This window comes from Calonectris borealis, chromosome W (genome assembly GCF_964195595.1).
Source record: "Calonectris borealis chromosome W, bCalBor7.hap1.2, whole genome shotgun sequence".
Taxonomy (NCBI): domain Eukaryota; kingdom Metazoa; phylum Chordata; class Aves; order Procellariiformes; family Procellariidae; genus Calonectris; species Calonectris borealis.
In genome coordinates this window covers 1212921-1456713 of record NC_134351.1, presented here as the reverse complement: position 1 = coordinate 1456713, position 243793 = coordinate 1212921, and the positions used below count along the sequence as shown (strand labels likewise).

The window sequence follows — 243793 nt, the reverse complement described above, 5'->3', positions numbered from 1 at the left end:
TGAAAACTGAAAGAGCAAACAATTAAAAATATGAGAAAGAAAAAATTAGTATTTCCTGAAAGTTCACTTCAGAAAAAAAAAGGCATTTTCCTAGTGAATGGCATACTTATAATCTCTCTGTTTCACTGCCTGAGACCGCAGAGTGGAGAGGTAGTGGTCTTGGTGAGTAAAATACATGTTGCAAAGGTTAGAAAAAGTCACTGAGCAATTTTTATTGTCTGGTTTTTTGTCAAGATACTGAAAGTTGAAAATTTCCCCCAGTGTTAATAATACAGTATTAGTTACACATGACTGCTTTACTGGAGTTAAACCAACATGACTCCTGCTCACTCAGACCTGAATTTCTCCAGCGGCCAGGAATTTAAGAAAACAAAAGCCTTCATAATTTGCAATACCGGTCAGTACTTAGCGTGACAGGAGCCTTAACGCAGACCAAGCGCTATTTTGAACTCTGAGCATTTGCAAAACATACCACAGGAATATCTGCTCTGAGGGGAAAATTTGGGAAACCGTGGGACTGGGTATTTCAAAGATAAAACTCCTGAAGAATCCCTGCTTGAAAACAAACTGCATCCGAGTGGTAGACTGATGCACAGATGCTCATCTACAAACCAACACAGCTCAGATGGGTCCAGATCATTTGGTTTGATGATGTGGGGGCTCAGGAGTGAAAATCTACTGCTGAGACTTTCCAAGAAAAACTGATTCTAGTAAGAAAAGGGATTTCCCGAGGCAAGGTCGGCAGAGCTGGTGGCTCTCCGCATGCTCCCAGCAGTAGATTTCCTCACTTTGCAGGATCAGGCAGGTAGGTTTCCTTGGCAGCTCTTCCGGGATCATTCCTGCCTCTCTGTAAACACAGGGCTGTCAGGAAAGTTCACATCACATGTTATCATCATCATCATCATGGGAACTGAAGAAACCCAATTTCCCTCTGCACTTGACACTAAATATTTTCCAACTTCTGTATTTGGCTGTGTTGGTTTTATACCGGTGTATCTGAATAGAAAGGCCCAGTAGATTTAACAAAAATTGGAAACATTTCTAGCAGAAATTAGTTTTAACTTAAGCATTTACATGCTCTTTAGCAGATACAACAATATTATTTTTATGAGCAGCAACAAACTCTGTGGCTAATATTCATTGAAGATAGAAGAGATCCTGGAAATTCATCTTCCCCAGCCTTCCATGTTATAAAAGCAGCGTTCGTATGGCGAGCACGGCTGGGGGAGCGGTCCTGGGGCTGAGCGCTCGGCTGTGCGAAGGGTGCAGCCCAGCACGGAGCCAGGCATCTCCCCTGGCTTTACACCAGCTGCGAACACACCATGGAGCGCTTTTCTCTCCTTTCTTTCTCTGTCTCCACGCCATTCCTCAAGTCTCACTGGGGACAGTTGTTGTGGGTTAAGGCCGGTGGGCAGCACAGCCCCCCCAGCCGCTCACTCACACTCCCCCAGTGGGATGGGCAAGAATCGGATGGGTAAAAGTGCAGAAGTGGTGGGTTTAAAAGCAGTTCAACAGGTAAAGCACAAGCCGCGCGCGCAAGCAAAGCAAAAGGAGGAATTCCTTCTCTCCTCCCCATCGCAGGCAGGCGTTCAGCCACCCCCAGGACAGCAGGGCTCCATCACGCCTAACGGTGACTGGGGAAGCCAAACGCCATCACTCCGAAAGTCCCCGTCCTCCTCCTTCCCCAGCTTTAACTGCTGTGATGCCGTATGGTCTGGGATATCCCTCGGTCCCAGCTGTGTCCCCTCCCAGCCCCTTGTGCCCCCCCAGCCTGCTCGATAGCGGGGCAGGGTGAGGAGCAGAGAAGACCTTGAGGCTGTGCACGCGCTGCTCAGCAATAGCTAAAACATCCCTGTGTTACCAGCACTGCCCTGGTCACAAATCTAAAACACAGCACCATGCTAGCTACTATGAAGAAAACTAACTCTCTCCCAGCCAAATCCAGGACAACCGCAGACAAAAAGCATAAATAGGGTGTCCTCTGCTCTTTCAGGAATGTCATTGCCAAAACCAGCCACTCTTCCAAGGAATACAGGCTCAATCACACGTGGATCGTCCCGCCACAATACGGATAGGCAGCCCTGTGCCAGTTCAACACAGACGAGCCCCACCTCACCTACATCGAAACAGGGTCAGGAGTTTTACTCCAAACAACTCCGGAGCTCCGCTTTGCCGATCCGGGATTTGGGAGCATTTACAGACAAGAGGCGGGAGCTTTGACACTCAGAAGTCATCTGTTTTCATCCCTTTCACCATATACCAGCATTTGCATCCAGTACAACTTTAAAAACACATTTGCCCATCATTAGCCCTCCTATTCCACGTGGAATCCCATAAATTACAGCTGCTACTAGAAAATTAAGATGTATATAGGGATATAATTCACAAACTCTGTATCTGTTGCATCTGGAAGTTCTGGAGTGTTGATTAGTTAAATACATAATTATGAGATAGCCTTAAAGGCAAAAACTGTAAACAGTGACTTTTGCTAAGGAGTCTCCTGTTGGTGTTATCATACAAAATGTAAAATGCTGCGAGTCTAAGTAAGAAATTTATCTTAAAGAAAAAAGTTGAAAGACTTGTGCTGAAGATACAACTTCTTCAAAACATTTCTTCACAAGTTAGATAATAATTAAATACAAATTAATTACTCCCACAAAGCATGTCATTTAGGCAAAAGCCTGTGGTTTTGAGGAACATTAGCATCTTGTTCTGCAATTACACAGCTTAGAAGCATACAGTTTGGTTTCATTTTTGTACTACTGCTTCTAGACTCTATACATTTGCACCGATTTCAAAAGAAACCATTCATTTCCACGTGTAACGTGTCAGTAATGCAAGTGTTGGCACAAGCCAGACCAAGAGGGACTGAAAACTGGAAATCCAGTATGAGCGCTGAGGAGTGACCCAGAGAGCCAGCAGTGTAACTGAAAGAGATCTGCTATCTCCCCAGCACGGGACAGCACTTACCCGAGTACAGAGCCCCACCGCGGGGAAGGGGACTACTGACCAGCTTGACCTTACGTCCACGCTTACGCACTCCCTTGGACAGAAACCTAAAGAAGCCACAACAGTTGTTTTTAAAGTCTTTCCTGATTTCTTTTGTTTAAATAAAAAACATACTAGCAAGGCTGATTTTTTATTTTTCCCAGGAGTGCTTGCAGAGTGGGGTTCAGTAATCACTGGGTAACAGTAGCCCACCTTTTGCCTGCCTTCAAAGCATCAAGCCAAGACTCCCACAACACGTGGGCAAAGGGCAGGCAACATGACACCGCAATAATTAAGTGCATCCAGGAAAGTGACGTTTTTGCCTTTAGAGGAATTCCTCCATGGCAAAATTTGGCTTTCTATTGAATCAGGAAAATCCAAATACTAAAAATATTTGTGTCACGGAAACTCCCAAATATTTCAGTTTGAAAATATCAACATCACCTTATGAAAATTAAGCATTTTGACCATTATACATTATTTTAGATAGTACAAAATGCTATCCTAAAATCAATTGGAAAGGTAATTCTCCATTTTGTTTGTGAATCCTTTCAAAATTCTTTCACTGACAATTTTATGAAAAGTGCAACGTTCCTGTAAACCATTCCAGTTTCACCAAAGTATATTTTCCAACGAAAAATTGTTCAAATTATTTCTTTTCTGCCAGCTTTAACTGCTCTGACTTGTTGAAAAAAGCTCTGGGAATTTCTTGGGGATAATTGTTTTAACCATTCAGCCTCACAGCTCATTATCATGAGTTCTTTATCTAGAGGAAAATCTCTGCTAACATGAGGAGTCACTGGGAACTCTCAGGTGCTTTGTGCCTTTGAAAAATCAAGCTGTTTGATTGAATTTCTGAATATAGCTTTTTTTTTTCCTTCTGCCTCCTGTATTGGAAGCAGAACTATATTAAATTACATCATATGATAATTTATTGTTTATGCATCATATTGGAAGTGCTGATTGAATATCCAAAGTATGACATTTGAAATCACATCTTTATTTCATTCCACAGTAATAAAGGACTATTGTACCCTGACATATTTATAGCCTTGAACGGAGGAGTCGGTTATGTGCCAGGTAATTGTCTATCGGCTCAACCCACAGGCCCCGAGACTTCTAAGACAGAAGCAAGCCGTACAGATTAATACGAAGTGCGACTGTGCAGCTGTATCTCGCGATCAGCAAACCATCGCAAACCCAGTCCACGGACCCTGCGGCTGCTCCGGCATCAGCCCTCGCTGCGCTCAGCCTCTACCTTCCATCTCCCCACAAGCACCCGGGAAAACAGCGGCTGCTTGCTCGAGCCTCCCAGAAACACCTCTCTTTGCTCAATGTACACCTCCTGACTGCAGCAAAGTTATTTAGCTTGCTGCAGAGGAGCATTTCTCCATTGCATCAAAAGCCGTAAAAAGTGGACATAAGCAGGAGATGCTTGCCAAAAAATGAAAATCACTGCAAAAAGCTTATTCATTTTAATCAAAGATTCACAAAACAGAAGTAGTTTCCTATCTGTATTTTTTTTTCTTTTGAGGAAAACTGATTATTTCAGCTTTTTCAAACCAACAGCTTTTAAGACATATTTAGTTATAAATTTTTCTTTTTCCTCTGGAAGAAAAGGTCAAAATTCAAATTAAGTGCTACAGGGTTCATAGAGGAACATTTTGATAGCTTCCAATGTTTTTTTCCTTCAGTTTGTTGATTCATAAGAAATTCGGGCAGTTTTTACCCTGATTTGGGCTAACAGCATTGTTGGAACCTAGAAAACTGCAGAGGGACCAGAGGCGCGTTCCCTGCCCAGGTTTTAAAGAAATTCATGGCTTATAGCTGCAGACAGAACTGCACTGAAGGCACTCACTGTAGCATTAAGAGCGAAGGCAAGACAGGTAATTCCGACATCGTATTGAAAAGAGAGGGACTGCATGCCACACAGCAATAAGGTTTCCATAGTTAACATCGGGTGGGTGATATTCCTCCTCCCCGGCGCTGCCGTAATGCCCCGCGCTGCCACCCCCTCTCTGGGGAGTGAAAGGGGTCTAAGCCCTGCTGCCCCTGCGCCCCCCCAGCCGCTCGCTGCCCGGCTGCTCCTCCTCAGAGCCGGTCAGGCGAAAGGATGCAACATTTCCATGGGCAAAGACACTCCTGCAGCGCTTGACATGCAAGTGGATGTGAAGAATCCGATGAAGTGCTAGATTAGGGCTTTTAAAATAATTGTGATAAATGATAGCATCTGCATGCACTAATTTCCCTCAAGATGTGTTAGATTAATTTTATGAAATTAACGTCCAGAATAGCAAACATTAGCCATTTGCGTGACCAATGCTTTGAATCCATTTGAGCTCTCGCAGTTTTGCGTGTGCTTTCAAGCATTTTGAATCCAGGGAACAACTCAGATTTAGGGGGGGGCACACGGAGGGAGCCCAAAGCTGGCCTTCTGACCAGGTACTCGGGAAATTCACATTACGTGGGTAAACCGACAACTTGGGCAGCTCAGTGCCTAGTGGAGCTGAACTGAGCATCTAACCAGGACACCCAAATTTCAGGGCTTGGCACTAATATTTTTATAATATTATTCCTACGTATTAGCATACTCCAGTTGCATGCCATGCTGCTCATGCCAAAAGGTGAAGGATCCTTTCATTGTGCTCTGAATCCTGTGAGCGACTCACAGCTGAGGACAGGCAGTTCTCAGAGCTAAACAGGACCTGACCTGGGCTTTTCAACACCAGGTATACTACTTATTCCCACATAAGACACAGCTGAAGGGGATCGCTCACTTTCCTTTTAACAGACTGCAGGGAACAGAAGGTGATTTTTACTGTCCAGAGACATGTGAAGCACTGCAATCCCCTGCTCCTCCTCTTTCTCAAGATCTGGGACTAAATCTCCGATGCCACCAAGTTGACATGGGTGTTTGAATACACACCATCTTCTCATCTGGTTCAGCGAGCTTCATCACAAGTAACGAGATGTCTGTGAGATACGAGCATCTGGAGGAAGAAAGCTGAGCTGAAATTCAGCCCAGAGGAAATGGAAGTTGGAAGAAATATGGTAACACTCAGCAGAGCAAGCCAAGACCATGACTCTCTCCTCTGCTGAGGGAATCCGCGCTCCCACTGCCAAAACCTGGTTACTGCAGGCAGCCTACTCTGCTGGTTGGGCTGGACTGTCAAGAAACAAAGAGATGATCCCGTGTATTGGCTCCATCCCTTCCAGACCTGCCAACCCCGACAGCTCATGCAACATCTACGGAATGAACTCCAGCCGGTCCTTCTACCTGAAGATCAAACCCACCAGACCTCTGCTGAATGGCAAGCACAAAGGAAGCAGAGCAGGTTTTATAACTGTATCACAGAGGTGACCAAGGCCTCTTCTGTTGTCCTGCTTCTGGAGCCCACCAGATCCTTTCAGATCCCTCCAAGTAAGGAGGCATCTTAATGCAGCAAGACCTGGGACTCGGACAAGGAGGGGCTGCAGAGCAGCCACAGCCAGGGCTTCCCATTAGGCCCATGGGGAAACCAAGAGCCTTGAGCAAGAGATAAAAAAGGGGTTCCTATGAAGAATGCAAAATTGACCCCGTTATTCTTTGAAGTGCCCCTGTACTTGTGTCTATCGGCACTCAGTTTAAAACTAGAGTTACCAGGAGCTCACCTGCACAGTCCGAACTGCTGCTGGCTCTGCAGGTAGGCAAATATTACGTTATGCCTTAGCAAGCTTCTTTACAACCATTTTCACATAACACTCCTAGAACCAAGGACACAGAAAACTTAGAGGAAAGGGAAAGAGTGAGAAATAAGAAAAAACACAGTCACACGCCAAGATAAAAGACATACAATGGCCTTAACTATGTACTGCAGACATACCTACACCTGGAAAGGGGTCCACGTTCCACCTGTTTGGCATTGAAGGTGTTATGGCCAAGGCCACCTCCTGAATCACTGAAGGCTTTCCAGCTGGACGCTTTGTTCTGAGAAAGAAAACACACAAGGTACCAGGATCACTTCATCTGCACTCACATTCGCACCTCCAAGACAGACCCAACAGGACACGCCTCAGTTTCAAAACACTTGTTTTTTCCTGGCCATTCTGTGTACTTTGTCATGGATCTCAAGATGAAGCAGACTTCTTGCTCAGGCAGAACTCAGAACTGACACAGTCCTGAGGCACAGCATTCAAAAAATAACACTTAACTGTGATTATCAGTGTCTGATAACAATTGTCAACTCATGTATCGAATCCATCTGGGTTTATTTATAATTTTTAAATATTTCTGTAATTTGACCATAGGGATTTTTGTTTTTTATATATATTACACACACTCATAAACATTTATATAGATGTGTGTATATATATGTATACACACAAACACACACGACTTCCACACCTATGTGAGCACATTATTGAGGTTGCACCATGATTGCTGTCAGCTCTTGCTTCAGCTCCTGGTTGTGATCTGAGGTCCTGACCTCACCCATAAATGTCCCTGAATGGTCCCCAACAGCTGCAGGGTCGTCATTTCAGCAGAACTCTCTGCACGCAGAAGCATTTGTCAATAACTGTTTTATCTGTTGTATCAGCACTATACAAATACTCTGCAAACTCACGCATATGTATCAAGTTAATTTCCATTTTGCTAATTTTGAGGAAAAGAAAGCTGACTTATGTTAGACGAACTTGGGCTTGGGAATGACAGTAGAGATAAGGATTTGTGGAGTTTGGGGTTTTTTTGGCTGGATTTAGCTAAGAACACACTGATGACTAACACAGCGACACAGGTACCTGCCCAGCCCCACTGAACCCATTTTGTTTGGAATCCTGCTCAGAGATGGCCCGGTGGGTCACTGGGATGAGCTGGATGAACAATTTGCTGTTAGCAGTAAGAGTGTGCTGCAGCGAGCCACTGGGACAGGATCCATCGAGGGCTAGACATCCAACAAGCAGATCATTTCACAAGAGAAGAGGCTGGTGTGCAGCATAAAGCACCGACGTGGTATCTGCCAACCCCCGTTTGCTCCATGGCCAGCAGCGCTGGCCCAGACGGGAAGGCAAGTTTGCTTTTCTTCTCCTAGCTTGGGCATGAGAGGAGCTGCAAGGGAGAGATACCTCGTAACAAAACTGCATGGGCAGCACGCGCTAACCGGGGAGGATAGGGGGAGGATGCAGACAGCTCGTGGGGAGCAGGGAGGAGGGAAAGCTGCAACCTATGGAATTAATCTTCAGCTTTTAAGATGCTTATGAATTTTCTAATGAAATATGTACTTTTCTGAAGCGTCTATGACTGTGGTTAAGAGTGGATTAGGATAGAAGCTGCAGAGACAGAATTTGGAGCACCCTGACCAGAGACAGGAGGATGAAGGTTTTGCAGGAGCAGCAGCCCGCGTGCATGGAAACAGCCTCTGTCTATCTGGTTTTTTAACCTTGCCTTCGCAAGTCGCAGCAGCAGAGGCCATGAGCTACACTGCAGGAGGCACGAGTGCAGCGTTATCCACTCGCAGCTGCAGAGAGTCTAGTATTTGGTGGCCCTTGACAGCCCCAACTCCCCATATCAAGTCACCTTTAACATCTGCTCACAGCCCAAAGAGAAAACATTTAGAAATAGAAGCTTGTTCTACCTTAAGAGACAGGGCCAAATACAACAGAGCACGTGGTTTTTAAATGTTACCTATAATTTATCAACCTATTGCTTTCTAGGGAGTACCTCTAACTCAGTTTCTGAATGCTGGGAACAGCAATACTGCAACAGAGTTTTTCTGCTTGACCAAGGCAAGGAACAACTTTCCCTTCTCCGATGCAATTACAACACCAACCCCAGCAGCATCCCTCCGACAGCCTCGGACACCCCAGCGTTCAGTGCTGGAGCCGGGCAGGCGTTGCTGTGAACCTGGGAAGACCTTCCCCGCCCCATCATCGGTACCAAGGCACAGGGCAAGTCACGTACCTACCGTCAGAGCGCTCCTGCTGCCACGGAGCCTGCGGAGCACGGGGGTGGCGAGCAGGAGATGCCGGCTGCACAGGCAGTCGCCCTTCGGAGGAGCGCGCCAGGATTAAGCTGTCAGTCTTGCGGGGCTCTGTTCAAACCAGAGATGCAGCCTGCGAAACAAAAGGCGACAGGCAGGCTGGAGGGGATCAGCAGAGAGCTGCTCTTCATGGCTATGTGTGCAGATATGGGAACAAAAAGAAAGTTATTCCCCCCCCCCAGAGGTCCTGCAGCAGCAGCCAGGTTTTGGATAATCCATCTAAATGCGGATTCACTCTGGCAGTTACAGATCTGAATTAGAACAAACAATTGGACGATCTGTCAGAGTGCCTAATAGAGACACACAGTTCAGATACCTCTGAAATTTAGGTGAATTAGTTTAAACCACCAGAGACATGCCAAATCATACAAGTTAACCTTTTAACCAGATACATATCATTTCCTCTTCCTTTCACATCTCTGAATGGAGAGGAAATTTCCAGGATAAAACATAGCTGCTACAGCATGGCTGAAAGGAAATGCTATGGTAATAGAGCCAGGGCTATTCACCATTCATTCACTGATAGCAATTCTGGCTCTCACGGTGCTGTAGTTTTGAGGACTTCCATAGATTTACCTGCCTCTCCCACTTTTCACCCCTGCACAGAAGGCAGGCCCTGAAGAAAGCACCTCTGCCATCCCCCCCTCCTAAACTTGGTCCTTTTTCTGTCGGAACAGCAGCGTCAGCTCCTTCTGCACACTGAGAACACCGGCAATACTCAAAACGAAAAATAACATTTTACAGGTGCGGAAGGACATTGGCGATGCCATCGGCTTGGTGTCTGTGTGTGCCATCCGTTCCACTCCCATTAGCAGCTAGAACTCAGCACACATTTACGAACATTTTGATTTTGTCTCTGCATTGTTTTCAATTAGAGGCTTTTTTGCATGTGACACACCAAGGGAAAAACAACACTTAGAGTTAGAACTAAGGTACTCCCGGAGACAAATATGATTAATGGGATAATCTTGTAGATTACAATAGTTAGAGGCAGTTCCTGCCATTTCCCACTCTCCAAGGACTGGTTCTACTCACATCCAATACAGACAGCTGCAGATTCCTCAGCACCATTAGTATCCAATGTAGGACTATGTTCGACATTTTAAAACTCCTGCAATGTGCATCTTTATAATTGTGTATTGTCTAGACTGAGTTTTACAAATTTAATCCTAAATAGCATAATTTCTTGATTGAGGGAATTTTTGTGGAGCTAGTTGTGTACATGCTCGCCTTTGCATAAATATATGCAAACACACCCCCACAGTGCTCACATCCATTGCGAATAATATCCTTAAGTTAATCGCATCCTAATTAAACAATGATCAAGTCTTATTAAATAACCCCATTGTCACTGAGAAGAGGAGTACCTGATGGGTAACAGAAGTGATGGTTCCCGACTTCCATTTGCATTTCCATTCAAGCAGAGGGCTGCAAACATGCGGCAGGAGGCACCTGCTGAACTTCAGGGCAAGTTTCTTAGGCTGTTCCAGTGGACACCTCGGGAAGGATTAACTGTGATAGCTTCTGTTGGATTAAAACTCAGGTTTCTACCAAATTAAATATGGCCAAAACCTTGTGCTGCAGAATTCAGGTTATTGTTTTCTGGCCCTCTACATTCTGCAGCACTCTGAAAACTAATGACAAAAGATAGAACACATTTTATCAGGGAAAAATCATTTTGGCAAATATCTGTCAGACCACCAATTTCAGATTCAGGCATAAGAAGACAAGATTAATATTTCCAGTAAGGCGATCAGCAAGAAAAATCTCTCTGTAAACATGGGCACACCAGTTATCGGCACTGGGCTTCAGTCAGCAGCACAGTGAAAGGAGCGAAGCAGTGTACTTGTCTCAGAGGGTTGTTTCTGATCAGCTCGTAACAGCTCCAACAACATCGCCCACATGCAGGCGCTTTATGGGGTGGGTTTGGGGCTTTTTTTCTTTTTAAGTGTTCACATCCAACCACTGGAGGTGGTGGGGAAGGGGAACAACAAACTAGTGCAAAACTCAAGACAAGAAGAGATGAATTGTACAGCAAATTTCACACTTGCAAACTTTCAGAACGTACAAGATTCAGATAATATGAATGTATGATGATTTGAAGGTAACATAATTGATAGAACTTAAATTAATCACCTAAACCTTTGCAACACTCTGCTATTCCAACCGAATGCAAACAGGAACACAACTTACGCACAAGCTTAACAAAAGGATGCTGAGCGACCTCCTGACTCGTCCCAACCCCTGCTCGATACAGAAGCACTACGCAGTACGTATTTTTCAATCTGAGAACTGAGTGCTAATTTTGAGTATTTTGAACTTTTTTTTTATTTGATCAGCTTGCATAAACTACTTGTTACTGTTTACCATAATTCACATGAAGTTTTGTTTTTAATTATATATGCAAACAGAATCTTCACGTGGAGCTAGACAAGTCACGCGTTGTCCTCTGGTACCACCCACCTCACGGCCCCTGTCATCGTCCCTCTCCACTCGGAACGTTTTCAAATACAAATGCCTCAAATACAAAAGCAGGGGAACCTGGAAAGAAAGAGGTAATAGCTGTGTGCCTGCCCCCACTTCCTCTGCCAAAGCTGGGGGTTGCTAGTTAAACGCCACTTGCAGTTACGCCTCTGACCATAGGCAGGTTCTTCTGGCTTTTGCCCTAACTTGATTTTTAATTGATGTAGATTTGTGCTTCCCCTTTCTGCTGTGGCTTTCCGTTGTATCCGATATCAAGCAGCACAGGGCCGCGAAGACCTTGGCAACGCTCCTCGGCCCCTCCCTCTGCCCAAGGGCCCCCGAGCCAGGCAGAGCGCGCCCAACCGCCCCACACCCCGGGGCACAGGTCCCGCCACCCGCCGGCCCCTCCTTCCCCGACACCGACGCTACACCGTGCCAGGCAAAGCGCAGGCCCCGCGCTCAGAGCGCTGCAGGAATTGCCCGGGGTTTGCCTGGCTGGAACAAAAGTAACCGGAACGTCCCACCCCCGGCCCGTCCGCACCCTCACCTCGGCACCCGGCCGGGCCCCGCCGCCGGGCAGGCCCGCACCCCGCCTCGGCCCCGCCCTGCGCCCGGCACGCGCCCCGCCGCGCGGGCTCCGCCGGGCCGGCAGCGCCACCTGCTGGAGGCGGGCGGCAGCGCCCCGGGCCCCGCGGGTCGGCATCGCGGCAGCGGCCGCGCCAGGCGGCCCTAACAGCCCCTCACGGCCCCGGGCAAGAGGAGAGCGAAGCAAACCCCCCGCGTGTCGTGTAAATGGATCTATTCCGACACCTCCACGCGTAAGCTGCCTGGCCTGCTGCTGTCGCAGAGTCACAGAAGGGTTTGGGTGGGAAGGGACCTGTAACGGCCCCCTGCCGCGGGCAGGGACATCTTCACCAGATCAGTTGCTCCGAGCCCCGTCCAGCCTGGCCTGGAAGGTTCCCAGGGATGGGGCGTCTACCGCCTCCCTGGGCAACCCGTGCCAGTGCCTCAGCACCCATCGTAAAACTGTTCTTCCTTACACCTAGCCTGAACCTTCCCTCCTTTCATGTAAAACATTCCCCCTCGTCCTGTCGCAACAGGCCCTACCTCAAGTCTGTCCCAAACAACGTGTTCGGCGTGGTGTGAGCAAGGAGGCTGGAGCAGAGCCGCGGGGCCAGCTCCCGGCCGGGGCGGGAGGGCTGGGCCAGGCCCTCAGGTGAAGCGCGGGGGGCCAGGCAGCGGGGACGGACACCGAGGGCACGCACACCTGCACGAGGCCACCAGCAAAGCTGCCCTCGACTGTTGCAAAGAAGCAAACGTGCTGTTTGCGTCTCTGTGTGGAATAATGTTTCTTCAAACAGATTTCCAACAACAAAAAAAATTGTCTTTTTATGTTCAAATAAGGTCAACAATTACAAGAAAGCTGTAGCCGCTTGAACTTAGAAAAACAGTATCCACCCAGAATTATGCACGAACAAATAAGATCTCAATTAAGCCAGCCACAGGCATTAGGTAGCTGCGTTCAAGCAACATTTCATGAACACACAAATTAAAACAGTGCTGTGGTGCATTATCTGTGCATCCTCGCTAGGTTTGTTTCAGGAATACCCTGCATTTAAATAAAGAAAAATCAAGAAGTGAAGAACTTTCAAAATTCTGCCAATATTCAAGGCCAATTAAGTAGGAGGTGCTTTGACATCAGTCCCAATGCAAAAAAAACCCAAAAACAACAGAAGTCTGAAGATTATCAAAAGATAATCAAGAGGCAGGAGTACAGTTAATACCAGTCAACACAGCTTTATAAAAAATAAGACCTTATCAGGCAAACTAATTTATATACACATTTTTAGCAAGATTCCATATTCAGAAAGGCAATTCAGGTATTTATTTCTTCTATCCTGCTCAGCTTTCTGATAAAAACTGGCATTCTGACATCAGTAAAACATGTTAAGTACTTTAAAAAAAATAGTTCAGAAGTAGTTGGAATAGACTCACAGCCTCCTGCACACGTTCACAGAGAAGCTCCCCAGAAAGAGAGTGGTCAAACGGGCCCTGCACAGTGCTCCCAAGGCGATTCAGAGCTCAGCCTGGGGTCATCCCTGGTGACAACCTGCAGGTAACGGGAAGCAGCACGAGAAAAGTACCTAAGGGTAAAGCACAGAATAATCTGGACTGCATGGTATCAGACCATTGCAGCAAAATGCTTCTTATACAGCCAATTTTGATGCAACTTTCTCCAGGCATGGTTCTGTACATGCATTTTTGTTTTTTAATGAAAACCTCGCATACTTTGTTTTATTTCAGGTACAAAGCTTGCTGAGCCTTGAATGTGGCAGTGAGGAAGAGCAGGAGAGCAACAGTGCATCCACAGCATTCTTTACACAACATAAATCTCTCCTCCCATTCACCACTAAAGAAACCTTATTCCATCATTCAACACTTTCAGGTTGTGCAATTCTTCTAAGGGAATTTTACTGGAGGTTCAATATCAAGACAACCATTCTGTCATTAAAGGCTACAGGAAAAAAGAAGTTACACATACTTGTATGTTCTAAGCAACCTTTGCAACATGCTGGCATCAAGAGGGGAATGCTCTCCTGAACTTTAAAAAAAAAAAAGACTTCTTTTGAGAATTACGCATAGAACAAGTCACTTTTCTTTTCAGTGCATGCAAAGGAAGACACTTTATTAAGAAATACCCAAGCAGAAAAGACCCTTCAAAGTTTCAGCCACAGGAAAAGATATATTTGGTATCATAGAGTCAAATATTTAAGAAACCCAGAAGTGAATAGTTAAGATGCACAGAATGCACTTGAGTTCATGCCAAACTAGGCTAGGAATTAATTTCAGTGATAAATACTCATATTCCCTAACACAAGTGAATTTTATGCTATGCAAAGTGATGGTATTTGAGTCAGAACCTGGGTATTTTATTGGTATATCTCAAAAATACTCCTCTAAATCCAGATACAAACTGGCTGTTAAAGAAAAAAAAAACCTAACTTTTTCAAAAGTGGAGTTTGCTGCAGGTTAAGTTGTTAACCCTTTGGACATTGGAAATCTTCTCTCATTTTATTACTTCTGGCATTCCTTGTACATACAAAGTATTTTGAATACTATAGCTGAAAAAGCACCACGTCCACAAAAGCAGCTATGCAAGGTGTGTCGGGGTATTTCCCCACACACAGGATTTAACTAGCCCAAAACACTTACTCCCAAGTCAAGCCTGTGTAAGACGTTCCTACAGAAGCGTTACCGGAAAGCAGCCATGGGTACTTCCCCTACCAATTCCACTACTGAGCCATTTCATTGCTCCCAGCACTGCAAAGCCGACCTAAGGAAAAGGAGGAGAGGAATCTACGCATTTCTGGTTCTTTATCACCTCTGACCGTACTCTTGATTTCCATCTCACCATGTTTTAAGAGGATGTGTCACGTTAGCTCCCCTATTGCCTACAAAATGTTACAAGCATCTTCAGCTAACTGAGAAGATGGCAGAAGTAGCAAAAGTGGCATTTCGAAGGAATCGGGCAGATTAAAGATGTACCTCCTTGACCACAAGCACTTTTTCAGGCTTTAGCTTCTAACCAATACTACTTCTTATACTTTCTCCATTAATTTAGAAGCCAAACGATATTTAGAGGTTAGTCTCCTAATAACTCAAACTCTTATCAGAAATAAAAACATTGAAGACTATAACCATGAAAATAAACAACTTCCCTAGTGCTGTGTTCGCTCCCTCTAGCAGTCTTTAGACCAAGTCCTGCAGCTCTCTGGGAATATATGCTCATTAATCTCAATACACAAGTAAGATAAAGGATGAAGACGAGGCAAGCCTACATCAAAGGCTCCCAGTGTACAGCCTCTGCTAGCAATTCAAGTGCCCCTTCTCAGTCTTTTCAATGCTGACACACAGGAACATTTTACACAGCGATAGTCTAATTAAGGTCTCGCACTGCAGATTAATTCTGTTATGCAGTCCCCAGCCCGATACCCTGGCCAATATGCTCAGTCCTGGGGAACCCCCACGACTAAAGAGCCTGTTGGCATTTGAAGACACTAAGCAAACCTCACGACCAGCTTGCCAACCCTGAAGGAAGCGAGAGAAGGTTCCAGCTAAAACTATTCTCTAAGCTAGCAGTTGAACTAGGACATTTGCTATAAAACACACGCGCACCCACAGACTTTCAGCAACCTCTCAGAATTTCACTGGAAGTTCAACAGATCAACCTTTGCTGGGAACAAAGCAGCAAGGGGTGGGCCGGCTGAAGGGGACGAGGGGACAGGACTGCTGCCAAAGCTGGGTCAGACCTTGCTGATGCGTCAAAGCACGTAAATAATTTTGCACACACGCGCCACTTACCTCAGTAAAATTTCTGAAAAATCCAACAGCTTATTTCACCCTCCAATCCCAAACGAATGTCAGCCTTAGGATATATAAAAAGTAAAAAACAGAGCAGGGAACCGATTTAACCTAACGACAGTGAACGTTATTGATCTGTAGCTTGGACTAGCAACAAATTTCAATTATCACAGCCTCTGCATTACTTCATTACCAGCAGCATTACGGTTCCCTTTTAGGGCTCCTACTCAGTTGTGAGAGAGACCAACTTCCCAGTGAGACTTTTCCCATTAAGAACAAAACTCAAAAACCCCAGGCCAAGCAGTGGCATTGCAAGCACTCATCCTGCAAGATCCACGTGCACCCAGGAACACCGTGTAAGGGCAATGCCACTTGAAAGACAGTATTGCAGCATAACTTCAGTTTTGTGATTTTTAGCTCCTCGTGCACAATTCTACCCCATTTTCCATTAAGTGAAACATGTGACAGTTACCTCTAAACATTTATTTAGATCTATGTACATTGTATCGTTATGGAAGGTATGCATCATGCAACCAAGGAAATCACAGAAGAGTCTCATAAACAATATAAATTTGACTAATCTTTTACAAAGATGAGAATCACTAGGTTATCAAATCTCTCAGGTATAAATATTATGAGGTAAGCAATACTTAAGATGAGGCACTTAAACAATAACCCAAAAGGTAATTAGTGTACAAAAATTATAAACAGGAACAGTTATTCATATTGCCCTCAATTATATTTAAAAATGATTTATATTCTATATACAGTGTGTTACATGCCTTACACCGCCCACTGAAGCAAAACATTGAGGAACTATGAAAGAAACCAAATCATCATCACATGCCATTGACTGTAATACGGGAAGATGGGTATCCTGGAGTATGCAGTGGTACAGTGAAAACAACAAAGTGCCTCTCAGAATGTTTTTCTAGACAATCCCCAGTTTTCTGTTTGGAGAAAATATCTATGCTAACAGAAAGTTAACGTGGTATTAACATACAAATCTGCCAAGCCAGAAGAGAACCACCCTACTGTGTTCAAGGAAGGAATGCCAATTAGGACAGGATTTAAGCCTTAGTGGGATTTATGGTAATTAGAAATGTAACAAATTTAACTTTACAAAGAAATTAATTATGCCAATTAAAACACTTAGCAAGTTTTACTGGAAATTTATACACTATTATATGTATATGGTGCTGATCAATGCCCGATTTATTAAAATTACTTAGGGCACATTTCCAAGAAAATTTATCAAAGTAGTATAGGAATTCCAATTAAGATGTAAAATTAGTATTTGCAATAAACATTTCGTTATCAAGATCCAGAGAGAGGAAAAATACCCAATAAAAGAAATAAGGAATTTAGGTTCAGGTGGGGTGCACAAACATATAAATCGCCATAACTGCACAGCTTGCCAGAGCCTGCCTGGGAAACAAGGTCAGTATTTTCTAATATTATTAGAAAAACAAACACTTTCAAAAGACAAGAATTCTCAGTGCCGAACAGCTTGCATCAGTATGCCATTTGTGACAGATCTGCAAGTTAATGGAATGGTAACTTAAAATATGCTTCCTCCTCCTATGCTTTTTGAGATGGAGAGGGAAATGGAAATTTCCACAACAGGTGAAGTTATTCCTATCTGAGAAGTATCTGTATTTTGTGGGAACAATGATCCTAAGTTCACTTAGTCTTGTAACAAAGTAGCTCGGATTTTATTTTTAGTTGGCCTCCAAAGGCCATCTATGTTTTACTTATATTTGACATTGTAAACACTCTGAACAAATGCAAGCTACATTATGTCTTCTGTTTCTAAAGATAAGCCAGTCAAGTTTTGAAGTTTAAATGGAACAAAGGAAGAGCCACAGTTACTAGAATAACAAAATTAAACTTGGCAAAAGTAATGAATTTTATTTACAAATACATGTACGAGGATTACAACAGAAACACACTAGGGAAACTCCATCTCAACAAAAGCAATGATTTATTGGTAATGGCATTAAATGAAACAGATTGACAGTCTCTGGTTATGGTCAAGCAATTATCCAGGAGTTGTAGATAAAAGTGAAGATCTCTTTGATTGCGATAAGGCCTTCCAGTGTTTTTTGCGTCCTAGTGGCTCTCTCCTTTTTTGCCAACTACCTGATAAGAGAACACACAGAGAAATGATGTTTAACAAAAAAAGTCCTGCCAAGTATTTTTTAAGGTAAGTCTCAAAATAGACAAGTGCAACTGAATTTTCAATTAAGTTAATGCATTTAAGCATGCATTATTGTAGCACTTGCAGAAGCTGTGAATCCCTCTAAAGGGGTAAGAGGGATGCAAGACACAAGAAACCTTATCTTTAGTACTCATACAGACAGCAAACCATAAGTCTCATTTTGAGAAGAGTTAGAAGATAGTAACTGCAACAGAACAGACCACACTTAAAAATATATGTGTTATATACCAAGCATTCAACCTTAATACACTACATAAAATATTATAGAACCACTGGGTGCTCAAATAGAAGTTTGTTCATTTCCCTTGGCACCCTTGCCACGTACCTCACTGAGAACATTTACCTTATAATGCAGCTCAAACCTATAAAGAAATCTGGAGGTCACCTGATTTTCAGTTATTCCTTGTCAAAACATTATTCCTTACCAAGTCTCCTTCAATCTCCAATTCTGCAAACTCCACCTGGAATCAGAGTCAGCTTAGTGCTTCCCTTTTCTGAAAAGACCACCACTGCCACCAGACTTTGGTGAGTCGATTTGTCAGCCAACAGCAAGTGCAACTCCAGCACTCTATATACTGCTATGCAGGTTTAAAGTTAGCGTAGTTCACTGCAGAAGGGTATCCAGTCCCCTTCGTTAAGGTAACTGAACACAAAATCCTGAGAGCAGAAAACGATGCCATTTTAGTCACTTTTCTGAAAAGATTCGGACATAATTCTAGTGTTCTTGCAGACTCTTGGAAAAAATATCCATTTATAAGCCAAACCAAAATAAAAAGAAACTAAGTCTGAAAGTTTAAGACTTCAAACTGCAGGAGAGATCTTGGGCAAGGAACGGATTCCCAATTCATTTCCATCTAACTAGAGAGTAGCACTTAGGCTCTGACAAGATGTAGTCAGAATTCACATGACCGCAGATTTGAAGATTACACTAATGAAGCATAGAATTTCCCATTACTACTCATAATAATGCTGAAAACGAAAGAGTAAAACCCTTCTTGTATTCTAACCAATTGACTGCTATAGCAAATGTCTTAAGTATTGATTACCTCTGCAGTTAAGTGACAATATACCACATGCGATTCATACAGTCAATAGTGAAATATAGAACTAAAGGGAAAACAAAACAAACAAAAAAAACCCCAAAACACCCACAACCCTGAACTAGGGAAGTCTCACAGACCCGCTGGAAGTATTCTTCCTGATCCTTCCCCTTTTTTCATTTCTTGCCAAACTTCAAGAGGGAGAATTTTTCACTATCCAGCTGCTCTTGGTCAGATAAGTTATTACCATCACAAAGTAATTGAGATCTACTGATGAAAAGTACTTTTAAAGACCATTTCCACCTCCAAGGAACCCTTGACCAGGAGCATTTACCAAGCTGTAAATTCAACCTAATGCTTAAGGTCAGGAAAATTCCAATGTGACAACATGAGAAAATAAGAAAAAAAAAAATCAGAAGCCCAATCACTTACATTAAGATCCAATTAATCAAGTTAAAAAAAAAAATAGTTAAACTTGCCAAGAAGCAATATTTACTCTTTGTGTGTTTCCAAAGCATCAAACTGTGTTCACACACAGATTAAGCAAAAAAAAAAACCACAACACAGGAAAAAAAAAACAAGAAGAAAAAAGAAAAAACAAAAAAACACAGTTAAAAGATTAAAGATTAGGTGTTAGCAAGTGCAGAACATCAAGGAAAAATATTGCTATACCAGTCTGAGGCAGAAATTGACAACTCGCCCATGTGTATTATCTGTGAAAATCAATCACACTGATATGGATATTTTGTTATCACAGGTCAAAGAAACCCATTTTCTGACCATCCCACTCCACCTTCACAAAAGGAAATGAGCTGTTTAAACCTAAACCAAACAACTGTCATTATTCTTTTCTCAGAAGTAGATCCATTTTCCTTCCTTTTACAGAAACAACTGCCATCTAGTGCATTCTAAGGTGGTGGTTACAGCCTGTAATTCCCACACAAAAGATGACGGTTTTGGAGCAGGCTTTTCTTCAATCATTTGGCTTTTTCCCAAGCATCAGTTCAGAGCCTGACAGTAACAAAAACACAACCAACTCTATGGTTCATTACCAAGAGTAGGACTGGAAACACTTTATTATTGAATCTTCTGGAGCAGAGTTGGTTTTGTTTGTTTGTTTTAAATATATATAAAGAGGTCAAGCAAGTAAAATCGGTAGGATGCTGTTGGAGAACCCTAATGAGGCCACATATGTACAGACACTCACCAACTCCTCACTGTGTCTTCCCTGAGCAGCTGCCCAGCACCACTAGAGGGACAACGAAGAGTAGTGCTTTGCAGCCCATTCTGGCTTGCCTACTACTTACTGAAGGGTCACAACAAAGAAGAACACTAAGCTCCACTAAGATATTAAAAAAAGTCAAGTCTTGTCAGAGCACTTCACAAGCTGCATCTCAACAGCTTTACAAAATTCAATACAGGCTGAAAAATTAGTTACAAAAAATAATTTGTAAAAGTACTGTATGGTATGCCTTTAAAATGTCAAGTTCAGGATAACAGTGGGACAGAAATTTGGTAAGACTGAAAGGTAAAGAGAAGTATTTAAGGTAAGATTTGGAGCGGGGAGTGGAGGGGAAAGATAAGTTGATGAGTCAGAAGGTAGAGAAGGCTTTTCCTGATGGTAGAAGGTGCAGAGAAGGTGACTTTTGCATCAGTGCTGAGATTGTGGGAAGGGTGAAAGAAGTGCTAGGTGAGCAGAGGGAGCAAGGAAGGGAGTAGTGCAAGACCACTTCAATCTTATTATTACTTTTTAATTTCTTCTGCCTTTTTAGTTCTTTAGAAATGAGAAGTGGGAAGTTAAGCTGAAAAACAAACAAACAAAGTGTTACAAGAAAAAAAAGCAGCAGCATGTAGTGCAAATAAGCAGTTCTGAGTAGAAAGAAAGCCTTCATTCAAGAGGGGACAAAAAAGAAAAGTCCCACAACCCGTTGATATTCATCCCTGCCCCAACCTCAAAACTGAGCAGCAGTACGTTTTATTCATTAATACCAGAAATAAACAAGAACCATATTGGACATCAACGGTTGCACGCTCTTCCAAAAACAAAAGCGTATTTTCGAGTTCACCACAAGATTCACAGGAACCTGCCTAATACTGAGCTATCAAACAAGACTAAAAAACCCACAGAACTGGCACCTTTAGTCTACACTTTTAGCTGTCTGCCCAACAAAGTAGTTCAACTGAGCATCTTTGAGCATCAGAAGCAAGTCTCAAGTGCAATCTACTACAATGCAAATGCAGTCTACTAAAGGTATAAGTGATCATGCAAACGACTCAAGTCCAGACCCTGTGTGGCCAAGAAACAGCAGCATAAACACTTCTAGTGTTAAGGATATTTTTTAAAACAAACATGCCTTTAAATCAAGCTTTTCCAAAAGCATTTCAGAATATATTAAATACATATAGAAGGGGAATATTAATCCTAGTCCTCTGTGGTTGAGGACCTCTTCATTTAAACAGGGCAAAGAATAGGTCTCTCCCCACTACTCTGTGCTTAACTCACTACTTTCTAAGCAGGAATTTTTTCCTTGGTGTCCCACTTTTCCATCACTCCGAAGACTTCCCTCCTCCCCAGACGATAAAAATCAGCTTGTGCAAGGAGCAGGATACACACAACATATTAAAAGAAGTTTGAAAGCAGCTTTTGTAACTTTACTCACTCAATCCAGCAATACCAACTACATGCAAGAAAATGAAAGAAATTTTTTTACAGCGAGACCAATCAATCACTGGAACAACCTCTGCAGGGATGTGGCCAAGTCCCCATCGCTGGAGGTTTTCAAGATGTGATTGGAAAGGGTGCTAGATAATCTCATCTAGGCTCCCTTTCCCATGCAAGGTTGGATCGGGTGATCTTTTGAGGTCCCTTCCAACCTGGGCTCTTCTGTGATTCTATGTATGTCCAAACTAACCTGCAGCCAAAATCACTAATGAAGGACTGACTTAACTTCACCTGTGTAGTACTTCTGTTATTTTTCAGAGTAGATGAATTTCAGCTTTCTAATTGATAGTGTAAGTACTGGAAAGAAGGCCTCGTTTATATTAAACACATGAACTGACTCCCTGATCAAGAGGTGACTCTTCTTACAGCCCTGTTGGTGTTAGCAGAGCACCGCAGGAGCAAACATGAGTCTTCGTCAACTGTCTGAACAACATGGGAGCTGCAGTTATGCACCTTAACAATCAACTGCTGAGCGGTAAGCTGCTGTAACTAAAAGCATGAGTTCAGATCCCACTCCAATTGGGAAGCAAAATACATTAGCCTGATCCTTGGCAGGTGGTCTCGTTTTGTTTGGGGTTTTTGTTTTTGGTTTTTTTGGGGGTTTTTTTGTTTGTTTTGTTTGTTTGTTTTTATTATTGTTGGGTTTTTTTGTACTTTGAAACTGAACATCCATACAATCAGCAGCAATGTGATCCATCATAAAAACACGACTGGAATCACATTTCATGTCCATTCCTTAATTCTTCAAGTAAGATATTTAACAGATTCTTACAGACACTTCTCAAACTCAGGGGAAAAAAGCATTCCCCCATCTTGTTAATCATATTGCAATACTATTTCTATCATAATTAGAAGAGAAACATGAGCAGTAGAGACAGACTGAGATGAGGGAGTGAGACAGATGAAAGTAGTGTGGGTAACTACTCAAGGAGATGAAAAGAAAAATAAGGTTTTCCAGTTAATCTATGAACCTAAATATAATTCATGCCCAACACTGTATTAAGGTTTCATAACTGACAGGATCACTGGAGGAGAGGAAACAAAAGTTAAAATTCCTAAGAGCACAACAACTCTGTGTACTGGTTTTGGCTGGGACAGAGTTAATATTCTTCATAGTAGCTGGTATGGGGCTGTGTTTTGGATTTGTGCTGGAAACAGTGCTGATAACAGGGATGTTTTAGTTACTGCTGAGCAGTGCTTACACACAGCCAAGGCCTTTTCTGCTCCTCACCCCACCAGCGAGCAGGCTGGGGGTGCACAAGGAGTTGGGAGGGGACAGGGCTGGGACAGCTGACCCCAACTGACCCAAGGGATATCCCATACCATAGGACGTCATGCTCAGCATATAAAGCTGAGGGGAGAAGGAGGAAGGAGGGGACATCTGGAGTGACAGCATTTGTCTTCCCAAGTCACCGTTACGCGTGATGGAGCCCTGTTTTCCGGGAGATGGCTTAACACCCACCTGCCAACGGGAAGGAGTGAATGGATTCCTTGTTTGCTTTGCTTGCGTGCATGGCTTTTGCTTTACCTATTAAACTGTCTTTATCTCAACCCACGAGTTTTCTCACTTTTACTCTTCAGATTCTCTCCCCCATCCCACAGGGGTGGGTGGGGAGTGAGCGAGCGGCTGGGTGAAGCTTAGCTGCCGGCTGGGGTTAAACCATGACACTGTGCCAGACTACACATCCCATTTGTTATGATGAAATATTTTAACAGCCTAGTATTAAAACTACGTGTTCAGGAAACAAAATAGGAATATTACATATAGTGTCGATGAGTATCTAAATTGAGAGAGGATTAGCCACTCACAACCCAGTAACACCTGCTCCTCTATTTAAGGCTGTTCTGACCAGTTCCTTAACATCCTGATGTTAGCAGCACAACGCTAACACCATGGGACTGTTTGGTGTATACATAATCTTGTAGGTTTGCACCCCCTCCCCTTCCATTTAAATGGATGTCACAAGACACAAAGGCACACTCCTTGATGGTGCCAAGACATTCACCTGCAAACTTCAAGGAAACCAGAACTGTTAACTGGCACAGTATTTACCAGGCCATATAGCAGATTCCAAGCATCCACACTGCATCTAGAACTGAGAGAGATCTGTAAACCCCCTCTCACTGCAGTAGAGGGCTGAGATGCCTGGAGACTCATGCTATTTTTAATGCCTTTATAGGGTTGTGTGAGGGCAAGTGCAAATTAAAAAACCCACTCCTCACACAAACACTGACTGGAGGTCAGATTGTTAGAGCAGTCAGTTTCAGGCTAAGGTAGTACTTCAGTACTGTGACCACAAAACTAATATTTTGTCCATGCAACTTAAAATATTGTAGGAAGCAGACTTTGTGCAGGCTCAACGCTAGTCTCAAACCCATGTAATGTTCTACAAAAGAAAAAAAAAACAACCTCAATTGCTTTACCAAGTGCACCCCAATCAAGATTATCAATTAAAAAAAAAAATCACTACTTTAATGATCAGAAGGTCAGATTTAAAGAGTGTGCTTGTTGAAAATAAACTTTCAGTACTTTTGAAAGCAAAACTAGTTTACAGAGTTTACAGAGAACCGAAAGTGAGACAGAGATCAAATACTGAATCAGAGTCCCACTCCCCTCACAACAATACCAGAAAGCACTGCAAATTAATGATGTTAAGATAGTAATTGCACAACTCATTGCAGGGGATGCCCTAATACCATAAGTACTGACAAAAAAGCCGTATAAAAAAATGAAAGCAGACTGTAAATCAATTAGCATATTTCTAGTTCTGGGAGAATTAGAAGTGCTTTAGAAGTGCTATATTAGGAAGGTTTAAAATTGATATGCAGTTAATTTTAGTACATTAGAACAACTTTTTCAATGACTTCAAGTTTCATTGAAAGGCAGCAAAACCTGTTAAACTTCTATTTATTAACTTAACCATTACCTGCGAAGATATTAAGCTTTACATGTAGAAGTTAAGATCAAATTTTGACGTTAAAAATTCCAAGTATGTGACATGTTGGTGTTAGTGTTTTTAACCTTCTGAAGTTACAGGTTTTTTGTATAGTAAATTCTGTGGTGCTTTCAATGTTATTGGTCACCTACACAGTAGTTTGTAGGCAGGTGTTACAGCAGTATTTGCCCTTTTACAAAGGCTACTAAGTTGTAAAGTAGTTTATTTTAAAAAGACTTACTACATTTTGAAGAAGTTGTAAGTAGCTTTAAAGTTTCAATCCTTTCAAACCCGTTTCACATTCTCAACAAAATCAAGAATTGAGAGTGCCTTATTGTTCAGCACTAGTATGTCTGAAGTCATACTGTAACAAGTTGTTTGCTTCTTCATTTCCTCTTTAAAAAGTAGGTATGTTTAATATAACAGACACCTTGTGACCACATATTTTTCAGATCTCAAGCTTAATGTTGCCCAGTGAATAAAATCCTTCAAAGTAGAAGTCAATCACAAGGAGTCTAATGTGTACATGCAATTGCTTCTCTACTTCCTGAATACCATCAGAAAGAAATTTCAAAATCTAGACATAAATCTCACAGCTGTTAAAAAACCATTGTCTATAGTGTATATAACTTGACAGTCCCTCAAGTTTTCATATATACCTTCTTATCAGTTATTTTTACAAAGTTGATGGACAGAAACTTGTAATCAAGACCAAAGATCTGTAAGATAAAGCTACACATTTTCTTTTGGATGTCAAAACTACCTTAAGTTGTGGAACTGTAGTAATAACCAAGTATATTTGTTCCGTCAACCCATTTTTGAGCAGTTTTAAAACATTCAGAAGTGCTTCTAAGAAAGAGGACTCACTCGCTTGAAGTCATTCATATTTGTTGCTTGGACTGGAGTTCCAATAAACGTGAAGTATGTAATTCTTGTTGTCTCTTCATCACCATGATTGGATTGGACAAACAACTAAAGAAAAAATCCCAAACACAAGAGTTAAGGTAAACTGTCCATCCCTGAATTAATACATAAAAATGTTAGGTGCCCAATTTTTCAACTAACCAAATTAACACTTTTTCCAATTATAAAGACCTCTGTAACCTTTAGAGAATCTACTGTCCTCTTATTTTAAATAATGATTATATAGAATGCTATTATTTTTCTGGTAGTTGTTAGAAAACCCACACAGCTTGGATTTTCCCAGCTTCCACTTTCGACCCGAGACCACATCCAGCAAGCAAAAACAGGATCTAAGAAGTCACAATTCACTATTCAGTGGAATCTGACTTGAAATGAAGTTAAATATCAATTTAACTATGCTTGCTGAAGTCCCTAAGACTATTCATGTGTGATTTACTACCACAGCTTGCATAGTTATGTGTTTTACAGCCTGAATACTAGATCTATGAAGTTATTTTAGGGTTTCAAACAAATATCAAGCTTCTTTTGAAATACGAACTACGGAATTATTGCTGGAACCACTTCACTTTTTAAAGTGGACAAATGAAAGCATTTTTTGCATGTAGTAGTATTAGTAAGGAACTTGGAGTTAGAAGAGGAATGAGGTGTCTGTGGATCTTTTCACACTTTATTGTGAGCATGGAGAAAGGAGGAATGAGAAGGAAAGCGAGTAGTGGCATCAGCAACAGAGGTAAAAAAGGAGAGGGAAGACAACACGCGGACAAGGGACAGTGTGCGTCACGCCCTTTCCACAAGCCATAGCCAGTATCTATGAAGATGCCCTTTCTGCCTCAGAAACTGCCTGTGCCACAGACCACCAAATGCTGGAGGGTACGCACCACTACATGCTTGCCCTATACTTAGAAACTTTTTTGTGACAACACCAGATGCTTGCAAGTGCGTGATAAGCAAGATAGACTGCTGATCTAGACCAGTACAGACATTCACCCCTCCAAGCAGCTTCACTGTAATTGGAAGACCGTGTATTTTCCTATATGAACAAGATGTATGGAAGGTTAGGGTTGAAATGCTGAAGAAAGTACTCTTCAGACAGAAAAGCATGTCAAGGACCAACTTTTGTCAGAGGTGAACTGCAATATGTTCAGAGATTCTGTCTCAGGAATGATATGAAAAATTCAACAAGTACAGAGAAAACAAATGCCACTGAAGTAGCAGTAATGAAGAGAAGCACACAACAAATGGGGAAAACCAGCATTAGATATGATGAATTATATGGATGAGAAACTACAGGATATAGAATTAATAATAAAAAAAACCAGATAAGTTAATTAACAAACCTAGCAGTGATATCTGTAAGTGAAGTATGAACTTGCTAATACTGACATGGAGGTGTTCAGTAAGTATTTCTGACTACACATGGCAGAAAAGCAGGACAATTTGTGTACGACAACTATGCCTCCTCGAGTTCATTAGGAACCAAATGAAAGATTTTTATCCACAGGACTATGTAAGCAAGCAGAACTTCATCACCTGCACTGAAAAGCCATGTGGTGGACAAGATGACTGGCCATCTCATTTTTAGAAGGTCTTAAATACAGAATCCAGGTTTAGCTCGGAAACTAGAGGAGTGCTACTGCAGTGCCCACACACAAAGAGTGCAAACAAGCAGAACATCTATTTAATCACCTTATCACTTGTCTGGTGTTTGCACATCATCCTGTCTAAAGCTGACACGGGATTTTATTAAAGAACAAATACATAACTTGTAAGTACAGCTTTGTACAATATAAGCCTATGTGACCAATCTCCATTTTATTTGGGGAACAAAGTTGGTCTCAAAGGTAACTCCACAGACACAACAGACATGAAAAGGAGTTATTTAGGTTCACCTCCCATTACATTTAAAATAATTACTAGTAAAACATCGCTAAACGTGAAAGTAGCCAACTGATCTAGAATGCAGTCCAACAATAGTAATTTAGAAATTTACCAGAAACCTTTTTACAGAAGAAAAAGTGTGATGAAAAGATCGACAGTGGATCAATGTTTTGGAGTTACCTGTAACTCATCATAAGCTGGTGATTTCTGTGGCCAGCCCACTAAAATATAGTTTAATTCAATCAACTGTAAGTACATACATTTGCAAATGCATAATTCAGGCCATGAAAAGTATTTCCATAGAAAAGAATTCAGGGGTCATACTGGAAAAATAATTCAACGCAATACTGCAGGAAACAAGGCTAGCGCAGTACCAGGACGATGCCAAGCATAAAACAATTCCAGCATCAATTTAGTCATCGCTCACATTGTGCTAGAACCTGTATTTTTAAAATCAAAGAGGAGAAACCGCACCTGCATTTAAGAGTCAAAAACCCTATGTGAAATCTGTGGAAAGTCTCTTACAGCAAGAGAATTAGAGAGCTCATTAAAAGACAAAGATGCTTTGATTACAGCATTTAAGAACCCTCACAGAGAGGGGGTACTGAGCTTAAAGACATTGCAAGTACTTCACTTGATATTCAGAAATCTGTCATTTCTGCAATCAGATTACTAAGAAACTGGATTCTTTGTCTCCTCAACTCTTCAAATGAAGACAAGATGCCTTTCAAGAACGTAGTTAGTGAAGACAAGTTGTGTTAAACAGCACACTAGCTCATGAAGGAGTGAAAGCGAACCTTATGTCTCATACTAGGTCAAAAGAGACATTGCATGCACACGGCCTTGTCTCACCTTAAACTCCTGAAATACTTTTAGCATAAACATACAGTACACAATCAGCAGAGAGAAACTAAGAACATTTGCAATGAAATCAACAAACATGCACAGTGCTTTAAAAGTCTATGAAGTTTTCAGCCTGCACAGACCTCAGAACAGAAACTTTACTTACAGTTACACTGTTAACATTCTGAAATTTTACATAGCGAAGCTGGACAATACCATCTTCTTTAATATCATCTGGTGTCAGCTCCAGGGCTTGAGTTGGTTCACTTCTTTCTGCTTCTTCAAAATCCATAGATCGAGGAAGGTTGATAAAGATTTTTATGTACTTTGGACCTTGTCCTGTGTTAAAATATAGGGGTGGTATTCCATTGTTTAAATACATTTTCAAAATGCTGCTTGAGAAGCCCTCGCTTATCACAGTCTCTAGACACCGCTCAAGGAAGGCATGAGCTTCTACAGCTCTAGTATCTTATCTGCCAATCCTACATCACCACCCTGGATATTGAAGGACATCCAAAGTTGCACTACTCATCTACATGTCAGAGAGAATTCCACAAAAAAGTTTCCAATAAAAAGTCTAAAAACAATAGTTTTGCTGTGTCATATAACACCTGAACATTTTATGTAATTTCATAACGTAAACTGAGTTACCATAAAAACTAAGCTATACCTTTCAGTAGCTCTCACATTAATTCTTGAATTAAATGTAAGTTTCTCTTTGCAGCATATCAAACTATAGTAAATACTTATATTTGCGTCATACCAAATACTCATGCACAAGATCAGCGAAAAATGAATGAGAGAATTTGTTATGTAATTCATCTACAACAAATTCACTGAAGCTGCTGTGGGATTCTCAAAAGGTAAAAAGTTCCAGGGACAACAGTGTCATTTTTAGAAAATTCAGCTAAACATGGGCAAAGCTTTGGTTTCAAAGATATGATTAAACTCACATTTCACTCACCATTATCTGGCCCCTGAAGTTTCATAGAATAAAGCTTGACAGGTTGACTAAAAGCTACAGTAATAAGCAGCTGTGGAGAAAAAAGTTGCTGTTAAACACTGTTTTCTTCATTCTTAAAAACAAACATAGCACAATAATTAACTAGAAATAAGTCTGAGCTTTGAAGTAAACTTAAGTACTTACCTTCACTATATTCCACACAGGCACTAGTCTGTCACTTTAAAATATCAGCAAATGCTACTCCGCTTGGAATTTTTTCCATACATAAAGGGATGTGAAACTGGAAATGCTACAGCGATCTTTGTACACCAATTTTACTTACATCCTACTACCATCTCCCGCTCTTACTTACACTACCATAACAATATAAAGTAGACAAGTTCTTAAAAAAATGCTTGCGGACCAGACCATCATTGAAAATATCTCACTTAAAAATATCTGCTGTACCTGCTCGTCACAGTCTGATTCCAAGTAGGTAGAGTCTTTACGTAAACAATTATCAAATCCGTGCTCATCACTCTCATTAAGACATTCACAGCCGGCTTTATTGATAAATGGCATTAAATCCATCTGAAAGTAAAAACAAGAGCGTTGCTGAGTGCATGATAAGTGCACCATGAACTCATCTGGGATTAGTAAACATTGGAATGAATGAAATTCTTCATTCAACAGATTAAAATGACACACAGAAAACCTCAGGGGTTTATATCAAAAGAGATTACAAACAAAAACTATGAACACTGTAGTACTCGGATGTATCCTGTTCATAACTGAACAACATTTTTTCCCTTCCATTCAAAATCCTGCACCCCTGGAACACATGCTTGCCATTCTGTGAATAAGAAATTGGGCACAGGGGGAATTTTCAAATACACTTTTGATAAACAAGACTGCAGCATCGTAAGTCACACCACAACACAGACAAACTGGTAATTACACTAAAGCTATGATCAACTTAATAGAAAAAAAAAAAAAACAGAAGTGAGCCTCCCCAAAAATATGCTATATATTGCAAAACAAATTAAAAGACAACCATGATAGTTCTTACCTTTATATACAAAGCTAGTCTTATTTACTTCTTTTTCAGCACTGTATACAAATTAAATTTATGAAACCTTTTCCTTCTCTTTTCTCCATATACTTCGGTAAAAACACAGAACAACAGAAAACAGAAGCTACACTATTCACCATGAACCAGTTTGTTTTATTGCTCAGCTCTTTTGTAAAGGGTCCAACTAGAAGTTTTAACATACGTGCATTCTCAGATTAAAGCAGACTGCTATCCATGCTCCAAGCCATCTAAAACATGGTATTATTGCAGAGGCAGAATAATCTGTATCAATTTCCAGATAACCAGAATTTTTTGCCTGCAACTAAAGTAAACCAAGTCCAATTGAAGCAAAATAAACCAGGCTAAAAATCAAGTATTTCGTATCTTAAGGCCTGAAGACAGACTATCAACATCTCACACCATAACAGTACAAATTCAAGATCAGCGTACAATCACAGAACACTACAGACATAAGAAACTAAAGGAACTTTTAGGATGACAACCCAAAATACCCTTCTTAAGGGCATATATGAGGTCCCAAAGAATAATACACCACTCTTGAAAAAAAGCACACACTAGCTTGAAAATTACTGCATACAACTCAGGCTATAGCTTCATGGCACAAACGGAATCTGAAAACAGTTTGCTGAGAGAATACAACTCATTTCCTGTATGCCACTTCCCTTAGCTCTTGCAACTACGTTACTTTGAGCAAAAAATACTTATCTCCCACCCAACATCCAAATGAAGGCTTAGCTTGCAACTCGCACGCTCAGTAGATACAAGGTAAGAAAAGAGAAGGAACACAGCTGTGCAGGAGAATAAGCATACTTTCCTGGGGCCAACAGCAGTACAGTTTGCCTGTAGCCAAATAGCATTTCAGCCTACCACTTACAGGTCAAACAGAATTCCTGCTTGGCTCATATAGCCCTGAACATACTCAGGATTTGATTTGTAGGGGTAAGACACCACCTCCTACAAGATTAACTTTTAATAGAAGATGGTGCGTTCATCTCAAAACCAATCTAATTAAGCAGACCTGAACTTGCTACTTGAATGATTTTCAGTGTGTTTAGGGCTCCAAAGCTAACAAGCTGAACCTTTCTCTTTTCATATTGCCATAGTTCCACACAGGATTTCACAATAATTAAAAATGTAAGCATTCACATATAAAAAGAAAAGTGCAACGCATGCCATGGAACAGTTAGCAAGTAGCTGAACTGCTAGAAATTCAAGTGACCTGTGCCCTTGCAGTTTGTTTAAATGAGAAATATTCAGCTGGATTTGCACCCTGCTTACATTTGCCTGATCAGATACGGCTAGCTATGAATTTAAAATACTTAACCTCCAAAAAACCTAGTTTTGCATTCAACATAATTTTGGCTTCCATAGATACTCATCACAGCTAAGTTTAATGTATTAGATTTGCTAACACAAAGTAATGTGCACACTACAGCAACTAGCTAAGCACTGAATTGTGACATACGATTTGGGCGAAATGGAATACACCACATAGCTAACTGTTTACACTTTTGGTAGAACAATAGACAAACTCATTTAAGGAGTAATATCACACCAAGGATTGCTTGGAGAATACCACCTAAGATGACAGCTCTAGGAAAGTGTTTTGTCACATTAGAGTTCTCATTTACATGTGTTTGTTAGTACAGCTGTCAGACAGGCTTATGATTTGCAATGGACAATTGCCTTGAGGTAACAAAAACACACAGAACATGGTGAAAATAATTTCCTGAGACCACCAATATTTCTAAGCAGATTGCTCCCTTATTGGAATTTTGGCCAAAAAGTCAAGTATCCCTACAAAGTTTTCATTCACCTAGAAGACATGGGCAAATCATGCAATGATAAAAAAACCTGTTCATGAATACCAATTTTTAAATTCTTTAAAAAAAAGTTAAAATCAAGTTTTAGTTACGAGATATTTTGATGCAAGGTTTAAAAACCATTCAGTCTGAGAACATATATTTAGAAACGTTCACTTTTCTTTTTTACAAATTACTAAGAAGTTACAAGTTATTTACTTAGTTTACGTTATCTGTGAATGCCTGATGAGTGATTACTGGAGTGACAGGCAGTACCCCTACAGAAGCAAAGTGATATATATATGCATTAAGCATTAAATTGAAAGCAAATTCACAGTCAGCAAGAAGTAATTCTTGTATGCCGCTCAGACCAGGTACAACCTTTTCCAAGTATTCCTGTGGCATTTTTTACTTTATATATTTTTATATCTTTGTCATTCTTTTACAGGCAAGAAGAAATCTAAAGAGAACACTTTGTACTACCATCCACTTTTGCAAGCATTAGCAATTAGGCAAAAGAAAACGTATAATGAGATACCATTTATCTAACAATACCCTCCCAAAGGCATCCTATTTTCAGAGCAAGCTGCTATAGAGGAAGATGGAGCTGAACTGTTATGAAGGTTAATTCCTTCGGCAACGAATCTTCGGCAACGATGAAATAAGGAGGATTAAAGAAAGAGTTGGGAGCAAGAAGAAAAAAGGAAAACCCCAAATGAACCTACCACCGCATGAACAACAGAAGATTTCTTAAGGAACAACTAGAGCAACTTTTCAATGTTTTTGACAACCATGTCTAACGATGTCTTTTCCCATGGACATTTTTACACTTTAAAAAACGTTTTGGGAAGGCAGAGTGGGATGTCTGAGAAGAGGAAAGAAGCAGAATAAGCAGCTGCAGGAAGAAGTTAATCATAAAACATTAAATTCATTATTTTAATGACTAAGGGCTATGCATGGAGATTTTTCTTAAAACATTTTACAATTCTATGACCATACTTACTAAATACATACATGTTAATTTTTTTAATTCTGTCTGAAAAAGGAAACCCAGACAAGTGATCTTCTCAAAGCCATGGGGAACTTGCAGTTTTGCCTAAAGTATTATTATTTGCCTTAGAATATGTTTAGAAAGCAACAGATACTTTTTTTAAACATTCAAGTTACACAAACATTAAAAGAAAAAATATCTTAAGATAAGAGATGCATACATATCCTTTTGGGATATCTGTATCTTCACTGTTTCCAGGATCATTCTCCAGGTGCTGTTTAATTTTTTCTTCTAAACCTACAGCATCTGCTCCTTGATATTGGTCGATTCGCACTTTGTTTCGGAAAAACAGAAATGTCGGTGTTGCTGATATATTATTGGTAGCAGCTGTTCCCTAGAATGCATAAATTAGTTACAAGTGTTACCTAACAGAGTATTACCAATATTAGACAGAAACATTAGCTTGCTTCATCTAGATAAGGATGCACACACTAGATGATTAATCAAGTTACATCACCTCAAACATCACAAACAATACTTGTTATTTTATAAACAGCTTCAACCCAGACAACAATTTTAAGTTAATTTAAATTCTTCAGATCCTCCTAATCCTTTACACATTTGGGCATTCTTTGAACAGACTTCACATTGTCAGTAGATTTGTTGGTACACCATAAAAATTATATTACTCATTTGCTCTCTAACGTGGAGGACTGCTTAATTTAACACTTTTCTTTCACAAGCTTTCTTTACACCTGCATTCCTTCCTCTCTGAAGCCATATTCATGCACACCCAGGAACTGCAGCCTGCTACTGTAGAAGGTGAACTCCATTTGATTTCTACCTGTACTCATACCTCTTATGCACCCATAGTAGTTTTTCCAAAACTTTCCATAACTTAGTCTCATTTGCAAACATTGTTACCACTTTGATGTTTCTCTCTCTCCATTATAATTTGTAGTAATTCAAGACACTCCCTTTCAACATCATTGTTAATTTTTGTTAACAACCATTAAGTCAATCAATAGCTCACCTGCAACACTCTTGTCTGTTAAAAACAGTTGAGTCGTACTTGAGAGGAATCTAGTTCCACTAATCATATCAGTTTATTGTATTTTTCATCTTGCTCAATAATTATGCCAATATTTGTTTGGAAAGGCTTGCTCTTTAATTTTTAATTCATACTGGTGCTATCTTCTACACTTAATGGTATTATCTAAATAGTACAAGCAGCAGGAACTGTTAAACTGTCTGTATATTGCTTAAATGAAGGACCTCACAGTGGTAACTGCAAGAATACTTTTCTAAATAAAAGTGTTGTTTGTTCACATCTTTGTGCATATCCTAATTTTGGAGAATTTCACAATATGGCTATTTGTGATTCACCAAACGTGTCAACAGCCACAGGATACTACTCTTAGTATACTGTCAGAACAGTTTTTCTTCCAAGTTTCCCATTCACTACATTATTTGCTCTTTCTCTTACAACTGAAAATATGTTTTTGAATACCAACCTGGCATTGATGCACATCTACTTCCAAAAAAGTTGCCTGGGGATATTTGTTACTCAGAGCATTGAAAGCTGGGGCTATCCTTAAACAAGGGCCACATCTGTGAAAACAAGATACAGTTTAACTTAATTCAATCTTTTTTTAAAAAAATGTCTGCCCCAAATAGAATTAGCACATTCATGTTCTTACTGATATCCTTGGTACATGTAAAAATAACCTTCCTACCTGGCTGACAGATGGTGAGCAATCCTGGTGATACAATTAAGAATGACATTTAGAAACACATCACGAAGTGTTAATTCCCACTTCCTCAGATAGCTTCAATGTCACATGATTAGCTTCACCTATTAATTAATACTATCTTCCTATTTTCCATCTAATGGGTTTAGCTCCAGCATCTTTTATCACAAGCCAAAGTCCTGCTAACTAAAGTGACATAAGGGAGGGTAAAGAGTTGCCTGCTTTTCCTGAAGCAGCAAAAACCACTTAACAGTAAACTAGTACTAGCACTCCATGTTACCTCTTGTGAAAAAAATAGTATCTACAGCAAAATCTACATATGACTTGAAATATTTAACAGTAATGATGTATCAAACCTCTATCAGGAATCATAAAGTTCTTACTACAATAAATCTCACTTGCTACAACTGTAACCAGTTACTGCCACACTTATTTGACACTGGTAGAACAGACCTGACTTCTGCTGACTTAACTGTATCACCTTGGCTGAAAATATGCATTTGTTAATTATTATACCTTTGCTGGCATATATAAAGCATACAGATGCAACTATTCCTGCAAAGGAATATTCTCACAACTCAGCCTGCTGTGAAAGAAGCAATTAAAAAGCAAAACAGCAAAAAAACCCAGTAGAAACTCCCTCCAACAGCTTATCAACATAGGCCATATCTAAACCAGAGAGCTCTGTCAGTGTGAATCTGCAACACATATAGCTGTAGAACAGCACAGACGAGATCTGCTTCACCTTTCCTATTCTCTCTTGACAGAGAGGGTATGGATCCATAGCACCGTAGTAAGGCAAACTCAGATATTTATACGCTAAGACATCAAGACATTAATCTAACTGGAACCTAACATATTGGGTAGTCTGTAAGCAAAACATTGTCCTGGGCACACGTGTACGCAACATTACTGAGATCACCAACACCTCTACAGTTATGGGTGAAGTTGACTTACCTTAAAAAAAAAAACACAAACCCAACCCCGTAACTAAGAAGCCGCAATCAGACACCAGATGCGTGTATATCAATGCTTTTTTCAGTACTCATTCACACACACAGCTAGTGATTCTTGTGGCCTCTTCTGAGTGTACCATCTTCCACCGGCTCTTTCACATTAGACCTGAAATCTTTTGAGCTCCAAACAGCCATTGGAAGTGGAATGGTTCGACTGTACATTTAAATAAGGGGTGGAAAGATAAAGAGCATAGGCACTAAAAGCTAGGACTTTGACAATAATGAGGTGCACTTCGAAGCCCAGGACCCCCAATACTATTGCTATTCTCCTTAATTCCGCAGATTACTGTGAATAATTGAATTGCTGAGATTTCCTTTGGCTGCCAGTTGAGCCAGATTACACCACACTCGTATTTCAAACCCCCGTTGAGTTGGGGAAAAAGGACATCTGCTTGCCCTGGACAAAAAGGATGAGGATCCAGCTAAGTTTTATTAAGGCAGAAGATGGTTTTAACAGAAACCAAGAACGATGCAGTTCTCTGCCCTCTCTTAACAGTGGCTTCCTGACCTGCAACTGCATTTTAAGCCAGCATAGTGTCTGATCTCCTCAGAGCACCTGAAGAACGACAGGTTCAGAGGGCAGGGGAAGCTGGCTCACTGCAAGAAGATGAATTTAACACCAGAAATAGGAAATACCATTCTGATTCTATGACTATACTTATATACGGCAGACAGGGAGTGCCACTAACGCTAAAGAAACCATTAGTTCGAAGTTCTTACCCGCAGCAGCTGATTAGTGACCAAAATGATACAGCATTTTGCCAGTAACTGCACTTGTCAAGTTTAAAACCTTGCTTCGCTTCCAAATACATAAAAATACCAAAACCCCTCAAGCCGAACCGCACCCAGCGGTTGTCTCGGTCCCGGGGAGCCTCCTCAGCCCCAGACCAGAGCGGGAGCGGCAAGGGCGGCTGACGGGGCGGCGAGGAGACGCCTCCCGGTGGGTCAGGCCCAGCTCCCGCTCTCCGCCGCCTCAGCGGGAACGAGGCCGCGGCGGGGAGCCTGGAGGCAGGGGCGGCGCGGGGAGCGCCCCGGGGCGGCGGCCGCCGCTCCGGGGCGCTCCCCGCGCCGCCCCTACCCACCGTGAAGGGAACCGGGAGCCCCGTAATCCCGCCCTCACTCACCCCCGCATGGTGAACTTCACCACGGCCAGGCGGGAACCGGCAGCGCTGAGCTCGGGCTGGAACTCGGTGTCGTTCGCGATCACTTTCACGCCCACCATCCTCGCCGGGCAGCGGCGGGGCCCGCGCTGAGGGGCGGCGGCGGCAGCAGCGGCGGTGCCGGCCTGTTATCTGCAGCGTCACGGCGGGAAGGGGGCGCCCGGCATGCACTGCTCGGCTCAGGGCGCAGGCGCGCCCGACACGCCGTTCCCAGCCCGGGCCCGCCGGGCGGACATCTTGAGGGCGGGGCGGGCGGTGCCGCCTCTCGCGAGCGCGGCGCCAGGACACCGCCATTTTGGGAGAGGGCAGAGAGCGAAGGGGTGAAGCCGCCGCAAGCCGTCAGCCATTTTAGCTAGGGGCAGGCGCGGCGAAGTGCGGGAGGGGAAGTGCGCCATCTTGGTCTGGCGCAGACAGGGCAGAAGGCAGCTGAGGAGAAGGAGGAGGGCGGCTGCAGCCCAGCCGCAGGCCCTGCCGGCGGGAGCAGGATTGGGCGCCGCGGCTGGGCGCAGCTACTGAGCCTGGCTGGGCTGTCAAGGGGCCAGATGCCTTCCCCTCCTCAGGAAAAGGGAGGAGAACCTGCGCATGGCCTTCCTGTTCCGGGGTCCACACCAATGCTTGGGCCAGAACTGGTTCTGGAAACATAGGAATTAAAAATATGCCGTATTTTAGTCTGAGATTCTTCTGTGAACAACAGTTGAAATAGAGGAAAGTAGATCTTACTGCTCCACTGTGATTTTTGAGGACGAGTGGAGCAGCACTCTGACCAACGCTAGCTGCTGACGCTGTCTCTGAGACTACTAGTACCTTACGTACAAAATCAGCAAAGAAACTCACTGGGTTGTTAGAATAACCCATCCCACCACCGTCTGCTGCTTTTGAAGCTCACTAATGTGTGTTGCTATAACAGCATAGAACCGAGGAACTGCTGCAGCTGGAAGGTTGGCTCGAGCCAGCATCTCCAAGATGGCGACTTGGAGACCTCTTTGGGAAACCTGTCCCAGTCTTTGACCACCCTCAAGGTAAAGAAGGTCCCCCCTGAGCCGCCTTGTTAATATGTACATTGGTGACACAGATAAAACAGTATAATTAATGTTTAAAGTAGCAAATGAAAATGTTTAACATTTTTATTAGCACCTAATTTTACGAAAACTTAATATTCTTTCCGTAACTCAAAAACCATCCTTGAGCCTTTTATAGCAGCTAGTTTAAAACAGTTTCTCTAAACATGAGAGGAAGAAAAAAATACCTAGTCCTGTTGTGATATAATGCCACATGACTTTGACCAACATTGGCTTCGGGAATTTATTATTATAGGACAACTGGAGAATCTCCATTCTCCCAGCTGAAAGTAATTCACATGCTAAATAGGCTGCTGTTACAGACAGGCATCTGTTCTTGGATGACAGGATATCCATACTCGCCAGGAGTCATGTGGCTGTATGTAATTTGCATAGCTCTACATAGCTATATTGATACATCTCAGCATTACTTTTATCATCAAAAATATACCCACATAGTAACAGTGTTTATCCATACTTTTATATTCCACAGTTGAACTGAAATTGCTTACTAATTCAACAGCAATAAAAATTTGGAGTTGCCTTGTCTTTAGGGAACTGGTGGTATGGAACGTATCTGATACCAAGTCCCCATATAGGTAATGTGTTATGTGCCAACATATAGTAAAGCAAGTTGTGAACTATTTTCACTATTTTAATTACTTCTGGCCAAGAGAAAATATTCTCTCTAGCTTCAACTGCAGAAATAATTTTCCCTTTCTGTCCTAAACAGCTGTGATGTATTGATGTACACTGTTAAACAGCTGATGGGAAAAAAGGAAACCACCACTGAACTGCTGTTAGCATCAGCATCTTTGGTAACTGAAACCAATTATTCACACATACCAAAAGCTAACAGTAAAAATGTTGTTTTGGTTGCAAAGAAAATAAAGAAATAAAGTCAATCTACCACACCTTCTTAGCATGGTCTGTTGGCAAGGCTCAGAGAAGAAATCCAGCTTATGTAGGTTACTATCTCCAAGACTTCTGCTTTATTTCACCTAAAAGTTGGAAAACAGATAAGGTAGGAATTCCCTCAAAATGTGGTAATTTAAAAATTGTCCTAGTTTTACAATTGACTATTTTTTGTGATACTACGGGGATGACAGTTCTCTTTTGCAGACAGAAATTGGTTTTTTTTTCAGTTTCCTGATACTGTGTTTTTATAAAGCAAAGTGAGTGTGATAACTGAAAAAATTAGGAAGCATAAATGCTTAGAAGCAGTAAGGGGAAAAAAATAAAGAGGGATTAGTGAAACGTTTGTATTAACCATGTTCCAGGATAAACTAAGTAAAACCAGAAATTAAACCCAGAACCTTCTCTACCCCGTTTTGCAATGTCATTACTGACAGCTTACCAACACGCTTTATACACCCCGCACGTGCTTTTGCATAAATTTCACCTCGAGCGGGCGTCACAGAACAGCGTTTTTCACGCTCAAAACCAGAGGTATCTCCAAGATGCCGCCTTACAGCTTCTACCGTTCGTGCAGCCCTTCAGTGATGGCTAAACACAGGTTACTCCTCACAGCTCTCCCCTGCGGAGCCGCCCTGCGAGCCCTTCCCAGGGGGGCGGGGGACGCGGCGCGGCCGACCTTCCCCCAGCGGGCGTGAAGCGGGCCCCAACGGCCGCGGGCTGGGGCTCGCTCTGCCCGGAGCCGATCGGGCAGCTCCAGCTGACGCGCCCCGCCCGCTGCCCGCTCCGGCCGGTGGTACCCGGCCCTGACCGCGGCACCGCCACCCGGACGCCCCTCGGCTCGCCCCGGCCCCGCCGCCTCCCTCCTGGGAACCCGCGCACCGGTGCTCCCTCGCCCCGGCACTCCCCGCCGCCGCGCCCCCCTCACGCAGCCGCCGCGGCCGAATGGGGCCGCTCCGCCGCCCGGTTTCCATGGCGACGCCGGCTGCCTCTGCCTGCCGTCAGTCACGACGGCCGGGGTCTTTGCGACAGTGGTGGTAGGAGTCACGGCAGCCGGCGGTGTCAGCTGGTCGGCGCACCGGGCGCGGGCGAGGGAGCGCGGCGGGGGCGCGGCGCCCGGGGACCCTCCCCACCGCCCCGGCGGGGACAGGTGAGTGCCCGCCGGCTGCCGGCAACCTTCGGGTAGAGGGTACCCTCCTCACCGGCGGGCGGGCGGGCGGGCGGGCGGTGGCGGTGTCCAGCGGGGCTCGCTGCCGGCCCCCGCACTGCCCCGGCCCCCGGCGGGCTGGCGGCGGCCCTCGGGCCCCCCCGTGCGGTGGGGCGGTGGCGCGGGCCGCCATGTTGTGCGGGACGGGGCGGCGGCGGCGGCACCTGCCTGGGGGCGATGGCAGCCTCCGCCCCCGGCGGGGGGGACCCGGGGGGCAGCCCCGCGGCAGCTTGCGGGCTCCCAGCCCCCGCCCGCTGAGGCGGTGGCGGCGCTGGGGGTGGTGCGGTGTGAGCGGGGCGGGGGTGGGCCTCGCCGCAGGGCTTCGCCTGGCGTGCCCTCGCCAGGGGCGGCGGATAAAAGGGGGTTTCGTGCGCTGGGAGAAGGGGGTCAGTCACGCCACGGAAGGGGCCGTGACAGGACGCTCTTGCTTCGCGGGGAACGGCCGTGCGCGCCCGCGCTTGGCTCCGCGCAGCCGGGCGGCAGGACCAGCGCAGTGCGAGCCCCGCTCCCTGGCTGCGCGCCCTCCGCAGCCCCGGCCCTCCCCGCCGCATCCACACCGGCGCCCTCGGAGCCGCCGGCAGCCAGCGGCGGGAGGCTCGGGTGGCTTCATCTGCGCGGGCAATGCCAGGTACCGGCTCTCCACCCTAACGCTTGCAGGGCTTGTTCTTTCAACAAGTTTCAACCCAGAATGCACCACCCTCCTCTGCACACCGTGGGCTTGTGCTTTTTTGTAATGCCTTGGATGTGTCATGGGAGTCGGTGATAAGTGACCGATTATTAATGGGATGGAGAGCGCTGTCTCTGTTAGTGGAAAGTTATCTAAGGAGTGACTCTTCATACAGAAATATCTGAGAAATAACTCTTTATAGGAACTTGAATTTCTCTTAATGCCAAATTTTCGTTACATCGTGGCCTCTCTAATCTATTTCCTTTTTCCATGACAGCCGTGATATTATTGGCAACTGGGGATATGATTTAGAGTTTACTTTGCAGCTGCTTTGGATAACTGTCCCTCATGTGATCATGACAGTTTTAAACAGGAAAAATATATGCAGATTTAATGTGTCATCACATTAAGTGCCAGAAAAACCTGCAAACAGCTTTCAAAGGCATCTATTAACTATAATGAAGGATTTAGAGTCCCAAATTATTATTTCCTCTTCTTTCTTGTTTTATAACCTTCTATGTATACAGGGAGTGGTGGTTTTTTTTTGGGGGGGATAACCAATCTTACCTTCATGTTGTTTAATACTTTTAAATCAGACTTTTGTAGTCATTTACTCAGCTGGGGCAACCAATAATCTTTCATCTAAAGATTAAGGAAGAGCTTGTGTCTTAACTAGTTACTTTTCAATTTCTGTTTTGGAACACAAGTTTGTATTTGTTGCATTTATTTTTGATCTTGAGTGTGTTGCGAAGGCTTGATAGTAACACAATCTTTTTATTTAGATTACTGTAATACATAATGGCCAACTCAAGACATACAGCCCTGTAACAAGTATTTTCTCAGGGTGCTTGAAAAACAGGTATGTTATATGATGTAGTATTGCACTTTAGAGATAGCTGTTAGAGATAAATTGACTTAGGGGGATGCAGAGGTACTGGCTGCACAATGTTATGGAGAAGCTCCTGATTTAGGGAAAAAGCAAAGATGACTTGAGGTGATGAATTTTGCCAGGTGCCATTAATCTTTTAATCCTTGATCAGCATAATGAGAATGATGGTCTGGTTTGTTATTCATTATTACCTGGATTGAAGTCACCTTTTCACTTCACATGAACTTCAATGTAGCCTAACAGTTTTGACCAAGTTCAAAATAGTAGGTTAGTTCTCTCCTGCAGATATGCTTAGTTCTGTTTTAATGAGTAGGGTTAGTGAGGTCAATGTGAATATTCGTAGTAGTAAAATTAAGTGTGCTGTGTTTACAAAATTGGGGCCTTTGAAAAGTCCTTGCACCTCTTGGTTATGTAGGGATACGTCAGTTCTCCTTCATAACTGTTGGGGCCTTTTTTGTGTGTATTGAAACAAGTGAAGTTGAGTATCAAAATGAATGTCGTTGCCAGTTTAACTCGCCAGCTGCTATCCCACTTTGTGTGTGGATTTGTGTGTGCATGCATGTCCATGTGCATGGGGGATGGCATTAAAAGTCCTGGTTTACCTATCTTTTTGCTAAGCCAGTTTCCTGACTTTGCTGTCAGCATGAACAAATTATTTCTTGATTGTACAGCTAACAAAATTGATTGCATTCTTCACCCGTTTACTCACAATACTCTCTTAGTGAAAAATTATATTTTAAAAATATTTCTTTTTATAAATAGTTTTTAGCATAGTGTTGCAATAATCTTTTTGTAGTTGCAAATCAGAAGGGTTGTTAATTGGATAAAGTATAAAGATACAGTTATTCTCTAAGTTTTGTATTCAGTGCTTATCAGATGCAAGCTGAAATGATAATGATTTGCTACATGTGTCAAAGTGTAAGACCTGACCTGATAGATTGTTTGATAGTATTTTGTATCCTGCAGATATGGACCAAAATTTCTTTTAGATAAAAAAAATAAATAAAATCAGGGATTTATTTGCTGAGAAAGTTTTACTTTTTTAAAAGCTTTCTCAGACTTCTCGGTTGGCATGGATTTATAAAGAGCAGGTTGCGCGTAACCAACCTGATAGCCTCCTACAATGAGATGACTGGCTTGGCGGATGAGGGGGAGCCGTGAGTGTTGTTTACATCTTGGCTATTGTAAGGCTTCGATGCCATTTTCCCTAAGATCCTTACAGACAAGCTGATGATGTATGGGTCTGGATAAGCAGACAGTGAAGTGGATTGAAAACCCACAGAATGGTGAGGCTCAAAGGGTTGCCACTGGCAGCATGAAGTCCTGCTGGAGGGTAGTTGAGCACTGGAGCAGGTTGCACTGAGCAAGGTTATGGAGTCTCCGTCCTTGGAGATATCCAGAACTCGACTGGACACAGTGCAGGGCAACGTGCTGTAGCTGACGCGGCTTTTGCAGAGGGTTGGAGGGTATGATCTCCCGAGGTGCCTGCCAACCTCGTCTGTTCTGTGATTCAAACTCATTTTGTTAGATTAATGATAGCTTAAGAAAGCAAAAATATTTTGCATTTGATCCCTTTGTAGTGAGTCAAAACTAATTCCAAAAGACGCTGAAAATTACTGACAGACCTTCAGAAACAAGCGGAATTTAATTGACATGGCAAACTTTACCGACCATTCGTATTTAATAACAGAATTGTTTACTTATTCATCATCTATTTAAAGAAAATTCTGATTGTCTAAATATGTGGGTTCTGATAGCAAAAAATTTCTGCAACTCTGGGTAAAGTACTTAATTTTCTTCTCCCTACCTCATTAATCCTTTTTCTCCATCCCCAAGTATTAAATGGAAGAGGTCATTTGTAATTAAATTTAAAATCATCAGATTTTTATAAAATGCATTGGATTATTCAAATGGAAGCCATGATGTAACAGAAATAAGCCTTTACCATAAATGTATGATTGTCTTTTTGTAAATGGTTTTAGGAGGGCTGTTGCAGTGCTTAACTAAGGTCTTTTTGAATGAGAGATTCTGTATACATGAAAAATATTAGGCATAAAAATTGCTGTTCATTTGAAAATATGCAATCCACTTAGAAGGTTTGTCCTGATGTCATGGATGGCAGCCATCTCTGTACTTATTGGTGGCAAATCTGAATAATAATGTAATTTAAATTCTGCTGGAAATACAGGAAAATGGCATTAACATGTGGTAAACATTGATAGGGAAAGGAATGATTTATTCTTAACCTTTCTGAGTTACTTTGTTTTGAACATAAGCACAATTACATTTATTTAAAAGCAGATGTTCATTTGGCAGCTTTTAATGGTTCGTTTTGGAGCTGTTACATACTGAGAGCATATATGATAAAGAAACAGTCAATTCATAGATGTATTTTTTTGGCAGATTCTCTGAGTGTCCACACACATCCTAAGATTAATTCTTTATATGCATGTGCTTTAATTTAAATAAATGTGTTTGGAACGAGTTCTTCTTGGCTTTTGCTGTGCTTTGTTAAGACAAAGGTAAATTTATTTCTCTTTTTACTTCTTTCCCCAAAGAAGTGTTCCTTTCTCCTGGCCTGCCTTGTATCCTTCCCGTGTGCCTGGTGGACCTGGATCCGTCTCCCCAAGGAAAGAGGTTCGAGCGCAGCACAGGGCTCGCCTAGCTTAGTCAGGGCAGTGTCGTGCCACAGTGCTGTAATGGGACGTGAAAGTACTGAGGTGTTCCACAACTCTGACTGGATTTATGTAGGGCTGATACTCTCTGCCTCTGTTTGGGAGATATCACTTGATTTGCTCCAGGCCAGAGCAAAACATAGCGCTTAGGTGTGCAGTGCTTCCGAAAGCGCCCAGGTAACTGTGAATTCCAGTGGGGTTATATGTGGCAGATGAGCAATGCAATGGTTGCTTAGTGTTCGTGCACATAGACTAAACCTAAAACAGGTTTCTTTTTGGTGACAGTTACTCTCCTGGGTTTGTAGTTCTAGCAATAATACCAATGTTTTAAAGTTATGTGTGCAAGCTGTTAGGGCTAAGTGCTGTAAGAGGGTGAAGAATTTGTATGCTTCTGTCTGCCTCGTCTGTGCTTTGAAAGTCATCGGCAGATCAAATGAGTCGAGCAGTGTGTTTAGTTGTACTGAAGGACAGTGTTAATTGTACCTTCTGGTGATCTTGCCTGGAGACGTCTCCAATCCTGTGTTCTGTTCTTCCTTCCTTTCCTTTAGCTTTGTTTTCTACTTGTGCAGTCTGCAACATCATTATCCCTGCTTCTTCTTAAACCTTTCCTCATGTATCTACCCACTGGAATATATGAGGGCAAGGAAATCTACATACGCATCAGATGCTGTAGGGGCCACAACTGTTTCTCTGCACACACGGCATGGAAATACTACCAGCTAGAGAATTATATCCACTTGCTAGTGACAGGCATGAAAGGAAACTGGTTCTATTGCCCCAAGGCAATGCAGAGGGGAAAAGTCACTCTCACTAGCTGCTGGGCTTCCTACCATAAATTAATTTTGTTTGGGTGCTTTTTCTATCTGTAAAAATCCTTATTATGGATGCTGTTTCAGGATAAATAACTTGAGGCTTACAAGGTTTAATGAGGTCTCGACGCTTCCCATCAAGACAGAAAGTTGTGGGAAAATATGAGGAAATGGCAAATAAAATGTTCCTGTTTCAGGAACAGTTTGTATACGGGTGGAGGAAGGCTTGTGGATTTTTTTTTTGCCTGTCTGTTGCTGTCACTTGGCAAGATAAAAGTATATGCAAAAACCGGATGGACAGGAATGCTAATCATTTTTTAAAATACTGAAACTAGTTTCCAAGTGTGACTTGTGGCAGAAGGTGATAACCCATATGATAAAGGCTTTCAGTCCTGCTGTGGTTTGTATGCAGAATGTTTTTGTTTAGGTGTTATTCTGATTTGCTGCATATTGGCTTTATTTTATAGGACAGATGAGGCAGAGGACCCAAAAAATTACATGACTCTACCTTTAATCTGTTATAGAAACAATTGTTATAAAGCTCTCTGACCGTGCATCTGACCTTTGTCCTTATACCCATGGCTATCCTACCTGGTTATTCCCCTGATTATATTGAACAATAAGCTCCTGTTAACTTTAACATTTTCTATGCATCTGCCTTGTACCTTCATCATGGGACTTTGATTTGAAATTACTGTTATGTTTTCTGATTGTAATTTGGTTCAATGAGTTAGCTGTGAATAGTTTACCATAGCTTACTAGTCCTGAAAGTGCTAGTTAGTGTTTAGAGGACTATGGCTTGATGAAGATGTTTATGTGAGTCTCTGATTCAGTATTTAATACATTGTACTTAAGAAATCAGTTTAATAGCTTTACTCACATAGGAATTTATCCCAGATTATGAAATTTGCCTAAATACCAGCCTCTAAGCAGTGCAGTTGAAACAGTCACTTGACTATTCTACCAGATTAGCATATTATTTTTAATTTTTTTGGATCATCTACTAATCTAAAGAATCACTCTCTGTTTAAATGCAAAGAATGTAACTGAGATGTATGTGTATATAACTCTAGCTGGATTATATTTTGGTGCTATAGTGGACCTGATAACAAAAGCATGAAAAAGGCTGAGCTACTCAGTGCCATTTTTGCCTTGTTTTTTATGGGGAAAGTAAAAATCCATAGGACCAGACAGTGGCTGATGTGGTTGGGAGACTGCTCTCTATTGTTGGAAGGTCATGGTGATGGGGGGAAGTTCCTGACGACTGTGGGAAATCTGAAATGGCATCTGAAATGGCACATAGGCTGGGGGACAACTGGCTGGACAGCAGCTTTGTAGCAAAGGAGCTGGGCATCCTGGTAGATAAGAAGCTGTGTCTCTGTGCCCAAGAGTTGTGTGCTGGACTGTATTAGCAAGGCTGTAGCCAGCAGGTCAAGAAAAGGAAGCGCCAAATAGAGAGGAAGGATTACGAGGCTGCACTGCAGTACTGTGTGCGGCCTGGGGCTTCCCAGTACAAGGAAGGCATTGATGTGTTGGAGTGATCCCATGGAGGGCTGTCGGGGTGGTTCAGCCTTGGTGCCTGCGGTTAGGTAAAGATACAGCAGCAGAAAAATGGAGATCTAAGGTACTTTAGTTTGAATGAAAAAAGGAAACACATCTTTGTTTTATATTTTTCTAGTCGTCGTGTCTGGCAAAACATGCCCCGCTACTCTGGACTATTCTGGTACATCCTCAAAGAGACGGCAACTTACAGGTATAAGTAGCAGTTATCTGCTGTAGGCGATGATCGGAAGAGCCAGCGTTATTTAGAGTGAGTATGAGAGACTGTATGGGCTTAGGATACTAAGTGGCACCTATCAGGGTTGTGGGAAGGGACTGAAGAAGAGGGGCTTTGTGACTCCAAAAAACTGAGTGGAAATAACTTCTCAAGGCACTGCAAAAGATGCTATGATTTACATTGCAACTCTCACCTTATGAAAAAGCAAATATGAGGGAGAGAAGAGATCCTTTGTTGTGGGGCAGAGAATGAAAAAAAGAGCCTCCGCTTTTGTCAAGTCTTTTCAGGAGGGTCTTTTCCCACAGTCCTGCATCTGTGTATTTATTCTCTTTGGGAGAGGTAATTTAAAAGTGAAGCAAAATAAATACAAGTATGTTTTTACACATCTATCTATATATATATATACACACACACACACGCCCTACATACGTGCAATAATACAAACTCATTCTTTTGTTGGGTGTTTGGAGGAGGAACACTGGGATTCCGGCACTTGTGGAAGTGATAGAGAAAAACTTACCAATCCCTATGAAGACAGAGGGGTATTAAGCAGGAAGAACTCTGCTCAGTTTGACGTCTCCGTTTTCCAGTTCAAAGTTCCAGTTCCCTTTTCTGCAAAAATAGTTTATTCTGGAGAGGTATAAATAACTAAAATGGGGGATTTCATTTGTAATGATTCATTGCATGCTTTTTGACCATTTGTCAATGGTACAGTGTTTATTTGCTGCTGTAGTTTGCCATCATTGATGTAAAAAAGTTATTGATCGTTTACAGACAATAAGTGAGTTTTGGTTTTTGCAAACACAGTATTCAGTGTTTGCCAGTGATAGAGAAGCGCTGTTCTTTGTAGACTGAATTCTTCAACTGTTACAATGAGCTTGTGGTATTTTCTGAAAATGAAGTTTTTAATGAAGGCATTGCGGTACCATAATAAAAAACTAGAAGGAAAGAGGTAGTTCTTCTTTTTGCTCTCTCTCCTAACGGTTGATATGAAATAGTTTAAGAATTCTGTTTCTCTTGGATAAAAGTTTTGAAATGTGAATATCTGTAGGCCTTTAGAAAGTATTTTGCTGTTAATGTTTTCAGTGCTTTCTCTCACGTTTTTCTGCATGGAAATATAAAATACATGTATGTGCTAGTATTTTTGTATGTTGTAGTATACTTTGTATTAATTTTGAAAATTCAGTTTGTTAAGTATATGTTTATAGTGCTGTCGGTTTTAAAGTATTTATGAGTAGTCTGGAAAAGCATTAAGCTGACTGCAAAACTTCAAGGAACAATTTTGTGCCCTGGTAGGGGAGCTTCTATATTTGTTCAAAAGTGCAGCCATTTGCATCACCAAAACAATCAGGTGACATGTAAAATACTGTGACTTGGTCCCTGAACTGTAAGCAATAGGAAATGAAAGGAATGAGAAGAGATTTTTATGTTACTTATCGGCGGTTTTACTCCTAGATTTTTTTGGCTCTGAAATTATTGATGGATTGCTTTATTAATGATTAAAATTCACTTAATTGATATTTTATCATCAGTGTAATCTTTTACTGTCATGAAAAAAAAACTTGGAGGAAGTGTGGTCAAACAAGTACCTTTGAGATCTCTGCTAAACCAATGTGTCTTTTAGTCAGGGGGTGAGAGGAATGCTGTGTGTGTGTTACCTGTGGGGGCTGCAGCTGGGGCATCTGTCAGGATTTTGGCACAGGTTTGCATTTCTAGTCCACAGTGGTGGAACTGCTGAAGGGAGCTTTCTGCAGGTAGCAAGGGAAGAATGCTTTGTAAAGAATGTTGTACCTTGGTTGGTATTCAAGTGCTTTAATATATATATAAAGCAAAGAAATTTCCATCTCTCCCCACCTTTCCCAGTGTGTCCTTTATTTTATTTCATTACAAGAATTCGGTGGTAAAAGAGTTAAATGGGTATTTTTGTTTGTCTTTGATTTTGTTGTTGTGTATGATTGCATTTTTTTTTATTGCATCTGGACACTTTATTTCTGTTTTTCACTATATTTTTATGATTATTTCACATCAAGTGTTTTTAGAATCATAGCTCTTTAGTACGGTCACCGTATTCTTTAAAATTTTCTAATTATTTTAATGGCTCTGTATTGTGATCGTCCAGACAGAACAATTGATCCAGCATTGCATAACAATTAACACTACATTTACAGGCATGTTTTACAACTACTAGTTTTAGTGTAGCTTGTAATATGTTGCAATAGATTAAATGCTTGATTGTTGGTCTTTATTTATACTTGTTCATTAAGTAATAGCTCTCAATAAAATAAATCGTTCTTAATAAAGATAGTCCAATGGGGTGCAAGAAATGAGTTGGCATAAAATGGCACTTCATAGTAGGTGATACTACTGTTTTTATGACATGGATTTCGTGAAAAACCATAATGCATCTCTCACTCTTAAGAAGTTTGAGGCTTGGTATGTCCAGCTGGCCCTGTAAGCTGTTTGTAATCCTTAGCTATTCATTATTCTGCTCGTGCTGTCTTCCCTTCCCCCATTTTTCCATGTACATTATCGTGTTCGATTTCTCTAGCTACAGAGGTTGTTTGCACTAGGAGTATAGGCAGCATTTGTCAAAATGAATAAAAAACTACTTTCCTGTAGAAATTGCGCTGTAATTTTTATATGGATGAGAGATGGCATTAATTTATGTCGAACTCCATGTAGTATAGTAAAAACCAATGTTTTGAAATAGAAGATATTTTTTATGTAGAAAGCACTTGTTTAAGTGTAGGAGTCACCACTGGGAATGGCCAGGGTAATGTAAGATCAAAAGGTCAAGTTCGTGGTTGGTGCAACCAAGATCTCTGTAGTTGCCTCTGTTTATATCAACTCTGCATTTGTCTCAGAGGGGAGACACTAAACCTTGCATGATAGTTTTCAGTGGAACTGAAGATTATTGAATTAAATTCCCACAACTTCCATGGAAATCTGAAGCTCGTGCATGTGCTTCCTTTGAAAAAACGGGCAGGCGGGATTGTTTTGCAGTGTGATGTTTGGCAATAGCGGGGCAGTGGGTCAGCATGGCTCTACTTGTTTGCTAGTTAGTTCCTTCTAACCATCACTGCTGTCTGATCCGAGTATCACGGGGACACAGAGGGGAACTGTGGTTATCGCAGTGGGGAAGTGGAGTTGCAGTGAACCTGACTTAGATTCAGGATGACCTTTATTTTTCCTTTGTCATAATTCAGAATTTTTTTCCCTCTTCTGAAGTGCTGTAAAACAGGTTTACGTACCTGTGAACAAATGCAAATATTGCTGGATTGGTCAAGCAAGAAGAATATGTATGTATCTATAAAAAGACAGGAAAATATGCTTTTTAACGTATTTCTTCAGTGAATTCTGCCTGTGTTTGTGTTTATACTCCTTCTCTAAATCAGAAATTCTGCTCTGGTTTCAGCTGTAGTAATGTCAGAACATAACCTCCACAACATACTACCTGAGGAAGATTTGTTTATTTATTTAACACAACCGTTTCACCCATTCATTTATCACAAAATGCTCCAAGCCATAACTTTCCATAACTCAAACTTTTACCGCGGTGGCGTAGAGTAACTCCTACAACTCTGTTTGAATCCAGAATAAGAGATCGATAAGAAAATGTCAGTCATTCTTGACATATTTTCTCTGCTTGATGGTTATGCGTACCATTTTTCAGTTGTTTCTGAGAAAGTAATAGTAACTGGAATGGATCTTACGTACATCTTATATAAACTTATTGTTAGTGCAATCGAAATATAACTTACATTCCAGCGTTTTTATTTACTAAATGCAGAATAGACCTAAAAAGTATACCCAAAACAATCATGAGCTCAGTCAGTTACCTGGAAAGCAAAAGTCTTGTATGTAGCTTCCTTTTCCTGTGTGTGGACTTTCCCGTGTTCCCTGCCACGGGGCAGGCAGGCAGGCGGGCAGTCCCCAGAGCTGCTGCTTGCGTCGGCCCTGGCCCAGCCGGAGAACTGACAATACATTGACAAGCTCAGTATAAGCAGACTGGGATTCGAGGATCGTACGTTACAAAAACATTTAAGTGGTTGGCAAGCTCAGAATGTTGCTAACAAAAACAAGGGTTTGTTTTGGTGCTTAAATCTTGTGCTAATCCTCCTAATTGTTTATTATTACTACAACTTGAGTTTCTATGATGTTTTCTTTCTCTCTGAAGTTATGATTCAAACACCTTTGTTGTTCGCTATTTCCCAGTCACCAAGAAAACTTTGGCTTTGTGACAGATAAAAATTTCTCCATGTTAATTTGTGTCAATATATTTTAATATATTAAATGTTGGCATGAGGATAGTGTTGCATCTATTTCTTGTTGACCAGAATCCAGTCTGTATGGCAAATCGTGGTGATCAAAACTACCTTCAGATATTAAATAAGCACATCTAGTGCTACTGTAGTTCCTCAAAGTACTTCTCTTTGAGTCGCTGGCTGATCGATTGTTGCTTTGTATTTGAATGTGAATTGAGTCTTTAAAAAAAAAAAAAAGGCATTTTAGGTCCAGATGAACTTCACAAAACTTGTCGAATCTGCTGAGTCAGCAAGTTTGACTGAAGTCGTACTGCAGTGCCACTGAGTTTTACCTGCAGGGCTTTTTTTCTTGTCTTGGGATTCAGCTGTGTAGCAAAGCTCACACAACAGCACACTCGCTGCCCGTTGTTGCGCTGTGCCACGCTTCCCCCTCAGTGGGAGCTGAGGTTGGCCTGCAGGGGACAGTTCGCTCTACAGCTTGAAGCTGGCTGGGGTTGGCGGGGCTGGGGCTCAAGGTCTTGTGGAAACTGGGGAAGGGAGAAGAGGTGGTCACTTGTCACAAGATCATCAGCATCAAAATGACTGGATTACATGAGACCGTCAGCATTTATGCAGAATAAATAAAAATGCAACCTTTATTGAATAGAAGGTGACACCATGGATCCTGAAGTGCCATAGTGCAGGGGGTCACAGAAATAAGTCAGTGCCTATTTGTCAAGTGTCAGTCTCTAAATCTCTTCAGTTTGGGATCCAGGATCAGTGGTTGGCAGCGGTGGAGAAATGAGGGAGGATGAGTGGGCTGCACTTGCTCTATTTATTCTTTTCCTAGCTTTCTTTAGTTCTAAACAGTGCTGGTAATGCTAGTAAGAATTTTTCCCCCTAATACCACATCTTTTGATATTGCGTGTTCTAATTCCTTTTCCCTTATCACCCCGCCTAAGCGGCTTTTGCTTGCATGTGGCTCTGCCTGCCGCAGAAGGCAGGCTATAGAAGTACATCTGTACTTCTGTTAGGGAGGTGACACTCTGAAAACATTTACCACCAAGACTTAGAAACCAAAGCGGTTCAAAACTAACATATATCTTTTAATTAGGCTATTTCTATTTTTAATTAGCTTTTATTTGTTTAGTTAGCCTCTTTAGCTGTGTATATGAGGGGGAATGGACTATCACAGATTATGAATTAAGGAACGGCACTAACCTTGAAAACGTTTTCTGCCTCTAATTTCACCTAATGCAGGATACTAGATACTCCAACATAAATATAAATTTGAAAAAGCTATGTCAACGTGACACTGTTCTAACAGAACAGTATTTCTGAAAAGTGCATAGTCATCTGTAGAAAGCTCCAGAGCCTATTTTTGACTAAGGGTTGTTGCATTTGCAAATGGGAATGAACTCTCCTATCGGGCATATAATAGCTGCTGCAGCCCCGGGACTTAAAGCATTTGTTACTTCAAAGTTATTGTATAAAGAGTGATTTTGGCAAAAGTACCTGCGTGCATAGGGAAATGCTATTTGATACCTATATGTGTAGGGAAATGCCGCTTTGAAAAGTATCTTTTGCAAAACGTGTGAGAAATCAAAATTGTGAAGTTATAATACTACCACAGTTCACTGTATTTTTCAAGTGACCGTTTAAACAATGTTATTTAATCCATACATGAAAATAACACGTTCCCTGATGAGAGGTGATTGTATACTGTATTGTATTTGAAGAATAGCATATATAGTGACTATGTTTCTTTTGTATAAAATGTTTATGAAGTACCTTCAGACTAATATGACTAATATTTTAAGTTTTTTGTAAGGATAAGAATGTGCTAAGTGTAGGAATGGCATACCTGCTGAGACGTAATATTTATCATCTTGATTAAATTGACAGGCGTGAAAGCAAAATGGCAGGAAACAGTCTCGTTCTGCCCATCGTCCTGTGGGGCCGTAAAGCCCCCACACACTGCATATCCACCCTGCTGCTCATGGAGGATGCATCGATGATCGTCACGGGATGCCACGATGGACAAATATGTCTCTGGGACCTTTCTTTGGATTTAGAAGTAAGACTAAAGTCTGTACAATCTTAATCTTTAAAGTGTGTGCTGCCAGTGGGATTTTATTCTTCAATATTATAGTATCCATTCTGGTCTGCAGTTCTTTCTATACCTTGTTCACTTGTCCTTTCTTCCTTCCTCTCACGAGGCCTGAATGTGACACTACATGCTTTCCATAGTGAATGTTACAGATTAGAGTCGTTTTTGCTCTTGAACTTTGTTGCTGCTCTTGCAGTAATTTTTTTAAGTAATTACTTCCTCTTTTCTGGAGCTGCTCTAAACTAGTTGTTGCTTTCAAGTTTAGCTGCTTAATATCGTTTTGGGAAAACAGATTCCAGTGATCAGAGGACTGTACTTAGAGAACTTTTTAAGGTTAATATTTTATTCAACCGTTTTTATTTCCATGAAAACTGGAAGAGAAAAAGGGCTAGTAGCAGAGAGAAAGGTTGATGATTAATTGTTTTATGCCAGTGCCTGCCCTAGAGTTGAAATCTGCAAGTGTCTATTTTGAATATGATCTCGTAGTTTGCCGTGGTACAAAGAGTTTTAAACTCTTGGAATGGAACAGCAAAACAATCCTTACTTGTAAAAAAAAGCAGCATGCTTCAGGAAAAGTTTATGCTGAATACTTAAAAATCTCAATGTCGGTGAGTTACCCCCATAAATTATGTTTGTCTGGTATATTTAAAAAGAAAGAATGGGAGAACGCAACTGGTTCTTTCTAGAAAGGACAAATAAAGGGCAGTTTTCTTTTTTATCTTTAATCTATGCATTGGCTTTATATAAACTTACTTGTGAATATATAGGGTTGTGAACTATACTTGATTGGGGGGAAAGTTATTGCTGCAGTAAAACACAATTTTTTCAGTCAAATTGGGCCAAATTCAGCTTATGATTTAAAAATATTGATAGCACGATTTTGATGCAAAATGCATTTTTTTCACAAATTTGCATTACAGTATTAGGGAGAAACTTTTTTCACGTACTATAGCAGCGTTCTGTGCAAACTCTTTCAAGATCATATATCTACTGTTATGCTAATTAAGAGTGTGTGTATATATATTAACACATATATATTTATATAATACATAAAATGGAAATCTGGAGTATGTATATTCTGGTTAAGTAATAGTGCCTATGTTATTTCTACTTCACATTTTATTTCCCTGATTCTAGATTAATCCCAGAGCTCTGTTGTTTGGTCATACAGCCTCAATTACTTGTTTATCAAAGGCCTCTGCTTCCAGTGAAAAGCAGTATATAGTGAGTGCATCAGAAAGCGGGTGAGTTTCCTGAGGATTTATTAATATGCAGATCTGTTAAATAATGGAAATTGAGGGTAAAGGAGAGGTCGGGTTGTTTACATACATGGTATTTTTTACTTAGTATAATGTCTATAGATATTCCAAATGATGGGACTTCTCCACTGTAGATACTGAGAGTGGTGTGAATTTTGGATTTGTGGCCTGAAAGGAGCATAGGGAAGTGTCCGAGGTCCTGGAGGCTTCCTCTATTATTTGTTGTACCGTGGGAGTCAGCGGCAGGACGCCACACAGTTGTATGTAAAGCAATATGTGGAGCGCTGGATGTGACTTATGTTTGGATGAGCAATGAGATGTGTGACGTTGTTTCCTTCAGTCAAGAGCTTCTGTGCTTTCTGTCATCTTTTTGCTTGTGCGAGTTTGTCAGTTCAGTCAGACAGTAGATGTGTATTTTTCTCCTTTTTCTCTGCTTATCCAAGATCTGTTTCTTGAGTGGAAGCAAGCGTGAGTTGTAGTGTAGCTTGTTGGCAGGAAATGATTCCTAATACATGTTTTAAAACTTGGAAACCTGTCACACAATTTATCTATATTTCTGTTGCAGTGTTTGATTTTTATCCTTAAGAAAAAAAATACATCAGCAAATACGTTTTATTTTTTAAGAGGTTTTATTTACTAATCAGAGTAACTGTTTGGGAGGTGAAAGGGGGAAGGATTTCTCATGCAATTGACATTAATGGGGATTGCAGTCAGGTAATTTAAAGAAAAAAAAGTCTAACTTTTAAATAAAATATACTTTGTACACTCACATTTTAGCTAGATTTTGGGCTAATTTATTGAAAAGATACACAGTTTGATAAATTACAGGTCAAAGCTTTGGGGCCAACTAGTTTTGTCATTCATAACTCACACCTGTTATTTCCCCGCCACCTCTTCTCCTTCCCATCCTCTGCCTCATGCTGAGTGCAGGATCTTTAGAAACCAACTCTCCTCTACCAGGAGAGCACTTTCAGCTGGCTAAATAACTTGCTGTCTGAATAGCTTTTGCTATCTGAATTCAGTTCCCCTCCTGCTATGGAGAGCATTTCCCCAGGTGGCCCTGGGTGTTAGCGGCCGTCGGGAGCTGGGGTGGGGGTCAGCGTGCCCAGGCTGGCAGCGCAGCTCAGGCAGGACGGGGAAGAGGACTCAGCTTCAATAGCCTTGCAGAGTCGGGGAGCCCCTGCTGAGACAGCTTCCAGCGCTTTCTCAAGAGCTCTTCAAGGCCAGACAGCAACTTACCATGATTGACCGTGAGCCCAGGCCAGCCCCCACGAGTGGGGAGGTTGCATTCCCTGTATCCTTGTATATACATTCGTACTCTGGTTGGCTATATGAAAGTGAGTCCTCGCTACCAGCAAGCAGTTTCTAGGAAACAGGCCATGGTCTTGTTTTTCTGATAGAGTCATTCTGGAAGGCAGGAGCTCCTTTTCCCCAAAATCTGCACCTAGTTTTGGTTCAGGGAGTTGGAGTAACTACTGTTGTTATCAAGAGTCTAGTATAGCTTCTGAGTTTCTAAGTAGAGATACCAACACTTCAGTTATGAATGAGTCATTTTTCTCCATGGACTTGCATTGAACAAGATGGGTTGCCCTTCACTTCTGACCTATGGCAGGCCACCTCATAATAGTGCTGATTTTTAGCATCTCTTTCTTGAGTGTTAACAGCTCTTGAGGTGTGGTATAGGTTTAAAATGGATTAGCGCTCTTTGTGGAGACAGTTACTTTTATTTTAGAATAACGGTATTTTGAAAAGAAGTTGTAATTACACATCATAATATTCCTTCTTAAACTAGTGGAGACTTTGTACGCTCTTAGATTTAATGTGGTATGCATGTGTAATTTGTTTTTAAAGTATGCCTTTCCACTTTGCCTTTTCAAAGTTTGCTTTGAAAAGGTAACATTTCCAACTCAGTTGTCTTTCATTAGGCAAAATATTTAACCTGAAAGTATTTGCAAAGATGTTACTACCCAGAGCATCAGTCTGTTCTTGAGGGTTGCTTTTTCATTCATGTACAGAGCTTACTGTTTGAATGACAGATTTTTCTGCTATGCAAAACAAGTTTATAAAAGGAAAAAAAAGTTTGTGAGTCTGGGTTTGTTTGTGTTTGCTTTGTTTTTAAAAGGCTGTTTACTGAAAGGCGGACCTCCAGGCTAAGGCCGATTTGATCAACTCTGAGGCAGAAATTTCTTAACCTCTGCCTATATAAATGTAGTTGGCCACGTTTAGGTCTGTTATGTATCCAAATAAAATAAATAAGTGTTTTATCTGGAAAAGGTGGGGAACAATACGAGTGAATAACCTTTAAACCTAGAAGTTGAGAATAGAATGTGTCAAAACTTAGAATTTTCATCTTGTAGTTATTGCAGTATTAAGTAATGTTTTCCTTTGGATTTAGAACCAAAATGTGTTTTCATTGCGAAATTATATATCTGATGTAGAGGGGAAAAAAGGTGAGAAAGCAGCTGACAGATTCTGTTCTGATTAAATTTTAATATAAAACTTCAAAAGTAAATTTAAAAAAAAATACTGTAAATAGGGGGAATGGCTGCTAATTGGAATGAATTCATAGAGGTAACTGTAATCTTTGCTCATAAGGCAAGTCAGAAAAGTATCTACTGGTACAATTTATAATTTGTTGTTCAGTGCTTTCACTTGCTCTTAAGAGTGCTGAAGAGTACCAGGTGATGCTTCTACCTCTTAACAGCCTGGGTTCCCAGGAAAACCTGCAGTGTTCACTGCCATCTGACACAGTTCTGTTTTCTGTAATGCTGTTTTCTTCCTCACAAATGTGGAGAACGCAAGCTAATTTTTGGGCGACTTAGGCGGTGCGGTAGAAGTATATAGTGACTTAAAACGTTTGTGAGAGAAGTTATGTACTTGCGTTTACTTAATATTGATTGTTTATGATGAACCTTGGCATTTCACTTGTTTCCCCTTATCTTCATAGGGAAGAGGAGGTTGTGCAGATTCAGATAGAAGGACTGGAAATTCAAGTTGATTTTGAGTTTCCTTTATCTAAATGCAATTCATATAGTCACTAACAAATGGTTCAATGGTTACGTTTCTCCCAATGTAAATGATTTTTAAACCCCTGGAAGACTGAAATATTTTCCATGTAGTTCTAATCTACTTTTTATATTGTAGGGAGATGTGTCTGTGGGACGTGAATGATGGGAGATGCATAGAGTTTACTAAACTAGCCTGTACACATACTGGCATTCAGGTTAGTACTTTGTGTATGTTTCAGAGGTCCTATTCTATATTGCAGCGCATGGATAACTATAGATCAGTTATCAAAACAAGGCTGTTTTGTTTCTTTTTAAGCTTAATAATGACATTATATGCATACTGAAGTATTTCATAAATAGTTTATGCTGTATCATCAAATGCCCTAGAGCTGGAAATACGTGCTGTGCTTCAGCATTTTAAAAAATGTATCATAATTAATGAGAGAGCCTGGAAAGAAAGGAGGAAAAGGAGAAGATTTTCAGAGGAGTACTGCTGGGGAGGTGGGAGCGTGAGGATCATCTTAGCAGGGAAGGCTGAGGCAGGCTTCTGTCAGCTACAGGAGCTTCTGTCAGTGTGCAGGGCAAGGATTGCCTTGGGAAGATAACAGAAGAAAGGGGGCCTCTGCAAAAAGCTCCACTCATCAGTGCAGAGTAGTAATTTTTAAACATATAGGCATTAGAATATATTTCTGAAGTTATGGTTTTGATTAAAAATTAAGTAGTCAATGTCTCACATGGAGTATAACTTCTGTATTTTGTTAATGTCCATTTAGTTCTATCAGTTTACAGTTGGGACTCAGCGTGAAGGCAGACTACTATGCCACGGACATTATCCAGAAATTCTTGTTGTGGATGCTACCAGCCTTGAAGTTCTTTATTCTTTATTATCGAAGATATCTCCTGACTGGATCAGCTCCATGACTATCATTCGATCCAATAGAACACAAGGTAATTATTTTTGTCACTTTTATTATGGCTTTGCCTCCCTGTAAGAGAAACACTATTTTCAACTTTTTCAAGAACCTGGGGAGGAACTAGAATATTACTTCTTGTGATCTTGAGCAACACCCAGCAAGCACTAACCTTTCTGAAGAGCAAAGTACACATAGATGTTTCTAGTCCCTGAAAAAGAGGCTAGTTTAATACCTGTGCAGTATTGTCTCTGTTGTTCCATCAAATGAGAGTTTTGGCTCTGGCCAAAATTTAACTGCTTTCTTATGAACAGAACCTAAAATCTAGCCAGATCACTCTGTGTGTGTGCTTGGTGGGATCCAGGCTCACCTAGTAAATAGATTCAGTTCTGTCATCTTCAGTGTGTGCATGTGCTGAAACCTGAAGGACAAGGAACCTTCCTACAGGAAAAGTGACTTTTTTTTTTTTAATTTTGAATAAAAGCACATAGATGATAACTTGTTTTCTCTTTGAGAATTGAGAAGGAGTTCTGGAGAGCACACTGACAGTGAGAGCCTGGAAACTGGCACAAGACTGGAGGAAGGGGTGCAAGCATTCTAAATGCTAAGGCTGTCCTCTGCATTACTAATGTCATGTGTAGTATACATCGAGATCATTTGGCAAGCTATACATTGTAATTTTTGACAAGATATATATGTACTATGAGTATTTCTTGTGATTAGGAGCGTTATAAAAAGTGCTGTCATAATATTTTCAAAGCTATTATTGTAGGAAATGTATTTAAGGAATGTGCTGATTAAAGTACACAGTAGGATCAAAAAACCTGAAGACTGTAGAGGGAGGAACTTCTAAAAGTGATGACGGTCAGTGTCGTGGAGAGGTATGTGAGTAGGCTCATGTTCGGTGGTGGATTAGTTGACATGGTTTGAAGTGATACCTGTCCACACATCTGTTTTGCTCTGCTAGTTTGTGTTAATTTGCTAGGCTTTAAATTCTGGCAGCTGAGGTGGAGAGGTGTCTCATTCAGGTTTTCCTGTTACGGAAACTAATTCCTAAGAGGTTTGGGGAACACTAAGGAAGAAGATCCTGACAAAAGGAGAGATTTTTATCTTGAGTTAAGGCTGACAGCAGTTGTAAACTGAGTGTTCCCAAAGTCCTGGAGTGGAGAAACTCAGTTGCTATCCCTGCAACATCTAAGTTGTGGAACAACTGGAAGTGTTTGCTGATACTGCTTTTAATTTTATTTCTTGTTTTAGAATTGTTTTTATATTGTAATGGAGAAGTTACCTCTTAGATTTTGATCTTACACCAGACTTGTCTGGTAGAAACAGGAATGTCTAGAAAGTTTGACTAGCACTTGATATACTTTGGTTTTTATGAAGATAATAACTCTAATGAAGTCATTTTGCAGAGGTGCCCTTTGGGAACCCGCAGCCAAGAGATGTTTGGGCAGCTGTACAACTAGAGTATGCTTACCATCACACTTCAGTATCCTTGCAGGCTGGTGTGGGCAGACAGCTAGGCAGAAGCAACAAATCTCTCCTCTCGGGATGGTAACCCCTTGCCTTTGGGGAGGGTGATGGGACAACCCACAATGTCTGATAGCAGTACTAGAAATAACTGTGACTTCCCTTCCCCCCCATTTAATTTGAGCCCTGAGTATTAATTGAGAGATGTAAACACAAAACCATGGAATCTCTGTGTGTGCCTGTGCGTATGTGCTTCTGGAATACCACTTTGCAAATAAACGTTTGATTTTGAAGCAAACACTTCAGGAATGTTTTGATAAACTTATAATGTTGAGGTACTCTCAAAATATTTCTGTACTCAGATATGCACAAGCGTGCAACAAAATGAAGACGTCCTTGTACTTACCAGCCTAATGTTTGTTTTTCCCCAGAGGATACTGTTGTAGCAGTTTCGGTGACTGGCATCCTGAAAGTATGGATAATAACCTCTGAAGTTAGTCGGATGCAGGTAAACAAAGGCTTCCGAATTAATGATATTTCCTGTTGTGATGAAGGGAGAACTTCTATTAATGCTGTTTCCTGTTCTTCCAGCTACCTAATGATATTATGTTTTCTTTTTCCTCCTTGCCATTTGAAAATCAACTCCCTTAATTTTGCTTTACTGATTCTTCAGTTATTAGCAGAACTCCTAATCTTTCTCATGTTTGACTTGGAGAACTTATTTCAAAATTAAAAGTAGGATAATCTCCAGTTTCTACAAATATTTTTTTTATTTGTACCATGTAATGATTTGTGTTAATATACAAATATTCTTGTTAATATACAAATATTTTTTCATTTATTTTTTCCCTCTTTAAAAGTCCTATTTTTTCATCAAGTCATCTTGTACTACATTCCACAGGAGTTTTGAGTTCCAAAGGGAATTTAGTAACAAAGATTGTTACAGTAATGTTCAACTTTCCAAACTGATACAGATGCTGTACTGCATGCATAACTTTACTGAGTACAAGCAAAACTTTTATATCCAAGACCTTGCAGTATAAGTACTCATTAGTTGAAAGAGATGATACTAACAAATACATGTTTACTCTGTATAGTACAGGTAGAAGAAGTAAGTCACCGAGTTAAAGCTTGCTGTGTTCTGCATAGGAATTGTGTGTCTTTTAATATGTTGGTGGCATTATAGAAGTGACTTTATCACAATACTTCATTTTTTTTAAGATTAAGTTCTCCAGCTGTATTTCTTATGCTCTTAAAAGATCTGTACTTAATTTTTAAAAATTTTTCATTATAGTTTTAGTATATCATGCTATATTACTATTATTATTAAATTTAGTATTAAATTTTATTTAGTATTAAAATTTATTGTTAAATGTAGTATTTTCTTTGAGAAAGATAAGACGTGAGATGTGCGTGAAGGATTTGCTGAGCAGAGCATAGAGTTTTTAGGAATGTTCATTGTTAGGCGTTATCTACAGCTGTCTTTGTTATTTGGCAGTTCCTGCCTTCCTGTATACTAATTAATAAAATTCTTAAAGGAGATTTGCTACGTGTCTCATAGACCTCTGGCAAATGAGCTATTCATAGAAACCTCTTGTAAAAGATTACTATAGATGTTTAGCAACTATGGAAAAATAATCTTATGATATATAAATGAACTATTTTTTTGATGAACTTGTTTATTTCCAGAATATTTATAATGCAAAAGCAACAGAGTTTGCATTAGCTTGGAAGACCAATATAATGCAATTCCTTGCTTTTGACCCCATCGGCAGGTGGTATTCATGATTTTTTGTTTTATAGTTTCAAACTTGATGAAATCATGTTTGCTTTCAAAGCATTTGCTGAAAAACCTTGTCATGCAGCTAGTAATGTTTTAGCTAACATCATATTTAACAGTTACACTTTAAAAAAAAAAAAGGCAGCTGTGAGCAGTGAAGAGTATTGGCTTTGGTTGGTTACGAAAGTAAGAAACACAAAGATGTAACTAAACAGGAGCTTATCACAGTCTAGTCTCTTCAGGATATGGGGAACCTTGAAAGAATGAAATGTGAGCTGAATCTGCTTAGTTTCAGCTGACTATCTGGATGCAAGGTAATTCATTGACAGTGATGATACTAAATAGGCACTACTAATCTGTCCAGCTGGGGAATTTGTTAGACTTAAGTGACAAAAGAGGATACCACATATTCTTGCAGATCTTCTTATGAGGAATAATAGAATAAGAACTGTTACAAGTGTTTGGTTTTTCCTTAGAAGTTGGCCATCTGGCGTCTTATGAAATGGCATATTCCCTTTTCCATCACATGATCTCTGCCATGTTCCTAAGTTCAGGTTGAGCAAGAAAGTCAGCTGGGTATTTTGTTGTTATCTGATTTCCATCTGTATGTTGTTCTGTGCAGAGACTCTCAGTTTCGGACACAGATTGCTGTCACACTGTCTGAGCACTTAAATGGTTTCTATGTAGGACAGAATGCTTATTCCCCATCTTGAAGATGAGGAAATAGTATTTTCCTGAAATATTATCTTGCCACAGAGAGCTGTAATAGAGTAAGGAGTTGTGATCTAGGGCATCCAAGTCCCCACTTCTGCCTTAATTGCCTGGCTATCCTGATTTTCTCTGCCCTGTCTTGATGAGGTTAAAGTGAAGAGCCCTGTGAAAATGACAGTTTTATGACAGTGAAGAGCCCTGTGAAACCGGTTAAAGTGACTGGCATTGCAGACAGGTCTTTCTGTAAGTCTCCTGTTTATACCCACAGCAGAGTATCTGCAGCCAGGTTTTTATAACTGTAAGCCAAACTTTTCAGATGATGAATGGCATGGCTGTCCCTCCTTCCTTCAAGGTATCCCAAGTCAGAGTGAAGACGGACAGTCAGTCAAAGGGAGGATTAGCTTGGGAGCTAGTTCATGTGTGTGCTGGATCTGGACAGGTTAGCAGTGACCACCCTCAATACAACCAGAAGAGAAAGTTTTGCTTTGAGGTGGGCCCAGATTAATCAAGGTACAGCACCGATGTGATAGATCAGTCTGATACTCAGACTCAGCGGAGGGTGTTCGGCAAAATGTTAAGATCCCATGCTATTTGATAGTGCTAGTCTGAATCTCAGAAGAACGTGGTCAGCAGTGACTGAATCTTAACCTCTGGCCAGGAGTCAGCCTACAGCTGAAAACTTTGAGACGTGATCGTGCTAGTGGACATAAGGAAGGGAACGGGCTCGTGCATTCAGCAGTTCAGCTCTCCGGCTCTGCTGGTGTGCTGGTCAATACTTGCACCTGATTATGGCTATATACATACGCTCTCTAAATAAAAGTGATAATCTCCTGTTAGTGTCATTTTTGTCTGTCTTTACAAGCCAATTTCTTACCTGTCACTACTTCAGTTCTGCTTTTCTGCACATTTGCTACTCTTGTACTTGTGACAGAATCTGCTTATTTGACTCTTTATCACAGGAAAGTTGGTATTCAAGATATGATATATGCATAGGAATATCAAAATAAAAGTGTTTATTTCAGTTAAAATTTACAGAAACATTGACAAGCTCATGACTTGAGCAAATTTAAAACCATCAAGAAATGCCTTTTTTGAAGATGATGTTATTACAGAAGGTAATATGGCTCTATTTAATTTCAGATTTACAGTTTTAAATAAAATGCAGTTAATTTAATGTTGCTTTTGTTTGTGTTTAGGATACAACACCAGTATTTGAAGAGGAGTCAAAACCTATTTATTGTCAAAACTGTCAAAGCATTTCTTTCTGTGCGTTTACCCAGCGGTCGTTGTTGGTAGTGTGTTCCAAATACTGGAGGGTAAGGCAAGCTAGCTGAACAACACCTGGCTGCTTTTCACTGTAGAAGCTGATTTAATTAAATTGCCAGTAAGACATTTAGATCAAGATGCTTTAAGTCCTTTTAATGTGTATATATTGAAACTGAAATTAGCTGCTCTTTGGGCATTTTAATCTGTAATTGGCTAATGACAACAGACTTTTCTGTTTCTTTTCAGGTTTTTGATGCTGGAGATTATTCCCTCTTATGTTCAGTCCCTAGTGAAAATGATCAGACCTGGACTGGTGGCGACTTTGTGTCAGCTGATAAAGTGATTGTATGGACAGAAGACGGACAAAGTTTCATATATAAATTACCAGCCAGGTAGTCAACAATGAAATACTCCATTTATTTATTTTTTGATGTAAAAACACGAGCAACTTTGAAGAAATATTGAGTATCTTTGGCTTTTATTTTGTTACAAAATCATATGGATGTTGCAGAAACTAGTATTCCATGAGCATATTTTAAAGTGTGTGTCCCCTAAATGAATCATGTTGAAGCAATGCTCAGTAATTTAGATTGCCTCAACCAAGATTGCTTCACTATTTTCTGATATTACACTAACTCTTTTTCACTTCCTAACGGAGCTGTGTGATGGGAAGAGGTGCATTTTGCTGTTGACCAAGTGTCATAAATTAAAATAAAATATAATTTAAATATTTCCTTAACCAGGTCCAAATAAGGAAGAACTAAGGTTTTCCTATATGCAGTAGAATGTAAATGATAATTGTGTTATTGTAAAAGAGTACTCTTTCAGCCCGTTAAGGGAAGGCTCGAACAGCTGAGTTTGTGCAGGTAAACGTGAAAATACCTAATTTTAAATTAATTTTATATCAAAGAGGTTAAATAAATGTAGAATGACAAAAGTAAAATAAAAAACTTTTCTTCTGACATCTTCATGACATGCAAGCATCTCTTTGTTCTGGGTAGAGATACAGTTTTATCTTGGAGATCCTTGAATATTCTCACATACATCAGGTGAGAACTCCTTTCTCACCCTCTTACGTGATTGGAGCATAAGGATGCGAGCAGATTTATCTGGTGATCTGTCAGAGGAATCCTTGGGTTTGGTGTGTTTTGGTTCTGAGTCTGAGGCCAGATGTGTTCAAGTCCAAAGCAGACCTAAAGCCAGGCTTCCTTCATTCTTTTTTTTTTCCTTCAGTTCTGAATGCGTGGGGGAACTGAGCTGGACACATTTGGAGCAGTTATTAATTGACGAGGCATACCCTACACATTAAAATTAGAGTAATGATCTGCTATAAACTGTATGAACAATTGAAAAAATGTAATGTTTAAGGGCCTGGGGGTTGTTTTTCCTTAGTATTATTTAGTTAGTGATGTAGTAATCACTCTCTAGTAATACAAGGAATTTTGTTCCTTTCTCTTTGTTCTTAAACCCAGCTGTCTACCAGCTAGTGATTCATTTCGCAGAGATGTGGGGAAAGCAGTAGAAAATTTAATTCCGCCTTTATTGTACAGTGTGTTGGACAGAGCAGATAAACAGGTAAAATATATTTCTTTGGAGTTTCTTTTATGGACTGCATTTGTCTTTTAGAGAGTTGAAACGTGCATAGATCATGACTAGTTCTTCTCTTTCAGAGTAGACCTTTACGATTTTTTCTTTTCCTAGAGAAAGTAGACAGATGGAATTTCCCTGTTGTTTGGTTTGGTTTGGTTCTTGTTGGTTTTCAAATAAATGCAGAGGTTAGTCTCTGGTCGCGTGAATCTTCAGTTCCTATATACTAGCAGTTTATCATTCATCAGTGCCTGGAGAGTTAGATGTGCGTGCTGATCAGGCAATAACTCAGCAAGAGCTTTTAGAGTCACAACTTAGAATTTGAAAGCTTGAATCCTTGCAGAGTAAAGAAAATCAAATTTTGTAGGCCAAAGTCCTCTTTGAGCTATACTTCATTTTTATATTGTACTGTGAACTGTATCTGCTATAAACTAATATATCGAAGACTGCTGTATGATATATCTAGTACTTATACCTATACTACTAGGTATAAGTAACTGATTTACAAATGCTGTTATTACAAGATATTGTAGGAATCCTTTTTTTTATCTTAACCATTTAATCTGTTGCCAAATTTGGACATTTATATAGTTGATTTTTTTTTTCCTTTATGTTGTCAATCAATATTAAAACTTTTTTGCTTCTGTTGTGGACCATGTTCCTTACTGAGTAGTGTAACTTCAGCTCATCATTGCAGCTGGAATGTTTACAGTTTTAGAATACACACACATATATATAAAATGTTCTAAATATGAATATATTTAGAACAAAACCAAATATATATAAAAATCTTTTTTCCTCTCCCCTAAACCTGTGTTTTGTTTTGTAACTAACCACAGTTTCTTCTGATTCGTATTGCTGTATTTATTCTTTCTCCTGTAAAAAAGATTAAAGCATAAAGTAGCTAGTTTTTGTCCTGCTTTTAAAAGGTACAGTGGATTATGTGGGGAAAGTAAATTTTGAGGTTAGTACATGGTTTATATGTGTTCTTAAGTTGTTAATTTATTTTTTTTAACAGCTACTAATATGTCCTCCGGTTACTCGATTCTTCTATGGATATAGGGAGTTTTCTTATAAGCTGTTAATCCAAGGAGACTCTTCAGGGAGACTGTGTATTTGGAGTGTGCCTGATACTCTTGAACAACAAGATGGTGCAAAAGGTATGCCTAATTAACAGTCTTGTTGCCAAGTCTTTTAATGGCCATCTCTTTTTTTTTTTTTTTTGTTATGTGTTTTGTGGCTGGATAAAGCACTGCTGCTTTTCCTATCCTTTTCCATGAAGTTGTTTTGTTTTTTTTTAACTGCTAGCTTCTTGTAAGAGCTATAGTAACTTAATTTTTTCATATGTGATCAAAATCTTAATTTACTCTGAATATTTTTCAGGTATAAGTTTTAACTGCTTTACTGCAAATACTAGCTATGGTTGTTGCTGTCTGCCTGTGTAACTTCCTCTTGTAGCTTAAATCATGTACTTTTCCAGTTCTCACATATATTGTTTCCATGTGTTGCTGTAGCTTCACTCATGTAGTCAGTAAATTAATCTCCAGTATGTACCTTTTACTTTGTTCAAAGTGTTGTAACACGGTGTATTTAAACTTTGAGATCTTTTCAGAAAAGCATTCCTAATTTCCATTCTTGCCTCTTTTTTTTTCTTTCCTAAATCCTCCTCCCACCTCACCCCTTCTGTGTTTTTGGTTTTTTGTTGTGGTTGGTTTTTTTTTTTTCTTTTTAAACAGGACTGCAGACGACGACTTCAGTGTCCCTCCAGGAAGCTTTTGATAAACTTATTCCTCGCCCTGCTGGGATTATAGACCAACTAAGCCTAATACCAAACATCAATGAACCACTTAAAGTTACAGCTAGTGTGTATATCCCAGCACATGGGCGTTTGGTTTGTGGTCGTGAAGATGGAAGCATTGTTATTGTGCCAGCAACACAAACTGCTATAGTTCAGCTGCTGCAGGGAGAGCATATGCTTAGGAGAGGTATGGAAATAAGCTTTTGAAAAGCATAGTTGGATTACAGTGTGCGCCTGTCACGAGATATACTGAAGTAAGAAATAGTTTCATGAAGTGAGCATTGAGTCATTTTATGGGTAGAAATCATATAACCATTTTCTTAACAATTCTGATGTTCTACTATGTAATGAGAAACCTAAGTAATAAATTAACTGAGGCCAGCTTGCATCATTTTTTTGGGGGGGTGGGGCCCTTCACTGGAAAGCCTTGGATATTTGTCCTGGGTTTTTGAGATGCAGTAGCAAAGATATGGCGGGGGACATCTCTCTCTCTCCCAGTATTGTTCTGGGCACTGGGGTATCAGTGTGCCTGTGAAGATCTTCGTGGGAAAATGATGAATCTAAAAGAGAATTCCTTTTTGTGTATCGTGTAGTTAGTTGAGTGTTATATGTTGGCCTGCTGTTGTACATTTTGGTTCCAGATAATGTTATTTTAATACTTTTGTGATCACAGTTGCAGAACAAATATTTGGGTTTTGATTTTTTACAAATGCTGATAAATGAAAAAGACGTGTAAATATTTTTCTGTGAGTATACATACGAGCTTACAAGTTGTATACAAGGCTGTTGGTTGTACTGTTTCCTTTATATAACTGATTTACTTTATATAACTTTAAGAAAAAAATCATTTTTTTAATAATGTGAAGTTGGGTTGCCTCGAAGTTGATACATTATTCTACAAATAAGCATTGGTGATTCTTGCCCTCATAAAAATACAGAAGTGCCCGTGTGTATTCTACGTAAGGTTTTCTGTGCTTGCCAGAAAGCATAATCACATAGAGGAAAAAAGTTCAACTATATCATGCAAGTATTGCATAGAATACTTGATTCTGACGATTGAGCACAATCAGACATTTGTATTAAAAGGAAAAAAAAAACAAACTAAAAGATAAACTCTTTTGTTCAACAGCGGATTCTAGTTCAATTTGTAGTATAAATTGTCATAGCTGGTTTACTTTAAAATTGGTTTATACCTCAGGATGGTTTGCAGCGAAATGGTTGAAGGATGCAAAATTTAGAGAATTGGGCCCATTTTGTCAAATTTGCCATCTGAAAAGATTTTCTAAGTGTCTTTTGTGATAGCTAAAAGGTTAGAATGAGAATGATTTAACTAATGTGTTTGATCTCAGTGAACAGAAGACTCACATTCTTGCGCTGTTCACAAAAATTATTTTCCTTTGTAAATTTAAATTTGATGTCATTAAAATATTCTGCACAAACACCAAATGCGTAACACTGCAGACTTGCATGCCACTGTTGTGGCCAATGCAGAGTAAGATTAAGCAATTTTCCTGGGACTGGTCCTTTTGGTTATAACCTTGGATAAATTCATGTTTGATGGGGAAGGGAATTTATTTTTTCACATCTTTGTGGCCTTTTTAAATGTGGGGGTTTTGCTGGGATTTTTTTGTGGGGGAGGAGGCTGTTTTCAGACAGCTGAATTACTTTAAAGTGAGATTGTACAGCAAGACAAAAGGAATCATTCAGTCCACGTCCAGTAAAAAAAAAATTATGACCGTTTTTTAAAAAGACAAGGCTAATTCTATAAGAACTTCTGTCAAAAATGGCAGTATGTCCATATATTTTTTTTTTTATCAAGAGCAGTGTTTTGGATTGTTAACTCTTCTATTGAATTATATTTTTTCTCTCTTCCTGCCCCCCCCCCCCCCCCCCCCCCCATTTTTTTTCCCCCTTTCACCCCTTTCCCAATTTCTCAGGTTGGCCACCTCACCGGACTCTCCGAGGCCATCGAAACAAAATTACATGTTTACTGTATCCTCATCAGGTTTCTTCTCGTTATGATCAAAGGTATTTGATCTCAGGTGGTGTGGATTTCTCAGTCATCATATGGGATATATTTTCTGGAGAGATGAAACATATCTTCTGTGTACATGGTGGAGAAATTACACAGCTTCTAGTTCCACCAGAAAACTGTAGTGTAAGTTTTACATAATGTCTGATAACCTGTCTCACACTTCCCATAAATGGTACAGCTCCTCAAATCCTTCTTGAGAATGTGAATGTAATATGAAATACTGAAGATTTAGCACATGTATAACTCTTGCAGACACTTAAAAAGAGTTTAATTGTTCTGTTAATCTTGGGTTTGTTTGCATGATGTATTAGCTGTGTAAAGTATTAAGGCATTTGTCCCTGCCCATGGCAGGGGGGTTGGACTAGATGACCTTTAAAGGTCCCTTCCAATCCAAACTAGTCTATGGTTCTAAAAATAGTGGAAAAACCGGATATTAAAACCTAGCTAGCTAAGGAAATGCTTCGCATTTTATGATATATAGCATTAACAGTGGGAGAGGATTTCCATGATGTGGAAGGCGTCTTTCCCCTGAAGGTGTTTGCGAATGTGATAGACAAGCATTCCCCACCAGTTAGCCCACAGGATTTAAAGGCAACTTTGTCTTTTCATAACTCGGTTGAGGTGGTAGAATTTAATGAATAAAATGACACTGATTTACTTGAAAACTGTGGTTTCTCTTTTTTGCTCAACAAAACAGGTTCTAATACTTGTTTGTTCTTTATGATATGCAAGAGGTTGGATTCAAGAGAATTTCTGCAAGTGAAATCCTGTTTCTAGTGACCTCAGTGAGTTTAGCCATAGACTCATGTGCCTGTTTTTTGTTTATAAAATAGGTTGTTGATCACCATGCTTGGTCTAGTGAAGAAGAGATTATTAAATGCAAACTCTCTGCATTATGATTAAGATTTCTTTTCTTTTCTTTTCTTTTTTCTTTTCTTTTATTATTAGGCAAGAGTCCAGCACTGTATTTGCTCTGTTGCTGGTGATCACTCAGTAGGTCTTTTGAGTCTGCGGGAGAAAAAATGCATCATGCTGGCGTCCCGTCATCTTTTCCCTATTCAAGTAATAAAATGGAGGCCTTCCGATGACTATCTGGTGGTAGGATGTTCAGATGGGTCTGTGTACGTCTGGCAAATGGATACTGGTAAGGTTAAGTTCAAAGATGTTGATTAAACAATTCTTTTTATACGTATATATGTATTTGGTTATCGTTCTGTGTAAGTTGCATCTGAGAGAAGAGTCAAAACATTTTGACACACTTATATTTGGAAATTTAGCACTCCACATATTCCCAAAATTTGTAGATTATGTAAGCTTTTGTTAAATACATATTTTAATACTTGGAATAACTCATTTAGTTTTGGATTGCTGTGGCTATCTTCCCCCTACATACTTTCCTAGTTATATTTAGAGAGACCGGTTAAAATGTTGGCTGCACATCTAGTGTCTTCTCAGTTTATTAGTGTCCATGCTTCCTCAGCAATTTTCTTGAAAACTTGGTGTAGAAGTGCAGCACCTTAATCTACAATAGTTTCTTCATCTGCAGAGTGAAGAAAATGTTTATTGGTTTGTTGTTTGGTGTGGTTTTTTTTAAAAAGGGACTAATGCTTAGTTTAAAAGAAACTAAAAATGAGCCTTAACAGAATGGGCAACAAGACATAAAATAAAAACAGCTTTGTTGTAGAAAATTTTGTGATATTGAAAGGGAGAAAGTGAGGAAAAAACGTATCAAAAGATATGCAGTATGTAATTACCTTCTAACTCCTTAACTCACTTAAGGAAAAAATCACAAACCTGCAATAATGTCTGAATATTATTTTCAGCTTACTGTGAAAACTAGATGAGAATTGCTTTTTATTGAAGCTCTAGGAAGCAAAGAGGAACCAGAGATCCATCGTGGAAAATTTAATCCACACAGGTAGTTGGGTGGGAGAGGGAATTCAGACTGAAAACAGCCTTCCACTAAAAACGTTGAGCAACTGCAGTCATCACTCTCTGGTCAGTACAGAATCACATTGTGGGGTTTTTTTTAAACTTGTCTTGATTTTTGTTACTGTGTTTTTTCCTTACACACTTCAGCTTCATAGAAATTTAGGAAAATTCCATCCCTTTAGGAAGATTAGTTCTAAAAATAGCCTTTAACACAACAGAAAGTTTTATGCATTGCATCGTGTGGCGTAAATTATTTTCACAGACTGTTGTACTCGTGATATTTTGGACATTCTGAATTGTTTCTGCTTAAACTCATGCTTTTCAAAATATTTGCAGGTGCGCTGGACAGGTGTGTGATGGGAATAACGGCAGTGGAAATCCTGAACGCCTGTGATGAGGCAGTCCCAGCGGCTGTGGACTCCCTAAGTCATCCGGCTGTCAACCTGAAGCAGGCCATGACTAGGCGTAGTCTGGCTGCTCTGAAAAACGTGGCACATCAGAAACTACAGACTCTTGCCACTAACCTGCTTGCTTCCGAAGCGTCTGACAAGGTAAGCTGTGTTTCAGTTTCTGTTTTTAATGCAGTACCTGAAACATTTGTTTCCATAAATAATTTAATAAAATGTGGGAAGTCTTCATTGTTGAAACTGAAAGGGTCTTATCTAATGCTTTCTGAAATTCTAATAGAAGGACCTAAACTAGCGTTACCTGGCCTTGGGTCAGTCCTAGGAGTTCACTTTCCTACAACAAAAAGTATCAGCCTTCTTCAGCGTCATTGTGCAGTTTCTAATACAGGTAGTGTTATCTAGAGTTACATTCTAAAAACACATTTCATTTATGTTTTTTCTATTCTGTACTCTCAGTGGTAGTGGTTTTCCTTGCTGAAGTCTTAATGCTTTTAAACTTCCTCTTCACTGTCTATAACTCTGTACTGCTTTCACTTTCTTTTTCTCTAGGTTCAGTAAGAACAGAGGTTATGCACCAAATAAACTTACCTCTTTCTAGATGGGTAGTAATATATATTTAATATCAACCAAGACAATCCCTTCCACATATCTCTGGATATTGTTCCCCAATTTACCTTACTGTTCATGGTGCTACCTCCCACTTCAGTGTGTGTTCTACTGTATTCTTTCAGGTTGAGTTTATTTAAAATCTGGATTTAGCAGCATTTCATAGAATCTGGAATACTTGTTCAATTGTATATGTTCTGTTAAATTGTAATGTCCATGGGTACACAAGGAACCAGCCTGTGATCCATATCCATCAGAAGCAAATCTCCCCCTTTCGTTTTGTGCTAGCTTTGAGGAACGGAATCAGCATTTATCTGTTTTTTCCCTCTTTCCCCCATATTGGACATGCTTTATACTTCCTGCAGATCTTGCTAAAGGCGGAGCTAGAGCTTGATTTTATTTTATTTTGGTAATTGTTGCTGTGTGACAGTTCAGAAAAAACATTACTAAAATATATGTACAAATAGATGTAAATGGAGCCAAAGTAACTTAAATGCTGAAAATAAATTATGCTTTGAGAAATATTTTAAGTGTTTAATGCTAGAAGATATTAATGGGCTTAGTTGATTCCTAAATATTTCAGTGCTTAATGTTTAAGGACTTTTTAAATTATGTTTTATGCTTTAAGTGATGAATTCAAATGGAACTGTCTGTAGTAACTTGTTAAAAGCGCTTATTAACTGTTCCTGAGCGCTGTATGTCTATGTATAGAGCGGGCACATGAGCCACAGCATGTTTTCGTATGTTCATTTAGACACAAAACTTTACAATTTATATAGATGTTACTAAGTACAACAATAAGCTATTTACCAATCTAAGCAATAAGTAAATGCTTGTATTAAGAACCCTGCTAAGCAGACCTTTCTGATAATATCATAATGATAAGAGTTGTTCAGGTGTTAGAGCAGTAGCTGGACGGTGAGTCTGCACGTTAGTCTCTGACTCAGAGGATGATTTTTCTCCATCCTGGTTATTATTGCATAAGCTGGAAACACCTTAAATATTTTGAGATGTGGGGAAGTTCCTTTTTTAACAAGTAGTAATGAGCTCTTTTTCCAAGTTGATATCTTGCAATAAGAAACAGCTTGGATTTCAAATTGTATAAAGAGTAACTTTTACATTTTGGCATTAATTTTATTGTTCTGAAGAGCAAATAGAGTACAGTATGGCATGTATCCCAAGAAAAGCTAGTACAGTGTAAAAATTTTAAGGAACGTCAGTATGGCGGATAGAACGGTACAAGAGTTAGTTCTGACTATCCTGTTAATTTTAATGTGCCTAATTATTATTCAGGGTGATGGATTTGGACTGACCATTTTGAAGACTTAAGAGGCAGCTAACAGTGTCACATTGCAGAGTTGGTAGAGATGGAACAAAAAAGCAAACAGTAAACTTTAGAAATAGGCTTAAATGGTAGTTCAGTTGGTGCGCTCAATAGCACGTCAGTGCAGATCGTCAGAGGAGAGCTTGGGGGAAGAGCTTTCTCTTGGGCTTTGCATCATGCGTTTTCTTTTGGCCAAATATAGAGAAAAGGTAAGTCCTGACCTTGTGAGGGTTTTATGAACTTTGTCACAGAAGGAATATGACCCTGACTTTTAAATTTTTATCTTTCTGTTGAAGATTAATTAGAAGGAAGTCCAAAATTATCTTGAAGGAAACTGGGAAAAATATCCTTAGTCGTGTATTAGAGCAGTATGTCGGAGGCTTTCCTTGCCCTGAGCAACTTGCTGTAGTGGACCCTGCTCTGAGCAGGGGCTTGGATTAGGGGATCGCCAACCTTAGTGATTCTGTGGTTGTGTCCTGCTTACATTTGCTTTTCTCAATGATTCCAGCACTCTACCGTTCATCATAACTTTTTTCCTAATAAAGACCTGTCAGAGTAGATGGGTATTAAATTTGTTTAGTCTGTCAGTGCCATTCAAAAATGTTACCTGAGTCCAAACAAAAAGAGCTTGTATTTTGGCTTTTGTGTTCCTTTCGTTAGGGCTGACTGCTGCTGTTCTGGTAGTCGGGGCCGTGGCCAGCAGAGAGCGGCAGAGCCCTGCTCCCCGCGGCCCACCGCCTCGGCTTCTGCCTTCGCTTGTGTATTTTGCTGCCTTCTGTTATATTCTGTTTGGAAAAGAAATGTCGCTTGTAGAGAGCATTCCTTAGAACACCACCATCGTGTTTCCACAAATACATGTGCGCTCAGACTTGTCCGCTGCTATTCCTGCTGCATCCCGTATGACTGTTCACATACGGAAGTATGAGTGTTGCACTTGCACATGCTGTGCAAATATATGTGGGTTATGCGCGGGTTCCTCACGTCTAGTGAAGGTATAGCTACCTACAGAGGCATGATACATAGCACAGCAAAATGTGTTCTATACCAGAGGTCAATGATGATTAAAAGCTAAAATATTTTGGTTATATTGTTGCTTTTAATTTTACCATTGTGACCATTACCAGAGACCATTTCATAAACAGTTACCTACATTACATTCTGAGAAAATAACTACTTTTTTTTTAATAAGGTTTCAATTATCCATTACTTGCTTCTCATGGCAAATTTACTTAATAAGCATAGTTTATTCATTCTCCAAGTTGACTACAGCGAAAAGAGTAGAATTTGGCTATTTGCTCTAGTGCTGATTGCGTTAGGCCCTGGCTGTTTGTCTGGCACAGTGAGTTAGCCTGCGCTGCAGCTCCTCCAAGAAATATAAGAACAGAGAGTGAGGAGGATGGTCTCTGTCTAATTTTTCTTTCATAATCCCTGTGACCAAATGTGAATTTTCCTTCTGGTAGTGCCTTAACTTCATTACATAAGTGAAATGAATTTTAATTTGAGGAAAGACAGAAATCAAAAATTATTTGATTCTAGTGGAATAGCAGATAGTATTGAAGATTTTGCCAGGTCTGCATTTCATTGTTGGAGAGTCTTTTGATATGTTTTGAATATTGCTCTGTGTGTGTGCTTTTGGTATCTGGTTTGTTTGTTACAAAACGAGTGCATTGGTATAATGTAAAATATTTGTGCGTATTTGTTAAGAATCATCCTCTGAAAGTGAGCAAGAACTAGTGAGTGCAGCAAGCAAACCAGTAATTGTACTGCTGTAATCCACTTCAACACCATACAGTAAAATATACATGGGTATTTGTTCTAAGTAAGCAAAATATTAGCAGCCTTAAATTAAGAGTCTGCAAATGAAATAAAGTATTAGTGTGGTAGAAAAATGAAGATTACAATATCAGATAAGACTAACATAGTAGATTGCTTTAGATAAATACGCTTTCTGCATATTATGTTTAGACAGCATTAAAGGAGCAGTTTCTTAGTCTATTTTTTCCCCTGGGCCTCTTGCTGCAAAACAATCAAGGGGAGAGGTTATTCTTGAGTTGCTCCAAAACAGCGCTCAGAAATGAATCACGAAGAAGCTGTTGCTGGATTATCAGCTGCTCTTGATGGCAGGTCAGGGTACCAGAGCATCTTTTGGACAGATTGGTTTCCAAATATAAAGCTAATGTAAAACTTTGGAGAGGTCAGTTTTTCCTCTGAAGATTTTTACTGTAAAAAGCAATCTTACACTCTTCAGGGATATACAGTAAGTAATAGCCACAGAAAAAGCAGAGTGCTTTATGAGAGACAAATCTGTGTGAATGAGAACTTTGAGAATTGAAATAATATGCTTATTTCAAAACCAGATTTGTACACTGAAACAATAATTGAACATGATGTGGTGGATATTATATTCTTTCATGCCAACAGCATTTTGGGGGTCTTTCCAGCTATAATGGAAAAGGAATATGTAAAAATTACTTCAGTTTTCAAACACATGCTATGAAATTTGTACAAAACTTAAAGCAGCCAAGTAGCTGTAGGACTAGAAATGCTTACTGTCTTGAAAGAAGTCCTTGAGAGAAAATAAATGGTACATACGCATGTCCAATTTTCCAATTATAAGATGTTAAGTAGAATATACATTTGTTTCTGTGATTCATAGTGATAAATACATTCGTTAGTGTTCCGAAGTAGAATGAAAAGGGTTGAAAAATGCAGGATAATGGAAGTTGGTAGGAATAATGTAGTTTTCCAGCTCAGCAGACTTTCAGTGGTGACCACTCCTATGGCCCAGGGTATTTAAGGCTTCATAAGATCTGCACATTGCTTCACATCAGTGAACAAAGGAAGCAATCTATCAGGATGTATTTAGCATAGGGTAAAAACCTATTTCAAACTAGTGTATATATACAGAATGTTCAAATTTTTGCACGATATATAGAATATATGTTAGTTATTTGTATAGTCTGTATATATTTATATATAAAAATAGTCTGTATATATTTATAGTGTGTTTGTATATATGCATACCTATTTGTAAATATATATACAGTGTACGTATAAAAACTGCAAGCCTTGTTAATTTTTAAATAACCATCCTGCTGTAAAATGTGCTTTTGTGGTTTAAAAAAAGACCACAGAGAATGGAAATTTTAGAGACTACCAAACTGAAAGAGTTTCTATTAATGTTAAGGCTGTTGAGTTATAGATGAGAAAAGTCATAGGAGCCTTGACTGTATTGCTTTTATTGGTGATATATTAAGAACTTTGGGGTTAATTCTACTTTCAGTAAAGGTTGATGTTTTCTGAACAAATGATTCAGCCTATACGAATAGAAAAATACCATTTCTCCTGCAGCCCTTCTTAGACTTGTGTAGGGTAACGGGTTTTATGTGCTCCCATAGACTTCGCTGTCAATTGAGCACAGGGTTTAACTTCTGCAGTGACTAGTATAAGCATCAGGAACGCTTCTTCATCACTGAACCTAGTAACTGCTTCTCCCGTAGGTTTTTCTTGCTCTGACTTTGTAATTCTGTGCATCAAACATCAATATTCAACACTATGTCTTTCAGGCTGTTAAGTTGTAAAAGAGGAGAAATAATACTTTACTTACATTTGAACAGGGTTTATTTCTGTTAAAAGATTCTCTCTTTCACTTGTTTGAGGAAACTAAGTACTTGGCCATAATTTTGTGTTGATTATGGAGAGAATAAAGTTCTCACAATACTTAAAAACTTATGTTAATGTTCTTTTGTCCAATCTCCTTTTCTGACTTTTTTCACCTTTTATCCCATAGCATTTTAATTTTCTTTTTCCCTTCCCTCCCCACCCCCTCGGAGGAAGGGAAGGAGGAAGAAAATGGACTTAAGTAGTGGAGTGAACAAGAAGTGACACACTAATTGCATATCTGGACGAATTTATTAGTAGTTTATTTTCCAATGGCATAAATTGATGCTATACTTCAGTATCCAAATATGAAATATTTAATGTGTTTTAGGTTTAATAACAAAATACTGAAATTTTATTGTTCCTGGGAGCATAACTATTATCTTTTAGAATTCATGAGAAAGAAATGTGAACTTCTGTCTCATCTAGAGAGCTCTATCTATCTGATAAACTTCTCTAAGTGAAATTTCTGTATTTTAGGCTTGTAACAATTGATCACAAGTCTGACATTCCTGACATTGTGAAAAGTGCTGTAAAATTCTTCACTGATATTTTCATAACTTTTTATATACCCATGTGAGTTTTCAAACTTGGATCATCCACAGCTTCCTTAATTTGTAAATTAACTTTGTGAAAAGTGTTAAGAAAGTAATCCAATTAAAATTTCAATTTTAAATTTTTTTTTTCTTTTTTCAGGGGAATTTACCGAAATATTCACATAACTCCCTGATGGTACAAGCTATAAAGACTAACTTAACAGATCCAGATATACATGTACTCTTCTTTGACGTAGAAGCCCTGATTATTCAGCTGCTGACTGAGGAGGCCTCCAGACCCAACACTGCACTCATTTCTCCGGAGAATTTGCAAAAAGCCTCTGGCGGGTCTGACAAAGGAGGTTCCTTTTTGACTGGTAAACGAGCAGCTGTCCTCTTCCAGCAGGTCAAGGAAACAATCAAAGAGAATATAAAAGAGCATCTTCTTGATGATGAAGATGAGGATGAAGAATCGATAAGACAGAGAAGAGAAGATGGTGACCCAGAATATCGCTCTAGCAAATCTAAACCACTAACTTTATTAGAATATAATCTAACCATGGATACAGCAAAGCTTTTTATGTCCTGTCTTCATGCCTGGGGCCTGAATTCTGTTCTAGATGAGCTTTGCCTTGATCGTCTTGGGATGCTTAAGCCACACTGTTCAGTGTCCTTTGGCCTCCTGTCTAGAGGAGGCCACATGTCTCTGATGCTTCCTGGCTATAATCAGCCTGTAGGCAAACCGTCATATGATAGTGTGGAATTAGGAAGGAAAATGTCCGTTACCGAAGGACTGGGAAAGGGGACGTACGGTGTATCGCGTGCTGTCACCACTCAGCATCTCCTGTCTGTTATCTCACTGGCCAACACACTGATGAGTATGACCAATGCAACTTTTATCGGAGACCACATGAAGAAAGGTCCGACCAGGTACGGCAAATATTCACTTGAACTTGTAATAACTTTCTTTCAGAGTCTCTATTTTAATACAGCATTTTATTTTGTTTAATTTTACTGGGGGGTTTGATGTATTAAATGGCTATGAAAACCTTTGGTACCTAGATGGAACTGAGTGTATTTCTTCTTTCTTGAATGTAGTATTTTTTTATGCTAAGGTAACTATATTGCTTTGAATGGAGTTACGTAACTTACAACATTAATAGAACATGGAGTTGTATTAACATATGCGCTGGTAGGTCTGAGAGGCCATTTTTGTCCTCCTTTTTAGTGCTTATTGTTTTTAAAGGGATTTTATGATGAGTAGGTTAAATTCTAAATAAATCAAAACATGCAGATGAACTTTTTATCACCAAAAAATAAGCTTACCTAGGAATTGTAAATGAGTGTGGGTTTTTTTTTTCCTGCCAAACCAACTATTTTTTATAGGGTTGCTTTTCAAAGTTTGCTTAGTCACAGTATCTTTAGCAAATGATCCTTTTTGTTGGTGATTTTTTTTCCTTTCTCTTCCCCTATCCTCCTTCTTCTCCCCCTTTATGTATATTTTGTGTTTAGGCCACCTAGGCCAGGCACTCCTGAGATGTCAAAAGTGAAGGCACCCCCTTCAATTTCAAGTCATGCAGCCCAAGGACAAATTAAGCAAGGTAAAAATCTCTTGCTTTGGAACAATTTGATATGTCATTTCAGCTCTTGACACTGAAATTACCACCTTACTATCAAGTGATAAAAATATTGCTAGCTTCTATGTGGGAGGAACAAGTAGTGTAATATTCTAGATGAAAATTTTGATGACTAAGACCTTTTTAAGAATCAATGTAAGATGCTGATACTGTCATGAAGCCATTCCCTGACAATGAATTTTTGCATATTTTAAGTGTTGAGGTGATAGTAAGAGGTTTAAAGTCTGTAACTAAGGGCTATATAGACTAATACAAAAATGTTTATGTATGTTATAAACTAAAGCATAAAGGTAAACACATCTAGGTAGTATGTACACATTTCCTCTCCTTTTTATGAAGGAGGAAGAAATTATTTTATTTTGCCACTACTTCTACCACTGCTGCTCTTTTCATCATGTGCAGCTATGAAAGATGGCAGTGGATGATGCTGAAGGATCTTCAGTAGTCTGTATTGTATCTTTCCTTTCATAAGTATAATGGTTAAGTACTAAGCATAGGAAGTAGAACAACATGTGGTGTAAAAGAAGGATGTACACAAGATTAGACATGGATTCTCTACTGGAGTAGAGTGGAGCAGGGACTAGAGCTTCCTCCGGGCAGCAGGAGCACATGGAAACAGTCCTGGGACTGGAGAGGTGGAGGAGGTGGCGCCTTCCTGCTTGCTCTTTAAATTAGAGCTGCTGTTTGATGGGGCAAATGAGCTACTCCTCTTAATGCCAAAAATAAAGTAATGATGTGGCCCCATGATGTGGCCAATTCCGACTTGAGCGCAAAACTAGGGGGCAAGTGAAGTGTTGGGAAGAGTGTGGGGCGGCGATTCTTGGAGGCAGCCGGCACGTTCCTGGGGAGGGAAAGCAGCACAGTGCAGTACACCTGCGGTGCCCGAAAGAGGAGGGACAGTACTTACCCGCTGGGGATAATGGGGGAATAAAGTCCGCATGGGACTGGTTGAAGGTTGTTTATGGCTTGAGGGGAATGTACGTTTGTCATACATGTTTTGCTGTATGATAAAACAAAGAGGAAAGGTACACACATCATTGCTCTTCTGTGGTTCTTTGGGATTTTTCTGGATGCGAGCCTAGTTGCGTGCATATACTGCAGGGCAGAAGAGAGGAGGTTTTCCTTTTTTTCCATAATGTGTTTGGTTATTTTTTTTAACTAATCTATAAAGCAGATATCCTTCAGGACTTACTTGAAATTTCTTTTGAAAATGGCAATTATCTTTTATTTTTAACTCTTAACTACTAAAACTTTGTCTTTTCAAGCTATATGAATATGGAGAAACTTGCAATTTGTAAAATGATTGCATTGTGCAGAATATATATACTTCGTCAGTGTGGTATTTACCACAATGTACAATCTTTAAAGATGTATGTTAAAGACACACATACATCTTTAAATATATCTTTAAACTGTGGAACTGCTCTTGTATTAGAGAGCTAGTAAGCACAACAGGTAACATACATCAACTGTGTGATTTTCTTCACTCGTGCAAAAAAGGGGGATGTTTATACCTGAGGAGGAAACTTGCCCATCGGCACCATTTGTGTATATTTATTCTTTTCCTAAATATTAATTTACTGTGATCTTTGGCTAGAAAGGGAAAATCAGTTTCAGGAGTGGTATGTGTCAAGCTTTTTTCATTATCAAGGGTGCTACATAAATAGAGAAGTAGCAGTCAATAACAAGCAGAAATTAAAAAAAATCAGGGATCTTGTCTCAACATGCGAGGCTTTTTGGTTTTGTTTTTTTTTTGTTTTGGTTTTTTTTACAGCCATTTACTTCTCCTCTTTGAAAGACAATTATCTGAAAGGTCAGGATTTCTCAGAGATAGTGTCTATATGGCAAATTCAATGCGAGAAAAAACATTCGTCACAGAGAGCGTCTGTGTTTTGTTTATAAAGATACAGTTCCATTATGGTTTTTCTTTCCCAAATGACAGCTCAGTAATTTTTCTCTGAAATAGCTTTGCTAATTTTGGGGATAGACATACGTTAGTTACCTAGTGGAAATATTTATAACTTCATGAGAAACAACTGATTAAAATGAAATTCTGTGTGCTGTCAAAAATATAGAAAAATACTCCTGTTCCTAAATTGTCATCTTTTTCTGTCTGGTGGCATGTCTTGCACACTTTTGGGGGAAGATGGGTTTGTTTCTAAGTGGTACTCCTAGGTCATAAGTTTCCTCAGTGTCTTACCGTTACATCCCATTGTGCACTACTTGCAGTATCTTGCTACTCATAAATTTCTAGTGCTATTGTTCTTAAAAAATCAATTGGAGATACAATTAATGCATTTTATGACATATTTGATCTCCATCAATTTGACCTGTATTTGTTCTGAGGTGAGTACAGCTCTGTGCTACTCAGTTACTGGGCCAGCTGCTTCCGCTACAGTGATTGTTGTAATTACTGATGTTGGAAGAGAGCTGGCAACTATGACAAAACGAGGCAAAAAAGAAACTTCAGAGTAAGACTTTAGTTTCAGTATGGGGTGGGTTTGGTTTTTTTACAAACAGGTTTTTTTCATAAAATAAATAGCTTGGTTTTATACATCTACTGAAACTAGGTTTTGCTGTTATGAAGCAATTTACGCTAGTAGTTCTGTCACTGTACACGTGCCATCGTGATGCATTTGTGTGGAAAGTATGGAAAAAGTAGTTTTGATGCAGATGTCCCACGGTAACAAAAGAAGTTCACTCCATGAAAAACAAACAGACCACTCAGAAGACAATGCTTAATCGGTTTGGGAGCTTGAACCCATTGTTGTTCTGCAACGGAATAAGAGAGGGGGATTAATTTGAAGATGCTTGTGCATGACATACGGTAATTTCTCTATAGGAAGGAAGTGTCAGATAGTGACCTCTAAATCTCCACGTTGACCTCGGTTTGTAGCATGTGTGTGCCATAAGGTCTGCACATCTTTTCATGTGATAATATTAAGTCATGAAGCATTAGTGGAAGTATAATGTTTAGAACTGCTTTTAAATTACATTTGCACCGAGAAATAATGCAGTTTACAAAAGAAATGTCACGGATACTGTTTTGAGCAACATGCTTGAACTGTGCTCTTCTGTAGTTGCTTGCCTGTAGTCTTACACTGTACGCTTTGTATGCTTCTGCTTTAGATTCTTAGTCCTTTCTTTGGTATAAGCTTAAAATTATTTGAATGGAGACACATTTAGAATGAACCTATATTAAAACTAACCATCAGTAATACATTCTGTGACATTTAAGAGTGACAGATGGGGCAGCCCAGGTTTAAAAGGAGTTATTTCTAGGGTTTTTAATGAGTAGTGCAAATTCCTAATCTATCTAAATACGGGAAAAGCACAAGAAGAAGCAGCAAAACTGGTGTTTTTAAAATTCATAGTCAACCACGCTGTCAAACCAAATCTAGCTGTCTAAAGACACATTTGTAATTGCTTTATTTACAGGTACTTTTGTCTTTTCAAAAGATGCACGTTTCTGTTAGTGTATTTGTGTTTCTCTGCAGTTGCATGTCTTCCTCTCACTGGCATTGCACTTCTTGTAAAACCTAGAATTTTTTTAAGTTTAATGTTATCACAGTTTCCTCCAGTTTTTTGTTTTTCATTCTTCAGTGATACTGATCTGTTTTTCAGAAGCTGCTATCCTCACTTTCCTATTTTTTTTTTCTCTTTATTTCTTCTTCTTTCCTCTGCAAGTTGCTCCTGCTGTTTCTTCTAGCACTGAAGCTGGTCACTCTGGCTCTGACACTGCTCCTACTTTACATACCTGTTTCTTAGTCAATGAAGGTATTCTTTCCTCACTTTTCTATCTATTTGTCTTTTACTTTCAACTGATGTCCCTTATCATTGTTATGACATGACTTTGATTTGATCTATGTAGGAATTCTTCTTTGCAAAGAAGAGAGGCAATGAGTTTATTTTTGTGTACTTTGCCATTAATGCTGGTAGAGGGTGAGCAGATCCGGTCTGTGTCTTGGACTGTCTGTAAGTTCAGTTCTTGACTAGTGTGTCAGAGATGGTATTTCGGATCTTGTTCAGATTTGCTGTTGTCTTTTGACAAAAAAATCTCAGCCCTTGTTAAGTAGGGAAAATACATGTGCCTTTACCTGTCAGTAGTATATGCAGGAGAGAAGCTGCAACACGCGTGGTGTGTTCCACGCAGGTGCCGTGTCCCGTCTCTCCACTGCGGGTGTAAGTGCCGCTTCTCAGTACGAAGGTTCAGCCCCATCTAGAGCCCTGGGAGGACCCTCTGGGATGAGCATGGGATAGTCTTCCACTCCTGTGATGAATGAGCAGCAACGCTCTGTAGTCCATGTTACAAATTGAAAGACTAAAAATTTAATGATCCTTTTAAAATGAAACAAACAAAATCAATTTCATGTCATTTAAATTTTATTTTTGGTGCTTATGGAAACTTAGTGTTTATTTAAACTTGGGTTTTGTGTTGGGGATGATTTTTTTTCTAATAAATATTTATTCACATTATAAAGAATGTCTTTCTGCCAAAAAGATTGGCACAAACAAACAAAACCCCCTTGTATCCCTGTAGGCAAGTTGCTTTAAATCAGAATTTTTATGCCCTTATTATTAAGCTATAAATTCCTGCTTTCATGCATCTCAAGTAGTAGAAACAGCGCTCTCTTAAATTGGAAATTCCTCTTTTTAATCCATTTTTCTTTAAGGAAAATTGACATAATGATTTCGTTTCTTGTAGCACCATGAAGAGCTTTATTAGTTAAAATATTTAGATTTTTTTATGCTCAGTATTGCTGACATTTAAAAATATAGATCTATATGCTCACCTGAAGTATTTGTCCAGTTTCTCAAGTCAATGTAGAGCATAATACTAAAAGAATTCTTTTACCTAGAGTACTTTACAAGCATTTTTACAAGCTATGTTGTTTGAGCTTGATATGCTTATCTTTACGGGTTTTAGCTACACAATATTGCAGGCTTGTAATATGAATGCACCTGAAGTAAGCATCTTGAAGTAAGATTTAGGTGGAAAGATAAGTAAAGGAGACAAGTGGGCACCTGTACCTATTTGCCCTTTTAAAACACGGCAGAAAATTCTATGTAATCTTTCTAGTGATTCATATGCTAAGTTTTCTGTAGTTGAATTATATCACACTTGCATGTGGGACATTAAATATCGTGATAAGTAATGCTAATTATGGTTTGAACAGGGCATCAAAATCTTGAACTCAGAACCATGGCTTATGCTTTTGAAAAATACTGGCCATAATACTTTTAGGGACTTTTTTTTGTATTTAGTATGTATGTTGAGTATATTCTTCTGGCTGCAAGTTTAAAAGCCAAGCATGTGACTAGTTACTGAAGTCTTTTTCAGAGGGGCTGAGGAGGAAGAGGGATGTTTGTGTTTAATCAGGACTGATTTGAGGCAGTCTTCTGCTGATGTCTCACTTGACCCTTGCATGTGTTTGAGATCTGAGCAGCTAATTCATGAGGCATGATTTATGCCTGGAAGAGCTCATTCCTGTCCGATACAGAACGCATGTGCACTGTACAGCCTGCCCTGAGGTCAGCTGGCATCAGTAAAGACAGGGTGAGCCCTGGGTTCCCACAGCAGAAGAAACAATTCTGTTGTTCTGCTGCAAAATTGGTTCTGTGTTTTTTTTCTTTTCTCCCCCTCCGTCAGGAGAAGGTGAGAGAAAACCTGCTGCGTATCAGGCCAGTGGCCAATGTATATTTACTTGATGGCATTTTAAACTTAAAATTGCTTCAATGTTTATTATGTTTATCTTCTTGTTGTGATGTGTTTTAACAGGGTGGAGCCAGCTTGCTGCTATGCACTGTGTAATGCTCCCCGACCTGTTGGGACTGGATAAATTCAGACCTCCTCTTCTGGAGATGCTGGCTCGCAGATGGCAGGATCGATGCCTGGAGGTGATTTCAGTAGTAATTTTGTACCGCTAGGTTTTTTTGGATTTTATGTTGTCTTTTACTGATCACGTTTTCCCTTAATGTAAAAAAAAAAACATATAATTCTTTCTGACACGAGCTCCTGCAGTTTTTATCTCAGATTTAGTAAGTTAATGTTCTAGTTCACCTGTCAAAATGTTGAAAAAGTGATCATGTCTAAATTTTTTTTTTTTTACCTTCTGGATGCTGTACATATTTTTTTTAAAGAAATTATTGGATTAAAAACTTCCATGATTCCATTAAGAATCTTATTTGGATTAAAAAAAACCTACCCTCTATTTTTCAAGAGACTGCTGAGTTGCTTTATTTTTTGGAGTGTGTATACAGTAGCCAGTAAATGGTTTGTCACACAACTGTTTGATAAATGACTGGTGGGCCTTAACACTACACCTGTGCTGTTGTGGCAAAAAATTTGTTGACTCTGCAGCTTTCCAAGTGGGAAAGGAGTTACAGAGCTAGGTTGTGGACTGTAGGTCCTCAGTGGTCCTGTAACTTAATTGGGAATATGTTTTTTTGCTACCTGATTGCCTGTTCTTTTGCTAGATAGGATATACTGTGAGATGGTTTCCTGAGAGGGTAATTACTTTGAAACTCATTAAAATTTGTTAGCAACAGAAGTCCAGTTACTGGATATCCTTAGTTGTCAGGGTAGCATATTTATATTCTGTTTGTCCACAATTTTTTATTTTACCTTGATCAAATCACTTCACTTCCTTGTGTGTTAAATCTTTTAGACCAAAAATAATGTGTGTATTTATGAATGTGTGTTTATGAACTTTTCAGATGGAATAAGTGATATTAATGGGGGACACATAGTACAAGATAGTATTTTATATTTGTTGGTGTAAAGCCCCAGATTTTTTTTTTTTTAAACTTTGGGAAACCTGTTTATGTATATCTTCCTCTGCTTTCATTGTTCAGTCTTTGGTAATATGTAGTGAATGAGTAAATACCACGTGAAAAAATATTTTTAGGAGATTTTTTTGTTTTGCTTCTATGTTGTAACATTTATGACACTTATAAAACTTAATTCATTGCACATTTGGAATTTTGGACCCAACTTTGGAAATGCTGTAGAGAAGGGTGATCACAAGTTGCTTCTAGAAAACGAGAGTTTTGGTGGCCTTTCAATGCATCAGCGCAAACATAAGGTTCAGCCTTATTTCCCTGAGCACAAAACCTGTCTTGATGTTCACTTTACGGGATGGGAGACAGCCTCGGTCGGTCTTGCTGTCTGTGCTGAGAAAGGCAGGTCCGTGGAGGCCGGGGGGAGGTGGGACAGCTATTCGGTTTATGCACTGCACTCGTGCCGGGGGCTGAGTTGTGACATTCATCCCCTAACTTTCTCATGGGGCTGCACATCTTTGCTGTGTCCTGTTGAGTCGTCATAGTTGGGGCATGTCCTATTCACGGTTGTTTTGCTTCTGTGTTTAAGGTGGAGAGGGGTGGGAAAAAATGAAGGCCTTCTAAAAGCTTAGTTTAGTTTTCTTTTGTTCTTGCTAAATTATACTGAAAGCATACTGATAAATATTGGATATTTGAGTTTGTATAACATTCCTGTTGGCTTTTACAGGTAAGAGAAGCTGCCCAGGCCTTGCTGCTAGCAGAACTGAGAAGAATCGAGCAGGCAGGTCGGAAAGAAACCATTGATGCATGGGCTCCTTATTTACCACAGTATATTGACAGCGTTATATCACGTAAGTAATGCTGTGTTAAACCTGAAGATAACTTGGTTGCTAGATAAAAGAAAAAAGGCATTTTGTACACAAAATTATGAACAGTACTACCATTCTAGGGGAAAAATCTAGGGTTATATAGAAAAGGTTATTGAAATTTTCAAAGTAATTTCACAGTCATGAAATCACTTAAGGTCACTAATGTTGATTAGATAAATCGAACGCTTCAATACATCTCAATTGGGATTGGAGTGTCTCTTCCAAAGGCTATCCCTGCCTGTGGAGGGACTAGGCTGTAGTTTAGAGGTTTCAGGGAAGAAACCTGCTATGAAAAGGGCTGATAAAATTACAAGGTACTGGTGGTAAAACACTGACGTTCCTTTTCAAAGAATGTGTAATTAGGTTACAGAAATCATTAGAAAGGGATCCTTTGGCATCCCAAGAGTATAAAAGGATTCTGAAAGGAGCTAATGCAGGGTCGTGCAGTGTATGTCCATCAGCATCTGTTAAACATTTGATAGAACGCCTGCGCAGTCAGGTGTTCAAAGCCATTGGTCACCAAGTGCTGCAGGGAGATCTTGGGTAAATATTATTCTCCAAATAAGTTAAATACCTACTGACCACTATTTAATCTGTTGTATTTTTCTCCAAAATAGCTATTTTCATTTTATTCATTGTTATTAAAGCAGAGGTTGTACAGACTCTAAGAGTGTATTCTTGGAAGATCTGTCAGCATCATGAGATACTCCGTTCAATTATCCATCTAGAAACTTGCCTTTGTAGAGTAATGTCCAAACGCATCTGGCTTATATAACAAACCAGTAAAAATTTCTATTTTCATGAATGAGGGTGTTTGCTTTTAAGTTGTAGGTGTCCATCTTTCTTAAAATGAGAGTCTTCTTCCACTGAAGAATGTAGTTTCTATTCAGAGAAAGATCTCTATTAAATACCAATTGATTTTTGAGAGATGTGTAATAATCTTATTAAATCTAAATTGAATGCATAAATTACATGGAACACTACTTTAAAGTGATGTTGAGAATTTGTTGGTAAGACTAAGCTGTTGTTAATTACAGCCTTCAGCCATGTAGCATTTGCCTTATTACGGGGATGTTGTTGCACAGTTAGATGTGCAGCCAAGCAGTGAATGAATAATAAGTGAAAGTATGTTGTATATACATGCCGAAAAGCCTTGATTCATATTGATAGATATTTGTGCCATTTTGTATATCGGGATGTATTTTTTAATTGATCCTCTCCTGAGGTCGGTTATACTCAGTTTGTAGAATTCAGCTATAGTTGCACTTTACTCTCAGGAGTAGCTGCTATAGCAACTGTTGATGATTACTAATTTCTTTTCTCTGGAGCGATACTGAATGACCTTGTTGGGTACAAGGTTATCAACACAATTGTGTTGGTGAAGTGTCTGTAAAACCACTCTAGTGCTTGCTTTAGCCAGTTGACTGTTTGCAAAAAGGAACTTTTTTAACATACTTGAAAACAACGAGTAATTCATGTTAGTTTCAATAATTTGCTATTTCTGGTAGTCCTCATAACTTAAACAATTGCATTTGAAAGTTTTAGAGAAGAGTATGCAGTTCTGTTTTACATGTGCATCAGCTGGAAGCATATTATTTTGTTCTGCCTCTTGTGTTTATGTTTGTGCTCGGGTTAGAAGCATGGCGTGCATTTTTATAGCAATAGTCAGGGACTGACTGGTTTAAGAAAAAACTTGAGTGTTTTGTGTGCGTTCAATTCAAGTATGCATACAGCAGTATTTTGGTCTTTATGTTAGTCATTAGCAAATCAAAACATAGCATTTGTTTTAACACTAAATTAGCATGTCCTTATCTATCAGAACAAAAAAGTTTTAAAACACAGGAAGAAAATATAAAATAGAGAAAACAACTGAGCATGGCTGAATGAATGACTTGAATATAAATGTTCAATATTGTGAAAGCACTGATATTGAAAACCTTTCAAACGGGTCATGACTAGCAAATTGGAATTAATTTTTTTTTATATTAACAGTGTTGAAAACTGTGTGAATTAAGGTTACAGAGTTTGTGGTTCTCCTGAATGACAGGGCTGAGGCGGCGTTTAATAGTGTTATTGTCTGTATGAACGTACACAAAGATGCTAACACTCTGAAGAAGAATAATTATGGTATCAGAAAGGAGGAACAAAATAAGGAGCTTCAAATGTTGCTGTTCCCTGAAACCAAAGAAATATAGCTTTGATTCCTTCATCCTCCACTTCTCCCAATTTTGTCTCTATATCGGGGGGGGGCATAAATTGTTATCAGCATATTTTTGTGTCCAGCATATGCTATTACTCTACAATAGTTCTTATATGCATGATGTAGAAACAGTGCTTCTCTTGCACATTAATGGGTTTGTTTTAATTAAAACAAGTGGTAATAGCTAATAGAAGCTTGCTGCTGATATAAGATACTTTGTCATATGCATTTAATTGGCTCTTGAATGAATCAAGTGTGTGGTACTAGCAAACAGAGATGAAATCTTTCCCCGTTTGTATATTCGGTGCTCAGATCCAATAGCAATTTTGGGACATGACCTTACTTGTGCGGATGAAGCAACTGGCATGTCTCCCAGCGTTTTGATAAAATGTGTTCAGGAGACTTGAAAGACTTGCAAAGGGAAAACTTGCACAGGGTTATCTTTCAATAATCTTTTAACTGATGCAAGAGAGATTATTGTCCCCGGTAGATGGTGGGGTGGAGGAGCACGGAGAAAGCCAAGCAGATCTTATTTTCTCTTTTGTGGGTCTGCCAGCACACCACCAGCTTGCGCTGCAGGAACCACCTCAAGTGGGCCCAGTTACGCTGTCACTGCTCCGAGCTGCTCACTTACAGCTGCCTGTATCACACGATTTGCAGTTCGGATGTTCGGATACGTTAGGCTTCGTTTCACAACGCCTTGTGGGGGGAATGATAAATCTTTATTTTATTTGGGCCTTCAAATTCGAAATGGGCACGTCGGCTTGTTGACCCCACATCAAATGGGAATGGATGTATAAGTGATGCTATGAGTTAAACCTATGAGAGATGTTGCAGGTGTTGGTATTTTTCACGCTCCCACAGGGAGGAAAACAGTTAAGCTTTCAAAGCTTCATCTTGTATCTGCTAAGATTGTCATGCGACTGTAAATATTTGCCATGGCCTTGTCTGCTCCTCATTTTCACAGCATACAATTGTTTCTGAAGCGCTACATAGTCTGTGGGGCGTTTGCCACACGGATGTGTTTTCAGGTGAAGTTCAAAAAGGGAAAAATGCTACTGCCTTTTTCTACCTGCTTATTTTTAAGAGCAAAGACTATCTTCAGTGTCAAAGGGATTCTGCACATTAAATTCCCTTTTTAAAGGGATTCCTTTGCTGAAATATTATGTTTCTATTTTGTTTCTTTTATTTATTTATTTTACCTTGGCCAGCGTAACGTTTTCTTAAAATGCTGAAGGCATCCTTTTGGGGCTCTGTGCAGCGGGACACTTGCAAGCTCTTGGTGGTGGGTCTGTCTGCCAAGCCCTGGGAGGGACAGGTATGTTTAAAAATATGTGATGCTACTGCAGATAGAAAAATGGCTACTATGGCTTTAATGGAAAGCAAAAGGTTATCTTGCCCCGGCCTTTGTGTGCATGTGGGATGCGGATGGAGCCGGCAGACAGGCAGTGCGCTGGGCGGCTGGGAGCTGCCTGGGATCGATCGGAGCAGTGTGAAGTGAATTAATGCGAGGCAGGCAGGCTGCCTGTCACGGGCTGCCGGGGTGCGGGCAGTGCTGGTCAATCTCTGCAGAAATCTGTTTTCAATACATTCTGCCCAGAAATTAAATATAGACACTTCTCTTGCTTCCCATATTGCTAAAACCCAGTTCATTCAGGTAAATGTTTGTATCAAATTACTGTTTCTTTTTAAGTGAAAATCTTACATGTGACAGCACAAAATTAAAGAAATTTAAATAGATACCCTTAAGTTGTGTCTGTCTTTAAACTGCTTCAAATAATAATCCATGTTATCACTGGAAGGCAAAATAAATATGAAAATTCTATAATAACGAATATGCTGTTGTCAGTTTTCACGAATATTTCTGGTAGACTTATATTTCTGTTAGAAAGTTTTATTTAAAGCTAGATTAATTGAGTAAAACTTAATTAAACTTCCATTGATTTAAATGGGAGTTTTCATTGAGTAAGGATAGTTTGATTGGACCCCAAAGACTTTGCTGTTTATATATGTGATTGATCATCTTGCTCATGCAAGGTTTGACTTAAAAGAACACAAACAAGTAAGGCAAATGATTTTGTGCTGCAACATTTTAATGTATTAAATGAATAATGAGTTTAGGATGCTGCAGTAAATAGTAAATTGTAATAACGGCTTAAGTTTCTAGTACGAGTATATCTTAATTTTCCAATATTTTCTAATATGTCAACTGGCTTATTTCTAATACATTCAGGGTTTTATGATCTTTTCACTGCTAAAATGTGTTTCTAAGACACTTTTTGTGAATTATATAGAAAACACTTGTGTCCAGGAATACGTGTGCCTTCTTACTGGATTGTCATTGAGAGGAAACGATAATTTATTGCCTGACATATTTATGTGATGGCTATTTTTCTACCCTTTTGGCTTTATCCATTCAGTGTTTTTGGGGGAATGTTTAATCATTCTGATTAAATAGATTTTTACTCTTATTTTTATTTTAATTGTATAAAATTTTAATGAACTTTTCTAATTTTTTGTACACTGTACTTAGAATTGACTCGTGCAAAGGCACTTATTTCCTTTGGTTGTGTTATAACTAGTCTCGCTGAGCTCTTTAGAAAGGTGTAGCACATCTAATACAGAAAATCAGCCTCTTTTCAGCAACTCAGGGCTAGAAAGCAGGGAAAGAGGTGAGGTAATAACTAAAAAAATCAAAGGCTTTGAATTTTGGCCCAGCCCTAAACCTACCTTTTAGGGACTGCTTGACCCTTGGCTTCTACCGACTTGGGTGTTCAACCACAGAAAACATTCACTCTGAGATGAAAGCTCATCGGTCAAAGCCTTCATACTGCAGTTTTCAAAAGGCATGCAAACTCTTCACCCTTCTCTGGGTGTGGAAAGAAATCAAAGAATTTTAGACTATGGAAGATGCTTGCTATGCCTGCAGAGATTAGCAGCTCCTCGGACTAACTGCAGCGCTTAAAAAATAAGCTCCTCTCCCGTCCAACACACTGGCTGACTCCAGTGGTTATACACAAATAAATAGTAGTGTTAGAAAATAGTTGGTGCTTGAAGGTGAAGACCAAAAAGTATTTTGGCGAAGTGCTGCTGGAATCCCGGTGTCTGGGTGGAAGCAGGTGAAGACCCCACGGAGTGATGCCCACGGGCTGCAACAGCTGCGCCCTAACAGTGAACTCCTTATTTTTTAAAGTGTCCTGAATAAGGTTCATGTGCAATTCGTAATTGCATGTGATCTCTGTGCAGTCATGCCAGCATACTTAATGAAGTGATATGCTATTGATTCGGCAGTGTGTTCCAGACTGGTTGTATATTTGTTATCACTGGTTTTTATATGTGTTGACACAACGAGAAGGACATTCAGAAAGTTATTAAAAGGTACTAGTTTCTTTATAAAGAGAGGTTATGTCAGAATAAGGTTAGAAATTGCTGTCAGACAATCACTGTCTTATCACAAGGTGTAAGTAATTACTTTGCTGTGAATACTTAGTATTTAAAAACAGTACTAAAAAAAGTAAAATCTGGAATACTCATGAGAATGTTAATGTTTCTGAACTGGTTTAAAGATGACCCAGAGTTAAATGGCTTTCAGGTGTGGATTTACAAACCCTTGTTGTACACAGCCAACAGAGATTCCCCCTTGTGATTTCTTATGATACCGTCATCTTTTCATTTATCAATCACATTCATACGTTTGGAGAAGACTAGGAAGTTATTACATGAAAAATACTGACAGCTGAAGTAATGCACATTAATGATTTCATATAGATGATCTAAAAGCAGAAGAGGAGCAGCAGCAGGTACAGTGGGCAGTTCCCCACTGCCCAGTGCCAAGCCATTGCTGGTGCTTGTGATGGTCAGCGAGAGCTGTGTGCCTTCCGCAAGGCAGGGTCATTTACAGAGATCTATTTCTTGTTGAAATTTGGTTGGTGCTGACGAAGGGCCGTGCTGCTTTTTTTAAAGGGGACTTAATGCCCCTGTGGATTGCAAACCTAATGGCACAATCAGTAAAGCAGCAATCTCTTCATATATGAAGATTTTTGATAGTATAAGCTGACATAGAGGATGTATTGGGAGGAAGGAAATCTTATCGGGGCATTTCTTCAGTCTGCTTTTTAGCTTTCCTAAAGCTCTTTGGGAAGACCATTTGTGAGGCTTAGCAAAACACTTCTGTTTATAATTTTTTGATTGAATTGTAGTAAGGCTCATATAGGGAATAATTAAAGATTATAACTGGGCAGAGTATAAACCAGTGAATTATAACTTCAATCATGTGGTGTTATGTGGCACGATTTGGTGTTCATTATGTAATTTCTAATAGCAACTAACAGGTGCATCCCAACCCAAATGACATGGAATGAGTCAGCTGAATTAATATACTCTGAAGGTAGCCTGGAAAAACTGCACTTTTTTTGGTGAGAGAGATGGAGTATTGAGAGGGGATGTAAGAGAAGTTCTGGTGGAACTCTGTATTTTGTGGCTAAACAAGTTTTTAGTGTGTAATATGTGTATCCAATATTTTTAATGATGCTAGAAGATGGCAGAAAAAGAAGAAAATGCAAAAGAGATTTACGTGTGGAAAAGATTTTTTAAGGGATAGGTTTGTGAAAAGTCTGCATACAGTGTGAAGGGAAACCAGAAAATAGTTGCCCTTTGCTTTATCTCTGTTTCATAGTGTTACATTGCATGGTTCAGAATATCAAAAGATAATTACTTCCCCCCCGATCTAAGGATGTTATCTACCAAAATCACTGACTTTTGTGGGTGTTTGGTTGTTTCCTTCAGCTGGAGTAACCACAGAAGCCATTCAAACTGGTAGTGCAAGCCCAGATTCATTGGGAACAGAAGCAAAAGTTCAGGAAGAGGAGCATGATCTGGTTGACGATGACATCACGGCAGGTGAGCATTAATATAATGAATATGTTATTTTTTGACGTACTAGGTACCGTGCAGAGGAGATGGAACACTTTCTGCTAAATAGCATATTTTTCATGAGAAGACAAAATACTAAGGCTGCTTATGAAGAAGTGTGTGCTATTAGAAATGAAGTTACTCAAAAGTAGAAAAGAGCTGTAGACAAAAACTAAGTACCCACTTAACTGTAACTACTATAATATTATTGTGTTACTTCTTAATCATTATCTGTATTTTAATATATGTGTTTTGAGCTTTTACGTCTGCCTGCAACCGACATGTTTAGCTTGTAGTTCTTGAAGAGTAAAGGCTTTATATGTTTATTTATAGTTATCCCTTAAATCATTTACCTTGGTGAAAGATCTGATGTAAGGGTGTTGCCATCAGTCTGCTTGATTGAATTGAGGTTTTTTTCCAACGAGTAAGCACCGCGAGTTTGTCACACATAGCGTTCAAGTGTATTTCATTTCTACAATACTCATACAGCTTTTTACTGTTGCTCTAGTTTATTGTAGACCGGCAGGTAAAGTCAAGAGTTCTGGTCCATCAAGGCATATTCTGAAATGACAGACCATACAAAAATATACATTTAATTATAAGCAATTATCTTTTGATTCTTTTTTCATGCTTCTTTATGCAGTGTCATAAGGAAAATATCTATATGCTCAATATCAATATCCTTGGAATTTGAATCGCTACAGTATGTATTTTAACATAGTATACTGCAGATTGTAGACCGTGAAAGCTGTCCTTTTTTTTGCTGAGCCTTTTACAGATTTTTGTGAAATTATAAAAGAAAACTAGTTATTTCTATTGACCTGAATATGGTTAGTATGACAGATCTAGTTTTGGGTCAAGTCTCTGGTTGAAGGTGCCTGAGACAGGATTACTACTGGTGGAAGAGCAGCCTGTCTGGAGCAGGGAGCATTAGCACAGGTTGGGGGTAAAAGGCTAACTGGAAATAGCCAAGAGGGAAGTAGGATGCTGGGAATGCCTTTAGCAGCAGGGGACGATGCAGGACTGGTCAAGAAACAACAATGAATAGAGGATGGACCCCTGGAAAAAAATAAAAATAAATTAATGAATGGGCTCAGTATACCCTGAAACACAGATTTCCCCAGCCTATACATCAGATCAGTGTTTTCTTCAGGAACGTATCCATCTCTTGGCTGTTAGAGACCACCTGGTTCTTTTTCTGCGAGCTTTAGCAATAGCATTGTTATAAACAATTATGTGTTATATCTGGGACAGCTTTCTGTCCCTTCAATGTCGTATGTTCCTTTCATGGGAAAGAGATTGAAGATGGAACGTTTTAATGCAGTAAGTTCCAAATTATGTGCGGCTTTTTGCTATGTGCTAGACTGTTGAGTTTTGAGGTTTTCAGAAAGCTATCCACTATGCTGTTAGTCTGATGGTAGTAACAATTTCATTTACAGAGAAAGGGTTTCTGTCATTAAAAGCAGTTGAGCTTTTAGAAAAAGTATCCTAAGTAAAGATGAAATTTTGGTCTACAACTGAACACAATTAGTTTTGTGTCGGTAGAATAAAAAAAAAAAAAAAAAAAAAAAGAAAAAAAGAGTTTTGAGACCATTTAAACTTAACCTTGTTTTAAAAATATGATGCAGCTTCTTTCTATAGTGGTCCTATTAAGGCTAATATTTATTGATTTGACTGCACAAAGTAATGCTGGTGTGCAGTGGTCAACAGGATTTTTTTCAGTTCAAATTGAGATTCACCAAATGCTTTCATTTATCCAAATAATTTTTTAAAAGGATCACTTTCACATCAGTCCTTTTAGAGGGTAAAGCATTTTAGCTTAGCTGGCTGAAAAGCACTGAAGTCTGTTTCTGGAAATACTTCAGTAATACACTACAGTGCCTCTTAAGCATTTAAAACACACACGCAGGAGTTATTTAGAAAATGGGGTCTATCTTCAAATGCACTGAAAATACGTGCAAGAACAGTCTTCCAATTAGTAGTATTTATTGCTATCTTTAATGCCTGAAAGGCTTTTCTGGATAACTAGAAGTATAGCAAACATTTTGCTTAAATAATTCACGACAATCAGCATTTCTTCCTAGTTGGGCATAAAATCTACTGGATTCAGTCAGCAACATTTTGCAATTCATCGTGATGGTAAATTGGCTTTTCCAAAAAAATTTTTTTTTATTTGTAATCTATTTGTATTTTCAGTGTAATTTTAGGATCCAAGATAGCATCTAAGTTTTATTTTAGAAATCCAAATATGTTTTTCCAATAAATAAAGGAAGAGCAAGATACTTTAAGAAAAAAAACAAAACAAAACACCAACAACATAGTACTGTTACATATTTGGAAACACAAATATTTGTCTTTATGTTTTAACACAAGTGCAGCAGCATCTATAGGGATAATAAAATAAGGACATGGCTGAGCACGTAACAGGGATAAATGGTCAAACGTCACCGATGCTGTGAAAAAGACAGCACTGTAGTGCATCACTACCTCTCCTGACAGATTTATTTACTTACAAAGAAAATGATGGAACAGCATAAGTAGACTGTCTTTAAAAATCCACTGAGTTTACTGTGTGGAGCTCTTTTGGACAATGCAGAACTTCAAGGAAGTAACTTTTAGGTTGCAGAAGTGTTCGCCTCAGAGCTGTGCAATATTACCTTAGTAATGGAAATAAATAACATATTGGGGCACAGCATCATATATATGTATATTTGGAAAATTGTATGGATTGCTCTTATAATCAACAGGGATAACTTCTAATCAACAGAAACTTCTAGCAAGTTTAGAATTAAATTAGTTCTAATTGATTCCCAGGGTAACTGTAGACGTTTCCAGACTTAGGCGGATGTCCTGCCGGTGGCGTTCGGCATTGCTTGTTGTAATAGGAATGCTGGGTTTGTTGCTGATGGTGCCACATACAACAAAAGATGACTCTTGCCATGAAGAGCTTACTCTAATCTCTGTTCCGCTAGCTTAGATAATACCGCCAACATCTTCAGCATTGCATAGTGTGGAATTTTTCCATGGCAATCACATTTTGTAACAATGACCTTATTCACATTAATATTGACAATGACACTTGCAAAGCACAAACCCATTCCTGGTTCTAATTAAACACTAATTTTTTTAAAACATTTTTTCCCCCTTCCATGAACTCTGAATGGCATGTCCAGCCACCTCGGCTGCAAAGACTGTGGAAGAATAGACTGCCTCGATTTTATAGATCCAAGGTTTTCAAAAATACACCTCTGTGTGTGTTAAATCCACACCTGGACCACTGCATTGGCCCGTGCTTCACCCAGTAGCGAGCTCAGCCGAACTGCTGCTGCAGTGCTTTGGTGGAAAAGAAGGTACATGTTGGAACTCATTTGGACCTTGCTTTTGCCGTTGTTTGAAGCAGCGGTGCCACATACGTGTGTGCAAGGTGGAAGCGGACGCAAGCCCTAAGTCTTCTGCTAGAGGGTTTGGTCTAATTCTGGGAGATTTGGAGGAGTTTTATGCAAGATACACAGCTCTCAGGGAGAGAGGGTTAGATGTCCTTGGAATGTCGTTCCGATCCTAGCGAACAGATTTCGAGCCCCTAATAAGGTGGATTACAAAATCTGTTGTCTGCTATTAAACAGTAAACAGTTTATGGTTTTTCTGTGCTTTGTTTTTAATAGCTATATGAAAATAAAATGTCGGTGGGTGGGAAATTCAAGGCACAGACTGCTGTGACTGCTCTTGTGCCTGCTCCTGGGAGGTAACACTGCCCTGAGGAGCAGAAACATAGCACTGACAACTCGCTCACGCTGGCTTGCTTGTAAAATGATAACACTCCAACAGGTGGCCTGACAGGTGACAAAGTTAAATACACTGTTACTGGACCGATTTTTCTGTTTTGGTATTTCCGTAAATAAAAACAGTAACAGATACAATTTTCATTCAATTCTACTTGAGCCAACATAAACATTTATCATTTATAGGAAACACTGTGATATAGCATAGTCAATTGCTGCATCAGGATAGTGGGGAATTGAATTGAAATGCAATTTATTCCGAAGGATCTGGCATTCCAAAAAGCTGGGAGATAGGGGATGTGGACTGCTTTAGCTACAGAGATAAGGCTTACTATTTGGTCCAGTCCATTTTCTCGTGCATGCTGCCATGACACGTTAACGCACAGAACGGGAGGAAATAATGGTCAGCCTTCTCCTTGTCCCTTGGTGATCCCTTGCACAGAGAGAGAAAGATCTGTTTTAAAATGTCTTGTGGCAGGGTAAGGCAATAAATAGATGCTTTAAAAATACTCTTTGTTTAGCTGTGTAACCAAAAGGAGTCTCAGTCAAGCAGACTCTTAGGTCTGGCTTGTGCATTGTACAGACGCTGTTATTTCTGATATGAGAGAGTTCCAGCAGTTATCTTAGTGCACATACAAAGGTTTATGTGGAAAATAAAATCTTGGAATGCTGCTGATAAATGTTCGTCAACTTGAAAATTTAATATTTTAAATCTCTTCTGTCAATATTCACAAATCTATTTTTGTGCATAATGAGTAGTATTTTTTAAGCAATAACTATCCTTTAACTGGCAAAGTCAGAAGCAAGAAATATTGCTAGATTAACTCATACTCTAAATTTAAAAATAGCTCTTTAATCAGTGACAGTATTTGTCTTTATTAAAGATTCAACAGTTATAAGGGCAGGGATTTGTTGTGATTCACCATCACTGCTGTTGAAGTGCAGCAGTACATGGAACGCATTTGCAGGCATTTTTAACTTCCAGCATTTTCTCATGTTTTGAGCACTTCTTATTTTACCCCCACTGTCTAGACTTTCTGATTTTGGTACCATCTAACTATTTGAAGTAGTTTTAAATTAGTTCCTAGGTGATGTATTATTTTTCTGTGTGTTACTACAACTTTTACTCAGAGGCTTATGCTGTAACAGAAGAAAATATTTCAACAAAATGTGAACTGAAAGTTGTGGACAGTCATCTGTTAAGTCATATATTATGCTTTTTTTCTTTTGTTAAATTTTTAATAATATATTGAGCTTCTGGACTAGTTTGGTGGTTTCTCTTCATTCTCTTTCTTACTGCTGGAGCTGGATTTCTTTGAAGCGGGAGCGACAGGTGCCGTTGCCCATTGCGTCCCTCCCGTTACCAGCCAGACTTCCACTGAAAATTTGGGGTGGAGTGGAGGTACACAACAAATGAAACCATCTGCCATCCCCAGCAAACAAGCCAGCGGCCCACTGTTCAGCACAATGAGGGTGCCAAAAGAGTCAGTCTCTGGACAAAGTTCCTGCTGGGTTTCTTTTAAGTAGGTTAGACTGAACCTGAGCACCTTCCACAAACCCTGTCACATACATTTTTGTATATCCAAAGCCCACCATAGAGAGATCAAAGTAGCTTTTAATTTGTATTTAATCACTCATTGGAAAACCATCTACCATATCATGCACTGACTATTGTGTAAAACACCAGAAAAGTGAGGTTTTATCATCTAAAGCAAACTTCATCCCTTTCAGATGCTAATTAAGAAAACAGAGAAAATACTCACTGACTCATCTCTGTCCCTTGGTCTTTTCTGTTACATTTAAAAATGGAATGTGAATATACAGACACAAGTTATTTAACATGTAAAAGTTAATTTTTAATGGAGTTTCCGTGTGTACTAACAGGAATTCTGAAGCACCTTGAGACATGTGTCTAATAGATAATTGTATACCAAGTTAATTGAGAATCTAGGTTCCTACAATTTGTAATTAGCTGTCTACAAGGAGGCATGAAATTATGGGTAAAATTCTGTTCCTTCTTTTTTTTTTAAGGAAACGTAATTCATGTAAAAACACAGGGTTTTTCAACAAAGCTGCATGTATCTGAAAAGATACAGGCATCTGCCAGTCAAGCAGATGTCGCCCAGTAAACGCCATTAAGAGCTCTGCTCTCTGCGAGGGGGTTATGGGCTTGACATCTGTCTGAATGGCATCTGTCAGCGTTGGGAAAGCGCTACATGTATTCATTAAGGAAGCGCTAATTCAAGAAAACGGGTTTGCTTGGGGGCTGGTGGGGTGGCTTCTAATTAATGGAGAAGTGTAGAGCAGTTCAGAGCACAGAGCTGTGGGCCGTGCTGAGGTGGCGGGTCCGTCCTCAGCCGGGCCTGGCAGCTGCGGGGGGAGCTGGGCAGGGGCTGCCAAGAGCCAGATACAAGCCGGGCTGCCAGTTTGTCTTTAGGTCTAATGTTTATATTGATGTAGAAATAACTAACACTTCTGAAATGACTGTAGATTTTAAAAAAAACAAATAAAAGTGCCTTGGCTGAAAAAGCTAGCAAACTTGAATAAAAATTTCAAAGTTATTTCCTTAACAAAAGGCAATAGGTTTTATGCTCTAACTTGGATTGCAGCATTGTTAAATATCTTTGTCCTCTGTGGGAAGCAACATCAGTTTTTCTTCAGCTTGTGGGCCACAGAGCTGAAAACAGAAAAACTTGGACACGTGTGCCAGCTTCACGGTGTTCAGCAGCTGCTTCTCTGCAGCTGGAAGGTGTTGCCAGCTGCTTCGGAAAGGGCGTGCAGAGCTGTGATTGCAGTTACCCCTGTGCTGCAGGTTTTGCGTAGTTGAGGACTAACAATTTAGAGCAGCTCGCCGTGGCCGGCCGGGGGGTGCAGGGCACAGCGCAGCCTCTCTTCCTACCTCCCACCAGGGCAGCTGGGGTAAAAACCTAGTAAAAACTTGGCAGACCTGCTGTGTCTAGAGGGTGGACGTTTCGGTGTGTTAATTAAGTTTAGCATGCTCTCTATGTATTTACACCATGATATATTATTCAGAGGCCACAACTTGTATCACAGGAGCAAGTAACTTCTAAAATTTAGAAGTATTTACCTCATCTCATCTATCACATATTCCAATGAAATCAGTATAATACTTGAAAGCTATACTTGCAGGCAGTGTGGTTTTGAAGACAGACTGTTAAACATCGATCTCTTTAGTGTAGCATGAGGAGCAGTCTTTAACATGCATTCATCTACAAATGCTTGGGTTTGTATTTGGAAAGATAATTTTTTTCATTTAGTTTTGTATACTTTCTGATATCTGTACTTATTTGATGGTATACAGCTTAATGCTAAGCTTTGCAGAGTGTATCTGAGTGGTATCAGTCCTTCCACCGTCTTATTTTGTGTGCGAAAGTGGGAAGTCGGCATCATTGTGTGCATTATACGTCAGTACTTTGTGAAAATCGATCTGGGACTCGTCTGAAATTCTTTTGTTGTTTTGGTGGCAGATGTCTTCTTCCAGCGTTGCGCAGTCTCCCTTTGTGCCGCAGTTACTCTGAAAAATCGTATTAACTTGGGAAAAGTTAGTTCTCTTTGTCTTAGAAAAACATTTATACCTTAATTGTACACTTCTGGCTGCTCATCTTCTCTCAGTGACGTTAGGCAGAAACACTTCAGCGTGATGTTTTCCTTAACTCAATCAATGACTTTTGAAAGATTGTTACAGTCAAAAGAAAATTATTTAGAAAAATCTCTTCAGGTGTAGAAGTGGAGTCTTAGAGGCACAGGTTATAAAAGCAGCGTATTAAAATGTGGGTTTTTTGTGAGAGTCCTCGTTTCTTTGTCTCTTTGTTCTCTTGCGTTTCTTTTTTGGTTAGCATTGCAACAAAAAACTTTGTAAAACTCATACTTTTTAGTTTTTCTTTTTTTTTTTCTTTTTTGGTTCTAATAATAGCATAATGATGTTAAAGTGTGTGGCAGGAATATGCTTAAATCTATACGATGTTTTCTTTGATGGTTTAGGCACAATAGCATCTAAACAGTTTCTGTTTTCTGTCGTTGCTGGGCGATGCATTTGGGACATGTCAAGGTCACCAGCTTTGGTACCGTTCTTAGCCAACTTCTTGACAGCAGTTTTTTGCCTAAAGAAAAGTCTATATTGTCACGTTTGTCTCACATTTGAAGAATGTCTCCAGCGGCACAGCAAGTCTTTGTGTTTTAGCGTTCAACAGAGGAGTTTTACTCCCCACATGGTACCTGAGGAGGCAGCGGGCAGGGAAGTCCCTTATGGCACGTGCCGCAGCCCTAGCAAGGAGTGCAGTGTCTCTGAGGCCTTTGGTAAGACACAGGTAATGCAGGTAACACCACTCCTGTGCTAGCTGTGGGATGTGCGACAGCATCGGTACAGCTCCTTCTAACGTCCGGCATTTCAGAAAGGTGGATGGTGACAAACAGTTGGAAATACCTCTCCGATTTCTCTTAATTTGCCTCAGTAAGTTTAAGCTTGATTACACGTGCTAAATATGACAGCGCTGGCAAGATCTAAGTGTCTTGGGTTACGTTAGCTTTAATCATGGACCAAACACTTCAAGAAGCTGTTCTGCTAATGTGCATAGTATTCACTGCTTTTAGCAGTATTTACTTGTGTAAATTAACCATTTGCCTATGGAAGACAGTTCTTACAAATGTCGCCATAAGAATTGCTGGAGTCCAGGAATCCCCATGTGGAAATTACTTCCTCAGAAGCTTATGCTGGTTATTATTACATGAATCATTTACTTGATGACCAGTGTATTGTTAAATATAATGTACGACTTCTTGACGATTTCCTTTAGTCTTGAAAGCAACTTCTGAAATTTGGGAAGGTTGTTTTGTTTAAGTTTACTGAACATCTGCGGTTTGAGATCACTGTCTTCTGTTTTCTACAACAAATGAGCCGGTTTCCATCTGTAATCCAGTAAGTTCATTGCAGAATATGAATTTACTGCATCAACAGCAGTAATAGCAATTCTGAAATTGCTGTGTTTACTACTTAGATATCTAAATGCTATTACCCTGAGGTTACACTAATTCCTGAGGCAATGAAGTGATGATGTAAAGCAAAGAACTGAAACCTCTGTGCTTTTTTAATTTACATTTTTGGATTTGCTGGTGAAAAATGATGATAAATTAGGTTTAAAATGTCAAGCCACAATTTCATTTATAATTACATATAGCTCATTAAAAGAATTAAACATGGGCAAAGTTTACTTGTGTGGGTACAGAACATCTTTTATAACTCAGAGTTAAACTGCTGGTGCCTTAGGGGCTGCTTTGACTCATGAAAGAAGAGATAAGGTCCGCATGGATGCAGCAGTCTCCTCACCTCTGGGTGCATAAGCCTTTCTTGTGTCGTCTGAACATGTTCTGTAACCCCGACAATATGTAGACTACATTTCTTGGGGTAATCCTTTCAGAGGTCCCCACTTCATCAATTTAAAACACATTTGCTCTGTGTACCGCTCTTGTGACTTTAATGCCTCATCACCTCCTCTGGCCTATTTTCCTTCTCAAAAATATCAGGTGTTGTCTCATCACTAAGTAAGTCTATGTTGGACTTCAAAAAGAAGAAAATATTTCTCTGCATTGAGGTCCCAGAACTCATTCCGGGCATCCAGTAGCACAATAACCTGCCGAGCCGAAATTGTTGACTAGCCAATTATTTGTGACAGCAGGACTGCAGTCTGTACCAGTCTGCATGGTATGCCAGGATCAGACCATAAATATTCACCGTAAAACCCCCATCCTTCACCTTCCTGCCCAAGGAAAGTCTAGTGTGGTCACCTGGACATAGCGAGTAGCTGTTGCATCTTATTTGCCCTAAACATTCATCTTTCTTGCATGAATCAAAGTGCTCTGCTTCTTTTTCCAGAAAATCCTCCTGGCCCATCTCTTTTTGTGCCGTGTAATGAGCTGCACTGCTCAAAGCAAGCAAGAGAGAGTCATAACAGCATGAGACTGGCAGTGCCTGTAGGACTCTCCTGGGCTTTGTCTCCCACGCTGTCTGTGCCACAGCCTGCGGCCAGCCTCTCCTCTCCCCTTCTCCAGCCCCCCAGAGCCTGAGCAGCCGCTGTAGCAGTGGCCTCTTTCTCCTGAGCTCTAGCTGGACTTCCTTCATGATACATGACAGCTTGGTTAAATGCAGACATGAAATGAGAGATGTAGCCATAACCACATCGTTTCCTTAGACGTGGTCACTTCCAGTGCTGAAAGAGTAAATTTTTGACACACTTAGTTTTGGTTACTTTTTTCCATCACTGGCAGATCTTTTTCACTACTTCTCAATAATTTTTTTGAAGGCGTGTTTTAGCTACGCGTAATTCTTCAGTTTTTATATGCAAACCATACTACTTCATGCAAGTTTTACAGGACCTGATGATAAGAAGAACATAAAAAATGGAGGGTTTTGACTGAGGTCAATGTTAAGTGGATAAGGGAGCTGTTCTGCAGTTTTAGATCGTGAATCTTCCCCCACTATGATACGAGCAATGAAAAACAAAAACTATACAAGGTACCAGGCTGACATTCAGAACAATAAACAGTGGGTACCAATCTGCACCTTTAGGCTCCTGATTTTGGTGTTCTGAATTTCCTTCCCTACCTCTTTCCAGTAACTGAAGGAAATTAGGGCCCTGGGTTGTCCTTCAGGTACCTAAAACACGATGCGAATTCCCCCAGGCTGTCTTGCTCCATGAGTGGGATTTGAAGGGAAGGTATTCTCCTTCAAGTCAAAATCTTGCATCATTTAACAAGTGAAGAATTGCGGCTGGTTGGACTAGCCATGTTTGAAAGCATCTTCTTGTAGTTAGTTACAAAAAGAGAAATTGTGTGCATTCACTTGTAATAATTCTAGACTTCACTGTTTGATATGTGTGTATATATATGCATTGTCTTAAGAAACCAGCTTGCCATGGTTAACTGTGTATTTTAAGCATAGGATTAGTCACAGCAAAGTTAGAGGATGTTATTCTTAAAATTAATTAGTTCTATTGATACATTTTAAAAATGGTGTTTCCTTAGTTTGTGGTTTTTCTAGGTAGACTGATGAAAACAACTTTTAAGTTCTGAAGACCCATTCCTGTGGGTGCTGTCCGATGTGATTTTATTCTAAACAAAAGTATTTTTCATGAAGACAGAGGTCTGGTATGAAATTTATAGCAGTTTTTTGTAATATGTTTTAATAGCAGCTGGTTTTATAGCATTCTATAGCATTTTTCTATACCTTCTTCTGGATAGTCAGTTTTCAAGCTACCAGGTTCAAAGCATTGGTTATCTACACAGTATATGAAAAACCTGATGGAAGTTTAAAAAATAAAAAAAGCAATACCTTATTGTATTGGAAATTGCTTGTTTTCACACTTCAGCTGTAGTTTGGACAGCTGTACCTATTCAAAAATAAAATATAATGCAAACATATCGAACTGTGTTAAAAGATTATAATTTCAATAGTAGTTTCTATATGCAAAAACTTTAATTTTACCTAATAATGTAAGAGAGAAGATGATTAAAGTTCATACATTTCAGTCTTTTACCAGTCTTTGCACTTTGATAAATAAATAGATCATCTAAGATTCAATAGGCCAATTGCAGCATATAATAGCTATTCAGAGGCAATTAAACTGCCTTTTTTCATGCCGGCATGTGAGCGTGCCCTTTCACAACCTTCAACTTGATTTGTGGTGATTCAAAATTAACTTAAAAGTCTTGTTTGCTGACAGCTTAAAGCTTAATTGACTGAAAGCCAAATAGAGTGTGTTCTGTGTTCAGCGCTGGAGCCCTCGATAAAGCCGTGTGTAAATCGTGTGCGCTGAAAGGCAGCGCCGGGTCCCTCCCTGCCTGTGCCAGGGTGGGAACCGCTCCGCAGCGTTGTGCATCGCACCGGCCCGGCCCTGGGGCTCCCCTGCAGGGCGTTCGGCTTCTGCAGGGCCGGCGCGGTTCTGGCACTGCCCTGGGGCTTCCTCCTTCCTTGCTGCCGCCTCTTGCTTCTGCACAAACCTGCACCTGCCTTTCACAGGGATGCTTGTTTTTCCAGTTCCTAGCTGTATCAGGTGATAGTGAATCAGAAAATGAGAATTAAGTCTTACGGGTTTCACTATTTGATTTAAATGATCCCACTGAAAGGTAAAGTCTACTACTGTTTGAATAGAATTTTTATGACTGTTAAAGAATATTGGTCTAAAGACTCTCTATATTGCTAAACAAGCAACAAATAAATATTAAAATATGTTTCACAGTATTAGTGGAATTCCTTTATATCCATAGGTGCAGGGGGAGATCTGAAATGTGTTTGTGTACCTATACTGTCGTAACAGGACATACCCGGAATTGACTGAGTTCAAAGGCTGTATGTGAGGGCTCTGGAATGGTGCTGAAAAGCACCTCCCTACGCGTTTCTTTGTGGGTCACATTGGGGGGAAAAAATCTGATTAATTATAACCCTCATCTCAGTCTAAATCCTCTTTGTTATGCTGCTAAAAGCTTTCCTTCTTACCTGAATATTTCTATATAGAAAAACTCGTTTTGTTGTGGGGTGCTGCTCAACACTACGTATCGTTCTTCCACTATAGTTCCCCAAGTGCAGATTTGGTGCCTTTGCAGCTGAAAGCTCCCCCACCCCCCAGGGATGGCTGATACGAAGCATCGTAGGAGGTGCCTGCAAATAAATATTTGGTGGTGGTTTTTTTGTGTTAGAGAATGTTCTTAAGGTCGTATTAAATCATTTCAAATTAAATAATGTCTTTAAGCAGTGCGAATGTATTTTAATCTGTCAAAATCAGAAAGGTCTTAAAAGCAAAGTACCCTAAATTGTCAGATATGATGAGATAGGTAAGAAAAATATGATGGCCTCACGTGTTTTTTTTCTCCTGTAAATTCTTGAAGTTCTGTTCACATGCAAGTCGAATTTTAATATGTAAACGTTGAAGAACATGGGTTCTGATATTGCTCTATTTCTTATCGATTTCTTGGCAAATCGTAGCTATCTAATTTCTTCTCCCTTCCTATTGATTTCCAATAGGAACAACATCTTTTCATAAAGCATCAGAAAAGTTGCCATTCGATTTCAAATAACTGTAATGTAAAATAGTTTTACTCTTAATGTTCCTTTCAATAAAATAATAATTATGCTTCAGAATGTGAAGTTCAGATCTGTACTGGTTTTATTGAAATCTTACCTATGTCTAGAGAGATCTGAAACTAACAATAAATTTCTTTAATTGTCTCTTATTAACAGCTTATTAAATGCTGTTGAAAAGATACATCTTATGTTTACATTTATCTGGCTTTAGTTATGTGCAAAGTATTTACTTCTAATACAAATATTTCTAATGCAGTCTGTCACTATGCTGTAATATTTGGTTTCCCCGACGGAATTACAAATTGTGTATAATTGAATGGTAGAGTTATTTAAATGCTCGGAGTTGTCATACATGTAGAAAGCTGTAAGACAGACATCACTGATTTTCATAAGGCTGCTGGGCTCCTGTAGAAAATGGGCTTTTCTACATAGAGTAGTACTGGAGCCACCATTCTAATCTGTTGCAGTTTACTGGAATTTTCTCTTCTGCTGTGCCGTTCCTTTTATGACGGAATATTTCACTGTGCTGCAGCATCTGGGAACACAAAATGGGTGAGGATGCTGCTCCCTTGCAGGGCTGAGAGCAGGGAAGTAGTCAAAGACAAAATGGATTCTCTGCTGTTCAGATGGGGAAATATCAGGCACGTTTTATTCAGTGCGACTTGCTGTTTTTAAAGCGCTGAGTTAGTGCATCAAAACTTCCATTATTAGAAGTGACTTGAAAGCGATTATGATCAAAATTTTGAAAAGGTATGATGAACATTTAAAATGCTTTTATTTATGACTCATTTGTGTAGACAGCAATGAAGAGAAATACAGATTTCTGGAAATTGCATCTAAAAATTGAAACAGCAAGGTTGGGGGACAATTAATACTTACATAACTGACGTCTGTGGTTTTCGGATGTGCTATGAAACAATCAAATGTCACTGTAGTAAAATTTACTCTCAAATTATTAAATACTTTGGGCTACATGGCTCACAACAGAATTAGATTAGTTTAAGATGATGCTTGCTTAGTCAAGCTTGTTGGTGAAAACACATGCATACTGAAGAGAACAGCTAATTTGTTTGCTTGCTCTTTGAAAGCAAACAGATATTTTCAGCACAGACTTCACAAAGCATTGGTGAAAAAAGGAACATTTATTGCTAAGAGAAAACAGGTTAACATCTATGCCTGTATATTCCAAAAATGAAATTTATCATTGTTTTCCTTGCTTCAGGTAACTATTAAATGTTTCTTGGGGTTTTATTAGTATGTTACAGACATACAGTGACTGACAACAGCAACCTCAGTGTTTGCAGTTACATAGATGAAACCAGTTTGCTGCTAGTTTCATATAGCCTCGTTATAAAGTAATAATTGGCACTCAAGTCAATGTTTCCTACTGCAAAAAAAGTTGCAGTGAGGCCAGTTAAGAATCTATAACTGTATGAAAGCAACTAATACGTTATCTCTCACTAGCTTTAATCTGAACACGTGAAGCAGCCTGGGATTTAGGCAATGCTATTCGGCTTTTCCAAGGTACAGAACGTTTTTGGTAAATCCTAAGTGCATGGGTAAACACAAACAGAGCCCTACTACACATTTGTCTTTTGTCTTGTTGCAAGATAAGGCCAAGTAACTTAAACGCTCATTTGTAGAATTTTTAGGGCGTGCTCAGTGCATGAAATAGGCTTGACAGGCTGGAAGGTGTGCAAGCACTGTGTTTGCAGTGGAGCGGTTGTTTCCAGGTGTGCTGGACCGAGGCAGCACGTTGTTCAAGAGCGGTGCGACCATCCCGAAGCGCTAATGAGCACGGAGGGGCTGTACTAATGCCTGGTGGATACCCAACAAGTTCAGGCATTGAGCTTTTTAGGAAGAATGAATGATGGCTAATGATTATTTAATGACAGATCTCTGGACTGAAAGGCACTTAGCACTCAGTGTGTACTGCAAAGCCTATTTCTCAGAGCTTCCGACAGGTTTATTTGGTCTCACCTTGAGTAGAGCAGTGCTGTATTGATTTCATTGGTGTGGATTTAAACACACTATTGCCTTAAAATAGCACCACCTATGCAGAAGAAAATCAGTGTCTTAACCCTTAAGGCTGCCAGTAGCTACTATGTAATGCTTTGATTGGAGGCTAACAGATTCCTGACAGGTTTCGTTACCCTGAAAACTACCAGTTTTAATTAACAAGTACATTGCCATTTTTCAGTAGCGCATGTTTCATACCGTGTGGATAAACTGTGGGCTCTGACCTCCCGGGGTGTCTGACCTGAGGTCGTTGGTGGGGTCAGATCCTTTGATTTGAGATAGGATCTTAAATGAAAGATTTAATGAAGATGAACTTTTTTTTTCCTCTAATTTTTTGTAAATCTCTTGGTGACTGCAACAGTCTCTTCTGAAAATAATATTCTGTACTCACCTAATAAATATTATTATTCACCAAGAGAGGTTTTATAATTCTCCTCTCTTTCAAAGTTGCTGCAGCTGGCTACCTGCATGAAACCATATCACACAGGCATCACACAGGTAATATATTACCAAAAAGTAAACCAGAAAAAGTCCTGCCTGTAATAATATAAAGCAATGTGACTTGCTGAGACTTAATAATTAAACTTCTCATTGATGTCCTATGAAATATTAGAAAAATAAAGTTTAAACACTTCCAATTTTTACCGTAGTAAGAATGCTCCATTATTTCAAATACTTTGCTGCAGACAGGAAAAGAAAATAACAAGACAGGCATTATCAAATAAATCAGCTCAGTGTGCCAATAGGGAGGAGACCTTTGGGGGAAGAAAAAAAAAAAGCAAAACAAACAAGCAAAAAACCCCGACACCCAAAACCCAGCTTTTGTTTTGATTCCAGAGCAATTCTTTTGCACGTCCTTGCCTAAATATATTTTCAAGTGGTGTTATCAAGTCCTCTGTCATTATCTAAATGTATACATATCTCTTTTTAAAACACATGTACCTTATTAGTAAGAATAATAAAAATGTGCAGGAAATTTTCACAAAATGTCTTGGTTTCTTCTTATGTGGCTCTCTTCCCTATCTAATCGTTTGAAAGCAGATATCTTTATAAAACAAAGCAAAAGATGTAATTTAAAAATGCTAATTGTTATGACACTAAAATGCCTGTACTTCTTTTCTTAAGCAAATTTAATTCAAACAGTGTGCATGTGAACTATATATAGATAATGCTGCAGTGTAGTTTGTTTTTAATCTTTTTATAGTTCTGGTCTCAATTATAGGAATAGTAAAAAGATTGATTACAAAATGTGTTATGTCTTAATGAGCAAGCTAGTGTTTAAAATCTATGTTTGATTCTCCATCTCATATGTGCTTCCTGGAACAGCCCAATATGAAGTACTAGGAAAACTGCAAAAATGAAAATGATAAAAAATGCTTAATACCGATAGAAGATAAATATTAGATTTCAGAGTTAGCGAACACAGATAAAGTCTCTAACCTGCCACTGTATTGCCAGATTTCTGTGTTGTGCCTAACCACCACACATTGACCGTCAAGTTGGAAGATAACTTTTTTTATGTGGGAGGAAAAAAAAAGTAGTTTCACAAAATACATGAGCTTTCTGTCTGCACTCATGTAAATCTCATAAATATATTGAAGACACTGGAGTTGCTTTGGTTTATAAGAGGTAAGGGTCACAACTTCGGGAATGTGTCAGTTCTCCGTACTTGCAGATATTTTTTCACTATCAATGAACAAAAGACTGAAAATAGAAATAAGTTGCTCCAAAGAAAAAGCTTTGTATATTGCCTCTTTCTTGTAAGTGGTAGGACAATGAGCGCCTAAGTTAAATCTTGACAAATGTAGCTTTAACTTTGGCACGCACTCGGCCGCACACGGTGTTGCCCGGGTGTATGTCCTTTCACAATTTTTCTTGATCCGTTGTTTCATCAGAAGAGGTCTTTCCATGGTATTTGGCACTATCTTTAGTACAAGCGTTCTGAGTGCATGTAGTGACTGAGGGAATAGGGAAGTACGTTGTGAGAACTTACCTTCTTGGGGGTGGGCTGACGGGGCTTCCTGGGAGAAGTTCCCAGTCTCCCATTGGCGTTGGCACTTCCAGGCAGAGGCTGTGCACAGTGGGGAAGAGTCAAAGAAAAGGTAGCCTTAGACACAGAGTTATTTTTCCTTCTATTGGACCAAATTTTCTCATGCCTATTGCATTTACACCCTGATAGTAGGAACAAATAATACTTATGAAAATCTAACTTGAATTACCAGAAGTGTATTTAGGAAAGACCACTTGTATGCGAAGGACCTGTGTCCAATATCCACGCTGTCTTTTTGGGATTTTGGGGTGTCGTGGGTTTTTGTTTGGTTTTTGTTGCTGCTGTGATGGGAAGGTGCTTAATTTTCTGAAAAAACAAGGTGGTTTTTCCAAACTAAGCCAAACTGTAGAGACGAGAAGAGACTGTATGGAGTCACTTAATATTTTTAAGTAATACATTGAGAGTAAGCGGTCAGGAGCTGAGTCGGGTGAGGCGGGTCAGACCCCCGTTCAGCATCGCGCAGGGGCTGCTGCCTCTCCCGACCCAGCGTATCCCTCGCCCCTTGCCGTTTCCCGGAGCACCCTTCTCTGCTGTGCCAGTGGAGGGAGCTGTGTATGTAGGAATGGCTAAACGCTCAAGCAATCAAAATACTTTTAATAATGTGAGGTTAGTAATGAGTAACCACAGTTTTCACAAGGTTAGATAAAATAGATTGTTTCCTGTCTTTCCTCATTTTCCTCGTGGTCCCTTTCTGTAACTGTTATTTCTTTATAATATGTTTCAGTTCTGATTCATTGTGCACTTTCTGGCTTTATAAGCTTTCAGGAGGTGCTGAAATTACTGTAATTATTCTTCTGTGTATAATCTTAAAAACTAGAAATGTAGGCAAACCCATAGCATGGCTTTGACTGGTTTAAGAATCCTGAACAATTAAAGGTAAGGATAAGTATCTCTCATAGCCACATTTAGTATATAGTTTTCTATATAGCTATATATATTTTTTTCTATAAAAGTTTTTAGCTATTTCCTTTTTAGGTCACAAGCAGAGCGTTACATAAATTTATCTACTGTAAGAAAATAGTACAATTGACATGAAGAAATATTTTAAATTATTGACAGACAAGATGAATGTAAGCAAAATTGCATTTCCCCCCCGTCACCCCCCCGTCGCTCTTGTGCGTTCTTTTATAATATACCATCTAGCACAGAGAAACGATTACACTTGCAAATGTGAACAGTTTCAGTGATTGTTGCCAATAAGTTCTGTCTCTACCACAGTTTGGTGTTTGTTCGCTTCCTCCCTGGCATCTGATGGAAGGACTGTGAGGAATCTCTGAATTTAACTAACTATATATTTTTTCAGGCCTGAAAGAGGGAAGAGAAGGAAGGATGATGGAAAACCTTATCCCAACCTGCCCAGTTACAAACCTCCCCTTCATAAATAAACAGAAAACTTGTCAAAAGAAATGCAGAGAGAGGGACCTGGCAGACAGGAGGGACAAGTGACGATGCTTTTCATGGAGTTCAGTTTGCAAGCTTTCACCTATAGATAGTGGATTCTGACTGTGTGCATTCAGTGCTGGGAAATATGAACTGTGACAAAAATCGAGAGGGCTTTGGTTGTTGGTTTTCTTTGTACCCTTAAAATACCAGGTTGGGATTAAAGGTCCGAGTTCTCTACCACATTTGATTCAAAGTACATCTGTGGTTTTGAGCAAATTATTTTATTCATTTCAAATACATTGTATGTTTTCAAAACACTGTATATTAACGGGCTTACTGCTGCCGAAAGCCCACAGACCCTTGCTGTGGTGTACCTGGTGCTGTGCATCTCTTCTGTATTTGAGCTCAGGTGAGGATTCTCTCTTGGCTGTCGGAGCATATCGCAATGGAAATGGGGCTACTGCAACATCTTTCCGAGGTTTTTCCACTTTAAAGAATTTTATGCACATTAGATGTGACTAAATCTCGGTGATTACCTTTACATTTAAATTATTGGATGTAATTACAACCCCATAATTAATGGTGTTGGGTCGTTATTCACCATGCTGTGACTGGGTGGCTCTCCGTGACAGTAGCCAGTTGATGGAGCAAGGCTGGGCACAGTTTTGGTGGGCCAGGGCTGCCAGAGGCCACCCTTCTCTGCTCAGAACCACCGCAGCAGCAACACATGTGCAGACGGTATGTTTGATAGTAATAAATGGGTCTGGCACCTACTTCTTCGAGGCTTTAATACCCGATACAATATGGGAGTACCATCAGTATGTGCTTAATAGCAGATATAAAGTATCTGGTAGCAGTCCATCTCTCATAAAACCGCCTTCAGCCTTAATTCAAATCCATTGATTCCTATTCCAGTTAAACCTGGAGAACTTAATTTGTCTTTTAATCCTTTTATTGTAAGCTAGGATAAAATTAATTTTACCCAAGAACTGTGCAAAGCCAATTAATATGATCTTTAGAGTTATTTAGTAAAGTGCTTCAAACTGCTGAATTTATCCTGACCTCATGGCTGCACTCTCTGACTGCTTTTTAAATGAAGTAATCAATATCTCACAGCCTTTTAAAGAATTTAAACTTCTGAAATATTTTACCTATATTTTAAGCACTTCATAAATATGTTTCGTGCTATCTGTAAAGCTGTCTCCTCTAAGCAATTTAATTGTGCATGTTTAATTCTCACAAACTGAGATATTTTGAAATATTTGATATGGTCATTTTGTCTAAAGAAAACCCAGCTGGGTAAATGCATGGACACTATAGGTTTCTCTTTTGGTGCGTGGATCTGGAATTCTGTTATTTTTACAACTAAAATGTAGAACGTTTTTGTCCTTTCACCAGTGTAGCTTCTGTTTTCCACATAGAGCTATTTGAGGTTATTAATTTTCTTACTGTGATAGGGTGATCAACCGTCCTGTCAAGAAAATGGATCTCTGTGTCACCCTTTAGCATGATTAAATGGAGGCACGTCGCTGTGAGAAAATACCAAATTTTCATGAGACAAATGAAACTGTAGAAAGGACTACTTTTATAGACATTATTTCATTTTAAAATCTCCCAAATGGCTGTCAGTTTACTTGTAGGAAATCATTACAATTAATTCTGTGTTTCTGCTAGTAATTTTAAAAAAAAAAAAAAGTAAAGGCAAAAATACTTAAGGTGGTTTTTTCCCTGTCATCTAGAGGTTTTGGGGAGGAATGTTGCTGGGGGTAGGGTTGAGAATTTTTGAATGTTTTGGGGGTTTTTTGCTTCGTTTTTTTTTTTTTTTTTAGTTTCTTGGGTTTGATTTTTTGAGTTAGAAAAATGCTGTGCTGCAGCAGTGAGCAGGAAAAAGACTCTCATATGCCAGATTGCTAATGAAACACTCTAAGAATATTTCCCACCCTGTTCTGGTTGGAATTTATTGTTCGGTTAACAAAGAGTTATCTCCTCGACATCTGGCTGCTGGAGTCGCGGGGTCAGCAGTAGGAATTAGCTCAGCTGCGAGTCTGCGCCGAGCGCCCAGCCCCGTGCCGCTGCAGGCCCGGGAGTTTTCCTGCTGGATCCCGTATTAATTGCAGACTAAACGTATGGCCGTGTGCTGTGCAACGACAGCGCTCGCCTCTGTCCCTGGGTGATGGAGGTGCAGGTTGAGACAGAGCCTGCGGATGCCCGCTAGTTTGGTATTTGCTGTTTAAAGTTGAAATGTGAAAGTTCTGTTGAATCAGACCCATAATTTGAAGGATGCTCTGAAATCTGTCCGTCGGGCTCTAATGAAGGGTTAACTTCATATTGCTGTAATCAAATGAAAGGTGGGCGGGGGAGGGCGCAGCGCACCGAGTGCCCCCGTGGTTTAATTTCCTACTGGAAGCAGCACATGTGTTCGCTCTTCCTTTCTTCCTCGCCTGGGAGCCGTGGCCGGCGCGGGCGGCGCGGCCGGGGTCAGCGCCTCGCCTATTGATCAGCATCCCGCGGTCTCCTGCTCCAGCATCTGCTCCGCTGCCTGCTCCCCACGCCTGCTGCAGCACATTAGAATAGAAATCCATAACCAGAGCTGTGCTCATCCAAGCAGGGGAAGAAACTAAATTAAATGGTATAAAACAATCTTGGATCAGGAGTTTGTGCCAATTCATCTTGATCTAAGATGTCACACCGGGCTCTGTCTGAGCACCTGGGCTAGAGGCGGCCGCAGGGACGGGGAAGGAGCCGCCATCAGTCATTCGCCGGCCGGCTGCGATGCCCTTCGGCGGGGGGCACCCCAGGAAACGGGGTGCGCTGGGCCATGGCGTGCGCGGCCATGCAGGAGCTGCCGTGCACCCGCTTGCGGCTCTTGTGTGCCCCGGGCGCTGGGGAAGAGAGGCTGCAGTAAGGTGTGACGTGCAAACGGGCTATATGCAAATGTTAATGAGAAACTGGTGTCTGCAGATGGCGGGAGCGGGATATGCGATTGCTAAACAAGTAAAACTGTTTCATTTTTTGTTTTGCCTGTTACAGTCCATTTTCATCCTTCTTTCTCTGAAGGCAGTTCCTATTGATTTTTTTTCTTTCTTTTTTTTTCTCCCCTACCATTGTTAAGCTTTCCGTTGTTTTTCTCTCCCTTTTGGCTGGCACATCGCTGTCACAGGCACAGCGTGGCTGCCTGAACAAGGATGATCTTCTAACACAGGTTCTAAAATGTGGTTAGCTTTCTTCTAGGTAACGTTCCGTTTCCTGTCGAGCCACATGAATGTCATTAGCAGAGAGAGACGTACAGTGCAACTCGCTAATTCACCCTTCATTAATCTACAAGCCCGATAAGTCTCATTCAGTGCCAGGTGGTGCCTTCCGACTTCTCGGCAAAGGTTTACCAGCGGTGTGCTGTAAGAAGGATTAAGACTTCATTATTTTTGTAGAATATATGGTAGGGCATTTCCTAGCATGCTGTGAATTAGTATTATAGGTAAAAGTGAACTGTACTTGTCAGAGTAAATGAATACAGTATTTTCATTCCAGTCAATTTCTTCTAAGGCTTTGTTTCTTTTCTCAAAAAAAAAAAAAAAAAATTTCATCTGCTTAGTGAAATTAAAAATTCCTGGGCTATATTAGACTAATGATGTAAATTTCAGTTTTATTTAAAATTCACTGTTTGTAAGAATGCTTGTTAAAATACCATACGTAACATTTTAGTGTACAAAAATACTAGTTTAGTTTAATGGCATATACTGTAAGCTGAAATTTAGTAAGAATCTGAATGTGATGATGGATCCTAAAACAAAAAGATGCTTTTATATAATACAAATAAGTTCTCCTAAAAAAATCCATCTTCTTTTTTAAAAAAAAAAAAATCACAACTTGTTACGCAAATGTAAAATTAACAAGAAGCAAACCAAAAATTGCCTTTCACAAAAAGTAGACAAACACAGAATTCCACAGGCCTTTTATCAGCTGAACAAATAAAACTATGAAATTAGACAGTTTTCTGGTGGCTCTCTTTTTCTCTGAGATCTTGACGGTTTTTAAAGGGTGGGTGTCATTCAAGACAGCTATTGCAATAGGTGGTATTTAGACTTTTATTGTGTGTTGTAGGTTTTGAGAAGTAAAATGGAATCATCTCCAGCAGCTGAAAACCCTGGTAAGGGCAGTAACAGTCCTGAAGATGTGATTTAAGTTAAACGGAAACCTCTTTTATTTGCTCTGGGAAGCACAATGTTTTTTGGAGTATTAAAGAACAATCCCTGCTTTTGATTTTTCTCATATTTCTTACTTTTCATTTCAGGTTGTCTGTCTGGTCTCCCACAAATGAAAAAGATATCTACATCCTATGAAGAGAGACGGAAGCAAGCCACGGCCATCGTCCTGCTGGGGGTGATCGGGGCAGAATTTGGAGCTGAAATCGAACCTCCAAAACTTCTCACTCGGCCGCGTAGTTCCAGTCAAATTCCCGAGGGATTTGGTTTGACTAGCGGTGGATCAAATTATTCCTTGGCAAGGCATACGTGTGAGTAACCCAGGATACTATTTTCCCTTGCTCTGGGCAGGTGTTATTTACATTTCAGTACCGGTTTGTTTAAAATATCCTTTCACTGGAAAAGATAAAGATCAGAAATTTTGAACATACAATAAGCAACACCACAATAAGAGGTTGCCAAGAAGTCAGTGCTGATAGAGTGGAACAGAGCGGTGGAGCTGGTGACTGGGTGTGGGGTTTGCAGTGATGCTGCTGGGAGGGAGGCGCTGACCGCGGAGGAGAACCAGTCTGGCTCTTTCTGGCCTCCGCCAGCACTTCTGCTGAAATTCTGACGTCCTTTATTCTCCTCCATTAAACCCAAATGCTTGCATTTAAGACTGCATTTATGTAATGTGTTCTTTTTTTTTTTAAATCCTGAAAACATTCCTCAGGCTAGTAGAGAGAGAGAGGGAGAGGACCGTCAGTGCTAGTCCTGCCTCTTCCATTGACTAATCTTAATTTTCAGCACTTGGAAGGTCTTGCCCTTGTTGGAGTCATTCCCCTTATAACTGAGCACTGGCAAGGTTGCTTACTTCACACATATACGTTTTGGGATGTGGATCAGTAGGCTATAGAAAAACGTACTTGGCGATGAGAAGAGATGAGGGCACAGGGAAGCATGCAAGATATCTGATGCAAAAATCAAAGACAGATACATTTAATAGAAAATGGTGGAATTCAGGGTGTGCTATATAAAGTGTAACATTCTGGTCCTTATTTTCTGGTCAAAATCAGTGCTGCAGTGTTGATGTAATTATCCTCAGTATGAGCAGTAAATGTGATCTTATCTAAGATGGTGATATATCTATGCATTGCCTACTGATGTTAATATTGCAAAATCTAGTAGAAGCAAATGCAACTACAGCGCCCTGGGTTCATACAATTATTTTGGCCGGATTCCTGAGCATGCTGGTATTTGTTTGTTTTATGTGGAGTCTGGCAAAAGTCCCCTTTGTCATCTCTGTAAGATCTCTCTGAAGCACTACAGACTCATTGCCAGTATTGCCTGAAAAAACATCCACTCTCTGGTTAGTGATAAAATAATTCCATAGCAGTGGATTTCTCCTCTTGCACTAGTTCAGTCTTCACCTGATGCCCAAGTGCCTCTGAAGGAAGAGTGAAAAAAACCAAATAATTGAAAACCAGCGTATTGTCTCAGCTCAAAGCTATTACTGGCGAGGACTGGTAGTAATGATAAAAGAGGGGGACTGTCCTTCCGTCTGGAGCCCTGGTTGCATGAGCTGCACGCTCCCTTCCAAAGTGCATCAAACCCAAAAATGATTCGGAGGAGCGCTGATTGTCTCAGAGTGGTATTCTGTCCATTTAGCACAAGAAGTCTTGAAGGCCTTGTCTGCCCCAGCGTGATTGAGGACATGTTCTGTATTGGTTTAATTTCTTATGTTCTGCTTTTGTGTATTGGAGAGTAGTCTCTCTCCCAGTCTCTGTATCAGGCTACAAAGACTTCTGGTCAGAAAAGGTGCAAAACTCATTCTGTTTTTTTCTACTCATTTTTTTACTCCAACTCATTTTCCTACAAAAATGTGCAGATAATGAGTTTCATAATGATGTTAAGTTTTATGTTTTTGTTTTAATGAAGTGCAGGGAAAGTGCTGCCTTTTTAGTTGCATGGTAATGTAATACCATAACAATAATAGGTAAACATAGCTTTATTACTGTACTAACAGATTAAACATATTGTAGACCATTCCCTTCTGTTGAGGCCTGTTGGCATGGGATAGTTTGCACCCATGCTGGTAAATTCCCTTAGCCTCCAGAAAAGGTGGTGGTGCGCAGCCTGCCCGCAGGGAATGGTCCATTGCCCACGCAGCCTGAGCCGTGCCCAGGAGTTGTGCGGGAGGGTGTTAGCTGGCAGGCAACAGCACTGAGCTAGCAGCCATTTCAACTAAATTGTGGAAGATCACGTTTAGAAGCTCAAGAACGCCGTAGAGCAGTGCTGAAGTCACTGGTGTAGGCACAACCTCTATCTTCCATGCAGTAGATGGTTGAAATTCATCTTCCATGAAGAGTGGTGTGTCTTCCACTGGTTTTTGAAAGGCAAAGGAAAGGCTGGTTGAGAGAGCATGAGCACAGCACAGTCCTCACATCTGAAACCTGTGCAGTCCTGGTTGTGACAGTGTGGATATGTAGGGTTGGCTCTGCAGCACTTCACAAACCAGCTCGTATTTCTGAGAAACCTAGGGAAACGTCTGTCATTTTTTTCAACTTCATACAACTCATTTGTAGATGCACTGCTTTCAATTTACAAAGGGCTATTCTGTCAGCCCTTTGCAAACTGAAATAAAAAGTCTGGCAGTTCTCTCCTTCCTCTTCTTTTACAGTTTCTTGCACGTATACAGAACCCTGCTTTAAATACTTGTATTTTTGATTTTTTTTTTTTAAACTGGGGTTATTGGGGGGATTTGGGGGTCTTTATTTGTTTTCTTGTATGTTCTGCATTATTGCCCAAACGGTATCAGGAAATGAAAGGATGGAGAAGACTTTCCCATGTCTCTGGATCAGCCAGCACAAGGGATTGTCTGTCCTCAAGTGGACAAAACAGGTTTTTTCCTGCTTTTCTGTTATAGTGTGAGGATGTCAGACTTGTTATCCTTCCAGACTCATATTTGGGCACAGGGTCAAAATAAGCTTTGTTGTCTTTTAGAGTTTCCTAAAATAAGAGGATGCTGACATCTTTATTAGACTCTAAGCAGTGCAGAGTGCTCTCTACATTGTTTGGAAGCTGTTGGTGAAGCAGAGATCAGCTTTGTCTTCTCCAGTCTTACAGTGGCACACTCCCCAAATGAAGTCAGCTTCATTTACGCTTCACTTCCAAAAGGCTATCGAGCCTAACGTTGTGTAATCTTCCATGGAAAAGAAGTCAGATCATTTCAATCAACAGTGCCTTGTCTTTGCCATTCTCACAGTTTGTACGGGTCTGATGTGAGCCTGGAGCTGGTGGTGTCACTTTGTCAGAAGCATGGCTGAGACACTTGGACCCATCTTTTATCCTCACAGGTTCTTTCCTCCAGTGTCTTTGTTTATCTATTAGCATGTTATTTTTGTTACATTAGGCTTAGCAGAGTTATAAACTTCCGCTTTGAATGCCTATTAATCATAATCTCAGAAACACTGCGCAACTGTCTTGCTGACTGATAAGTTGAAGTTCAGTCTTTAATGTAGATGAAGCTTGACATGTTAAATGCTGAAAACTTAGATCAAGGCCATAAAGTAATATTTGAAATGGATGAATAGCCAGAGGGAGATCAGAAATAAAGACTAGTTGGAGGGGAAAAAAAGAGGAGATAACTGGGTTATACTTTTGGTTGATGATGATCAAGTTTAGCAGTAAACTTGATCATCTTCATCACATTTTATGTAGAGCCCTTACTATAAGAATCTGCTGAAAGTCAGTACTGCTGTCTTGGTGGTGTGACCTGCCCTGAGGACAATGTCGTATTTGCACAGAGGTGAGAGGTTACTATTTTTCACATATTTTGCTCAAGTAGAGGAAGTTGAATTGGAAAACTTGGTCATAACAACAGTGTTCATTTCTTCAGATCTGGGCACATTTGCATGTGTGGAGGAGCTTGGGAAGTCTGAGGGGGAAGTTCAGGCTTTCCTCAGTGGCAGGAGTTAATTACCTGAGGGAGGGGAGTGAGGAAGCAGAGAACACTAATGAACTTTGGGGATAATGATTTGCATAAGGGTTTTAGAATCCTTTGAATTTGTATTTGGTAGGCCTGAAGTATTCTTAAGCTGTACTCTTTCAGGTGGGGAAAATTGGGGAAGTCTTTGGAAATTTCTGCAAGACGAACTCCTCTTCCTCTCAGATGAATTAGCTCATAATCTTGGCCATGTCCAAGTCCTGACATGCCAGTACCTCCGACAGCAGGTATGGTATTGGGAACAGCTTTGTTTTGAGGCATTTCTACCATACCCATCTGTGCCACATCTCACCCAGAGCGGGTTTTTTGGATAGCCGTGAAGTAGAAGGGCATCAGCGTGATGCCCAGACCGATATGTGCTGTTGGAGGTCTGCTCTGGTCTTGTGTGATAGGCGAAGACTCGCTGGAAATGGAAATATCGCTTGCCAGGAAATGCTGTTCTCAGGATGGTTTTTTCCTTATGTGGTTGTACTTCTTGAAAGGCCATTCTCATCTTTGCTCCACGTATGTAATGCTGCAGAAGGAATTACTTTGAAAACCGAACAGGTGTTCAGAAACTCAGTTCCTCGAACAAGCAAAAGCAAAATTCCTAGTACGCGATCAGACTTATGTTTTTTCTCTTTGATATGTCCTATTATAACTTTCAGACACCATAGTAAAACGCATACAGTTATTTATTTGTCTTCCAGTGACACAGAAAATATTTTTGGCCCTTCAGAACTGATGAAGAGTTGATAAGGTGTAGTCTGGTCTTGTGAAAGCTGGCTGTAGGACGTAAGTGATAGTGTGAGCCAGCAACACCTAGATAAAGAAATTACTGGTTTTCCTCAATTTCAAGTTGTATATTTGACTTGCTGGTGCGGCAGCATGCAGAACATGCTCACTGAGGCCTGGTGCTGGGTGGCTGCCCTGTAACCACTCCTGGAACGAGCACAGCTTCGTTCCCCCTGCTCGCTACCGGCGATGCTAGGGTGGGGGGGAACTGGGAGCTGCTGCAGCTTTCTGCTGGCCACCTGTGTGACAGCGTTTCCAGAAACCATTTCTGATGAGTCCTCTCCTCCCCTTCAGTCCAAGGTGTGAGACCTTTTTAATGATCATATTTTGTTATCGTATACTGAAACTATATGCTGTGAGTCATCCAGAGTAATGAGAGAAATTGCATGGAGCTTAAAGCCACAATATTTTCTATTTCAAAATAAGTTATCAAAATGAATTACTTCTTCATTTACAGTGTTAATGCATGCAGAATTTTTGCTGTATAAACTGTGCATGTTGTGATTTACTGTATTTAAGAAAATAATAATTGTGACCCTTTTTTGAGAGGGTGGAATTCTCTAGAAATCCACGCAGTGACCTTGCCTGACATCCTGCATTAATCTCTGTTGACCTTACAAATAGTTCATGAGATATTTAATTATAAAATGCCACCCAAAGAATTTCTCATTACAGATGCACCACATCACACTTAAGCTGCAGCTAATGCTGTGTTTATAAAGTTAATGGGCTGATAAATCTGAATGTCTGTTCTGTCCTGAATATGAAAATTCTTGATTCTGTTGTTAATGCTGTGTATTTTTCAAAGCATGTGCCATCGATATAGTTATTAATGATAAGTGTTTTGCCCTTTAACTCAGTCAGTGTCATCAGTGTCATATGTGACAGCATGTTCATGGCATTGAGTTATTTATATTGTTCTTGCAGGCTACATGTACGTATCTCCTTCCAAAGCGAATTTTAGGGTTACCACGTTGCATAATCCATGGCAGTCACTCCAGTTCTGCTGGTTTCTGGATTAAATAAGCTAGCCAGCGGTTAGGTTCCTAACGCAGGCTCATGATACCATTTTTCATTTTTGATTATGGTGTCCCAAATTCATAGCAGCTGACCTTCTTGCCTGTTGGGCAGGAGGGGAAGCAAGTGAAATTTCTCAACAGAAATAGAAATATACGTGTCTGCATAATTGGGGAGGGTTGTACTGCCTGGAGTTAAGACACTTTTTCCATTACAGAGCCATGTTTGCAAAATGTTACACCTTTGAGCAGCTACCTTTAGACTGTTCAGCCATGTCTCTGGAAACCCTCAGCCAAAACAATTAAGTCATTAGGTTAGGATGAAGAAAATATTTATTTTTTCAAAGGAAATACAATTTCAATAACATTGGAAATTTAGCACATCCATGTTTGAAGCAGGGATTTGCCGTTAAGGAAGTGGCTTTTGCATTAGGTGTGTGTGCACCTTGTCCTTTTCTGTCCTCTCCCAGGGAAATCTGTCAAACCTGAGGACGAGGGCAGCGCTGGCAAACCCGGTGGGGGTGAGCTGGGCAGTGCGGGAGCGGGGCTGGAAGTGGAGGAGGGTGGGAGAGGACAAGCAATGTGCGATGAGAATCACAGGTCGGGTCTCTAGTTCAGGTAGGGGACTGTTGCCGTGTGCAGTGGCTGAGATATTGCACAGCTTGTTATTTTCCCCAATTTTGGATTTTTTGCTTTTTTGTGTTATTTACTGCCTGATATTCAGGCCTTACCACTCAGTAGTATCTTCTAAAAGTCTCATCACTGCAGCTTATGAATGCCTTTTCTAAATGATATATTTATTTTTCACAATATTCCTATTGCTACTGGAGTTGTGTCTGTGTATGTTAGAGAGAAGTTTACCTTTCAAGATGCACTGTGGCTTTGCAATCTATTTTTACACATACGTAGGCACACAAAAAAAGTAAGCGAGCACAAAATTACTTGGGGTGTGAAGTCAGGTATTTCATGTGTTTTGTTAAATTGGGATTTCCAGCATTACAGATTTTTGTATAGTATCCCAAATGTATTTAATCTGAAAATAGAATTTAACATGGGGTTATCTTGAGACTCTTGGTAAACACAGGATTTTTTTTTACTCCATCAACTACCTTGTAACCTTTTCTGATGTCTTTTGATCCATTAGTTCTGTGTTGTGAAAATATTTGAATCGCCACTCCAGGCAAGGAGGAGACAACCCCTGTGAGGAGGAGGTCGCTCCCTGCTAATTGTATGCACCTACTGCAGAGCCGATAGGCTGAGCTAGCAGCAGCAATTAATACAGACGAGCGGGCGCTCGGGATCATCGCTTACAGAAGCAATAAATCAGTTGAGCACCTGAACAGCAGCCTTTCAGAGCAAATTAGGCAAACTGGCTCAGTAACTTAATTTAAACAAAAACACAACAGTGTGATTAAAGCAAATAACTGATTTTATTGTTCACAATGAGCCTGTTAGCAGTGCGTGCCATTTTGTTGGCTGTATTTTTATCTCACTTATGCAGAAAGCTAGTCAGATTTGCATGGATCCTGTGGTTCGTGACATTATTCTCCTTATTTGGATCTGTACGTTTCAGTCAGTGTGCTGTGAAATTCAGTGTACTAAGTCTAAAGTGTGCTTTTTGTCTCTGAGTTGGTGTGGTTAGATCATTGTCTTGAGCAGAATTTTGTCCCTGAAGGGGGGAAAAAAAAAATGGAAAAATGGTGGTTTATGAAAATCTATATCTTAGCCTTAGAGATAATATTTAGAAAAAATAGTCAATCTGTATGGCAGAAAACGGTCAATCTTTGTGGCAGATATTATGCCCTAATTTAAATCTGTTTTTTAGCTTTAGCAACAAAATCAAATCTGAAAAATTAAATTCACCTTTTTCCCCAAATCCTATAGACGGTGAGTGATTTGAATTATATACTTTTAATCAAAGATTTTCTTTTTGCAAATTTGACATCCTGGCTATTATGATGGGTTGTATCTCAGCAAACTAAAATCTCTCTTCTTTGTGTTTGGACTATGAGGAAGGCTCAGCACCACACAAGTCCCCGTCAGTTATGTTTTCCACTGGTCCGTACACCTCCATAAGTGAAGGCTCGGCTTTGTGACTGATAACCCATTTGGGAGTAATAAAAATTCAAGATGCTGTATTTTTTCCTGCAACTTCAGCTTTCCAGAGTCCTGCGGGCTGCTCAGACGAGCCCCGGGTCGTTCCCCAGGAGGGTGTCAGACCTGCCGAGAAGGGTCTTGGTGACGGCTGGCGGTAACCACGTTTGTGTCCATGGACCTTTGTCTGCTTTCTGTTTCCAAATGTTTGAGCACAGGCTCTCGTATGAAATACTGGACAAAATGCGGGCACTTCCACCAGAGAACACATTTTGTCTTTGGTGGAAGAAACCAAAGCAGCCTGTTTTTTCCAGGCTGCTTGTGGGGCGGCAGTACTGCGGGACCCAGCGTGCTGGTGCACGCGAGCAGACGGAGCAAAGGGTCGTTAGCTGGCGCGGGGAGAGGCTAAACCCAACGAAGGAGGCTTGGGAAGGTGCCTGAGGGAGGGCTGAGCCTGCGGGGCCGTGGGAGCCACTCTGCCCACGTGAGCAATGCCAGCACCCGGGGTTTGCGCCGCTGTGTGCAGGCGGAGAGGGGACACAGGCTTGTTTGACGAACGCCGAGGTCGTAAATTCAAGCAACTAAAGCTCAGCCTTCAGCACTGCTCCTCCATGCGTCGCACCCTGTCGCAGGCTGCAGTTTCATGGTAATCCCCACGCTCACCCCATTAAGCGTGCGGAGGGGGCCCGTCTCTGGGGCGAGCCTGCGTGTCCCGTGATACCTGGAGCACGAAGCGCTTGCTGCCTTGCTGCTGGGGGCCTGGCAGCCCCGCGGGCCCCGTGCCAAGCTCCATGGGTTAATCCCCGTCTCCCGCATTCTTCCCTTGGCAGGTCTCGGGTCCGCTTTGCCAGCAGCTGAGCGTTTGCAGGAGCCAGCTGGTCTTGGGGAAAGCTGGTTTAAGATAAAAGGTTCGGTGTGGTACCAAATATCCTGAAAAACTTGCTCTACAAATGTGTCGGATATGAGCGGGGTTTTTGAAAACTTAAAGGGGCAATATTATTCCCATTTTACAGATAAGGAACGGAAGTTTTTCATGTAGAAGTATGTGAGGGTAACGCAGACATTTGAGACAATGATGAGTATCACAGGAGATACACGCATTAGCCATTTCCTAAGAAAACAAAATGTGTATGATTCTGCTGCCGGTCTGAGCATGCCATCCCCTGGTGCCCTTTGAAAACACTGCTGATGCCAGCAAAGTTGGAGATTTTAGTCTTCTGCAGTTCTTGTAAAAAATGGGTGGTTGGACAGGTGTAGGGATCATGTTGATGTCCGACGGAAAGGTACGGAGAGCACAGCCCCGGTGGCGTTTGGCGATCTGGATTTATGGTGTTTTATGGTAAGAGGCAGTTAAAGTGGGATTGTCTCTTTTTGGTCCAGACACAAGAGCTCCCTTCTGACGTCCCAGAACCTCTTCTCCACTCCAGTCACGTCTCACTTCAGCCCCTAATTCTCCAAAATGCGCCTTGCACAACCAAGTGCCTCGTGTTGCACGGGGGACCTGAGGGATCGGCATCACCCCTTTGGGGTTAGGTCCAGTCCCAGAGCCATTCCCATTGCTCTTCGCAGCCCCTCCTCGAGCTGGGGCGAGATATGTAACATTGCTGAAAACCTCACAGCATTTGTGAGGTGTCTAATTCCTGATTTAAGCTCTTATGACTTCAGGCTCACGGCTGTGTGTTTCAGTATCCTGAGGGAAACGTATGTACAGGAAGCAGCTGTAGTTCAAGAGGAGAATACCTGCCTGAGTAAATGCAATACCAGGCTAGCGGGACGTGCCGTGGTTAATTTGAATGTGTTTTATTTCCACGTTGACGAGCGTATATGCGTTTGCACTCCTTAGAAACAGCATTTATGTGAAGATCACAGTCCGGTGGCAAGCGTTTCTCAGCGCTGAGCAGATCTGCCGGGGTTGCTCAGTGTGCCACCCCAAGCAGCAGATGGTACCCGCTCCGTCAGCTGGGCTCGCCTCGCCTCCCTGTCTCCCAAAGGGATTGTCTTTATCAACAGTCCTTGCCTAGGAGTATCTGAATATCTAAAAGCAGTTTCTGTAATACCAATTTTTGCAGTATCAATTCAGAAAAATATATATCCCTTTTTTGTTTATACAGCTGTTTTGCTTGGGTTTTATTAAGAAGTTTATTATCAGAGAAATAGAACTGATGTTGCCAGTACTATGCATATCTGAAGGAAGGTATAGCTCTGGCTCCAGGGACGGGTAACAAAGAGAACCGAAAGCAGGGGTGCTTACCTGTTTGCTGTGCTAGGTAATTTTTATATTTTGCAGCTGTGGTTCATAATTGCGATAGATGTTTTCTGGCCGCAGAGCGTTGTGATCGGGCATATTATCTGAGATTCATTCTTTCCTTCCTGATGTGGGTGGTGAAAGGTCCTCTCTATTGGAATCTGATTACAATTTCCATTTTGCACAAATAGCCAGCCGGTTGGGAGGCTGATGAAATGCGCTCAGTGCCATTGATGGCACAACAAGCAATAACAGTCTTTAGTAAGACAGATCATGCACAAAGTCTATCTTATCGTTCCGTATTGGCCACACGTGTGTTCTAGCTGGGGTAGCTGTGCTGAAAGGAAAAGAGGAATTCTTTCCCCGAAAAAATTCTCAAAAAATTGTAGTTTTATTTTGCTATGTTTTATATGGCTGATTCCTGCTCTTAAATTAATGTTACATTTAGAGATGGTGTTTGACATGACAGGTAAGTTGTATTTAAATGTAATTTAAATGTTACAGAGGCCTTAAACAACCAGTAAACAATAGTGTGTTTGAGGATTCAACTACATTATTCACGTGCAATGTTACCAACTTAAAATATGTATTCTTCATATGTCAAATGGGAAAACCAAAGCCACATACGCTTTTTGCTGTTCAGTGTCTGTATCTAAGAAAACAGTGCCCAAACATTGTCAATCAATAGTTTGCATGTTTAAAAAGAACACTTCAGAATACCTTTTTTATGAACTGCTGCTTCATAAACTGTGACAAGTCAATAAATCAGCCTGTGCTTGCCTTTGTAATGAGTGAGAGGAAGAGAAACTCAGAAACTAATTTAATTCATCATACAAATTAACATTATTCCTTCATTAGGGTTGCAGATACCAAGCCAAGCATCCTTACCTTAAAAGAATAGGAAAGGAATCAGTTTTACCGTCTCACAGATTATGTGTGATAAGAATAATCGCAATTTCTCACAGGAAAACACCTGTGAGACATTAGGCTCATTCATTTTAGGAAGGAGAAATGTGGGAGAAAAGATACAAAAATAATTGGCATAATACTGCTTTTGAGGCAACTAGCAGGGATTTGGATTTACAATGGATGGGTTGATTAATGCTTAGTATTATAATTATTGGAAATTATTTCTCTTAACTCTTTTGAGTTTCTCTTGACCTTTTTTTTAATTAATAGTCTCTGCTGGGAGCTCTTGCATTCGTTCGGAAGAAGGTGGGATTTGCTGAGTAAGAAACGTGTAAAAATCGTAGTTGTCTTTTTGTTGCCCTTGTTCTTCAGAGAAGTACCAGCTGTGTGTCAAAACAGCAATCAAGCAGGAGGGCTCTGATCTCAAGCTACGCTCCTGCTGCCAGAGCCATGTGAGCACAGGAACACAGTCACTTCGGGGTGCTGCTGGGGCTCCCCTCTTACTTCTCTGTCTCTTCCCCCAGGCTCGCTGTGCTACTCCAGCACCAAGCACATGGGACTGGCCTGGAGAACTCATTGCTTGAAGATGTAAGCAGGGTTAAGCATTTATGGAATAACAAGGAGTAGTGAAAACTGCAGTGAATATAGGGTATGTTGAAGGGTATAATCCTTAATGCAGTCCAGCCTGCTGACACTTAGGGAGTGGGAGCCTGGGGGTTTTGGGGCCGTTCCCCTATCTACTTGTCTACAGCAGGAACTACTGTATCAGTGGCTCACAGTGATAAGATTGGATGAGCAGTCTCTCATCTACTCCAAAATGGCACATCCTATCCTCACATGTATGTGAGTGCATATGTGTGACCATAAATTTTGAAGTGTTTTGTTTTACATATACTGTATCAGTGTTATTTTCCAACTTTTCATCATATATGTGCTCTTTCCATATAGGCAACCGAGTTGCATCATTGTGCAACTGGCTGTACTTAGCACTTCCAGTGTAAAAAGAAAAAAAAAATCTTGTTTAAATATATACATCCCTTGTTAACTTTGAATTTCTTTAATTTTATGTTCTATAAGCATTTGCATTCATCTTTGTGAAATGTTATGGCATAGGAGACATAATCAACTCAAACGTGTATGATGAGTATCATGTTGGGGATTGTCTCTGAGATAATGGTCTGCAGCTGGTTGGAATAAATTGCTATGGAGAACAGCAGTAAAAATTATAGAATCACAGAACAGTCCAGGTTGGAAGGGACCTTGAAAGATCATCTGATCCAACCTTTCGTGGGAAGGCAAGCCTAGATGAGACTATCTAGTACCCTGTCCAACTGCATCTTGAAAGCCTCCAGCGATGGGGACACCACCATGTCCCTGGGGAGGTTGTTCTAGAGAATGATTGTTCTCATTGTAAAAAAAACTCTTTCTTATGTCAATATGAAACCTTTCACAGTGCAACTTGTACCTGTTACCCCTTGTCTTCTCTGTGTGGCTCCTTGTGAAGAGAGAGCCTCTGTCCTCTTTGTAGCTGCCCTTTAAGTATTTGAACGCTGTGACAAGGTCCTCCTGAGCCTTCTCTTCTCCAGGGAGAAGAGACTCAACCCCTTCAGTCAGTCCTTCAGCTAGTCCTTGTGTCCCCCGCAGCGTAAAGCCAATGGCAGGTTGTCTAGGAGTACAATTTCAAACTGTCTAACACAGCTAGCTGCTGCCAGGGAAGCAATCCATCAGCACCAGCACTGGGCTGACACCGTAGTGAGCTGGTTCGGAGACGTACGTGTTGGAAAACTAATCGCTGCTTGTGTGGTTATCTTTCTGTTGCTGTAGCTACCAGTTTAGCATAAGAGATGTTATTGCCAGCGTCTTTGTTTCAAGCTATGGCTTGAACGGGTTGTAATTCAAAATGTGTAGCAATAGCCAGAAAGAAAAGGAGACATTTTTACCCTTTGTCCTGGCCTGTGGAGAGCTTTGATTTCATCTTCAAAAGTACTCAAGTACATGCAAACATAACCCCTTGCTCTGGTAATGCCCGGTCACTCAGGTTTTACTTTCTCCAAAGATAAATCTGATTGAATCAATTACTGGGTTGCCCTGTAAAGAGCCTAATGATGGTGACATCAGCTGCAATATAGACCTAGCTATAGGCGTGCTACCAAAATTGAGGGGACAGAGCCTGGGGAGAAAGGAGCAACTTAAAATAGCTGGACTGCCACGTATTGCTCAGGTGGCTTTGCAGTGGTTGAGAATAAAATACACATCATTGTTCGTATGGGTATGTTTATGTATCAGACACCAGTGCTATGGAGAAGGTTAAGTTGTGACCCCTGACTCTTACAAGCCGTTGCGTTGGCTTATTTCGTTGATGATGTGCATCTTCCACTGTTACGTAGGTCACGGGTTGTCCAAATTGCTTAAGAAAATTCGTTACGATTATGTGTAACACGAGAAAACTTTTAAGATTAACATATAGTTTGGTCAGTGCTGTGATGGAGCAAACAGATACTTCCTATGAAATGATGATCATTTTTATGGAAATAGCTTTATTTAGAAAACATTATATAATTTAGATTAAAATAAATAGTGTGGTTTAATGGAATTATGCAATTAACGGGAATGAAAATACAAAGTTTAATGCACAGTTATGACCCGAGTCATATTGGCTTTCTCCTTCCTGCTGGATTATAAACAAATTTTGGATTAAAATAATGATAGTTTACTCTTTCTATAGTACTGTAATATAATTTCATAGTTAGAGGAAGAATGCATTTAAGCCAGCATAGTTGAATTCTCTCCATAAATTGAAACAAGTCTGATCTAAAACTCATTTACTGTCGTGGAACAGAATTGATCTTGCTTTCACATTTGATTCCCCCACTGCAGATTTTGAGAGGAAGAAAAATGGCATTGTTAGGTCGGTTTAACTAGGCCAGAGTTAGACTGAAAAGACTGGGAAACCAGCTATTACAAACATTTTCTTCTTTTTTCTTTGTCTCCCTTTCTAATGAATTACGCAAAATCTTGCAGAATTTTAGAACAACTTAGGGGCGGTGTTCGTCTGGCCCCACATAGGCATGTTCTTTGCTGTCTGTTCACTTCATGTAAAAAGCAATATATATATGCTGTTTAATAGAAATGCTGGGAATTTACTGCATCTAGGATTGGTTGCTCTGACCTGTTAAACCTCTGGTAAATTTCCAGAATTTACATGCATAATTAACATGGGGGAAATCTTAATCTTGAGATTAAATAACATTTCTGATGTTTTTAAGTCTTCAAAGTGGATGAGGAGACTTCCTTTCTGATCAGATGTGAGGCAAAAAACCTATTTTTTTTTTCTTGTATTGTTAAAAAATGACCTCTTAACTGTCCAGTGAAGCACAGAGTTATATATGTGCTGCAGAAACACATTCGATTAGGAAGCATTTGATTTTCAAAACCCTGCGAGGTTGTTATAAATTTCAGGGCAAACTTTGCTTCCCGGTGCGGGCTGGCGGCGGGCCGGGAGCCGGCGGCACGGGCGGGACGGCAGAGCGGGCCTCGCGCGTCCTGCTGGCCTGCGCCGCCTGGTCGTCTCCGCGGGGCCCCGGTTACCCGCTGCTAGCGTTTGTACGTTCACAAACATTTACCTTTTCAATATAAATGAGAAGAAGGACATACAGCAAGTTATAAATGTCGTTTTAAACGTACAGTTTTGCTAATCCCAGCTTCTGCTCTTTTTTCAGCTAATGGGAGCCTCAAGTAACAATTTAAATTTACTGACCAAGTAAGCAGGGACTGCCTTTCTCTAGATATTTTTCAAAACTGTGTTACTTCTTGAGTATTTGCGATAGAAGGGGCTGTCCCTCAGCCCTCGGAAGAGCAAAGCCAAAACTACAGCGGCTGCGTGCCGAGCAGCGAGCCCGTGAGTGGAACGGTTTCCCTCCCTGCGCAGTGGCTGGGAGGAGCGGCTGGGGGCTATCGATTGCCTGCACAGTGAACGTCCTATTGTTCTCAGCCGCCGGCAGGTAGGGCAGCCTGCGCCGCCCCTGGAAAACCTTACTGCATCAGGAATATTGAGAATTAATTTTGAATTGTTGCATAGCGAATGAAACGGCGCAAAGTGACCAACCGGCGGTGCAGTCCAACAGCCCGCGCCTGGGCGCGAGCTGCAGATAGCAGTCTCGCAGCTATCTTGTCTGATCTGCAGAACAAAATGGCTGCACAGCAACCCAGGCGTTCTTAAGTGATGTCTCTGCCTTCCCCAGCCAGGCATCCCCTCGGCTGGTAACGCAGTGCGCAATGACAGCTGCCCCAGCGCTGCAGCTCGCCTGCCGGGGGGATTCTGCGGGATTTTAGTGGTGTCCCTCGCTCTGACGTGTAGGAATTGGGGATTATTTCTTTTCAGCCTCTTTACTTTTCTCCTTTTATGCAGGAGCAACTCAAATTTAATTCTAAATTGATTTTTACTTTGAATAAAATGCAGTGTCATTACTGTCATGTGCGATAACTACTTAGCTGCTTATATACTCTAAGACCGTACTTCTGAAAAGAAGTGAAAAACTATGTATTCATGTCAATTCTGAAATTGCCTTAGAAGTTGCAGGCATTGCACCTGTTGCAAGAATGGTACTTAAATAACTTGAAGAGGTCATCAGCAAAAAGGAAGTCTCTCCTAGCATAAGTTCAGTTGAAAAAACTTAAGCATCGGAATTATATTAAAGGCCAAAAAAAAAGCTGAAAATGAATTCTGTAAAAATTAGGAAATTTGACATGGATTGTGATTGAAAAAAAAAAAAATTCTTTTCATCATTATGTCTTTAGAAAAAATTCTCCAAATACTATAACTAGTTAATTTTTAATTTAGGCCTAAAAATATCATCTGGTTTTATACCTCTCTGAAAGACGAGAGAAGATATGTAATAAAAATTCACTGCACTAGAAGTAGGAAGGGATTAAGGGATATGGATTTTCAACCCAGCTATCCAAATTTATATTTCTGTCTTTCTGTGGACATTTCACACAGGTATACGTCAAATCATCCAGAAAGGGTCACAATTTGGTTTAATTTCTTGTAGAAAAACACTGTTCCCACAGGCACAGGGAGAGAGGGCAGACTGAAAAAAAAATTAGAGCTATGATTCTTCACTTCTTTTTTTAACATAAAATCAGAAAAAGATACAAAGCAAGTTAAATCATATTCTTGGAGTCCATCATTTTTATTTAGTTGGAACTTGATCTCATGGCAAATTATGAGAATGGGTATCAGAGTTATCAGTGTCTCGTTCATGCCTGTGCTATTGATTTTCCCGAGCAAATTTATTTAATTTTTTAAAATCTATCGGCAAAATGGGGATAACAATGCTGACTGATGTAATATGGTTAAAGCTCTTGAGATTCAGCAAGGAAAGGCATTTTAGAAATCCAAGCGGGTATATGCATTGAAAATAACTGATAAGCTTTAGTATTCACGTCACATTTTCATTAATAAAAATGACGTAAGGATCAAAGACTCAAACCCTTATTTTAGTGTTCAAGTAAACGCATGCAAAAGTAGGCAGATTTTTAACTACGCCACTGTTCACTGTTCACATATCACTGGATATACCTTTTTGTGTGCATATCTGTGTGCTGTCGCGTGGGGTGTTTCCCGTGAGGATATATAGAAATAGTTTCAGAGAACTGCAGACTTGCTACCTCTATGCTAAATGTTGAAAGTACTTCAATACTTGTGTCCAAAATTTTATCCTTCTCTACTGGTTGAGAAAAATCCAGTCTGGTTTTGGTACTCCTGATAACTCCCTTGTACTGACGAGGTGGTCAGCTCTGTCCAGGGACAAAATCACTGCTGCTGCTCTCTGGATTACCTCCTGTACAGCTTTTTTTGTTTCCATAATTTGTGGCATACGTGTACCAATGCAGAATGAAACATCTGGAACAAGATTATATTTTAATACAAATTTATATAGCAACGTGTCATTTCCTGAGCTACATTTCTGTTAGGTTACTGCTTGAAGTAATTCTGTCTGGTAAGTCGCACCCTAATTTTTAATGAAAGGAGCTTTTGTCGGTTTGTTTCTTAATGACTTTTTCTAACAGAAGGTACGGGTAAATCATCAAAACTTAGTTTTTACTAGGGCAGATTTTTTATTTTTTGTTTAAAGAGTATGATGTTATCCAGATTTCCAGCAAGAAGGACAACACCCCCTGCTAATAGTAATTGCGGTGTGCATTGAATGGACAAGCCCTTCCGAAAGCAGGAGCAGCACGCTCACAAGCTGCATTCTGGTTTGGTAGAATTTTTTCCGTCACATCGCCATGTTGGCCGAAACTTTTACTAAAATACACTTAAATAGGTATTCTCTTGCCCGTGTGGTGGTAGTGCGAGTGTGTAGGTTCACTAGAAGATGCCGAATCAGCACCAGGCGTGAGCAGGGACCTGCCCTGGGCTGCGCGGGCGAGGCTGCGGGTCCCAGGGATGCACATCAGCGTGGCTGCTCCCCGTCCTGCTCCGCGTAATGGACTCAAAGGTTAAGAGCAAAGGATCTCCGCAGCCCCAATCAGCAGAGCTTTTCCAGGGCTAATTACCTCTTTACTGCGCTGACTCTAATGTGACATGTTTATTGCCTTAACTAACAACTCATTAGCTTAGTTGATGTTTTTGTCAATATTAATTCGTTCATTTAAGCCAAGTCAAAGCTTAAACAAAGATGTCCAGGCTGAGAAACGGGCAGCAGAATGACTTTTGTTTAGTTCATCTTTTTCCCTAGCTCAATTTACACAAGGTAGGTGTCAGCAGGAGGTTTCGTAGGAGGATTCCTGTGAAAAAGGTAGGCATATTTCATTGTAGTAATGTTTAAGTAGTCACGCTTTTTAATAAGGTTCTTATACTTGAGACATAAAATTTACACAAACTAGAGCTTCATGGCCTGCTATGCACTTTAGGAAGAAATTTTCAGTTCTTTTGTTACACAGGTGTAAGGGATTAGCGTGAATGGACTAGAAAAGTGTCTGTTGTTGGCTTTTCTGAATGCTTAAAATGACAGGCGGTTTACTTAAACAAAATAAGCAACTCATAGAGGACAGTTCTGAAAACTGAAGAAAAACCTGTTAAAATCAATAGGTTATCTTTATCACAATAGCAAGCTAAATGAACGTTATTAAGACGTAACAAATAATTATGTAGAGGTAATGATAAATTATTTTTATCTGGAAGTGCTGCTTGTTTTAGCCCTCCTCCACATTTATATATTTGTAATTATTTTTATTTAAAAGTAGTCTATTAAATTAAATCATTACTCACATTTCCTCAATGTGCAGAACCTGGATTAGAATTCAGGTGTGTTGAAGGTGTTTGGAACATCATTTTTCTCTCTCTCCCCCCCCCCCCCCTTAAGCTATATTTCTCTCGAAAAGAAGCGTTGTGGGGAGGAGGGAGAGTGAGTTAATGAGGGTGGACACCAATGCTGGGAGGTAATCATAGTAACATGCATGAGTTCAGCGTGCAGCCCTCGGGAAGGGAGGCGATGCTGGGGCTGGGTTACCGGCGTGGCGGTACCTTTCAGGCAGGGCTTCCTTTGCTGCCCGCGGTCCTCTGCAGCGATCGTAATTTGAATATCCTGCTCTCTAATTTGATAAATTCATTTGTCTTGTAATTCTAGATTCTGCTGCCGCTTTCAGTAAGGAGGGGGACCATTGCCAGCTTTTGTTTGTTTTCAAGAGGTGGCCTGAGGGGACAGTGCTGATGGCAGTGTCTTTAACATAAATGTCTGAATAGCCGGGACGCTCAAATGTAACAGAAATGGCCCAGAATTCAGTTCCTTCACCTACAAGAGAGAAATGTTTGAGCTTACATCTCTAACTGACCTTAACCACCAAATACTGAGTCCTTCAAAGATGGAGACATGTCCAGCAGTTCCTGCTGAAACTCTGCCACGGTTATTCTTTAAAACACAGAGTTACAGGTCAAAAAGCGAGCGCAGCTTGTCAGTCTAGGGTCCAGAGCTTCCCGCGGTACTGGGGGCTTTCTGCCCTTTCCTGAGAGCTGCCTGTTTTATCCACCAGTGCTCAGCATCAGGAAAATGGCACGGCTCAAAACAAACCACAGCGCTGCGACAGCCCTGCCCCAAAACCTGAGAGCACTGCATCAATAATAATAATAATTAAAAAAAAAAAGTGTTCATGTGTAAGATATGCATGAGACAAGACTGGCAGTGGGTCTATAAAAATGGACTAAAACGGACTGAGTACATTTCCTATTTGAGAGCCAATTCTCAGTTTTAATTGCTTTTTTTATATACGTCTAATGCTCATTTACTGAGGTGTGATACTGGAACGGTGAAAATTATACATCTCCGTGTGAACTTTCAGGCAACTCTTCCCAACATATAGCTTATTTGTGGGCCCCACATCAGGGAGATTTCTGCTCAGGCACATAGAGTGGTATTGTTATTTAAATGCTCATGTGCTGTCGAGTGTTTCCCTGGCAGAAGACCTAGGCAGGGTTCCGGAGGTGCTGAGATCTGGGAGCAGAAGTGGTCCCAAACAACATCCCGTTGCACATCCCGAGACAGAGTGATACGGTGGCTTTACAAATAATTTCATTCCCTTTCCCAAATAAAGCATTACTGATCCCTACACATCTGACATTGAGGAGGTGTCAGTAGGAAGGTATATTTTGCAAGGAAGGAAAATCCTTGCTGTAAGATTGGGTATCTGGTTCTCAAATCGCCCACTGCTGGGAGCCGATGCTGCTGAGCGTTTCGGTGACAGGCCAAGGAGCTTTGTTGGATTATCACCAAGGCTTTCTCCTCTGCCATTTCTCCTCCTGAACTCGTACTGGGGCAAGAGCAGGACAAGTAGGCAAATCCCCTGAGCTCCTTGTCCCAGTTGATCAGCTTGTCAATACGTGTTTTGCTTGTGTGTTTCTTTTTCTGCTTGCCGGAGGTTTGCTGGGAGAGGGCGCCGGGCGGCAGCTCCCCCTGCGGTGAGCGGCCGCTGCCAGGGAAAGGGGGGATACAACATCGCACCGAGAGCATCGTTCTCGCAGTGTTAGTCGCTGCAGCTGTGTCCCCAGATAGTTAGTTCACTTAAATTAAACGTCATCTCTGCCCATTGCTGAGGTGATGTCATGGTGTAGCACAGGATTTTAATTAAAGAGCAGAGCTGATTGTGCCACCGCATCTAAGCCCCTGCACGGGCAGGCGCGTGGCACCTTTGGAAACGAGCGGTTGTTTTGGTGGAGAGTTTTGGTGACTTCAGTGACTTATTTTTGCTGTTTCTCACTCAGTTAAGCACATGTAGTGTGAACTGCTGCTAGCTGCAGCCACGATACTGATGAAAAAGTGTGTAATCTCAACATGGTTTATTTTAACTGATATTTTCCCAAGTTTAATCTTTTAAGCTTGTTTTTCTTAGACATCCTTTCAAAATTGTGTACCTTTTTTCTAAAAACTTTATTACCTATGTTAATACCATTACAGATTTTCAGGGTTTTCTTAGCAAGTGTCTATTGAGGGGAGGATTTTTTTTATCATTTCCGTTTTGATTTATTTTATCATTTCAGTTTTGATTTATTCTGACTTTTTTTGCACAATTTTCGGGCAGAAATATTTAGGCATGTAGACTTATATTTTTTCCAAAAATACATAGTACTATTTCTTTTGTAGTGAAAATACTGTGTTTAAGACTCAACACTGGCAGTATTGGCATGGGCCTGTTTGATTTAGATAGCTGTGCTGTGTAGACTGATGCGTTCCAGTAACAAACTGGCCGTCGTTGCCATTGAGAACGCTTTAAAAATCTTGTAGGCAGCGACTGGCGGGGTTGCAGCATTGCTAACGAGGTGCACGCTTCCGATCCCTCCTATGCTCATGCGTACCAGAACAGGCTCCCTGCCTTCTGCTGTCCGTTGAGCCAAGAGTGCGGGGGGGAGCGTGGGTGCCGTTCATCTGAGTCGGCCTATACTAGCATCCCCTGCCTTTCGGAGTGTCGTTAGTGTCCGCATTTGAGGACTGCTGTGGGTTGCCATCCTGGATTCTGTATGAAATCCATGGCACAGGGAGTCTCTGGGCGTCACGTTCCCTGCAGTTAACACAGCTGACACCCACAGAGCCATGTCTTTCTCCTTTTCGGTGACTTTGGGAAGACCCTGCAGATGTAAGCTTCTGCACTTTCTTGGTGAGATAAAGCCTTAATATGGTGACTTACGAGCAGGTTTCCATCCTACGTGTTTCTCAACAGCAAATATTTGCAAACAAGGCAAAATCAATTCTGCAGCTCTCTTCTCACTGTCCCGTTCTCTCCCTCTCTGCACGGCAGGCAAGGCGCTGACATTTCTGCTGCTGCAGCCGCCCAGCCCCAAGCTGCCCGCGCACAGCACCATCCGCAGAACCGCCATTGACCTCATCGGCCGCGGCTTTACCGTCTGGGAGCCCTACATGGACGTCTCCGCCGTGTTGATGGGCCTTCTGGAGCTCTGCGCTGATGCGGAGAAACAGCTTGCTAAGTAGGTATCTCATTTATTAGCTTATAAACCCCTTGCATCGTTTCTGACCTGTGGATCTAGGTTTTCCAGCGGTTGGTTCAAATCCTGATGGCTGTGGGTACTTGGCAGGAAGGTGGGACAAGCAATAACTCCCTCTTTCAAGTTTCACATTTGAACCGGTACTATCTAACGTAGAATTTCAAGTCTGCTTTAGTCTGGCTCGGTTTGCAGTCTCGGGCAGCTCCGGTGGGCGATCTCGGAAAGGAGAGGGTTTAACCACGGCGGGAGAGACCCGGTCGGTTGTGCGCAGCGGCACTGCGGTGCTGGCTTCTCTTGGCACGGGGAGTCACCCCATCTAAACTGGGAGACACCAAACACTTGGTAGGCATTGCCTGGGGCTACACAGCATTAATCTTCCGGTCATATTGCTAGTAATTTTGAGAAAAGAAGCAAGTTGAACATTTTTTATGTCTAAAATACGACTGTCTGTCTTTAAAATAATATGGTTTTACCCTTTCTTAACTGTAAAAATAGTATTTTCAGAAGGTATTTTCCACCAGTGTGTTTGAATACGTGGATTTTTTTCCCATGGTTTTACAAGCCATCCCGTCAGGATGTGAATTGTTTTGGAAAGTACATTTGGGAAAGGTGGTTATTTTATCAACAGCGTCGCTATTAATAGCATCAAGGTAACCTGTAGATGTAAGGATTGCTAAGAAATCATAGACTCAATAGACCAGAGCCTGTCTCTAGGGTCAGAGAACAACTTATTAAAGTGTCCTAAATCAAGATTTATATGGTATGCTGTCCTGTATCTCCATTCTAACCTCTTTGAAATAAAATCTTTTTTCAATTAGGTATTTGTAATTGGGGTTGGGGGGGCAAATTTCATAAGGAAGGCTGACACTTCGACATAAAATACACAGAAAAAATGTAATACTGGGTTTTTTTGTGGTGTGGTGGGCTTTTTTTGTGCATGGAACTCTTAAGTGCGTATTTGTTCCTTTTCTTAAAAATTACTATAATTGTACAACTTCTAGTTACATATACACAAGTATGCATGCAAGTTGTTACATGTGATAGTGCCTTGTACTATCAATCATGCCATCAAATACTTATGGCTAAATCAAATAATTATGGCTCAATGCGTAAGTGAAGTCATTTAAGATGACTTGTGTAATAAAGATAGTGTCTTACCTTTTTTTGATGCATTTTGTGTTAAGATAATGGGATTCTTGAATATTAGCATTTGGGATTTATTTAATGTGTGCAACTTTGCAGGACGTGAGTAGCATTTCTGTTGAGTACCCACAAATTTTATGATCTGAGGCCTAAATGTAATAAATTTCAACTGGGGCCCCGATTCTCACATGAAGAGTCTTTACTCACACCGTTAATCTGATTAATGACAACAGGACTATTTGCACAGGAAAGGATTTTGCAATATATTATTTATTTTTATTATTGTTTGTTGTAAAATTAATCATCTCGTCTGAAATTTATTCTAAATCTGTATCTGAACAACTTTGTCTGTATTCAGTTTTTATTAAAAAAAAAAGCAAACCAGTTAAATATGCAAAAGGAGAGGCTCTGATTTCTATGTATAAATAAAGAAAAAATAAAAAGTCACTATAAGAAGCAGCCACAGTAAGCCGTTTATATGAAATAAAACAATGATACTATGCTTTATATAATTGGCTTTGAAAGCTATTTCAAGCTTCCTGCTTTTAATGGAAAAGCTTGAAAAATGTAAGTGGATATACATTAGTGTCGCTGAGACAAAATTTTCATTCGTAGGTACACGGCTCTTGCATAGGAACAAATTAGTCCCCAGTAGGACACACAAAACATGTAGCTTCTGCTCTAGGTAGAGGATTGCCTTGAGCAAACACAAATTTCATATTCATTTGGTTGTCAGTGTGAATTAATACTGTAGCATTAAAGTTCTGCAGACATCCACTTGGAAAATGACTGTTACTAAAAATATTTAAATTTAATAGTAATTTTCATCACATAAAATATAGAAATCATTGATCTTTTTTCTAATAAAACCTCAGCACGTTTTTGTTGTTAAGCAAGTTTATGTTCTTAAATGCATAGGCTGTTACCTGCATTCGCAGTTCTGCATTTTGAATCTGCGCTGATGGGCTGTGTTTCTGTGCAGAATATAAACAAAACCTTCCGCCGGTGTGAATCGCGATGGTGCCGTTTATTTCAGTTGAGCTTTCATAATCTGCACCATTTGCAATTTTAGTGCTTTCTAAGTCTGGCATCCCAAGCACTGTGTGACTATTCCCTAGGTTTTTTTAACATATTTCATGCTTAATTTTTAATTTATGTAGTGCTTTCTACATAATATTTTAATTAGTGGTGTTCTTTAAGTGTTAATTTGTAAACTATTCAGTAATTGATAAACCATTCATTAATGGGGAAACAATTTCATTCCTAAAGGAAGACGGCTGACTGGACTGTGATATTTTCTTTGCAAGGTTTTTGCTTGGGGGGGGGGGGCGGCGGAATCTAGTGTCTGAAATTGCCGAGGTCGTCATAATTGATTATTTAGGTATTAATTTTACTGTATTTCTTTTCATGAAATGCAGAGGTTCATTTTTCATCAGGTAATATTTTGCTTGATGGCATTGCTAATGTCTATCAAGCTTTCTGGGTATATCCTGAAGCGTGTGGGAGTTTACGTTCAAGGAGAAGGAAATGTCTGCAGTACTTTAAAACTGTTTTAAAACTGCCGTAGGCCTTCAGTGGTCTGGTGGATATTCATCTGCATGTGAAATGCTGTGCTTAGCAGAAGGAGGGGGTTTCCTTAGCTTGCAGATGTTCTTGTTTATGGCATTGCTGTAATAATATTACTTTAGATATTAAAAAAAAAAATCCTTTAACAATTAGCGAGTTTTCTGTTTTATTCTAAGGCTATTGTTTGCTAAATCACAGTGAACACTGCTTTTTTATGTTGCAACATATGAAACGTAGAATATCCTTATGATTACAAATAATTATAAGCATTATTGTCAAGTGTTTCAATTATGTATTTATATTTTCAGTTACTTTTCTATTTCAGTCAAGAATTTCTTTTGCTTGTAGCTATAACATTTAACGCCATGAGCACTTTTACATGCCCATAGCATTTAACCTTAGAAGTCAGTTTCAAATCTTACAGTTCTGAAAACTGCTCTGTTATGAATTAATTTTACTTTACAAATGTGTTTACAAATGTTTGTTTATAAAAAAACACATTTTAAATGCTAGATGCAATAAGGAACTGACCGGGGTTGTCTTAATACCATGTATGCATTTTATCATCCATCTGCGGAAGTGTTAAGGTTTCTGACTTTTACATTATACTAAGTATATGACCAATTTTATACAACAGTTTTAATTTCCTCAAGATTTAAAGAATGAATGATTGCCGTGTGCTGGGGGGGTGTTTCTGGAGAAATAATGTACAAAGTGGATGAACATTGTTATTTGTCTGAACATCAATTATTTCTTGCAGTGTGACAAAAGAAGCCAAATGTTTTGCCTTCCCAGAGAATCTCCTAAGCCCTATTGTATGTAAATGTAGACTTACAGAAGGCAAGCGAACACAGTTCTTCAGAAAGTCATTTTCGTCTTGCGATTACATCCGTAGCTGTCATAAAGATTAGTATGGCTCTCTATCCACAGAGCACTGAATAAATGAATGTATCAGCATGTAGCCTTGAGGAGCCCAATGCAATTTTCATCATGATAAATTGCATAATAAGCGAGAAAGTGTTTGCTTATTAATCCATAACAAGATTTAGATTGAAAATGGCCTGTTACATTCATGACAGATACAGTACTGACTGCAGACAGACGAAGATGGAAAGAAATAGAGCAACAATGTGTGCAGGGGGTTAAGTGTGCATCTTACCCTCCCGGTGCCCTGCTGAGCTGCCCCTTTTTGTGCCTGATTTACCGTGTACACAATAACAGCGCGCAGCTGCCTGGCTTCTCTCCCTGATGTTAAGAACGTTTTATGAAAGAGCTTTTATGTCAAGCTTCTGCTTTAAAAAAAAAAAAAAAAAATCACTTCACATTTATTGACCAAAAAAAATAGCAGTGTTTTTCTTTTTTCCCTTCTGAATTAAATATCTGAGCTGTTATCCAAAACTCTGGTATTTATAACTCCTCCGCTCTCCCAGTTCATCCTAGTCCCCAAAGATTATACTGTGCTAGCCTGCCATGCCGAATGAAACTGCTCAGTTGTGAGGATTAAGAGTGTTTTTTCTAGCATTTATTAGGCTTTGATTTCTTGGCATGGATGACGATAGGGAGCATTGCTGTCCGTTATTTTCACACTTTGAATTACAAGCAACAGTTTGATACAGATTATGACATAACATACCAAAATAAGCAAATTGCATTCTAATTGATCTATATGTTTTTTTATATGTGTGTGTACTAGAATAATCAGGCTAAATCTCATTAATTTTGGTTGTCTTTAGTGGAAAACTTTACTGTACTTTTATATTCTTATGGATTCTATCTGTGGAGCCGTAGGATATATAGTAGGGACATCCCCGGTTTTCAAGTACGGTGGAACATTTTGCCTTAACATAGAACATAGCCTAAACAATTGCTGAAATTGAGGGTTTTAAAGGAGAAATGCGAGCTGAGTACTTGGTCCTAAAGGTGATGTGGCACGTTACCGCACGCTGCCACTACAGAAATGATTTAAACCTGGAAATAGCAGGGCTTTGTGTCCATGTCAGTTCTGGTTTAGACCTTTGATCCTAGGAGGCTGGAGCCCAGCCTAGATGAGCTGCAGCTGTGTCACACGAAGGGCAGTGGTCCATCGGCACCTGCAGCCTCTCGGGGGGGCTGAGGAAGAGGAGGAGGAAGAGGAGTACCACACTCGCTGGCTTTATGCCGCGGAGGGAGTTTTGTTCCTCCCGTTCCTTCAGCCATCACTTCAAGGCTGCCTGTATCAAGAAGAGTGTTTTTGGGGTGTATTGATGTAGAGGTTTCTGTTAAATAAGATGGGATATACCCATCTTCCCTTTTTTCCCTTCCTCTGACCGCGGAGCATCAAAGCGAAATCTCCAACCAGAGGAGAGAAAAGGGGCCGAATGTCCATTTTGCAGAACAGCAGCTTTCCCTGAAAGGCAAGACGGCCCCGTCGCTACACCCTTCAACAGCTCCCTGGGAAGCATGTCCTCTGTGAGGTCCCTCTGGGATCTCTGTGCGACCAGCTGGGTCAGTGCTCAGCTTCCTTCTTTTGAGTGCAGTTAGTAAAGACAGATTAATCAAGATCATTACCTTTTATGCTGAAATTTCACATTCTTAGTCCCATGAAGTTTTCATCTGGCATTGCTTTATGGAAGTCAAGAAATGTAGAGATCCGATTGCTACGTTTTCTGTTCACTGCCATCGAACCTTTTCCGTCTACCTTTTTGCTAGGTATGATCTACAGCTCTGCCCCAGTAGCTTGTTCTTTTCCACTTGTTTTAAGAATCAGCTTTTTAAATGCATCTTCCTTATTTTTTTGTAGATAGGGAAGTACATAAACATTACTCTGAAGTTGTGATAATCTGAGGTAAACATATGAACAAGTTATCTATTAAAATAATTTATATTTCATTGAAAACATTATTCAAATAGTATATTGATTCCCAAAAAACTCAAGATACTCAGATTACTGGCGGGGGGAAAGTTGGTGATGGATTTGGGAAGGGAGAGGGCATCATTCCCTGGTGATGCAGGGTACTGGCCCCTGAGATCAGCCTTCTAGAAATGAGCCAGAAGGCACAAATCAAGAGCACAAATAAATACAGTAATAAATCCAAGTTTTTTACTGTCGTTTGCAGGTAGAATATAGTCTCAGGTGTTAAAGGCATGTGTTACGGCACAAGCTGCATCCATTTTGTCTGTGTTATGTGTACAGAAATGATTCCTCAAATGTCTGCTTACAGTGCAGCGCGAGGTCAGGGGGCAGGATGAGGACAAGAGGCACAACACGTGCTGCCGACTCTCGCTGGACGTACAGAAGTCCTAAAACTCATCAATACAAGAATAGAAGTCTGGGTGTGAAAGGCAGCGTTTCCCTCTGTACGTTAGTTTTGCATCTGCTTTGGTTTTGTTCCGGGTTTTGGTGCGGTGTGCCTGTCCCATCTCGCAGGGCTTTCCTCTGAAAGAGGACGTGCAGAGCAGCTGGCCCAGCCCCAGGAGGGGGCTAATCTGCCCGCATACTACCACTGCCCCATGCTAATGAATTAACAAAAAGCCTGTTGCTTTTCAGGAAAACGCACGCTTTACCAAGCACCCTGTAAGGAAAAGTACTGCTGCCAGAAAGACAAGCCTTTTTAGAGAAAGAAGTACTGCGGCCTGAGGGTTTGATTGCTTTGGGGAGATAATGAGCCCCTCTGAAAGCCTGGCTCTGATACCTCCTTCTTCCTGGTTCCGCACTTCTGTCCGTAACATCCGTACAGAGTTTTTTAAGTTATATTCAAATATGGGTTTACAAGTAAAAGGCCAATGGGGACATCTTTATTGTTGCAGAGACTTTATTGATTTTCAAATTGAGTAATTTTAATGCATACAATGATGGTGAGGAGTGGGAAGGAAAATGACAATAAACTTTGGTTTGTATTTATGTGAATTCAGGTCTGTAAAATGGTGATCCATACCTCATCTTGTTGTTGCTCTGGAAAAAGAGTTCATTTGGCAGAGAATGCATTAACCACCCTGAAGTTCTTGCTGCAAAGTATTTAATTTGTAAGTTTCCACAACATAAAATCAGATATTGCATAGAGAATTGTATTTAAGGACACTTTTTTAAAAAAAAAAAAGAGAGAGAGAGGATGTGTCGTCCTCTATAGACACCTCTCTCTCTAAATTAAAGAAGTAAGTAAAGTAACTGTTCAGTTGCCACATGCTACCTAAATCCTCTACAAGAGCATAAACAGACTTTGCAATGAGCTAGTTGGGTTTGTAAACTTCTATTACTCTTTACAAAAAAAAATTCAGTCAGAGAGCACTGGGAAGAAGAACCCTGTCAAATAGTGCCCAAGAGGAGATTTTCAGTGCATCTGAGAAAGTGCCACATCACGCTTATTTTCTAACTCACATTTTCACATGTGGTCTCTTGTTGAAGTGTTGGGAAAAAGAAAACCACCTTTTGTGCTCTCCATCCTGGCTCTGAAATACTCTGAAATAGAGTAAACTCTAGCATAAGAAAATGCAGAATAGCTTCTGTTGAAGATAAATAATTTTTCTGGTTTAGCCTGAAAAAAGAGATGCTCTCAAATGTTATTGTCACAAGGTGAATAGACAGATTAACCCAAATATTTTTGGAGTTTGAACAAGTGAACGGATGCTTTTTCTTGCCGTTTTGAGTCCTGTGGGTTTAATCTCCTTGAGCTTTGTGGCATAGCGTGATGGAAATGCTGACACTGTATTGTTTGTGGGGGTTTGGTGCCCCTGGAGTACAAGACACGTGTATTGTGATTTCCCCATCTTTTGCATTGTTTCAATTTCTCCTTTCCCTCATTTCTTTTCAGAGCAGGTTGTGTCTGACTCTTTGTTTTCAGAGAAGAATGAACTTTGTTGACCCTGATAAACCAGTTTTTACAAATTTGGAAGCATATAGAGATGCTAAAGAGGTAGAAGTGTAGAATGACTATACTGTTCTCCATGAGTCTGCTTTTATTTTCTGTGGCTTGCCTGCCATAGAGGTTGCTGGCAGCTTTCTGGTTTAAAGAAGCCCTGAGGCTCCTCTAAGGTGTAAGTAAGGGCTAAGCCAACCAGCCCAGTGGGTTCGGAGGAGTAAAAAGAGAGATTTTATGGCCCCTTGCCTCCCAGGTATGCCGAGCGACGTGGACGCAGCTGAACCTCTGGCCAGCAGCCTCTAGTGCAGGCAGGCTGGGGATTTGGAGCAGTGTGTTCCCATTCAGCCATTCTAATAGCATCAAATGTGTAAAACTAATGCAGTGGGAAGCGGCAGCCCTGACTGAAACGAGTAATCCCTCTGGCAGCAGCGGGACTGCGCGGATGCGCGTAAAGGCTGCAGAATGAGAGATGTCTGGTTATGGTAGCTGGTGGTGCAGAGCTGCTAATGGTGCTTTCTGGTGCTCTGTTGTCACTGTTGTGCATTGTCATGAGCCACAACTTACCCAACCGGGCCATCCTCGGCGTTTGGAAATGCATGGTATTCTTCTGAAACTGCAGATTCTAGATATGATTGTATCACTGGACTAGTACTCATTTTATTGAATGTATTTTTATCTCATGTGTATCTGTCAAAGTATTAAACCATTTGAAATTACATTGATAGTAGAGAAGGGTGCAGATTTTATCTTTTTTTCATATAATAAAACTATCTTGTATTGTTAACGTGCACTTGAATTACATAGTTGCTTTAATGAAAAGCTTCACTTTTATTAACACTTAGCATTCACATATACCCGTAATATAACCAGCAGTGTAGGAACTGCTTTAAAACTCGATGCCCCTGTGTTGGCCGGTTAGTGCCGTTCACTTACACGTGTTCAGGAGCCGCAATCTTCCTGTGCCGCGTGGGATCCGCTCCCTCTCTGCGCCTCAGGAGCAGCGATTGCTGCCCGTGGTCGTCTGCAGAAAAGTACTTCATTTCCACAGAAAAAGAGTAAACCTATATATGTTGTTTACAGGTTTATACCTTTTTTGTTACTTAATCTCCAAGTAAAATAGCAAAGAGAAGGGATAGCTGAGGAGGGGTTTCAGTGCATTCTCAAACATAATTTCTCATGACTTAGCAAAATCCATGAGGAATTGCAGTGTACTCACATGGTGGACTGATACCAGGTTTGTCTTTTATTTTATTTAAAAAGACTTCAAGGGCTACTGCTTGCTGCAAGTGTGATCATAGCAGCAGGATTGATCAGACTATATGTTATAGGAAAACTTTAAAATGTTTTAGAGCAGGCAAACTGGTTTGTGGTCTCTCTTTCCTTGCTGCAATAGTCATTTCAGAGGAAGTTTCCTTTGTGGGATAGGCTGAATGTTTCAGCTTAATCCCAAAGCACGCTGGTTCCTAGGTGTTCCCTCCCCTTCTGTAAAAGCCCGATTCCGTATCGGAGCACATTCTTCCCTGTTTTCCCCATAGCTCTTTCCCCAACATTTCTTCCCCCTGCACTGCGGCAGTTTTCCCTTGGAGAAATGTCCTCTCCCAGGGAGACCTGCGTGCCTGCAGTGCATCGAAGCCAGCGCTGAAATACGGCCTTGGCACACCACTGCTCTTCCCCGATCTGTAACCCTCGTTGTCCGACTGCCTTTGAGCGCTGCTGAATTCTGTGGTCTTGTAGGAACTGCCTTAAAACACAGATCAGATGCATCGTTATGTATTAGGTTGATTTACTAAAGGCACGATGTTCTTAGCCTGGAGAGGTACCTGTGCTCTGGGCCCATGGACTGGGAACGCTTTGGGTGGCCCGTGGGTGGGAGTGGAGGAAGGATTGGTAGAATCGCTGGATAATGTACAGCCAGCCTAACGGAACTGGGCTCTGCTGTGACGTATGCAACAATGGAAGTTAAAATAGTACAATTTTAAGAAAGGAAGCTTTCAGACAAAAATAAGCTTATGTATCTTCTTTGTCAGGTACGTAGTCTCTCAATTACCAAATACTAGATTTTATTTTTCTTAATATAGTTATTGGGTACTTGTTATTACCTTATGATTTCTTGCATTTATCTTGTCATAGCAAATAAAAGCATTGTGTATGGAAAATTTAGATGCCAGTTAATCCCTTACTATTATTCAAAGAACTGCAGTAAAAACCTCAGTGTTAGAAATTCTAAAGAGCGTTTGAATAATTTCAGTAATTAGAAAGCATAAGGTATGGGGCTGTCTGTCATCTCATCATGCTGCTGCAACTGAGTCATGCAGTAAAGAAAATTAAATTGAATAGATTTGGTGGTTTTAGTTCTTTAAGAAGCTTCTTCTTTTACCCTTGTATAACCAGCGCTTAGCTGAATTAAGGAGAATTACTATGAACAGGGGATTTTTCAGCCTGGGTTTAAAATGTTGTAAAAGAATAAACCATAAATTCTTGGGAAGACATTCTTCATTTGCCTTGTCCTCAGTTGGGTGATATGTATTCAGCACATACAGATAATTTGTTAACAAGGCCTTTTTAACACTTTGGACAGATGCACATACTGTTTTCAATCTTCATGGTTAATTATTCGATTTTGTATTTGATGATAGAACACCCTGACTCCTAATCACTGTTCATTGTTGGAAGTCCATTATATTCTAACTGTTTGAGTGCTCCCGTTGACCTTGAACTGACATTATAAGCTGTTTCTAATCTTTTCACTCTATATTTCTAATGCTCCTTTTCTTTCTCCCCTCTTTGTCTGGTGCCCGTTTAGCATCACAATGGGGCTGCCCCTGAGCCCGGCCGCCGACTCTGCCCGCTCGGCGCGGCACGCTCTCTCCCTCATCGCCACCGCCAGACCACCCGCCTTCATCACCACCATCGCCAAGGAGGTGAGCAGGGCCAGTCACTCGGCTGCAGCAGCTTTTCCTCCGAGCTTTGAGGCTGCAGGCTTACGAACAGAGAGGGAGAATCAAATGCCCCTCCCTTCCTCCCCAGCAGGGGAAACAGCAAGTGTAATATTTGTATGCCTGCAGATGTCCAAATCACCCATGATTTATGACAGGACCAATATTTAACTGAGTTGTGTCTGTCTTAATTTGTTGTATCCTGGTTATATAAACTTCCAATAGCAACGTGTAGAATCCTGCTTTCTTTAAGCAATGCACACATGACCCCGTTCAGTATGAATTAAAAGGGAGTGGAGACTTAGCCATGGGCTTTGGAGGGTGAGGAGGAAGGGACGCTGCTGTGAGCTCAGTGTAGGCTGGGCACGGTCTGTCTGAGGGAACCCAGATACAGCCTGGAGCTTTGGCTGAGCTAAAGCAAGGGGATGGACCACGTTCAGAGGCTAGCCAAAAAAAGCCTGTTATAAAGCAGCTGTCTAATGCCTAAAGATAGATGTTCAAGTATGTGAAAATCATGTAATCAAGACCCAGCAGGCATTTGCTTATCTTGACCTTTAGTTTTGTGAGATTAAGAATTACTTAAAATAGGTAAGCACTTGTTTAAAAACTACACCAAGGATAACCATTAGCGGCTCTACTGATTATGAGTAACTGGGCAGGGGAAATAATCCATAGGTCTCAAAGTAAAGCAAAACATTCTGCCTACTACAGGCTTTCTTAATGTGACATACGTGTTTAACTGTAGGCACAGATGGAGAATATTTAGAGTCCGAGTTTCCACGTGTAACCCTGCTCTTTGGTAGGTGCACAGACACACTGCCCTCGCAGCGAACACGCAGTCTCAGCAGAATATTCACACCACCACTCTTGCTCGGGCCAAAGGAGAGATCTTGAGAGTCATTGAGATACTTATTGAGAAGATGCCTACCGATGTCGTGGACCTTCTTGTGGAGGTAAGGCTGTTCTGCCATATCTGCTTGATATGGGTTTGATGCAACAGTGAATAACATGTTGGCCTGGAGTCAGATCGTAGAATTTCTTTCTGCGTGGCCCATAAACCTTTTTGTGTGTGAAGAGGATTTGTTTTATACCACTCAGCTCATTTTTTGAACTGTAAAAACTTAAATTGCATTAAATTGCATTGTTGGAGGAAAAAAAAAACCAAGCAAGAGAATTTGCTGGGGGTACGGTGTGCTCATTGCACTGGTACTTGGACGCCCTGGGGGATCACGTGGATGTTTTTCTGTTGCATTCGTTGATGCTGATGAATATTGTTGAAGAATGGTACAAATGATGTAACAGGTTTGTAACTTGATACTGATGCCCAGAGGCCTTTTTCACACCAGAGCTACTTACAGAGCTCCAATAGCTTATGTTTACCAGTAGTTTGTTGTTCTGTAACTGTTTACAGGTACTCTGAATGGTTCCAGCTGCCAGTACCATTGCTGTTGTAAACTCTTACCACATGCAAGACAGTTCTTGTTTGTTTTATCCGAATTGTATTTTAAAGTTAGGTATCAAAGATGCAGTCAGGTACAGAAGTTCTCTATTTTTGCCTGTTAGAACTTTTATTATGAAACATAAAATACAGTACATTAAATGATTTTAACTTCTGTTTCCAAGGTTATGGACATCATCATGTATTGCCTTGAAGGATCTTTAGTTAAGAAAAAGGGTCTTCAGGAATGCTTTCCAGCCATCTGCAGGTGAGCTTTTCCTCCAAGAATACTGTGAAGTAAATGGTAGGGTCACCAGCAGGATATATTTCTTACTTAAGAGTGAAACAATCTTTTACATGATGCTTGCCCTTAAAACAATGTGAAGCAAATGTGAAGAGTGTTTTTAGCTCACCTATAAGCCTTTGTAGGCTTTTAGTTCTCTATCACATCTGACAGAGACATGGATCAGAAAAGAAAAGCATTAACAACTCCTTGAAGTTTGGATATTTTAAAAGTCCAAAAAGAGGAAAATACTGTGTAATCTCATGAAAAACTCTGTCCTGCATGTATCCTCCATATATCCTAGCCACTCCATTGGAACAGCCACACAACCTGAGCAGCTGCCTCCAAAAGATTTATCAATATCTTTGTTTTTACAAAAATGAGAATAATGTACTTGAGTAACAAGTTAGATTCCAATATGCACAACCTGCCTGAGTGAATTAATTGCCACCATCAAAGCGACTGGGGAAAAAAGAAAATGGTGACAGCAGAAAATAAGGATGGTTTTGGGGGGCTTGGTGGTAGAATTTTGAGAATAAATGTTACTTCCTTGTTGCCGATAGCTGCTGTAATCTGCCTACTAGCTGGCAGTAGGGCATAGTTATTGGAGGAGATCATCTCCTGACCAGGCACTTCCAAGTCCTCTGAGCTGGTCACACAGCTGCGTAGCAGTGCCATCCCATAGGCAAGGTCAGTGAAACGGAGATAAGGAATAGAAAGTACCAAATGCCTTCCTGGAATAGAGCCTTGCTTTCTCTGCCCTGTGGCTGTCTCCCAGGCATCTGTCAAGGGAGCAGCTTGTGCTCCAAAATCGTTGTTGTAGGCAGCGAGTAGCACCCTCGCCCTCCTGGTAGGAGGCTGCCCTCTCCCCTGGTTTTAGAAACGTTTTTGGGACGCTCGCACTGGACACAGAAGATTCAATTGAAATTAAACCTCGCAAAGTGTAGAGAGCACTGCTGGTCGCTTAGAGCTGCCCTGCACTCTGCAGCGTGTGGAAACGGCTTCGGCAGCATTTAAAGCTCTCCTGTGGCGACAGGCAGCTCAGTAAAATAACAAGTATGAATTTGCACAAAATCAAAGGGAAAGAGAAGCGCAGTGGCTGTCTTGTGCTCGCGTTGTGGGTGACTCGGCAGTTCAGAGGGCACCAAAAGGCACGAGTGGCTGTTCAGCCGCCGGCTCCCACTGCCCTTCAGCAGGAGTTCAGCACCGTCAGTCGTCTTTGTCTTGGGCTAGTTCTACTTCGCTCTTAAAATGGTACTTTTGCGTAGTAAAATGTGATCTATAAAATGGGAACATTTACAGTATCTTTAGACTATGATAAATATCCCAGTTATACTCTTAAACTGGTACAACCAATAAATCATAATAATCTTCTGTCGACCATTACATTTTAATTTAATAAGCTATTAAAATATTGAATAGTTTCAAGAAAAGAACAATTATCTTGTTGACAGGTAGGGTACTGATAGCGGTAATCTTCCTTCCTCCTGATACTTTAAAAGGCTTACCTTAAAATATAAATGCAATGGTAAGGGGAATTAGTGCAAAAATCTCCCTATTCCTGTTGTATTTTTATAGTGATAAGGTATCTTAAAATTTTGTTAAATTACTAGTAATATTTCCTATTCTCCATAGTTATAGCCATTGTAAAAATGATACAGCACCCCACCGATGGGATCACTCAGCCCAATGGAAATTTTCATCAGATTTTAGCAAATGGTTGAATCTCTGGAGAGATTCCAAGTAGAAGCACTTTGACATAATCCTATGGTTAATTCTTTTAATATCACAGTGCTCTTTCTGCTGTACGGTGTTATGCGCACCCCTGTTGTGGCAAAATCATTCAGGTGTCTCAGTGCAAGCTCTTCTTCCTCAGAGGACGTTATAGAAGTACCTTACTCATGGCTGTAATGGCAAACGTTTCCTGGTGCCTCTGCGGTCTCTTGGAAGTGACATTCCTGTTTCAGCAGAACATTAAACCCAGGGCTGGGAGCAGCAGTGTGCCGGGTTAAAGCACCTGATTATCATTCCTCTTGGCTTTTCGGGTTTTTTTTTCTGTTGTACAAATGTAGCAGTCATGCCATTAATTGCTGTGAGCGTGACTCAATCCTGATGGGTGGTGATGAGGTAAATCCATCGCTGTGGGTATTTTTGGGTATCATATCTTACAGCATACGATTATGGTGTCTATTTGTTTTTCCCCTAAGTGTTATTCTTTAGAGGATCGTAATACCTTTTGGCATGCTCTATGCAAACCCATTTCTTACCAGAATAAAATAAGTATTGAAGTACAATGCAATGAATATGAAATATTTCTGAATTTCTTTAAAATTGCGAAGGATAATATTGAAGGCTGCAAAATTCTGTTTAACTTGAGCATTTTCCAGATTCAGCAGTTGGATTACAGCTGAGTGGTCCCTTATGGGCTCTGCTTGGTCAGGTCATGTACTTAGTACAGGCTGCTGAGTTAAAGCGGTCTGTGTAACGGGATAGTCTCACATGGGAAGATAGATGACATTTAAAATAACAAGTGTTTTATATGGTTATCGTCAGGTTTTAAAACAGTTGGTGGGCCTTCACTGAACCACAGTGTTGCTGCTGCTGGCCTTTCCAGTACCAGCCTAAACCCCAGCCAGCCCAAGCAGCCCCGTTTCCAACTGGCAAGTGTGGTTGCTAGTATTTGGTGGAAGCTGACAGATCATTTTCCTAACCAGTCGTTATCCCAGCCTGCTTACGCTGAGTCCCCACCCTGCAGCGTGGCATCCAGGTGCTTAGCCTGCTGCACGATGCTAGCTTCAGCTCAGCTTGCAGCCTTTGCAGCCTGTTACCCCCACATCATCTGGCTGGTGGCTTGTGTTCGGAGGACCCAAAAGCGGAAGAGACTGGTGAGGGTGAGGAGATCACAGGGGGAGACTGGACCATCTTCATCTCTGTAGGCAGTTTTCATCTGGAACAGGCAGGAGGGAAGGCTATGTGCAGGTCACAGCTCGTCCTTTAATGTGGAGGATTAGCTGGTACCAGCAATAGCAGCACAATCCTGTCGGTTCCAGCAGAGTTCCTGCGACGCTGGAAGAAGCGGTCTGCTGGCCAACGGAAGTTTCTCTGCAGAGCAGTAATGGGGCAGCACTCAGAGCAGGGTCTCCGCCAAGGTGCCAACTATGGATATAGATGCACCAGCTTGCAAAAACGAATTTGTAGCATAGTCTCAATATATGCTGGCACATCATTCTCTATTGAACTCTACCATACAGACATGTAGAAAGGGGTGCAAAGGATTAAAATATTTAAATCTATGTGTGGTTGTAACAATGCTAAGCTAACTAAAAGATAAAGAATGAGGCTAAAGAGCTGACAACTGAATGTCGGTTTAAGGCGTAATTTTTTTTAGAAAATTAAACTCAAAAACATCTATTTCCTTGAAGCTGCTTTTCCCCAAACCCTCTGTTGTTATGCAGTCTGATGGATTCTTCTTTTCGAAGAAAAATACTGACTCGGCACTCTGTCTAAATGGGCATTTAAATGCAGTAAGGAGAGAAGTGCTGTTTGCTTACATATAATAGTATGTGATATTCTCGTTCTGAATCTATTGGAGGAGACAAGTGGACTGTGCCCATTCAGTAGTGTAATAGAATTAATGGGGATATAAAACATTTTATGTAGAAACTTTCTGTTGTAGTCCATTTTACTTGTAATGATCAAGCAGTGTGTGGTTTTTTATAAGTTTATATATAGATCCTGAGTTTGCTGGTTATATAAAATAGCCTTAAAAATAGCCCCTTCCCTGTTCACCTGGGCACCACTTTAATTGTGCAGGTGTTTGCAGTTTGATGTGAAATGCTGAAAAACGTGAATGCTCTCTTATTACAGTCCCATGCCTTATTCACCATGTGTGGTGGGCTTTAGACCCTGCGGGCACCTGCTTGCCCACAGCATTATCCCTTTTCTCTTCTTTTTTCTCATGACTGGCTCCTGCCTCTCCTGCTCCTGAGCTATTTACCAACAACTTCTGATTTTTTTTCTAAGCACTCCTTTTTGACTTTTTAATAATAAATGAGAAACTATTATTATTATTATTATTATTATTATTATTATTATTATTATTATTATTCAATAATAAATAAATAAGTTGTGTGGCTACCGCTGACCAAAGGAATATGAAAAGCAGCTTGATGAAACAGATGCTGGCTGCAAAAGAAAGTAACAGAGGTGATGTGTGGCCTGGAAATACTTCCATATCCCAAGAAAAGCGAGTGTTAAAAAGTTGCCCCTCATCCTACTTGTACGCTTTGGAAGGGAGGGTTCTGTGCCGACCACAGCACACGGCAGTATGGGATAGCCCGTCTGATGGCTTGTAGGCTTTCATGGACGACTTTGCCATATTGGTTGGCTGTGCCAGGTGGAGTAAGAGGTAGATAAGGAAATAATGGAGGTTTTGTCTTTGTCTTGTCCTCTTGAGTGGGAATTACCAGCAGAGCTGTCAAGTCTTTCACGGTCAGCGCCATCCCTTTGGTCTTGCTTGAAGTCATCTGCATCCCTCTGCTGCACCTTCTTCTCTGCGGGTGCAGCGGGTGAGCCTGCCCCGAGTGACTGGGTGTGGGTGCTGGGGGGCCGCGGCCGGGGGGCAATGCCTCGGAGGGGCCTCCCCACGTCTGCCCCCCTTCGCTACGAGGGTGTGCGCCCGCCCCACGTGTGGGGTGGCACTCCTTCCACCAGAAGGGAACGGGGGGCTCACGTGAGGTTGTGGGTGGGGAGGCTGTGGATGGGGAAGAGAAAATATTTCCTGGAAGGTACCCTGAGAGTCCGAGAGCACAACTGAAAGCGGCGAGCCGGGGAGGGATGATGGACATGGCAGACGTCCTCAGGGATGGATGGACAGGAATGCAAAAGTGCACCTGAGCTGCTTAGTCTTGCCCTTTCTCCTGCACAACAGCTAGCGATTTTCTTTTTTTTTTTTCCTTTTTTTTTTTCCTGTAACACCGTGTTTCGTGCTGTTTTTCTTCCTGAGTGCTATCCTGCACTGCAGAAACCAGTGTATCATACCTGTATGAGAGCAGTTGCTATGGCACTCTGGGAATCCTGAAGAACAAGGAGATAGATCATTGTAAGATTTGTTGTTTGAAGCCATAAATATAGTCAGCAACATATTTTTATAGACTAAGTCTAGAAATCTCTGGCAGACGTTGTTATAGTAAAATCTAACCGTAAAATTAAAATTTAATTGCAAATGCAGTCAGCAGTTTTCACAGGTCTGCTCTCCCTTTTAGAGGAAAGGCACAATGATATTCCCAAATATTTGAATTTGAAATAAGGACTTTGACTCTCTTGTGTTTCAAGGTGTAGAAATTCCTTGAATTTTGCAATTGTTTGAATTCAAGTTGATGCCTGAATGTTAAGGACTATTGCATGCTTCTCAGTTCCTTTTCATCTGAAGGACGTTATTAGATTAGAGTGTTTGATAAATTTTCCTTCCCCCTCCCCCCCAATGCCAAACAACAATTTATGAGTTTGCTTATTTTTCCCTATGCTTTCTCTCATTCTTTCTCATTTGATTTTCAAGGAAAAGTGCTTTGAAATCATTCAGGGTGTCCTTGTTTAACCATTTGACATCCAGCATTATTGTGGTGTTCCACTGTAAACAAGATATGCACATGGACATTCAAGGACCTAGTGACTATCACATAGATTATTCCCAAATTCAATGGAAGGATTCAACACTCTGTAATAAAAATAAATAAATCTGATACGATTCTGCGATCATGTATCAAACATCAGTTGGCTTTATTTGCTGAATGCCAATTATGAAAACTGGCAGCTGATGGATTTTTAAATCAAATCTCTGTCCTAGCACTAATATTAATTACCCAATGGCATTGCAAATTAATTTTAACATCACGCAGGCAGGTCAGATCTCACCTGTTACTTGTTATAATGTTCAATTCAGGTTCTACATGGTCAGCTATTACGAGCGGAGTCACAGAATAGCAGTGGGAGCTCGCCATGGTTCAGTGGCCCTCTACGACATCCGGACTGGGAAATGTCAGGTAAATAAATCATTGTGCCTTCCTCCCCATAAAGTGTGGAAGTTATTGAAAGGAAAGAGCAGCGAGCTCTGCATCAGTTGACATGCTGAGCTGCTGGAACATTATGGATAATGCTGAGGGGATCAATAGTTTAATGAAGGACTCAAAGTATATAGAGCCCTACTGTCTTCATTCACTGGAACTGAATGGGTGCCACAGATGGGTTAATAATGAAAGTCTGAAGTTAGGGGATACCCCTGCTCTGAAATAAATGAAAAATCTGATTTTTAACAGTTAGGATTTATAGCAGTATACTTATCTATTATAGAAGTTGCAGAGAAAATCCACTGAGGGTTTTTTTTTTCCCTAAAATTCCTCTCTACAAAATGCCATGATGCTTATGTTTGAGGTATTTACACTTTTCTGATGTTAAGTAAGATACATATTTTCTTACCAGTTAACCAGTGATCTAGAAGAGGATGTACTTAAGGATAATGTTGAAATGAGTGCTTGGAATTAAAAATGTTTAAATGACAAAGTATTTGCCTTATCTTTTCAGAAAAGTTCATTGGTAATGTTCTTTATTATTCCTTGTACTATGTGATCAGCTATTATTTCTCATTGAATTTCAATAGCCTTTACGTAAAGCTTGGATAAAATATCTGTATTTTGAATGTGCCTTATTCTTTTTTGTGTGTGTAAATATAATTGTTTTCTTGTTTCTAAAAGGTGTTATCTTTAGTCCTTACAAAATGTGCATTATAGAGAAGGTAGCATAGACGTCTTCCTGCTACATCTGCAGTATCACTCAGTACTTTGCTGGCAGAACCACATGGTTAGGTATACGTAGCTGGTTCATTTTCTGTTCTGAAATTCTGGGGTTTATTTTCCAAATCGAGTAGCTGACAACACGGTATGTTCCCGTATTTTTTTAGACAGCTGTCCTATGGAAGCTAAGATGGCCAGATTTATTTTATAAATAGCTCTAAAATGCAGGCAAATAGTGATAGTGGACTGCTCTATCTTGTTTCAGCTTAAGTCATTTGGATCATGATTTATTAATTTAAACTATAAAATGGGTCCACAAGAACTGCTGTATATTGATCTATGCGATGTCACTGAGCATTTTTGCTGTCCTGCGGTCCTAGCCAAGATGACCACGGTGCTGCACAGAGCTGTGTGTATCGCTTTCCAAATACGTTTCCTTGATGATCTGTGCGAGGAGCCTGCGCATGCTGCATGACTTTTTTCCCCACCTATTCAGCAGCCAGTGTGATGAAGCAGCTGAACATCTCCTGCTGGCCTCCAGGAGACACTGACCACAGTTCCTTTCAGTGTGCATCATCGCACTGAAAATGGAAAGTCCAGATAAGTCTGTGAAGTCTTGGCATCTCAAACTAATAGCTAATTCCTGATGCTGCTGGAGAGGGAGAGGTGAAGAGCACAACTGTACACTTCCTTACATCTCTGTTTTCAGAGCACAAGGAGAGTGGTGACAAAACCTGTCCTTCCACTTAGCAGTAGCATTTAAGCAGTGCTGTCATCCTTGCACTTTTAACTTTGTCTAATTCGTGCTTCAGCTACTGAGCTGGCTCCAAGGTGAGCAGAGGGTTTGTTAGTATACGGAGTAATTTCTGGCATGTCTGGCTTCGCCGTGTGAGTTCGGGGTGGGTCTGTAACACATCGTACACAACCTGGTGATCGGCAGCAGTTCTGCAGAAGCTCAGAGGTGCTGGTCGGCAGGACAGCAACGTGCGCTTACAGCTGCATGTACGTCTAGGGCTAAATCTTCCCTCTGGCTTGATTTGCCCTTGCTTTGGCAGGCATGCTAAAATACCTTATTTTTCTCTTCTTGACTTTTTCCTCCTGTTCTTTTAAAACGGATTCTGTGTAATAGCCACCAGCTATTTGAAGGGGATCGTGCATCGCTGATGTTTGCTAGCCTTTTCTCCAAAGCGCGCTCTCCTCCCTGTCAGCTGGCAGTCTGTTCTCTGAGGCTCCTGGAACTAACTTCGGATTTCTACCAGTAAATTGTCTGAATGATTCGCTCAGTTAATTTAATGTGTGGGTGAACATTCACAACACTTGTTTTCTTACTTTCTTAATAAGCTTCCACATAGATCATGGAAAGCAGAGATGGCGATGACTGAAGGGACTTTCAGGGTAATTAGGGCAGGGTCCTTTGCAGATTTTATTATTATTCATGAGATAGAAAAATTTTCGTGAGTGCCAGATACATGATTATTAGGGGGCAACGCCATCTATTGGATGCAGGTTTCGTATTCCAAATCTGATCTTTTAAGTTATTTCTCACAGTTGCAGATTTCAGGCTGCTGAGAAGACGTGAAATAACTTCAGGATTGTGTAGATGAAAAAGTTTTGAAATTGGGAAAAAAGCTCAAATTTTTAATTTACTTTTTTACAAAAGTTAAAGCCTTTCAAAATGTTTATCAAAATATTTTAATTGCCTTGGTATGTTTAAATCAAGCATGAATTAGGACACGTATCTGGGGAGTACCCGTGAGGATCAGGGCCTGGCTGTAACGCGGAGCGAGAACTGGGTGAGCAGTTGCCAGCGCTGGGACGGTGCGCTGGAGCCCTTGGCCAGCCTCCACCCCCCTGCTCTCCTGTCAGGATCTTTTCACTTTCTGCACTAATTGCTGCTTCATTTCTACCAAGAAAAATGTTTGTCTAACACAGACCATTGTCTAGCTTAAGCTCATGCTGTTTCTGTTTATGTTTCTTGAATGTTACCAGAAACACACTATCAAAAAATTGCTTAGTCATTCACTACTTAAAAAAAGATGATTCTTTGAATCTTCTCCTGAAGCCATAAACGTAATTTTGCATTTAGTAAATATGTTAGTGTTTTGAAAGTGGAAGTTTGAAATACATATGAAAGTTTTATTAGTTACCCCATCACAACTCACATGTAAGCTGTTTTTAATCAGGCATCAGAATTGCTTATTGGATAAGAAGAGGGGGAACTGCTTTCCCCTTCCTCCCCCCCTCCCATTTATACTCATCATTAAGGATATATGTTAATTGAGGTAACGCTGAGATAAGCAGAAGGGGAAAACAATAAGCTGTGGGTATTGCAGGTGGGACCTCCTTAGGACATGGTGGCTTGTTCTGCTGCAGCAGGCATCACGTCTTCTAACAGCTCCATCTGAAAAAACCTGGGGTTTCTCAACACCCAGTGGAGAGTTGTTCCAGAATATTGGTGGGTTAAAATATCAAGGGTTAGAAATCTTTTTTTTTTTTTTTTTTTTTTTTTTTTTATTCCCACACCAGTATAGTTACAGTTATCTAAGTCTTTGTACCGGTGCTGACCTAGCTTAAGTAAGCGGTTCCTCTTCTTGGTCTTTACTCTTCAGCCTTATTTACATGCAGCCTTAATGCTCACTTTCAGCCTTTGTTTTGAAAGGTGAAAAGAACAGAGTACTGTAAAAACTCCTTCCCTGTAATGTACTCTCCATTTTTCTTAATCCTCCTTAGGCAAAATATTCATTTATGTTCTGGGCTGCAGACAGACTGACTTCAGTGTCTATTCCAGTCTTACTGCTGGGCTTCCTCCGATCTTCTTTCCCTTTTCACCTTTTATGAAACCACACAAAAGCAGAACTTTGAAAGGCTTTTCATCTGAATATTGTTTTGCCAGATGAAACTGCACGTCAAGGCTCATGTTTTTGACGTGTCCCTGTGATGCAGAACCTCCTCCCTTTAGATTTGTTACTCGCTCCTGATGCATTTTTTGGTGGTTTGTCACCCAGTGACTGCAAAAGCTGTCCCTTAGCGGAGGGCGTGGGTCTCAGGTCGTCGAACCCCCGTGGCTCAGGAACTCGCGTGGGGAAATACATCTTTGAGTTTGTCTTTTCTTTCACACGGAAGCCAGTCTAAACCACCGTCGCCTTCTGTGGTCCCAGCGGTACCAGGGCAGCAGTGGCTATGAAGAGCATGAGGGAATAAAGATCTCCATCAGTTAAAGCACTGCAGCTTAAACTCAAACTCTGGCTTACGCCAAAAGGCGTGGTAGACAGCCAGTGTCCTCCTCCTCAGCCGAGGGCGTGCGGGTGCTGCCCTGGCCCCGCTGGAGCCGGGGGTCGGCGTGCTATGGCCGGGGGTATCATCGGGATGTCACCCGTCTCCCAGGCAGGGGGGCTGCGCGGTTCCCGCTCCCAGTCAGCATGCGGTCCCCCAGCTCAGTCCCAGTGTCTGTCTGGACCTGCTGCCTCTGCCCGTCGCTCTGAGCCTCGCAGACGCCTCTGGAGAGTGGTGCTGGGGGACCTGCTGGTAGCATTTATGAAGCAGCAAATTCGGTACGTCATGCATGCGTAAAGTTAGATATATTATCACTAAAAAATGTTGTTCTTCACTCGGCTTCTTGAGAAACATGAACAGGAGGATTCTCCAAGCTCGGCCCAAGTTCCCCGTGCTTACCTTTCCCGAAAACTGGGCAGTGTAGTTTTATGCGCTTGGCGTGCAGTAGAAGACCATGCTGCGACAGCCCTCTGATTGATGGTGGTGAGACTGTTCAGGAGGGAACCTGTGCCCGTTCCAACGTGCTCCCATTCCTTTGGGTCACATGCCAAAGTAGGCAATCCCTCCTGGAGCCAGAGAAGGGCTTTCTGCTTCCTTTTTCCTTGAACTGAACATCTTTTTCTTCCTACTTGGTCTGTGCAGCATCTCCGTTCTGGTGCTTCAAACTGGAAACCTGCTTTTAGGGGCAACATTCTTCATTTCTGAGATCAAGAAAGCAAGCTCGGGTGAGCTGTGATAGCTTGTGGGAGCCTTGTTTGCAATGCCATGTCTCCTAGAGCTGCTGGGGATCCCTCTGTGCAGGTGCGGGCAGGCGGGGAGCGGCTGTGCGAGTGGACTGCTGGGGGCTGCGGGTGGGCTCCGCAGCCCCAAGGCAAGCCAGCGGCTGCTGAAGACCTGTCCGCTGCCTCAGTGCAGGAGTGAGATGAGTTCCTCGCTCTGAGATCTTTGCTCCCAAGCCCCACGGGGGGGATGCTGTGCGGGGGGATGCTGCGCAGGGATGCTGTGGGGGTGGGTGAAGCGGGCGGGTGTCGGGGCGTCACTGGCACCGACAGGGTGCCGCCCCGGTGTACCGAAGCCGCATCGCTCTGGAGATGCCTGAGGAAAACATCAGAAATCCCCATAAAAGAACGAGATTTCTTTGCTTGCAGTTGCTTTTGATTTTGTGACGTTTGCGTTGAATAATTCATGAAACTATAATCTGGTAACTTAGCACTGTGCATACTAACGTAGTTATGGTGATGAAAATAAAGCTTAAAATATTAGTTTTTCATACCACGCAGCCGTGATTAAAAAAAAAAAAAAAACCTTTAAAGTTCAGTTGATGGCAGGATCTGAGCAGTGTGGGGTTATGTGTTACTGAAATTATGTCACTGATTTAACACAGTTTATAGTTGGTAGAAAAATTTGTAGTAATTATCAGCAGTACAGCAAACTGCTGGCCTAAATATGCGCTCTGAATGTGATTACTTTATCTTTACACTATAGGTGAAATAGGGTGCTAACGATAGGAATTTTATGATCTGCTTGAAGAAAAAAGGGAGGCATTTTAACTGAAATTATAAGAAACAAAAACGTTTTGTATGGGTTTTTTCCTTCCAGCACATGTTTATTTTGTTTTCAAGAAAGGTGGTTGTATGTACTGACTGAGAAATTACATCTAATGATTAATAGAATGATGGATGTCAAGAATCACCTTTTTGAACAAATAATAAATCAACATTTATATATGATAGGTTTTTTCCAGTAAAATTTACTATATTAGTATCACTTATTTAATAAGGTGTCAATTATTAATACTACCAGTAAAATGTTGCCACAAAGCCAAAGTTACCTGCATTTCAGTATTTTGCTTTTGGTTTGCATTATTGCTGTTGTGCAGATATGGGTACTAACATGGGAATTCTACCTAATATTTTAAAAGATATATTATTAATTATAATATTTAAAAACTTCAAAATGTCCTACATTTAATCTTACTTTCAGGGAAATATCTTTTTCATTTTAGGGGTTATGGATTTTAGTTTATTTTTAAAACATCAAATCAGAATGAAAAACACAGCCCCCTTGTATTATATCATGAGTATTCCAAATACATATCTTTTTTATCTATGTTTTTCCATAATTTAATATAGAGACTAGGTTCTCTCTCCCTTTCTCTTTTCTATTAAATTATTAAATATCTTCCAAGTGTTGGTATTCCCAATGCCCAGCGTTAGACACAGGCGAAGTTGGAATTCATTTGGTTTTTCGGGTGCCTTCCTGCAGTAGCCGCGGTGTGTTGTGGGGAGCGGAGCCGGGCAGTGTCCTTCCCATGGCGGTATTGATTTGCCCTTCAGCTGTTTGCAGCGCAGCGAGAACCCAGGGCCTTGTTGTTGATTATCTACACAATGTCTCGGTGAACAGTATTGACCCATTGCCGCTCACTGCCTATGGCTCTTGATTTTTCACACCGTCTCCATGACACTCATAATAAAACATACTATCTTATTGCTACGCGGCTCTGGAAGCCAACCGATCTACCCGTAGAGCAACTGCCGCCTTTCTGGAGACATTTCATTCTATGGGGGCGAGGCGTTGGAGCCCTTTTAGGGTTGTCTTTGTACCCCCTTTCAAGGGGGACCGCACCCTATGCTCGGGCTGCGTCCTGCAGAGGACTTGCAGGAAAGGGGGCTCGTTTGGTTGTGCTTCGTTACTGCGAATCTCAGAGAAAGGTTGTGTGGGGCTCTGTCAGCATGGCTTTTGAAATGTTTGAACAATCAAAAGAATTCATGAGATTTTTAAGGAAAGAAAAAAAACCACCACCCAACACTGTTATGAAAAGAGACGATATAAAATGTCAAGGTCACTCTTAAAATTTTAAATGCTTTGATAATAAGTTCCAAAATAATTATGACAAATAGAAATCTCAAACAGTTTAGCTGCTTTGTTTTAGTTAATAAGCTACCAGCTTTTTTCAAATTCTTTGCATTATAATTTACTATTAAATAGCCATATCTTGGAGGAGATTACGGGGAGGACTCCTTTGCAATAATTTTGTCTTTTACACTAGTATTATTTTACACTGTGCTTTAGATTATTACTGTGAACTGCCGCTATGAGGGCATTTCTTTTTTTTTTTCATAAATAGAACTGTTCCACAATAAGCAATTTGCTAGTATTAAACTACTCTAGGAACTCTGTTCTGAAGTTTAAATTAGAATTATTTAAAATACTAGCTAAACTCTAGTATATTTTCATACAATATTTGCTGTTGAGTCCTTTTAGCATTTTCTGTTGCTGGAGAAGCAGTGGTTTTGTGACCAGAATATTTTTAAACCCTGCAAAAACACGGTGTGCTGAGACAGCTGGTGGGAGGTAAAGGCTCTGTAGGAGGACTTCCCAGTCCGGCGGTGTGCGGAGCAGCCTTCCGGGAGATGCTGAGCCCCCTCCCCACCTAGGGAGGACCCAAGTTCCCTGTAAGAGCAGATTTTTTGTTTTTTTAATAGTGCCTGGTGCCACATCCATCAGAGTGACATCGGCAGTCTCCAGAGCAGCATTTAGCAGTTCAGTGTGTATTCATCACAGGTGATGTCTCTCTCAGGAAAGCAAAATTGTAAATGGAGGAAGCTGATGACTGGTGGCTCCCGGGTGGGGGGAAGGAGAGAAGTGAGAAGGGATCTCTGCGATCATCAGGTCTGACCTCCTGCATGGGGCAGGGCGCTTATATCCAGCGTCACTGGGCAATGGGTATCTTCAGAAGATCATCTCATCTTGATCTTAAATTTTCCAGTAATGGAAAATCTGCCAGAATCGTCGTAATTTGTTTCAGTAGTTAATGATTTTCATTATTAAAGCTACATTTTGTTTCTAATTTGACTTTGCTTTAGCTTCAACTTCTGACCAGTAGGTCCTGTATTACATTTAACTGTTAATCTGCGTAAGAAATCGTTAATTTATTTTCTGCATGTGAGTGCTCGAGACATGGTCAAAGTCCCACCGTCATACTTGATAAACCGAAGAGATGCGGCTCCTCTGGGCCGGAGGGGTGCTGGCCAGCCCAGCATGCGCTCAAGGATTGTGCTCTCCGGGTTTTTCCTCCGCAACCCCAAGCCCTCTGGGTGTTCTCCTCAAGCTCTAGCAGCAGCAGCTCTTAGGTTAGGACGGGCCCTTTTGGGAACCCGGGAGAAATGCACCAATGCAGCAGTTTTTCTGTTTGCAGCTGCATTCCAAACCACATCGATTAACCAGTATTTAATCCATGCAACAGCCAACCTGTTTGTTACGTGTCCTTTTCATTTCTCACAGGAATGTATGAAACTGCACCAAACACCTTTCAGAAGCCTTGCTACTTGAGGGGTTTGACTTTTATCATCAAAACTGTACATTTCAGTAAGCTTGCTTGATACCACCTCTTTTCTATAAAACTATGTTGTTGACAATGTTTGTATTATATTTATATCAACATCTCATTAGTATCAATTTCCTATGAAACATGCCTTTCTTGGGGCGATTTGCATGAGGTAGGTAAGCCTATAATTATTCAGGTCTTTCTCTTTGCTCTTTAAGGTACAACTAATAATACCATGAGCTCTCTTCCTTTTCCTGGAACGTCCTTGTTTTTCTAACGATTGGTGGGAGTCCGTGTTAATGAGCTGTGAGCTCTTTGGCTGCTTCATTCAAAGCTCCTACGTTTGGCAATGATTATCAGTCCACATCTTACTTGCGAGGTTTTTTATATGGAAAAGCAAATGATTCTGTTGCAATTTATTCTTTTGTCTGGAGAGAAAATTCAGCAGTTTTAAGCAAGGTTCTGAAAATACCTGGCAGTGGGTATAAATAAGTCTTTACTCTTGCATATCAGTTCTGGTTTTGCCAGGAAATAGACATTAATTATCATTTTAGTCCTCCAGTCCCTTCATGTGTCTCTTAGAGGTTGAGGCTGAAATCTTGAAATGGGCTAAACGATGTAACAGGGATTCGGTGTAGGAAAGGGACCACAGATTTGGTGTTTTGACAATAATGTGCTGAATTGAAATGCAGATGCATTCTGAACTGATCGTTGGTTTTACATCAGTTTTCATAGCCTGATAAGCCTGAGGAGTTAAGGCCCAAGAGGTAATTTTGGGTTTTTTTTTCTGCTGATGCCAAATGACTGTTTTTGAGCTGAGCTGCCTTTCTGCGTAGGCAGACAGGGTAGCTGCCTCTCTTGCAACTGAGGCGGGCAAAAACTTCGCACCGGAGAAGAACTCAAGAACCTCCATGAGCAGAAGACGGGCTGTTGGCGTAGCTGTGACCCGCGGAGACTCCACCGGGGTGTGAGCTCATGGAGGGCCTTCTCCTGCCCCACCTCAGGGTGCAGCTTACCTTGGGCAGGAGCGTCCTGCACGCAGCCGGGTCTCTGCCCGGCCGGCTGTTCTGGCTGGATTTCCCTGGGGAACAGCTGGGACTCACTCGTGAGTAAGGCAGTGGGGGGGCTGGCTTGTCCCATCGGGCGTCTTGCGGTGGCCTGGAGGTTTATGACCAATTTTTCAGTGATAATGCTGAAAGGTATTGCCAGATCCCACAGAATTTGTTGAAGTTTTACAAAGGCTTTCCAGCTGTCTGAGCAAAATACCAGACAGTTTTTGCATTACTTGCTCGGTCTGACCAGCAGTGCCACAGTTGTCCTGAATGCTGAAAAGACTGGTCAAGGTGGTGGGGTTGGGCTGGTTTGGTTTGGTTGTGTATGTGTTTTTGAGGTAGTTAATATAAACACAGCAGTAACATTGTGCCTACATGTGGTTTGTCTGGTAGAGTTTCTGTTTTGATGCTGTACCTAAACACTGTTACAGCCGAGAAAGTTAGAAATATACATTCTGCTTGAAATTACCATTCTGCTTGCTCATGTGACTTCTGACAAACTTCCTCAAATTTCTATTTCTAGAGAAACTGATGGATAGCTAAAAGGGAAAATGTATGGCTGATCAACTCTCCATTCTTCACAGGGAGGTTATATTCAGGTTGCAGATTACTCATGCTATGCTCAAAACTGAAAACCCAGTATAAAATGTTTACAACCTCATTCTGTGCCTTAATTCTATTTTGAAAAGAAATTATCATAAGAAAAGGGCTGAATAAGAATAACAATTTTAACAGAAAGGCTGCTCTGCGATTAGCCTAATGCATGTATGGTTTTGTACTTTTTTTTCCTTTATCTGTGTGATCTCATCCTGCTTTTATTCTGGATAACAGAAAGCTGCCTACATTTAAATAGACGAATACTTGCTGGCAATTTTTCTCTTGTTCCTGTTCGTTGTTATGCACAGGTTGTCCTTTTTAGGCTGACCTTTTACTGGTACAGCTTTAGGACCGAGCGTGGTTGTCCCTTCCTGGAGGACAACGTTGTGTGTATAAAAATCCCCGAAATAGGTTTGCAGTGGTTCTGTGTCTGCTGACTTGCTGAGTACCAGGGGGATGTTTGGTGGAGTGAAGGTGCTAGCCACTTCAACCGAACAATTGCAGTGGCCTTTTGAGCAAAGCTTTTACGTGTATGCAGAGCTGCCTTAACTGAGTCATAGTTATCAGGTATTGCAAAGGTTAAGCTTTATCAGCTGCACAAAAAAAGGTTGAGGTTTCATCAAAAACTTCCATCCTCACAACCTGTCGACCACAATTTGATGATGATTATTGATTATTTCACAGCCTTTCACTCACGCTGGCACTGCGGCCAGCCTTGATATACAGATAGGGCTGCAGTCCAGCTAAAATAAGACTCCATCTTGATAATGGACTGAGATGAGATACTGTTATTTGATAAAGATAATTGATGTTTCACAGTGAATTGGAAAACAGTTCTGAGTGCAGCAGATCTGTGGCTGCTCCATCTGCAAATGTGGCCTTTGTTTACAAAACATAGCAGGAGACATGCCGTTAAACCTCTCCGCCACAGTGCTCTGCGCTAAGCACACCGCTTCAGCATGGCTGGCAATTTTTAACCAAAAATAAAGCACTCATGCTGAGAAGCACGATTTGTAATTTTGCAGTCACGATGAAGTTTCTCAAACGTGTATGTAGCTTAGCATTGCTTCTGCTGAGACACCCTGGAGATCTTGTTTCTCCTGCTTGGGCTGTGCTTGATAATTTGTTTCAGGTGAGCTGGTATCTTAAAATCTGTCTCTTTTTTTTTAGTATTTATACATGGCATTTGAATTAGGCAAAATGCTACTTGAAAAAGTTGAAATTTGTCAAGGGAAAATAAGGCATAGTGTGGGTCTAGATTTCTTCATTCTCCTGAAGTTTTAGCTGATTAATTTAAAACACAATGCATGCTTATGGTCTCCCCTCTGCGCCTTTGTTGACTACACATGTGCAGCCCCCGGTTTTGAATTGATTAAGGTATCACTCATTGCAAGTTCTGTTCACCCAAGTTCTTTTAGTCCTATTATAACCTTTGTAACCTCTAATTAAGCAATAGGAGATGGCAGGGAGTGGGGTTATCATGAGCTAATGACACCCCAAGTGTGTTGTGTGGCACGAGGTTCATCTGTGTGCTGCTAATCCTCTGGGGGAGTGATTATCTAATGATAAACGTGCCACGTTGCAGCTCATTGATGCTGCCGCAGTGTGCTCCTGCCGCTGCCGGCGTGGCTGAATTACGCTTCCCATTCCAAACGTCATTTTTTTCGTTGACTTTACAAACTGACAGTTTTGAGGTTTTCTGACGTGATTTACATACTGTGCAAAGTCATGAACCAGGAGATGTGCTGCTTTCTTTTTTTATTTTTAAAGAAATGCATTTATTAAGAATATGCGAACCAAAAAAAATGCATAGTCATTTTTGCTAGGCTAGAAGCAGTCTCAGCAGGTTGAATGCAACTAAAGGTTCATGTTAAACTCAAAACAAATACTTACTATTTTGCATAAGATTGTAGATTGTCATCAACAGGCACTGAAATTCCTTTCTTTAGAAAAAGGAATTTTACTACAGAAGAAGAATGATAGTCTGCTCCTTTTTTCAAATTGAACACTAAATCGGTGTTATCAGGCTGTAGAGGTGTATTTCAGGTAACTAGATTTTAGGATACATGGCTGTCATTGACTTTGGAATGATGGGAAAAGAATGTCTGAAACTTTCAGACTCCGATTTTGCTCATTGGAGTCTCTAGCGCTATTTTATAGCCAAAACAGATTTAGTGTCATTATTCATTAATTTATCATAATGATAAACCATAAACATTAACTCGGCTACATTCTTTGGGGGGGGGGCTTTTCCTCATTGTGCAGGTGGGCAGGAGGCTTTTCATCTAGCTTTGTAAGGTATCTACCACAGAGGGATGCCTGAGCTCCTGCGTGAGACTTTCGAGTATCTCTTTCTCTCATTGACTGTACGTGAAGCCCAGAAACTTGGGGTTGGTGTGATTATCTCTATTTAAGGTTATGTCAGGTAAATTCTTGCTGGGTAACAGAGTCCAGTCCAAAATCCCCCAATTAATCCGTACATACAAGCTGTCCGATCATTTTTCTTTTCCTTTAGAAGTGTATTTGGGTGTATAATGAGAGACTGGCCCTTACAGAGTCACTAATCAAAGACTTCAGTTAAAACATGAGAACTAAAGCTGCCCGCTGTGGTACATCTTCGCGGCACCTTACCGGTGTAGGAGGTGAAGCCTGTTTCAGAAAATACATCTTCTGTTCTTCCCACCCAGAGGGCTCGAACTGAACAGATCCATGAATTTTATGGGAAAATGCCAGTCTACCTCCAGTACTGCTCTCATTTTTAGGGGATTTCTGACTGTTGACTTCAGCCTGGGTATTTTGCATGACTGTCCATGTGTTCCTGCTGGCCGGTGGCTCCAGTCTCGGAAGCATGGAGAATTCCCTCTGAAAACAGAAACTCTTCACCAACATTGAGCTATAGTGATAAAGGGTTGTATATGTGGCTGTATATTTTGATGTGTAATTTATGAAAACTTTGTCTCCATTGTCGTTGCTGTTGCTGGTACGGTTACGTGTACACCGAGGGGTTCCCAGGGTCTGGACACCAGCTGGGACTTGCAATCAGGTCCGTGTTCCCTGCGAATAGAGAATGGCTTGGTCAAGTGCGCGCGGAGAAAAGCACAGAGTGTAGTCAAGAAAGCCATAAAAGGTTATATTTTTGTTGCTTAAATCTTGGGTTTTGTCATAGATATTTAGAACTGCATTTCATAGAGATACTTGTAATTAATACTGAAGTGAGCCATGCTTAGTGTAAACCTGCTGTACAGCTGTAGTACTGGATGTGTAAAGGGCTTGTCATGAAAACAAATGGTTCGTTTAGCTGAGTAGCATCTCGTTATTTAGATGTTTTTCTCTGTAAGCACCCCCTTACCCTGGCGCTTGCCCTTGCCCGGGCGGGTGTCCATGGGGAGGGTGGCCGATGGAGGACGCGTAGCTGGGGGAGCCCCCAGTCCCCGCTGTGGCATTGCTGCTTCGGCAACCTCAGAGTGCTTCCCCAGGAGGAATCTGCAGATAATGCAGATGTGCGCTTTTATACGTAAAAACGCTGTCATTTTCACTGGGAGATGAAGGAGAAGCCTGAGTTTTGGTTCGGTTTATTTCAAAGCAAAAGATGCTTTTAAACATTGGCTGGAATCAATACTGTTTGGTCCGGGGTACTTTATTTGGCTCACTGCAGAATTAAAATCAGAGCTTCAGCAGTCAAAGCAGTAATTGAATTGTGCATAGTGTTATTTTATTTCAGTACCTAGATGCCTTTGCAAATTTTTATTCTTATATAAGGCAGAAAATTATTTCATATTATGTTTGGAATGAATAGTTGCTGATGTCAGATGGCTTGTTTTAGTTAAGTTTGATTACTGAATAAAAGACACTGTTCTCAAATATGGTATTTTAAAGGTAGAAAAAGAAAGATAGCTATCCTGCAGTCTCAACCTGTAAGGCATTTACTGACACTGTCACACGGACAAGTTCCGATGAGGCAGGAAAACTTATTAGTAGAAACACGCATCCTCAAATGGCAGATAAAAGATAATTACTGAGTATAACCTTTTAATAACTGAGTATAACCCTTTTCTCACTGGAGGCGGGAAGGGAAGCCATTAGGCTGCAGTGCAAATGCCATCGTGCTGTCCTCCAGGCACGTAGCACATGTGCAGGCCCATTCAGTGCAGTGTACTTCTGCTCTAAAAATACCCTGTCGTGCCCTGTCTGTGGTACAAACAGCCATGGGAATGTGCTGGGGGGCTGGGGGTGCTTTGTTTGGTTTTGTTTAGAATCTGACTCGCACAAGCAATAGCAAAGTTCACAAGAGAAAATCCATAGTAACGTAATACAAGGTAGTAATAAGTGCATCGCTGGCAAGTGGGGCAGGAATTTCAGGGGACGTGCTTCGGCTGCACCAGGACTTACCGTACTTACATTTTCATGTCCGTTGATACAGATGCAGGCCTCGCTCTTTAGTCCTTCTTACGTTGTATTTCCAGTGCAAGATAGCCTCCCAGCAGAAGGAAGGCATCATGCTGTCGTGTGTGACGGACCCGTTTTCCCTATAGGCTGCAGTAGCTTTACCCTGATTTTCTAAACATGCCCAATAATACAGTTGAGGGATTTTATTCATTTTCATTGTAACAAGAAATGGTCTTATCCTACCAACAGCAAATCCCAGCTACATTAGGGATGCAGTAACAAAATAGCCACTTTTTTCAAGTTTCTCAAATGTCTTTTAAGAACAGTGTTTAATTATGCCCAGTTGATAAGCTGGTGGTAATTCAGCAGTATATTTTATGAGAGTAAACTGTGCCAATATGCTTCTACAGGGGAGGCTAGTGGGAATTTAGCCAAGGTGCGAATTTACAGCACACTAACTCCTCTGCGTTAACTCTCCACTTGGATATTGTTGATCTGCACCAAATCTGCCTCTGTGCATTGCGGATAAATCTACTTTGCACATATAAATATATGCATTAAGCTTCAAGTAACAAATGCAAACTGAGAGTCCTCATGTACAGCCTAGCGAGTGCACTGTAAATTCATACCGTAACTCCACTCCAACCTCCCAGCCTCAGTAGGCTAAGTAATGAGGCCTCGAGAAGCACTAAATTGGCTTTTTAGGTCATGCTGATCAGCAACGCTAGTTTGCTAAAAGACAGTTTTTTCTCTTTCTGTACTTTTCTCTAGTTGATTTGGAGACTGGTTTAAAGGAGCTTGCCTATTCTGCCTTTGCAGGCATACTGCTTTTACAGACACAGGAACATCTCGTTGGAAGTGGGAAGGCAGGGGTAGATGCCAAGTGAGGACTGTGAGCCCAAAAGCAGAAATCGGGACTGCTCTTGAATAATCAAAGTTAGTAAAAATTAAATAAAAAACTGATTCAACTACGGCTTTCTGCTTAACTCTTACGCCTCAGCCGACGGTGTAATCCATTCCACTAAGGGTTTTTTTCTTTTTGGAGTGGTACAATTCAGTATACAAAAGTCAAGTAGACTGGAAAAAGATATTCAACTTACTGACCAGCCTCGGAGGCCACAAGCCCCCTGCTGAGTTACAGATTTATTACAGCACTGAGTTAGTAGCGTCCCTAGGAGCAGTGACAGAAAAGTAGGTATGCAGATTTTGTACTGAGCTCTGTAAAGAAAATTGAGTTTCCATGTATCTAAAATTATATCTGATTTAGCTGTTACTTCCTATTCAGACACTCCTTCCTACGCAGAAAGTGGCCTCGCTCTTCGTTTTCCCCTCTATAAAAAGCTTTCTTCTTCAGGCGCTGCTAAAGCAGTTTTCTGGAGCTGTCCAGGGAACCATCCAGCTGGGAAGGGAAATAAGGATTTTTTTACATTGTTCTTACAACTTTCATATGCAATAATTTCTCAGAAATGCTATTTTTGTTAAAGAGAGAATCCCTAGATTACCCCATGCAGATTTGGCGGTGTTTAGCCAGATAAATCGTCAGTCGCCTCTGTGTGTAAGAACTGTTGTCCTTTTTCCTGAAGGACTATCACTTCCTCTAAAGAAAAGCTGAAAGAAGAGTGTATGCAAATACCTTTTAAAAACAAAATTTAAGTCTAATGCTAACTCACAATTCATAACTTGCAAAATGACATTTAACTTATATTCCGTATTTTAAGTATAAATAGAGCACTAATATGCATTAACCGGCAATGGTCAAAATCTGGGTTTCTCCCTTTAGGCTTGCCCATGGCCAAGCAGCACATATTTAAACACGACTCTCTCTCTGTAGATGTACAGAACTGTTTAAAGTCATGTTGCTAACACATTTTTTTAACTGACCTATTTCTCCAGTCTAGACATGACCTTTGTGAATGCATTTTTGCTTTCGGGGGTTTGTTCTCTGTTAGGGAAAAACACCGTCCTGAATTCGGGCTTTGAGCCCGACTGCTTTCAGCTTTGCTTCTCGCATCCGTAAGTGCGAGACCTATAGGTGTCTGGGCACGGGGAAGGGCTGGAATCCCGATGGAGCAGGGGCTCGGTGAGACCTGCTGAATCCAAAGGAGAGGGCTGCCTTTCTCCTGGAGGCATCGGGACGCCTGCTTGTGATTCAGCCCCAGCATTGCTGCGAGCGCTGCAAAATGGCTTTGCAGCTGTGGCTAGAGAGGGACTTAGAAAATCTGTGATGAAACTAAAGCTTTTAATCCAGATATCAAAGTACGTTTCGGAAGGGTTTGGAACAACACCAACCAAGGAAAATCTGTATGCCTAACATATTTAATAACTCATAACCAGAAAAAATTGTGAACATACAATCTCTTATACTTTGTCAATTTTTGAGTAATTATTGATCGCTAATTTGTTTTAAGATTTTATAGCTGTACAATGGCATATAATGCTCCAGGTATTATTACTATTATCATGAATTAATTTTTATAAAATTTAGAGCAGTTGTATGAATTAAGTGGCCCTGATACTGTTCACAGGGTTTCTGAATATCCAGGTGCATTTTGAACGCAAGGCCCAGAGCACTTCACCCTCTTCCTCCCCACCCACCCCAACCGTTGTTTAGTGATGTTTTAATTGCAAAATATTGTGGAATATGCTAATGTCCATGATCTGCATAATATAAAAATATATGCTTGTTTGATAGTAGAAAAGTGAAACTCTTGTTAGGTGAAGGACTTGTTTCGCTGTAAACTGGGATGTAATGACAAGGAGGACAGTCATTATGCACTGCAGTTCTGGTGTTCCTATCTAGCACCGCTTGCGGTGACGAGAGGGTGGCACAATGTCCTGGTGGAGATCACTGGATGTGCATATTTGCACATGGGGGTCTAGGCAGTGTTCCCAGTTAGGTAAGGTGGGTCTTGAAAGAAGCATGAATTATTTTTAAAAAAAAAAAAAAATCAAAAAGCTGCTGTGTTCTTCACATGCAATGACGTTGCATCACTAAGTGTAAACCATCATATGCAAACTGCTTGTAAGAAAGACTTAGACTTGTAAGAAAATGTTTTCCAAAGATTTTAAAATTGAGGACTGCCATTTCCAAGTTTCCGCTTGCTTTGATAATCTTGGTGCTGATGGTTGTGACCCTTGGAAGAGGATGTGAGTGGTAACTGTGGAAAGAACAAGCAGCATTCGGGGAGTTCTGCAGCAGGTGACAGTTTGCCCAGGAACTGCTAAAGATCTGGAAATACAGCCGGTGCTGATTAGAAAATTAGAGTGAGGAGCAGTGAGAATCAGAAGGCTGGCTTCAAAAATGACAGCAGAGTTGCTTTCTCAGAGTCCGCAGGGCAGAAGACACTTCTAGAAGGATAATTAAGTCCCCAAACCCCACCATCCTGGTGGGAGGCACTGATCTCGTTAGCTTTTCCTCCTCCGTTGGAGTTGTGAAACGCTTTCCTTTAAAGTCTCAAGTCACTTGGGAATTACAGATTTGTGTGTTTTGCAAGTGCATTGAAGGCTCTGAAGTCAAAGGTTAAAAATACCGTGGTGCTCCGAATATGACTGTGACATTGTTCTAACTAGTTTTCTTTAAAACTTGGGTCAGTAAAGCTGGAGCTGAAAGGGAAGAGCTGCATCTTAACAGAACTGTTTGTGGACGAGTGCTTCTCGCTGTGCCAAAAATCCCAGAGCTCTCCCGGTTTCATCTATACTGGCACAGCTTAGAATGAATTTTAGCCAAAGGGTACCTCAGCAAAACGCACTTTGACTGGCAAGAGCGGGAAGCCTACAGGACCGTTGTGCCTGGCCGCAGATCTCGTGACGGTTGCTTGAATAGGAAAGGAGAAGAACTGAGATTGCGGCGACCACATCTAGCTCATCACCAGAGAAGCTTTAGAGGTTAGAAATGCTTCATGCTCCAGCTGCTACGTACTCCGATTATCAACTGTCAAATAGAAATCAGCATATGTAGGCAGGTGAAAAGCAGGTTTTTGGGGGGTTTAACTCCTATTATTAAGCAGTATTTCCCTAACAGTAAGTAACTACATAGGAAGAGGGAATGCTCCATGTATTCCCATCTTCTGTTAACTCACTGTAGGGCAGTGTTTCATTCTTAGTCTAGTTAGAATTTTTAATAGCTTTTTCTTCCAATAGGGACTGATTTTTTTTTTTAATGAAAACTATGGGGTTTTGACAAACAGTGTCTGTAAGAGAGCACATTCTCTCATCACTCTCTGGTGCTGTGAGCCGTACAGGGTTATATAAGTGACGATTTATTTCTTTACCTAGGTTTCTTATGTTTAAAAAAAGTCTGTTCTATGAACTTGGCTGTTTCAGTAGAGTTCACTGATAAGAGTTATATGAAACCTATGTGTTTGCTAGGAAAATAACGTCGCCTATCCTATCTGCTCCTGAAATCTGTTTTAATAATGCTTATTTTTACTCTTACTTTTCAAAATCGCCAATCATGCCTGAATCCGTCGTTCTGCTCAGTTCATGTCCGTGGGCTGTGTGTTCTCCCGTGGCTGAATAACGGAGCTGACTGGGTTTTGCTTGGAGCACTGGCCCTGCCACGGCAGGAGCTGTGCGGGCGCAGGGGCAGCGCTGCTGCGCGGTTTGTGCCGGGGCGGGGGTACCGCTCGCCTCTGCTTCCTCCCTTCTGCCAGAGCTGTTAAAAAGTGTAACTGTTTTTCCGTAAGGCCTTCGGGTAGTCACTAAATGAACTCACTTCGTTGCCTTTACAATTTGAGACCCGTTAGGTTAATTTTTTAAAAAAGTTTCTCGTGCTCCATCTGACCAGCGCACTCCTACCCTTGCCTCCCTCCTCGCGTGCTCCGCTGCGATGCAACCTCTGATCAGCCTTACACCACGCGGCTTGGATTGCTGCCATTTATCGTGGTTTAATTTTGTCTTTCTGATGATTTATACAGCTCTTCCCATTAAGAATATGATTTGCATTTTGATAGTTGGTTAGATGAAGCCCATGTTCCAAATGGTAAATCTGGTCCATGTTGGGATTTTCTGGGGAGCGTTCAATGCCTCTTCCCCCTGTAAAGTGCGCTCTGGCGCTGGGATATCAGCCCAGACTTCCTCACTACATTGATCCCGTGAGGGATGTGTGGTTCAAGATCTAAAGCTTTACAGGGCTTCCCAGCAGTGAGCGTGTGCAAATCCAGAGACCTGCTGTTTGTCCAATGTGAACTCTTGTCTAGATTCCCATCTATAGTTGTTGGGGTTTTTTTACACAAACTGTTTGTAATTACTATTATACTCCTTTGAGTAGGGATTTAAATTAATTCTTTTATATCTCGCAAAATGCTATTAAAAACCCTGGAAAAACTACTTTCTTCTTCCATTTTCACTGGTAAGAATATCCTAATCATACTCAGAATCCATATTTTAAATTATTTTCCTAGAAGTTAAAGCATAAAGCTTAGCCTATGAGCTGTTGAAACCTCTTTTAAAACGGTAATTGTCAAGGAGATACGGATTTCAATAACAATACCGAGTTGTCTAACACGTACTCATGCAGATATTCTGAGGTTACATTACAGTATTATGAACCTTGAAATGAAGTACAGCAGTATTAGTTCCACGAGGAAAAATTCACTGCTGATATTATGGAGTGGCTGATTTATATGTTTGGGGGCAATTAATTGCCATATGGATTTTGATGGTCCACGTGAAAATCTTGAACTGACAAGTACATTCCTAAAGTGAGAGCATACGTCAAATGTTTGTGAACGTGGGGGTGTTTGAAAGGCAGGCTGGGCTGATTTTGGAGATCCAAGCGCACGCTTTTATTACAGCGATGGTTTCGGGGAGGAGAAGGCCAGTTCTCGGCTCCTCTGTGCAGCGTCACGAAGTGGTTTGGGGCTGGAGCCGTACGATTTGGGGACGTTTTCAAACCGTCCCGTAACACTTGGGTGGCTGCAGCTGTCATCTAATTTTTTCTGGATTAAGTTCGGTCGAGAAAGAAGCTGCCTCATTTTCTGGTTGTCATTTGCCCAGGAAGTAAAAGCAAATTGTAATGAGGGACTCGCAGCAGGAGAACCTCCTAACAAATGAGAGGCATATATTGACTGACAGCCGGCCTGCCACTCCAGTGATAAATGTATTTTTATACACGGCCGTTCAAGGGCACTTTCTGCTCCCAGTGAATGCTGCCTGTCAGATCATGCACAGCACATTTGAATACTGAGTAATTGTAATGGTTGATGCAAAATTGTATTACCGTAAGGTTAAAAATTAAGTTATATATTTTATTAAGTTAAAAAATGAAATACATGCGCTTTGTCTTTATCTTGATATTATTGAGGGACAGGCAGAAAATTAATTTAACGATGCAGATATACTCTTTTTCTCAGTACTGTCCTGAAATGTTTACTGCAATTGTTAGTATTACTGGAAGTAACGTAGAATTAAATTATTAAAGATACTGAAACTGTTTTAAGTTAATAATATTTTAGATATTTCCACTAAATTGCTTGGAAAGTAGAGATTTATTTTTTAGTATTCATAAAAACCTCTGAAGGGCTATCTTGAGTTTACTTTTGGTATGAAAAATGAGATCGCATTTTAGATATCTTTTCAGATGAAGCCATTTAGTTTTGTATAACTTTGTTTTTATAAAAAATAACAGCTCAGGATGCCCTGTCCCCTCCCCGCAGCCGGCCGTGGCCGTGGGCCAGCGTGGTGGCTGGGGGGTGCCTGGCCTTGCCTGGGGCAGTGCACATCTGGAGGGAAAGACTTCGCTTGGCTGGTTCATCCAGTAAGGACAGCTGTAAACAGCTGTTTCCTTCTTTTTTTAAACACAAAGCTTACTATGCTTACTTTGCATTATTCAGGACTTTTAAGTTTCATATTACTCAGAATCCATCATACTGCTATAAAAACAGAATTAAAATATAGTAAAAAGTTACATAAATCCTCCTTGCGTTGGGGGCGCGAGAGTAGATTATGCCTCCTATGTTTAAATACTCCTCCTATACGACCTCCGTGGGCAGGGTCCATGCTGGTTTCCGTACTTGCTGTAGTACGCCGGCGCTGGTCGTCTCCTGGAGAACAAGGGCTGCAGATCCCAGAAACCTTTCAACTGCAGGTTAATGTCAGAGAGGCAGGGCTATAGCAACCACTGCTGGCAACGGAAGGTCAGGAACACCAAGGCAAATGGTGACTTCCTACCATCTGTTGAAAATCCCTGGTACCCCCTCCATTGTAGGTACTGATCTTAAGTGCATATATTCTGAAATAAGTAAATCTGTCACATGAAAGTGTGATGTGAAGAACCATATAGCAAAAGAAGACAGACGTGTGGGAGCCCAGGAAGGAGTGCTGCTGCAAACAAAGATAAGATTCACAATCTCGGAAGAAAAAAAGAAAAATGGGTCCTGGGCATAGTACATCGCAGCCTGGCAAAGGTGCTGTTAATCTCCGTGTGACTGAAGTGAGAGCAGCCGAGCAGGCACTGCGGGGCTTGTGTTTACCTTTGCAGCAGTCATCCTAAGTATTTATTTTTATATATTCACTTAGTAGGTCTGCCATTTTTATCGTTATCTCAAAGGCCGATATTTATTCCTCTGCACAGTTTGGGCTCTATATGTGTTCTGCAGGGTTTTGCACCCTATGTTAGCATTAAAATCCAACTTCCAATTTTTAATTTTTAAAAAAAAAAAAGAAAAGAAAACTTTTGTTTGCCTGATGTGGAATCACTCAGTGCCATGCCGCTGCCGGGGGACCTCAGAGAGGTATATGCATGTCAGTAAAGCGCTACTAACCTGGTTTTTCTTTGTGACTAATTTCTAAGAATGACTGATCTGTCAGACCTAGCTCTATTTCTTAAGATCTATTCTAAAAGTGCATTATTTTTTATTTAGTTGGGGGGGAAGTAGAGGGAGAGTTACTTTTTTTTCAGTTGTGCCATCACCACCAATGATTTTCAACTTAACATTTCAGTTGTTAACTGTCTTTTATTAAGCTTTGCCTTTAGGATATGAGCTTTAGTTTTGTGATTTACTTATGTTCTTGTATAAAGCTGCATTTATGCCTGCTTTCTGGAGAACACGTCTAGGTGGCTGCTGTGGCAGATCACCCCAGCTTGGCTGCTGAAATTGCCCATGAAATCATTGCCAGTGACTCCTCACTGATCCATGTAGGAGTTGCAGAATCATCTCCTCCTTAATTTTCAAATAACCATTCCTTGCCCAGAGGTGATTTGTATCCCTTGCAAAAGTTGGAGCTGATACCTTCCTACTGCTCCATGCTAAAAGCAGGTACATCATTTTAAGGGTGTTGCTTAGCTGTGGCAAACCTCTGCTTTTGTACGTCTTTCAAGTGGTGGGTACTGGAAGGGCAGTGCTTCTGGGGATGCGTTAGGCATGCTGCTTTCTCAGTAAGTGAATTTTTTTGTTTCACTTTGGTTAAGGTACCCCTAGAGATTGGGGATATAAATATCTAATAGTAAAGGTGGTAAAATATTAGTATGTCTCTGTAGCAGAACATAAGTTACTTTATCAATTTAAATTATGCATTTCAGTATATTTATGAAAATAAAATTGCTGCAGTGATACAGTGGTTATTTTTTATGTCACCTTTAACAGAATATTGCAATTCAATGTAGAGTTGACCAAATATTGGACTTAGAATTAGGTTGTCATAGCTTCAGTATATCATGTGTTACAGGACAACGACGGTGGCAGGTGCAGAAGTCAAATAGTCTCCCAGGAGCATCCTCCCATTAAAAAACAATTGCTTGGGCAGAGGGAAGCTGCAAACAGCTGCACTTTGTCCCACCATCTCTGCCATTCAGAATTAAGACTGTGTCCAAACCAGTGTCGCACAGATTTTTGCATACTTTTCATTGTGCTAACATAACTGCTTCGGAGCTGAAAAACTGCAAAGAGTAACTTAAAAGCAATCCCAAGGAACGAGTGTTTGCTGTGCATTCTCTGTTGAAGCATTAGTGCTGTAATCCATTAATGCAGCGTTCAGCACCGCAGCAGAACAGTGCCAGCCAGGGGAGTCTAAGCACCAAATGTATGGGTGCAAGCAGAATATTTTGAATGAGCAGCAATAATTTTTTTGTTACGCTTACTCATTGGCCTCGGAAACAGCAGATGAGCATTGCAAAGCACATGTTTAGATAGTGCACTAAAAAATAAATCTTGGCTTGAAAGGATTAGCATCAATTAGAGAAGCACTTCCTTTAAATAACAAAGCAGATTAATTCCCTTAAGGATTGTACTTATTGGAACACATTTTCAGTAGTAAAAAGAGCAACAAGTGTGCTAGTACTATTGATTTTCTACCTTTGTATTACCAAAACATATTTTATTGACAAGTATTACTTGCTTGTTAAGTGCTAAAGAGTTTGATGGGTCTAAACATCGGATCATCAAATTAATTGCCCTTTCAAACTTTCATCCTAAGCTGCGGTGATTACATTAAAGAGATAGGTTTGGGGTCCTGTTGGAGTTCACTCACCTTTTACATGATAAACAAGAAATGAATATATTAATGGGTTCTTAATATAGAAGGCTAACTTTAGATGCAGTGTACCGTTCTGAGTAGGTCCTCATCCTTTAATGTCCCAGTGACGGGTACAGGAGCACTTCTTTTCCTTTCGCAGCCTGATTTTATGCAACGAATGTTACAAAGTCTTTTTTCACACAGTTAAGCCCTGCCAATGTGAAGTTGGCACAGAACCTCTTAATGCAGAAAGAGCTGCGATTGTGTATTTTCGAAGAAATACTTTGTGCGCTCCTGCTAGCAGCCCTGGCGCTTGCCGGCGCTCTCCCCGGCGCTGGCGGGAGGCCGATCCCTGGGAGCCGGGCTTCCGCTGCTGGGTGGGAGAAACTGGCCCTTGGTGCTGGCCGGAGCGGGGCTCCCAGCTGCGGCAGAGGCTCTCAGATTGGTACAGCTGGGGTCTAAGATGGGAGGGTACCTGAGCTACCTGGGTTTGCCCGTTTTAAGATCTCCAAAGCATTAGAGAAGACATAACACAAATTAGTCTGTCTTGTGTAAAGCATCCGCGTGTTTTGCAGTTGTTAAACAGTAACCTCAGGTAACGCGTAAATAAGATCTTAACAGTGACTCTGACTGTGGAATAAGTGAGTAATTTTTCATGATGTTTCTGACATATGTGCTTATATTGTTGGATATTGTAAAAAAGTGTTTAACACTGGTGATTCCACAGCTGTAAGCGTGGCGTGTGAGCAGAAGGACGTGTGACTTGCTGAGCTGACGCAAGCGACCGGCGGCACAGCCGGGGTGGAGTGTCGATCTCCTGCCTTGCCTGCAAGGACCCCGTCGCTGCCGTAACACTGTGCAGAAGGGTGGGCTGTAGGGGAATGTAATGTTAAATATTGCCAAAGATTGTCCAGGGCTAGGAGTCCGTTACTTGGCCTTGGAAAATTTTTTGATGGCAAAAGATGTGCATCACAGATGTGTGGTGCATGTCTATGCATCTATGATGCACTGCCATGAGAAGTACGTGTTTCAAATAATAGTTCAAGCTCTAATCTGAGAAAACACTAGGTACCTTCCAGTTGTTGTATTATTTATGAAAAAAATCCCTTACGCTTCTAGTTGAATCAAGGTTGGGCATAAAGGGTGCCCTCGCTCGGTGGGCGGCGCAGCGCTGTGGGGGGCATCTGTGCCTGCTTTGTCAGGACATTTCTGCTCCCTGTGTTCGGGATATGTTCTCTGTAAGGATACCTAGATCCTTTACATTGCAATGGAAATATTTCTGTTGTTTGTTGGAGTAGAGAGGACTCTCTCAATGAAACAGCTGTCTGTGCACACAGAGGTGCAGCTGTGAAGGAAGAGCCCGTACGGCTGCGGGTGGACGTAATTCTGCAGTCCGTCGTCTGCCTCTTGGGGAGGTCTTTACAAAAATGCGATCATGTTCCTGTGCCATTGGAAGGGAGATTGTGGTCGTCTCGTTACCGTTTCTGTGCAGAGTCTCTCTGAAGAAAGAGCAGTGGCCTGAGTGCAGTCACTTCAGCCACCGTGGTGCCCCGGGGGTGGGGAAGCGGGTGCTGCAGCACCCCGGGGTGCAGCCCTGCCTGCTGCCCAGCTCTGCTCCCGGCCGTTCAGCGGCCTCTCGTGCTGGTGCCAGGGAGCCAGCTGAAAACGTTCAGCACTCTGAATGGGGGACATTTCTGTAAAGATTGTTGTAAAGGCGGGGGGGTGGGTTTGTGCTTCTTACCGTTCCCTGCCCACTGCCTAGCCAGCTGGAGGCTCCTAGACATCCAACTTACAGCCTCCTTTGGGGAGTGTAAGTATTAGATCTTTTTAAAAATTCCTGTTAAAGACACATTTATGTTCATATACCTGACAAATTACTTTGGTTTAAAAACTGGATTTGGCAGGGAATGTGTTCATATGATGATTAATTCCGTCTGATTGGCTAAGCAGCTATTAGAACACTTAAAAGAAGTTGTCATGGTATTTAATACTGAGCAGCATGTGCTTAAGTCCCACCTGATAAGACATTTCAGTGATGTGCTTTCATGTTTCGGATTGTCCGAAGGCATTTAGGTGCCCTGAGGAAAGGGCGTTCTCTGTGCTGGTCACAAGTCCCTGTGTGTGACACGGCAGGAGCTACATTTCGTGCCATTCCTTCAGGTGCGTGGCAGCAGCACGTGCCACCGCCCTGTCCTCCCTGACCGACGGGAGCCAACCTCTGCAAAAGAGCTTTGCTTTGCTCCTCAGGGGTATTTGCCAATTGACACAATGACAGTCAGAAAATGAGTGCTAGAATAACAGAAAATGTAGGTGAAAATGAAGAGGTGTTTCCACATAGAATTTAATTTTTACTGACAGTAATGGTGTCCCTCAGTCTTCCAAAACAAGTTTCTAGAAGTTGATGTACTCATGCATTTGTGTTTGCTTAAAAGCCTGTTCAGCATCATTGTGGTGATGGGTAGTGAATCTTCTACGTTCCTGTTCTCTCCCCCTCTTGTCAGACTATCCATGGCCATAAAGGACCGATAACTGCGGTGGCTTTTGCTCCCGACGGACGGTACCTCGCCACGTACTCCAATTCCGACAGCCACCTCTCCTTCTGGCAGGTAAGGATGCGTTACCGTCCGCCTGTCTGCGCGCACATGGTTACTGAACTCGCGTTTGGGACTTTCTTTTAACATGGGTCAGTAACGGCGTAACACATAAGGAAATGCTGAGAACAGGAACGTCCCAGAAGTTAGGGCAGAAGCTGAAACCTCCGCGCAGAGTTTTGTCGTTCACCAGCCCGACCCGCGGCGCGTGCCACGCTGCCCTCCCACCTCGCCCGCAGCGAGCGTCTCCTCTGCCTTCAGGCACCCGCGCGCAGGGCAGGCTGTTGGACTGGGGCTTGGTGCCCTGGTCCCCGGCGCCTCGCCGCTGTGCAACTCCTCCCTCGCCATCCCTTCAGGCTTGTGGAGGCAGCTTTGAGTAGCAGTGTCCCTGTCACAGGGGATTTTTCCTATCAGTGCTTCTATTTAAGCATTTCTTGCAGCTGTCCCTCGGTGAGCGCTGGGGCTGTTTGCATACACATCAGTACATCACTTCTGGGCAATCAAAGAACATTCTCAAATGATAAACTTTCATATCTGATGTTTAAAGTTTGAGTACGATACTGTTGTAATAGTTGAATTTCAGACACCTAAAATATCTACTGGATAAAAAGTAGAGCTGTGTGGGAGACCCCCAGCTAGTTCTGCACAGGGCAGCGGCTTCTCCCCGGTGCCCTGTCCCCTTCCTACCTGTCAAGAGTTTCTTCTCTAACTCCTGCAACCCCGTCAATCCCAACAGAGTGAGCTTCGGGAACATGTCTCCTTTTTATTTTTTTGAGCTTGATGCAAAACTCTCAGGACAAACACTCGCTCCCAGTGCCGCGGTGCCCATGCCCCTCTGCCCGGCTCTGCGCCAAGCCCGTGTGTAGTGGTGGCATCGGGGACCCCGGTGCTGGGCTGTGCCGCACGGTGTGGAGCTGTCTTCTGTTTCCCTAATCATACTGAAAACAGGAAAGCTGAGATATAAACCATATAAAGAGGGTCTGAAACACAAGGAGAAACTGAGAAACAGGCCACCATTTTGTGAAGTATCTCGAGGTTTATTTTCATTAACATATGAGCAGGCTTTTTTCTTTGTAATCTCATGTTGGCAGGAATACTTTTTGTCAGTTGTAGGCTGCTGCCTACATTTCCCAAGCAGGATTTTTTTCTTCCTTCAAATGGCTTTAGACTTACAAGATACATTATTTGGAAGCGACTGATCTGATCAAGCAATGTGCTTTATCAAAATCATTGAGTCTTACAGTAATCAGACTATAAAACAGAACTCGGTATGCCCATAAGTACAAGTTATATTCTTTAACACACTTCCCTGCTTTTCTGTGTCGTTCAGTAGTTCTACAGGTGCCATAAAAAATTACTAAATTATTATCCATCACTATATTGTGTGCTTTCTGAAACAGTAAATGAGAACAGCAAGAATCTTCATCCATCAGTTAGTTTATTCAATTTAAGTGCTCAGGGAAAATCTGGAAAGCAATCAGACCAGATCTTTTAGAATTGGCAGGGAAAAAAAGTCAGGCACGAGTTTTAAATTGTAACCTGCCACGCTTTTCCAGGTGTATAAATGTTCACGTTAAAGTGGCTTTTACATAAAGAGTTAAATATACCTACACATTTAGTTTTAAAATGTGACCTCGTGCACTAGTGATTTTTCCCTTCTGTGTTCTGTTTGGCACTATTATTAATGCAGGAAAATCAGTAACATTAGTCATCTTAAAAGGGTTATTACTCAAGATGATTTAAATTGTGAAAATGTCAGTGGTGCTTGCATGCTCCCTGCTAGAGATGCCATGATTTACACTCTCTGACATCGCTCTGCTGCCGAGAAGAGCCAGGAAAAAGTAATGGCTTGTACTTTGTCCTGATCAGAATTCAGGACGTGGCATCAGCAATAACGCGCCTTAAATGTCCCAGGATTTGCCAAGGTTTCATGGGGCACCTCTCGGGGATGCAGCCGGCCACCCGGCCGCCTGCTGATGGGAATCCTGGGGTTTTTGAGAGTGAAGCAGCGTTACAGGAAGTGTAGGGTTCTGTGTATCTCCGTGGGTTGGATCAGAGAATCTCATATTTGAAAACATGGAGCTAGACAGGACGCATCAGCAATAATTGGCCTGCTTTCCAAAGAGTGTAACTCAACAGATCTCTTCTGAATGGCCTCTTCATCTACCAGACAATAAAAAAGCTCTTGCTTTGGAGTTTTTTCTGTTCGTTCCTATCATGACAACTGCTCTTTATTCTGCATATCTTCAGCTCTAGTGCTTTTATGATTTTGATAAATAATATTCTAGCATAAATATAATCTTATTAATATTTCACATTTTCTCCTTAAATTCTGAATGTGTACGCTTATGCTTAGCAGGCATTTATAAATTGCCCCCAAGGAGCACGGTAAGGTATGCCCACTGCGTTTGTCAGGTCTTCCACTGTGCGTAGTTGTGTATGGTGGTCATTAACCACCATCCAGACCACCCGGTGCACTGCCTGAATGCTCAACTACCCGCTCAGTAAGCAGCGCTCCTTGGCCCAACTCCAACGAAATTTTAATTAAGCTGATTTGAGGAGGCGCTGGTCCTGGGGATCACAGGGACGTTGAAGTTTGGGAGGAGGTCCGGGTGCCTGTCGCGGGTGGTGACCCTCCCCAGAAGCCCCGTGGGTCACCCGTGGGTGTCTCTGCAGATGAACACCTCTCTCCTGGGGAGCATTGGCATGCTGAACTCCGCGCCCCAGCTCCGCTGCATCAAAACCTACCAGGTGCCCCCCGTCCAGCCGGCCTCGCCGGGCTCCCACAACGCTCTCAGGCTGGCACGGCTCATCTGGACCTCCAACCGAAACGTCATCCTCATGGCTCACGACGGCAAGGAGCATCGCTTTATGGTCTAGGGTAAATCCCCCGCGCTAGAAACCCCTTTCTGTTTCCAAGTTCCTCATAATTCTCCCTCTCTCTGTCCCTGTGCTCCGCGTGTGGGATGCCCACACTGCCTGCAGGCCGCCGGCGGGCTCCTGCCCAGCTCTGCGGGGCAGCTGCGCTGACACCGGCTGGTTTTGCCTTGCAGCCGGGAGAGGGAGGCGACGGCGCTGGGGAACGTGCTCCGTGCGTGGTGCGGCAGAAGCGGGGATCAGTACTGTGGTGGCGTTCCTCGGCCAGATCCGAGCGGCAGGAATCAAACCAGGCTTTGCAGCCGGGCTGAACCCGGCCCCTTCCTCGCTGGATGTTGAGTTCACGCAGCAGCCCTCATTAAACACGTTTTTCCTTTGGAGACTCTCGCAGAATCTCGGTGTTTACCAAAAAGGCTCGTGTTTACATGTACTTTCTCCTAGTGACCACTGAATGATGGCGGGCGAGGCATCTCGGAGCTGGGCACTCGGGTTTCTTACTGAGGGGCTTATTGCCTTGGGATGGGGAGGGATTGAGTTTCGGGGTGGACGGCCTGTGTTCTGATCTGAAGGGGATGTTTCCTCATACAAATCTCAGTTTTCAAGAGAATTGGAAGTGCTGCTGTGCCCAATCACTGTTTGCTGTAGTCTGGAAGAAAGAATAATAGTCCACATGTAAATAAAAAAAAAGATCTCGTTAAGATGGAATAGCAAACTTGAAAAAAGGAGTATTTATATATAAAGGTGTTTTTTGCTACCAAGGCAGGTATTTATTTAAAAAAAAAAAAAAGACAAAAAGCTTTTTCTTCCTAAAGCCGCTCCCATTTGTGCCGGGACGTGCGGGGCAGCAAGACCGTGCACCCACGCCACGCCACCCTGCGCTTGTGTCACTTCTTGGCTTCACCGGGGGACCAGAGGGGAAGGACAAAGGCCCCGGAAGGAGGCGGCACAAGTGGCATCAATGGGGAGCAATTCTGGCTGGAAAAATGATGAAAAATATGTGGAAGGTGAGTTATTTGAATGGATATATTGAAACATTTTCTTCGGTAAGAATATTCCTGTGTAACATTAGCTGTGACTGTGTTTCCCCCTTCTTACATATCTAATTTTGTGAAATATTTAATAGTGTGAAAGTATGCTGGTTTATGCTCACAGTAAAGAAAAAAATCTATAAAATACTATTTTATTTAAACATATTGATGTATATGTTTGTATAGCTTTTTCTTTGCCATTTTTGTCTGAAAAGCTCACAGAACTAAGAAGGCTGTCTTTACAGAATAAAGTAAAAATGCTACTTATAGAATCTTCCCTTCCCCAAAAAGGAATAAATGAATTTTTAAAATGGCTTCTAAATATAAAAAGCATTGATTTTTTTTTTTAGGTGGTCTGTGTAGTACACTGTACATGAAAGTGAAATTTACAGTCCAGAAGCTACATATCTGTTTGCTGTTTAAAAATAATTTTTAAAAATTAAAAAAGCAAGATATTAAGACCATTAGGAATGTTTAACACAAACTGCCGTAAAGTTCAATCTTTTCTCTGGCGAGAATGTAGTGTATAGTGGAGAACTCTGTAGTAGAATATCAGGGTCTTTTCTAAGTGAACTAATGCAGCATGCATGTACATTGTATTTATACAGATATATATGTAACCTTGGAGAATAAAAAAAAAAGAGAGCTAACAGAGACTTTTCATCCGTAGAACGAAATGCTGTAATTTTCAGTGTAGGCTTATGAGGAGAGTGCTAAGGTACCCTGTATGCGTTCTCCCACCGGTATCCCGGATCCTATCCGTTAGATTACGGTAGATATCACATATATATGTGTTTACTTTCAAAACAAAATGCGGCCCCGGTTAGGAATGTGGACCGTGCTCCTGCAGTGATTTCCTTTGTGGTATAGTGAACAAACATCTTGAATTATAGATGCATTAAAATGGTTTTTTTAAGCTAGAAGTGTCATGGATTTTCTCAAATGCAGAAGAGAGCTGGTAATTTTCCTCGCAGCCCTGAAAATCAGTTCACGTAGCGAGAGCCGAAGCATTAGTAGCGCGAGATTCGTTTGCTGGGGAGTCGCTAACCCCCGAAATGTCTCTGGCTGGCGCGGGGGCCAGGCCGCGCCGCGCCCCGGCCGTGGGGCTGGGCAGGGGGCCGGCGCGGTCCCCGACGGAGAGACCTTCCCGTCTGGCCGGTACGTGCGCACTAGTTAAACCCGGCCCTCCGCTTCGGTGACTCTGCTAAGCCCAGTCCTGAGCTTCTGCCCAGCCTCGCGCGCTCAGCACTGCAGTGAAATGTGTATTGTCATTCCAGTGTAAGCTTTTAGTGCTTTATTGATTTGTTGGTACTGTATTTGGACTTGTCCTTGTAAATGTAGAGACGTATGTGGCTTCATTGGCAGTTTACAAGCAAAAGATGACATGATGAGACACCTGTATGAAAATGTTGTGATGATTGAAGTCGCCGTGTATGGTGAATGGTTCAAGTGTCTGCCTCTCCAGCAACTTCTTGACGAATCCACTCCCCATCCTCTGTATGTATTAAACTTCCCGGTGTAAATATGCTTGTGGAATAAAACTGAATTGTATTGAAGAGTGTTGGTTTCGTGGCATCAGCCTGACGGTGTGTAAATAATTTCCTGCTGCTGATTTACTGGCCAATAATCTGAAGTCTTTTCACCATTTAAGAAACTTCTTCCTTTTCATTTAAAAATCAGCATGAATGAGAGCAGAATGAGCCACCATCAGAGCAGGGGGGTCATGGTGAAGGGACTTCAGTCTTCGTTACAAACGACGAAGGTAGGAGGATGCTGAGAATGAAGTTCTCTTCTCTCCCAAAACAATGTATCCAAGCAAACGAGGGAGTATTAATCTTCCAGAAATTCACCAACACCGGTGTGTGCCAGGTGATGCTCTTTCCTTCTCCTCTGGTTTGCATTCCCCCAAAGAAAGTAATTGGAAAGAATTGAACACTGAGATTTTTCTGAGGTGGCGTGCAGGATTACCGAGTGTATTTAATGTAACGTTGTGTGTGGGTTGGAATCTGCGATAGATGTTATTTTTTAAAAATGGCAGTTGTGCTTGCCTGCGGAGGAGGCCCCAGCGCGGAGGGGCGGGGGGCGAGCCAGGAGGTCAGGCATGACCTGATCACCTCCAACACAAAAAACCCACAAAGGAATTGCATGAGTCCCCAATTTTCGGGGTGCGTGAATGTGTTAAAACGTCAGCGGCTCCGGTATTTCCTTGCAGGCGAAGCGCTGGCAGCGGCTCGGCGGGCGATCCCGGGCCGGCTCCGAGGCGGGCAGGGCACGGCGGTGCAGGGGGCACAGCCAGGCAGCGCCCGGAGAACTCTCACCTCTCCCCTCCTCGGCTGACAGGCAGAGCTGAGCCTTGAAAAATCAATACTGGGGAGCCAGGAGGGAAATATTTCCAACCTCTAACTAGAGAATGTATTTTGACAAGGCCAAGATAATCCAGGCTGCACAGGAGAAAGAGAAAAGAAGACTCATTTTTAAAGCTTGACACTTCAAGGTGGTTTTGTGCAATGGTTTAGAGAGAGCATCGATACGGACAAATACCAAAGGTCAAAAAGAAATGCCAGAAGAATTTCAAAAATCAGATGCGCTGGTTTTGCTGTTTACTTCACAAAATATAAACTCTTTGACTTGTATAGAGAGATGGTCAAATGTAGTGAGCTCAGTGTTTGCTGCTGTCTCCTCAGTTAATAGAAATGAAAATATAGTAAAGCCTAGATTATACCTTAAGCAATTTACCTATAAGAAGTGCCTATTTCCTGCTATATATCTGCATTCAAGGACATTAATTGTTTTTGATTTGGCATGATTGCATTTTGATGCAAAAAGATCAATATTTTTTTCATTTATGCAGCATCATTTTTTGATAATTAAATATCTGGCTGCGTACTCGGGTACTACACGAAGTGGTCAAAAGCGCTGCAGCCCTTCTTCCACTCCCGGACCAAGGTTTCGTTGGCACCGAGCACCTGCGATTTCTGCCAGGTGAGTTAGGTCTGACCGAGCTGAGCTGCAGCAGTGCCCGCGCTGCTGCCCGCGCTGCTGCCCGCGCTGCTGCCCGCGCTGCTGCCCGCGCTGCTGCCCGCACTGCCAGCGTTTCTGCGGTGCTCGGCGCTGCCACCTTCGGCGCCTTGCAGGGGGCCGGGCGGGCGGGCGATCGCCAGCCGAGTGCTGTGGTTGTGGCACCGACCCCTTCCCGGCTGCCACTCTGGGCAGGCTGTGGGCAAGGGGCGCGATGGAGGGGGTCACCCTCCCTGGCTTTACGCCGCGCCGGCTGGGAATGTCCGTCCCTGTCCTGGCGCTGGACGTAAAACCGCACCCTTGACCCAGAGGTGTAGAATCACGTCAAGGCTAATTCTGCGTGACGAACGCAATGTCCTAATGAACGATTAGGACATTGCACTGGATTCGTTTAATACTGATCTGAGTAACAAAGTGTCGCATAAAGCCAAGCAGCATCTTGCGTAACCCAGGAGGAGGGAGGACGTGATACCCGCACCATGGCGGGAAGCGTGAAGGACTGACCGGGACGTTCACGGCAGCAGCGAGGAGCGAGGTGAGGAGGGGCAGGGGCGCGGGTGTGAGGGGCAGGAGTGGCCACGTTACGCGTCGGTGCCGGAGGAGGCGTAGCACCGGGCCCCAAGGGGACATCGTTAGCGATGGAGCGGCTGTACCAGCGTTCGGAAGGCGCTGGGGAGCGGCTGGGCGGCAGGCGGGGGCCGGACCGACGGATGGCTCCTGGCACAGAGGAGCGGAGGCCGAGGTAGGGGCAGATGAGATCAAACGGGAAGGTGTTCCCTTCCCCGGCTCGAGAGAGAGAAGGTGGCTGAGGTACAGAGCGATGGACTTGCACGTTATTGGTTGCGCATGCGCGATTGTCTCCGAACTGTCACACAATATTCTGCCTGAACTGGTTCAATGGAGATTGTCTATCCACTAATTACCGTTATTTGGAGTAAGATACTGGAAATGAGAGGTCACTTGAGATTTATAGAAAAAAAATTAGAAAAATTATACCAGACGCTTCAAATTTGCTGCTTTCAGTTACACAAAACATGAGGGAGGGCTCCCCGGCTTTCCCACATCGCGGCTCCTCGCCCGGGGGCTGGCGGGGGACGTGCTGGGCCGCAAAGGGGCTCTGCCGGCGCCGTGTCCGTGCCTCTCGTCCGGAGGAGCGGGGAGCTGGTGCTGCGCTGCCGCAGCGCTGCCGACCGCAGCAGGAGCCAGGTTGCATTCGAAGTGTGCGTGTGTGTTTGGTTGATGTCCTCAAAATATGTCAATCTTGCCTAAAACCAAAGCTATTTGAAAATGCAGACCACTGAGGTCAGTGCAAACTCCATCAAATGTATTGATCGGAGATTTTTTCCACAGAGCATAACGTTACAGTTGTGCATGGCGGGTGTCTTGCCGACGATCAGCATTCCTTGCAGCTGACTCAGAAATCCGTCCACCGCATCTCGCTCTCCCCAGCCTGTTGTGGAGGGGTGGGTGCGATCTCTCCGGCTGCCTGGCGGAATTCCCCGCGCGTTCAGGCAGCGCTGTGCCCCGCGGGGCACGGCCAGAGCTCGGATCTCAGCGTGGTTGGTGCTTCGCAGGTTTCTGGGACAGGCTCCCCTTGGGATGCGTGGTTCACCCCAAGGTCCCAATCCCCTGATCACCAGGCAGGCACCTGCTGTCCCGAGAGCAAGGCTTCCCATCCCACGGAGCGGGACGCGGCCAGGGAACGCACCAGCGCTCAGGACGTTCCTGCTGGGCACTCACCTACAGTGCTGGATGTGCCCCTCCGGAGGCAGTCAGGGTAAGGCCAGTGCTCAGAATAAGAACATTTGGGAGTTGGCTCAGTTTGGTTTCAAATAGTGATTTTTGTAGCCAAAATACTTCTTCAAATTGACGAGTCACGTGCAAGCAAAGAAGTGTAAATGGAAGGCCTTTAACATGCTTAGCAGTAGCTTACATATTTAAAAGCCAATGCATTAATAGCAGAAATTGGAGAGGACCCAAAGGTATTTTGTCCTCTGGATGCTGCAGGAACTTCCATGAGCAACCAGTGTGCAGAAGAATCCAAAGTCAAATCCATCTTCTGAACATCACCTCACGAGCTCCAGAAGCTCTGCGAGCTACTTCTCCCTTTAGAAAAGAGAGTTCCTGGCCAGCTGCAGCCGTGCATCTCTCCCTCTGTTTCCGTAGCCGGGAAAGCATGACCAGGGAACAAGTTCCTCGTCCTCCTCATTCCCTCCCGTGTAGAGGCAGCAGAAGTGCCGGCCAGGTTTGGTGCCTTGGGAACACGGGAGCCCGCGCGGGAGCTTCGGAGAGCTCATGGGCCCCGGGAGCACACGGCAAACCGAGATGGGCTGTCGCGGGTATTCAGTCCCAAATTGCAGTTCAAAGGTTCGCAAAATTGGCCGGACCCTTTGTGGGGTTGTGGGACATCGACTCTGTAAGAAAGTCAAGAGTATCCCAACTTGTAAATTAAACCTTTCGGATGGTCGTTCCTGCGTTCAAGGTCTTTGGGCGTGCGCGGAAGGAGCGCACGTCCAGTGGTGCCTGTGCCACCGTGATTTCATACCGGTGTTTCTCGCGTGATGTGTGGTAGGGGGGCGAGGAGTCCCAGCGCCCAGTGTGGGCAGGGGCGGCGCCCAGCGGGCTTTCCAGGGAGGAGGAAGGGAAACGGGTTTCTTCTGTTCTCCCAACGAGCTGTCGGGGCTGTGCCCAGCTTTTGGCAAACACTGAAACTTTACCAGCGGTAATACTTCGGTCTGAACAAAAATACCGGTAAAATCTGCATCAGAGCCTTCAGTGTGATAAATTGACACTTGATGGCAATAGTTGCCTGGAGTGCTCTTTGAACAGGAGGGCTCCTGGGGAACTTCCCTCTATCTCTGATGTCTGAAAATTAAAAATTAATCTTGTATGAAAAATTAAAAGGTGAAACTTTCTGCTGCAGCAGCATAGCTTTCTGAATGTTGATTTTGTTTTTAAAATGAAGGCTGAATGACATCTACGGGAAGATCATTGTTGGTTGTTACATTTAGAATATATGATTTTAATTGATTTTTATAAATTGGAAACCTATTTGCAAAGGACTGGAGTAGCTTAAAATGGGGGGGGCCAGGGAGATACTTATTTACTGAAGTAACTGGCTTTAAACAGGCATTTATTCACTCCTGTAGAGCTACTCCCAATTTACAATACAGTAAAAGAAAACTGCTGGGTTTATCATAAAAATGATGGTGGAATTTGCACATCTTGCAAGTTTAAATTTGATTTTTTTTTAAAAAAAACCCCACCTTTCTGACATCAAGGAGTGCCTCCTGCCCCTCGCTGTTCAGGCGCGTGTCCTCGCGTGCTGTGTTGGTTACCGCTCGGTGCCACCCTCGCGTGACCAGTGTCGCGGGAAAGCCGGGGGTCCCGGTGTCTCGGGTGGGGCTGGCCACCGGGGAAAGCCGCTGTACTTGTTCCCCCCGGGATTAGTCTTCCTCTGCGGTGGGCAAAGCAAAGGTTGCGGTCGAGTCTGAGTGATTCCAGCAAGAGTCTTTCTTCTTACAAGTTTATCCAGAGCCAAGGGGGAGAGAAGTTGACAGCACTACTGTTTTTATCAGTATTCGCATTCAGATCTCGCCTGTTGCAAGTTTATTTTATAAGACCCATTTCCTCATCTTCTGCGAGGCCTAGGACTTCAAAGGTGCCATCAGCTGGCGTGGGCAGAAGGCTTCAGTCTTGGCAGCCTGGCTGACTTCATCTGGCGTTGCTGACCAGTCCGATCTGTAAAGATATGGCTGATGAGGAGACAGTCAAGTGACAGAGCTCTGACTACGTGTGGGGGTAGATCAGTCGGGCCGTGACGGCAGAATACCCAAGGTCCCCCTCAAGAACCCACTCAGGACCTGACGCAGTGTTACGGCATTTACATCTTCAGTGTCTCAAAGATTCCTCGCTTTATTTTTTCTGTTACTCCCTAATAGACCCTGTTCTTACACCTTGCTTTATGTATGCGTTACCTGTGTGTATCGGTTGAGAGCTGGTAGCAATGTGAGAAATACGGCAACTGTGTGTAGGTACCTTGGGGCCGGCGATGCTCGGTCCAGGCCAGCAGAACAGAGCATTTGAGGGAGCATCCCACCTCGTCTGAAATACAACAGTATTTGATTTTGTGTTCTGTGGCAAAGGCTCTGGGTTGTATTGAAGAAGCCTGTTTTTTCTATCTGATGTAGAAAGTAATAAATATTTTTTTGAGTGGTCAGGCCTTGGAACAGGCTGCCCAGGGGAGTGGTGGAGTCACCATCCCTGGAGGTATTTAAAAGACGTGTAGGTGAGGCGCTTAGGGACATGGTGTAGTGGGCATGGTGGTGGTGGGTCGACGGTTGGACTCGATGATCTTAGAGGTCTTTTCCAACCTTGATGATTCTGTGATTCTATGGTGGCTTTGTCCAAGAGCGCAGCCGCAGCCCCGACCATCGCACCGCCGGTACCAAAAAATACTTGTTTCTCCTTTAAGGACAGAGAAGTTATTAAGACAGGCTGCATATTATCACCTTGTTTGCAGTTTAGCCAGAAAGTGGATTAAAATCCATTTTAGAGCAGTCCCAGGTTTATTGCAGAAACAAGTGCAACTGTTGTTCGGCCCGTGCCCGAGTGCCCCGCTGAGGAGAGGCAGGCCAGAGGGAGGAGGGGGAGCAGAGGAACCCTGGGAGCCGAAGTCGGCGGGAGAGGGAACCAAACCCTGAGAGAAGGCTGCGAAGCCTGTGTGGCCGGGCAGGAGCCTTCGGAGCGAGCACCAGGAGCTCTGGGGCCAAACCCAAAGCCCGGGGCGGCCCGCCGAGACGTGCAGAGCCATTTCCCTGTGCTCGCTGAGCCGTGTTTTCAAACCTGGGTAATGGTTTTTTTATGAGAGCGGACTGCTAGGCCTCCTGCCAGCTCTGCCCAAAAACTGGGCCAGGCAAAGTCATTTCAGCGAATTACTGTTTTTCTGGAAAATGCTGTTCCGTGCAGCCAGGTTATTCACACCGTCAAGGTGACGCTGGCACAGAGCTCGCCGAAGGCGGAGACCGCACCAGGGGCGCGGGGTGGCTGTTGGCCGCGCGGGGCTGGGGAGGAGGTGGGGTGCTCTGCGTTGGGGCAGACGGAGCCCTCCGCCTCCTCCTGGTCTGGAGAGGACGCTCGGCCTGCAGCGTCCCCTGCAGCAAGGGGGGAGGAAGCTGAGTGGGTATTCACGCGTTTCCTACGGCTGGAACGTTTTCAGGAGGAGAGACTGGGAAATACCCTCTCAAGGAAACCTTCTCGCCCAGTGCTTGCTCTGAAATACAAGGCAGCCCAGTTTGTCCTTGTCCCCCCAGGGGACGTGGGGGTCTGAGCCCGGGTGAGCTTTGTGGCCAGCGCCCGGTAGCGAAAGAAGGGAGAAGGGGAAGGAGGTGGCTGCGGGGGACCTCAAGCCCCGGCGCAGGCTGCCCTGGGAGGCCATGTCCTCTCCGTCCCTGGAGATGCTCCAGACCCGCCTGGCCGTGGCCCTGGGTGGCCGGCCGTGCCTTCTGCGGGGGTCGCCCCGGGCGGCCCCCGGCGCTGGGCTTTGGAGCGGGTGGCTCCGGGATGGCCGGGCCTCAGGAAGGGGTCTCTGGTGGTGCCTGGGGAGCCGGGATGGGCGAGGTAAAGGCAAACAATGGAGAAGGAGACGAGACAGCTTTTGGGTGAGGGTGTGCTTTGCTCTGCGGGTGATTGGGGATGGCGGCTCAAGGGAAACCCTCGCTCGCACGAAGCGCGGGTGTAAACGTAAGGCGCAGCGGGGCGTGGGGCCGCGGGAGGGGGCAGGCGAGGGCAGGAGCTCCGCAGGAGCCGTCCCTCGCGGAGGGGGCGAGCGGCAGATTGGATCTCAAGGTGACGGTCACCTCTGACCTCCCCCAGGTCCTCTGCCAGGTCATCCATCTTGCGGCCGCTCTCCAGCAGCCCCTTCTCCGTTCCTGCCGCCCGCGAGCGTTCAGCATCGATCTCATTGATTAAAATCTGCATCGGCCCCGGAGTGAAGGAAACCATCAGCATGCCCAGGGACTTCAGGCTGGGGTTTTCTGTCCCCTCCCGGTGCGTTTGTCAAGCACAGGTCCGTTTTCTGCCCGGAGGCTGCATCCGAAGAAAATTCGTTCGGGGGTGTGCAAGATGCGGTACGTTGGGGGGTCTCTGCGACGCCAGGGGCTGATGAGAGGCAGAGCCGCCAGCAGAGCCCTCTCCCAAGGGTTGCTCAGTGGCCCCGTGGGACCGAGGGTCTGCCCGAGGGCTGTGGGGGGGTCTTACACCCCAAAACCATCGATCCTAACTCCTCCCAGCACATGCTGGTACTTAGCTGTGCACGTGTCCAAGGCCCACGGCCAGGAGGGACGGACCCAGGCGTTGCTCGGGGGGAAGCTCACCCCCGCGCAGCGGCAGCGCGCTCTGCCCCTCCGGCCCCTGAGGAACACGGGTTAAATCCCCAGCAGGGGCCCGGCCAAGCCCAACCAGCCAGGCTGGGATGGGAAGGCCGTGCGGCAAACCGGCCCCGGCCACGGATGAAGACTTTGGCTTTCTGCTGGAGATGTTCCCACAGAAACCCCAGGTTACAGGCGGGTGGCACAGGGGCTACGCGTGCCCCAAGCAGATGTTTTTTAGAAATCCAGGCTTGTCTTTAGGGTGTAGGATAAGATTTGCTCTCTCCCATTCATATCGCTCGTCTGCCCTGCCACCCGCTTGTGAACTCGCAAACCCGTAATTCGGTGGGAAGCCAGCAGCGGAAACTTGACATGAAGCTTGTGTCCCATGTACCTTGAAATCCTTCCGTAAAAACAGCTTTTCCAAAATGCCAGCAGTGCTCTATCACATGTCGAGGTTTTTCTACGTACGCTCACAACTTTTGCCCGTTGACATTTAAAAATTTCAGCGCGAGGAGGGTGTGCAAAGCCTCTCCAAGGGAAGGGGTCGGCAGCGAGGCTGGGGGGGAGGGCTGGGGGAGGAGGCTGCTGGGTGGGAGGGAGCAGGACAAACATCTCTTGTACCCCTAGCGCTCCTTTCGACTTCAGGAGTTCAAAAGCAAGCCGAGATTCACATAATGGCTGGGAAAGCTGCATAAGGACTGGAACATTTGTGCGGCCAGGCCAGCAATGAGGTGAAGCATGGAAACGGTTGTACCTCTTACAGACTTCTGCAAGATCTAACCTCGAAAAGCCCACATTTCGGAAGGCCGGTTTGCAGCAAGAGGGTCCTTTTCACTGGGGAGTCCACCTTTATTGGCAAATACCCCGCTGAAGCGTAGCTCATGTGAGGAAAAAGGGAGGTTTTGTTCGCTTTTCAGGTGTGAGTTTGTCTATCTGGTGTGCTTCGTATCTCCTGCAAGGAGAGATGAGGTGTGACACTGGTTTCCTTCTGGGACTTCCATTTTGCTTTAAATCACATGCTTTATGTGATCTTAGTTTTTCTGCTCATGTAGGATCCTACTGTAAATAACTATCGCATCATACAAGAGCTAAAGAAACCTGAAAGTCAGGCAGGAATGAAAGGAGAGCTGGAACAGGAGGGTGACTCTGAGAGACTGGAGGGGTTGGAGATCTCCCCGACCCTGCTCCTGGCATGGGGGTCATTTGGAAGGAGGTGGGAAGACGAGCTGAAGGAGCATCGCTGGAGGAGCAGCATCATCTGCCTTACCAGAGCGCAGTGCAAATGCCCGTCTGCTTAACTTCAGGGACCTGGAAAACAAAGCTGGACATGCGGCGGCAGTTGGAGAGGATGCACGAGCACGTGAGAGTCCTCTGGGCTGGTGCTGGAACGGGGACTGGGGGCAGAGGGCGAGACGTGCACGGTGGAGGGGACGGGGACAGAGGGGGCAACCTTGGGGTCTGCAGGGAGGGAGGGTGGTGAGGCTGTGCCCAGGGTGGGATGCACACCTCCCTGGGGTGGGATGCACACCTCCCTGGGGTGGGATGCACACCTCCCTGGGGTGGGGGGTTCACCTCCCTGGGGTGGGGGGTTCACCTCCCTGGGGTGGGGTGCACCTCCCTGGGGTGGGTGCGCCTCCCTGCGTGTTGCAGAGCAGTAGCTATCAGTGTCTCTGCTACCTCTTCCATCCAAACAGCTTTCCTTCCTCGGTGGCCGTTTGCTCCCCACCCTTCCTCGGGAGGAGCAGCGGCGGTGGCTCGCAGCCGCGTGGGCAGCGGGCAGGGAGGGGCAGCGGGCAGGAGCCATCTGCCCGTGCACCGTCACACAGGTGCCCGTGAGCGCGTGCGACGCTGGAACAGTATCCTTTCATCACACAGTTATTTTAAAGAATGAAGTGGACCAGAGCAGAGATTAAAAGCTAACCTGACACGAAACCAATCAAAGTTATCAGCAAACCATTAAATTGCTTCCAGAAATAGAACTCTGCTCGTCTCGGCAGGGAGAGAGGCGAGATGGAGGTGCCTCCCCGCTCCCACCCTTCCCACCCCATCCCTGCCGCTGTGGCCGGGGATGCCTCCCACCTCCCGCCAGAGCCTGCTGGACCAGTCCCGGCCGGGCACCGGCCCCTTCCTGCATTTCCACTGGTGCAGGAGCCTCAGCTCCAGGCTGAGATGGAGTTGTGCTTTCGGCAGGGTCTCAGTGCGGTTTGCTCCTGGCGGGCAGCATCCCCAGCTCCCCGAGGATCCGCTGGGGAACCACTTGGAGAGCGATTTTCCCCAGGTAGCGGGGGAAGATCTGTGGCCCCGGTGCTGCGTGGCACCGCCTGAGGCTCGGCCTCCGCACGGCACCGCACGGCTGGCCGTGCTCTTTCAGGTCTTCAATGGCACTAGCTCTGCCGAGCCCAGGGAGCGCGGGTCGGGGACCGTGCAACCTCCCTGGCCAGGCTTCGCTCCCAGCCTTCACGCGCCGAGCTTGCCTGCGTCCACTGCTGGGGTGCAGCTGTGCCGCTTCTGGGAAAACCCTGGAGCGGAGGTGACGGCCGTGAGTGTCTGCAGAGCTGCTGCTGCTGCTTGTCCTCGCTGGCGCGGTCGGGGCTGCTCTCGTACAGGTGCGCCACGGCCCGGCGGGAGCAAAGACCGAAGCAGGGCGAGGAGGAAGCCGAGGCGCCGGGATCTCGGTCTGCCGCGGCCGCTGCAGCGCTCGGCTTTCCGGAGAGACCCCCCGCGAGCCCCATTGATCATTCCTGGGATGTCAGGTGGCGTGCAGATGGGAACACAGGCCTATTGATTTTTCCTAGCTTACTAAAAATTGAAAAGGGGGAGCAAAACCCCTTAAAAAGCTGGCGTTAAAGCATCATTTCCCGAGCGGTCATTCCCCAACATGGTTTGTTTTAAAGGAAACACAATATATGTATCCGTGTCTTCCACGAGAGCGAGGGTAACACCAAATGGCATTTATTTCACAGGCGAGGTGGGCTGCTGAGCTGCAAGGAGTGGAAACAAAGCCCAGAGCCCAAACCCAATCTTGGAAAAGCTGCGTAAGTGAAATGGATTCAGCCACCTCTAAATTGGCAGCGGTCCCACCCCCGGCGATCCGCGGGGTATGTAATCAGGGGGAGAGCAGCAAGATGAGTTCCCATCAAGTGCATTGGCTTGGAAAATGGGGAAAGTTTAGGGTCAGGCGCACGCATTCTCGGGGGAACGCTTACCATGGGAAATGGGAAGCAGAGCGAGCTTCAGCCAACGCCGCCGAGATTGCTTGTTTCAGTGTCAATTTTCTGTACTTTTCAGTTTACTGAAGACGTCCACCTGCTCACGAGGTGTTGCAGAGCTCTGGCTGCGGGAGGGAGATTCTTCCCTTCCATGAGCCAAACGTTAATTAGCAAAGCCTGCACGACGCTCGCCGCAGTTAACGTACGTATCCCACCCCACGGTTAATGGGCATCGCGCCATCGTGGATAAATTGGATGAAAACATCACTTGGCGTTCCCATTTTCCTCACTTGTATCCCAGCATTGTTTTTCCCGCAGAAGAGATACTTTGACTATGTACAGCAATTCATCTTTGCGTATAAGCCTGCAGGTAAGGCTAATATCAACTTCCTAATGGTCTGCTGTCTTCCAAATGATATAGGGTATTTGGAAGGAGCATAAATGGGACTCGTGAACTTGGAGCCACAAGCCGCCTATCAGGGACAGCTTATTTATTCCATCTGCAATGACTGGTAATTATTCGTTTGGGAGGGAGTGATGGCTCTGGCTCTTTACCTGCCTGTCACCCCCCTTGAGACCCTCAGCACCCCAATGCTCGCGATCCCCAGGGCGTGGGTCGGGCAGGGGCAAGGCTCTCCCAGAGGCTGTGGAAGAAATCCCCTTTCCCGTGACTTCGGATGGATGCTCTGGTATCAAGAGGATGCAGGAAAAAGCGTGTGGGAGAAAAACCAGATCGTGCCATCTTTTGTTATTTTAAAAGAGATTAGCCTAAAATTTGAGTGATTTTTCCAGATTTATGCTGGGGCGGGGGAGTCCAGAGCTTTTACAATCATTCATCAAAGTCTGGTTTTGCACAACAACAAATACTAGCCCCTGCCCCAGCTCTTTAGCAAGCAAAGGGCCATGCTAGGAAATGCGCAGCAGCCCCCATTCGAGTGTATCCAGGCTTATTTTGCACGAGGTAACGTCAGCTTTGAATTATGTAGGTGAGGGACAATACGAGTCATTAGAATTAATATCAATAATACAGCTGATAACACGCCACGGGCAAGGTGTGTGCAGCACCGAATGATCAGGTTCCAAATCCTGCCCTTGCTCGGTCAGGGTTTGACGACCGATAACTAAAACAGCAAACCCCCAGCCTTGCGCGGGCCAGGCGGATCCCGGCTCCCGGGCGGCGGGCGCGAGGGCTCCGGGACCTGGCAAGATCCGCGATGCTGCAAGTTACTTGCTTCCATGTTGTATTTTTAAGAGCCCATCTTGTGAGGCAGCCGACAGCAAAGCTTCCCTGGGCAACGCTTCCTGGGATTTATGGAAGGATTGTTTACAAAACAACGATCCTATGTTCAGCGCTGTCCCAAGGGAGGCAGCGTGGGATGCCGAAGGTCATGGTTTTCAGGTCAGGGGTCCGAGTCACAAGGGATTAAAAGAGATTAAATATCTTCTTCTCCAAAACTGGAGGTTTGGATAATTAATTGCTCCCTAAACATGAAAGCTTTAAATGATTGCCCTCCATATATGCCAGATTCGTTCTCCTGCCCTCGTTATTTGTCTCTGCAGGGGAAAACACATGCAGCTGTTAAAAATATTTCTCTTTTTGTAAAACACAGTCAGCCTTATTCAGAACAGGGGCTGATTCTAAAAAGTTAAAATTTTGTTAGCTATGCTTGCTTGATTTTCCAGGTAAATCAGTGCTATGCTTAAAATTAAGAATTCCTACAAATTCTGTCCAAACCGCTTAGAACTGCCCCTGCAGAACAGCGCCCGGTGAAGGACAAAGGCCAGCAGCCCGCTGCCGAGGAGGGGACGGCAATCCCTTTCTGCCTTAAATACCCGAACCCTCCCCGGCATCACCACCCTTGAACCTAACAGACCTCTTCCCACAGGGAAAAAAGAAAAAAATCCCCCCAAAGCAGCAACGGTGCTGCAGGCTGAACTCTCGGAGACGATGGCATCCTCAGGGATTAGCCACGGTGGCTGCGTGCCAGCGTGAGCTCTCCGGCGATGCGGTAGCCGTTCGCGCGCTGTGCCGTGCCCGCACGCCGCGGGGCTGAGCGCTCTGTCCCCATGGTAATCCCCCGGCGCGGACCCTGCCCCGGGCAGGGACCCCTCGCCCCGCTCAGGGCCGCGCGTGTCGCAGGCGGGTGTCGGAGCAGCAGGGCTGCCTGCCGAGGGGCGCCGGCCGCACGGGAAAGGCGGGGGCTGCGCGCCCGGGGGTGCTCCCAGGGCAGGGCGCGGCGAGGAGCCTGCGGGTACGGAGCACGTCTGCCTTGGGAAGGTGTGCTGCGAAACAAAAGGTGTCCACAAAAAAACCCAAAGGTAAATATGATGCAGCATGGCTCAAATTTACTGGGCCTCCTTCCTAGACCTCTCAAAGGAACCCAATGTTTTGACAGGAGATGTTTATCTCCCCACCCCATTTATGGGCTGCTTCCCCCTTCAGGTTTCCCTCCGGAGCGGGGCAGGGCGGCCGCCCCTTCAGCCCCTGGGAGCCCCCACGGCTTCGCCTCCGAGCATCTTGTCCAACTCCGCTAAGGAGTTAAACACCCGTTGAAATTAATCTGCGGGATAAAACCTTTTCTGCGTAGTCTTTCATTAATCACCCATCCTTCCCATATTTCCTTGTAGGAAAATAGATTTTTAAACCTGTCAGATGTGGTTTTGTGGGATTCATTTTGTGCCTTTTCTGTCTGTTCTTCTGCGCTGCCAGGGAGGAGAGAGACAATTAACTGATGTTTTAAAAATGCAGAGCACTCATTACTGTACTTAGCTAATAGATGTGAATTATGTAACTATTGGATGCGCTTAGGGTATTAAATATAGATTTTTATTTTGGGATATTAGGTTTCCCAGCAAGGCAAGGGATTGACACAGCTGAAAATTCAGTTCCCAGTTGTATATAAAATAGGTAGCTGCAAAATCTGGGCCCAAATTTGGGAAAAAAAAGAACAACCGGCAGTAAAATTTTGGGGAAAAAAAGAACAACTGGCAGTAAAACTGGCATTAGAAAGCCATATTTGCTTTTTTCCAGACACAGCCGCCCTGCCGCCTGTGCTGGCGTAGATGTGCCGGGCATCCGCAGCGCGAGGCGGGGGCGATGCCGCTGGGGGAGCGGGGTCACGCTCCGTGCCAACCCTGGGACCATGCTGGGGGCTCGCCCCGGCTGCCTGCGCTGCAGGGACCCCCGGGCTGGGGGTACTGCGGGGGCTGGGGGCAGGCGCTTTGCCTGGAGAGCCTGGGAGAAGGAACCAAGGCTACGAAAAGGCCAGACCATGGCTCCCGGCAGCCGTGCCCGGCTCCTGCGCACGTCCTCCCAGCGTGCTGTAATCCCGGCGGCAGGTCGCTGCCTCTGGGAAGCCCGAGCCCCCTGCCGAGGGCGGCCAGGCCACGGCCACGTGCGTTTCCGAGCCGGGGGCTGGCTGGGCGCCGTGCCGCGCCGAGGCAGTGCCGATCGAAGCCCAGCGCCGGCAGCGGGGCCGTGCCTGCCGAAACCCCCCAGCAGCCGCAGCTCCCCGTGTGCGTCCCCCGCCCTGGGCTGCCGTGGGGTCCCGACGGGGAGGGGCTGGTCTGCCAAACGTGGAGGCTTTTGCCTTCGGACAACTGCCTCAGTTTGACAGTTTTTAGACCAAAGTTTGTAATTTTTGCCGCTAAATGCCCCAATTTAGTGCTCTTAATTCGACCACTCCTCTTTCTGGGTTAATCTAAATCCTGGCGGGCTTAAACTCTCCCGACCAAATGCCACCTGCTCTGCTCGGTGGGGCCGCGGGGCTTCGGCAGGCACGGCAGTGGTGGCAGCGTGCCGTGGCTGGGGGCTTGTCACAGGGCCACCGTCCAAGGTGACAGTGGGGGTGATGCCAGCCACAGCCACACGTCCTAACGCACGTCTGAGAGAGGGCAAGGACCGAGCAGGCAGGACAGCAGTGCCGATGGGCAGCTGCCCACGGCGGTGTCGTGGTGAGCAGCCCCAGCCAGCCGTCTGTTCGAGCCCGTTTTAAGCTGTCGCAGCATCCCCTGGAAGCAACACCCAAGGTTTCATTAGGCACAGGGTGAAAAACAGGTTTCTTTTTGTTTGCTTACAGCCTGCTCTCTGCTAACCTCCCTGAGCCCTCGCAGAGCGAGGAACGGCCGCTGGCGCTCCCCGTGCTGATGCTCCGGCCAGCAGCAGCGTCCCCTCCGCCCTGTGCCAGCCCCGGTGCCGCGCTGGGACGCCGTGCCCTGTGCCAAAGCCCTTCTCCCCCTGGTGCTGGCTCTGCACCCCCAGGTTGGGCTTGGACTCGGCACGGGTTGCCTGCCCCGAGCACGTGAGCCGCGGCGGCCAAGCACCCCAGCCAGAGTCCCTCAGGCGTGTCGCAGGCTCTGCTGACCTCTACCACCACGCGCCCACGGCTCCCTCGCCGGCGACTCGACTTGCCGGTCCCCGAACCTCGTTGCTCATGTCAGTCTGTGAATAACGAGCACGCCGGAGGCAGGTTTCTATACAAACATACACAGGTACGTATTACCCACGTATATAAAACGAACACGGTGGGAAGTTTATGTGGGTGGTTTCTGGATGCGGTCCATCGCGTTCTGGATTCAGGCAGGATGCGGTCCATGGCTCGGGCTCGCCAAAACACGCGCACACCAAAGCCCCGCTCAGTTCCCACTGGCGGGGCACCTCCAGGCAAGGAATCGCACCCTGGTATCAATTACGGGTTGACGCGAAAATGCAGGGGTCAGGGGAGGAAAAACTTCCAGGAAAGGCGGCACGAGAGCCCCCGGGGAGGGGTGTGATGTGAGGGGAGGGAGGCTGTCAGTCCTTAACGAACCGGGAGCAATTAGCGGCTGTCGCTGACGGGAAGGGCATCTGCTCTGCCAAGCCGGCACGTATCAAGCAGCTTTAATTTGTCAGGAGTGTGAAGCCATCCCCTGAATAAGCTGCTGGTGGATGTGCTGCAGGGGATTGAGTGGATCCCACAGGGTGCGGAGGATTGAGTGGATCCCAGAGGACGGGGAGGGGGATGAAACGGCGGCTTGCAGAGGCAGGGCTGGGGGTTGCCCGCTTCGTTGCCAGCCCCCTGGCCTGGGTCTCACCCACCTTGCTCCAGGCCAGGTTCTGCTTTAGATAGCAGGCGTTTTGTGGTTACATTTTAACGTAGTGTGTTTCTGCAAAGTAAGGCTGAATTTGCATTTCGTAGAGAAATGCAACTTTTTGGGCAAAAGAAGCTTTGGGGCTATCGGTAAGCTTTGCTGCTTTTCTGCATCCCTTGCAGTGAACCCTTGCCAGATGCGTGCCCTTGGGGAGCAGAGGGAGCTGTGCAGTTGTTTTGGGAGGTGTCTCATCGCCTGAGACAGACATAATGAATGAAGACCCTAACGATGCCAGCAGAGCTGGGCCTGAGGTAAAACACGTGATCCCAGCCACGTGAAAACATCCATCTTCTTGGATCCATCAACTTGGTTGAAGAGGCCGAGGCAGAAAATAATGCCGGTAAGCAGAGACGAGGCCACGTCCCCGCTCGGCCGCCCTCCAGCTGGCGGGGACTTGCGGGGCGCGACGGAGCTCAGCCAGGGGCCAGGTCCGCTGCCGTGCCGTGGTGCCGGGCACGCCGCCCCGGCCGGGGGAGGCACGGCCGCCAGCCCTCCTCCTCCCTGCCGCTCTTCGGTTTCTGTTATGGTTCTGCTAGTTAACGTTTTTGAGGTTGTCCATGGAAAATCTGTAATTTGTGGTGGGGTAGCCGCAGACCTGAGCTGTGATTAATTTACATGAAGTGAGGTGCTCTGCGTAGGGCAGGCCAGGAGAACTGGTTGTCCTTCGGCGTCTCTGCTCGCGGCCATAGCGCGCTGGAGGGCAGCAGGATGGAAACGGCAGGCCGGAGAAGCCCCGTGTGTTACAGCCGCTGAGGAGGTGTCAGAGCAGCGCGAGAGGAAGTATCTGAGAGGAACGTGAGACACGGCTGCCGGGTGGAGGGCAAAAGGCCAAAGGAGGAGCACAGAGCTAAGGACAACTGGAAGGACAGCCGGAGGGACGGGGCGGGCAGGGGGAACAGGGGCTTCTAAGGGCCCCAGGTCCACAGGGATTAGTGGGACCAGGACTCAAAACAAAACAAAACCAGACAAAACCTGGCTGGGAGAAAGAAGCAGCTAAAGATCCAACATAGCTGAAAAACATCCGAGGCTTGGGATCAGAGCTGAGAACGAGCAACACAGAGATTGGCACACACCATGACAACCGGGATGAGTCAGGAGAGCGTGCCACGGGAAGAAAGATGCAGGGAGAGCTTTGTAAAGGTCCATGAGCATCTTGCAATAGAAAAAATGATGTTACGGCAGTTACAGCCCCCTTAGCCGGGAGGATTTGCTGCTGTACACAGCTGCAGCAGCAGACAAACTGGAGTGTCCCTCTGGAAAGGAAGGGATCGTGCGTTCATTTCAAGCGGGACGCAGATGCACAAGCCCGTGTGTTGGTAGGAGCAGCAGCGTTGTCAGGAAAGGAAAAGCCATAGGAAGTCGAGGGAAAGAGAGAGCTCTTGCTGATCATTCCAGTTAAAGGAGAATTTGAACTAATTCAAGTAGGAAAATAAGAAACTTCCTATTTTGGAATAAAAATCAGCATGACAACCAAGGGAAAAGCACCTGCTGCAAAGAAAGCCGAAACCTCGGCCAGAGGCACTCTCTTCGGGGGAGAATAGTCACGGAGGAACACGGGAACAGCGGGGAAACCCTCAGCAAGGCACGGAGCTGCGCCGAGGTCCCGACGGCCCCACGCTCCTGCCTGTGGGAGACTCCTGCCCCGCGTCAGAGGCTGCAGGAGGGTTGGGACCCGGAGCATCAGAACGAACACAGCGGGGTGTGCCGGGGTACACACCGCCACTGCCAGGAGAAAGAGCAGACCCTTCCCTCAGCTGCGTCCCGAGGACAGCGCAGTGTCAGGAGGAGGTGTTCCCCGAGGCTTATAGGCAGAGTCAGGTATTTTCTATGCTGGTGCTCCGGAGTCGTACCATAAACTGCCAGTGCCCCCACTGCGACCCCGGACGGCTCTAACACCACCGTTCACTGCCTCGTCAACGCGCTCCTCTGCTGCCCGCAGGCGGGGCCGGGTCCACCCCCCGGGCTGAGCTGCTTTTATTCATTTTAAAAGCCAGAGCGCGAGGTAGAATCAAGATTTATTTATTTTCACCCCCCCGCAGGAAGGGGAGGTGGTGTGGAGCATCCCCCAGGCTTGGCTGCCGCACAGTGAAGGCATCCAAACAAATGAAATAGTTTTAACCTAATTACCATACTTCTGGCACAGCTCTATTAACTAGCACGTGTTACTGCCTGCTTACTGTTTTAGGTGGGAGAGGGAGTCCGAATCCTGGGCAGGAGCAGTCAAAATTTGCCAGATAATCAGATTAGGAATGATTTGTTCAGCTTTGCTAACCTTGCTGGTGCAGCCTAGTACAATGCTCCACGCGGAGGTGCGGGTACGAGAACCAGAAGGGCAAAGGAGGCAGGAACCCTTTTCAGATCTGACCTTGTCTAACTAAGGAAAATTCAGAAGTTTCTAACACAATCAGATTTAAAAATAAATAAAGCAAATTAAAAAATATAGATCTTGAACTGTAAATTAGCAAAATAGAGCATGCAAGAATTTCGATGCATCTGCCCTACAGCTATATTAGGGTGGATGTAGGGCAGCTAACTGTGCACGTCGCTCGCTCGTGCGTTCCCTGGCAGGAGGACTGTCAAGCTGCGCAGGCACTGGGGACATGCATGTGCGCAGCGCCTGGGGGAGCGTCAGGGGGGGCGGTTGGCGTGCCGCAGCCGCAGCCGCAGCCCTGCCTGGGGAAGGCTGAAGCCCTCCTGCCAGTCCTGCCCGGGAGACCCGGGAGGCCAGGGCACCTCGGCCAGCTTTCGGCCAGCAGACTGCAGGGTCACCCCTGGGTGGCCGGAGGCATTGCCAGCCCTGCTTTGAGCCGGCACTTGGGCCGGAGACCTCCAGAACTCCCTGCCAACCTTAATTATTTATGAATCTATGATTTCAGCCTTGCAGCAATTCTGTGCCCTCAGCAGTTTTGCTTTGGCCATGGCAGAGGGCTGGGGATGGCCAGCTCCTCTGCTCAGCGGTTTTTCCAGGCGGGCACCTCCTGCTCCTCGGGGTGGGCGACAGTCCCGGCGTGGATGCAGGTGGAGCTGCAGCCTGCACCCAGAGCTTAGGGTGCAGCTACAGAGGAGCTTAGGGGACCACATGGGTGTAAATGTGAGCTCTTAGGTGCAAAATGTCCTTGCACCCACAGCTGGCACCCTGTGCCGTGCTGTCCTTGTGCATGAAGCGGTTTCTCCCCCAGTGTTTGCATGCCCGGGTGGCACCCATGACATGCACGGTGCCCCAAGAGAACAGCTGGAGGCATGGATCCCGCTCCAGACAGGCTGACCTCGGGTTATAAAAGGCAGTTTAGATACTCACAGGGATGTTAGATTAAATACTACATCTTCTGAGGCACTCCCGTAAACTTCACTGGCTGGCAGAAGGCACCGGCCTGCGCCAGAGAGCAATGAAGGGCCTGGAACGGCGCAGTGCTGCTCTGCAGGCGGGCGGAGTAAAGGGTATAAAAAAATGCCACTGGCACTGCTGGTGCTGCAGGATAAACTGCTCTGTGTGCTGACACCGTGTTGCAATGTCAATTGGCGGAGGGGTTTGGTGGTGAATTGTGTGATGAAGAACGCGCCATGATTCAAAAGCTGTCACCAAGAGGAACCTCTGCTCTGTATAAATAGCGCACAAGTCATCCGCTTTAATAGGATGCAAACAACGTTGTCATGTACCAGATGAGACAGGTCGCCAGTCAACCTGTCATATTCTAGGACAATTGAATTGATTTGTGTTTGCTATCTTGTTTGTTTCTAAATGGTTTGCATGGAAAAAGATGAGGACGCCGAAGCTCCCGCACGCTGCAGCACCGTTGCCTTTCACAGCCAGCGGCCGCAGCAGGGCTCGCTGCTCCCGCTGAAGCTGGGGCAGAGGCGTTGGGCCTCTTATTGCCTTTAAATTTAGCGTTTGGCCAATGTTAAAACATGATAGCAGAGAGAGGGGAAAAACTGGGGCGCAAAATTAATCCAGAGAAACCTGCCCTGCTCCTCGTTCTCCGATGAATAAGTGTAACTCACGGCTTTGTTTCGCAGCTTGTAGCGCCTGGGAAGGGGAGAAGACGTGCTGCCGGTGAAGGCAGGCGTTCAGTGAGCGCCGAGGAGACCCCCAGAGCAAGTAAAGGCTTGGGTCAGGGGCTCCTGGGGACAGTTCACTGGCACCTTTCATTTGTTTCCCACGTTTTTGAGATACATCCCTGAAGTCCTCAGCCTGAGGTCCCTGCCTGGGAATACAGGGGAAGTCTGAAAGCCAGGGGTGTTTTCCAAAAGCAGCAGTTTAACGCTGCGAGCAGCGAGCACCACCACAGCCCATGGCAAATCGGCTGCGGTTTATGTGACCACTCGGTCATCGGGGAGGCTGGGAGACAGCCGTCGGACGGCTCCTGGGGCAGGCGTGCGGCCGGGGGGAGGATGCAGGGAGGGTTTTGGGGTGAATAAGGAGCCCAAGGGTGTGCGGTATTTTGCACTGGACTGGTTTTGCGTCTGCTTTTCCCACCTTTGCGTGGTGCTTCTGAGAGGGACGACCGGCAGCGACAGTCTTCTGGGTGCTGAGCCTAGGGAGCAGGCAGGCACCTTTGGGTCCGTGCTGGTGTCCAGAGCAGGCACCGCCTGCCCGGTGCGCCTGGGACGCGGCGGGGATCTGCCCTGCGCCGGCCTCGCAGCGCGGCACTGCCAGCTCGGGCGCTGGCACCCCACTCAACCCCCCAGCTTACATTGGACTAGATCGGGACCCGGGCGCAGCCCACGCCCTGGCAGAGCATCGCCGCACGGCTGAGCTGAGCCGAGCCCGGCGCAGGGACGTGGGACCTGCAGCCGCCAACCCTGACCCCACGTCACTTCTGCGGGCTTGTCCTGCGGAGTCCAGGATTTCAGCTAACTTCTCAATTTCCTGGCTTTCAGATGTTAGAGGAACTACTTTCTGTCTGATAAATGTGTAAATGTCCACGGGGGATGCTGTGTCTTTGCAGCTTTAGCCTTGCTTTAACTACACTTTAACTATGCACCAAACCATGCAGATATCTGCAGCCTTACCTTACACCGTCTTTTCCATTTATAATCTATTTTCTGCCCTAGGTGTAAGTATGTTCTGCAAAAATCAGACGGCAGGTAATCCCACCGAGCACCCTCTCCTCCTGCTGGAGGCGTGACGGTGGGGCCGGGATCGCGGTGTCTGTCCGTGTCCGTCTCCAGGGCTCTGGAGGTTCCCGGCCGGGGGGTCCTGGTCCCCCTCGCTCAGGAGGACGAGCCTGGGAAGGGCTTCGGGGCTGCTCCGGGAGAGAAGTAGCTGGTCGCTGTGCTTGTTTTCAATAGAGAGAAATCTATACGCGCACGGTGACATTTTTAGGGCACGCTATTTTTGCCTTATGAGTGGGCTGGAAAAATCAGAGTGGCTTTCAAGAAATGAAAGCACCCTATTTATTCTGAGAAAATAGCTCTTACTGATTAACCTCAAGCTTTTCCACAATGACTCTCATGACATAAGACTTAATCCCCTGAGATCTAAGGTTAAAAGGACGGGTCTAGGGGAGAAGGTTGAAGATGGTGTGGTGGAGGGCCAAAATGGGTTTTACAACAGAAAACCTCTTGCAGCTGCTGAATGTGGCGATGTATTGTGATGCTGTAGAATGCTTACCCTGAACAATAACTACCCCAAACCTGGAGTTCAGTAGCTGTTCATCAGCAAAGAGCAACGTGACACAACAGCACGAGAAGTTATAAGAATACGTTCTCCAATGGAAACTAACTGGGGATTTAGATGGACAACTGAGAATGGACAAAAGGGCAAAAGACAGAAAATAAATTATCCCAAACTTCTTCTTAGACTCCATTTGCTCCAGAGTTTGCAAAATTTCTCATGTGCATTGATTTTTTAATGCATGAAATTCCATGAAATTTACGACAATTCTGGGAAGTGAGAAATGGCACGGATCACCCATCTCTGGGGGCATATATACGGCAAGGGGAATTTAGCTCTTCCAGCCTTCTCGCAACACAGAGACATACGAACTGCGGTGTGGAGAGGCTCCCAGACTTTCTTTTTCTTTTTCCTTTTCTTTTTTTTTCAGTGGGGATAATAATAACGGTGTCAAGGACACCATTCAAGTTGATGCCTGGAGAGCTATTCAGTATAGACCTATTTACGGCCATTATAAAATGCCTGTGGATAGTTCAACGACCGATTTTCAAGAGTCTTTTTCTACCTTTTGAAGGATCAGGAAAATCTATCAAACCAGAGAAATTAAGCTATTTTTCTTCAGGGGAAGAGAAACAGAGTAGGGAGCTTCTCACATTAAAATGCTGCCGTAGATTCCCAATGAATGAAAAATTGGTCTGCATAATAATGAGCCGGGAGATGGATTTTTAAACAGCTTAAACCCACTCTTCACAGCTGCTGCGGCGGCGTGGGGGATTTGGGGCGACCTGCCTGGGTTTTGCTTTATGAAGTTGAAAGATCGCCCTTCTCCGGGCGACTGGCAGCGGATTTTGCTGCTCCCGCTGCCCGTCCGAGCAGGCAGGGAGCAGGCAGGGAGCAGGCAGTGCTCGGGGGATGCAGCAGGCGTGGGCTGGGCTTTGAATGAGCATCAAACATCGAGTGCGGCGTGACTGGGGCCGTCCTTCACATTGCGCAGGGTGAAGGGCAGCTTCTGCCGCGGAGGATTCCTCTTGGCTTTGGTGATGGCTGAGCCGTTATCCCGGCTGGCCAGCCACCGGCGGGCTCCCTGGGAGTGCACCCATGGCCCTCGCACGCCTGTGCAGGCACCTACCTGTGTCTTACGAGGGGCAAGTATCCTAAAGGACGGAAAGCCGCCTGGGGTGGAGCACCACCTCGGCGTGTCCTTGCCACCGCCCTGCTGCCTTGCAGCTCTTCTCCTCGCCGCTGCTATTTCCCTCCTGTTCTTTGCTTGTGCTGCCAGCCGCTAACATGCGTCGCTTGAAAATATCATATGAAGTAGTTTGCTTTAGAAAAATGTGGAGTTTGAGTAATGCGTGTTAATTACTTGCACGATAAAAGTTGATCAATATGCTAAACAAACAACTCTCTCTCGGCTCAAATGGGCTCCCGGCACGATTTTGTTATCAAATGCTTGCCCTCCTGCCATCCCGAAGCCATAAATGGAAGCCCATTTTCTTTTCCAATGCCTTAAGTTACATTTAATTGAGTGGGAAAGACATTTATTTTTTCCCCTTAAAAGACGCCAACCCCCTCCTGCACGTAACCGCAAAGAGCGTCATCTCCCCGTCCTCCGGGCAGGGCGGGAGCCTCCGCTCGCCCCGGCTGGTGCGGGACCCAGCCTGCCTCCCTGCGCGGGGGGAGAGCGCGGCGTGGGCCTTCGCCTAAGCGCTCTAGGGACCCGCGTTACAGCACGTGCTCCCTCCACTCTGTGGTGCACGGGCCTTCAGCCGCGGGCCAGGGTGGTCACGGTGTCCCAAATCATCCATTTCCTGCATCTTTATTAGATGCAACTGCCTTGTTTGTGCTCAGCGATTCTCCACCGTCTGTTTTGCTGCTTGTGCCCCCTTGAGCCGAGCGGGGCTGGAGGGGACGGCAGGGCACCCCAGAGCGGTGGCGTGTCCCCGCCTCCGAGGGCTGCCGGGGGGCTGCGCGGGGGCTGCCCTCGCACCGCTCCCGTGGCACCGGCCGCTGCTGTAACGCTGCGGTGCCCGAGTCCTGGCCACGCTGCGGTGCACCTGTGTCCTCCTGCCCGAGCGGCTGGCTGCGCTGCTCTGCGCTGGAGGAGCTGCCCCCGCAGCCCCGGGCAGGGTCCGGCCCTGCTCCCCGCACCCCGGCAGCTGAGCGTGCTGCGCTAAGGGGGCGAGCACCTCACAGGGAAGGTACTATTTGCAGGCTAGATTCGACTGCAGGCTTAGAACAACAATACCGGTTCTTATTCTTTTTAATTTTCACAACACGCCAGTCATCATTCACGTTTCTTCTTTTGCAGAAAATCTGCAGTTTCAGTTTTCTGGACCTGGTTTGCAAGATCCCGTTGCCATTTCTCCTTCGCGTTCCAGCCTAACCCTGCATAGCAGGTTTCCTTTTTTTGTGCTTTATGAGAGGTAGCAATCGATTATGTCTCTCTCACAAATCAACAGGATGTACAATGTGAATATTAATAAATAATGACGTTTGGATGAAGGGGATTTGGATCTGCCACATGCTCTTTGGGTAAAATTCTTTACTTTAAACATTAGCCTTTGCATGTGCCACTTCTGCATTTTATTTGCTGCTGCAGAGGATATTGCTTCCCGTTAGACTGTGTCTAGGAAACATTTTCAAGGCATTCCTGTGGGACGATAACTTGGATGGTGAATTTCCACAACTGACATTATGCAGTAAGTGCTCCAGGACCTGCAGCCTGATCTTCCCTTGCTTGCTGTGCTGCAGCGATGGCTCCGGCCGGCCGCCTGCGAGCGCTGAGCCCGGGCCCTGGGCCGACACGGTGCTGGGCAAGTCCTCTGCCTCACGCGAAGGCGGAGGAGAGCACCTGCGCCTGGGGCTGCGCTGCGGGGCGATGCTTCGGCAAGCGTGCGTTTGCACCAGTGTGGGTAACGGGAAGGCCGAGTCGCTCTGCTGGGGGGATCTGGTTGCCCAAACGCCGTCCGGGGCAGCGGCTGGGGTAACCGTCACCCGCTAGGGTGGGTGCCCGGGGCAGAGCCGCCTGCATGACCTGTGGGAAGAGGTGCTGCCGGAAGGTGCTGCCCGTGTCCTGCCCCGCGCCGCTGCCCAGACCGGGTGCCGGAGGGATGGGGAGCATCTCGCAGGCGGGCAGGACTGTGGGCTTGTCCAGGGCTGTGCCTACAAAGGGTGGACGGGGAAGGGGTTGAACGGGGCTGGGTCTCCCGGTGCCCTGCAGAACCAGTTTGGGGACAGGAGTGTTCCCAGTCCCACCAGACTGGTTTGCTGCATCCCGCACAGCAGGGCCCTCCCACAGCCCAGGGCTCCCAGGGACCGCTGTCCCACCTGAAAGGCTTTTAGCTCCTGGCAAGGTGAGGTTATCTTCTCTTTATTGTCATTTCTGTCGCTGCTCGCGTAGCCTCCGGATGCATTTGCTCCAGGAGAGACTCAAAGTGCAGTGACCGGGAAGGCTCGACCAGCTGCCCTCGGGAAGGACGAGGCATTGCAGCCGAGCAGCCGGCGGCGGTTGCTGAGGCCAGGCTCGCACGGAGCCAAAGCCGAGGTCCCAGGCCGGGTCAGAAGCCACGCTTGTGGCTGGGCACATCTCCCCGCGTGGCACAGGGTCCCCAGGGGTTAAGCAGAGGAGTGGGACAGCATCTGCTGGGGAAGGTCTGGAGGATACGGGGCGTCTGGGCTCTGCCTGCCCTCGCTGGGCAGGCACGGGCAGGGCTTTGCAGCACGGGGCTTTGCATCAGCGGGCGCAGATGTCCCCGTGCCTCACACAGCGCAGCCCTCGGGACAGGGGCACTGGGACATGCCACACCGCTCTGAGGTTTCCTCTAGTTTTTCACCCTCTCCCAGCTCATGAGCGGCTTGCCCAGGATCTCCAGCGGCGATGCAGATACTTCCAGCTCTTCTTGACCTGTAAAGAAAGGAAGAACCCTTTGCTCCTTGGAGCCAGGCAATAAAATGTCATCGTTACCAGCTGCCTGCCGGTGCAATGCAGCAGCCAGGGAAGATCTCCCTCCTCCTTCACATGCAGCGATAGATACACCCGGCTCCCACCCGGCCCGTCTCAGGAGCAGGTTTCAAAGCCCTTTATGGAGTTATCTCTGTGCAGCAGCTGGAGAAACTGAGGCTCGGGGCAGGGCTCTGGCTTTCCTGGGGGCAAAGGGGGCTGAAAAATCCCCAGTGCCTCGCAGCCAGCCCCTCTGCAGCGAGCTCTGCCCTGCAGGAGCCGCGGCTGCCCCCCGCTTCCCGGCAGGGTGCTCCGGTGGGCGAGGGCTGCTGCAGGGCAGGGGCTGCACCGGGGGGAGCGGTTTGGGGGCCCCCCCAAGGCAGTGCTGCTCCGAGGAGCCTTCGCCGGCCCCAGCCCGGTGACGGTCCCCGCGGGGCAGCAGCTGGCCGCTCCCGTGGGAAAGGCGCGCTGGCGTGCGGCCGCCCTCGGCTGCCGTCCCCTTTTCTGCCTCCCTCCCATCGCATGACTTTGTTCTTTGTTAAAAGACACACAGTTGTGGAGATGCAGCCGCTCTTTGTGCCAGCAATTTGAATTTGACCCTTTCCAACACCAAAAATCAATACTCCCGTGGAGAAGCAGTGGGTGCTATTTTTCTAAACCCTGTTTACAGCAGTACAGTCCTTTAAGGCAGATGTTATCTGATCCGGAGTCCGCTGCATACTTTACCAAATTTTACAAAGCATTTTCTGAGCACATAATGACAGTATTATCTTTGTCCACCTGCTGAGAATAGCAGTGGGCTTACAATAAATATCTGCTTCCAAGATGTACAAGTGAGAGTCCATCTTATCTGTCCAGATGGGGAAAAAAAGCCCCTAATTTACATCCCAGAAAGCACTGGGGTGTGACAAAGGTCATCGGCTGACACTGTACCCTCAACTGGGATGAAAAATATATGAGCCAGGACTGCATCGTTTGAAGGGGACCAACGCCAACAGCTCCTGCCATCTCTCCTGCTCTTCCACCCGGTGATGCCGCCCCCGGCCCCGCGCCCGGGTGCCACCCGACCCAGCCTCCCGCGGCACCCCCTGGCCGGCGAGGGGTAGGGACGTGTCCCGCAGGAGTGTTGGCCTCGCTCGGGACATGTCCCCAAGGCTGCCCAGACCTCGTGGCTGGGGCAGCCGAAGGCGCTGCCTGCACCCCTCCTGCATCTGTGGGTGTTGCATGGCCGGGAGCATCTTTGGTCTTCAGTCTGAAAGCCCTTGGCACTCCAGCAGTGTTGCTTCGCTGAAATCCCAGGTGGCTTGGGTTCCAGGGTGGCAATGCCCACGGGAGGGAGGGAGCTCTGACCTCAGGAGTGCCACCCCTGCACTTGGTTTAGCAGAAAATCACAAGTGCGGAGGGCTTGACCAAACCGGCGTTCCTCCGGCCCACAGCTCGGCTATAAGCACTCTCTGTTATACCTCCACTTGATTTCTTACCACGTGCCATGTTCGCACAGGTCCTTTCTCGTGAGGCTCCCGGGATACCTCTACGTGTCAGCGACGATGGAGCAGAGAGCAGGACCACCTTTCTGGGACACCAGCTGAGCTGTTGGCACCTGCACCACGTTTAGCTGGCCGAAGGGTGGACCACCCCGTGGACCCATCCCTCCTCATGGCAGTGCCAACAAGGTACGTTCCGGACGGTGCGTTTTCCCTTTTTTGGGGATAAGACCTCTTCAGGTCTTCCCAGCACATGTGCCACCTCCCTGGAGCACGTGGGACCTCGCTCCTCCTAGCTGGGGTGCTCCCTCCATTTCCTGCGTTTCCAGGAAATTTTCTGGGCTTTACCAAATACCCCGTGATTAGCTAGTTAATGAGCTAATGAGGCAACTCTGGCTGGCTTCCTCCGCGTCTGAAAGCCCGGCAGCATCCTCCCTCCTCCGGAGGCAGACCCCCCTGTTCTGCTTCTCAGCGCCAGACCGAGCAAAACCGCCCCTGGCGAATCCCCGGGGGCAGCAGCCCATTACGGCGCGGCCAGGTTCCTGGAATTAGTCGTTAGATTAAGAAATGCGGCCCCAGAATTAGCAAAGGCGCGTGTGATGCTGAGGCGGGGCCACACGGCAGCGTGACGGCCCCCGCGGGGCCCGAGGAGCTGAGCGAGCCGCCACGTGCCAGCAGAGCCGGGGCCGCCGGGGCGGGTGCTCTGCCCCGAGGGGCCGCGCGGGCTCCCGGCCGCTGGGGTGTCGCTGCGGGAACGCATCCGGCCACCCCATTAAAAATGAAAAAAGACAAAGAAAAATGAGTAGGGAGTCAGGGGGGAATACAAAATCGTTAACAAAACTCCTAATACAGTGGGAGAAATGTCAATACGAACGCTGAACTAATGGGCCGGTCTCCTCAAAAATTTTATTATCTCTGAAGTTTTAAATAATGCATTGCATTCAGATTGCTGATGTCCCTCCTGACATTAATCTTTGATCTTCCAATTCAGCACAAGGAAAGTGGTAAATCAGAGATACTGACCCTTGTCTACACATTTTGCAGGTAGTAATTGATCAAAGATTTATTTATTAGCCAAGCCATGATTGATTTATAGGAGTTTTGCTTGATCGAGTTAATTACAAACAATAAGTTACTGTCCTGGCTGCCTGGGAAGCCCGGCAGCCAGGTCCTGCTGCCGCCGTTCGGGGGGCGATAACGCCGGCAAAGTGATAAGATACTGGTTTGTGTCCAGTTCACTGTGTGGTTTGGGATCAGTTACCTGCGGCAGATAAAACAGTTATCAATAATCAACTTGATGTGGAGCCGGCGGATTTAGAAAGTCAGAGTTAAAGCGTTACTTCCTTGGGACGGGCTAGGTCAGGACATTCCTTTTCAAACAACAGAAGGAGATGGTTAAATGGTGACTTATTCTTGATGTTGAAAAAGGAAAAAACACCTCGGTGAGGTTATTCTACTCTACAAGAAAAATTAATCCACGGTAGCCCTTGACATTTGTTTTCAACATGGGAAGCTGGTTGAGAAACTTTGCCTGAGCGGGAGCTGCGGGGCAGCTCGTTGCAGCGCCGGCGCGAAGGGCAGCCCGGGAGGGGACAGCCGCGCAGGGCGGCTCCGGGCGTGCACATCCAGCCCCTCGGGAGAGAGGCAGCAGTCCTGCACGCCCTGCAGAACGTGGCCAGAAAGGGTCGTTAAAAGGTAAAGCCGGGGCTGGCAGGGACCCCCGGGCTGCTGAACCCAGCCCTCTGCAGCCGCAGCTTAGCCTGCCCCATGATCTCCCTCCAAACCCCCCGGCCTGTTGCCAGCAAGGGCAGGGTCCTGCCCCGGAGCAGCGTTAGGTCTCCTCTCCCATCTCAGGCCCATCCAAGCTTCCCAGAGGACCTTTTGGGTCTCCTCCAAACCAGCCATTGCTACCTGAGCTGGGTCCTCCCCGCGCCGAGGCCAGGCACGCACAGCCTGGGGCTGGCTCCCCCATTCCCCCCCAGCACGGCCGTGGCACGTCACCAAAGCACCGACGCGGCACGTCACCAAAGCACCGACGCAAGTGCAGGGTCACGAGCCGTGGTGCAGCACCTGGGCAGCCGGGTGAAGAGCCCGGCGCTGCAAAAACCAGTCCTGGGGCCAGTCCTGCCCAGCCCCGGCACGGCGGGGACACGGGCAAGCACCCCCGTATCCATCCTTCTCCCAGCGTTTCTTCCCAGATTGTGTCGCTTTCCAAAAACAACACAAATAAAAAACTTTTACATCGTCTTCTTGCTCTCGCCCGAGCTTGTCAGCACAATAACCTTCCAGCCAAGGCACCACCTCAGCGAAGCACCCCCCTCTCCCTAGCATTTCATCCCACAGCACGGCTGACATCCCTTACAGCGGTAGCTACAGGTCCACCACGCCGGAAAAAATCTGCGTGCGTTTGACTTTCTGCAGCACCTCGCTGCGGGGCCAGTGTGGGCCGTGCGGGACCCCGGCTGGCTGGGGGGCAGGGAGGCCCCACCGGGACCGGGGCGCCGTGCCGAGACCGGCCAGCAGCGGCGAGGAGGCCCCGGGCAGGCTCCCTTCCCAGGGAAAGGGAGGCAGAAGGAGAAAACAAGGGAACCACCTTGTTCCTGAGCCAATGCACATCTAAAAAATTAATTTGGGGCTGGGATTTTCATGATCTTGCGGGAGCTAGGCACTTAACCCAAGTGAAATGCTGGCGGCTTTGACATCTAAAAGCTCTTTTAAAGATCCTAGTCTTAATTGTTCGGATTTTTTTCCTACCTCCCAGCTGTAGTTCAGGCTTCCAGTCTTTTCCAAACAAGTTTATCCATCCTTAATTACCGCTAAGAAAGTGACCCCGTGTGAGCCCCGCCGCCACGCTCCTCCTGGCTGACAGACAACTGCCAGCCAGGCAAGAGCTACTAATTAGTAATTGATAAATATAAGTGTGCTGTCTTCCCCAAGCAGAGTCCCGCTTGATGACAGTAATTAATTGTTCATTGATCCCCCCAGGTTGACGGCAGGTCTGCCGAGGTGCTTCTCAGCCGCTGCGGCTCGAGGTGAGTGCTGCCGGCGGGGGCCGCGGTGCCCAGCCCTGCAGGGAGCGGGGACACCGGCCCTGCCTGCCCTGCCCGCTGCCTGCAGTGCCCGCCCTGCCTGCAGTGCCCGCTGCCTGCAGTGCCCGCTGCCTGCAGTGCCCGCCCTGCCTGCTGGGGCTGTCTGGCCGGTGGCTTTAACCAGAAGAGCGTGGGCCAAGGAGCAGCCCGCACCCGGGAGGAGGCCGGCAGGAGAGCCCCAGCACTGCATCCCCTGCAAAACAGTGATGCCAGAGGAGACTCCCACAGCTCAGTTATGTAGTTCATCACAAAATCCAGGGGTCATGTTAAAGCCTGAACCGAGCACTTATTTTAATTCTTCACCTTTCTTCTAGTCCTTCATCGTTGCACGTATTAAAACAATGAAAAATTAAAACCACACAAAAAATGAATAGCGATATTAGAAAGGATGAAAAAGGCCCTGGGCTTGCAGCTGTGTATGCGCAGACTTTGCGTTGTACGTGTGAGCAGTCCCAGCATATCCTTACACGTTCACAGGCTCAAGACCCGCGGTGGTGTTAGGTGAGCAGGAGGGAGGAAAGCGCGTGTGTGAAGAGGAGCTATTCTTGTGCCTGCTGCAGTCAAGGAGCATCTGCTTTCAGCAAGAACAAAAACGAGGCCTAAAATGCTGACCTGGAAATAGATTTGCATTTTGTCATGACCCAAACACAGCTTTTCCAAGAGGAAAAACAATCAAACCACTTTAAAAAAAAAAAAAACCAACAGCTTAACTAGACCTTTAAATTACATCTCCCAAGGCAAATACTTGAATGTCAAGTGTCAGTCCCAAGGTTTTTTTGATGCTCATTACCACCCTATAAACTCCCTGCAAGAGGGGTTATTTCCTGCCCAGGCGGTCGGGTTTGTTGTGGAAAAGCTGACCCAGCCGAGCCGGACAGGCTGTGCAACGTGCGCTCCCGTTGGGAAACCGTGCTGCGTGTGGCTGCTGGGGACGTTGCCGTGCTTGGTGACGGCTCAGCTGGCTGAGGGTACCGGAGGGTGCGCAGTCCTTTCCAGGAGGACTTTCGCCTTCCACCCCAGGTCCGGCACCCCCTCACCCCAGCTGCAGCACCAAGGTGCCTCGTCTCGGCTTGGGACCACCCGAAACGTACGCCGGGCTGCCCTCGAGAGCGGCACGTGCACGGCCGCCACGCCTGGGTCCGTCCCCTCCTGCGGCTCTCGGGGGATGTCGCTCTCTCAGGTTTTAATTAATTGTCTTTCTATTTTTTTCACCGTTTGGGTCAGGCTCCCAGGCGCCGATCTGTTTGATGGCACCCCGGGGAGCCTTTTGTTCTGAATAGGTGAAAAATTGTACCCACAAAAAGAGTTCCCCCTCCGATCAATTCCCTCTAACAACTTTATTGATTAGCTGCAGTAACATTTTTCATTTATTAATTATGAAGAAGATGTTCCAGTGATTTCTTAAAGTTAACTGTTGTGCTTTTCCCCCTCCCCTCAGCCCTCCCAGCCCAGCCGGGCGGCTGCAGGGCTGCAGGAAGGCTCTGCCCGCATGGACCCCAGCACTGCAGGGACGGACACCTCTCCTGCACACAAACCTGCTCGCTAGGACCTCGGCTTGCACATCCCCTCAGAGCAACAGCGGCTTCTGGTGCTTTTCTCAGCCTGGCGTGAGTTATCCCTCTCCTCTTTCCAAAAGCAGCCGGCAGCAGCGGTGAGCCCTGAGCGGGGCATCCCCCCGCGGGGCTGCAGCTTGCAGCTTGCAGCCCGTGCTGCAGCTGCCCAGGCACCTCCACCCCTCGCCTGTCCGCAGCTGGAACCAGGAGGTGGTGGAGAGAGAAAAGCAGGGAAAAAAACCCAACCGCAATAGTTCAGATAGGCAAAATCAGCTGGGGACGTAGGGCTGAGGGGACGGAGGCATGTTGGCTCGGGCAGCTCTGGCCGTCTCTGCGATGTTGGAAGCACAGCACAGCGCCCTGCCCTCCCCTGCCCTGCCCTGCCCTGCCCTCCCCTGCCCTCCCCTGCCCTCAGAGCATCAGCAGCGAACCCCTCCGGCTTTCATGCAGCTCAGCCCGCTGCCCTCCGGCAGAGCCAGCCAGCCCAGCTCCCAGCCCAGGCCCCGGCTCCTCCCGCCCCAGCCCCCCGCTCCCCACGCCCCACGCATCGCTGCTGCTCTCTTCGTGGTTTTTTACCGGTTTGGAAATCCTAGGCTAGGTCAGGGCGTCACAAAAAGCAGCATCAAAAGACGAGCTCCACCCTGGAGCAGGTACCGTTACTTGGAGAGGGCAGAGAGAACGGCTGGCACCATTTTATGGATAAATTAGGACTACAGAAGATGACAAGCTTTGGCCAGTGTCACACAGGAGGTCTGAGGCAGAGCTACAGATTAAAGCTGCTGCCCCACGTCTGCCAGCCTAATGATTTAATTACCACACTATCGCTGGTCAACCTTGGAAAACCAATTTTGCCTCCATGCTTTGAGGGTTTCCACTGGATGAACACAGAGGGAAAGAAACTTATCTTGATAAAACCAAGCAACCCCGTCGGCGGGGGGAGAGGCAGCGCTCGAGCCGTCTGCAGCCAGCACGGACCCCCCCACATTCGCTGCAACCGCCGAGGCCGAAGCAGCTCACCACGATGAGCAGGATGAGCCTGCGCGCCGCTGCACACTCCTGATTTTCAAAACCTGCCTGCTCTTTCCCGAACAATCCCCATTTCACCGCCGGGACGCACATCTCCGTCACAGCAGGACACTGTCAAAACACCCATTGCAGCCGGTCAGAAAAGGGCCATGACGCTGCCTCCCCTCCAGGTTACCACCAGCCCGAAGTTTTTAATGTGCACCAAGCACGTCCTCCTTGTTCCGGGATCCCAGAGCTGAGGTGCAGAAGCAGCCGCGGGCTCGGCGGCCTCCCTGCAGCACTGAGACCGGGTGGTGGCTTTGGCCCAGGTCCTCTGCACACCGGACAAGCGGGATGATTCCATCACTTTTCTTGTTGGGAATTACTGACGTCAGAGGTGACAAATCCCGACGCTCAGGTCAGGAGTCATTGACACACGGGGAAGGGATGTGGCGGTGGTTGAAACGCGCCAACTGAGTGATTCTCCACGTCCTTCGCTGCGGGTCTTTTTGTCAAGCAACGTGCCCGGCTCCAGCCCGGCAAGGGGCTGCTCCCGTCTCCGCTCCAGCCTGGGGAGCACGCCGCCCCCAAAACCCCAGCGTCACCGGGGCTGGAGGGCGTTCATAAACCATGCTCACACCGTAAATTGAGAGAAGGAGTCAACAGAGGGCAAGGAAGCCCAAGAGCAAGCTGGAAGGAGGAGTAAGGACGGAAAAGGAAGGTCAGAAAGAGGGTAATTAAGGAAATGCAGCAAAGAGAAATTATACAAGAGAGGATTAGAAATGTACAATTGGTGTCGGTACCCGGGAACATAAATCACACGGAGTTGGAAGGAGATCACGCGGTGCTGAAGGAAACCTAAGGGTGATAGTGGACTGATTATGAGTTTGAAATATGGCATGTTGGCAAAAAATCTGCGATGATTTATCTTCTGTCACAGGCTATCCTGGGAAGGTGGCAGGCCTTTCCCATATAGCTCTTCCGAGACTGAAACTCCAGCGCTGAATTGATTTCTGAGTACCAGTCTGTGCTCGGCTGAAGATGGTAACAAATAACACAGAGAAGAGAAGGAAAAATTAGGAAATCAAAAAGGAGATTACAGTCACGGGAAAACAAATGTGTCAAGCACACCCTCAGCACAAGAGATGGAGAACAAACAGAGATTTGGGTACCAGTTTGCCATTTACACCCCTACAAAAAAACATAACCCAGGTGATTACCCAAAATTATCCTTTAACATGGTACCATGGGTATAGAAAGGTTTAATAACTCAGTTTTGCAGTCCTACCCAAGCCCACTAGCGATTACCAGTCAATGTGAAAGGTAAAAATCTATACTTTTTGCAAATATCTATAAAAATAAAAAGGGAATACAAAGCTAAGTAATAGCGATATGGAGGAGTTAGTTAGATGAATTAGACATCTGGATTAAAATATGAAAGGCTCTTTGAACAGATGCTATGCAGTAATTACAAATGTGAGGCACCAGGAGCACAAACCCGCTCTGCTAGCGGCTCATCGGCACGGCCTGGGGACCGAACCCGAGCGGCCGGGGCCGGGGCTGCATGGGGAGCCAGCAAGGAGGACCTGGAAAGGGCTATTAGGTGCTGCAGGGAGGGTGGGAGGCAAGTCAGGGGCCTGAGAAAAGCTTCAGAAGGAGCTGCTAGCAAGAAGCATAAATCAAAAATACACAGTGGCAGGAATAAAGCCAAAAGTGGGAAAATGGAGATGATCAGTACCTGAAGACCAGAAACAGAAAGAGAACTGTGAACAATTTTTATTCCTGACATATGCAACCAGGAGCCCTGAGCTGAAGACCTGTTTTCTCTTAGAGAAAGGGTAGGCATAGTCAAACAGTGAAACAGATTTAAATGAGGGCATCGACGGCAACATCTCCAGTGCATTTAGCGCTCCTGAACCCTTCATGCTGCCAGCCTGGATGGAGGTCCTGACACAACAGGAATGTGCCCCCGTCCCAAATGGGGCTGATGGCTGCTGCTGCTGCCCTGGCAGTGGCGAAGGCGGCACGACCTCGCTGAGTGCAGGTGAGGTCCGGCGTCCCGCAGCCAGCTGTGTCCATCGTGTTCGCCTGACCCTGCCCACGAGCCACAGCACGACTGTGCCCACCGCACCACGGCACGTCGGGAAATACAGCGCTGAACCGATCACAGTGGACGGACACAAAGGCAACCACATGTTTATTTTCATAAAATGATATATGTAGCTCAAGTGCCTAGATATGGTGACTATGGCTTGTGTGTGGTTCATCACCATTAGCCTGCGGGTCCGTGAGGTCCTGAGCATCACCAAAGACGGTGGGCGGGGAACAACTCTTTTCCATCTCTTCCACAGTAAGAACTGGGGGCCTCAAACAAAACCAGCAGGTAAGAGCTCAGGAGATGTGTTGTCACACAGCATGTAATTACAGTGCGGGACTTGTTTCCAGATGCTGGGGCCCTCGATCAGACCCCGCGCTGGTGGCAGGCTCCAGACCTCCAGCTACGGGGTCCCACAGCCTCTCCAGGAGACCTGCACTGGTGCTTAGCCATCTTCGCCATTTCGCAAATTCCCCACATTTCCCAGAAAATTAACCTAAATCTTCCCAGCACTTCATTAGGAACAATGCAGCACCTCAATTTTCATGCTGTCCTACTTCCATGCTGGCTCCATCTGGGTGACGAGGAGGTCAAGGGACCGGCTTGTTCAGCATCAGCGAGTGCCTTGCTGGCACAGCAGGATTAGAGCCGGGGAGTCCCAGGGTTCGTGGTCCTTCGCCTAAACCAGTCTAAGCACAGGACTCCTGCTGTAAAACAGATGGTAAAGAAAAATGATTGGAGGAGATTAATAATAACACTAGTAGGAAACTAGATCGAAGGGATCAGGACATAACAGAGGGGCTGAACAATAATTTGATGCCTCTGTGATAAATGAAGAGCACAGATGCTTGCTTAAATTTGGGGATTAGATTTTGTAGACTAAAGAAGATAATAAATGAAATGATTACAGTATTAAAATGTTGGTCCTCCAGTGGACAAGCAGTTTAGAAAGACCCTTGTCATTAAGAGCTGGGGATGAGGGGACAGGTCCCTGGGAAAGGCAGGGTTGAGTTTTAGGGCACTGCCGGCCAAGCGCGGTGGCGGTGCCGACATCCCCAGACCGGCGGGGCCCCCCTCGCACCGCCCGGCCCTGCCCGCCCTCACGCAGCATCTCGGCTCCTCTGGCAGGGAGCAGTGACGAAAACTAAACCCCATCACTGACGAGTCACGTCCGCCAGTGACAGCTCGCGCTGCCCGTGATGCCCTGCTCCGTGCCGCTCAGCCCCTGGCAGCCTGGAAATGCGGAGGGAGAGCAGAAGCCCCCGCTCCGCTCCCTGCTGCCTGCAACGGCCCGTGGGCAGCACCCAGACGCCCTCTCGCCACCTTCCTGCCTGGGGTTTTGTACAGGATTTGCCAGAAAAGCTCCCCAAGTGACTGTGGCAGAGCCATCCCTGGCCCCTCTCTTCTGCTTCCTTCTGGGTCCCAAAATCCACCCAATGATGTGCACTGCGCCTCCCACCCAAAATCAGGGAATCTGGGCCCGAGGTGGAGCATCTCAGCACATGGAGGATGCTCGTGCCCTGGGCTGCTGCCAGGCAAGGCAAACAGCCATTAAATGCTGCCACCTTCGTGGCTTTGAAGCAAGACAGGTTGTGGGAATGGTTTGAGCCGAATGTGTAAAACTCTGAGACGTGGGCTGGGTTCTGCAGTTGTTTATTTAGCGACTTAAATGCTCACGCAAATAGTAAAATAATAAATAAGAGGTGTGAGAGAGGTACTTTAGCCCAGTGAAAACTCATTCTTCAAGGGTTCCTTGGATACCCATTCCTCAAGGGGCATGGGGAGATAATCCTTTTGCCACGATTTTCGAGGAAAGTTTAGCACAACATACCTCTTTTCTTCTTTTTATCTGGCTCTTGCACTATTTGGTCTTTGGTCTTTGGTAAAAGTCACGTCGTTTTAGTGGAATAGTCTAGGTATATAATTGTGAGGCAGATACAGGAGCATCTTACCAGAGTAATTGAAAGGAGGAGGATGCATGGAGACCCCGAGCCCAGGCTGCACAGGCAGGAGCGGGCAATGGCGCTGGAGCCGGCACAGCCCCGCTACGTCTTCAGCCCCGCTTCGGGCAGGCTCCAGGGCTGCCCCTGCTGCACACCCAGACCCCCTGCTCCCCACACCTCCGGGGAACAGACGGAGCACCGTCGGCTCAGCTGGCTGTCCCCCAGCCTTTACACTCAGAGAGGTGCCCTAAAGAAATAGGTGCTTTTGGTTTTTTTGGTTTTTTCCTTGCTTTTGTCACAACCTTTGGGCGCGGAGATGGCCTGAGTGGCACCGCTTATCATCAGAGCTAGACCCAAGGTGGGAACCCAGCCCCAGACCTCTACAGCTCACTTTCAGGGGTGCCTGGACCGCAGTGGAGGTCTGGGGAGGCTCCCGCCGGCTCCGTAATGCAGCTCCGCTCTTGCCTGCCGTGCCTGGAAGGTTGGCTGCCCCCGAGATCCGGAGGGATGACTGCTTAATCCCTCTCTTGTTCTCCTTTTTGGCTCTCTGCTCATTGTTAGTCTAATTGGTACATCGAGGTTTATGATAAAGATCAAGCCCACCGGGTAACGGCAAGTACTGTAGCTGCCTGGGGTTCATTTGCTGCAGTTCCTGTGTTTATTATTGCTAGAATTAAATAGTTTCCCATGGAGAAATGGCTAATGATGTCACTAAAATATGAGGAGGGAGGAGGCAATTACAGCCGCTCCTGACCTAGCTGTTCTTGCTCAGGCAAACAAAACAGCCTCGTTTGCTGCGCGCGATATAAAAGGCTGCGGCGGTGGGTTGCGCCTGGAGAGCCCGAGGAGGCAGGAGGAGGAGAGGGGAGTGCTTTACGAGGGGAGAGTCTCCTCTTCCTGCACAAATATCTAAAAACTATTAATTTCGGGCAGCAGCTAGGAAGAAATACATGAAAGGGAAATTGATTTCTATTTAAATGGTATGTTTTCATCACCTTTTTTCAGAGCATGAACATTCATCTTTGAGTACCTGTGCTAATTGATTTCAAATGCAATTCAACACAATCACTGTAGAATAATAAATCTAGGGGCGAAGAAGTAAAAGGAGGGATATCAGCGCGGTGCGGCATGGCTGGAGGACGCGGCTGGGGAGGAGGGCGAGCTGCAGCACGGGGGCAGCCCACGGCCCCCGCAGCCCGTGCAGAGCCAGGTCCCCACGCTGACAGCCCCACGGGCGCAGGCAGCACGTACGTCAGCCTGTCTTAAAGACAAAAGGTATGCAGCCAGCCTGCAAAAGGTGGGTTCAATCCCATTTGAGGAGTAATTCAGAGATCGAGGAGGTTTACGGCTAATACGAAGGGTCCTGCTAATCCACGTAAGCGCTCAGAGAGAGAGGAGATTATGAGGGAGACAGGGCATAGGACTAAAATCAGGAAATGGAGCTGGCCAGGCGGTGCCCGGGCTGCAGGCTGGGGAGAGGCGAGCATCCCTGGGTACCGCAGCCACCCAGCCGGCTGCACTGCCCAGCCAAACCCGACGGGAGGCCAGGGCCGCGGGGCGCAGGAAAGAAGGAATTGCCGGGGCTGGGAGAGGGCCTGGCTTTGAGGGGAGATGGAGGGGACTGGCAGATGACAGAGAAGGCTGAACCGCTGCCAACTTTGGGAAGTGGTCTTTCTTTTATTAAGTTTTCTGTGCTCCCACATGTTCCTCAGCCGTGTTGCTCCGTGTCTCGCTGGGTTCCAGCACTCTGGGATGTAAAATGCCATGATGCAAGGCGCTGCCAAATGGAGAAAGTTAAAAGAAGCCCTTTGAGCGCTCACAGTGTGAGCCACTCCTCTCAGGAGCGCTGTTAGTCCTCGCAAGCACCTGAATTAAATTTATTGCCAAGGATATTGGCTACAGTGTCTCCCCGCACAGGAGAAAAAGTAAATAAAACTTCCTTCAGGCACGTTGATCTTCACCATCAGCTGTCCGATGGTTAGGGAGAAGGTAAGAAACGAAAAGAGGCGACCAGCCCGCGGGTGAGAGGGTGACCGCTGGGGCAGGGGCAGCAGGCTTTGCCCACCCAGCAGCACCCAGACCGCCCGGCCCGGCAAGAAGAAAAGCAGGGAGAGAGTCGAGGAGCTGGAAGGGAAACAGTAAGACCTGAAGATGAAAATAAGCATTACATGCCATTAAACATTTTTGATGTGCCCCAGCGAGGGCTCCGGCAGGCGCGTGGGGTGCCAGGCACAGCCCTGGGGACCAGCAGCTGCTGCCGTGTAAAAGCATGGATCTCCTGCTACGGCAGGGTCACTCGGACCAATGCGTTTCAACATCGCCTAGTGCAAAGGACGTGAATAAGAGGATACCACAGAGGAGACTACGCTGGGGAGCAACGGCTCTGAAAAACATCTAGCTTTTAGGTGTTTATCCTCAAATAAATAATGGAACATGATACCCAAAAAGCTGCTGTGGCAGAATGGGCTAATGGAAGCCCTGGCTAAATGTGAACACGGTGGGTGAGAAGGAGGTGAGCTGCTCCTATCTCAGTGTGTGGCACTTATAGACAGATATTGCAGTGCTATAGCCTGTTGTGGTACTTACATCCCAAAAGGATGTTGAGAAATTGGAGAGGGAACAGGAAATAGCCATAAAAATTACTTGCAAGCCAAAAATACGCTGCACAGAAACCAGCTAAAAGAGCCTGACATGTTGAGCTTGTCAAGAAAAGTGAAAGATGCCCTGATTACAGAATATGGGAACTTCTGCAGGAAAAAACGATGGAATAACCAGACATCTTTAACCTGAGGCCAGCTCCACGAGGAAAGAGGGGCCCAAATTAAAGCCATAGGGACAAACTACTCGAAGGGACGGTAGCTTTGGTGTCTTCTGCCAAGCTGGATGCCCTTCCCCACAGACATTCTACACAGGCACAAACTATTGGGCACGACGTAGGATTAATGAGTGAAATTCGAAGACTTTTCATAAATGAACAATCTGTGAACTTCAGTATGGCATTGTAGTATAAAAGCTCAATAGCAATATTCATATTGAATCATCTCCCGATTTATAAGATTGACTGGTTTGACTCTCATTTAATCTGAGTCGTTTCATACATCCTTGGGAAGCAGATGTATGTAGGAACTGCCCAAAGTTGAGATTACGCTGCAAATTATCTGTTCTTTTGCACTCTCCATCACTGGGACGGAGCTGTGCATTCTTGCCCACATAATGCTGGACCATTTTGAAGAAGTATTGTATGGGCATCATCTTTTCCAAATATACTTGGCTTGTTCATTCTCATGCGTCCTTGATAGCAGCGAGGAATCACGCCGGGCAAGGTGAGTGGGAGCCCGGGGCTGTGCGGAGCTGCGGTGGCAGGAGGAGACTGGTGCTTCCAGAAATGAGGAACTGCTGTGAGTCAGGACAAAGCTCGGGGAGCGCATTTCTCCCTCTCTGCCTTACACTGCCTCCTTCTCTCAAGATGGAGGACCTGTAACCTTGCCAGGGAAAGGGTTAGAGCTTAAAAAAATAGCACCCTGATCACTGCTGCTACAATTAAACCAGAAAGGGTTGGAATGCTTATGTTGATGCAGCTGGGACCATAAGCAAAATAAAACCAGTAAAATAATGGCCAGTGGACAGTCGGAGACCATGGAAAACCTATTGATTGCAACAGGGTCTCTTTTCTGTACAGCAGAGTGATCTCGGAAGAGCAGAGCTTCAGGTAATTTCTAGCAAACGATGTACTGTACACCGTTATTTGTGGATCCTGGAAATCGAACCGGAGCGTCCGGGTCTCACCAGTACACGCTCATTTAAGAGCAGACTCTGGTAACAAGGAGCTGGTTGCTGCCAGAGCACGTCGCTTGCTCTTTTGGTGCACAACTACTTCTGGTTTGTTTGCCGCGCAGACTGGGCAGGGGGAGGCCATGCGAGGGAAGCACAGACCCCCATCAGAGCTGCCGCCGTGCCGAGGGGCTCCGGGGCAGCGGGCGCAGCGGAGCAGGAGCAGGAGCAGCCCGAGAGGTTGCCTGTAGTTTAAAATAAAACCCTTATCCTCCGCTTTATGCGAGAACTGGGAATAACGAGGACCGAAGCTGCCGGGCACTGGCTCCAGACAGCACCATGGCCCTGCTCTGAGCGCTGGACCCGTACCCGAGCCTCCCCAGGCCCGGGCTCAGGGGCACAGGCCAGGGGGGTGAGTGCGGGCGTGTCGGGGCCGCACAGCCCGGCCGGGCAGCGGCGGGAGCGGCAGGAGAGATGAAAGACGCAGCAGGAGGAGGGAGCGGCGCCATGTCCCCGTCTGCAGCGCGGGCCGGTGCCAGGGGCCTGGCTTTCGCTCTCCCGGGCAGACCCTGATCCACTTTCCCAGCTCCCTCGGGGAGGAAGGGAGGGGACAGCGGGCACACCTGGACTGGGGCCTCACTTGTGGTTTTGCCTTGATGCAGAGTATTAGTTCATGAGGGTTTCATTGACTATGGTGAGATAAATAGCATCCTTCCTCTGCTAGCCCTGGCTCCTTGCTGCGTCACTGGAGATAAAAGAGGGGAAACGTGCCTGGGCCACCTGGACACTGCCCTCGCTGCTGCGGAGCCGACGGGGCAGCGCTGGCCCCGCGCAGGGACGCCCCGGCGGGACGGATCCCGGGGCCCGGCACCGTTCCCCTCCAGGCGCTGGGACAGTCCTCCCTGCACGTGTCCCGGACAGCCCCGAGCACCACAAATGGCCGCCCCGGCTGCGGCCCCTGTGTGCCGCAGGGCCATGTGCCCCTGCCCTGGGGGGTCTCGGGAAGGGCCATAAACAAGGGCCTTGTCTGACACGTGATGGCACTAAAGGCCTCGTGGTGCGTTTAATTTAAAAGGGGGCTTGCCCTGATGTTTCTGCCCGAAAGATGTATCCGCTGCCCACCGCAGCGGCGACCGTTGCACGCCGATCCCCGGCACCGGCTCACCGGGCGGCTGGGGGAGCCCCCAGCAGAGGACTCGAGGGAAGGGGGGTGGTATCGAACAGAGGGAGGGACATTTGATCTCAAATGCTGGACTTTGGGGTAAAGAGGGGCCCGGCTGTGGGTCGGTGCGCAGGGCAGGCCTGTTAGTTACCAGGGGAATAGGGGAGAGAGGGAGGGCACGGCCTGCTCCGGGCAAACCGCAGCCCCACGGCAGGGCTGGCTGGGGGGCATGGCCCCCGGCCCATCGGCACGGCCCCACACCAGCCAAAGAACTTTGTTTAAAACGTGTTTATGGCTTCACACGGCAAGTCAGCACGGAGGAGGCCAGCACAAATTTATGGCAGCAAAAAGGAGAAGTCCTAAAACACAGGGTGGAAACACAGGTGTAACAGTGTCAGCAAAAAGAAAAAGCCCAGATCAGGAATTCACACCATTACACATTCCCTGTGTCAATAGAGGGAAAAGTCTCCACAGTTTTACAGTTAATTTGTATACTTTACCGTGGATGCCATGGAAAGTATAAAAGAACCAAACATAACCTCGTGGTAAGTGTATAAAATGCTTTTAAATTGCCCAGCAAAAACTCCAGGGTGATCTGTGCACCATCAACCAGGTTCTGTGTTTTCTGCAAAATTAGTCATCAATTCTAGCAATTAGCTCGATATTTTGGGGGACTTCGTGACAGCAGGATCTAAGCCCCCGCCACCCCTGCAGGGCTGCTGCGGGGCAGGCAGCACCGTCCCCAGGCAGGGACGGGACGGCTCGCAGGGTCCGGTGAGCGCAGCGCAACGAGAGCCGTCGCTTACGGTGCGGCCGGCGGCCATCCCCCTACACTGTGCTGGTTCAGAGGGGTGATATATCAGCGAGGTTGTATTTGGGACTGTTATATATGAGCGGTTGTCTAACAGGTCTCTGTAGTTACAGCCAGTAGCCGGTGCCTTGAGAAAAGGAATAAAAGCAACAAATCAACCTCGAAACAAAATTAAAACCAGCGTGCTTCATGGCCCGGTGAGGGCAGGGGCTCGGCTGTGCTTGCCCGTGGTGGCGGGGATGGGATGTCGGGGTCCTGCCATCGCTGCCGCAGCCCCGGGGGACAGCAGCACCCTCCCCTAGGACTGTATGCCAAACTCTGCCCCGTAAACCCCTCGTCAAATCATAAGTGAAATGAAGTTGTTCAGTACAGAGGTGCGAGGAAGGGCTGTTGGGAAGGGGCAGGCTGGGCAGGCCGGGCACTGACGCTGCCGTGGGATGCCAGGGACAGCAGTTCCTAATTACAAACCTTCCTGGGATCCATACATCAGCTTGATGAAAATAGCTGTATTATTTATATTATTTGCTCGAACTGCCGACATTTCTGCCATTTGTAGGCAGCATATGCCTGTCCATATGGGAAAGGCTGTCAGAAGCATCACTAGCCCCTGGTCCCGCGTGCAAGCCCCACGGCCCAGCCCCAGCAGCCCACGGGCATCCCGGCCGGCTGGGCAGCCCCCCGGCGCTGCAAGGCAGGCTTCACACCAGCTACCGACTGCCTCCCGGGTAACAAAGAGATTTCACTGCGAGTTCAGAGGTTGTGAATTTGATAAACTGTCTCATATTTTTAAATGAAAAAATGATACTTCATCTTTCTAATGACAGAAAACTTGGAGATGGTTTACAGTAATATATGCCTTTTTTAATACATGGCTTGCAATCTCAGGCCAGGGGCTGTATGAAGAATGGAGTAGCAGGCAAAAGGTTAATAGAGCATTGGTCCTTTTTTAATTGAAAAAATGACTGAGGGACCATGTAGCAGACCGAGCAGTAATATTATTACAGGCTGTAAGTACTGTTCCAGAGACTTACTGTTCATCTGGGAGCAGAGTAATGAGCACCGGGCTGTGTCTCCTGCCTCGGCAGGAATGCGGGCTCGCTCGCAAACGGGTCCATAACCAGCTCGCCTTTGAAAAGGGAGATGATTTCATGAATGCTTGTCTTCCTTTGCAAACTTTGTGTGTCCTGCAGAAAGAAGTATGCTGAATCACCGGCAAAATTGATTCCTCCAAATCACGCCTCGGTAGCATTGCACCCGATCTGCATCGGCGTGAGAAGGGGCTCGGGGCTGCCTGGGCTTTGTGTTTATGGAGTAAGAGGACGCTATGTGGTGCCTTCTGATCTAGCGTATTTGGCAACGCTCTCCTGGGTGTAAATCAGCGTTGCGGGTAAACTACCGCAATTTACATCGCCTGCGGATTGGGCCCCTGTGCCCTTCCCTGGCACTGTCCATCATCGCTGTCGCAGGTCCACCACAGTGCCCCAGCACCGGCAGCATCCCTGCGCCGCGGCTGTGCTCCTGCTGCCGCCTCCCCAGCCGTGCTCCGGGGGTCACGGCACAGAGCCCCTCCTCCAGCTCTGCCAGGGCTCCCCGAGCAGCTCTAGACCACTTTTAAAGATGACCCCGTGATTTTAAGTGCAAATTCACCCTGCTGGGTAAATAAATGCGCACTGTATTGAGTGATGCATGGGGAGAGCCCCCCACAGCCCCTGCAGCCCTGCGCCTCATGGGGTTCGGCTCCGCTCCTCCACGGTCCTGGCCGAGGGAAGTGGCTTGATTTGCACAGACAAAGTGGAATCGCTTTGCTTTTCTGCTATAAAACAATTACGAAGCTTTTATACACCGGTCTTATCAGGCTTGATGTGTCTTGTAGAACAGGAAAAAAATCGCAGCAATTTGGCCGATAAAGCAGCCAGCGGGCGCAGGCCCCCAGCCCGAGCCCGGTCCCGCAGGAGCGCGGCGCAGGGCGGGAGGGGTTGTCCGTGCGTGGGTGAAGCGTGGTCCTTCCCCGCAGCTCCCGGGGCGGGCACCCAGGTGGATATACACCTATAGGTGACCTGTGCATATAGGCCATGCTGCACAGGCTGTACCTGTGCTGAACGAGGGGCCCTTGCTGCTTAAACTGGAGGTTTCTCCTCCAGCAGTTGGGTTTGAAACCCCGGGGAAAATCTGTGTGCACCAATAGAAGAACCGAAGGCAATAACATGGGGAAAGCTCTCCAAAAGCCTGCAAAAATGGGCCTTGCGACTAAAACTACCCTGAAATCCTCTGGGGGAAAGACCCTCAAACAATAAATAAAAGATGAAACTTGTATAAATTATGGCAGTAAATTATAATGTGAAGAAATACTGAGCTTAATGTCCTGCTTAGGCTACAAAAGGGAGGAGCAGGGCTGACGGTCATTAGTCGCCGAGTGCCCTGAAGCCGGGGGTGTTGCTGAAGGCATTAAAAATAGAGGAGCTGGGGAGGATGGAGGAGCGGAGGAGGCGGTAGGGGACAGGGATTACTTTCAAAATACATGGATGCAGCAGGAAGCCAGAGCGTCGGGGTCTGCAGGGGCAGCTGGGCTGGGGTGTCCCCCTCCCCACAGCCCCATGGCAAGGGAGCACGGTGGAGGCAGAGGCTGAGAAACTAAAGAGCGGGGATGGAGGGTTTTGGTGCTGCGCAGGAGGTCGCTAATTGGGGTAGGTGGCCCTCAGGACTAATTGCAGCGGGGAGGCTTCGGCGGCCGTTGTGCGGCGCTGGTGGCGGGCGTGCGGCCGGCCGCTCAGCCCCGACATCCCGGGGAGCACCGTGACCCCGCGGTGCCGCCTTCTCCAGAGGTCAGCAGCAGCGATGAATGGCAGTCTGACAGCCTGCGAGGGAGGAGAGGAAGAGGGGGAGGAAGCTCTCCTGCAAAACCTGACAGACGAGGGGAAAGGCACTTCAGCCTGCAGGGCCGAAGGGAACCCCGTCCCTCGGTGGTGGTTAGCGCAGGACCGGCCAGAGGAAGAGATGGGTAACCCTTGGCGGAGGTTTATTCGGGACTGGGGTTAGTACCCGGCTCAAACCAGGGTGACTCCTGAAGCAGAGGCTGCGGCGGGGAGGCCCAGCGGTGCAGACAGAGCTAATTGATGAGGAATTGCCATCAGAGCGCTGTGTCATCCCGAGGAGCTGAACTCTGGGCTGGCTGGGAAGCAAGACTGTTAAACAGGTTGTGGCGGTACTTTGGGCTGGTGAGGATTTATGCTCCGGAGGAGCAGCTCTATCCGTCATCTGTGAAAAGCCTCATTTACAGAGAGACACCGTGAGGAAAGGCAATCAGCTTGAAACCTGCTAAGCTGGGAATTTATAACTGCTCTGCGAGGGAGAGCTCGTCCCTCTGTTCAGCAGGAGCCGCAGAAGCAGCACCGGGAGGCAGCCCCGGGAGCCACGGGGACCTCGCATCCCCCCAGGAACACCCCCTCCGGGGAGCACGCTCCCAGCGGGGGCTCCCCTGTCCCCCAGCAGCCCCCCCCTCGAAGAAGCTCTAGGTCCGGAGAGTAAAAAAGGCGATGGACTTCCTAACCCACCTCTGCTGGGAGACAGCATCTGTGGAAATACCTGGGAGCGCCTCCGTTAGGAATATGCCTTCCTGTCTCCAGTGCGCAAAAGGGAATTTTCATGGAAAAAAGAGGGGAAAAGTGCATTTGGGAGGCGCTGCATAACCCCGGGACCTGGTGATGCCACCTGGGCTGTTGCCTCTTGTGCTGGGGAAGGACTTGCAGGTGTGGGTGTTTGTGGTTGGAGACGTCTCGCTGCAGCCCGGCACGGACACCTCCTCCTTCCCGCGGGCACAGTGCCTGCCAGGCTGCTGCCCTCCCGGGTCAGTCACCCACCGTCTGCGCCCACTGCCCGCAGCAGGGAGGACATCTGCACCCGCCGGTGGAAACCCTCTTTCCTGCAGCGCTGCCTGGCCTGTGCAGAGCTGGGTGTCCCACCGTGTCCCCGGCGCTCCCCAGGGAAAACCTGCGTGCAGCAGCCGTGGGGATTTTAAATTTTTTTTACCATTTGTGAATATTTGCTGGCAATGGATTATTAAGGTTGCACAGGCACCTGCATTAGCAGAGCCCACACTCACCCCACGCTCGGGTCCTTCCGTGATGGACCTCCATATAAAACCCCTGACTGAAGGATGGATAGCTAACATCATCATTTGTGCTGCATTTTTCTCCCCTGTGGAGGATGAGCTCCAGTTACTCCCATCCATCTCATTCTTTCAAGTCATCTTCATTCTGCAATTTCCCCTCACCCCGAAAAGAGTAAAAAATCGATCCATTTCTTTCCAATTTCAGACCGGGAGAGGGAAGGAGCCCGATGAGAGACAGAGGATGCCTTTTGCCACTCTTAGCACATGCCTCTCCGCGTTCCTCCCCACGCCCCCGCGCGCTCCCCGTTCAGAGCGTGCGAGCGCGGCTGGCCGGGAGTATTGATTCCTCCGGGAAAGTGCAGCAGGCTGCGCTCACACCCTGACCTCCCGCTCACCCTGCCAGAGCCAAAAATGCAGCCTCAAGTCTCTAAAAGACAAAAACACACAGTTTCTCCACTCGAGAAGGTGAAGGCTGTCCCAGCCAGGACTTGCGAGCTTGGGGCTGCGTGTGGCCCGGGGCTATACGGGATTGCCACCGACGCCGGCAACCCAGGCGACGGCCAGAGCTGCTCCGCCTTTTCCATCTTTCCATTATTTCTGCATTTCAGTGACATTCCTGCACCATATTTACACGCACCTACAGGAAAATGGTTGATCCTGTGAAAACCATCTTTTCCTTTAAAAAATAAGGAAATAAGTAAATAAATAGCATTTAAAAAGAAGCACATTTCTCAAGCAGTCACTCCCGTCTGTGCCAGGGGGACAAAACCTGACGGGCACTAGCACTTGAGGAGCTTCGTGCCCTCCCCGCCCCGCCGTGCGGCACTGGAATGGCCTGGCGAGAGGGAAGGGGGCCAGTCGGGAGCGCGGAGCAGCAGGGCTTCCCGCTGCAGGGCCGGGGCGCAGAGCCATCCCACGGGAGAATAGGGAAAGGGGACGGCGGAAGGCAGAGCCAAGCCCCTGGGCTGTCCCCAGCCCCTCCTGGCGCGGCGGCAGCCACCGTGGTGGCCGTCCCGGACCTGGCCATTCTGCAACACCATAGAAAGGATTTAGCAAATGTATTAAATCCCTTAAAGGAGGAGGACGGGCCCTGTCCTCGTCTTCGGTGGCTTGTATTTGATTTCAGCTGCTCTGTACAGTTTCACTGCACGGCGGGACCTCTAGTAACGCCGGCAGCGTCTGCTCTGGCGTACCGCATGACATACGCTTTCTAGAGGGTTAACAAAATAAAAGTCAAATACCCACCAGCATAACATTATTCTAGAGGCAAATGTCTGCCGTGGCGTGGTTACTCTTACACTAAATTTATGCTATAATGTATCACTATTGTACCCTGTGCCATATCTGACAACAAATATGATTTTAGGTGTCATGCAGCAGGCATTTAATTATTGGAGACATGGGCTTAATGGTATTTGTGTCACAGGAGTGAACGGTACAGATGTATCTTGACTCAAGGAGACTGAAATGCTTGCTTCAAAACTACCTCTCTTGATAATAGGTAATTTTACAAAAATGGTTAAATGAATCAGATTCAAACAAGGTCTGTTTTTTTCATCTGATCAATAGATCCGAAAGAAACAATGCCAAATATCATGAGTTATTGTGCAGCACTGATGACTGTCAGGACAATGGGAATAGCAAAGACAAATACACACCTTTTCCTCGGTTATTACTTTAAGCCTTTTATTATCATTATTATGGGTGATTAAAAATCCCATTAATCAGATGCTAAAGAGGTTAACTCTATGAATTAATTTTCTGGAAATAACTAAGACAAACATTCTGTGCAGAGCTCATTTAATGAAATAGAAGCTGTTTATCTGCAAAATTAGGGCTTGCACATATCTGAGCCTCATCTGGAAAAATCCACTACTGTGTGGGCACGGCGGGTGCAGGCTGGAGACGCCACCTATTTTTTACCCATTCTAAGTAAAAGAAAGATCTTGCTCTAAGTAATTTATGATTCATTACACAAAGAGCTCATTAGCTAGGACAAGAAAATAAAATTACAGTCATTTAAGAAATAATTCCTTGATTTAGTGTTTAAGCAAAGGAGGTTGCAGGACAGAGGAAGCGTGTGCCGCCCGACGGGGACCGCGGCGCTCTGCCCGGGGAGGGGGTGCTGCCGGGAGGGGGCTCGGCGCAGGGCCTGGGCGCTCAGCGCAGCCATGCCTCTCCCAGTCTGCCAAGGGCTCGCGCAGCCCTGGCACGGCTTATGGGGGGGAAAACGGAGCCACCTCCTCCCTCCTCCGCTCTGCCCTGCGGTCACCGCGTCCCCCTCCAGCGCCGCGTTGCGCACCCCGCGTGCGGCGGGACGGCACTGGGGCCCCTCCACGCGGAGCCGCGGGCCTCGCCAGCACCCCGGGGAGCACCGGCTCCGCTCGCCGCCACCTGAGCTGGCGCCGGCCGCCGTGCGCCCGGTGAGGGATGGCGTCCTCCAGGTAGGCGGGAACCCGTCCGTATGTTGGACGTGACGGCTCACGTATACAAGCCAGCGCCGGGCACTGCCTCGGGACTAACGGCAGCTGAGGCAGCGCCAGCCTCAGCTCCGAAGTCCTCCTAGCTCTGAGCCCTGCAGAGACTCACCAGCGCTAAAACCCTAAGCGTCTGCTTTATTTCACCTTTGCACTTACCTGTGCTATAAAACTACCATACCTAATTTGTTAAAAGTTGCGGATAATAATAGGTAACGTTTTAATTGTAGAGACACACCTCTGTCTGGTTGAAGTTTGGCCTGTTATTCATGAATGTAAACACGAAGGTGAGGAACAACCACAGCAGCCGCCCAGGAGCCCACGGAAACGCCCGTTGCCTCATCAAAGACCAGCGCAAGTTCAAAATCCCCTCGCTCTACGCCGCCCTGATGGCCCCGGCGCGTTCGCTGCGTGGGGCACCGCCGCTCCTCAAAGCTGCTGGGATGGGACTGTCAGCAACAGGAGGACTTGCAGAGGAAATCTCTAAGACAAGTTATGTTTTCTTGGAAGCAATTTTGTAATCATGTTATTTCATTATCATGAATAACTGCTGACATCTTTTTAACACAACTGTGTATCGCATAGGTCCTTCCCATGCACCTCCTGCTGGGTCCAGACAACCTTATGCCTGGTACTGCAATGGGGACGAAGAATGGTGACCTTGAAGGAGCACCCTAAAATTAGACGTCTTCTTCTGGTATGCCAGCAAAACATAAATCTGGGGAACTCCAGGTTGGGGCCAGCTTCAGAAGTTGAGATTTACATAAAAGGCAACATGTTTTTCTCTAGGCTGAGGTGCGTAAGGCAGCGAAGGAGCACAGAGTTTCATCAGATTAAATTGCTCAACGGTGTCAATTCAGCCCCTGAAGCCCATCGACTTAACAGCGGTGAGATTTTAAGTCAATCTGAGGATTTTCTTCTTGTTTTATCTACGTCTGCATTCCTGTGCTAGTCACAACCTCAGCCTTTTCTCTGTGAGCGGGAGGTAAATGGGACTGAGATTCCCATCTAACCGCAGAAATCAAGACAAGATTTCAAATATCACGGGGCTTTTCACAAAGTATGGGCGTTTGCAAGCCTGTATGTTACAGACTAGCAGCTAGGTCAGCTGGATGGGGACACACCAGGCAGCGCTTCAGTTAGGGTTTGCTTCGTCGGTTGACAGCCTGATGGCTCAGCCCAGGCTCCCCCTGTGCACCAGCCCTTCCCCAAGCCCTTCCCCACCTGCCAATTCCGTTCTGAGGGAAGCCGGGTACGTCCCAGGACACCCGGGCCACGACGCACGTCACCCACCCCACCGAGCGCTGCTGGGTCAGGCACGGCTCTGCTTCCATTTGCAATGGCTATCCCTCCTTAATGCATAATTTTTACCGATTAACAATTAAACAAGAAGATGGCTCTTACCAGTTTTGCCGTTAATGATACAGGAAATGAGCATTAATTGATTTTTCACCAAAATCTCTCCCTCCCATGATTATGGAGCTGTCTTTGAGTGTAAAATATTGGAGCCAATGTGCTGAACAGGTTTCATCTATGGGGAAATAACACCCAGGCCAAGTGATTAAGCAGCATGGCAGTGACATAGGTTGCCTTTATAGCTTAGGTATGCAAGAAGCCCCTGCGTGATTCCGCGTGAAAAGATTGACAGAGCAAGCAACGGGGCCCTGCGGTTCCCGTGCCGCCCCACAGCCCCATGGTGCCCCATAGCCCCCACACTGCCCCATAGCCCCCATGCTGCCTCAATGCCCTTCTCTGCGGGTACAAGCGTTCGTTGCTGGAGCCGGCAGGATGCGGGCGCTGCACCCGCAGCCACGGGAGAGGGGACAGGAGCCCGCCCTGCCCCGCTGCTGCAGCCCTGCCTTTGCTGCAGCCCCCGCAGGGCACCCAGACCCCCCCGGTGCTCGTTTGCCGCTGGTCTATACGATGCACAAGCGTGTTTACAGTCCTGGTCCTGCCTGCCGTGCGACCGTGGTAATGTCCTCCTCCTGAAATTATCCAGCTACCCACTGCTGTTATCCCCATCCCTGGTGTGACGAACAATCCCAATCTCTAAGGCATTTCTCCGGTTCCTAAGTAATGCTTTTCTGTTAAAAAGAAAGCACTGAAGGAGCTTTTACATCCAGTATCCAACCCTTAAAGCATCATCAGAGACAAGTGGACCTTCTGTTTGCATTCATTTATAGCCTTCTCTAGAAATTGCCTATTGAATTACTATTTCTTATGCCTGTTTAAATAAATAGGCATATTTGTTATTGCTGTTAAAAGTTCCATGTTTGGCCTTTTTAAGTCATTTGATTAGGAAGTAGAGAGAATATTTTAGCAGCAAAGAAGGCACTGACAATCAGCACTAGAAGGAATAATCCAATTTTCTTTGCAAAGAAGGGCAAGGGTCCTCCTAGGAGGTCAAAGCTCCCTTAGCACAACTAGAACTTTAATTAATTAAACTGGTTGAGCCTCCGCCAGCAGAGGCAGCATATTTGTCCCTGCCCAGCAGAGATCTAGGAGGGGAGGCACAAGCTCCCCATGCCACGGGGCCGTGGCTCTCCTGGCCGGTACAGCCGTGGGCAGAGCCGTGCAGACTCCCCGCTCCCCCAGCTCCCCGCCAAACGCAGCCAGACCCCTGCCCCGCCGTGGAGCCATTTACTCTAGAGATGCGTCTTTTGGGCTCTTCGTTTAACGTCAAGAGCAAAATTGGCCTTCTTCAGCAGCTTTGTGACAAGCGGCACGACTCTCGGTATGTCGTGCTGTTCAGACATGCTGTCTGCAATTAATATTGCATAACAGCCTCCTGATTCCTAAATTATGTATTTCTCCTTCTCAGCATCGTGTGTTTTTTACAGGGTTAATTATTTTCCATCATTCCGCCTTTAGCAACAGTCATCTTAATTAAGGGGGCCAAGTTCCACTCTCATTTCTGCCTGGCAGATCCTCATGAAATCAATGGAGCCGCACGGTGTAAATGGGAGAGGAATAGTGGCCGCCTACTTAAAAATAAAATGTTCCCTCTCTTGTTGATTAATGCGTAAAATTAAACCAAGTCATAATCTCCAACTTCTGACTAAATGTCACGGAGTAAATTACTGCAAAAGCCCCACTCGGAGTGGCTTTTCCATGCGCAGTTCAACTGTTGCTGGTTCCCCTCCAGCCGCCCTGGACCACGGAGTGGGGACCGAACTGACCCGAGATGCTCAGATGAAACCCTGCCTCTGTGGAAACCAGCAGCGGCTCTGCCATCGCGCCGGCAGGTGCCAGATCTCGTGGCTTTGCTTTTGGGGATTAAAAATGATTGCAGAAGTTTGTAGTGAGACGCCAAGGTCACTGTCACTTCTCCATCCTCCGTCCTTTTTCCCCCTTCCCCTCCCTCCCTGTCCGTCGGAGCTGCTGGACACTCAGCCCCTGGAGCTGGGCACCCGCCAGCTCCCCGCTGCCAGGGGCTGGGTGCTGCGGCAGGGGCCACGCTGGCAGCCTCCGTCCCTCCTCGCCCCCACCCAGGCTGTGCCATGGCTCTGGGCACGACCGTGCTGGTGGTCCCCGGCCCCCCGCTCCTGCCCGGGGCTCTGCCAGCAGGCAGCCCTCCCAAACCCGTCTGCGGTTTGCTTTATGGCGAGGAATCAAACAGCTGGGGGGAAGGAGGTTTTAAAACAGCCGCGAGCGCCCATGCCTGCCAGTGTCCCCCCCGGGCTCAGCACAACGGGTAGCCCGCCGGGCTCTCCTTCCCCTGCCCTGCTGCTCGCTGCCTCTTAATAGCCCTCCGCTGCTGGCAGCAAAAGGGCTTATCTCGAGCTATTCCTCCCTTGCTTGCATTTCCTGACAGCCACCTATTAAAGCAGACCCAGGCATCCATGCAGCGGAGGCTCCAATAAGTGGATCCACATGCAATATTCATGGATCACTTCAGAATAGTTACAGATCCATCACACTTGGCAGCAGGACGGCGCGCACTCCTAATGCTGGGCTTAAGCACCTTTTTGAACCGGAGCCCTGAGGATGACCACACAGCTCGGCCTGGAGAGCGGCCGGGTGGGCGGCGATGCCCACGGTGCTGGGTGGTGCCTGGGGGACATGGGCAGCCCGGAGTCTCCTCTGACGGTGCCGACGAGGCCAGAGTCCCTTCTGAGATGTTTCCCATGAGGAAAGGCAAGGGTGTCTGGGAGGGGACGAGGGCCACCAGACAATGTCATCAGCCTGTCTGGCCTCTGTCCCCATCAATACCACATTCAGCACAAGAGCGTGCTGTCCCCGCTGGCAGCATGGCTCTTTCCCATCAAAGCCCCCTGCCCGCTCTGCAGCCCCCCCCGCCGCCTCCATCGCAGCCTCTGGGGAAGCCCTGGAAAGCCCTTCGGAGACCTGGGGCTGCAGGGCATCGCCGGCCCACCCTGTGAAACCGCTGCTCGTGCACCCGGCTGAAGCGATCAGATAAGCCCCCACAGCGCATTGAAACCAAGGGAGCCCAACTGGAGCTTAATTCCCTCTCTCTGGGAAAGGTTTGTTTACCAGCTTCTTATATGTCTGGCCAGCACCACACTGCAGCTCCAAAGCCAATCTCATCCCCCAGGATTAATTTTTACACAATCATTCTGGAGTCTATGATAATCACTCCATAAAAAAAGGAAGAGATTTGGGATTTTTTTCAATGCAGAGGATTAGGTCTAAATACAAGTAATCTGCAGGAAGCTCAGCTGTATGCACACCACTAATTGCTCCCTTACTCTTCCCAGCTTTAGCCCTTTCATTAGTATTTTCCATAGTGGAGCTGTTTGTCCTTGGTGAGGTCAGGCCAACGCACAGTCAGACACGTCCCCGAGGGCCACGGCCATGTGCCAGCCCACGGGGGTTTGCCCCAGGAGGCAGAGGACAACATCCACAGCAGCAGCTTGGGCGAGTGGCAGCACCGTGCATCGCTGCAGTGCCGTGCATCGCTGCAGAGCCATGCATCGCTGCAGTGCCGTGCATCGCTGCAGAGCCATGCATCGCTGCAGTGCCGTGCATCGCTGCGGTGCCAGGCACCGCTGCAGCGAGCAGCGGAGCAGGGCTGGGGGCACAGCTGGGCTCGCTGCCTCTTGCTCCACTCCAGAGAGGAGGCTCTGGCATGGGACCACTCGCGCTCTTCACTCTGGGATCTTCCTGGTTTACTTTGGGAGGGAAGTGCAGTAATTAGCATGGGAAACTTTAACACAGTGCCACAAACCAGCTGGTTTGAAAAACAGTAAACTATTAAAAGAGATGACTAGCTTAAATCCTGAAGCATTTAGTAAATTCCTGGCGGTTTAGCTAGGTGAAACATGAATAATAACCTGGCGATTTCCCCAGACCTGTTGTCTCCGTGTTCCCCCCAGTCCCCAGGAACCTCCTCCGGCTGCCTGGGCAAAGGCAGCCTGCCCGCCGCCCGCACCGCCTCCGCCGGTGTGCCTGTGCTAAAGCTGGAGGTGGGGACGAGATGGAGCCCACCGCGCGGTGCAGAGGCCTGTTCCCACCCCCTGCGTGCGCCTGAGCTTCCCCCGGTCGCCGGGCTGTCACTTCTGCCTAACTCTCACCTGCCAGGCTTGCAAAGCTCCGCTTAACTAACCCTTGTCTTGCATTTATAGCAGCAGTGAGCGGAGGCGGTAACTGCTCGCACTCGGCTCCCTCCCCGTTGGCACACCAGGATTATTCCTGGGTTTTGACATTGTTTCCTGCTGAGGCTTGGGGCTGAATTCCCGCACATTCCCAGTGGGATGCGAGCAACGTGTGGGCCAGCCTGTGCCTGGGGCTGCCTGGGGCAGCAGGCTCTGGGGCTGCCAGAAAAGTGCGGGCTCAAAGGCTGAAAGAAAATACTGCACATCGTAAAGTCAGAAAGAGACGCGTGCCCTTTATGTCCAGCAAGCGTTTTTGCAAATATAATTAAAATAAATACATATCTGGGACTGGTCTGACCGCAGGTATAAGGATGCAGTGCCAGATTTTTAAAACAAAATAACTTAAGCACTTAGAAAAGGACTCGAGCAGACTTTGGGTACTTATGCTCAAAATAATTGTCCCAGGAAACCCAATTCAGCAGCCACCCAGGCTGAAAGCACTTAGGCACACTCGGGCAGGAATTCAACAAAGCATTTAGCTACCCCGGCGCTGCATCAGCAGAAACCTCGGGGCCTTCGTTCAGGGCAGTGACTCAGGGAAACCGCAGGGGCTTGGTGCTGAGGCGGCCGGGGTCCTGCCCAGGTCCCA

General features: G+C 44.2%; 2 protein-coding genes and 1 long non-coding RNA gene across 12 annotated transcripts; 1 reads left to right on the top strand and 2 right to left on the bottom strand.

The window, feature by feature from the left end:
* Nucleotides 1-5601: 5601 nt before the first annotated feature.
* LOC142074919 (uncharacterized) lies at nt 5602-9141 on the bottom strand. Its single transcript, XR_012670759.1, has 5 exons — nt 8931-9141; nt 7768-8074; nt 6852-6955; nt 6640-6732; nt 5602-5997 (listed from the first exon to the last, which is right to left on the bottom strand). It is a non-coding gene; the product is annotated as an uncharacterized LOC142074919 (long non-coding RNA).
* An 8656-nt stretch (nt 9142-17797) lies between these two features.
* On the bottom strand, nt 17798-39793 carry LOC142074918 (thioredoxin-like protein 1). Of its 3 annotated transcripts, XM_075135919.1 has the most exons (9): nt 39566-39793; nt 39124-39209; nt 34738-34834; nt 33444-33617; nt 29806-29928; nt 29359-29428; nt 28561-28733; nt 25617-25721; nt 18513-18708 (listed from the first exon to the last, which is right to left on the bottom strand). In XM_075135919.1, exons 2-9 carry the CDS (start codon nt 39132-39134, stop codon nt 18646-18648), a joined length of 816 nt encoding a protein of 271 aa, XP_074992020.1. In that variant the 5' UTR covers nt 39135-39209; nt 39566-39793; the 3' UTR covers nt 18513-18645. The 3 variants fall into 3 exon arrangements, with proteins under 3 accessions (XP_074992019.1, XP_074992020.1, XP_074992018.1); XM_075135918.1 differs by lacking the exons at nt 18513-18708; nt 39124-39209; nt 39566-39793 and adding exons at nt 17798-17972; nt 37115-37331; XM_075135917.1 differs by lacking the exons at nt 39124-39209; nt 39566-39793 and adding an exon at nt 37115-37304 and having other exon boundaries at nt 18514-18708.
* On the top strand, nt 37540-190345 carry LOC142074917 (WD repeat-containing protein 7-like). Of its 8 annotated transcripts, XR_012670758.1 has the most exons (30): nt 40152-40273; nt 53297-53468; nt 54639-54745; nt 57905-57983; nt 58542-58716; nt 60581-60657; nt 63837-63956; nt 64153-64298; nt 65379-65481; nt 66512-66653; nt 67230-67478; nt 69229-69449; nt 70275-70470; nt 71595-71809; nt 77952-78721; nt 79304-79392; nt 85208-85326; nt 86936-87059; nt 94063-94176; nt 116805-117026; nt 138032-138218; nt 148584-148701; nt 149520-149669; nt 150340-150422; nt 156379-156478; nt 182815-182919; nt 185581-185785; nt 185958-186194; nt 186594-186785; nt 187160-188365. XR_012670758.1 is itself a non-coding variant. In XM_075135913.1 (28 exons), the coding sequence occupies exons 2-27, from the start codon at nt 53310-53312 to the stop codon at nt 185782-185784; spliced, it is 4374 nt and encodes a 1457-aa protein (XP_074992014.1). In that variant the 5' UTR covers nt 40152-40273; nt 53297-53309; the 3' UTR covers nt 185785; nt 185958-186954. The 8 variants fall into 8 exon arrangements, 2 of the variants coding, with proteins under 2 accessions (XP_074992017.1, XP_074992014.1); XR_012670754.1 differs by lacking the exon at nt 40152-40273 and adding an exon at nt 37540-38169 and having other exon boundaries at nt 185958-186785; XR_012670757.1 differs by having other exon boundaries at nt 185958-186785; nt 188175-188365.
* The last annotated feature ends 53448 nt before the right edge of the window (nt 190346-243793 follow it).

What these genes read in the sequence shown, in the direction of transcription:
- LOC142074918 (XM_075135917.1), bottom strand. Translation starts at nt 37,212, where the DNA reads ATGGTGGGCGTGAAAGTGATCGCGAACGACACCGAGTTCCAGCCCGAG. An exon ending in TAGATGTGCATCAATGCCAG is followed by an intron (nt 33,618 to 34,737) that starts GTTGGTATTCAA and finishes TATGCATTCTAG; the next exon opens with GGAACAGCTGCTACCAATAA. An exon ending in CAGATATCCCAAAAGGATAT is followed by an intron (nt 29,929 to 33,443) that starts GTATGCATCTCT and finishes TTTTACTTTCAG; the next exon opens with ATGGATTTAATGCCATTTAT.
- LOC142074917 (XM_075135913.1), top strand. Translation starts at nt 53,310, where the DNA reads ATGGCAGGAAACAGTCTCGTTCTGCCCATCGTCCTGTGGGGCCGTAAA. An exon ending in TGGACAGAGCAGATAAACAG is followed by an intron (nt 65,482 to 66,511) that starts GTAAAATATATT and finishes TTTTTTTAACAG; the next exon opens with CTACTAATATGTCCTCCGGT. An exon ending in TCCGGACTGGGAAATGTCAG is followed by an intron (nt 156,479 to 182,814) that starts GTAAATAAATCA and finishes CCCTCTTGTCAG; the next exon opens with ACTATCCATGGCCATAAAGG.